This window comes from Amblyomma americanum, chromosome 4, assembly GCF_052857255.1.
Source record: "Amblyomma americanum isolate KBUSLIRL-KWMA chromosome 4, ASM5285725v1, whole genome shotgun sequence".
Taxonomy (NCBI): domain Eukaryota; kingdom Metazoa; phylum Arthropoda; class Arachnida; order Ixodida; family Ixodidae; genus Amblyomma; species Amblyomma americanum.
The window spans coordinates 45,952,486-46,185,356 of NC_135500.1; the positions used below are offsets into that span (position 1 = coordinate 45,952,486).

At 46.4% G+C, this 232,871-nt stretch overlaps 2 protein-coding genes and 2 pseudogenes across 6 annotated transcripts; 2 read left to right on the forward strand and 2 right to left on the reverse strand.

Moving 5' to 3' along the window:
• The first annotated feature begins 52,600 nt into the window (after positions 1–52,600).
• ric8a (ric8 guanine nucleotide exchange factor A) lies at positions 52,601–120,298 on the forward strand. 5 transcript variants are annotated; one of them, XM_077660909.1, is made up of 15 exons: positions 52,601–52,958; positions 58,852–58,899; positions 62,148–62,364; positions 69,581–69,650; positions 71,251–71,326; positions 75,650–75,702; positions 77,904–78,010; positions 80,237–80,433; positions 91,001–91,095; positions 101,863–102,013; positions 102,253–102,303; positions 110,113–110,223; positions 112,353–112,414; positions 116,117–116,479; positions 117,362–120,298. In XM_077660909.1, the coding sequence occupies exons 1-15, from the start codon at positions 52,878–52,880 to the stop codon at positions 117,471–117,473; spliced, it is 1,794 nt and encodes a 597-aa protein (XP_077517035.1). In that variant the 5' UTR covers positions 52,601–52,877; the 3' UTR covers positions 117,474–120,298. The 5 variants fall into 5 exon arrangements, with proteins under 5 accessions (XP_077517035.1, XP_077517037.1, XP_077517034.1 ...); XM_077660908.1 differs by having other exon boundaries at positions 52,730–52,958; positions 69,560–69,650; XM_077660911.1 differs by lacking the exon at positions 102,253–102,303.
• Positions 120,299–128,842: 8,544 nt separating this feature from the next.
• LOC144127920 (spliceosome-associated protein CWC27 homolog) lies at positions 128,843–215,886 on the forward strand. Its single transcript, XM_077660913.1, has 11 exons — positions 128,843–129,020; positions 140,104–140,313; positions 155,380–155,523; positions 158,220–158,318; positions 183,803–183,903; positions 188,537–188,609; positions 191,709–191,959; positions 194,293–194,381; positions 196,638–196,768; positions 200,085–200,200; positions 215,424–215,886. Exons 1-11 carry the CDS (start codon positions 128,979–128,981, stop codon positions 215,590–215,592), a joined length of 1,425 nt encoding a protein of 474 aa, XP_077517039.1. The 5' UTR covers positions 128,843–128,978; the 3' UTR covers positions 215,593–215,886.
• LOC144127645 (uncharacterized) lies at positions 133,698–134,303 on the reverse strand (annotated as a pseudogene).
• On the reverse strand, positions 134,658–136,568 carry LOC144127646 (uncharacterized; annotated as a pseudogene).
• Positions 215,887–232,871: the final 16,985 nt, after the last annotated feature.

The window sequence follows — 232,871 nt, forward strand, 5'->3', positions numbered from 1 at the left end:
GTGCTGGGTCGCACTTGGGTCTGGCGGTTTGATTCCGCCTGTGTCTGTTTTCTGCTTTTTAGAAGGTACTTCAGTCTATTCAATATATTTCTTTTATAAGCAACGAAATATGCTTCTTACGGTCTGTGCGTGCAGATTTCCCTTCAAGGTAGGCATTTTTTACCTGATAAAGTTCAACTAAGAGTCGAATAAACTAGAATTAACCAGCCAAATTTTAATATTTTGTTTTCAAGGCGCAAGGGCAAATCTCGAAACTGAAGCCCAGCAGCATCAGAGGCGAGCTCGGCTTTTGTTGAGATAGCTACACTGGGCTACCAGTCGCGCATTTCGCGGTGCATGGGAGAGGCCAGTTGTGCGCATGCGCCGTTACCATGGTGACCAGAGATGAGCAAGGTACGGCGTGCACTTCGCCGTCGCCGCGGCCGCGCGCGCCAGCTCCACCGTCGGATCCGAGCGTGACGTCTCGCGGATGAGCAGTTGTGCGCATGCGCCGATACCATGGTAAACAGAGAGACCCCACAGCTGCGCCGCGTTCTTCGTCGCCGCCTCGCAGCACGCCGCTCTATCAACCGAACTGCGCGTCGCATGCGCTGCATTGCGTATAAAAGGCGGGGATGTAATTGGCGGCTGTATCACAACGTTTGACACGGATGCAACGAATGAGAGTGGAGCCACTGCCAAACGGCGGTATACACAAGAGATGATTAACTCTTCCGATACTGAGGTTTTCGCCTGGCACTTGGCTGCTCAAAGAAAAGAGAATGTAATTAAGAAGGCAAATAGAGCAGCGGAGACGCTCGATCAGAGAAAGAAGAACGGCTTGCCAAACGGAGATGCCAGACTGCTGAGTGTAATAGGCGGCATATAGCCGCCGAGATGGAGCCTATGGAAGACGTCAGGAACCAACAGAAGAGGATGTGAAGGTCCGTCGTGTGACTTATCACATCATTCGAGCTTGCAAAAAATAAGCTCAGCCAGGGAAACGTACCTCTCGCTACGTATATCCTGGCATAGCCGAGCTAAGCCACTGCCAATATTTTTAAAGTGTCAGAATATCTGAAATGCCAAACGTGAAAAAAGCGCTTATGAAAACTCGCTATTCTGGCTTTCCCGCGTTGCAGATTGATCAAATGGGGCTACTGGAGTATTTATGCGAAAAATACCTATGTACTTAATATATCTTTAGGACTCGGAAGGTGCTAGCATTGTTCCCATGTCGACACCACGAGTAGCGACAAAATTTACTGAACGTGCAGCGTAGGAAAGAAAAACTACACTTCGCTCAGACACATATGTTTCAAGGCCGATATTGAAAAATCATGTGGCCAATTTAGAAGTTTAAAAAATGGGCCCAATTTCAGTGTTCAAGGCTTTCAGCTTGTCGATATCGTCTTGTGCCCTGAAGCAAATATCTTATCGGCTGATTTGGTAATTTCTGTGAATTATTAGACTCTTAACTGCGCTGTGTCACATTATTAACATGCGCCGTTCTGGGCAATCAGCCGGCACGGCCCGCACTGGCGTATCATTGATTGTTTTGAATGAAAAGTCTTTACTGAATAATTCCAAACATCTTGTATAGTACTGCTGCATTAATGCGCCATTACATGCCATTATTTTCGTCAAGTGCGCTTTAACTGGAATATTTCTCGTTTGGAGCAGAGCGAGCTCCCCAGTGAATCAGGAAATCATGGTAAAGTATAAAGGTTGGGGGGGGGGGGGGGGGGGGGGCGACTCGGGGCCACCGTACCGGGTGCCGTTCACCCTAGGGACGCCATTTCTTGGTGGCGCTGTTTATCCGCCGGAATAAATTCCTCCTATGACATGTAGAGTGAACTTCCCGGTAACAAAAGTTCCCCTCAAGCGCATTGCTTTGCGAGCTCATTGAAAGGTGGAGACGTCTAATGCTAAGTGAACTGAATTGAATGATTTTTTTATTTATTCTTGACAGATTTTTTTTCTCAACTTGACACACTGCAGTGCCCAGACTGGAGGTCGACACCAGAACATAAATGCCGACACTGTGGCTAAGTACTTATCTGGCAAGTCCTTTATAGGTTACGTATGTTCAATAGAAGCCCTCATGTCTAAGAAAAAGTGTCTGCGTAGTCAGTGGCTTTTTTTCAGTCCGTTCTGCTTCTATTATACGGCCGGCATTTCGACACGCTTCTTGAAAACGCCGCATAAAAGGGCGTTCGTATTAAACTTTTTGGGGACAGGGCAGTATAGTTGTTTGCTCCCAGAATATTGTGAAAACAATATCTGGTCGATCATTTTGCATAAATGACTCTGTGGGAGCAGCGTGTCTGCTGTACTGTTGTTTTAGCCTGCAGGTTCCTGGAAGTTGTATTTGTTCATGTGGTTTTGCTTTCAGTATTCATTAATTATTCAATCGTATCTATACCTAAATTTACTATGTTTTGGTGTAAATTTTTCAAACCAAAAATTACTTTGTTATTATTGGTAAGAGGGCTTCATCGAAGTTATGAAGGTGCGTTTTGAATATTTTTTTTCTGCCGTGCTCTGCCAGGGACAGTTTTCGATAATACGTGATCGAAATAACTTTAAGCTCTTTACTTACTGTTTGTGATGAATTTTCCTTCTTGAAATACTTATTTATCATCTGAACATTATTTATATTGTAAACAAAAGGTTGTGTGTCCAACTCGGAATAATTTCTTTAAGCATCTTTTAATAGAACTGTGTATGCATTGTGTATTTCCTTTTGTATCTCTGGCACTGTGCTCAATGACTGGAGTCAAAATTTTTGTCGTGCATTTTTGTTATCGAATGACGCGTCAGACGTTAGTAAATGAAAATAACGCCAAAGAATTATTAGTAATATATAAACGTAATCCCTGTGTAATTTCAGAATGGGCTTCTGGAGCACAGTGGTGGTTACAGTCACAAGTAGGTACGAGATCATGTGAGGCCTAGAAACGCTGCAGTACATTCTCTGCTTTGTGATTTCAATTCGCTGTCAATCGTATGCTCGCCTCCCCTAGTAGGCGGAATTGCAGTGAACAAATTCCTTTTTTATTGCAATTTTGCTATGTCCCACATGATATCATGCTCCTTTGTGACGTCACAACCACCGTTCGGCTGCTAAAACCAAAAAGCTATACGGAACGAGAATTCAATATAAATTACTTACTGAGCGAAGGCAAATTGCGTGCGGTGATCTATGCTGCCTTAGGCATCATCCCAAAGCAAAAAAATTGTAGCGTTTCAACGCAGTTAAAACAAGTAGGAAATGTCAAAGCTTTCGCGCACGGATGAAGGTTTATAGACATGACGATGTGCAATGCACAGCGCGAGAGTGCGTTGCAGTTAAACACGAGGCGTGATCGCCGACATCGACAGCTAAGTGCTGTCGTGCAGTGGCCAGCGAAGGTGATCTGTTCGCGCCGCTGGTGGTCAGAAACCCAGTGGCGGCAATATTTACTATATTTCTGCAGGTTGGCCAAAGCCAACCTCAAGGCCATGCAAGCCACAGCAATATTGTTTGGGTTAGACTGTGTAAAGTAGTGCTTTCGCTCTGAAACCCGCTAGGAAAAGAGTGGCCCTCTCTACATCTTGCATACAACAAAGTGCTAGTTATTAAGCAAGGGCTTAATACGTCATTGTTGCTGGCCTCCTCGATGGGAAGTACAAAATTTCACTCGTAGTTTACGCTTTCCAGAGTATAACTTCATTCTGCTTTCTTGTCTTTCTTTTCTAAATACAGCCCTTTTTCTGCAGGCCCTCAGTCGTCCAGCAGGCCCTTCAACCAGGCCACGTTTCCGGGATGCTTCCCCTCTGCTAGCAGAGCCTAGTAAGGGGTGCACCACAGCGATGCCCACCGGTCGCCGCGGTGACACAAGCTCGGCGCTGTCGAAAGGTAAGGGTTCAGTGGCAACTCTCGTTGACTACTCTTTCTCACAATCTGTGTGCACTGGAGTGGAAGCTGCACCTGGCGGAGGCGAATCGGGAGCCGAACTGTTGGCGTTTCACAACGATGCGTTGTTGGCCGACAATGTTTTGAATGTTCTCGATATAAGTGACCCCTTCCTGGTAAAGAATTCAATTGACATTGTCCGTTTCTTTCAAGATCACAGTGATGTAGTTCTAAAAGGCCTTCGAGTGTAATTAGGCACGTCACTATAAATAAATGAACAAACAAATGCTCTACCTCGCGCGACTTGTGTAAGCATGGCAAAATAGGGGGGGGGGGGGGGGGTGCAGCGCTCTACATCCTAAAGACAGCCAAATTACCGCCGAAGGAAAAACAATTGCAGCACATAATAATGTGGGTACCGGGACACACAGGCATCGCGGGGAATGCCGAGGCGGATAGGAGAGCTCGAGAGCTTACAAACCGAGCCTTCAACCAAACCAGCCTCGAGCAGCCTCACGCGGAACCAGTGCCCTTAGGATACTCAGAAATTCTTCATTACTATAAGGGGGTCAGGATAAGATATCCCCCCGCTCACAAAAATCTCCACCAGCAGGAAGCACTTTATTGGAGAAGGCTACAAACGGGAACTTTCCCGAATTCAAACATGCTAAGTTAGATCCACCCAGGGCTATATAGCAGCAAATGCCTGTGGTGCGAGGACAAAGCGACGTTGATTCATACAACGTGGTGTTAAAAGAGAACAAATGCGGCTGCAGTAAACAAAATCCCGAGTGCGGAGCAGTGGGAGACAATGCTTTCCAGCGAGGATCCGGCGGTCCAGGCAGGACTCGTCCGGAAAGCTTACCTGGGGGCAAGACTAAGTCCAGGGGCTCCAACCCTGCCACAAAAGCGACAGACCACATCAAAAGATGTGAACTGTGGCTCGACACCGAGACCCACTCATATGTTTCTATGAATAAAGTTACTACTACTACTACTACTACATGCCGGCGATTTGAATTGGATCACGTTTACATGTGTTACAAAAATTGATGGTCCGACTTTTATTCAGCAGCGAGCACACAACAACTTTTCGACGCGATTTTGTTTTTTTTTATTGCCTCTTGTGCATGCACCTACGCAAAACATACGTATCAGTGGAGATTTCCAGGAAGTAAAAATGTCACAACTTGACTTTCGTTGCCGGCGCACTTTATGATTAAGGTGGCCATGATGGACGTCGTAAATTTCGTGCTGCTAAGCGTCTGTGTGCAGATGAATAGCAAAAAGCGTTTTCGCAATCCTACGTTCATTTTTGTAGCATTCTGTGTTTTCCTACTTTTGTTTTCAAGAACTTGACGTTTTCTAGTGCGTTCTCGTTAAAAGGGATATTTTTTAATCCTTAATGTAACACTCAATATCCCGCTTGCAGTTTTTAAAAATAAATATGCAATGCATGGCTTTCAGAGCTCACAGTGAAAAAAACTCGTTTCCTCCGTGGTGTTTTCTTTTCCATGGGGCGACCTCAAAAACTGCAGAAAAGCTCAAGGTCCTTGAGCAGATGTTGGCACTGCGGTCCGCAGTCAAGTGAGTGGTATTTTCCGCGGCTTGACCAACTCATGCCCAGCGGTCACTGCTGGAATTTGCTTCCGGAAGGCATGTGCCCGGTGTTTCAAGGAAGATTTTGTGCAAGATGTCTAGCAAGCTGTTAACTAGGAATCGAGACGAACGGTTCATCTGAAATAAATATGGGAGGAAAAAGTATCACAAAGTATCTGAGGCTTTCGCTCCTCGCATGTACCCTTCGGTGCGGATGTCGTTTCCCGGGAAAACGCTTTGGGTCAGTTCATGCCGAACGAATCCTTGCATCAAATCTCTTCCATAAATTCTGCAGGCTTTGCAAGTTGCAGTTCAGGTGGTGCACTGGCGCCGGGATCGCGTGGTGCACAGTGGCAGCGAATAAGACAACCTGCAGCAAAGAGACACCTTTTTATTTCGCTTTCATATGAAATAAATTCTGGATGAAATTAGTGCTGAAAATGTTTCGAAATAAGCGGTAACAAACAACCAGCACTTGAACTTTACTGCGCAATTTTTGGACTTCACCGATATTTTCAGACATCGAAGCTCGAGGTAGAGAGGAAATAATAGAGCGGAAGCATCAAGGTGCGAATTTGAAACATGGACCAACATGGATTGAATTTGAAACATGGCCTGTCCTAAGGACGCGTACTACTTAGTTGACTGTGCACTTTGGCCCAAGTGGTTCTCAATACTACAACATGTGAAGACCAGCAGCGACGGGCCTTCCGTAGAACAGAACGCATCGAATGGCGGTGGTCTTCCTGCGGTAGTGCGGCAACACTCTGAGACCGCCAGCAAGAAACACTCATGTTGCCTACCTCAACGAGGACGGCCTTTTGCGCAAAAGCACTCATATGGGTTTCCATATTATGTTGGGCTCTTCCCGGTTTCCTGTCCGTCAAATACACCAGCGTTGAGGCAATTGATCCGCACTTACGATAATTTCGTAATTCCATCGCTGTTTTATACGAGAGCGTTGTGCCAATATGAAAGCCTTGTCATTAATTTAAAATCACGATATTTACAGGTGATGTTTATGAGGGCGACGATTGGCTTTTAGGTATGCCAAGAAAACCCCGTATGCGGTGCGATAAAAATTCCAACGCATTTTTTCTCTTCAAGAGCAGGAACATTAAAAATGGTTCTCTACTTGCTTACCTATGTACTAGTAAAGGAGACGTCAAAACTGCGTCGTTTAATGCTGGTGCAGTTTAGTGTGTAGGCTTCATCAAATCAAAATTTCTCACGTTTAAATTATAAGGACAAGTAAATACCCAGAGCACAGACGAGGAGCGCGTGAATGCCGGCTTCGGTAAAACTGGCGTGCGCCGTCGCCAGTCGCGCAAGGCGGAGGTGTAAGCAATGGCTCTGAGGTGGATTCACACGACGGACCATTCGCCACGTTCCACTTCAGAGCTTCCAAACTTAAACCCTCCCGGAGCTGAAGTGGACGTCACATTCATCCGAATCACATACGCAGTGTGATTAATGAAAGCAGTCGCTACCAGCCAAGAGATGCGTAGACTCAACAGAGAAAACACGCCAATTGGACTGAACTAATAATTGGCATTTTTATTGAAAAGAGACTGCCGACCGATTGCCACGCGTGCACCAAGCCTGGATAGATTATTTACGTATGATACTTCAAAAAATAATTTCCTTTACAATAAGCGCAGATGGTGAGCTTATGCACAAGATTCCCCATCTTTACCCACTGTCCAACATTCTTGGACCAATGTTTTGAAAGTTGAGAAAATATAAGATATTTTTATGGAAATATTGAATGTAATGGTTCATTATTCTGATATGTAGCAAACTCTTTCTTTTACTGTGTTTGCATCAATCGCATCGAAAACTTAACACTGTCGTAGAAAACCAACGGGGAACGCTTTTTACGATAGCAAATACATTCACAGAAGAAAAAATGCAAGACTGCAGTCGGGTGATTTGTGGATATATTGACTGTTCTAGCGAAATCTTACATTATATAAAAAATTGCGTTCGTAAACGGTTTCTCGCTCAAAAATGACTTTGTCCAGAATTGCTGGGTATGTATAGGGAATGGCTGAGAGATTTCGCGTGCATTGCGTGTTCTTTAAGGTGGCTGAGAATGGAGTCCTTCCCGAAACGTGGGTCAGTGCAGACGAAGATCACCGTCATCTCCAGCACCAACTTTCGTTCGCTGCTTATGCATTCTTTCTTGCACATATTCTCCAGTTTCATCTAGGTAAAATTTTCCACGGGCCACCAGTGTCTTATATATAACTTCAGTCTCGCATTTTTCATACATGTTTTTATGTTTGGTGCTGCAGCGTTTCATTTTGCCGCAAGGCGTAGGCCGTGTGCAAAAACTTTAAAGCTTTGCTGGAGGTGAAAGCTTTGCTAAATCCTTTGCCAATCCTCGCCCATTAACAGAGCAAAAGATCATCGGTCCGTGGCCACAGCAATCGACTGCCCTCAAGGCATACAAGGCACTCTTTGCCTACTTGACAGCGATTGGATTGAGTGACAAATTGTGACAGTGTTGTATGTGTGTGTGTGTGTGTGTTATGCCTTTTTTTCCTTCTCTCTTCCTCCTTTTAGTCCCCTAATCCCTCTTTTCCAGTGCAGGGTAGCCAACTGGAACCCCTTTCTGGTTAACATCCCTGCCTTTCCCTCCTCCTCTTTACCTATCTTGCTGGAGGTGTAAAAACCACCTTACTTCCTTGACGTTTGATCGCTGTTTTGACAACGTGATTCACTTTGTACAAATATGAAGCTACTTGAATTTTCTTCCTTTCGTCACATGCGTCGTTCTTATCTCATTTCTGCGCACCGCTGTTCAGCTCCTTTAACTCCGATTAAGCTACCGCAGCCATCATTGTTTATGGGAATCCCGCATCAGAAAAGCGTTTGGCCTAAGTAGTGACGCTCGTTGGCACACTATGGCTGCAACTCTTTTTGGCGGCGTTTTTGAAGCGAGTCTTAGCATTATCTCTCATAACTAGTTTTGAATTATCTAGTATTTGAATTAGATCAAGCGGGTAAGATTCCTTTCTGGGTTCTTGGTGAGAAATTCCAGCACACACGGCGTTCTCCAGAAACATTTTCTGTCAAGTGAGGCAACCGAATTAGGAAGAAAGCCATGTACCCACCGAGAAGTCGAAAAGGACTCCCACCTTATGATTCTGATGATTAAAAACCAGTCAAGAGAGGAGAACGGGAGAAGATAAAATGCGACCATTAAATGCAAGGTGAAATCAGAGCTTGTCAAGATGTGCAATGTCATATAAATATGCAAACAAAAATGTTCATTGCTTTTTTGTGTTGCCTCAGGCGGTCTAAGTAACCTAAAACACAGCCCATTATTACAGGCACTGGGCATTCAAGTCTAGAGTCTCACGGAAACCCGTCTGGTCGGGATGGTACATGACGAAAGAAGAAGGCGCCGATCAAAAGAAAAGATGGGATGACGTTTCGGCTCCCCCACGGGAGCCTTGGTCACAATGAGGCATAACGTAGCTTCCTACGTTACGCCTCATTAAGCTACGTTATGCCTCATTGTGAACAAGGCTCCCGTGGGGGAGCCGAAACGTCATCCCATCTTTTCTTTTGGTCGGCGCCTTCTTCTTTCGTCACTGGGCATTCAATGTTCATCCTTCATTCAATGTTCATAGTACGCATGGTCTTCAGCATACGCAGGGCCCTCAAGCAGGATATGTCCCAGAGTTTAACTCGAGCCACAGTAGTCACAAAGTGGACTGTTCATTTGACCGAAACGGTATCGTAAGTCGTTTCTAAATGCAGCGTTAAGGTGAAGTCGTGAAATAGTGTCTGAGATGACTGAGTAAAAAAATCGGTAGTGATGTGTCGGCAAGTTTCAGAGCCGATACGTTTCTTCGGAAGCAAATCTTACAGCCATTTGGGACACATCATATTTCGTGAAGAAAGTTCGAATATATATCCGACGCCGTTGGCCTTTACGGGCCCTTTAATATGCTTTTTCATTGGCCAGAATGCCTCGGTGTGCTGGTATCCGCTCAAATATTATGCAGTGGCCCGCTACAATGGCCAAATGATGTAGGCACCCAGTGTAAGAAAAAATAGGCTGATGACTGGTATTCTTCAGCAGGTTGGACAGGATCTGCAGATATGCTTTGGAGTCGGTAAAGATAACCCATTGGTCGGGGTTCGGCAGGATATAGGAAACCCCTTCTTTAATTCCGTGAAGCTCAGCTGTCGTAGAGGATATCTTTCTCTGCAACCGGTAAGAAAGGACATGGTTTGATGGGGGCCATAAAGGGCACAGGAAGAAGTTTCTGAAGTCGTTAAACTGTCGGTGAAAATGTGGGTATGCTGCGTATATTCCTCCGTAAAGTAGGCTAGATTAGTTTGCAGAAGCGCTGCCTGTGGCATGCGGCTCGTTGCATTCACAGCTCGAACTTCTTCACCTTTAGAGGCGAGAGTGTCCAGGGTGAAAGGTTATATGTAGTAGTTTCTATGGCTGGTTGATAGTAGGGAAGGACAGGAACTGTACTCCTTGGCCTAAGTCAGAGTTGCAGTGGGTTAACTGTACACGGTGTAGGAAGTGCTTCTTTTCTTGGGTGACATGCTGGAGATGGGTACACATAGATTCTCGGGTGGCAATCACACCTCAGTGGGAGGCTCAGTGGGAGGCTAAGGCATGTCCGCAAGCAGTTGTTCCGCGCGACCTCGATGATCTTCTTGCTTGTTGGAGACAATCTTTGAAGCACCGGTAGGCAATAGCGCAAGGTTTCTTCAACGTAGGCTTTTTCAAGCAGAACCACTGAACGGCAGTTGCTACCCTATTGTGTTCCAGCCATGAGCATGAAAACTTGCGATGCTGCAGTGATCCTCTCACGAAGTTTTTTTATCTGAAGTGACCACGAGAGATTGCTGTCAATCATAACACCTAGGAGTCGCTGAGATTGTACACAAGGTAGCGACCATCCACCCAGGAGGAGCGGATATCGAGTCATTTTTTTCTTGAAAAAGCGATGGCAACACTCTTATGGCGAGAGACAAAGAACTCGGGGGGCCTGGTATATCGAGATGTGCAGTAACGCTTCGTGATCACGTTGCTGGGTAATATAGTGAGACCGTGCCGTGTTCTAGATGCAGATATCATCTGCATAAATCGTTAAGCATACTCCTCGGAGGTGGTTTCTTGTTATGTCTATAAGAGTAATATAGAACAGGAGAGGGCTGCGCACCTCTTGTAGACGCCTCTCTACACCGTGTGAGAGAGTGTTAGACCGTTTGTGTTCATAAATATTTGTCGTTCTTTTAAATAGTGTCCAAGACATTTATACAGCTTTCCTCCGAGGTCAAGACAAGCCAAGTCTGCGTGAATTGAATGGTAGAAAACACAGTCAAAAACGGCCTTGATGTTAAGGAAAATGGCTGTCGGGATGCACCCAGCATGAAGGTAGTCTTCAGTGATGAGACGCAGGCGATGACAGTATAAGTTGCTGACCTACTCTGACGGAACCCGTTCATTTCTTGGCGATACTAATTTCGGCTTTCGAGGAGCCAAATGATGAGTTTGCAGATCATCCACTCCATACGCTTACCTACGCAGCTAAGTAGGGCGATAGGCCTTATGGATGCGTCACTTGTTGGCTGCTTACAAGGTTTCAAAACAGGCCCAATTTTTGCCAGCTTCCATTCCCTGAGGGCGTCACCAGTCATCCAGGAAGAATTGTAATATGCCAGGAGTCGAAGACGGGAGTTGTGGGGTAGCGTTGCGATGGCGTCATAGGCCCACGGAACGCCAGGAGTCCACGGAACGCCATCGCGTGTTTAGTGCGACGCCTTGCGCGTTGGACAGTTTAAGGACAGGAAATGACGTCTATCTCACATATCTCGGTGGACACCCAAACCGCGTTTGATTTACAGATTTCACGGACGGACGGACGAACAACGATGAGCTATTAAAGGTTTTCGCCTTAAAACTAACATTATTGGCATGAAAGAACCTGCCATACGCGTCCACTCCACTCTGATTCTTCTATAGTTGCTACCCTCTCATGATCCCGATCAGCGGTCCCTACCTGACCGAAGCAGATGTATTCCCATTCCACTTCCAGCACCTTGCTACCAATTGTGAACAGCTGCTTCCTTGCTGTACTGTTGAACGTTACTTTGGTTTTCCTTATGTTAATTTATAAACCCACCGTTCTGCTCTGCCTGTTTGCTCATGCTTTGCAGTATCTTCTGTGTGACTTAGCATGGCAATGCCATCAGCGAATTGCAGATTAATTAGGTATTCTCCATTAACTCTTATCCCCAAATGTTACCAATCCAGGGCTCGGAACACCTCCTGTGAACAGGCGGTGAATAGCATTGGCGAGATCGTGCCTTCCTCCCTGACACCCTTTCTTACTGGAATTTTATGGTTCACTTTATCGAGGATTATCGTTCCTGTGCAGTCGTTTTAGATATGTTCTAGTATTTTCGAATAAGACTCTTCTACACCCTGATTCCGCAGTGCCTGCATGACTGCTGAGGTTTCGACTGAGTCAAATGCTTTCTTATCAACTGATTGACAGTGTGAATATAGTGTATTATCGAGTATGCTTTAAGAAAGCCTGCCAGATCATTTGGTCGATTGAAGTCTGAGGTTGTCCTGATTCTATTTGCGATTGCCTTAGTAAATATCGTGTATGCAACGGCCAGTAAGCTGACCGGTCTGAAATTTTTCTAGTCCTTGACGTCTCGTTTCATATGAATTAAGATAATTTTAGCGTTCTTCCAAGTTTCTGGCGCGCTCCAGGTCATAAGGCATTGCATATGCCAGGTGGCTAGTTTACCTAGCACAATCTCCCCTCTGTCCGTACCATGTTGTTAAGCGCTTTATTCTTAAATTTATCTGTGTCCGCTTCGTGTGCATTTCATGTAGCTGCACACATGGCAAAAAAAATGAAATAGGAACATTCTTCGATCTAAGCTCACCGGCTTAGGACATTGAACAGGGAAATCTGATTGGCAATAGCGGCCAAGAGGCCTGGAGTAGCATCTGCATTGAGACGTTTCTTAGGGGCCGGCCGGTTGGGCGTCTCAGATTCCGGTTTTGGCGTCTATAACCTCGCTTGCATATTCGGCCTTATTCTCTTGTGGTCTTCAGTTCGATCGCATTAACCTGTCGCGGTGGCTCAGTGATTAGAGCGTTCGGCTACTTAGCCAGGCCACCTGGGTTCGAACCCGACCGCGGTGGCCGCCTTTCAATGGATTCAAAGCGCGAAAGGCGCCCCGTGCTGTGAGATGTCAGTGCACGTTAAAGATCCCCCGGTGGTCGAATTTATTACGCAGCCCTCTACTACGGCACCTCTTTCTGTCTTTCTTCTTTGACTCGCACCTTCCTCTCTGCCCTCACGTCCCACTTACACGAAGCAAATAGTATAGTTTCCAGTGTGGTCTAAATGCCTCATTGGGTTTGAGGAAAACAAAAGGGAACAACTGGCTCACTGGGTCAGTGGGCGCATCAGTCAGCGGTGAGGTGGCGATGCCATCCACCTGCAAACTGAGGCAGTTATGCGCCTTTTCTTTTCTCATATCTAACTGAGGGTTTAAACTCCGTTGGTTTTGAGGAAAGAAAAACCACATAACTGTCTCCGTGGGTTCCTGAACGTCTCAATCGCGTTTTGCGGTACTTGGGGGTGGGGGGTGGGGGGGGGGGGGGTCTATTTAACGTGTTACACGGCGGCCTTTGTACCCTCTAAATGGCTTGTACGCGTACAAATTTATTACAGCTTTCGCTGTAAAAATTTGCTAAGCGTTTGTTCTCTGCTGCGCAACGTGCTAAGCACAGTAGAAACTGCCGCCGTGCCCCTGCCCGTCCTTTGCTTATGCCTTAGACGTGCAGGCAAACTCGGCTAATATAACGATTGCAACGGGAGCAGAGCTACATATTTGGCACTGGTCATGTGGACGACGGTGGCCGCTTGTTGAAACGTGACCGTGAATCCATGACCGTCACTTTAGCGTCAATCCCGCTCACACGACAGGGTGTTGAGAGCCCACGCTGTGAACCCCGAACCCACCGGGAAGGAATCTGGGAAACAGCCCTTGGTGTGAAAAAAAAAAAGGTTCTTAACTGTTCTTCTTAGTTGGAGATGGGATGACAAAATAGCTACGGCAGCTGATATAGCATGATTTCTTAGGAATTTCGGAAACTCACCCAAGAGTCAGTGCGCAGTGATGGGAGTCCGTAGCGGCGGTAGAGCGATAACTGCTGTAGCAAGGACCTATGCAAATATGCATGTAATACAAGTGTTATTAAAAAGATAATTTTACTTACTGATGCACGTATAAATGTGCACACGCGAGATTTATATATACGTAAATTACTTGAACAAACGCATTTTCGTTGTCGTCTTGGCCTGCAGATTGCAGGCGAAGACTCTGGCCGCGAAGAGGGAAGTCGACCAGCTACAAGCACGCATCGAGAGCGAGTGCACCAAGTCCGGCGCGCTGGAGCAAGCTGTCGCTGAGGCAGCATCAGAAGCCTGCAGCCTGACGGCTGAAATCGCCTCCGCCGAGGTACGCATTCTGTCTCTTTCAATATTTTGTGTGTCATATGCAGTCGATGCCACTCGGGACCACAGCGGAAAATGCCTCTGCAATAATCTCCTTAAACCTAGTAATTGCAGGTGTTTGGCAGGACCAAGTTTATCAACCGCAACATCATGAGAATCGATCGGCACCATTGGCCGGAGGGCCTCCTTCGAAGGCATTTGTTGCAAGTTATTGAGTTCTAACCGACTGTAGGTGCCTGTTGCGTATGGCGTCGACGGGTTGGAGCTCGGTGGCGAGAAAACGTGCCATCAGCGTCAACTGAAAAGCAGACCTGACAGCTGAAATGTGAACACAAAACTACAAAAATAATAGCTGCTGGGTTCATTAAAATTTGCACGCAGAGAGAGGCCTTCGTTGCTTCCAACTGAGAGTCAACTGCACTCGTAGTCAGTATACGTGGAATGCAGTGATTTTATTTCGCGGCTTGCTGTCCAATTGTACAGTTTGCGTTTCATCTGTCGCCGATGGTACAATGCTTTTTCACATCTAAATTCTGCAGGATTAAACATGATAGTGCGCACGCTTGGGTGTACATAAACCCCAACAGCTACAGATTAAAAAAGGACAAGCAACAGAGCAGGCTAGCTGTGAACGATGAAGAATAACGAGAAAAGCACGAAAAGCAGGCGTGCTCTACTCCTATAAAACGGAATAGAGAAAAGATTAATTACAGCGCCGTCATAGCACTCATGACAGCAACATCTGAAGATTTTTTTAAAATGCACGTATATATAGTTCACCCCATCTGCTCCAATCACGACTCATGTCTTGATGGGTGACGGGGCGCCGTAAAGAGGACTGTTGTGTCGGAGCTTTTTAGGCTCAAGTTTGTTCCACTGGCGTCGTGTTGAAGCCAGGCGCCGAGCTGATCGGCCTAGCGCAAGCTTGGCGCGCTGCCCAGCGCCCGGTGGCGGCTTTTCCAAACTAGTCCAAACGTGCTCACCCTTCCCTTGCCCGGGCCAGTGCTGACCGCCGCCGATGGGCCACACTCCTGGCGGCGCGGGCGATGGAGCCGTCGTCATCCGCCGAGGGTGTATAAAAGGCGAACGCGGATATCGGAGAGAGACGCAGCCAACGCAGCGTTCGGTTCTCTGTCGTTCGAGCAAGCCCAAATAGAGAAGCAGTTATGCTGCCACCGCACCTTTGTACTGCCATGTATATAGAGCACATAAATTCCTGTTCCACTGCTCCGACGTCGTTTCTTCGGCTGGTCCTACCTTGCGTGGACACTGCGGTGAATGCCAGTGAACTCGGCCGCTCTGCCTTGGCAACCACCAACGTCACAACAGGACGAACGCACCTATGCGTTCCTGCGCTTTCAGCCGCGCGCGCTGCAATGCGATGGACGCAAACAATCGCAAAAGCAGGATGAGCCGCACATCGATGCGATTCGGTGAAAAGCTCTGCAGGGCGAACAGGAATTGTGCTCTGGGGCCAGTGTGGCAGGAAGGGGCGGCCCGCCGGCGGCCACGAAAGGCAGCGTTCGACGTCCGTGCTTTCATCCGGAACGATTCCGGCTCGCAGGTGTCACTCAGAGCCGTCCGGACAACATCGCCGGCCGGCTGTTTGCGACAGACTGAAAGCTCTCTTTACTGTTTTCACTTATATTGCAAATTTGCGCCGGAGAGGCTTGCCGCTGTGCGCGCAATTGGTTATGCAACCAGAGCAGCCGTATGGGCGCGGCTTTGTGTAGCGGCAGTTGCTGGAGCATTATGGGAGAAGCGGGGGGGGGGGGGGGGTGCATTTGAGCAGAGAGGAAATTAAGCCGGCACTGGTGAAACGAGTTCGCATCCAGGGCAAGGTGGATGCCATTGACCGTTGGTCGCTCAAGTCGTGGCATTCAATGTCTTGCAATGTATTGGCACTGCATGCAGCGGCGTCTGCAGTGCGAGCCAGTTAGGAAACGCCGAAATCTCCAGTAATCTCCTCTGCAGGAACGGCTCGACGCAGTCTCGCACAAGTGATGTCGAGTGTGTGTTGCACTGGCTACCCAATGTGCCACCCATTTATGGGCAAGTGTAACCCGTGCACAGCGTTGAAAATCAAAATGATAAGGAGTATAAAATGGATTCCATAGCACAGCTGAAATGCTGCATGGTGCCATCATTACCGGACACCAGATTTGGCGAAAACCGCTAATACCGCCGGTTGGTGCCGCGCGCTCAGCAGCTCTCCGTCAACAAAGGTCACTGGGCGGCGCTGGTGTCACGTGCCATTAAAAAAACTGGTTTTGTTATGTAATATAAAACACAAAAACTTGAAAAAGCGTTTCCCTAGATAAGTCAAGTCAAGGTTATTTCAGCTTTTGTCTTACAAAAACTGTGGGGGACGAAAAAAAAGTGGTTTGCAATGACCGCTTAATGCAATTAATGCAATTTGCAGTACATTTAGTTTTTGTCCAATCATAAACCTTGCACTAAGTGATGTCATATCCGCTGCTAAAAACCGCCACTGTATGGTGACACCGTCAGCGCCACGAATTTGTTTTTGCGAGCTAATTAAAATATTAAAAACCGCAAGTCATCGTCATCTTAACATCAGTATACATCCCCCACACACTTCACCGTCATATACACCACAACGCGTTCACTACGTGCCCCTCTAACACGCTGGAACCAATGCAGAGCGTCTGGGCTCGAACCTCAATGCAGGCGAATTTTTTTTTTTCAAGTAAACTTTTGTGTTGGATTCGTCTTTTGAATCAATGAGGCGTGACAGCCTTCTCCTGCCTGTAAGCACTGGCGGCCTCGGTTTAGTCCACCTGTATGTCTGACATAGTTTCGCGTTTCATGTTTTTTGCGGGACCCACACACCAAACAGTGCGTGCATTCTTGCAAGTAAATTTAGTTCATGCTTTACCGAGCCTCGTTGTGTCTTCTTATGTTTCTGGCCTCTGTGTTTGTGGGAATTCATGCGTGCTGAGACTGGGGAGCGCTACAATCAAGACAAGGGGACACCACCACATAAGAACACCATGAGACAACCAACTAGCCCCCTACAAAGCTTTACTGACGTTCATGCATGAGTTGTATTTGTCTACTCATTTCCTACTTGCTTTTCCCCTCAGTTCCATTCTTCGGTGTCGAGGAAACGGTTGTACAAAGACTATTTTGTGTGCTCTTTCCTCAGCTAATGCATCGCTCTGTGTATTTCGGTTTACCGGGACATGACGTACTCAAGAGAGTATGTAAAATTCCCCTCTCGCCATGTACACAAATATATTCCTTTAAGCTACACGCTGAAGCATTACCAGTTAAAACACGGCTAGAGAAAAAGGATATTTTCATGCCTACGGTTAACAGTCGCCTTTGTGATGCTCCTGAAACGATTGAGCATTGTGTCATCAATTGTAAAGGTGCAATACTCTTCTGGGACATCATTTTTAATTCACTTTTTGTAGTGCCCTTCTTTTCGTTCTGTTCTGTGTCACCAGTGTTCTTTTCTAACGGCCACTTTCCCCCCTTCGCGCGCCATCGCTATAGATGCCCCCCACGGCGGGCCTTCGTGCCACCTTGTTCTGGGAAGCCACTCCCTCCTGTGGACGCCCGACCGTCCCCTGTGTCCTTCGGGCGGCCAGTTCGGCTTCCGCCTCGGTCGACGCTCGTCGCACCCTCTTTAGTAGTAAATAAACTTTGTAAAAATACCGTGTGTCTTTTGCTGCATTAACAACAACTACCGGTCGCAACAATTTTTAATTCAATTTATTTCCATGTACACATTGTGAGGGTCGAGGGAAAAAAGGCAGAAATTCCGGCTTGACATGCCCCTCGACCCCTACATTGCAGGGCAGCAAACATGCAAATTACGTACACAAGTAACGTCGAAAAATGCAAACAATGGTTGTCAGGAACGTTTGGAGCACTATTAGAAAAACAATAAGGAATGAAGCGCACACAAAAAATGGTAACAAAAAAGCAACGTAAAAGTATTTCGGCGCAGTCCGTCCTTCCTTCAGACACGTAATACGTCTGTGCAGAATCCTCAGGTCCGAGCTGTGGAAACAAGTACGGTTCTTTCATGAATGGCTTCGTGTCGTCTGACATAGACAAGACCCTGAATGGATAGCTTAAAGAAAATTCCAGGCACATAAGAAGCTCGCGGCACAGACCACAGAATTCCTGTGGCGTCATTTCTTGATCAACTCATCGAGAGCTCCGGGAAGGAAGAAGGCAAGTGGCGGTTCTCTGAAGGTGCTGGGTGATGTTAAACTCCCGGAGGAAGTCTTCAAGGTCTTGGAAAAAGGACCGAAGTTCAGCCATGAGCCAACTAGAGTGGCTCATGAGCTCCTGTCTCTGAATAAGCGAGTGGCGGGAAGGCACCGCCGGAAGATCGTGAGCGATGCCTGCTGGAAGGAGTGGACGCGCTATCCAGAACGGCTTCCAAGAGAGCCAGTGGATATGGGTCTACGGTCAACAAAGTGGTGAAATACTTCAAAGAGAACGACATTCGTTTGCTGCAAGCCGACAAGGAAGGTGTTTTTGTGGTGGTGCCAAAGGGAGTGTATAATGAAAAAGCGTGCCGTGCAGTTGAGAAAAAAATTAAATGGGCTGAACTCAAGCCCGTGAAGGCTAAGTCAAGAGCCATCGCCCTCTGCAACGAATTGGAGATGCAAATGTTAGCAAAGTCTATAAGTGAATGTAAGGGCAAAACTCTTAGCATGTTTTTACAGCCAAGACCCACAAAGAAGGTGTACCATTCCGTTGTATTGTAAGCGAAAGGGGATCTTGGCAACGCCTTGTTAGTCAGTTCCTGCTGAAGCATCTTAACCAGCTTGGGGTCACTGATCCTTTCGCAACAAAGAACTCTTTGGATATAATTGAATTTCTTGACGATAATCGGCAAATTGGGTATTTCTTTTCTGTTCATGCTAAAGATCTTTTCTGTTCCATTCCCCATAAGGAACTGTTCACAACCGTTCAAGCATGCATTGAGGAAAGGGGGGGGGGGGGGGGGTACATCTTTTCAAAACGCAGCTGGTCTGTCAGCAGGGAATTTCATGACTTAGTTCGAATTTTATCTTATTGCCACAGTTTTACAGTTCGAAAGTGGATCGCTTATACAGAAGAAAGGGATTTGTATTGGCTCGTGTGTGGCCCCGGTTCTGAGCAATATTTTCCTTTCAATGATTGATCGAAGTGTGAATGAGCAGTTGGACAAGGATATAGTAATGAGAGTTTTCAGATACGTCGACGAGTTTTTAATCCTGCTAAAAAAAACAGGACACACAGTCCTACTTAGGCACAGTTAACGAGGTTCTAGGAATTTTTAGTGAGAACGGAGAAGGCTTAGAATTTACGCAGGAGCTACCTGAAAGTGATAAACTGCAATTTTTAGACCTGGAGCTTTCCATAACCAAAGAGAAATTATGCTAGATGTACCACCCTCGTGGCCAGAAAGTTTTTTTTTTTTGTCATATGAATCGGCACACTCCTAAGACAGTGAAGCGAGCCATTGCTACGTCTGGTTTAAATGCCGCCATTGCGAAATCCTGTTGTCATACCATGGAAAGGGGCTTCCAGTTGCAGCTGGTAAGGCTTCAGGACGCAGGCTTCCCTCAGTCTGTCCTGAGTAGTGTGGTGGAGATCCTTCTTCACAGCATAAAAGGCGTGGAACGTAAGCAGCCTATGCCCGTTGAGGATAGAATTAGGCCAGAAGTGGTGCCCTACTCCCACCGCGTTGCCCATAACCTGAAAAAAGTTGCATCTAAATTCAAAGTTCCAGTTGTATTCTCTGCTCCCTGTAAGCTGGCCTCATTATGCCCTCGTGTAAACTCAGTAAAAAAGAGAAAACCTGCGGAACCAGGCATGCCCGTAGGTACGTAGAATGCAATGAAGGAGTTGTTTATCAAATCCCGCTCACCTGTGGAAAAGTGTATATTGGACAAACGGGGCGTTGCCTAAATGAAAGGTTGAGGGAGCATGAGCGCTCGATGGGGACAGGAACAGGTTCTAATCTGCATTTTCTCTGTAAGGACTGTGAACAAAGCACCTGCGGGCCCATTCTTGAAAGAACTGTAGTTTTAGGTAGAGGCTTTGATCGAGTGTCCCACGAATTTAAAGAAGCCTTTTTAATTAGGAAAACGGGCCTGAGTGCCGTTAGCGATGCTTCTATCTTCTTGTACAAAACCGAAGAAGCCATTTTAGAAAAGTTTTCCTGATACGAACACGTGTACAGGTGCTGTGGTTTTTTTTCCAGTGTAATCTGAATGCTTCAGTACACTAAGCCTTTTAGGTGGTTTTCTTGTCTCGCGTGCTTTTTCTGTTTTTTTTTACGGTTTTAATGCATATTGGTTTTGTCTTCATCCTTTCGGATCCCATTCAGTCATGTTTCTTTCGCCCTTTACACGACGTGTCATGCCTTTTAATGTTCTTTCTCCGATCTTGTCGTTTTTAACTATAAGTCATGTTTTTAGTGTTTGTCTGTTATCGCTTTTATGAACCTATTCATCTTTCTGATGTTTGCTGCAGCTGATAGGTGGTGTGACGGTGAGCCTCTATATTATGTGTTTCATGGAAAGTGAGAGTAGCGCAAAACGGGACAAAGGGACAGAGAAAGACAGACACAACACAGGCGCTGTGTTGTGTCTGTCTTTCTCTGTCCCTTTGTCCCGTTTTGCGCTACTCTCACTTTCCATGGATCACCGTTACCGACTCGCCCAAGTTTCTACCCTTGTGAATTATGTGTTTCTTTCAATAAAAATCAGTTGTCAGTAGCGCGTTGCGTTGTCCACCTTTCTTGTGAATGTGTCTTATTTTGCGCTAACGTTTGTACATAGAACTATGCACCAACTAGCCCAGCAACAAGTGTTACTTGAGAAAAAATATGCTTCATAGAAAACCAGGTCCTTGGTAATTCAAATCAGGTCAACGCTTATTGGAACGAAAGAAATAAAGAAGCAGTGAAAGCATGGTGAAATCTAAAAATCTAAAAAGTAGCACATACACTCTGTATATCTTTGTGGCATGCTTGTGATACATCAACTTTTGCCGCATGAAACTTAATTAAAAGACAGGACAACGTGTTAGATAGGCTATATGTACCATATATGGTGCGCCATGTTGGAATATGCCACAGTTCGCTGTGCCTGCTAGGGTAAACTTGTACATTTAGCGAAAGGTGTGCCGTGTCACGCAAATAATTCACATCTTGTTTTATGTCCTTCTTATATCTTTCAGCCAGCCTAACATTATACATTTCAGATACTTTTACGGCCTTGAACTGGCGGATGAGTCACATGTGTTTATATCAGAACCGACGTTTAGTATTGCACGTAGAGCCTTCTTCTGTAAAACGTAAATCTTATTTTTATTGGTACCTGCAGTTGCTCCGCAAACTAAGTGCGCATAGTTCACTTGGGACTTAAATAGCGAATTATACAGGAGAAGTTTAACTTTGCATGGAAGTAAGTTACGATGCCGGTTAATGATACCTGTGACACGAGAAAGTTTACTGATGACAGCGTTAACATGATTGTCCCAGCTTAGCTGTCTGTTGAAACGTACCCCTAATATATTAATATTGTCTACAACCTTTATCGTTCCCAAACCTAGCTTAAGATCGCATGGTAGAATAATGTGTTTATTTTTTGCTTTGAATATAATAGCCTTAGTTTTAGTTACATTAATTTTCAACTGGTTATTAAGGGACCGTGAATGGAGTTTATTTAGTATCCTATACGCCTCGTTTATCACATCTTCGCATACGCTTGATGAGAAGAACAGTGAGACGTCATCTGCATACATAACACACTTCGCATGCAGACATTGATTAGCGATATCATTTATATAGAGGTTGAAAAGAAGCGGTCCAAGGATACTTCCCTGAGGTACGCCAGCAGTTACTTTTTTTACTGAGGATCAACAGCTATTAATACTTACAAACTGAAAGCGGTGTGCAAGGTATGACGAAAGAAGCACATGAACACGACCCCTGAAGCCGTAGTCGAACACTTTTGCCAAAAGTATAATAACTGATGTAGTCGAAAGCCTCCGAAAAATCTATAAAAACTCCAAGGGCAAGTTTCCTTTCCTGGAAACACTGTAAGATATACTCTTTTTTGACTTAGTAATGCTGTCTTGGTAGATTTATGCTTGCTAAAAGCAAACTGCGAATCAGGTATTATTTGGTGTTTTTCACAAAAGCATAATATTCGCGTGTGGATAATTTTTTCCAGTCCTTTAGAAATGATTCGCAGCACGGAAACTGGCCTGCAATTTGAAACACAAAGCTTATCACCTTTCTTATGCAAAGCTGTCACTGTAGCAATTTGGATGCGCCGTGGCAACACTCCGCATTCAAAACTTAAATATATGTGCTAAATGTTGGGGCTAGAATATTTAATACATGCATCACAGGCCGCATCTGCAAATCATCTATCCGCGTCGTGGCATCTGGTGTTCTTCATGTTAAAAAATGCAGTGAATACTTCAGAACATGTAGTTGGAATTAGATACATAGAATTGCTTTACTTTGCCGGATGCGAGCATCATATGTTCGACGAACTATAATATTATCGGGTAACGAAATATTGATTAAACGCCTCTGCTAGTTCCTGCCCATTTACACTTCGTCCTTGAATAAGTATTTCTTGAGGAGAGCTAGTCTGCGGTGTGCGTAAAACAACGTTGTTAATCTGGTTCCATAACTTTCGGGAATCACCATGGCACGAATCGAATTTGCCGTAGTAATACGAATCCCTGGCACACCTTAACTTTTTGTTTAGCTTATTTCTGAGGACTCTGTATCTTGCTAATAGTTCGGAATCGCGTGTATTGATGAGTCTTCGTACATTTTTTTTCTTTAGATTGCATCTACTTGAGCAATTGTGACATCATCCACTCCTTGTGCCCTTTCCGAGGTGCTACGTGCGCCTTTTACGGAAAATGTTGGGTGTAAAGCGCTTTAAATTTATCAAGAAAGCTATCATAAGCGGCTTCCACGTCTGTCATGGAGAGCACGTCAGACCAGGCTATATCTGAAACAGCCTGTCCGAAAGGAGCAAGGTTTTTCTCAGTCATCACTTGATGGAAGCAAGCGCGTGCTGGTTTTTTCTTCATACCTGATTTCACCCCTAGCATTATTGGGAAATGGTCACTAAGGTCGTAATAAAAAACAGTGGACACAATGTTCTTTTCATCAAAATTAGTAATAAAAACGTCAATGAGCGATTCTGTATTCATAGTAACTCTTGTAGGCGTGCCAATTGTGTTAATGCAGCCATTTGCGGAGAGCAGTAAAATAAAATATTTTGCTGCGCTGCTATCGGGAAGCAGATTTACATTCAAATCGCCGCCTAGATTGACACTGAAGTTGTTCACAAAATTCAAAAATATATCAGCGAAAGAAAAGAATTCTGCAGCGCGGCCATCAGGACAGCGGTAACAAACTGCAATAATAGTACGGTCAAAAATTTAAGCAAACCATTTCGTAGTCAGAAGTGGCACAACAAAATCTTGGTACTAGGTCACAAATTATTTACTTTTTTACAAAAGCACAAACACCGCCACCACAATTTAAGGATCTGTTCATGAACAACGAGTTTTACCCGGGCATATTAATTACTTCTTCATCACAGGAGTACCAGGTTTCTGTAATGATAAACACTTCGAACTTATCTAGTTTATTAAACGGGTACTCAAGATCAGCAGTTTTATTCACGGCAGACCGCGCATTCACATGGAGATAACGAGAAGACGTTTTTGTTGATATTTCGTTATATCTTACTTCATCGAGCCGCCGCGGTGGCCTAGTGGTTATGGCGCTCGGCTGCTGGCCCGAAAGACACGGGTTTGATCCCGGCCACGGCGGTCGAATTTCGATGAAAGCGAAATTCTAGAGGCCCGTGTGCTGTGCGATATCAGTGCACGTTAAAGAACCCCAGGTGGTCGAAATTTCCGGAGCCCTTCACTACAGCGTCTCTCATAGCCTGAGTCGCTTTGGGACTTTAAACCCCCATAAACCAAACCATAAACCAAACCATTTTACTTCATTCATGGTGACTTGATTGCAGGCTTCTAGACCGTCATATTCGTCGATAAAGCTGCGCACGTCTAGCTTGATCAATGTTTCCGGTGCCTTGACCGGGTGGCCCGTGGTTCCATATGGTAATTACAGATTTTTATGGCGCAAGGGCATCTGCGACCAATGAGCGCCATGGCATAAGGTATTTTTCGATTACTCAAGGTGGGGTCAAAGACCCATTTCCCAAGCCTTTCACAGCTCGTAAGCCGAGCACCACGCCAGGCGAAAGCTTGTACCCATTTTATCACCAGTGGGTAGCCGGCGGCACTGGGGATCGAACCCCGCACCTCCCGCATGCGAGGCGGATGCTCAACCATTTGGCCGCCGCTGCGGTCACATGGTTCCATACTGTCATCTACTTCGCTTTCTTCGTTTTTTGGCTCTAGTTCAACGATGTCGTTGCTATCATTGTCCCAGGCGGAAATACAACCATTAATCAGGACTTTATAATAAGTCAACCTCACTTTTTATTTCCTGTCACGATTTTCTTTTGTTCGATTCCACAGCTTTTTCGTTACCGCTCGGACACTTTGTGAAAAATCTTCGCTGATTGAATCGGTAGACCTTTTAAGTTTAGAAACTGCTTTAAAATTTTCTTTTTTTTTTACGGTAGTCTAGTAACCTAAAGATCACAGGTCTATCTTTGCCTCCATTGTCTGCCTTTCGTCTACCGAGCCGATGTATTCTTTCAATACGTGATACCGTCACGTTTAGCATATCTTCAAGAATATCTTTTGTTACTATTGTCTGAAGTTGTTCATCAGACTCTTTTTCTTGCTCCTTTATGCCAAAAACAATCAGGTTTGATCGTCGGCTTCTACTTTCTAAATCATAAATTTTTATTGTCATTAATGACAGCTGTTGCTCCAATCCAGCTACTTTTTTCACATTCCATGACTTTTTCCAGAAGCCTTTCTATCTCTTCCAGCTTCTTTTCATTAACATTGAGCTTCTGGTTCGTTACATTTCCCTTTTCTTTATTTCCTGTATGTCCACCGCAATCAACTTCTATTGCTCCGAAATCGAATTATCTGATCTGAGGTTCGCCTCGATGCAACGGACATTGAAAAAAAGACTCAATTTGACGCCGAATACTGTACGATATCTGACTGCACTGACATTTGTTGATGAACCCTTAGATATGTTATTTTAATTGGATCACACAGCCTCTGGCAAAAATGCATGACGGACCGACATTGCGAATCTGTTGTTTCTGCTAAAGACCATTTCTGCGGAATAATTGTACACCTAAAAGAATTGTATGCCCAGACCAAGTTTGAACCGGAGCGGCACACACTCCAAGTGCTGTGCTGTTCACTACCTTTTTTCTAGTTGTTTGCTCCTTAGATGTTGAGTATTATGATGTATAAGCTATACGTGCTCTGCATTGACTCATGTCTCGTGCTTCATTGTGTCATTTGTCACTGTTTTCTTAATATTTGTAGGTAGCTCATGCACATAAAACGTCGCATCATTGTAGTAAATACCCTGTTGAAAAGAACAACCCTTGAAGCCTCTCAGGGTGGGTGTACTTGCATGCAATAAAGAAGAAAAAAAAGCCCCTCGAGGCATATGCGTTGCGTGCAAACCTGGAACGCAGAGGGCCTGCGTTCGAACCTCAGTGCAGGCAATTTTTTTTTCGAATGAGGCCACGTGAGAGATACCACTTCCTGTGGGTACATTTTGCGGACACATTCTGAGGATAACATCCGGTGACAAATTTCCTTCGCATGAGGCATATGCATATAATGTTTTCGCATTAATAACCCCAAGCGGTTGAATTATCCAGAGCCCCCGCCCCCTATATACAGAACAGGACAATAAAACTGTTGGGAGTTAGCGCACGGTGTGTCCGAACGTCTCTTGTGTTTTGATGTGCCACAGTTTCGTGAAAATGTGCCAGCTACGTTCTAGACGCCGCTTTAGGCGTTTCGTGTCGAAAGTGTCCGGAGTTCGCGGTTACCTTTCAGTTTGGTGCGGCCCATAGCAACGAGCATTTCGATCGCGACGAAAGTGGACTGCGCGCGTAGGCATCGCCACTGACGAGCTCGATTTCTTCGGAGGGCGCAAGTTCACCCAATAGACGGTTTGTGTTTCAGTGTGCAAATGTTCCTCTCTGCCTGAGTGGCGCCACCGCTGCGTTATACACGGTCCGCTTATTTGTGGAAACTGATAAGGAAACAATGAAAATTGTGATGTCACTGAACAGAAACGTGTACGCGTCATTAAAAATAGCAGGTAACGATGTGATTCCCTGCTAGAGGGGTCGAATGTGCAGATGCGCAAAGCGAAGCACCGGGGAGTGAAACGGCGCCCCAAAAGAAGGTTAACGCCGAGTCTCTTTCAACCCGAACAGGAGCACTGAGGGGTAGCCCGATAACACAAGGCAGCGGAAATTGCCTTCATGCGCGGTTATTTTCTAGCGCATTCGATGTGGATAAATTCCCGTGTGCAAACTTTTTTTTTCGCATATATAGCACATCATACCTACTATCGGCAGCAAAAATGAACGGGGTGCGTGTTCTCGGAAACGAAAAATCGCACTGCCTTGCGACCAAGTCGCCATGTACAATTACACAACGATAGAGGATGCATTTTCTCTGATACGTTTGTAAACGTATCCAGGCGATAGGCTTCCGTGCTTTTTCAGCTCACACGCATACCGTAAATTTCGTCTGTCAGCATTACCTTCCGCACAATTAGGTTTTTGACAATCCGTTCTCAAGCAATAAATGAATCAGAGCACACATGAGACGCGGCCGATATTATGAAACCCTTTTTGTGGATGCTTGCAATCTGCGTCTGTGAAGCGGTGAAACTGATATAACCTGTGCCCACACACATGCCGCGTCTGTCGATGCACTTCACACGTTTATAGAGCCCTTTTTTCCCCTTCCGATAGATGCTACTACAGCGGACAACAACTCAGTGGCAGCCGGACGACGTTGAGTCTCGATTCATGGCGATAACTATAGACTCAAAGCGCTTGCTCCTACTGTGGCGCGCAAAAGACTGCGTAGCACACACTCTGATCAATTGCAGGACGTGCGCTGCTACCAAATGTTTTGTCACCTCGACGAATGCTAGGAACCCCTCGCCATCCTTACCGACCAGCCTCTGACTGAAAATAAGGTGAGCTGGGGCCCACGATCTCTCTCCTTAGTCCGTGAAAACACACAACTTAAAGAAAGACTAGAAAGACAAGGGAAACAAATCCAACAACAAAACGACCAACTTAAGCAACAGCATGATCAGTCTAAGCAACAGAACGATCAACTCAAGGAACAACCAACGAAGTGTACACATCGCCACCTTAACCCAGCAAATGCAGACGCTCGTACACAAGCTCTCGTCCGCAGAGGGAATGCAAAAAACCCACTCAACCTCCCAACTCTCAACACCCCCCTCCCTCCTGCATCGACACACCCCACCTCACCAAACACACCGGCCAAGCGCAAAGCTACCGAACAAGACGTCCCCTCCAAAAACAACTCCAAGCAGCCTAATTTTAGCGCCTCCCTCGCTCTACTGGAGCAAAAGCTCGCCGAAAATTTTGAGGCCATAGCGCAGAGCCCGAATCGATGGGCTAACAGCATTAACGCCCGCGGATCACGACGCTCGAGCAGAAGATGGAGCAGCACCAGGAGATCTAAATTAAGCTCGACAAATTAATCTCTATTACAGCACCCTAACACGCCTAACCCGCTCCCCAAAGTGAAGCTGGCTGGACATCGTAAAGACATTAAGGTGTGACAGTGGAACGGCTGAGGCTTTCGCTCTGAGCGTAGTAGTTTGCAGCTCTATATTCAGTCCCTTCAGGACGCAGAAACGCCCACAGTCATCGCACTTCAAGAAACGAATAGCCCAGTGAAACTCCTTAACTATACAACCTAAGTACCCGCGAGCTCATCCACACACAGAGTGGCCACACTAGTCCACCACAACTAAACGGCCGTCGACCACCTGATGGACATAGTAGATGTAGATTGTCACTTGGTAGAACTGCTTTCCAAACAAAAAGTCCTTGTCTCTACATATTAAACGTTTACAGCCCCCTAAAGGCAAAGTAGCCCCTCTCATAGAGGCCGTGAAAAAAAAGCACTTCAAATCAGTGCCAAACACCCACTCATAGTGCTGAGCGACTTTAACGCCAGACATGTTTGTTGGGGATATGCATCCAACTACAGCAAATGCACGAAACTCTGGATACTTTTCCTGAACGAGCGACTCACCCTCGTAAACGATCCGCAACAATACACACGCATTGGAAACCGTGTACAAAACAACACCACTCCCGGTCTCACCTTCACAAAGAACATCACGCACTGTCACTGGTCTAACACGCACACCTCTCTAGTTATAGCGATCACTACATCGTTCAGAATTCCCTCACACTAACTTTCGTTGTCTGCCGCGCCAGAAAACAACTCAAGATCACAAACTGGGATCGGTTCCGCAACCTCCGTACCAATACCCACACCAACATCGAACATCTAGCACACTGGATGGGAGATCTCACAAAGAAAGTGAACACGGCCACGTCTGATATACCGAGCACTCGGGAGTCGGAGGTGGTCGATAGCAGACTAGTGCACATGTAGGAGGCCCACTCGAGCCTGCAAAAATGCTGGCTTAAAAACAAACACAACCACTCCCTGCAGCTAACAATCTCGGCCCTGATAAAAGGCATGGAACCACACTCAGATCAATTAAGCCACCATCAGTGGGGACAGGTGTGCGACCGCCTAGCCGGAAACCTTGGGTTAAAGGACACGTGGAAATTCCTACGCTGCCTACTAGAAGCTGATCACACCAAGAACACCCAACATATTAGAGTAACCCGTATCATCCATAGCCTAGACATGGACGACGACACTGTGATCCAGAACCTAAAATCCACATATCTCACAACACCCGAGACTTCTCTTCTACTCTACTTGGGAGCAGAAAACCCCGAACATATAGACAAGGACATAACTAAGTGGGAAGTCCGAGTAGCCATGCTTCAACTTCGCACCACGTCTCACCCAGAGCCAATCAAACTACAAAGATCTAAGGAACTTAGATGAGAACTCTATCCAAGCTATAACAAACTTCTTCAACAAGCACTGGAATAAAGGCATTCTCCCTGAAGAGAGGACCCACACTCAAGATACATTCATCCCTAAACCCGGAAAACCGCTAAACCTATCAAATCTGCGTCCAATCTCGCTCACATCTTGTCTCGGCAAGCTTTTAGAACACGTATCCTCAACAGGCCATCCGAAACTAAAGATTTTCCTCAGTTATGTCGACGACTGCTTTGCCGTCATCAAAAGATCTAAGATTCAAAATTTCTTTTTTCATTTAAACTCCGTAGAACCTGATATTCAGTTCGCGCTAGAGGTGGAACAAAAAACACTCACATGCAAACCAACAACCTATTCCCTACACGATGCTGTGTTTTTGAATGCACCCGCTTTTCGGGCACAGCAGTGGCAGTGGACGGCTCGCAGCATCGCTTCTCACGCACCTGTTTTGCCACTGTTGCAGAAATACAACGTGCGGCCGTCAATCCAGCTATTACGTCATCGTGGCGATAATCTTGACCACCGCCCCGATTTCAGCTACTACCACGTGACGGACCTGAGGACGACGACGTAAAAAGGACCGGCTGATCCTGGATTATCCGCTTTTCAGGCACAGCAGTGGCAGTGGACGGCTCGCAGCATCGCTTTTCACGCACCTGTTTTTCCACTGTTGCAGAAATACAACGTGCGGCCGTCAATCCAGCTATTACGTCATCGTGGCGATAATCTGGACCACCGCCCCGATTTCAGCTACTACCACGTGACGGACCTGAGGACGACGACGTAAAAAGGACAGGCTGATCCTGGATTCTCCGCTTTTCGGGCACAGCAGTGGCAGTGGACGGCTCGCAGCATCGCTTTTCACGCACCTGTTTTTCCACTGTTGCAGAAATACAACGTGCGGCAGTCAATCCAGCTATTACGTCATCGTGGCGATAATCTGGACCACCGCCCCGATTTCAGCTACTACCACGTGACGGACCTGAGGACGACGACGTAAAAAGGACAGGCTGATCCTGGATTCTCCGCTTTTCGGGCACAGCAGTGGCAGTGGACGGCTCGCAGCATCGCTTTTCACGCACCTGTTTTTCCACTGTTGCAGAAATACAACGTGCGGCCGTCAATCCAGCTATTACGTCATCGTGGCGATAATCTGGACCACCGCCCCGATTTCAGCTACTACCACGTGACGGACCTGAGGACGACAACGTAAAAAGGACAGGATGATCCTGGATTCTCCGCTTTTCGGGCACAGCAGTGGCAGTGGACGGCTCGCAGCATCGCTTCTCACGCACCTGTTTTGCCACTGTTGCAGGTTGGTGTTATTTTGCCTCGAACTCGCTCTTAACCCCTTGGCGTCCCCTGCTGCTGATGTGCCTATAGTTAATCACTGTCCACTGTTATTATGACTGAATGTTTGGCGTGCAATGGAGACATTCGGCCCGAAGATATACCCCCTGTGTGTAAAGGTTGTAAATATTCATACCATGTTGGTAAATGTTCTGGAGTTACTGGGTCTGCTTTTCGCAGTAAAGGCGATTCCTTGAAAAATTCTTGGAAGTGTGCAACATGTCAAACAAATGAAAAAAGGGGCGGTGCCTCATCCAATGTGTCTGAAAGCCAAAGACTTGAATGTAAGCTGAACCAACTCAAAGCCAATGTATTATCACTTCTACCACTTGTGGCCAAAGTGGACGCCTTGTCCGAAGCTGTCAAAGGCATCAGTGGCATTGAGGCATCTATCCAAATGCTTTCTGACAAGTACGACGAAATACTTAAGAAGACTGACAGTCAAGGTACTGAAATTGTGGCCTTGAGGAAGCGTGTTGAGCATTTGGAGTCCGAAACTTCTGAAACTTCTCCAAATGCCCTAGAAGTGAAAGCTCAGTTAAATGAATTGGAGCAGTACAGCCGCCGACAAAACATTGAGATTCACGGTATGCAAAAAGAAGAGAATGAAAACCTTCTTGATAAGATGAACTGCCTGGCACGTACGCTTGAGCTTCCCGAGCTATCAAACTCTGACCTTGATTCCCTTCATCGGCTGCATCCACGTGCTGGTAAAAAACCTGTGGTGATAGCTCGCTTCCGATCTGTCATGTTGAAGGAACGCTGGATGCAATGTCGCTCACGTCTTCGGGAGAAAGCAGCAGACTTGCGAATCTTCGATAATCTAACTGCGATGAACAAAAGGCTTTTATGGCTAGCGCAAACGAAGGGAAAGGAAATGAAGTACTGCTTCATGTGGCAAAAGAATGGCCATGTTTTTGCACGAAAGAATAACGGCGACAGTGTCATTCGAATCCGCCAAGAAAGTGACCTCGCGAACATGGTTTAATGTTAGCGCTTCAGGCATTGTTTGATAAATTTTTTTTTCTTCCGCATGGCGGTTTCATGTTCGAAGTCTTATCTCGATTTCGTTTCTTTTCGTGATTTTGCTTCTGAGAAGAGTAAGCACTCGAAGTTCTTTTCCTTTTATCACTTAAACGCGCAGAGTTTACGGAACAGAGAGGGCCAATTAAACACATTCTTCATGTCCTTAGGCTTTGAGTTTGATATTTTGGCCTTTACGGAAACTTGGTACAATACCACTGAAGATGTAATCCACATCAATGGTTACAAATCTGAATGCCTGAGCAGGTGTAGTAAAAAAGGAGGTGGGGTTGCTTTAGACATAAAAAGCGCTGTTCATTATGAAGTAATGGCTGAACACTGTGCTATGTTGCCCGACTACGAAATTCTTTTTGTCAGATGCAGAACTTTCGTAATTGGCGTTGTTTATAGGCCTCCCGGTGGGTCTCTGGTTGAATTTTTCCGTCGATTTGAAACATTGCTTGATTCTCTGTCGTCACTGAAAATGCCTGTGGTAATTTTGGGTGACTTTAACATTGATTTGTTGCAACCTGCTAACACATCAGTTAATGAATTTGTCGACCTGGTATCAATGTATGGCTTTTCAAACAATATTGCTCTGCCTACTCGCGTCTCTGCATCCAGTGAAACCTTGATTGATTTGTGTCTGACTAAGCATGATGAAAGTGACGTGAAAGCGGGAGTGCTTGTAAGTGCGATCAGTGATCATTTACCTTTGTTCTGCTTCATTCCTAAGCGCACCTTTCAACAGGTTACCATAGAACACTCGACAAAAACTACGCGGGTGATAACTAATCGCGCGATAGATAATTTTCGTCAAAATATTGCATCTGTTCACTGGAATGAAATTTTAGATAAAAATAAATCTGATTCAAACCTTTTATACAACAGTTTTCTCGAGAAAATTATTGAAATTTACGTACGTTCTTTTCCTTTGGTAACTGTTAGAAAGTTTAAGAAAGCGAGGAAACCCTGCGTTACCTACGACTTAGTCAAGAGAATGAAAGCACGAGATAACCTCTTCAGCAAGTTCCTGAAATATAAGGACGTAGAAATTCTTAAGCAATATAAAAAGGTCAGGAACAGGCTAAATGCCGACATAAAAAAGTCACGTGTTGACTACTAAGCTAACAAATTTACGGACATTCTTTATGATCCTAAAAAAACTTGGCGCACCCTGAAGGACCTATTGCGGCACACAAAAAATAGCATTCCCCAGGAATTTGCGTACGGCGATAAAGTGCTAAGCGGTAAATCCCTCGCTGAAGTATTCAATCAGCAGTTCTTGTGCTTCGGCTCCTTTGACTTGGAAGTTAGCAACAATTTTACGGACTATATTAACACCAGTTTGCAAAATACTATGTATTTTCGTCCTGTTACACATACAGAAATAGCACCCATTATTAGCAATTTAAAGAACAGCTCTTCTTGTGGTTATGACGGTATTAAAGTAGCACCGATTAAAGCAGTCGCGGATTATTATGCAATGTTCTTTGAGACATAACAAATATTGTTTTCTACAGGCACATTTCCGGATAACATGAAAATTGCTAGGATCGTCGTCTTGCATAAAGGGGGCGCAACTGATTGCATTACTAATTACCGGCCGATATCCATACTTCCAGTTTTTTTCTAAAATTATTGAAAAAGCCTTAAATTCCAGAATAACTGGACACATGCAAAAACATAACCTTATATCCCCGAATCAGTATGGTTTTCAAAGGGGTAAATCCACTGAATCTGCGTTACTTGAAATACGTGATAAAATTGTTGCCAATATAGAAAACCAACAATACACAATAGGTTTATTTTTAGACTTTAATAAAGCATTTGATTCAATTAAACATGACATACTTTTTTTCCAAATTACCCTTTTATGGAATTAGAGGCATTTCTTTAGACTTATTGCGTAGCTATCTATCACACCGCTCCCAATTTGTGGAAATCAAAGCATAAAATCAGATTTAGCAGACATTAGGTACGGCGTTCCGCAGGGTTCTATTATAGGTCCTACGATTTTCCTGCTTTATATCAATGATATCGTGGCAATACCAGAAACACCCGATATTGTGTTATATGCCGATGATACAAATGTTTTTTTCTCCTCTGATAACATCTCTACTCTAATTCCTCTTATTAACAACTGGTTAGATTCCCTTTCAGCATAGTTATCGGCTAATCAGTTGAGCCTAAATGTTAAAAAAACAAAGTATATTGTTTTTACTCCTATTAATAAGCCAGTTAATTTCGAATCTTCTTTAATATTTCAATCTCAACCACTTGAAAGGGTTTCGCAGTATAAGTTCTTGGGTGTATTCTTCCATGAAAATCTACGGTGGACGCATCACGTAAGTCACATTAAACGTAGCATAGCACAATTAATTGGTATGCTCAATAAGCATCGCACGCTGTTACCTTTAAAACTTAAACGTCAGTTATACTTTTCTACTATTCATTCTAGATTACACTATTGTCTACTTATCTGGGGCGTCACTTCTAGGGCTAACTTGGAAACTCTATTCCGAATGCAGAAAAAGTGTCTTCGTATTATTCATAACCTCTCGATGTACGAACATACCTCTGAGTACTTTCACCAGGACAATATTTTGAGTGTCACTAATCTATATAAACAAAAGTTATCCGAAAAAGCATTTTTAGAATTCATAAGTAATCGTGATAACTTTTTTCTATATATACTAATACCACAACTAACTACACCTTAAGAGCTAGAAACTTTATTAAGGTTAAAACTAGAACAAACTACGGCAATCAGCTTTTACAGTGGCAGATTCCTAATTTACTTAATAGTGAGCATGCTTTATTTGATATCATGCAAGATTCCTCAACCATTTCAATATTCAAAAAGAAATCAAAACTATATTTTTCCAACAATTGACTTCTGGCCTTTCTGTATCTTTATTTCTTCATTTGCATTATTTATACCTATTAAGTTGCATTGACTTAATGTATGTATAATTGTGTCTATTGTATATATAAGTATGTATATGTGTGTATTATGTGTATATATGTATACATTTTTTGTGCACTGTTGTCTGCTGTGCTCGTGGCGCCAGGGGCCTAGTCAGGCGGGTATAGTCTCGCCTTTTGCTCCGGCGCCATGACAATCTTGTATTGTCAGAATTATAATAAACTTCAAACTTCAAACCTCTCCACACAGAACATAATGCTTCAGATATCGGAAGACGTCCTCCACCCCCCGGCATTGTAAACGAACGCGAGTGCTGCTGGCCTTTGACCTTCAAAAGACCTTTGCGTATACCACACTGCCATATTAGACGCTCTGTCTAACCTGGATGTTGGAAGTCGAACGCACTCCTATACCGCCGCTTTGTTCCGGGATCGCACAGCAGCAATCCGGGTCAGCCCCCTGAAATCATCCGCCTCCCCTCCGGGTAATCAAGGAAAGCCTCAAGGGTCTGTACTATCTCCCTTTCTTTTTAACATCACACTCATTCCGATGGCCCACAAAATTTCACAGATTCCGAGTCTCTTCCATTCTTTCTACGCAGATGACCTGTTAGCTACCACAGGCAGTGTCGGAAGCATGGAAGAAACTCTTCAGGCAGGAGCGAACATGGCGGCGGAGTGTGCGGCCTCCATATAGGCATCCCCTGCTCCCCAGCCAAGTCCGAACTCCTGTTACTCCACCCAACTTCACGTAAAAAGGGTAACCCCTCCATGCTCCTCACTATTTATAGGCAGCCGGTGCCAGAAGTGCACAAGCTTCGCGTACTAGGCATGTTTCTGCAAGACAACGGGCTTAATACGGAGACTATCTCCAAACTCACTGCCACCACGCACCAGATCATTCGATTGAACAAACGCATAGCCAAAGAACAAAGCGGCATGCGCGAACACGACCTCTGAAGACTGGTACAGGCATTCGTGATAAGCCGGATGCTATGCTCCCTGCCTTACCTCTGCCTCACCAAAACGGGGACAGAAAAGGCAAATGTACTAATCAGACAAGCCTACAAGGTGTTTTACCAGCGCAAGAAGACGCGGACGAAGGAACACATAACAAAGAAAAACGAGCGCTGACTGCAACTTTATTTTGGAAAAACGCGAAGCCCTTCCATATATACCCTCAGAGCCACCGCCCACCAGGAAAAAACCCGGGAAAATTAAAGCGCGTGTCAATCAGCAGGATCAAACGGCACGAACAAGGAGCCCAACTATACATACGGTAGATAACAAGCCAACTCCAGATAGGTGAAAAAACAAGCCGAGCGAAAAGTTGCGCAACGGAAGTTTGCCCTCCTCTCTTTCTTCACGTAAAAAACGAAAAGGTACTAACAAAAACAAAAATCAGCGCTAGTTTGTCTTTGTTCTGTGTTCCTTCGTCCGCGTCTTCTTGCGCTGGTAAAACACCGTGGAAAACCAACTAGGCCGTCAGTTGACGCTGTTCAAGACTACAAGGCGGCCTTAAGTCTGCCCAAACACACCCCAACCTTTCGTCTCTTACGCATGGGAGTCCACAACACGCTCAGTGAGCTGACAGAGGCACACCGCATTGCCCGGATAGACAGCCTTCCACTACTATACTGGAGGCCACATTCTACCTCACTCCAGCTCCGACCGATCGGTCCACCTCCCATTAATTCCCACAAGGTTCCGCAATACTTCAGGGACCATCTCACTATTCACCCCCTACCTAAAAACGTGCATCCAGTCTACCATCAGGCTCGACGGGCAGCCCGCGCCCACGCCTTGCATCAAGCACATGAAAGTGAACCGTACAGTCCACGTAGACGCCGCAGAATACCCCCAACACTCAGCTTACGCCCTCTGCGTACTCTTCAACAACCTACAACACAAGACATCAGGCTCGCTCAGGGCAAACATCTCAGTAGGAGCCGAAGAAGCAGCCAGCCATCGCGCTAGCGATATCGTCTTCCACTGCCACTCTTATACTGGGCGATTCCAAAACCGCCATTCAAAGTTTTGCCTGCTGGCAGACACATGCTGCCGCCCATAAAATTCTCACCTCCAACCCCCGACCACCTCGCCTCATCCAAATAGCGACACCGGCCCATTCGGGCAATTGCGGTAACGAAGCCGCCCATTCCGCTGCTCGAGCATACGTCAACCGAGCGGCGCGAACCGAAGACCCAAACAGCGCGAGAGACCGGCTGATCACATATATTACGACATCGAGCTACACTACCGCGAATAACGGGATTCGAACGCCAGGCAGCCGGAGCGAGCGGACGCATGTTCGATGAGCTCCGTCGAACACGGCCGCTCTAGCCCAAGTTTGGACCGTCAGTGCACAAATCATCGTTGGAATCAACTATCAGCGTGACAAGGAGTCTAGGGGGACCGCAACTCTCGAAGGTAGGCACGCGATCTGCCTATTTCTCGGCGGCCACGCGGGATTGTTAGGCCTAATCGCTAGGCCTACTCGTAGGCTCAGCAGAGTAGAGACATTCTCGGCGGTGTTTGCCGCAAAGGAACATGAATAGTTCGATGGAATGTGTGGAGGGGGAAACCATCGACCCTGTAGAACTGAAGACAGGGACGTGGTTCACCAAGAAAAAGGGCCGCGTGGTGCCCCTCGGAGATGAAACCCGGGCCGCTACCAGGGATGGGGAGGAGCGGCAGACTACAGGACATAAGGCCGCCATCGGAAGGAGACTGGCGGAAAAGTCAGTGGAAAGACAAGCAGTGCGGATGCCCAAGGACGCCGAGAGAATAATAATACGCCCCCGAGGCGGAGTCAACCGCCTTATAAAAGGAGGAATGATCGAGCTCGCAGAATCAATTGCCCGCGCCGCCGGCATCGAGCCTAAGGACGCTGAGGACGACATCTTCTCGGCAAACGTAAAACAACAATCCATACTAATCGCCACAACCAGCGAAGAGCGTGGAAGAAGATACTCGATTTTACGCACCGTCCTTTACGACAACGAAAACATCGAGGTAACGGCGTACCCCACCATGCCTGAAGACTGTGGCAAGGGAGTTGTGCACGACGTCCCACTGCACTACTCCAATGAAGAGCTCCTGGAGCGTATACGCAGGAGAAAGGAAAACCCTACAGTACTTGGCGTTCGAAGACTGGGAGCGGCCTCTAAGTCAATACTGATCCTATTCGAGGACCAGAAGGTGCCGCGCTGGGTATATCTATCTCCCTTCGCACAAAGATGCGTCTTATACAAGAAGAAGTATGAGGTCTGCCTCGCGTGCGGCCGCATGGGACACCGAGAAGACGTCTGCCCGGACCCGACGAATAGGAAGTGCCGGGGGTGCGGCATAGAAAACCCTAAAGATGACCACCAATGCGAGCCGAAATGTCAGCTCTGCGGAAAAGGACACCTTCTCGGCGACAAACGCTGCCGGGAAATATATAAGGCCCCATATATCTCCAAAAAGAGACAATGGGAGAGGAAGCTGGACCAGTAGGACCAACAAAAAATGACCGATACACCACGGGCCGGCGAACGCGAGGGCCGCTCGAGAGCCAAGAAGGGTGACGAAGAATCCCGAACACCGGGAAGAAGATCCAGATACAATAGCAAGGACTACAACCATTTCACAGCCAAGGAGGGAGACTTCCCAAGGCTGGAGGAAAGAGCAACCGCCAACTCCATGCGCCGCCGCTCGAGCTCCGGTACCAGGAGCCGATCCAGCTCAGGGCGAAAACGCTCTAGCTCGAGAACCTCGGCGGACTCCTCCTTCACGGCCAGCAGTCCCGGGCGCTTCACACGGGACCCCAAGGTGCCATGGGGGCCACCTGCAAGCAGACGCGGTTCGAGTGGAGATCGAAAATCGGTAAGCTTCACAGCCAGCAGTCCCCAGGCAAATAGAGAGGCAGATGAGAGAATCGAAAAGCTAGAAAAAGAGAATCAAGAACTCAAGAGCATGCTCCGCACGCTCACTGCAGAGATCCAAAATCTAAAAATGGGAAAGAGTACCCCTCCTTCTCCACCAAGGAACCAATCGGTACCCCAAAAACAGGCACAGAAACAGACGCCCTCTCTCCCGCCTGCATGCGAAGGCAGTAATCGCGCGCCCCGAGCCGAGGGACAACGAAGGGGAGAAAATGACTACTGAAACAATCAGGCCACCCCCGCAAAAACGCAAAGGGGATGAGACGGACCCGCAGGTGGCACTCGAAAGTAGAGTAGAAAAGAAACTCGAGGCTAGAGATGCTAAGTACGAAGCAAGATTCGAAAGAATCGAGACCCTCCTCACCCAACTAATGGGTGCAATGAATCAAATACAGACGCAACTCGCGCAATTCACTGCCGTGCAGAACGCCTTCAACGAGAGGATAACTACATTAGGAAAGACGGTTACTCAAATACAGCAAAATGGACAGGCGCAGCAAAAATGAAAACACTCTGGTGTGGCAGTGGAACTGCCGCGGTTTCCAACGAAAGCGAGCGCTCTTGCAGCAGCACTTAGAGCAGATTGAAGAAAAACCTTTAGCTATAGCCCTTCAGGAAACGGGAAAGGGACCACCAAAATTATCGGGATATCAAGCGTTCCACAGTGACCGAGGAGAAAAATCTCGCGTCTCCACGCTAGTTAAAAGACATATAGCGGTAGTCGAGCATGAGGTCAACTCACGGGATACCGAAGCCGTATTAGTAGAAATTATCACCGGTCGCAAAGACAAGGCTAGTCTCTTCATCTTAAACGTGTACAGTACCCCCCAGCAAAGAAAGGCACGTTTCCGCGCCCTCTTCCGCAAGGCGATTAGAGCAGCTGGAAACAACACACTCATAATCTTAGGGGACTTCAATGCCGCCCACCAAGAATGGGGCTACAATAGACACGATCCCAAGGGCAGACAACTATGGAAGGACATACACGAACTTGGCCTCACCCTCCTGACGGACCCTAACTGCCCGTCCAGAGTGGGAAACAGCGTCTGTGCAGACACCACCCCGGATCTCACCCTTGGGAAAAACACGAGAGACGCGGCCTGGAAAAACACGGCTCAAAATTTAGGCAGCTACCACTTTATTCTGGCTCTCACCCTCAGCAAGGGCGTCAAAACACGTCGCCTCAAAAAACCCAAGATCACTGATTGGGACATGTTCAGGCAAATTAGAGAAAATGGTGAATCGGCAGGCGATATCCAAAACATAGAGCAATGGGCGCAGGAACTTAAGCAACAAGTCGAGAGGGCAACCACAACCCTGCGAGAAGACGATGCGCCAGCGACGGTTGATAGCAAACTCCTTCACATGTGGGAAGCGAAATGCGGCGTGGAGAAACGCCTCCGGTCACAAAGATGGAGCAGGAACCTTAGAAGGATAGCAAGGCACAACAAAGAGATTGAGGATTACGCAGCAAAACTCTGCGAACAAAAGTGGTGCAATAGATGTGACGAGATGGAAGGGAACATGAGTCTAGCTAATACGTGGAGTCTACTCAGACACCTGCTTGACCCTGATAATTCGAAAACCCAATCGGGCATAAGACTTACGAAAGCCAGGCACACGTTTGAGGGCTCGGACAGAGAACTCATGGCAAAATTAATTAATATGTACATAGGAGATACAAAAACCTCACTCCTGCCGGAGTACGAAGGACCCCCAAACGAGGCCCTAGACGCGCCGATCACGGAAGCGGAGGTTCGCGCCGAAATATTAGGCCTAAAAACAAAGTCGGCCCCTGGTCCAGATGGCATTACAAACAAGATCCTCCGAAACTTGGACGATAATTCCATCCGCATGCTCACCAAATACATGAACATCGTATGGGACAGAGGCCGCCTCCCACAACAGTGGAAGACGGCAAACGTGATTTTAATACCGAAGCCGGGCAAACCCCCTAAGCTAGAAAACTTACGGCCAATCTCTCTAACATCATGTATTGGGAAATTGATGGAACGGGTAGTCCAAACGCGCCTAACGCGTTTCATGGAGCTCAACGATCTGTGGCCGCACGAAATGGTAGAGTTCCGACCCGGCCTGTGCACACAAGATGTAATGCTCCGCTTGAGACACGACATCATAGAAAATAGCACCAAGGACGCGAGGGTAATATTAGGTCTCGACCTGACGAAGGCCTTCGATAACGTAAAACACGCGGCAATCCTCTCTGGCCTCCGAGAGCTAGGGGTCGGAAACAAAACGTACGGCTACATAAAGGACTTCCTGTAGGGTAGAACGATAAAAATAAGGTTTCAGGACATTGAATCCCCCACCGTCAAACTAGGTAGTAGGGGTACGCCGCAGGGTTCAGTTCTGTCCCCATTCCTCTTTAATGTAGCCACGCGAAATCTCCCGGCAGAATTGAGAAAAGTGGAAAACTTGAAATTCAGCATGTACGCGGACGACGTCAACCTATGGGTCACCCAGGGCAGCGACGCGAACATCGAGGAGCGCTTACAAACGGCAGCCGACACCGTAGTGTCCTATGCGGCTGAAAGGGGCCTCTCGTGCGCTCCCCAAAAATCGGAGCTCTTTATCTACAATCCGAAGGCGCTCAGGCACAAACGCCAGATAAACATCAACATAACAGTAGAGGGCCAAACAGTGCCAAAAGTCGAGCAGATTAGGATCCTGGGGCTATTTCTACAAGCGGACGGGTACAATGATACAACGATAAAGAAATTGTGTGCGTACGCCACGCAAGTCATGGGTCTGTTCAGTAGAATCGCACTCAAGGGTCGAGGCCTTAAAGAACGAAGCCTCCTGAAACTAATGCAGGCTTACATCACTAGCCGCATATGCTACGCCACACCATTCCTAAACATCAGATCGGACGAAAAGCAGAAAATAGACGCACTCATCAGACGATGCGTGAAGAGGGCTCTGGGACTCCCCATCTCGACCTGTACTGAACGCCTCCTCGAAATGGGTGTGCACAATAATTGGACGGAGCTAGCGGAGGCTGTGCGCATGGCACAACTGGAAAGATTAAGCAAATCTACCACGGGCAGAACCATCCTTGGCTGGGTGGGGCTGCAGTCAGACAGGGGGAAATGCCAACACGCGGACATTCCACGAGGATGCCACGAACACATAACAGTGCCCCCGCTACCTAAAAACATGCACCCCACATACAACGGGGAGAGGAGATGGAAGAGGGCCGAGACTCTCGCAAAAAACGCGGACAAAATAGGGCCGAAAGGAGTCGCCTATACGTGGACGCGGCTAGCGGAAAGTTGGGGGCGGCGGTGGCTGCGGTCGTTGACGGCCGCGGCGTACCCGTCGCCGCCGCTTCCGTTAGAAGTCGAAACATAGACACGGCCGAAGAAGTTGCAATAGCGCTCGGTTGCGTTGGCACGGAAGCCAGTACGATCATTAGCGACAGCAAAACAGCTGTCTGGAACTTTGGAAAAGGGAGGGTCTCGAAGGAGGCAGTCAAAATCTTGGAAAAGGGAAAACTCGATAGACGAGTTCGAATAATTTGGACCCCCGCGCACGAATCCGTCCCCGGCAACGAGGCGGCGCACGAGCTAGCCCGAGCACTCTACTTCTGGGCAGCCGCAGAGCCGCCTGGTTGCGAAGGGATGGACGAGAGGGTGCAGACATACAAAGAGATCATAGAGCACAATAGACTTGGTAGACGGTCCCTGCCACCACCGGACCGAGCGCTAACAAACAGGGAGGCAGTCGCATGGCGGCGCCTGCAAGCTGGGAACTTCCCGAACCCCGTCTGGCTCTACCACACGCAAGTGGAGGAAAGAGCCGACGATAAATGCGCGACATGTGGAGAGAGGGGTACTTTAGACCACACAATCTGGCAATGCCCTGGTTCTCCGGGCGCCAAGGAGAACATAAGAAGTAGAGAAGCCTGGGAACTGATGCTGCAAAGCGAGTCCCTCGCCCACCAGCCGCAGGCCATCCGCCTGGCGGCTAAAGCCGCGAAGAAACACTGTCGCTTCGCCTGTCTTTAGTCGCGGAGACCCCGGCCCCCGTTCTCCAGGCCTGCGTGCCGGGGATGGGGAGTAGGGGGTCTCCTACATCGGTGGAAAATAAAGTTCTTACTTACTCACTCACCGCGAATAACGTCTACTTTACTCCCCGCCACGCACATCGCTGACAAAACAACAGATGATCTGGCGACCACTCCAGGCTCGCACCTTTCCCTCCACAGCGCCTACTTGCAATCTTCTTCCCTTCTACTCGTACCCCCGAATGCTCCCTCCGTGGGGTCCCGAGAGCCACATTCGACCGCATTGTGTTCATCTGCCGACAACTGCAACCACCGGCTCAATGGGCCCTCGCGGACTCGGAGGGGTGGAGGTTGTGGTCTCTAGCTCCGACCCGGCATCGCAGCTGAGGCTGGTGCAGTGGGCGGAGAAGGTCGCCGTCAGACACGGGCTGCCGGCCACCACCCGCGACCGGGAGGCAGCCCATCTCGGAAATCGCGAACTGTAAGGGCTCCACCAATAATAAAGTTTTTCACCACATTTCTCTCTTTCTTCTTTCAATCCCACCTTCCTCTCCTCCGTTATGGCGCGGTTCGGGTGCCCACCGAGATATGTGAGACAATATCTGCACCATTTCCTCTCCTCAAAAATCAATTTTTAATTTTCAGCTATGCAAATCAACCGTCATTTTATTTCTCCGTGCTTTGAGGTGGTGGGGGTGAAAAGCATTTATTTAGATATGTATACAGAGAGGTGCTCGGGGAGAGGCCCCAAGTGGGTCTCGCCCCTCACAATACAAGGCGGAGTCCCTCACTCCTGGAACCCGTTGGTCCTGACTGCTGCGCATGTCCACCGAACCAGCAGTGTTGGCGGTAACGCGTTACTTTTTTCGGTAACTTAGTAACGTACTCGTTACCATTTGGGACCTGTAACGGGTAACGTACTTACGTTAACATTTTTGGTAACATGAGGTGTTACGTTACTAGTTACTTTTTGTTCCAGTTGTCACCCACTCCATTCCCTTTTTCTAAAAAAAAGCGCAGAACACCTAAAGTAATGTTGCAAATACACAAACAGGTGCTGTCGACGACCTTTGTTGCGGCTTCGCATGCATGCCAGAAAACACCTGCCCTTCACGACGCACCCAACTAAAAAAAACACAATAGCCATAAAGCACGAAACACGTGCACGAACACGCATTCACACATTCGCCTTCGCCCAACTCCCCTTCCCAAAAACTCACACACACAATTCTCTAAAGAGTGGAAGCATGCCGAGCATTTTGGAACATCACATTTTTCAGAATTAGTTCAGCGATGTTTTCTTTGTGAAGTTAGAATTGATGATGAAGTGCCATTTTGTGTTTGTCACATTCAGAAGATGGCTTCACCATGTGCCACAGAGTTAGAATCTAACACATGTAACTCTACAGGTAATTTTAGGCCACTATAACATTGCTAAGCTCCTGCACATTTGTGCAAAATATCGCGTAAAATGGTTGTTTGGGCTGGAAGTTTTATGAAATATGGGCTTTATAAAATTATCTTGAGTTCTAGCAGCGAAGACGCACTAATTAAAATTTATAGCCATGAAATAACGGCAAAGTAACGTGCGGTACTTTTTTTCGGTAACGGTAACGAGTTACTTTTCTTTATTGGTAACTTAGGGCGGTAACGCGTTCCTTTTTTCTTAGCTTATTGAGTAACGTATTTAGTTACTTTTTTTTCGGTAACGCCTGCAACACTGCGAACAAGGGCCTGTTCGGCCGATAGTTCCTGGCAGCCGAGTAGAGCCACCTCCCAGTCCTTTCTGGTAGGGGAAGGGGTGATGGGGGGGAGAAGGATTTGGACTGCATGCCCAAACCATGTGAAAGGTGTCGGCCACCTCCCAACAGAATGAGCAGCGGCCGTCAAAAGAATAATCAAAGTGCATGCTTAAAAACCGCCGGGCACAGCAGGGTGTTTGTAAAGAGCCTAAAGAGAGTTCGTTCGCCAGCTTTGCGCAGTCCCTTCATAGGAACCGGGTAGCGCCGAGAGTGCTCAGTAATATTTTTAAAAGAAAGAAGAGGGCTGTGATCTTGGTTAAGGTCCTCCCAAGTAACGCCTGGTGCCCAGTAAGCGAGTGCGCGGGCTGCCTCATGGGCGGCTTCGTTACCTGGCATGCCTTGGTGGCCAGGGACCCATATGATTGAGCGATGAGTTGGATCGCAGTCACGAGTACTGTGGCGAAGAATTTGGTGAGCAAGTGAAGTGATCCAACCTAACTCTAAGTTATGACAGGCTCCGCGAGAGTCTGTGAGGATGAATTTAGAGTCGAGATGGGAGGCTGCGAGGGCGATCGCTACCTCCTCCGCATGAGTTGAGCTGAGCGCTCTGAACGAAACGCCGTCCACCTGGTTTCCCTCGTGTATGACTGCAGCCGCGTACCATCCCCCCCCCCCCTCTGGAGTGGTAGGGGGCCTACAATGTCGACGTAGAAGACGTGTTTCTTTGAGCCATAGTAGCGGTGCAGGACATAGTGCAGGGCATCCGCCCGCGCCTGACGCCGGCCATTATGGTCCTCCTGGTTCATCTTAGTCGGAAGGAATCTAACGTAGAGGGCGCGTCTCCACAGTTCGGACACTCGAACCCGTTCCATCGTATGGTGGTCACGTTTGATATGTGACTGGTTCAAGAGGCGGCGACCGGACACGGTCTGGGCGAGACGCGTGCATTGCGCCTCGCGAAGTTCCCGATAGGTGTTCACCACCCCCAACGCAAGTAGTCGCGCGTTGGAAGTGGAGATCGGGAGGTTGAGGGCACTCTTGAAAATTTTACGGAGTACAACTTCCAAGCAATTTTCGTCATGTTTCCGTAAGCGGAGGTGGGGAGTCGAGTACAGTACTCGACTAGTTACGAAGGCATGGGCGAGCCGCACCGCATCCTTACTTCGCAACCCTCCTCGCTTGTTGGAAACGCGGCGAACCATTCGGCCCACCTGGTTGCCGACTTTGAGGAGTTCATGGGTTGCGTCTGCCTTGCGATGCTGATTAATGAAGAGAGTGAGTATTCGGAGCTCCTGCGCTTCACGGATGGGGCCGCTGGCGAGAGAAAGCTGACCGGAGATTTCGCATTTCGGAGTATGTCGAATATGCACAAATTCAGACTTGGACGGGGAGCACTGGAGCCCGCAGTACGTAGCATACTGGTCTACTATGCTCGCCACTGCTTGCTGGCATTCCTCCATCTCTCCTATGTTTCCCGTAGTAGCCCAGATGATGATGTCATTGGCGTACAGTGCATGCTGAACACCGCCAACACCCGCCAGCTGTGCGGGAGGTGCATCATGGCAATATTAAAGAGAAGCGGGGACAACACAGCGCCTTGTGGTGTGCCCCACGTTCCCATCTTAAACGGGCCATACTCGGTCTCTTGTATGCGTATATAGGCCAAGCGGTCAGTTGAGAAATGTTTGATGTAGTTGAATGTACGACGACCGCAGTTCGTCTCGCTAAGATGTTTTAATATGACGCCGTGTTTAACATTGTCAAACGCACCCTTCATATCAAGTGCTTGGACTATCTTGTCTTTGTATGGGTGTTCTATGGGTTCGAGAACCTCGCGATGAAGCTGTAAAATGAAGTATTGTGCGGACTCATGAGGTCGAAAGCTGAACATGGTGTCGGCGAAGGTGTTCTTGCTCTCGAGATATTCCGAGAGGCGGTCACGGACCATCGTTTCGATCAGTTTCCCTACGCATGAAGTGAGGGAGACCAAGCGGGTGGTGGTGGTGGTGAAAACTTCTATTTGGTAGAATAGAGTTTGGGAGCCACAGAGTAGCCCCGCCACATGGTCGGCGTCCCTAGTCCGGGGCACCGCATGACGAGGCCCCGTCTCGCGCTCGTTTCACCAGAGCCCTTTGGGACTCAAGCGAGGGGCAGTTGAGGAGGGCAGTCTCCATGCCTCTCGGGAAGGAGTAGGGGAAGTGGGGAGGTGGGCATTTTGAGTACATGCAGTTTAACTTCTCTGCCCTCCTACGGATGGGAACGGCGGTTAGTAGTACGAAGAGCACTTCAGGTCTTCTTCCGGGGACACGTTGCCGGTTGGGGCAGCAATTCCAACTTCTCAAAGCAAAACTTATTTATTAAAGACGGGACCGAAATACAAGGCAGTGATGACAAGGCGGTTTAAAGAAAAGGCAGTTTAAAGAAAGGCTGTTTAAAAAAGGCCGAGATTGAGACTCGGCGCACTCGTCCTAAGTCATTCCTTAATTGCAGCGGGTTTTAACCCCTTCGATAATTGGGCGGAGCTTTAGTAATCCAGCTCTCGCCCAATTTGAACCAATAGCAAGGCAATTGCATCGTATGTACTAGTGGGCGGAGCCCAGGGCTCGCCGGTCCGAGCCCAGTGGACCCCGCTCCTCCTGGAACGTGCAGGGCGCGTGACTCCGCGTACGCAGCTCGCTGCATGCGCATTCGATCCAGCGATTGCCACGCGTCGAAACAGAAAGGATTAGTGCCGCAGCTCACACTAAGCGCGGGCGTCACGCCTCGACGTACATTCCTCGATTCCCCCCCCTCCCCCGGGCATGACCGCTCCTGGTAACAGGTGCGGGGGGGGGGGGGTTGTCCCATCGGCCCTGTGGGCTTCCACTTAACACATGCCCACACCATGTGGAAGATATCACAGGTCTCCCCATAGTGCGGGTGTCGCCCATCCGTGCTAGGATCTTAATGTTGGATGATTGCAGGACAGAGTAGAGTACCTGTCTGCAGGCGCCTTAAAGTTCGCTCCTCCGTCTTAGCCCGTTTGCAGAGGCCGGAAAGAGGCGGTGGCTGTCGTTATGATATGTTATTTCCCTGAACAGCAGCAGCGGCTGGTCTGTCTACGAGCCAGAAGAGCTGGGATGAGGAGCCCGGTGAGTAAGCGCTCGGGCAGCTGCGTCAGCGGCCTCATTACCTCGTAAACCCTGGTGGCCAGGAGCCCAAATGATTCTTTTCGGTGTTGGATCAGTGGCAGACCGTCATAGAATACAAGCGGCTATAGGGGGGAGATCTCCCTTGCCAAGTAATGATCACATGCTTTTCGGGAGTCCGTGATGAAAAAGGGCTCCTGTCTTCTTGAAGGAAGTGAACATCACATGCCTTTCCGCGTTGTACTCTGGGCAGTATATAATATAATTTTCTACATCCCCGCACACACCACATAAAGAACCTAGTGGAGACGATGCCAGGCAGGAGTACGAGCAGAGCCCGTGCGAATTCGATGCATTAGAGTGGTCTGCATCGCTGTATAGTTCAGGACATTGTCTACCCGAGTGGATACCATACATGCAGAAGGGAGGCTGCACGCCTTCTTTTAATATTTCTGCAGGATACTGATCTTGCCTCTCAATGGTGACAGCAAGAACTATGGTCTACTGTGATTGAATGTGTGCGTAGATAGTGTGTTCTGGAGTGAACCATGTTATACTGTGAGTGAATGTGTGCATGGATGGTGGCACTGCAATGGACTATGTTCTACTGTGACTGAATATGTGCATAGATGGTGACTTCTGGAGTGAACTTTGTTCTGATGCGAGTGAATGTGTGCATAGATGGTGACTGGGAGAGTGGAATATGTACTATTATAAGTGACTGCGCATAGCGGGGCAGATCCGACAGGTTTTAGGTCGTTATTAACATATAAGTGACGCTACGGTGGAGCTATTGCCGGCAGTCTAAGCAAGGCTAATCCCACCTGTAGCATACAACAATCCAACAAAACTCAACTCCATGATGACGATTCTCGAATTGGCGTGGGCGGCAGCAAGCGCTATCGCTACTTCCTCGGCTCGCATTGAATCCTGGGCTCGGAAGGAGAGACCGTCAACGTGCATTTCCTGGCGAACGACAGCGGCCGTGCAAAATCCCGTGGGCGATGGCCCCGCTCCGTCTACATAGTATACACCGGGCCGTGTTGTCTCTCAAGAGCCCGCGCTTGTCTGTTTTCGTGAATTTCGGTGTCCATGTAACGAGGGAGCGGGGAGACCCAGAGCTCTGGGTCTAGCAAAGTTCTGGGATACGCTCCGCCTCCTCTGGAGTGCAGTCGTGTTGGATGTGCAAGCGCTTAGCAGGCGGCGCCCGGGGGCCTTCTGCATGAGCCGCATGTATTTGTTCACGCGGTGGGCCTCCCGCAGTTCCTGGTAGTTTAGCACCCCCAATGCCTTTTGTTTGGCATTAGAGGTAGTTACCGGGAGATCCAGGGCTCGTTTAGTTGCGTCGCGGATGATGGCGTCTATTCGCGCATCGTCTTGCTTAGTAGTGCGAAGATATGGCACGGCGTAGAGGATCCGGCTGGTCACGAAGGCATAGGAGAGTCGAAGCGCGTCCCTGCCCCGCAGGCCGCCTCGCTTGTTGGAAACGCGGTGGATCATGCACCCTACCTGTTCGCCTACTCTCTTGAGTTTCGCAACAGTGGAGTCCGGTCTGAGTCTGTGTTGAATGAACAGGCCCAGAATCCGGAGCTCCTCCACCACTCTAATAGGACCTCCTGTCAGAGAGATGTGTATTGCTGTCCTATTCTTTGGGTTAGCTCTGACATGTAGAAGCTCTGATTTTGCTGGAGCACATTGGAGCCCACAGTCAATAGCATACGCATCGATTATGGAAGCGGCCTGCTGAGGCCGGTCCGACTCCTCCATGTCCCCAAGGCTCCCCTCGGTGGTCCAGATTGTAATGTCATCTGCATATAACGTGTGTTGAATGCCTTCCACCGGGGCCGGTTGGCTTGGGAGGCGCATCATAGCTATGTTGAACAGGAGCGGTGATAACACCGCTCCTTGGGGACGGGTACCCCAGAGCCTCCTGGGATTCTGGGGGAGCTTAATTAATTCAGGCGTGCTTTATAATCGCACATTTTTTCTGCTGCGATGCGCCGCTTATAACTGCCGGCGGCAGCCAAGTTCTGGCGCTTCTAACAGGGTCAGCCGGCCACTGCATGCAATCGAAGTTGCGGCAGAGTTTCATCGCTGGTAACTGTTTACATGACTGATACGGGCACGAGCTGAGCGGCGCGCCCACGTGCCCCGACTCAAAATACGCGCGCGTGTGGCCCAAACGCGGCAAGCGCCGCGAGCGGCTCACTGCCGCGCAGTGCTGCCAACCCTAGGGATTTTCCCCTAGATCTAGGGAATTTGAACTTTGTTTAGGGGAAAAGGGATTATTGTTGTAATCTAGGGACATTTTACCTTCCGCATGGGTCTTTTTTATTTTTCGATGTGAATCGGTGTTTATTCACTGTTTCTTCACCACCTTGATTTTGAGAATCTGGCTATGCGCCATGTGCACGAGGGGAAAGCGTTGTTGGGATCGAGATGGCGTGGTCGGGCCGGGAGGAGGTACGAGGATGACGGGACTCAGGGAGACTTTGGGGGGACAAGACATTCTATTTACATGGTGAAGGAAATGCACGGACTGTACAGAGATGATGAGGGAAGCGCTGGTAGAGACTCGATGGGCAAGGCGGAGGGGCGCCCTGAAATAGGGTTTGCCTCCGGTTCCCGCCTTCTTTACCCGTTAATAAACAAGTCTAACCACCGCCCTTGAACAGAGTCGATGGCGCATCTGCCCAGGCAAAAGTTGGGACGCTTCCTTTGCTTCGAATTTCCTGGTCGGTTCCTGGAACAGTCTAGCTTTAGCAGTACCAGAAGCACGCTGTCCAAGAAGCACGATTCCTCGAAATCACGGCTGAAGGTAGTTGGGTGTGTTTAGAGGAAACTGACGCCAACCAATATTTTTAACTTTAGCCAAGGTTTCTGGACCAACGCGGTCTCTTCTTCAGGGGTGACTAAAGTGTGCCAGAAGCAGCGGGTTGCTGCCTTCGTTCTCCGTTTGTTAGCGCGTGGCGCAGTCCATGCACTAACGTACGCGGAGGAGAGTGTTGCTGGAGTGCTATTCATCGACACCTTTGTGAGCCGGATGTGCCATGACTCCGCAGTCGCCTCTTGAACCGGTTTGGCTCCACGGCCAAGACGCTCACCTCCTCGAAGGCTATCCTGTGGTCGGCGCGCTCGCAGTGTTCGGCGAGGGAGTTAGATTCTGAATTCAATTGCCGGATGTCATTTTTGTGTTGCCTTATTCTTTGGTGGAGGTTTTTTGTTTCGCCAATATATGATGCCGGGCACTTTGAGCATAAGATTTTGTAAACGACACCTGGTTGTTTTTCTCTGGGACGCGGTTTTTCGGTCGTGGCAAGAAGCGGCTTGTTGTCGAAACAGGTTCGTGAGCCTATGTAGATTCCATGTTTTCTCGGAATGCGTGCGAGTGCCTCGCTGGTTCCCCTCACATACAGAAGCACAACGCGCGCGTTTCGTTGTCTCATTGTTAGCTGGTCCCCCTGTCCTCTGAGCTTGACTGGCGACCAACGCGCTGAATAAAGCCACGTGTGTAGCCATTCTTCTGTAGGCCGGCGAGAACGGTGGATTCTGCTTTTTTCTCCGCTTCAGAGGAGCAGATTGACTTTGCTACTCCAGTCATTCTGCACCGCACATTCTTTGTCACCACGTCATCATCATCATCATCATTTATTTTTTCCCTTAAGGCCCCGCCCCTTCTCAGGGTATTACGTAAGGAGGGGAGGGCTTCGTACATAGGAAAATACAAGAACAAAGCCATGGAAAGAGGTTCAAAAGAACAGATCTAGTAAAACATATTTAAACATACAAAGAGGGCAATTAGGACAACGATACAGGCAGTAACATCAAATGAGAACACAATTAGAACAGTTAAAAAATTCAATCGAGCAGAGAGAGGAAATTACAAACGAATTGTTTCAGCACTTCAAACTAAGGGTGAGCTGCTTGTTGGAAGGGCTGGTCTAGGTTGGACTCTCTTGGCTGGGTTCCGGTGAAATTCCGTAGAAAAATTCGTGACGAGTCTCCTTAGAACCAGACCCCGTGACTCGCCAGTTGAAGGTGAAGTGGTTAGTCTTTTTGAGGACCAACTCGACCCGGATGCAAGCAGAAAGAGTCGTTGCTCTTTCACAACAGCTTAGGCGACTTCATATGAAGTCTCGCAGGCGTGTGTCACCACTTCGCGCACTTTTGCGTGCACTCCCAGACACCCTTAGAGCGTGTGGGGGTAGCGGTCTCGGTCACAAAGGAGATGCCCTCGACTCAGCGTGACATAAAGCCGATCTGTTTGCGGGATGTGCCGTTGGAGCGTGTACCGTACAGAGACCCAAAGAACTTCATACCTCTTGAGGAGATATACCTCGGCGGAAAAGTGATGTCGGCACTGTCGGAACCTCACGGCATAGACCGAACCATTACTCATAACTTCCGCCTCAGATGTTTGGAATTTTATATTGAAGCGGCAAGCCAGATATTAACCAGAATCCCATTGGACAACGTCCAGATGAACATACTGGAGGCAATCGACCCGCAAGTTGTCATCGAAAAGCGGATTTCTTCAATAGCCCCACTTGCCACATCATTCCCTTCTCTGGTGCCAGAAAGAGAAATGAACAAAATTGACGCAGAATGGAGACTGCTCCGCAATAGAGAAATAGACCTGCCTGCAGATGCGAGCGTTCAACGCTTTTGGAAACGAGTGAGAGACGCCAGGCAAGGAGACGGGAGCCCAATGTTCCCTCTCTTGTTGCACTCCAGTGCAACAGTGGAGAGAGTTTTCTCTCAGATCAACCTGATGAAAACAAAGACCAGAAACAGCTTGGTGACGCAAACCCTGGCAGCTACGCTTCACGCCAAGCGGGTTCTAGGAGGGGCCAACTGTTATGACTTTGCAGTGAAAGAACGCTTAATTGACCTCATGAAAAAAGAAATGTATATGCAGGAGTGAAACTCAGTCGGGATGCCACCCGAATGACGTGTCCTATGTTTTAGCGTTTGTTTGTTCACACCAACATTTGGGCACAAACTGGATTTTCCCTCGCTCTTTGACTGCAGCCGGTGAGCGTAAGTGTTCACTGCGAGATTTTCGTTCATTTCAGGGCTTAGGCCAGGATTTATTAGGCTGTGATATTAACATGTTTTCTTTACCCGTGATCACGTGGTACGCGAGTTTGCATGGGAAATCAATGTGTTATTGTATTCAAATTTGCTACCAAAGTGTGGTAAGAGGGTCTCTGCGAAATAAAGGAGTTCACAATTCAACTACGCACCTTTTTTCCATGCCTGAATATTTTTTTTCGGATCTAAGGAAATCTAGGGAAGTTTGAGTGAAAATTTGGGGGTGAAGTGGCTTTCGAGGTTGGCAGCACTGCTGCCGCGTCACATCGTCCCCGCAGCGGCGGTGTGGTCCCCGCTGCCCCGCTGCACCCCCAAATGTTTTGTTTGTGTTGCGAAGGGTCGTAACACATCGGCGCTTTCCACCTTTGCAGGCGCAGGCTGCCTACAGCGAACTCAGAGCTGCTTAGCGATTCCTGCTGTCAAGCTCAGACAAGATCACGATCGCCTTCAGCGCGCTCTGAAGTCGCAAGCTCCGGCCGTTCAGCGCTCCTCGTAGGCGGTCCATGTCGCCGGCGCGCTAGCACAACTCGCGATGGGACCGCCGATCGTGGACCAGCTGCTGGGCGCGTCACCCGACCAAGCTGAGCGCTTACTCGAAGAATTTAATGCGAAGGTGAGCGGAGGGCTTTTGATTTAGTCGCGGCGGCAGGGTCGGAAATGCTGCTTTGCACGCTAGGGTGAAAGTGTCGACTGCTGTCGGAACTCCTGAGTCTGCGTTGGCAGAGGGCTGAAGCAGACTTGATCGGTCGCTTTTTTATAGTCAGTTAGGTGGGCAACTTCAGAGACGCGCATCGAGAAACGCAAAAAAAGAAGTCTTTATGCGTTAGGTAATCGTAGAGCGGAATAGGACGCGAATAAATGGGAACGTCGAACTTGCAATTCCTCCAGACTGGTTACTCAATTTGAACCGTAAATACAAGCCTACAGCGCCGAGCGGGACACAAAACAAGCAAGGGCATAGCGTTGTTTAATTACCATCGTAACGAAGGCTGCAAGTGCGAGACGGCTGCTCCAACAAGTGGGATGTTCTCACGCGCTAGTGATCCGCCTGGAAACCGTCGCGTCTCTTTCCGCGCACCTGACTTCCTCTCCACCGAAAGGGTTGTGAGATGGAGAATGCCGTTCATTTTGATGGCAATGATGTGGAGCGCAGAGAAGGAACGACCGAACAACCTCAGTGACACAAATAAGTATGTTGCGTGTTGAAGTGAAGCAGAATATGAACTGGAAAGGAGTTTGGTGCCAATGCGTCAGGTGGCTCGCTCCAAGCGTCCGCTCTCTCACTGTCTCAAAAGCTGATAATTTCGCGTCTCAAAACCTTGGAATGAGCGGTCAGGCGACCGCTTCTTAACCCGAATATCGCTAAAATTCCGTGCATGTAGAATTCCCACCCAGTGCTTGACCTGCCACATATTTTCAGTTGCAGGCCTTGGATGGTCTCATCAGCATGAGTATTGTGGTGTGCTGTCGTATCAACCTGGGTATAATTTACTCATTAAGCTACAGTTTTCAGCCTGAGTGAGACAGCAGGCATGTGATGTGACGATGACTGACGGATTGCTTGTTGGCTTTCTTTCTTTGCGCCTTGGCGACCTCTCGATCTATATGCTTCTACTTAAAACGAATTATCAGCTAGTTCGAAAGAGCATTTTCTGTTCACATATTTGGCATATGTAGGTCTGACATACACACTGGTTGCACCATATAAAGCATCAGTTGTGCATGAAAACATTGATTCCCTTTGTGTGCCAAACTGCAAGAAGTACAGTACAGGTTATTCAGCCCTTAAGGGCTGAATAACCTGTGCTGTACTTCTTGCAGTTTACTTGGAGCCTTATGGCATGCTTAGTTAGATTGGTTCTGGTGTTTTTCAGTTTGTGCACCATGCCTGTTACTGGTGTCTTGTATAAAATAATGGTGGCATTAAATGCAAAAAAGTGCTATGTGAGACAGGCCTTCTCATTTTCTTCATATCAGCTTGTTTACTTATCAGAATGTGATGTACCCTTACCAAGAGTTATGCCAGAATAAATGTATATGAGCTTCAGTTCTTTATTTTTTGTTCCGACATCACCACCTTCCCTGCAGGTTGCTTCTTCGATTTTCTATTCACATTTACTATTTGCTATGCCACAGTTTTGATTGAAGAAGGAACGAATGCGCTACCGACAAAAATAAATTATGTTGTAGGTCAGGGTGGCAAAAGTATACAGTTCTTCCTCTCGATTTCAGTGTTACATTTGCCCTTTTTTCACAGCTTAAAACAGTGTGAAGGCACTTTTTCTGTACTGTAGGCCTTAAACAGGTGCGTTGTTCTCTGGACCTGTTTACGGAGCTTCAACATGGCTCAGGAAACAGCTCACCTTTGCTTATATTTCTTTCCGAAGTAAGTTGACTGCAATTGAGGAATTTCACCTGCAGTTAACTGCTTGTCTTTTCTACTTGTGCACATGTCAAATTCATTATAAGCAGTTTTACTCTGTATTGGCACAGCTTCACAGCAAAAATATACAGCAACTTTTCATCACAGCATTCCTTAAAAGGACTGTAGACATCAAATTTTTGCTTTTGTGTTTCCTTCTTTCAAATGATGCTTCAGACATTGGTGTACATAGAGCACACTGTCGTATTCGCCTACGACTGCTAAATAATTTACAACTGAGTTTTTTCTTGATGCTGCTTCGGTTTCATCAACTGAAAGATAGCTGTGATGTGTAGTTGAACTTTAGGTCACATGAGGCACTAAAAAACTGCAATATAACTGCTGGTACGTGGTTTGTTGTAATTCTAGCTTTTGAAGTAAGCTGTTTTAAGTCATGCAGTGAGTTATAACTATGTACCAGAATTTATATAGCAGTTTTTCCATGCCTCATGTGAACTAAAGTTCGCCTGCACGTCACAGCCATCGTTCGGTTGGTTGGTGAAACTGAAACCGAAAACCATGAGAGAAGAAATTCAGTTGTAATTTATTTAGAAGTCGTAGGCGAATACCATGTGGTGATTCATTTATTGTAATGTCTAGCACATAATTTAATGAAGAAAACATGCAATGCTACATTCCTTTAACTCTTTCATTACTGTGGGAAAAATGACTTTTTGATAGGTCTCAGACATAATTTTTGCGTACAAAATATGTTGGGTGTAAAAATAACGCAATAGGCGTAAAAATGCATGCGCTTTCTGAAGGCATTTATTTAAACACAAACACTTGATGTGAATCGGCAAATGCACAAAAAGTTGAAAATTAAGAAATATGTCATAGTGGCAAGATAATATTTCTTAGAGAAAAAATGGTAAGAACATTCTGGAATGTATAAAATGTTTAAAATTTGTTTTAGACTAGCCATTGAAAGGTTGAAATTATACTCAAAAACTTTTTCTGATTTCTTATACTGCATGTTTGAGAGTGTTCTTGAAATAAGTCTGAAGTCGATTCTTTTTTAGGCAATTGGAAGCAAATCTTGTCCACATGATGTCGAGACAGTACAGAAGCCAGAAATATCATTCATAACATCAGTGCAGTGCTTAAACCGGCTCTGCAAAAGAATAAAGAGACAATAAGTGGAAAATAAAACCTATGGGCGGACGGGTCCCCAAATTTGTGCGGAGGTTGTGCAGTTTCTTAGTCGGAATCAAAATCCGATGGTACAATGTCATCGTCAGAGTCACCGCTGTTTCATGCATTGAATGCTGCAGATGCAGCAGAATCTCACAAAGCTGGATTTTTCCAAACGCACTGCACTGGACTGTATTGCAAAACATTTATTTCGTCAGAAAAGGCAAAATGCAGATGATCTGTGCTAGGTGGCTATCAGTCCACGGCTGACAGTGACCCGAGTAGCTCACTCAATGGCTCGGGTTTGAACGCCCATGTCTGAGCTGATCAACACGATCTCCCATTGCTCGAGAGTAAAAATTGTATTAGAGATTCCGATGGTGGCTCCTCTTTACAGTTCCACAATATGGGATCGTAAGTAGCTATTTCGCCACAAAATGTATTCCAGGTTGTAATAACTGGGATAGAATTTTGATAGTAAGTCAGGAGTCATGAAGGATCGTGTCTGGAGTCGTCTCCAGTTGGTCTCCTGCTCCTTATCTAAGGTTTCATCTGGAGGGGGGAAGAAAGATTCTCCCTTCTAGTTTAAAATGATTAGTAATGTTGTGATATGATGCTAGTCCATCCTTGAAGAAACTCTCAGTAACTACCACGTCCCCTGCTCGGCTGACGAATAATCGACCTTTGATGTGTGCCACTTCGTTACCAGGGTTCCCCGAGTGCGCCAGGACCCATATCAACTCTATAGTTCTGTCTAAGTTTTTTGTTTGACCCAGTATGTTCATTGTTGCCTGAGAAATTCTGCCCCGTGCATAATTACATATGGCGAATTTAGAGTCGCTTAGTATAGTATCAGCATTGGTGTTAATGATGGCAAGGACGATAGCCGCTGCTTCTGCCGTTTCTGAGAATTGCGTTTTAATAGAGCTGCGCACTGCACTAGAACCTCAGCTTCAAGGGTGTTTCGAAAATTGCCGCCTTGAGGGAAAAATACGAACTACACAAGAACTGAAAATTTAGTGTCTAAACTACCTGCTAGATGACACAATACCTCCCCAGCAGCGTTTACTCACAATGGCGGAAAAGAACTAGGAAGCTAACCAGTAAGTATGCCAGGCACGAGGCCGGACAAAAAAAAAAGCATTAAACGACAGGTTAAAAACGCAGAAGGGAAAAATTGGATAGATTCAGTGGAAAAGAAGCATAGTGTAGAACTATATCAATACTGGAAAAGCCAGGTCAGGAAAGAAGCGTTTTATGATAACTCAAGAGGCAGAATGCATCTCGAAACCGTGCAAAAAAGACAAGGGACGAGGAAGAAACCAACAGGACAGAGCGCACTTGTCTGCGCTCTGTCCTGTTGGTTTCTTCCTCGTCCCTTGTTTTTTTAGCACGGTTTCGAGATGCATTCTACTACTAGTCACCAACTAGCCCGCCTCTCTCTATTTAAAATAAAGAGGTAGTGCCTTACTCTTTGAACCTAGGCCAGGATGTCTTGAACGCGCAGCAATAAAAAGAAATTTAACGAAGAAGATGGCACATGTGCTTTGTGTGGTAAATCTGCAGAAACAATAGAACACCTTATACTAAAATGTGATGGTATCCATGTCGATGCAGGCACAGTCACTTTTCCTGAGGCCCTGGGGTTTAGAGATAACAATAGTAATGTAAATAAATCTGTGGTGGAAATTAGCAAAAAGCGATTGGAAGATTGGTGGCTCAAAAGCAAAGAGGTGACATAAGATTAAAAGTGTAGTAAGACGTATTTAAAGAAAATGGCGAATTTGAATAACTTACAACACAGTTAAACAAAAATAAAGGAAAAAAAAGCTGAGCATGGTGGCAACTGCCATCAGCCCGTTTCAAAGGGGACGCTCCTACCTTCCATCCAGCCCCGGCAGCATTGAAATCACCCCTGGAATCCGTCGGCCACAGGTGACCGATGCATAGTGGTGTGGTAATGAAAGAGTTATGAAGCACTTTTTGATCCCATCTCGTGTCACCAACGTAAGTGGCATCACAATTTAAATGTGGCACTATACACGCAGTGCCATTTTTAAAATGCAGTGTTACTTGCATCAACAAAACAGGGCAGTGCCAAAAGGCACTTGGAAAGAGGCACAAAAAATGAGACAGTTTAGCGTGCTTAGGCCAAATGTGAACTAGGTGCGCTAGCAGTTCGGTTCTCACTCCGGTTTTGGTGTTAGATCTATTGCGCATGGATGGATGTTGATGAACATGACGACATCTAAAGCACATTTCGAGACACTCGCAGTTAATCACGCGGGATGTTCGGCAGCATTGACGGCGTAGTGGTCTAACGCCAGCAAAACTGATTGGTCTAACGCCAGCAAAACCCACTTGGGGCCATAAGGTGCTTTATTTCAGTTTATTTTATTTCAGGTTAAGCTTAGCTGTGATGAAATCGGTGAATGGGGGTTTTAATGCTACTGCACTACAAGGGCTTCGCCAAGGCCATGCAGGTGATATCGAAAGAGGCGGAGGTTGTCAACTATTGGTGGGACTGAGGGGAATTTCTTCATGAATTTGATGGTGTTCTAACCCTAGTTAGAGGACGGCAGTGGGGTCTGGAGAAACTGCTGCAATTCTTGTTTATCCAGAGCAAAGCTAATCGAGACTTCTTGCCTGACACGTACAACTTCATGAAATACGCTGGCCCTGTCTCTCACGGCCACTCAATATACACTGAAGGTTGCCGTCCGCATGGTTGGCAGTGTCTCCGTATGTTCTTCTTTTAAAAGTGCATTATGCCAGGTTAAAGATTTGCTCATAATGTCTTCACTTAATACCTAGCGACTGGCTTGTTGATTCATCATAATGTATTCGCCTGGACTTTGAAACATTTTTTACAGGCAATAGTTAACGGTTTATAGTCTTCACTGAGGTATATCTCAACAGCTATGTGTCTCTTCTTTGCTTTCTGTATCAGCATGCCCAAGTGTTCACCTTTCCTGACCTGAGCCTGGATGACCGGCAGGTGAGTTTAGGCAAATTGTTCTCTCCACCTTTTCGTATCATTCTTCTCATTTGCCTTGTACAAGAAAATCATTGTTAGGACTAAAGAACTTCGAATGCTCTGACTTCTCCATGATTTGAAAATAAGTGCACCAAGTCGTGGAAAAGAACAAGCATTCAGCCACTAGCACGTGCTGATGGAGATTAAGGTGGCAAACTGGGCGCGTTGGTACATGATTAAAAAAGGCCCTGACTTAGGAACATTCGTGTCAGTTAGGGACATGTACCTAAAAAAGGAGCAGCGCCAAAGCATGCAACCACAAACGAATAACGGAGAAGACACATCTGTGGTTGCAAAAGATCGTCTGTAGTTGCATGCTGTGGTGCTGCTCCTTTTCTTGTGTTCAAGATGCACCAACTAGCCCAGAAAGAAGCTTTATTGAAGTGTTTTAGGGACATGTACAGGAGGCGATCGAAATGAACGAGGACATGTCACGAAGAGCTGGGGCAATGCAGGAGCCTATACAAACACCCTGTTTTTGCAGGTAAGGGGTCCCTTCAAACTGGATCTACATTGACTGTAGGTAGATGGATAAAAGCTCTAGGAAACCACTAACAGAAATGCCAGCTGTGTTTTGAAAGGCAATGGGATCATATTTGTCAATGGAATGCTAGTCATGGGGTAAAGAGTAAAAGAGATCTTTAATGTCAATTGAAAAGGCTTGCAAGCACTTGTCACTGCTATTTTTGAAGTATTCTAGAGCCTCGTTAGAGTTGTTAACAAGAAAAGGATCGTCCACGGGTAAAAGTTTGAGCTAACATTGCTCGTGAAAAAAGGTCCAGGTATGAAAAAAGTTTTGTGCTGCCATTGCAAAAATTTTATCGGTTGTGGTTGCTGTTGGCATTCTACGACTTTCTGATTGAGTGCCTGTGCGTGCGTCCAGCAATTCAAAAAGTGAATAACTTCTATAATTAATGAATTATAATCAGATTATAGATAATCAGAAACAATACTTTACATTCATTCCAGCTATGTATACGAGCATTTATTCAATGCTTAGTTCTTATTAGGGTACACAACCTGTATATTTTTCTGTACTGGTGACTTTCACAACCTATAGGAGGCACCTCAACTTGATCCATTTTGGAAGCATGGAGGTGGATTGCTTCTGTTGTCAAGCTAATTTTAATCATCCGTCTTTTAGTTTACCCTGTGCTTCTTTGCCATGGCAACCTGCTGTTAGCCAAGCAGTCTTTCGCTGCTTAGTGATGTAAAGTAATAAACAAGGGACAACAAAGAAATTGCTGAGGGGTGTTTGAAAACGTCCAGCATGGGAGTGGAGTCGTAGACAGTGGACTTATGTTTTTTGAGAGAATTCAATCTCGCTGACGTCAACGATGAAGACTTCGGGTGGATGACAAAACAAAAAGGTTTTCGTCTATTCGTGCGTTTCACTAGGCAGCAAACAGCAGTTGTCATGTTGCTTGGACAGAAAGCAAGCTAAGAACTTTGCCAATCGATGAAGCTGTTTATTCAGAGCCAAGAATATTATTAACTGTGTGAGTCTATGACTATCAGTATAGATGTCTAATTGTACTTGCCACAGGAAAGCGAGAAGAATGAGCCCGGCTTCTTCCGCTCAGTTTTCTCAGAACAGCTGTTCCTTACAGGCTCAGTTCGTTTGTAAGCTATGTAAAGAAGGCATGAAATGAATGGGACACCACTATGATTCAATTCTATCTGTGCGGTGCTTACCATCTGCCTGTCTGGGTCAGTGACAGCAAGAATGTGGGACAGTGCCGAATTCAGGTGAAATCATTATATCGCCACCCTGATAACAAAGCATCACTATTTATGTATGCTCTTATTAGGGCTGGCTCTACTGAGACAGTCATGCACGAAACTTTTCACGCTTGAATGTGCCCGTTGGTCGTCTGTTCACAGTGATATTTGTTTTCAAATAGCTGGGCAAGCAGTCGTGTTTACACAGGCCCTTCTAGTGTGGTCAAATACTCATCATCATTATCATCTTAACAAAGACCTCTCCCATATCTTTCCAGTCTCTTGTGCCAGCTGCGGCTGGCACAAGATCTTCACAAATTTCTGATCCCCACAAACCTGATCCCCGTAAACTTTATCTGCCCACCCAAGTTTCTGCTGTCCCCTGCTATGCTTCTCTTCCCTTGGAATCTACTCTGTTATCCTTAAGGACCAGCAGTTATCTTGCCTTCACACTACATGCCCTGCCCATGCCCATTTCTTCTTCTTGACTGAACCTAGGATATCATTAAATTCTGTTTGTTCCCAGACCCATTCTGCTCTCTTCCTATCTCTTAATGTGACACCTAACAAGGTGTATTCATACAGTAGGCTCCTGGAAGTAGCATAGCACATTCGCGAGACAAACACAAAAAAGAAGGGCACAGGGCAAGCGCCAACTTTCATCGGACTTTATTTCCTGTACAGGGCAGCGAAATATAAGGAAGAAAGAAGAGGTGCACAGTATGAATCCCTGCAAATGGCACCCATTCACACAAATTGCTCCAGGTACATTAATTCCATCGTAAAGAGGACCACAAACGCCACAAAGGCCACGTGACCCTGTTGTGTCATTACAACCTGCCCACCGTATTGTAAGCAAACTGTCCACCGTGTCAGGTGGCAGTTAAGTTAATGATTGGTCGTTCGGGAAGAGCAACCTGGGTCGCACGAGACCCACTAGTGGCAGCAGCCTCCCATCGCAGGGCAATGGAGCATTGCTTAACCGCTGCACCACTGCACCAGGAGTGGTATGGGGACTGCCAGGGATATATGAATGTAGAGTCAAGAATGACCAGCTCTGCATATATGGGCATTAACCCATTAATACTCTTGTGTCATACCCATAAGGCAGACCTTAAGTTTGGAGCTCGAAATTTTTGAGCTCCAAATTGGAGAATGCAGGCCTAGCGCAAGAAACGATCTCACCTGAGCAAACATGGTACATTCCGCATTTCAGCTAACCCTTAATTTTCAATTATACGGACATCCACAGGCTTGAAGTCCTTCTATGTGAAATTCACACAGTGCACTGACTGGGCTGCATTCAAGTACTTCAGTTCTTAAGCGGCTCTGAATGTAGGGGCTAATATCTGCATGAATAAAATGCCAACAACACAACACTTAGATCACATAAAGGTGCAATCTGCTGACTGTACCTGTACATAGTGCGTCATTTGTGTGAGACTTGTCGTCACACATGGTGGCTTTTCTGCTCCTTTGGCTTCCAGCGGCTGGTGTCGCGCCTGCTCGAGGTGGTGTCATCAGAGGGTGCCAAGGAGTCATGTCGTGTACGGTGCCTTGAGACTCTGCGGCTGCTGAGCCGGGACCGGTGCCACCTGGACGAGGTCTTTTCACCCGACGTGCTTGCCGACTTGGCACGCGTCGCCCAGCTCACGGGGAGGCCCAGCGAGGAGCTGGGACGGGTGGAACACTTGCCCGCACCAGGTGACTTGCCTGGACAGGGCTTGGTTTTGCCACATGCCCTTCTTAAACCCTTAAAAGACTTATCATCATCATAATCGTCAACCTGACTACATCCACTGCAGGGCAAAGGGCTCTCCCATGTCTTTCCAGTTAACCCTGTCCTTTGCCAGCTGCAGCTGCCGTATCCCCGCTAACTTCCTAATCTTAAAGCACTATAGACACCTAATTTTATTAGCATGTTTTCTTGATTGAAACGACGCATTATAATATGTGAATCACCGCATAGTATTCGCCTATGACTGCTAAATAATTTATAATTGAATTTCTTCTTTCATGGTGTTTCGTTTTCATCAATCGATTGATGGCTGTGACGTGTAGTAGACTTTCAGGCCATGTAAGGGACGAAAAAAAAACCTGAAATATGAACACTGCTGCGTAGTTTAAATTCACTACAGAACTAAACCAGCCTGCTTCAAGAGCTGGAATGAAAACAAACGATGTATCAACAGTTGTTTTGTCCCTTTTTTCGTGCCTCACGTTACCTAAAGGTCAACTGTACATCAAAGTCATTGTTCGGTTGATGGTACCGTAACTGAAACGGTGTCAAGAAGAAAATTAATTATAAATTATTGAGTGGTCATAGGTAAATACCAGGCTGTTATCCATGTATATTAATGTCTAACACATCATTTGAGAGAATTAAACACGCAAGCAAAAATTTGGTGTCTGTAGTCCTTTAACTGCTTCTGGCACATTTACCCTGGGGAGCTTGTCTAAAGACGTGGGTTGCTTTTTTTATCTTTTTTTTTTCAAATTTGCAAACCGGAACGTGTAGTCAAACTGCTTCCATCTATCAGATCTAATATTAACTACTCCTGGATACATCTAGTTTTCATTATTTGCGGTAGGTGGTGGAAAAGTCTACTGTTTTTGGCCATAATCGCAAACTGTTGGCCAGTTCATGTAAGTTGCATACTGAGAGGCCAAAGGGAGAGGGCAGTGGAGGGAGGTCAATGCTTGAAATAATCGGAGGACGCACAAACTGCTAAAAGTGTCGTGCCAAGAGTGATTTATATCACAGGCTTTCCTAAGGGGTGAACAGGTGCAATTGCAAGGTTATAAAAACAGTGTTGGGTTGCTGTCAGTGTTTAAATTTTCAAGTAGTTTGCAAATACCATACATACTGATGTAAGGGCCACACCCAACTTGGCAGGCAGTAATTCGAAAAGAAAAAAAAAGAACCTAGAAAATGGCAGCCAAAAGAATTATTTGGTGTATGCATAATTTTACCCGCATGGTGCATTCCACTTGGAGCCAATAAGTGATGAGAACTGCCTGCAGCACTCAACACAACCACGGACACATTGTCCTGCGTGCTGGATTCTGCCTGGAACCGCGAACACATGATGCTTCACTGCTGCTAACTTGTCTTGTGCACTTGGCATTCGCACAAAAAAGGACAAAATGTTATCCTGCACAAAAACCAGAATGGAAGGCTCCCAAGCTAGCTGCGCATTTCTGTGGTGAGACGCTTTGCCTGCCGGGCTCATGTGCCGGCAGATTATGTGCCACTTTAATGCGCTGTTCATGCGGTGCCGCTAGCCCTAGCATGGTTCGTATTGTAGAGCGCCGTCGGGAGGAGGGACTGAATCAGTTGGGAGCAGACTCAAGAACAGGTTTTCTTTTTTTCAATTCCTCGTCATCGTCCGAGTGCCATTTCGGAGCTCGAGCGTTCCAGCAGACGACTCATGTCACTTCGTCTCTTTCGGCCGCTCTAATCTTCCAGAGAGGGCGCTGCTACAGGGCTACACCCTAAGCAAGGAGCAGAGCGAGGAGTGAGAGGTATACCGTGGTGCCAGCGAACGCTGCGCGGTGCCGAGATAGTGGCTGAGAAAAGTGGTGGTGGTAGGAGAGGCATTGTCATTGAGGAGGTAGGCAGGCTTCAGCCATTCCAAGGCTATGGTATCGGGCGAACCATCCATGTCTACGATATATGAGTTGGAACGGCGATCCAGAATACAGAACGGCCCGCGGTATTGCAGCTGAAGAGGGCGACAGTGGGAGTCGGGCCACACAAAAACATGGGTAGCCATCCTGAGGTCAGAGGAGACGTAAGTTTGACAAGTGGGCCCAGGGCACAGTTGTTGAGGTCGATAGTTGCGGAATAATTCACGAAGAAGCTGTATGTAGTCAGTAGGGTGGGGAGGGGAGGGTGAAGGGTCGAAGAAGTCAGTCGGGAGGCGTAAGGAAGTGCCATAAACAAGCTCAACCGTGGAACAGCAGAGGTCTTGTTTTAAGGCACAGCGTATGTCCAATAAGGTGGTAGGCAAGCACTGAACTCACTTCGTTGGCGATGCATGGGCGGTGAGGGCCTCCTTGAGGTAGTGGCAAAATGGTTCGACCAGGCCGTTGGTCTGGGGGTGGCTGCTGTGAAGGTGCTTGGAATCTAGTCCCAGTTTATCATCAAAGGCCTAACTTGTTGCCCATTTACCATCACACAATGAATTCACATTAAAATGAACATATAATTGATTTCCGCAGGGTCTTCGACAACGAAGCACACGGAAAAGCAGGCCTGGCGAAGGCTGCCATGGGTTGCACGCGTAGAACGTCGTTTCAAACCGTTAGCCAAGACTACTCATTACTGACAGCGAAGCGCCAGTAAAGGGATCTGACAACCTGTTTTACTCCGGGCGGTTAGTTCGCGCTGGTCGTTGGGCGCGTGTCATATCCATACTTTCAGCACATTATGTATTTGAAGGATTTGCCAGGGCAGTGCTAATTCGTCATAAAAATGTGTATCGCCACATAAAATGGGGACGCGTAATCGGGGCTCCACTACCGCAGCAGCGGCCTAGTGGTCTGAGCGTCCGCCTCGCATGAGGGAGGTACAGGGTTCGATCCCCAGTGCCGCCGGGTACCCACCGGTGATACAATGGGAACAAGCTTCCCCTGGCTCGGTGCTTGGCTTAATCAAGGTGAAATGCTTGGGAAATGGGTCTTTGACTTCACCTTGAGTAGAAGAAAAATACCTTGTGCCATGGTGCTCTTTGGCCACAGATGCCCTTGCACCATAAAAATCCACCATCACCATCATCGGGGCTCCACTGTAGCCTGAAAACATGTACGAGAAATTACCGGTCCTTTCTAAGAGCTGCATCCCAACAAAACTGCTGGAAAATAAGCACAGCCTTCGCACGAGTATCTGTGGTAGTTCTTGATATTTAATTTCATCTGCAGCACACTTTTACTATTCGCAGTATTGAAATCTTAGTGTTTGGCAATTTAAAATTTTTCTACTCATCTGTAATTTTAGCCAAACATTGCAACACTTCCGAGTGGCGTCATGCTAGTTGAGCATCTTGCACTAGTCACATCAGTTAAGCCACTCAAACTACCCGGGTGCAGGTGATGGCTGGATATGTGAATACACTGGCGAAAAAAAAAAATGAACGAACACTAGTACCCCATTGTTTTTGATCACTGTGATAAGAAACGCAGTGCGTGTGGAAATAAGGCTTGCAGAGGATAGCTGAGCAAGTAAAGCTGGAGCATGTATGCACTAATGCGTTAGTTTCGTGGTGACCACTTTTATTCTACACAATTTTCACCTGTCAGTTTCTAGAAACTTTGTGCTTTGAATTGAAGGGGAATAGGAAAATGCGGATCACAAAAGCTAAAGTCTTGGAGCCAGCTCGCACAACTGCAGCTGGAACAGCATAGGCCTCGTGCTGTATCTTGCACCATGACCTCATTCGTGCATCTTCACTTTGGGAAGCCATTTACGGGTTCATTGCAGGGTTTTCAGTGTGGCCATACTTCATCTCGCAAGTTGTTTGTGGTGCTGTGAAGGCTGCAGTGATCTGAGACAATCAGAACTGCGTGCCGTGTAAAGCATATTCCTCCATGTCCCTGACCCGGCAACTGGTGGCTCCATCCCTGAGAAGGAAAGAACACCAGTGTCCAGCTGCTGCAGGCAGGAGACTCGGCCAGCTCGGCGCACCGCTTTTACGAAAGGCGGCGCACCACTTCACAGGAAGCCTCCGCAGTGCTGTGTTTGTGCGGACTTTCTCTGCTAATCTAGCCAGTGCATGGAACGCTTGTTGTAGTTTCAAAACATCATCCAGAACTACCTTTTCAATTCCTGCAATAATAGTTTGCAAAATAGTTGCAACACTGCTAAAATATTTGAAGGACTGCTTGTTGTCTTCCTTGGCTTGATTGGATGAGACAGCTGTACCTTTCAGAGAGCTGAAAAGTTGGGAGATGAAGTATAAGTGCGCTATGTCCCGTAGATAATAGCGTGTTTTGGTGGCATTCCACACCTAGCATTCTGCCTTTTGGGCTTTGCAAGGTAGTGTGAAAGAGTTGGTTCAGTTCATGTTGCAGCACGAACTGCCATCTTGTGTGTATTTTATGCGCCATCTTGTTGCATCTTGCCAGCATTGCGGCTGTGCTTGGCGCCTGTGATAGCAACCTCTGCCGTCAATCCGTCAGTGAGGAGATATGTAGCCATCTTACAGTGCTTCTAGACAACATCGAGTACATCATGCCAACAGCAGCTCAGAATGCTTCATGGCAACTTTCAGTGAGCACCTTAGTCTTGTAGGCATTAACGGGGCTCTGAATACGTTCCGAGTAGGCATGTACAGATAGTGGTTTTTTGCTGCGAAGCGAATTCAGAACGAACAGCAATTTTCTTTAAATAATTTCTAAACGAATATTTCGAACACTTATGGCACAGAAAATGTTAAAAAGCACAGTAGGCATTTTTGAAATCATATATTTTTCGAACAAACAAGGTCATTACATAAAAAAAAGAGAGAATGCATTGAAGCTTTGTCAGACTCATTGAAGCTGGTCGACTTTTTGCAAAAATGACCATCCGAAATTCGGGAGCCGACCTACATGTGGTGAGAAAGTATCTATCGAGTGTGAGGCCTGTATGTGGGGCCTCCAACTGCTGCTCTTATTTGCGATTGCATCACTGTGCAACTGTTGCTTTTAAGCAGCGGCTCCATGGCACTTTCCAGGTATATATGCAACATGCGCCCAGTACCACCCCACATCAGGCATCGGAAATGGGCACCCATCTCCATGTGTCTTGTGTTAGCTCCTTTTTTCTGCTCGTTCTGTGACACTTGTTCAGCGAATTTCAGGCGGCAGCTGCAGTCAGCTCAGACTTGTTCTGCGGAAATCAAGGGAGCCGCACTTGTGCCGATTAGAGATTTAGCATAGCTCTATCCGCTGCCGCAAGCAGCCACTGTGAATGCACAGATTGCCTTGTGGACAGCACAAGGTGCCAGGCGTAAGCTAGCTGTTTGCACTCCTGCCCCATCGGAACCATTCAGCGCGGGCACACTGGCGGCATGCAGAAGTGAATCACGCTATACAAAATCTCTGTTGATGCATGCCGCCGTACTGGCTGCGGCACGAGTGCATAGCGGGTAGCACGGCCGCAGACACCTGGCAGGTACAGATCTGGGTACCACACTTCTGCCTGCTCATGTCTGTTGCCACGAGCATGCGCAGACCAGCTCCGGCATTCGCATAGGAGTGCAGGCATGCGGTGCGAAATCAAGGCTTTGGTTGCGTGTGCTCCGTGGTGCCATCCTGGAGGAAGTACTCTGAATCGAAACCATATGCAGCAAGAGTTCAAGAAATGTTAGTTGTTCAAGGCGAATACTTAGAAATTTCGAATACCAAACATTCTGATTGAATCGAATAACGAATACTTTACCTTTCAGCCGAATATTCGATATTATCAAATATTCACACTTGCCTACTTCTGAAGAGAGTACATAAACTCGCTCAATCACTGCGTTCTGTTGTCATGGACACCTGAGCCAAATAATACACTTCTGCACGCAGCAGAGAACCCATAGTAATGCATGAAAGTTGGCGAGCCTTTTCCTGCGACTTTTGCAAGCTCGCTGCCTCCTCCATTTCATGCTCCTGTGTAACCCGGTTAAGAGATGGCAATTAGTCAGATACTTTCAGATGTCACGCTGCTGCCGTGGCCAGTCAGCCGTGACACTACTGCGGATCAGGAAGCCCTGGCCCCCTGGGGAACTCCCATGCTCATCAGTGGAGCACTGGAGCCACTGGAGGAGTGCCAACTTTCAATGTGCAAAAAAGTGACGAGAAGAGGGGGAAAGGCGTGAAGATATTGAAATTCAAATCTTGACTATAAATTACTCGTCTTCAACAAAAGACGTTTAAAAAAATTCTTTCTGGAGGTTATTCATGGAGTGACATCCTTTAACATCCCAGGCATACCGTAGTTTTATTGAGAGCATCTTTCATAGCCTCTTTAAGTCAAACTCTCACATCAGACCTCTTTTACCTAGTATGGATATGTTATTGCAAAAGCATTAGATGGGTATGTCCTGAGTTTTGTGTCAGCAAAACTTTCTCCGCACGATTGCGTCGTTCAGTGAAGATAAATGTACAAAAGTTTGGTTATGTTAGATAGTGTGTGATGATATCTCGCTATGTGAAAAGTTTGGTCAATATGGTGTTATTAGTTAATTAAATGCGATGAAAATAAGGGTTTGGTTGTGTTAGGTAGTGTGGGATGGGATCTCACTGTGGCAAAAATTAGGTCGATGTGGTTTAAATAGGTAATTAATTAAATACAAAAATTCACTTGGACGTCAAAATAGCCATGGGTGTCTATATATAGTGTATGGATGTAAAACAGCCGCAGACGTCGAAATAGTGCAAAAAACGAAATCTAGACAGCTAAAAGAATGAGAAAGTATTAAAAAGTTTTCAGTTAACATGAAAAAAATGAGATGAAGTAAAAAAAAAAAGTGGCCAAAAATACCACGAAATGCCACAATGGAAGCACCGCTGCTCCGTGACATCATGACAGTCTGGTTGCCGTGGTTACCGAGCGCTGACGTCATGGAAACATGTTATGGCGGGATGCAACACGCTATGGCAGCGATGGAAAAAAAACCCATGTTCTAGATGACGTCACTGATTTGAGGAGTTGTGAGTGCTGCGGAGCTTCGTTGTAGGCACCATGGTACAGAAAAATGCTAGGGGGCCACGTAAAGGTTTCCTTCCCTCAAAACACATGCTTTCGCATTGCTCCACATAAGCAGACTTAAGTGGCCTCAGAATGTTTGTTTTATTCTTTAATCATAAGTACCTCTATTCATATTCAAACTATTCAGTTTGCCTCACCAAAAATTTTCAATTTTCTCAGCTCTGGTAACTGTTTCCACAGTGGTGGTGGAGGCCCTGAAAACCCTGTGCAACCTGATCTACAACAGCCCCATCGTGCAGCAGACTTGCAGGTAAGCATTCCGTCCTCTGACTGACCATTGGCACTGGTTTCCTGCAGACCATCCACACTACTCATCCATTTTATACATCTCACAGCAAAGAAAAACTATTGCTTACAGCATCATGCCAAGGGTTTCTGAAAAATGATAGTAGGCAACACAGGGCATAAGGTTAAAGTAGAATGATAAATTAAGCAAAGGGAAAGAAAAGGGAAAGGAGGTGTGAAAAAGAAAACTGAGGGGGAAAGGAGGGGTTGGGGCAAAGGAGTAGGGTGAAAGAGAAAAATGAAAGGGTGATAAGAAACACTGGGAAAATCTAATTCAGGCTTCAAATCTACAAGGGATAGAAAATACAGAGAGGCATTCGTAGCCCACAAATTCAAAGCCTTACAACCAGCAGGAATAAGCATATCCAAAGGAAACTTAGAATCTCTCAGGTGCATCCCGGCACTGGTGTATATCTTTAAAAAGGTTTTTGCACATGGTCAGAGGCTTTCTCTACTTCATATACCCTATTTTATCATTTTATTTCACCCTGCCCCTCTGCCCTGACTTGTCCTTTCCCCCTCCTTTCCTTTTTTTTTCTCTTTGTTAAATTAATCATTCTACATTTACTTTATGCCCTGCACCTCCTGCTATCATTTCTCAGAAACCCTTGGCTTCCACACTCCCTCTCCCACACCTTTCCTTTCACACTTTCTCCCAACCAGTCCCCATTTTCTCTTTCTTCTCCTGCTGTCCTTTATTTCCGCTGCCCCAGCTCAGGTGCTTCAGTATCGATGGCTGGGGCTAGCAAAAATCTTTTCCTTCCTTTTTACTATTATTTTTAATAAAACCACTACCACCACCACCTTCAGATTCCTTGCTTTTTTTTTTTTTTTTGTCTCCTGGTATTTCGCTCTGCCAGGCTGCTTAACTCCTTTGTGGAGTGTTTCAGGTCAACCCAGCCAGTCATACCAAGCCATCTGTCCCAAGTGGACAAACAGCCTTTCAAGCCTATGTTCCCTACCTCTCCACACTTCACACCCTCGGAGTCTCTGCTGCTAAGCTGGCCTTTTTCTTTTCAGTCTTGTAGGTCAAGTGGTTAATGCTCTTTAGCAGCTGCCACACCTGGACAAGATTCACCATCCCTATCCTAACACCATTCCCATTTCACGCCCTCCTCTCCCTCTACGGGAGGGATGACCCTATTTAAACCCTGCCAATGATGAGTGCTTTGCCCAGATAAAGACAAGTCCTCTTGTTCAAAAGGTTGGCAAGCACCGTGAGGCCTTCCTCTCCATTGTTCACTTTGTGAGGGTCAAGAAACCATCTACCTATCCTCCCTCTGCCAAGGATTCGCACTTGTAATACATTTCCTCTCTGCATGCTTGGAGTACGCTGTTAACATCATGGTTTAATTTATGAGGTAGGCTTTGGTATTTAAATCGTTTGGGAAACTCTCTGTCATCAGTGCCTGTGTTGTGTCTTCAACTGTCAGTGCACGAAAGAAACCGACAGTCTTTAAATCAGCTTTGTGCTTCGTGCACCTTTGAGCTGTTCTCGGCATGAGCAGTTTTGGCAGGCGAGTGCATTTATCGTGTGGCACATGTGTGTGTATGTGTCTGTGCAGTCACAACGGCTGCGTGGAAGGGGTCATGCTGAGACTTAAGCTGTATGTGCACCCAGAGTTGCCACACGATGTGAAGGTGAGTGCTCTGTTTGTCGTCCTGGCTGACGAAAACATCCTCCTGATTATGGTACAGGCTGGACTGGCACAGTCCTGCTTACATAAAAGCAATACTGGCCTTGTGGCCTTTACTTTGTTTTATGGTAAATGTTCATCCACTATCACCACTCGCACTGAAGGTTGACCTAGCAGTGCATCCATCATCGCCAGTTGATGTACATCAATGATATTGCTGAGGCTGTCTCATGCAAAATACGTGTATATGCAAGTGATCGCATCATTTATCACTTCGTTAAGTGTTTCTCTCACCTTGGTCACCTGCAACACAATTTGGACTGTTGGTAGTACTGGTATCTCTGAACCCATCGAAGTGTCAATTTGTCTCCTTCACACATAAATGCAATCCTGTTTCTATACATTAGATACTGTAGAGCTTTCGCAAGTGTATGAGTAGAAATACCTTGGGGTTTATTTTTCATCTTAACTAACTTGGACTAAGCATGTTGAATGTATATCAGGAAGAGCTTGCAAAATGTTAAATTTTATCAAACGTAATTTCAGGTTAGCACCCCCCAAAATTGGAGAACTGCTTTACTATACTAACATGTAATCTATATTGGAGTACGCCTGTGTGGTTTGGGACCTGCAAACTAAAATTCCTTCTGATATGCTGAAACGGGTACGAAATCATGCTGCTTGATTTGTCTTTAATAATTATAACTTCAACTCCAGTGTTACTTTGCTTAAAGATGGGTTGAGATGGGAACTGTTAAGCAGGCACAAAAAGAACACGCGGTTAGAGGTGCTCTTCAGAATTTATTTCGGCATAGTTAAAGTAGACAGGGAGACTTACTTCTTACCACCTCATCTTGCATCTGAGAAGCGTGATCATTAATGGAAGCATGATCATCATTGGAAAATACGAGAAATTTCAAATTAATTTTCTTTCATGCCTCATTTTTTTCTGCATACCATCAATCAGTAGGACCAACTGCCACAAAAAATTATTGAATTCCATATTAATTATCATTTTGGGCTCTGTTGTTGTATGTACAGCCTTTGTCCGTAAAGTTTCGAGACTGATTTATTTTCTTCTCTAGAAATTATTCCCCAAAAGAAATGTTGGTGTGTATGTGTAATGCAAACTTTTTGGGCTAACCTGAGCTATTTATGTTATTTGCTGTGGCAGCCGCTAGATGGCACTACATGTAGAAAAATGCGTTGTCACTAGTCATCTGCGCATTCTACTGTGAATGAATGTGGAATGGATGACCACCTCGAACAGCGTGTAAACATAAAATTCTTTGTGAAGCTTGGCAAGACAGCCACAAAGACATATGAGCTCCTTCGAGATGCTTACGGCAATGAAACATTATCGCGGGCACAAGTTTGCGAGTGGCACAAGAGGCTCGTTTCGGGGAGAACGTCGGTGGAAGACGACACAAAGCAGGGGCGCCCTTCAACCTCACGGAATGAAAACATCGTGGCTCGGATAAGGGAAATCGTACTGCAAAACCGCACCATTACAGTCTGCATGCTATCAGATGCTCTCGACATTATTAAGACAACATGCCACCAAATTTTGCGTGAGAACTTGGTGAAATGAAAGCTGAATGCCAGACTTGAACCCCACTCCCTGACACAGGACCAGAAGAACACGCGGGCATCATTGAGCGCTAATTTGCTCTCCGAGGCAGAGAAGGGTGGTGCATTCGTCGACAGCATCATTGCTGAAGACGAACATGGTGTTTTCAATATGATCCTCAAACAAAGAGGCAGAGCGCCGAATGGCGGTCCACAAGCTCTCCAGCGTCGAGAAAGGTGCAGCGACAGAAGACCAAAACAAGGATGATGCTGATAGTTTTTTTCGATGCCAGAGGTGTCATACACCACGAGTTCCTCCCACAAGGGCAGACGGTGAATCAGGAGTTTTATATCCACGTGCTCCAACACATGCGTGATGCAATGCGACGCCGTCGCCCTGACTTGTGGGCATCTCGACAATGGAGCCTTCTCCACAATAATGCTAGGCCGCACACTGCTCTCAGCGTGACAAAATTTCTCGCCAAGCACAGCATTACTGTACTTCCCCATCCGCTATACTCGCCTGACCTCTCCCCATGTGATTTTTTCCTGTTTCGTCACGTGAAGAGAGCCCAAAAAGGTCGCTGGATGGGAAGCGTGGAGGCCATTCAAGACGCCACGACAAAGGAGCTGAGAGCCCTGCCAAAAGAAGTGTTTTCCAACTGTTTCCAAGACTTCAAGAAGCGTTGGAAGCTGTGTATAGACTGCGAGAGAGAGGCATATTTCGAAGGGGTGCTGCATGAATGATTTCAATGTTAAACGCATTTTTTTTAATGGACTCAGTCTCAGAACTTAACGGACAAAGGTTGTATAATGGCTTGCGTGGCTGCCATTTTTATTGCTATTCATTAGTTTGCTTATATTTTTTTTACCGTTGTATATTTTTTCTTTTCTTATATTGTCCTCATGCAAACATTATTTATTCTCTGCCCCCCAATAATGTGTTTGGGCGCTGCAGGTATTTGAAATAAATAAATAAATAAAAGTACATACACATATACATACATGGGTGACAAAACTTGCATATAAATGCTTTTCGAAAAATAACGCTTTTTGAAATTATAGCTCTTGTCCCTTTCTTCACTTCGTCCATGTTCGCACTTTGTGCTCCTCTGTCTTTTTTGGGTATGCACCAGCAAGCCCAGCTGCAACTACTGCTCTACATGTGCAAAGTTTACTCGTAAAACTAGTACACAGTTGTGCCCTCTAGAGTAGCGTGGTGACGGCATCATTGTGGAGTTAGGCAATATCAATTATAAAATTCTTTTGCTAGCATCAGATTTAGTTGTTTATGCAGTGGTACGCTGCAGTGCTGTTACAGTGCAAACTTGACAATGCTCCTTAAAAGATGGCAGAAGCAAGGGAACTAAAAATTCAGCAGACACACTGAAGACTGCTTACATGTGGGAATATGAAAGCATATCGTGGACACAAGACATAGATGTCTGTTTGTCGTTTTAAGTACGACACCGCCCACACACATATGCGTGAATGTACGACACCACCTAGAACGTTGTACGGCTAACGGTTGTGTCACAATTTTGTTACAAATGTCAAGAAAACTGGTGCCACATGGAGGTGAGCCAGTGGCAAGTATATATATAGACGAATGACATGTATAGAATTGTCTGAAGTGGCAGTGCTCGGCTTGCCGTGTGCATCTTACGGCTGCTTGATGGCGCACCCTATTTTTCTTCTATTTTTCTTGCGATCGCTGGGATTTTCTGTACTATCTGCAAGTACACACACACACGCACACATTCCTCCGGCTTTTCTCGTAATGGGACTGGTAATGCTGTTACATTAATACTGCTTGTGAAATAAATGCGCCTATGCTTGTATTCGAGAAGAGCATGCGAACTGCAGTTATAAAATTCAGCTGGTTATGTAGCTGTTCTTGCTGGTACTCCCAGCGAAAGCCAGGGGAGCAACGCAGGTCGTGTATTTTGTCAAGGGCCTTCCAAGATCCCTCTGGAACTATTTTGCCAAATACCGAGAGGCTGCCAGTGTCTCTAGATTAATGGCTCACAAAGGGGTGAATTTTATTTTCCATGTTTAGTCTTTTTTTTATGTTTAGTCTTCAATTTTTGTGCTTGTGTCGCCGTGGAAAACTGGCATTGAAATCATAAAGGCACTCTTGAGTGAATACCAGTTATGTAGTTTGGATGAGCTGTATAGGTTGAACCAACACTAACAGTGTCTAAACACATGGCTTCCGCCATTGTGAGCACTGCCTGAAGTGATGTTTCTTTCAAACACTGGGACAAAGGAATGCAAACAGCCTTGTTAAGGTTGCTTTTTTCACTAAAATATCATTAATAAACACATGTAAGGAGCATTGCCTGTAGAACCCAACTTCGATCTCTAAATGCTAGTGAGCAATTTGTTCTCTGTTCAAAGTACTTCTAGTTCCAAGATGGTTTCTAAAAAATGAACAGCATCACTGTAAAAGTTTCAGAGTGGTCATTTTATATAAAAGGCCTGTTTTTCTAAATGAGCTACTTTCACCTACATGGATACAGTAATCTTGTAGTCCTTGTGTATTGTTACATGTTAGCAGCCAGGGCCAGGTGCATGAGTTATGCCTTGTTTCTATGTGACACATGTCTGCACTGGTGTACATGTCTGCTGCATTTCATGGAAATAGGCTGAATCTACCAGTGGTCACAAAAACTGCACTGAATTCAAGTGTTGCCGTGATTGTTTGGTGTGAGTGTTTTCTCACGGGCTTCTTCATTCTTTACCCTGTACGTTTCAGTTCTTCGACATGCGGATGCTGTTCTTGCTTACGGCCCTGTGTGCTGACACCAGGTAAGGATGGTAGCAAGCTCAGCATTGGGATTTTCCTTGCTGGGGCTTTTACAGTAGAATCTCGATGATACGATTACGGTTGACCCGAATTTCGGGATGATACGAATTTTGAAAGTGCCCCGGACAGTCTACATTGTACAGAATATGTTACAATTAGGGATTATACGAACAGATTTTCAAGCCTGCGCGGATGATACGAGCGCGCGACCACCCACTTAAGCAAGCGAGCACGCACGGCTCGTCTCGGAGAGGAGCGCAACACCCCCCCTCCGCGCGAATGTCCCGCGGCAGATTTTCAAGCCCGCGCCACCCACTCAGGTGGAGCCAGCATATTATAATTCAGTAGAAGGTAGTGGAACATTCTAGAAGGTGGTGACTCATACATACCTTATGAGGGCAATGGAACCAGTTCCAACCACAGTTTTGGTGGGAAAATTGCAAGAACAACGTTAAACACTCTTTTTGGACACCATACCAGGCAACCTAAAGGCCGTCACATTTTCCTCTTAAGAATGTGGTTAAGAAGGCCCTCAAGTTTTTCTTAGGCTGGTCCGCTGACCTTTCAGGTTGCGTGTTGAAATGTTTAAGTCATATTATTTGTCATATGTCCTATATGTTATATGTCACTATCCCAACTTAACGTGTTAACTAGTGCGGGCTCGTAATAGGGGAATTATACATTCTTCCCGTTTAACCGCGTCTGACACCATTCAAAATACCCCGCACCCTACCCCGTGACCGCGAGGCGCTGCCGAATGCACGTCGACCACGAGTGGCCTTGCTCTGAGGGGGAACAAAGGAACAATTCTCTGGCTGACACAGACAAGGCATTTATTACTACAACAACAATGCTTGCGAGCAACAAAGTACGCTAAAGAACTGAGGTCGTCCGACTAACCAGCAAGATTGAGCGGTGTTAAGGTTTGGGCAAGTGGTTTTCACAGGTGACTCCGAATGTCTAAGGGTTTTAGCACTTTCATTTTATATTTTCTCGGCAACACAGTCACCTTTCCATGCAGAAAAAACACGGTAGTTTTATGAATAATCTTTCTGTCTTGCTTAGCTTGTTATTTCTTTTTAGTGTCCCTTTATCTGCAACCCAAGGTATTTCGAGGTTGATAAGTTTTGCTAAAGCTTCTTGTGGTCTTTTGTGCCAAATCCTGCAGCCTTACGGTGGTTTGTTTCAGTGCAAATAGGCCTTAAAGTTTCACATTTTGTTATCTCACTCGGGTTGATTTCTATGGGCAGCCCTGCGTTAGTGACCTCATGACCTACTCGCCCGTTGAGGTATGCTTTGAGTTAACTAAATGAGCAAATGTTGCCCTCTTTTCGATTATTTAATTTATTTTAGATATGTCTCTCAAATGGGGTTGTCATTTGCAGTCACTAGTTTAGCCTTTCAACCTGTACTCAAGAGTTTTGTCGATACTGTTCTTAGATGTCGTTTGTTGGCTGGGAAGCTTTGGTTGAAACCCAGTGTCAGCTTTGGTTGTCTATCTTGCTGTTTTAAAATTTTTTTGCCGTTTATTTATAAAAACAACTCGTTGGAACTAAGTGAAGGGTGTTTAAGAAATTTAAGGCAACTCTAGAGTGAAAACATTTGAAATTTTTTTGGAGTTTTTTTTTTCCCAAAAACTTGTAAAAGACAGGAGCACCACTTTGCATTCTTGTGTCACACGTCACTGGTGCCCTGCTACCACAACCCTTGAGCAGTCCTGAGCAGTTCGTTTTATCACCACAAGGTGACGCGGCAGTTTGTGAGCCTCTTAATTTTGGCAACTAAGAGTGATGGATGGATAATGCATGCATGCATGCTGCTTTCCACTGTAGGGTGAAGCCCTTTACAGAAAATTATCAATTGTTCAGCCGTTTCCTCTTCCTCTCTGCATGCAACGCACAACGTGTCTATCTCATGGTACCTGACTCGATATGTCTTAGTCCACAAAACTCCCGTGCTGGCCTCAAACAACAAAGAGCTTCCCCTAAATTTGTCATAGATATTTTCTTTGGCAATTTCCTGTTTAAAGATCCGGTACGTTCCCAGTGCCGATTTCGTCATCCCTGTTTTCCACAGAGCTCTCTTTGTTTCTTTAACCTTTTTCTTAACCGGTGCCGGACTTCACAGTGTGGTATGTTTGAAGAGCCATGGTGCACCCTGCCACACATCTTTGTACATATGGTTGGGTTGTGTGTGCTTGCAGGCCTCGGCTGAGGACTGAGCTGCATGGACTGATCTACCTGCGGGAGACACTCGACCTCGTTCTTAAGCTGAGTGAGGAGCGCACTGCCGCTGCACAGACTTCGCCAGGTAAGACAACCAAGGCTGGAGATGTAACGACCTGATAGCACACCTCATGTATTTATGGATTCGGTGTGTGCAGGAAGCACCAACAAAGTGTGACAAAAATCTTGTCTCAAGAACATGGTATGTTCACACAGGATGTTCATGCTGTCTTAACAGGTTGAGAGAGCATTTATGGTAATGTTATCTTTCCAAAAAATATCATCCTGATTCATTTAAAGTTCACCTTGGCATATCTTATGCTCTCAGGTCAGTGTTGCTATATAGGCACCCAGCAGCTGAGAGCTGTGCCAGTGAAATTGAAAGCATTGTTTGTCAAAGTCGTACGTTTCAAATCCTTCATCTTGCCTGTTTGATGCATTTGTTTCAATGATCTGGTATGTTGTACACCTGGCCGTGAAGTCACTAGAAAGCACCATGGACCGCTCACAGCTTTGACCCCATGACAGTGAACGGCTTGACGGTGAGCTCAAGCCAGCTACCAGTATTGTTTTTGGTGAGGCGCCTTTGCAATCCAGAGAATCATAGTTTTAAGTCTAAACAGCTGTGTGCTGGTTTGAATCACGAGACCCAATGGCAACTTCTGTGATTGTTTCAACCACAAAAAGTTCAAGCTCCTGGTCAGACGTGTTTGTGCCCATTAGGTGGATGCTGGGTTCCCACTGGGAACACCGGGATTTAAACCCATTACATGTTGCATGTGAGGTAAATCGTGTCCAAAGAGGCCATTGCTGTGGCTATATCATCATGGAACCAGTGCCAGCGTAGCTGTCAGGTGGTTCTCAGCAGTTGCGGTGCTATGCAGTTTGGTTCATGTTGGTGGACATGAGCCGTATATGTCTTCCTAGGCACTTACCAATGGGTAAAACTAAGCAGAAAATGCAGATGAAAAAAGAAGGGGCAATAAACAGGATAGTAGGGTGCGAGAAAGAAGACAAAATTTGGAAGTGCTTGTACTGTTCTAACATCACTTGGAACAATGCTTGCTCATAGTCATGCTTTTAAAAAAATGAGTGCCTCGAGTGAATATTGTTCCTTGTACTGCGTCACACCTCATTTCATTCTGCATGCTGAAGCAGACAGCACTGAGAGTAAACAGGCATTAAAGGGACGCTGAAATAATTTTTATGGTCATTCTAATTCAACAAATCTCTTCAGGTGACCTTTGTGAGTACTCGAGTCAAATTTAAGAGCTTTGCTTGGACTACATTATTTACAAACAATTTTAAAACATTTCTGTTCGTAACCAATTAGGGTGACACCTCACCGTGTGTTCTTTGCCACTCCTAACTCGCTGACATGAATGGGCAATCTCAGCGAGTCTTCTCATTTGGCTGCCCGATTGACATGGATGGGATGGGGTGAGGCAGGCTACAGTCTAGAGTCACTGGAAAGATTTTCATAATACTGCATTCTTTTTCCCCGTACCGTCGGGCTTGGAAGGTATATGGCTACCACGGCACAGTGTTGCCAGAAGAGGTGGAACGAGCCATAACAGATAAATCACACAGAACAGTGCCCTTCCAAAATCACATGGAACAGTGCTCTTCCAATGGTTCTGGGCTGCCCTCTAGAGCCTGCATAAGTGCACAAGTTGCTGCTGTAATAATTCTCGTTTCCTGCTTCTTGTAAGGGTTAGTTCACGGTATTTTTCGTTTGAACTGTGCCAACTGTGCAGGGTTTTAAATTATTTTTTAAAATAATTACGTTGTGAGTGCATATGAACTTGGCATCACAAATGTGATTGTTGTACTGGATATATTAGGCAGCAGCGGCCAAATACCTTCCAAATCTCGAGGCGTGCAGAGGACGAATGAGGTACTCTGGCTAAGATTCCAGTGACTAGTGCAGTCCCAAACTGTTTTCTTTACTATTATTTTTTTCTGGCAGATCAGCGTGTATGAGTTGAGGGGCGAGAAGAGCAAGATCCTTATTCACCGATATTATAGCTGTTAATGAAACGAGCTTAAAAATTTTTGTGGTGCGGTCACCAGTGGTGGAATGCCAATCGCTCGCATACTTTTCTTAACCTCGGTAAATACCATTTCATGGTCCCTTTAACTTCTACCTGTCTATGCATATGTGCATTTCTTCAAACTCTTCCTTCCTGCACTAAGTTGCCACAGTGCAAGAATTTTGTTATGATGTCAAACTGACTGGGCTCCATCCACGCCCTACAGACTGTCTTCAGTGCTTTTCCCCTCCCCATTAGTACCACCATGACCTGTGCAGGAGGCCCTAAGCGGTGCATGCGCCTGAGTCGTCGGGGACGCCACGGTGCCGTGGGTGGCAGCAGCGAGCCAGAAGGGTGTGGCGGCCAGACGGTGGTTGCCCCCGTGCTGAGCAGTGAGGATGCTGCCCTGGCAGCTGAGGTGCTAAAGGTGCTCTACAACCTCACCTGCAGCCTTGACAAGTTCCACATTGAAGAGGTACTTGAGAAGAGGATCCTTGGGCACTCAGCATGGGATTAGAATGACTGACATCAATGGTTGGCGAATGGCACACTCCAGAGACTGAGACCCAGCAATCTCGAAATTTGTCCAACATATTGGAAGTAGCTAATTTAGTGCTGTAAAAAGGTCTTTCTCATCTCCGTTAGGAACCGGTGCTGCTGCTGTCAGTCCTGCATATATCGAACCTGGATGTTTGAAATTATTGTTTATATCGAACTGTCAGAACATCTTGGAAATCCCATACGAAAAGTTTAGCATTATTATTCGTGTTCATTGAACTTCTGCAGTGACAGGTGTGCACTCCTCACGGCCATTTGTGCATGTACAAATTAGCTCCCTGCTGAAGCAGATCACACTACCTGAACACGGATCGCGCAATGCTACAAAAGTTTTTTTTTTTAAATATTTTCCTGTGGGTGCAATTCTATCATCAAGCCACAACCAAACTGGATGCAGTGGTGGCAAGAAACGCTCTCCGCTGCCACACTCAGTCCAGCCGGTACAGCAGTATTCTGAAAAGTTTCGATTTCGGTGTCGCATCCATATGGTTTTGCCCACATCTTGCATTCTTCCTCAACATGACCGCTCCTGTCAGGCGATGCAAAATTCAAGTTGCTTACCGTTGAATGCTATATATGCTCGTCTAAGGACCACACTTTTTTTCCGTGGTTTTGACAGGGTGCAGCCCTTAAACGGGACCGGCATTTTTCCACAAAATTTTTCTAACTCCCTTTTTTTATGCTGTGATGCCGCTGTGGCTTAGTGGTTATGGTGCTTGGCTGCTGACCCGAAAAACACGAGTTCGATCCCGGCCGCGGCAGTGGCATTTCGCCTCCATCGAAATGCTTGAAGCCTGTGTGCTATGCGATGTCACTGCACATTAAAGAACCGTAGGTGGTCGAAATTATCCGGAGTCCTCTACTATGGCATCCCTCGTAGCCTCAGTTGCTTTGGGATGTTAAACTCCTGCAAATCACATCAAAGTATTTCTTTGATGAATTAGCGCAGTCCCAGCGAATCCTTCAAATACATGATGCATACAAAGTATGGATGCACGCGTGATGATTGACCAGCACGGATTAACCACATAAAGTAAAACAGGTTGCTGTATCAGTTCGATGGCAAATTTCATGTGATTCTAAGTTAAGATCAAGATCCTGCGAAGATCTGAGGCTCGACTGACCGACAGTTCGGAGCGGCACACCATGCATTCAGCCTGTGGCCGTCAGTGTGATGTGGTGCTCACCTGGCCCACTTGTCCGCGCGGTTCATCGTCAAAGGCCTTGCGGAAATCAATTGCACCTTCGTTTTATTGCGAGGTTATTGTGTGATAGTAAACTGTCTACAAAATTATACCTTTTATAGTAGATGATGACTAGAATCAAAGCCCAAGCCTGGCGGACAGCGCATTGCCACAGAGAAACACGCCGCTAGCATGGGTGCACCCCATTCTAGTTTTTTTGCTTAGCATAATGTCTTTTCTGGTGTGAATAGCAAGTCCGGCGCACAGGCCAACTCGTGCTTGGTCATGCCGAGTGTCAGAGGCAGTTATCGTTTGTCTATCAACACCCTCCCCCCCAGTGTAACGTACCACACGGCAAAATTATGCAGGCATGAAACAGTTCTTTTGGCTCACTTTTTTTTTCAACACTTCTACATGAACAAATAAAGTTATTGGGGCCTCACGCAAACCCACAAAAGCGTTCCGGTCGATGAATCCAACAAAAAAGGCAGGTCACAGGAAGAAGGCATGCTTGTCAGATCTTTAGAGTCTTAGGTATGTGCACAGCAGCTGCTGCAGGCATGTATTTTCGTCGTGCTGTCTTACAAAGGGATCCTTAGCACATTTTTATCGCACTTTCTAAATGAACAGGTGCGTCTTATCGCCATTGTGGCTTTTGCGCAATTTTTTTGTGGGAAGACTGCTGTTTACAGGAAGATGCGACGTATAAACCGGAAAATGCGGCATCTAGTAAGTGTGGTCAAAGTTTTTGTATATACCTGCTCTTCCATAAAAGAAGGTGGGAGTTAGTGCAAGCCAGTTTTATGCCTTGGGTCAAAAATCCATGGCGATGATGGCCGATCCAACAGAAATGCGAGGACATAGTCATTTCTATGATCGCTGACACTTAGCTGCTTAGGTTACGCTTTTTCGAATTCGCTTTGCAATTCACACACAGACTTTTCTTTCACTTTCTCACATTTTATACTTCGAATTGGGCTGTTGCTGCTTGCTTCTTCTGCTTCCTTTCATTTGTGAATGTAGCTATTCATTTTCTCTGATGTCGTTTCTTCAGTGAGTCGTGCTCTGCTCTTTGAAAGAGCAGCAGCCATCACGTTGGTGGCACCACGCGTCCGTCTACCCCTCACCCCAGTCCGCAATGACATCACTTCTATCGCACTGCCGAAGATCTCACAGGCCAGTTCACAACTGTACAAAACTTCACACCTCGTGTTTAGGGCGCGACACAAGTTCAGGCTGCGTGCTCGCTGCTCTCATTTCCCCGTCAGCCTCTGTGCATTGTTTCTGTCTTACACAAGATTACATCACAGCTATGCTTCTCTCCATTTCCCTCCCTGCCCAACACACACTCCAAGCCCGATGGGTGCATCCCCCTTCTATTTTCCTCCTCCCTCTTGTATCTCCTCTCTCTCCACTCTGCTTCTACGGCTTGCACCTTCGCATCGGCTTTTTCTGGAGAGCGCAAGCCCTTGTTCTCGCTACCCCTTTAAGGTTTTTATCATGGCTTCTGCTGTCATTCTTGCACTTTCAATCTTCCATTCATCACGCCTTCACCACGTTTTCATGCCGTGGCCTTTCAAATGCTCTTCGCATTAAAAAAGCAAGTACTAGATTCATATTCACCCTAAAAATACCTGTGAGCGCTCAAGTGACTGTCCATCCATCACGTTTGAACACATACTGAAATGCAGAGGGGACCCGAAGTTTCATCTGTGTACATAGCAAAAGAAACTGTATTTACTCACGTTATTTGCACACTTATTTTTCTTTAAATTAGGGCTTCAGAAAGGGGGTGCGCAAATTACGCGAAAATTTTCTAAACGCGTCTTAAAAAACACTGCAAAAGTCATAACACGCAATATATACTGTATATTACTGCCTATACGTAGACCGAGCACCCATCTCGCATTCCTCGCCGGCCACAAAAAGAGTTAACTCTAAGTGTAAGATGCATACCTCCTCTCGCCCCTCGTTATATAGCCTCCCGTAGGATGGCATGACGCCACGACAGCATGTGCGCAGCTCAATGCAATAAACGTCTAATGATACAATCTCGAAGCTAGCAGTGGGAGACAAAAAAGATAATGAATGATAAAACAGCGCCGTCGCATGCAGCCTTTCTGACTAGCAGCGCCGAACAGCAAGTAGTTCAATAGCTTTGGATTCGGGTGTGCGCGCAACTGTTCATCCAGGAAACCGACCGCCATCACGGTAAAATGCGTTAAACTTTCGCAATCACACTTGGCAACGCAGCCTCACTCATCTTCCCATACCTGCCTTGCATGTACCTGCGTACAAGCTGGTGGTCTGGCACAGCAGACAATGCAAAATATGTGAGTAGAAGTTGTTTTTTTTTTCTAAACTTCGGGTAAAAAGTTGAGGGTTCACAAATCATGCAAGTAAATACTGTGACGAAGTGGTGACTGCAATCCGAGGAGCAGAACGACAGCGAAGATGGCGTCTAAACAGAACTTTATTTGAGGCTGACTTGCACCCACAATGGACTGAATCACTCGGCAGAGACGAAGCAACAAACGTGCTCGGGCGCTCGGTCAGTCCGTGGTATGCAGTTCTCCGGTGGCGGGTTTGGCTGTAACGCAGGATGGATTGCGTTAGTTCCGCCGTGAATACTGTCCCTCTGTCCGTGATGAGCACATCGGGGCGCCATGTCGCAGAAGAATGCACTCCACGAAAAATTTGGCAACTTCTGCTGCTGTTTCGTTCGGTAGGGCTTTTGCCTCGACCTAGCGGGTCAGGTATTCCAGACGTTGACTTCCAGACGTTGACTTTGGAAACGGCCAAGCAAGTCCATGCCGATCTGCTGAAAGGGCCTTGAGGGAGGTTCAGTGGGGCTCAGAAATCCTGCTGGTCGTGTGGGAGGGGTCTTTCGTCGCTGACAATCTCGACAAGTTTTCACATAATGTGCGACATCGGCAGACAGTCGGGGCCAGTAATACTTGTCTTGAATGCGGCGGACGGTGCGAGTAAGCCCGAGATGTCCAGCTGTCGGCTCATCGTGTGAAGCCTGTAGAACTTCGCTTAGACAAGCAGGTACAACAAGGCGGTAAGCTATTGTGTTCGCTGCGAAGTTCTTCTTCACAAGGGCATCTTTCTGTACACAGAAGGAAGACAGTCCTCGCTTGAATGAAGCGTGAAGAAACCTTGCCTTCCAGGTACTTGATGAGGCGTTTTAGGTGAGAGTCCGAGCGTTGCTGCTGAGCAAAAGAGCTGGGGCTGATAGGTCCCAGGAAGGCGTCCTCATCGCCGTCCGGCGGCAGTGTATCTACAGAGGCTTGTGAGAGGCAATCGGCGTCAGAGTGTTTGCGTCCGGACTTGTAAACGACGGTGACGTCAAACTCCTGGAGACGCAGACTCCATCGAGCGAGTCGGCCAGAGGGGTCCTTCAAATTGGCGAGCCAGCACAGCGCGTGGTGATCGCTGACCACCTTGAACGGTCTTCTGTACAGGTAGGGACGGAATTTCGGTGTAGCCCAGATAATGGCAAGGCACTCCTTCTCAGCTGTCGAATAGTTAGCCTCGGCCTTGAAAGGGAATGGCTAGCGTATGCGATGACTTTCTCCAGCCCGTCGCTTTTTTGAATGAGGACGGCGCCTAGTCCCACGCTGCTTGCGTCGGTATGAACTTCAGTATCGGCGTTTTCATCAAAATGCGCAAGGATCGGTGGGGGCTGCAAACGACGCTGAAGTTCTTTGAAGGCTTCTGCTTGCGGGGCTTCGCATTCAAATGGCACGTCTGCCTTCGTCGGTTTTGTCAGGGACTTTGTGATGCGCGAAAAGTTGTTCACAAATCGTCAGTAATATGCACACAGTCCAAGGAATCTGCGCACTGCTTTCTTATCGGCCGGCGGTGGAAACTGTTCAATAGCAGCTGTTTTCTGCGGGTCTGGGCGTATTCCCTCCTTGCTAACGATGTGGCCTAGAAACAGCAGCTCTTCATAAGCAAAGTGGCACTTCTCTGCTCTCAAGGTTAGGCCAAACGACTTGATGGTGTCTAGTACTGTTCGAAGTCTTTTGAGGTGCTCTTCATAGATCGAGGCGAAGACAACGACGTTATCTAAATATACCAGACAAATTTGCCACTTCAGGCCTGCCAGCACTGTATCGACGTTTCAACATCGCTGGTGCGGAACAGAGAGCAAATGGCATCACCTTGAACTCAAAGAGCCCATCCGGAGTGATGAATGCTGTCTTCTCGCGATCTCTTTCGTCGACCTCAATTTTCCAGTAGCCGCTCTTGAGGTCCATCGGTAAAAAATACTTGGCGTTGCAGAGGCGGTCCAGTGTGTCGTCGATGCGGGGGAGGGGGTAGACGTCTTTCTTTGTTGGGTTGTTCAAGCGGCGGTAATCAATGCAGAATTGAAGTGCACCGTCTTTCTTTCTCACTAGAACAACCGGTGCCACCCATGGGCTGTTATAAGGCTGGATGACGTCGTCGCGAAGCATTTCTTCAACTTGGTCCCGGATGGCTTGTCGTTCTCGTGGTGACACACGGTAGGGGCTTTCACAGAGAGGTCGGGCGTGTTGGTCGGTTATAGTGCGATGCTTGGCAATTGGCGTTTGTCGTACCTTCGGTGATGACGAAAAACACTTGCTCTAGCTTCGAAGCAGATTGCGAATCTGGTCTTGTCTGTTCCGGGGCAGGGCTGGGCTGATGCCGAAAGTGGGCGAGTTCTTTTGTCCAGGCGAATCTTCTGCGGATGGGTCCGAGAGGGCGAAGGAGTCTCGTGCATCGGATATTTCGTCAAAGAAAGCAATCGTTGTTCCACTGTTAATGTGCCGGTATTCTTCGCTGAAGTTAGTGAGCAGTACTTCGGCCTGGCCATTGTGGAAATGTGCGATGCTGATTCCTCGGTCTAGAAGCAACTGCATGCTCCCCTCGATGATGCCTTCAGTGTTAATGGCTTTCGTGGCGCCTATGGTCACGATAACGCTTGAATGGGGTGGGACGCTCACTTCTTCCTCCAGGACACTCAGAGAACCATGATTTTCCAGAATTTTCATCGAAGGGATCGCCTCGTCCATCGAAAGTGTGATCAGCTTTGATTGCAGGTCGATGATCGCGTGATGCTCATTAAGGAAATTCATGCCCAAGATCACTTCGTGGGAGCATTGCGGTAGCACAGCAAAGGTCGCAGGATAGGTATGTCCTTTGACAGTCACTCGCGCTCTGCATCGTCCTGATGGCGTAATGAGGTGGGCCCCTGCGGCGCAAATTTGTGGGCCGTCCCAAGCCGTTGTGACTTTTCTCAGTTGTGCAGCGAATGTTCTATTCATCACCGAGTCATCGGCTCCCCCTGTCGACTAGAGCGCTAACTTTCCGCCCGTGGATAGTCATTTATAAGTCGGATGTCCTGGCTCTTGCATTGCATGTCGCCCTCGGCAGTGGGTCGCGGCATCGTCGCGTATGCGAGTCGCAGGTGGGGCGTGTGGTCGAAGCTTTTCTGGGTGGTGCCGTCGTTTTGAAGGCAGTTTGCGTCGTGGTCGGGGTTGTCATTTAGTGTGGTGTAGCGGGTGCAGCGCCTTCATGTGGCGTGGTCGGTGGAGGATCTTCGGCGTTTCGTTCGTGAGCAACCTCACCTCCAGAGGTTGCTGTCTTTAGTTCCCCCTACGGGGGCTGGGATACCTTCCTCGTACCGGGGCCTGCGTAGCTGCGGCGTGGCGACGCAAAGTGTGAGGTTGTCGGTGATGGTGAGCGCGAAAGCGGGTTCGGCGTGTACTCCTCTCGACGCAGGTACTCGTCGATTTCCTGTGGACGTTGGCTGAAGTGTGGTCATGGGTCATCAACGGCAAATCCTCGAAGACCGATACGTCCGTACGGGCAGTGACGAAGAATATGGCCGGCCTCACCGCAATGGAAGCACAACGGCCGGTTGTCGGAAGTCCTCCAGGCGTCGCATTTCCTGGGGCTTGAGCGTCGGTCATAGGCTGGGCGGGCGGGGGCTGGGAGGCGGCATTGTGGAACAAGTGGCTCATCTCGGGGAGCACGTAGGGGTTGTCGTTGGGGCTGAGGAGTCCTTACTTCAGCGGCGTAGGTCATGGCCTAAGGTTCTGTGGCCGTTGGGTTGCCAGGTGCCTGTTGCACTTCTTCCCGTACCACATCCATCAAAGTCGCTGCTTGCGGCTGTGGGGAGGATGGCAGTAATCGGCGTAGCTCCTCTCAGACGATTTCGCGGATAACTTCCCGCAAGTTGTCGCTGGTGGTGGCCGTCGTGTCCGAACGAATTGCACAGGCAGAGGAAGGGCGATTGTACTGCCGAGGTCGGACGTCAAGGGTCTTCTCAATCGTGCAGGCTCCTTGCATGAATTGCTCGACTGTTTTTGGCGGCTGGCAGACGAGGCTGCCAAAGAGTTGTTCTTTTATGCCGCGCATTAGAAACTGAACTTTCTCTTCCTCGGTCATCTCTTCGATGTAACCATGGACGGGCTCATTTGGAAGCTGGATCCTGTACTCGAGGGGTCGCTCGGCTCTTTCTTTCCTCACGAAAATGGTGAATACCTTCAATAGTTCCGTCTTGAATAGCTCCCATGTCGTTAGGGATGACTCGTGGTTTTCGTACCACGTGCATGCGGAGCCATCCAATAAGAAAAATATGTCCAATTTTTGCCGCATCATCCCACTTGCTGAATGATGCCACGCGCTCAAATTGGTCCAACCATTCTTCAGGGTCTTCGCCTAGGGATCCATTGAAAGTTGGCGGCACCCGCGGCTGCTGCAGTATGATCGGTGTCGACATCTTCGGCGAGGTTGCGGTGCTCGTAGCAGCGTCTTTTCTCTGTCTGGTGTCGTCCGGCAGGGTCCCAAACTCAGGCTCCTCTCCCTGGAGACGTCGTCTGGCTCGCTGAGCTGCTGGCTCGTCCTCGGGTGCGAAGCGCTGAGGGCTGTCGTCACGACTTGAAGGGGGCATCCGGAACATGGAAGGCTACCCAGCACCTCCACCAGATGTCACAAAGTGGTGACTGCAATCCGAGGAGCAGAACGACAGCGAAGATGGCATCTAAACAGAACTTTATTTGGAGCTGACTTGCACCCACAATGAACTGAATCACTCGGCGGTGGCGTAGCAACAAACGTGCTCGGCGGTCGTCGAACAGGATGCCCACCGCTGTCGGCCGTGCTCAATTTAAAGCTGATAGCGAACTTTCTAGATAAAGCGTGCAAATTTACTAGAACATTCTGGAACAACGTAGAATCGGCTCTGCCTGGCTGCAATCAAGCGAGATAAAGCTGGTCGGGTCTTGCGTCGCAAACAAAGCGATAAAGCGGCGTGGCGGCAGATTTGAAGAATGAACAAACACTGCAGAGATTTGCAGCAATACGATATCTTAGTCCTGTGACACACCCTTCTGGAGGCAAAGAGATGTGTGCTGTTGCCTAACATGGTCTGTCGTGGGTGGGGAGTGATGTTCAGAAAATGTGTTCTTTCTAAATCACAGGTGCCATCTTTAACACTACAGAGAATCCACATTCATTGTGAGGAGTGCCTAGTCCTTGCGCATTTTCAGGCAGCCAATACCACTCTGTTTGCTGCAGACATTTTTTCGGACACAATGTTGGTTTTGTGAGTGCTGCCTTGAAAGTGCTTGAAGGAAAATCAGGCAGGGCTTGGCATGCTTGTATGGCCAGGAGCCCCATGGATTAGGCAAACACCGGCTGATATGGTTGAACATGGACGTCTCAAGGAAACAGACAGTCAGTTGTGTGCATGATAGATGTTGTGACGGCTGTTTTTCTCACAACCACAAGCTGTTTTCAGAACTTTCGTGCCATGGAAAACTTAGCGTGGAAGTACAATCAGTAAAGTGCTAGTTCCCACCCGGTTTGTAGTGCTATGCGGCTCTACTTCTGCGCAAAGGTTGCTTCAAGAACCTAGTAGCTGCAGAGAGGTGTCACTTTATGCCTCTTGTGCAGTGTACATCTATGAATAAATAAAAAATAAAAATAAATTCAAGTGATAAGTGGCAGCAGAATAAATGGAAAGTACACATGGGAAATAGGTCAAGTGAGTAATGTTGAAGGTATTCATCTTGTGGCAATCACACTCCTAAACGTATCTGTGCTTCATTGCTTGCATCGCTCACAGCCACTTTCTTTCTTCCTCTGATGGCACTTATCGATAGGATGCTGCCACAACCATTCTGCCGCCCGGCTGTCTGAGTCATCTTTGCAGTCTGCATGCGTCTTGTACAGAACAGGTTGGCATGCTACTGAGCTTGTATAGGATTAACCAAGGCAGAATTTCAAAATTTGTTTCCACCTTTGCTTTTTGTTTAGTGTGCAGTTTGTATTACAGTTGAGCCCAGATATATTGAATTATGGTTTATATCAAACATTCATCCCCTTGAAAAACCCATGCAAAAGTATAGCACTATTGTTCGCGTATATCAGACTCTTGTTCTGTGCAGCATTCAATATATTGAACTGCGCACCTTACCTCTTAAGGGCCACTTCTTCTAACTGCACTCCTCGAACCCTTTTCACATGTGGAGACATATCAACTACATAGCGTTGGGCAGGTGCTGGCAGTACATGCGCTGTGAAACTGTGTGATGAGATGAGTGCGATGAGTATTTGAGGGTGACCTCCAGTTTCTTGCACTCATTTTCCAAACCACAACTGAGGTGGCCCTCACCTGTCATGCTTTGCTGCTGAACTCATTGCTGAAACCAGTCGTACCCTAACTTTAATTAAATTATTGTATTTATAGGTTAGCAGTAACAGGATCAAACATCTTATAATAGGCATCGGCTAGTTCCAAACTGTCTCCCACTGCAGATTCGCTGCGTAGAAACTCCTTGTGAGCAGCGCACTGCCAGCACAGTGATGGCCAGCACATCGCTGCAAGAATGCATCAAGTGTGGGCGCAAAAAGTTCTTGCTTCTGGGTTATTGTTATTTTTATATATTGATTTATCAATATATCGAACCATTTCACGATCCCTTTTCAATTCGATATGTCCGTGTTTGACTGCATTCTGCAATGCATTTGTGGCTAAGCGTAACAAATAAGGTCAGCAAACAGTTGAAGCATAGAAGAACGGCAGATTGGGCGAGTTGGAAATGCTCTATAATATTAAAACAGCGCTAAGCAATAAGGACCAAGAACAAAGAGAACACACACAACGGCGCTGAGTATGTGTTTCCTTTGTTCTTGTTTCAGCGTCGTTGTGTGTGTTTCCTTTGTTCTTGGTCCTTGTTGCTTAGCGCTGTTTTAATATTATAGGGTTGAAGCATGGCAGCGGCAGCTGGAAGTGACCATTGATGGCGCGTTACCAATCTGCAGGAGGACGAGGTCCACTTTGAGCGGTTGGTGGGCCTCCTGCATGACCTGCTTCTCTGCGAGGTTGCTGATGCCGACGCCAAGGACCAACTGCATGGGTGAGCGCATAAAGCCGTGTGGGCAGGGTTAGCTGTGTGATTTTGGCAAAACTTTTCTGCCATTGTGTTGCCGTTCTCATTGGATCTCACAAATTTTGCACTGTCAGCAGAAATGGTTCACTACCAGTAAAGTGTGCACCAATTATCAGTTCGATAACTGCCAATGTCTTGAGGATTTCATGGCCTGGCCTCCTTGAGGAAGGCAGTCAAAGGTGATGTTACACGTCACTCCGGTATGTGGGGAAATCCTCTAGAAACGTGCACAAAATCCTGCAGGCTGAAGTCATTTGTGCCAGGTGGGATTGGCAATTCATGAGCTGACGCTTGCCAGCATGGGTTCAGGAGACACTATTGTGCTTGGTGTGTGCAGTGATAGTAATGATTGGGAGTTAAGGATAACGCTGCTTGGAACCACTTCATGTTTGGCTTTGGTTGTGGCCATGGAGCAGGCTGAATTTTTTTAACTACTGTACTGTCGAGCCCACATATAATGGCCCCACTTCAGACGAACTTCCGCTTATAACGAACGAGACCTGCGTGACCGTAAAAATATACATTGTTTCAATGGCACAAAATCACACGTATAACGAACGTCATTAAGCCCTGCTGATCGGTTACAGCGAACGGACGGCGTAAACCCAGTGCCGCGATGTGAGATAACCTGCCTCCGAACCCTTTGTGCGCCCAACGCGCGGCGTGTTTTCCCGAGATTTATCCTGCCCGCCCCTTTTCGCGCTGCTCTCGAGCAAGCTACCCTTCCCCGCCGATGCGTCTTCCAACATCGCCCTCTTGCCCCTCCTCGCAACTCCGCTCCCCTCTCCTCACTCTCTTGCAAATCCGCGCGTGGCCTCTGCGATCAACCGCGCCGCCGCCTGTGCCGATCGCAGATGCCACACTCCGTGAAGCAGGCCTTCCGTGGGAGCCAGGAGTTGGCTGCACTGACGCTCACGGACACCCCTCATTGATATCTCCGCTGGCGCTGTGCGTCTGTATCTTTAGCTTGATTGGCTTGATTGCTGCCTCTGCACGTTGCACATCCACCTCATCGCGCATCACGCTGGTCCATTGCAGCATCACACTAACATCCTAAGCACACGCAGTAAAGACACATGGCTCGTACCCTTTTCTCGCACCGATTACAAGCTCCAGTCTTTGCATCACAATCTTCCGTCCATACTAAACAAATGTCAACACATGAAATGTTTAACACCTGTTCGACGGCTACAGCTTTTTTCCAATTTGTAATGCAGTTTTTCGCTACAGTGTTTTCTAGTTATTCTTTCACAGTTTCCTTCCAATTGCTCACGAAGATGCCTTCTTATTATTCATGCAATTTGTGTCAAGCTGTAACAAAAAAAAAATGCATTGTTTATGTACACATTTGCTACTGACTTACTTGTAAGAGTTTCTTATTTTTTGTAAAGCCGAATATTTCATGCTAACCTTTTTTTTTGTCTTTGGTATTGTTATTATTTAGTGGTCTCGTCTATGCTACCTTGTAAGGGTTGCCTGGGCCTCGTCAAGCTGTTTGATTACAGCTTTTAGCCCAGGTGACCTACCAGCCTTTCTGGTAAATAAAGATCAAGTTCAGCAAGGCGGAAATTTGGGCGAGTTGGTAAGTTTTCATTTTCGCTCTCGGCGCAACACGAACAGAATACAAGACGAAGGACTAGCACAAACAAGCCCTGACTATCAACTGGTTTTTTATTGAAGAACGAAAAGCGTGTGATTACAAACAGTGAACTACTTATCAATCAACAAAAGTTATCTGGAAGGCACGTGGGAGGTCAGATAGCTAAATTCCCTCTCGGATAACGTTATGGAAGGGCTGCTGATACATTTTGTGCCGTTGTGGTGGATATAAAAAGCCTCCATTACCTCGCGTGTTAATTTATTGTTATGTCGGAACAGGATGCACGTGTTCTTGTAATCGGGAAAACATTGGCACTTTTTGCTCTGGAAAGACACCTGGGCAAGGGGGTCCCCTTTAGTTCTCCTTTCTGCATGATCCTTTTCATGCCTGCATTGGCATTGCCTGCTGTGGGAGCCTGTGTGAGACAGGGGGTCTTTTTTCCTGGTGTTTTCATGCTCCATCAAGCGTTTGTTAACGCACCTGCCAGTCTTCCTAATGTACATGGCACCGCAGGAGAAGGGGACCTGGTATACCACCCCTACTTCGCAAGGTATAGATGGCGACACATGACGCACCTGACAAGCATCACTCTTGCTCTTGCCGTAGTGCCTCTGACTGACCTGTTTGCACATTGCGCTAAGTTTTTTAGGTGCAGAAAAGAAATTTCCAGGGCAGCGGAGAAACTTCTTAGGCAGTTCAAGAATGGGGCTCAGCTGAAAGAAGCCAAAAAGAAGAAAAAGCCGGCTGTGGTCCCGTATGCACACTGCTTTTCACATGGGCTGAAAAAAGTTGCGGGCAGATACGACGTTGATGTCGTCTTTTCTGGGATGACGGGATGAATCCGAGCTTCCTTCGTGAACTCATCCGTTCCATGGTCCGCGAGGAGCTGCAGCACCTTCAAGGAACATTTGCCCCTCGCATCGATTCCGTTACCAGCATCATCCGCGAAGAAGTTCAGCAGGCGCTCAGGGCACTAGCCGCTGCAGTCATGCCGGTGCCGCAACCAGCCCCATCCGTTCCCGCGCTGTACCCAGCCCCTGTTCAGCCAGTCACGTACCCGGACGTCGTGCGCCACCCAGCCTAATTTCCTGGGCCTTCGCTCTACACCCCTCCAGAGGTCTCGGTGCACGCTGCTCAGCCGCTTTCTTACTGAGCTGATCGGCACCAGGCACCGCGGAAGACTGATCTCTGGCGCACTCCGGATCAACGCCCGCTCTGCTACCACTGTGGTGAAGGCGGCCATCCCTACCGGCGGGGCCCATATCGCGAAATGGGTTTGCGCGGATTTTCTCTAGACAGTCCCCGTCCACGACCTGGAGAGCACCCTCAGGACATCGCCGACATACCGTAGTTCCCTGCCTCCTCCCCAGCGCGAGTCGCACTTGCCTTCTCCACGCCGGTCTTTGCCTTCTGGGTCCCATTATGCCTCAGCACAACGTGGTTCCTCGAGCCCTCATCGGGGAAACTAGCTCCGGCAACCTTTGGAGGCGAGGCCTCCGAACGCCAATCCGCCGCAAAGCTTCCACCACCGTGGCGACCAACTCGCCCCGACGTCGAGCGCCGCATCGCCGCACAGTTATCCCGGACACGCCACCCGAATCGCCCCGATGCCGCAACCCCAGTCGCCGACCAGCTTCCGCTGCCGCACCGATTGACTCACTCCCAACAGCCATCGACAGGCTGCGCTGAAGGCAGGATCTCCTTGGACATCCCTGTTCTCGTCGACACTAAGGAGGTCAGCGCGTTGGTCGATACGGGCCCAGATTACTCCATTCTTAGCGGACGGCTTGCGACTGCCCTGAAAAAAGTGACGACACCATGGGAAGGCCCCGACATACGTACGGCCGGCAGTCATGTTGTCGCATCGCTCGGTATGTGTGCGGCCTGGGTTACGGTTCGAGGCTGCACCTTCGTCGCCATTTTTCTTGTTCTATGCGAATGTTCGCGCGATGTCATCCTTGGCATCGAGTTTCTTCGCGAGCACAGTGCTATAATAGACCTTCCAAATCGCTTGGTGACGTTTTCTACCAAAATGGCCACAGCAAAGCCGGCACACCAGGGTTCTCAGTCCGCCCTGCGAGCCATCGATGATAACGTCACGGTGCCCCAACGTGCCAGCATTTTCGCTAGAGTTACCTGTGACGAGCCTCATCGGGAACTCCGGGTTGTCGAGCCTAATGTCTCTCTCGTACCCACTAAGGGGATTGTGGTGGCACGAGGCCTTGGCTGCCTTCATGACGGTTGGACAGAGGTCCTTGTTACCAACTTTTGCAATGAGCATCGACATCTATTCCATGGCACAGCCATCGCTTATGTCGACCATGTTCAGGAAGTGGCCGAATGCTTTGCTTGCGAGGAGGGCACACCTGAAGGTGACGCAGAAGCGCTCAGTGACGTCAACATAAATCCGAGCCTTTCATCCGCTGAAAAGGGGCAACTCCAAGACCTCTTGTGGGAGTTTCGTGTGTGCTTCACGTCGTCGTCTAAGGTGCAACAAATGTCGATAGTCAAACACCGCATCATCACGCATGAAAGAGCTCATCCCATTCATCAGCAGCCCTATCGTGCGTCCCCTTGGGAGTGAGATGCTATACAAACACAGGTCAAAGAGATGCTCACGGACGGCGTCATCCAACCGTCAAGCAGCCCGTGGTCGTCTCCTGTCGTCCTCGTGAAGAAGAAAAACGGAACACTGCGATTCTGCGTCGACTATAGGAAACTTAACAGTGCGACAAAGAAAGACGTGTATCCACTGCCACGTATCGATGACTCCCTCGACCGTCTTCGCCAAGCCAAGTGCTTCTCTTCGGTAGACCTCAGGAGCGGTTATTGGCAGATCGAAGTCGATGAGACGGACCGTGAGAAAACCACCTTCATCATACCGGACGGGCTCTACGAATTTCGCGTCCTCCCATTTGGGCTCTGCTGCGCTCCGGCCACTTTCCAAAGAATGATGGACACCGTCCTCACAGGTCTGAAGTGGCAGACATGTCTTGTATATCTTGACGATGTCATTATTTTTTCTGCAACGTTCACGGAACATCTGCACCGCCTCAGAACTGTCCTCGAAGCCGTTCGTTCCGCCAACCTCTCCCTCAAACCACAAAAATATCACTTTGGGTTCACCGAATTGAAGTTTCTCGGGCACGTCATTAGGGCTGATGAAATCCGAGCTGACCCAGGGAACCCTGCTGCCGTTGCTGCCTTTCCGGTCCCCGTTCACAAAAAAGCGGTCCGACATTTCCTGGGCCTGTGCTCCTACTATCGTCGCTTCATTAGAAACTTTGCCCAGCTTGCCAGCCCTCTGACGCTACTAACCCGGGATGACGCATCATTTTCTGGGGCAACCAACAGCAAACTGCCTTCAACGAATCACGACGCCGACTCTAATCGCCGCCAATCATAGCACATTCCGACGAAAATGCCGACACGGAGGCACATACGGATGCGAGCAACGTCGGTCTTAGCGCCGTTCTCGTCCAGCAGCAAGATGGTGTCGACAGAGTAATTGCCTACGCCAGCCGCGCACTGTCGCGTGCTGGGTTGAACTACTCTATCACCGAAAAAGAATGTTTAGCGGTAGTCTGGGCAGCAGCTAAGTTCCACCCATGCCTGTATGGCAGACCGTTTTGCGTCGTCACCAACCACCACTCGCTGTGCTGGCTGAAAAACTTAAAGGACCTTTGTGGCCGCCTCGTACGTCGGGCATTACACCTGCAGGAATTCGATTTCACCGTCACCTATAAGTCCGGCCGGAAACACACCAACGCTGATAGCCTGTCACACGCTCCCGTCGAACCTTCTCCACAAGACACCATCGACGACAATAGCTGCCTTGGGGCGGTCAGCACGTCTGAGCTCGTTTCCAGACAGCGTGCCGATGCCGAGCTGTGTCTGCTCATAGAACATCTCGAAGGTGGGCACCCTGAGCTACCACGGTACCTGGCTCGTGGGCTATCATCGTTCTGCCTCCGGAGCGGGGTGCTTTATAAAAAGAACTCTACTTCCAGTCCGACAACTTACCTACTCGTCATACCGTCTGACTTACGGGATGAAGTGCTCCTTGCCTACCATGAGGAACCGACTTCTGGCCACCTTGGTGTTACACGCACCTTGTCCCGAATCCGGCAGAACTACTACTGGCCCCAGCTCACTTCTAGCGTCAAGCGTTATGTCCGGACATGCCGGCAATGCCAGCGGTAGAAAAAACCGGCGCTCTAGCCTCCCGAACTGCTTCAGTGCATCGAGCTGCCACAAATACCATTTGACAAAATCGGCATGGACCTTCTGGGGCCATTCCCTTTCTCGTCGACCGGCCACAAATGGATCGTAGTCGCCACAGACTACTTGACCCGTTACGCTGAAATGAAGGTCCTTGCGTGAGATACTGCCGTCGAAGTTGCCCACTTTTTTATGCACGACATTGTGCTTAGGCACGGCGCCCCGTCGACCATCATTACTGACCGAGGCAAGGCATTTACAGCCCGGCTTTTACGTGACGTCGTAACGCTTAACCATACAGCTTATCGACCAACAACAGCGTATCATCCCCAAACCAATGGTCTAACGGAATGGCTCAACAAAACATTAGCGGACATGATCTCGATATACGTTGACGTTGAACATTAAACGTGGGATAAGATCTTGCTGTACGTCAGCTTCGCATATAATACAGCGACGCAGGAAACCACCCAGTTTACCCCGTTCCGTCTTGTCTATGGCTGAGAGGTCCGCATGATGTTGGACGCGATGCTCCCGTACGGCGATGCAGAGGTACCCCCTGAAGCAGGCCGCTTCGTGGAACAAGCAGAGCGAGCCCGTCAGCTTGCCCGCTTGCACATTAAGGACCAGCAATCCGTCGATGCTCGACACTATAACCTTCGGCACAGGGACGTGCACTACGAGCCGGGTGACCAGTTATGGGTGTGGACACCCGTGCGCTGCAAGGGTTTGTGCGAAAAGCTTATCAATAGGTATTTCGGCCTGCACCTCCTGAACAGCGTCAACTATGGAGTTGTTCCCTATGGAACTGTGGTCGCCGGCTGTCAGCGTCAACGGCCTGAATTCGTCCATGTAGTGCGCCTAAAACCGTACTTTTCGCGTGACTGAGCGCTGTGTGCACGCTGCGTTTCGTACCTTTATCTCCTTACCCGACGTGCGAACTTGACTCTCCTCAGCTCTCAACTAGGGCCAGATGTATTGTTCACCTCACCCCTATTTTTCTTTTTTTTTCCTTCTTCTCTCCCTGTACATAACCCACTCCACATCGAGACGATGTTTGCTTTCGCAGGGGGGAATAATGCCACATGCCTAACGCGCCGCGCTGCCTCCACGCTTAGTCGAAACGATGACGAAGCGGTGGTTGGCTCTCGAAACGCTCTGGCTCTCTAATTAAAATCTCTTGGTCTTGGGTTCTTCCCGGCGCCGACCTGCACGGCTCCTCAGGTCATGACAATATCATTTATGTATGCATTAAACAAAAGGGGTCCCAGTATGCTCCCTTGTGGGACACCATAACTGATAGGCAAAAGGGAAGAAAGTTCATTATCTACAGACACCGACTGACTTCTGTTCTGGAGGTAGCTTTTGAACAAACTGAGTGGTTTATCACGGATATCATACATTTGAAGTTTGTTAGCAAGAATCGTATGGTTTAAGGAATCAAACGCCTTACTGAAATCAAGAAAAAGGCACATCGTATACAAGTTCTCATTAATATTGTTCAAAATAATTTCTTTCATTGTTAGTAAGGCTGTTTCTGTGGATTTACCAGTTCTGAAACCAATTTGTGATTCAGTTATTACCCTATGTTTGTCAAAAAACTGTTATTCTTGACGAAATAACCTTTTCCAGTCCCTTCGAAAACAACGGGAGTACTGAAATGGGCCTGTAATTTGCTGGTACATTTCGGTCACCCCCTTTATAAATTACAGACACTTTTGCCGTTTTCATTCCATTGGGGAAAACCCCGCATTCCAGTGCAACATTATAGATGTGAGAGAGCAAGGGACAAATTGTGGGTAAGACATATTTCAGTGGTTTCATCTGCATGGTATTGATATCTAGGGCTTTGCTGTTACTCATTCCCATGTACACATTATAAACCTCAGTTTCATCAGTAGGCTCGAAAAATATAGTCTCGCTAACCTGACTAGGGTAACCGGCGATATTAGTGTCCGTAGGATCTTGAGATGAAGAAATGTTATTGAGAAAATATTTGTTAAAATATTCTGCGAGCGCTCTTCCTTTTATTTCCTTGCCACTTAATGGCATAGTTTTTGCAACACAGTTATTCGCACGGCGACCTAGGACATCGTTTAAAGCTTTCCAAGCAATATCAGGTCTTTTTGAACTGATGGTAGAAAAGACCTGCTGATAATATGAATTTTTTGCTTTCTGTAGCTCCGAGTTTAATCGGTTTCATAACTTTTTAAAGGAAAGAAGTGCATCTTCTACACGTGTTCGAAGGAACATTTGATACAAACGATCTTTGTCCTTACCATCTGGAAACAGTTCTCGTGTAATCCATGGTTTCCTTATCTTTTTGGAAGGGGTGTACTTCGAGCGGAAAGCACTTCAAATAAAGATGTAGGAAATGGTAAAAAATAATTCGTACGTCTCATTGACGTCCGTTTTTTGCAGCACAGAAGACCAGTCAAAGTTCGTAATATCGTGCTTAAATGTTTCCAACGAGGCATCTGTGATGCGCTGTACACGAATGGTCTCGTTCACATTGTTTAGCTTAGCATGCTAAACAATGTGAACACCGGACAGTGATCAGTCACATCAGAAGCAATTGTACCGCAAGAAAGTACATTGGTTTCAATATTCGCAACTATTAACTAAAGTGCCGACACAGTCGTGCATGTGACACGTGCTGCTGTTTCCAATAAGTTGACAAACCCACAGGAAAGAAGTTTCATTTTGAAATCACGTGGAGTAGCGTTGTGGTCAAGAATACTAATATTCAAATCACCACTGCACAAAAGCGAACATTTATTCAATGATGCATATTCCAGAATCTGGTCAAAATATTCTGTAAATTTAGTTTTTCATGTTGCCATTTGGGGGGCGGTATACTACAGAAATCAGCTGGTTTCGATTTTCCAATGTTAACACTTCATAATCTTCTGTAACTTCACTAAGATTAGGCAGGATATGGCACCTTTTGCACGCGTTTGTTAGCTCTGTTAAGGAAAAAGACTTCGTAACCGGGCAGCTCTAGCATCCTGCAGCCAGATTGATACCATGTATCAGTGAGCATCAAAACCGTAAATTCGAAAGAGACTGTTTTAATAACAGAACGATTTCATCTTGTTTGTTGCCCATTCAGCGCGCATTGAGGTGCAAAGCAGTTTCACAGTTACGGTGCCCTAGCTTCACCTGTTGTGGTAGGACAAGTTTGTGATAGGTCATTTTTGCTTAGTTCTTTTTGATTACAGAGCAGAAAGACTACAGATTTTAGTTGCCAGGTGAGCTATGATTATTGCCTGCTGCTGACTCAGCACAACTGTTTTCCTGCGAGAAGAGCTTGATGAGGTCCTTCTCGCTGGTTATCAGTACAACAGCCGAGCCATCACTTTGCTTCATGAATATCTTTCCATACTGTGACCAAACAGACTTCCACTCATGCTCATACTTTTTTTTTACAGCAAACGCAAGCAGTTTCTTTTGTGCTGAGCAAAGGTGCTCACTGACGTACACAGGATCAGAATTTTCCAGCCCAGCGTCAGTGTTTGTCAGCCTCATTTTTTTGGCTTTCTGGAGGACTGTATCACGTTTGGCTCGAGACATATTTGACATATCTGCCTTTCGTGTCGGTGCTCATAACTGGCTTCAGTGTCGCTTTCTTGAATTGGCTCTTTTATTGCATTTCCTATCCTTGAAATTATGTCAATCACCGACTCGCTGTCATTTTTGATGACACCTTCAATTTCTAAATTAGCCCTTCTTGAGCATTGCTCAGACAGAGTGAGTCGTTTGTCCAAATCAAGCACTTTACTTTCCAGATTTCTGTGCATGGTTCGAAGCGCATAATTTTCTTCAGCAAGGTTCTTGTTTTTAGCGATTTCGGCATTTAGCTTTTCCTCAAGCTCTTTGATAGAGTCATGTGCAAACTCGATGCTTTTAACTAAGCCTTGCTTTTCGCTCTTCAGTTCTCGAATTTTGTTGCGCACTTCCCGCTCCAACGACTCACGAAGTAGCTTCATTTCAGCTTTAGTTTCATCCCGCAACTTTGCTATATCAGGTTTAAAGTCCTCTTTCATTTTCGCCCCCTCCTTTCCAGTCATTCCTTAACAAGTGTCCCCCTACAGTCAAACAGCACACTCTATAAGGTTCAGCAAACAGAAACAAGAACAGCAGAACTTCACAAGACACTTGGCAGCAGTGACGAGGGACTAATGATAATGCGTATAGTCAACGTGCTCTTCTCACTAACCTGCAATGAAGGCCGAAGTAGATTAGACTTGCGACTCGCTCGACGCTACTGCCAAATGCTGCGAGTGTCTATGAAGGTGCCTTTTGTAGTGGATGGGGTCACGTGAGAGCCAACGTAGCAGGTCACGGCGTAGCCGACGATGACGCCCTGTTGAACCAGGCGGTATAGAGCGTAATCCGTGTTTTCACAGCGGCAGGCTACGGCATGAATCGGTGCTGGCGCCTAGTGCGGCTGCGTGGGTGTGCCCTGCAATGAAGGCCGAAGTAGATTAGGAGGCTTGCGACTCGCTCGACGCTACTGCCAAATGCTACTGCCAAGTGCCTTGATAAGTCACTCAGGAGGTGAACTGCAAAACGTGATCAATGAGAGACAGGTAGAGCAGAACGGCTGTTCTCAAAATGACAGTTTACCTATGTTCCTCAAGAGAAAACGGTACAACAGCTGTACCTTATGAGTACTCACCTATGGTTCAGAAACGTGGAGGCTAACGAAAAGTGTCCAGCTTAAGTTAAGGACAACGCAGCAAGCCATGGAAAGAAAAAAATGATAGGTGTATCATTAAGAGACAGGAAGTGGGCACAGTGGGTGAGGGAACAAACACGGGTTAATGACATACTAGTCGAAATCAAGAAGAAGAAATGGGCTTGGGCTTGGGCGTAGCAGCGGCACTGTGCTCTGCTCTGTGTGCATACAGGCAAGTGGTGCACCTTCTATCAAGTGTTCCACGCTCAAGCTATGGTGAGCTGCTGACCGAGGCCAGCAGTGGAGAAGAGGGCAGCTTTGAGGGCTACAACATTGATGCTGTGGCCACGCTGGTCGCCTACCTCGAGCGTCGACTTGATGAGGTGAGACAGCCAGTGGGGTGGAATACTTTCACAAGAATGCCTTGTTACTTAATGGCTACTCGATTCCCCTACGCACATGGCTCCCACGTCAACAACTTTTATTCCATAGCCATCCCTTCCTGCCTTTCTTTTCCTACGCCATCTTGCACCAAGCGGCCTCCTGTGTTTACTCTCGCAACTGCAATGTATACACTAGCATCCCCCCATAACGCTACCTGCAACTAGGTCTGTTTTTGCAGGTGCCTTCATCGTCACACACTCCTGACATTCCTGTGCAAAGAAGTTTGAGTGTAAGTCACCACTACTCCTGAGCTGGATCACTTGGTGTCATCGGTTTGAGCTTTGAAGTGTGCCCAACCACCTGTGATATTCATTAACGGTGTGCAAATAATGAGAGTTCTGCTTCAGTGGAATTTCTCTCGGATAGGGTTGAGTAGGGGTGAAAATTGTAAATGATGAACCAGATTTTAATGTCTAATACTAGCTTTTGCAGGCCATTTGCTGTTGCGGTCACAGAAAAAAAAAAAACGATGGTCAGTTTGCTTACTTAGGCCAAATGCAAATTAATTACATGAGCTAGCAGTTTGGTTTTCACTTCGGTTGTAGTGTTCACGGATGGCAGTTGTTCAGATAGCATTAATGGGCCAGTGTCCGTATATGCGGAATTGGTCATTTTTGCATTCATAGATCCCTGGGAGTCTTCGTGCCACTGCTGGTTCAGTGGTACAGCCGTCAAGCAATGCACCACTGCCCTTCTATGGCAGGTGCTGCCATCGGGGGGGCTTGGGTTGAGTTGCAACCCAGGCTGCTCTTCACGAGCAGCCGCTCACGATTAATTGAGCTGCCGCCTGACACAGCGGGCAGGCTGCTGACCTGCCACAAAACTCATTTCAGGCAAACAGACAAACACAATGGCTAATGTTGGGAATGGCCACTATAAGGGCTAGCACACTAAAACAAACGGAAAATAATGAAACTCATGTGCATACTAGAATTTTAAATTCTGATCAATTCGTTTTCCAGCAGAAAACCTGAGTTAGATCATCACTGCAATCAAAGATCCGTCTAATGCCAAGTTCCACAGGACCACTTAGCCAGTCGTATGCCAATCACCATGTGCATAAGCCAGTCACTGTGGGTACTGCTTGTGAAGTGGGGCAGCACGTGCTGAGAAAGATAAAATCCATTACTCTTACATGCAGTGTGCCACCTCCCAAATGACAGGAATTTCCATGCGGAGACTATGGAAACAAATTGTCACACATTTGACACACCAGCCAGGGCTTCATTCTGGGACTCGGGATGGTGTCATGTGAAACTGAATTGAGCATGCACCCTTGACTTCAGTCCTACAAAATAAAGTGCCTGTTCCAGTGAGCACAGCACCATCCTTGGCCACAAGGTAGTGGCAGGCTGAGCATCGGGAAAAAAATTTAAGGGCGATCAGTTGGATTGATGCAGAGGAAATGCATTCTTTCACTCGCCAATCTATTCCAATTCTGAGCCAGTTTTCTTTCACTCCGCAGTCTATTCCAATTCTGATTGTATTTCATTTTTGACTTGTCAAATACCACTACCGGTAGAGCGGCGAAGTTGTTAAGCGATGCACTACTGCACCAGCAGGTGGCTGTTTCAATCACACTCACCGATGGGGCTTGTGAGACCCAGACTTGGCTTTTCTCGAGCAATGTGAAAAGGAATACCGGATTTACACGATTGTAAGTCGACCATTTTTTTTGAAATTTAAAATTCCGAAGCGGGGGGGGGGGGGGGGCAACTTACAATCGAAACGAAACCTTGAACTGCCAATAAAAGCAAGAAAAACAATCTATCAGGGACGCTACTGCGTTGTTAGAAGTTTTTGATTGCTCCAAGCGTAGCATTCAGGTATTCCGCGGGCTTTTTAGCAAGGATTTTTCATTTTTTATTTTTACTGCGCACACCGTTACCCACCGCGATGGATCAGTGCTACTGAACAGGATACCCGGGTTAGAACCCGACCGCAGCGGCAGCGTTTCGATGGAAGCGAAATGCAAAGGCGCCCGTGTGCTGTGCGATGTCAGTACAGCAGGCTAAAGATCCCCAGGTGGTCGAAATTATTCGAGAGCCCTTCACTACGACACCTCGTTCTTCCTTTCTTCTTTCACTCCCTCCTTTATCTCTTCCCTTACAACTGAGTTTCCGCCGATATTTGAGACAAATACTGCACCACTTCCTTTCCCCCAAAACCAATTTCATTTCATTTCACTCGCGGGAAGGGCCGCTGTCCCGCTGTTCCAATCGCGGAGTCTGCGCCAGCGCCCGGGTGTGTCGCTAGCTGATGGAAGAGCCGCTATTTCAGTTGGTTGCGCAATACGTAACAGCGGCGCTTCTGGGGAATGCCGATGTTTGCTGGAAGAGCCGACGCCCCGACAGCCGACACCGATGACTGTTTGGTGGTGCTGGTGGTGCTTGGAGTTGGTGCTTTTGACTCGACTGCCGGCCGCGTGCTTCGCCATGAGCTCTCCAGGTTCGAAAAGCATTCGGCGCTCATTCACTGCAACGTTCAAGTGGGAGGCCATCATTTACGCCGAAGAAACCAACAACTGCGCGGCGGTTCGACGTTTCTGAACGGTTGGTGCGGGAGTGGCGGAAGCAGCGAGACAAAATTTTCGATTGCGACTCCAAGCGAAGAGGTTTCCGCGGGCCGAAGTCGGGACGCTTTCTAGAGCTGGAGGTCAAGCTTGCAGCGTATGTCACCGAAATACGAGATCGGTCCCTTCCAGTGACATGCGAAATGATCACGCAACAAGCGCGTGTCTTTGCTGCGGAAGCTGGAATACACCGAACAGACTTCAAAGCCAGCAGGGCTTGGGCTTCGAAATTTGTGAAGAGGGCTGGCTTCTCTCTTCGTCGGCGTACTAGTGTATGCCGGAAGCTGCCTGCTGCTTACGAAGAGAAAGTTCTCGCCTTCCATAGGCGCTACTTCAAGCTCCGCTACTCGCGGCGATACCTGCTCGGCCAAATCGGCAATGCGGACCAGACTTCCGTCTACTTCGACATGACGAGCAACACAACAGTGAGCGTGAGGGGAGCTCGCGAGGTTAAGCTTCTCACGACAGAAAACGAGAAACTTCGGTCCATTGTTATGCTATCATGCTTGGCAGATGGCACAAAGCTCCGACCGTACATCGTCTTCAAAAGAAAAACTATGCCAAAGGAAATGTTCCCGAAAGGTGTGATTGTGCGAGTGAACGAAAAAGGCTTTATGACGGACGACTTAGTTATTGATTGGTACCGTTGGGTGTGGCTTTTGAGGCCAGGGGCATCCCTCAAAAATCGCAATGCGAACCTCCTCGTGCTCATTTCGCGGCCACCTTACCGCGAAAGTGAAGGCAGAGCTCCGAAAAGAAGATACCGGTACAGATATGCTGGTGATTCCCGGCGGTCTGTCGGGGCAGCTGCAGCCGCTAGACGTTGGCATTAACAAGCCATTCAAGGACTTGCTCTGGCGTGAGTACAACGAGTGGCTGGCGGCAGAAGAGTGGGAACTTACACCCACTGGGCGCGTGAAGAGAGCCTCCCTGGCGGCTGTGTGCGGGTGGGTGATTTCCGCTTGGCGGCCGTTCCACGCGATGTCGTGGTGCGGTCATTTAGGAAATGCGGGCTTTCCTTAGAGGACGATGTGCTGTGGGATCGCAGCGGCGACGACAGCAGTACCACTGAAGATGACTCAAGTGAGGATGAATAGCCCATCTATGCAATAAATTTTCGTTTTTGAAGCGCTCCACCGGTGTGTTTTTTTTTTTTCGTACATGCGGTTGGGGGGGTCGACTTACATTCGCGTCAACTTTTTTTTTCGGACATGCGATTTGGGGGGGTCGACTTACAATCGTGTAAATACGGTAGCTCCCGCAAGCCTCACCTTTGCACACACGGCTTTTCAGGAGGCTGTATATTTTGCATGTGGGCCTGCTGTTTAGGAGTTATTTTCTTCCTAGTCATTTTCATTTTTGCTCAGTCATTCTTCTTCTGCCATCTTCCTCTTCACCTCTAAAAGGGGAGATGAGGAGAGGGATACGGCTGGAAGGCGACAGGTGGAGAGAGAAATCACCTTAAACACCACCTGACAAAAATTGGCAGGTGGAGGCTTCACACGCCGCAGGCAGTTTTAATCTTCATGGCCCTCCTAGGGCAGTTGCACTAAAAGAGTAGAATGGTTGTCTGGCCTAGTTGGTATGGATCCATTTCAAACAAGTGCTGACTCAGTACCGTTTTGTACGTCTTGCCTTTCTGTGCAAACAGTGCATAGTGGTTTCCTTTCAAGTGAATTGTGAAAAAGGCCATCTTCCAGGGGCTCCCAAATCTTTTGAAGATCACATGAGGAGTGTTCAGAGGTGTCATGGTGTTTTAACTGGCTAGAGGACACATACTAACAAGTTGTGCAACATTTGGCTTAGAGAGCACACCACCTTTCATGGGCTTATCAAAAGTACTGTAGTGCCACTGCACGTGCCAGGTTTTCGAATACGAAGAAGTGGTGTTCACAAGACAGAACAACCATGGCTGCCTTGCAGAGCTGACGCATCCTTCAGCTGGCCGTCACGTTCTTCACCAGGCAACCTGGGGCTCCTTCAGTGAATGTGGACCACTCTCCGCAATACTTTTTCTGTTTCATGCTTGTTTGGTGGAGCAGCAGTTGTACAACGGTGTCCGCTGAGACAGTATCTGGAAATTACCGTCTCGGTGGGCACAGGAGGACAACGGTTGCTCCACCAGGAAAACACAGGCTGCATGCTTGTTCGATACACCCGACTTAACACGCATGGAGTGTTATGTTGGGCAGGAGCCAGGGAAAACAGTTTGTTCTTAATATGAAATTTCTCAAAAGCCAACACCTCTCTGCAACGTGATTGTAGTAAACGCCAGCCTAATGTACAATAGGGGCCACTAATTATTCTGTGGGCACACGACCTTCAGCAGTTACTTTTAAAACTTTTTATGGATTTTTATGAAAATTCGTTTGCATGTTATGGATAATTTCAAAGCTATCTGCACAATTTCAGCTTTTTACCTGAACAGCTTGCCTTTGTACAAATTTTTTATCTTCTACACCTTGCGGAAAGCCTGCACACGAACAAATTGTGGTAGAAGACTGCTTCAACCTTCACTGAAATTCTGAATGTATGTTACATATTATGACAATAATTTTATAGTTTGTAGAACGTTAGCGCTTATTTGCTTGTTCCTCAGTTTCACTCTGGCGGCGACGGCATGAGAGAGGGAAGTGGAGGGAGTGGACTTATGCGCCCTGGCACACTTTTCGAAAAAAAAAAATTATTCCTCTCCACATTTAGGGATGTGAGAGAGAGGGGATAGGAGGTGACGGGTGGCCTAGTGGCTTGGGCATCCACCTTGTCTGCTGGAGGTGGTTGGTTCGGAACGCACCAAAACCCACTGCAGAGCATTGGAGCAGTCCTGTGCAAGTCTGGATTCGCCTCTGGCTGTCTGACTTTGCGATAAAAAAGACGGAACATGTACGTACGTTCGTGTTGCACATTCATAATAACTGTTCTGTGATTTTTCTCCCCACAACCACAAATATTTTTTGTTACAACTTTTTGCAGTGTAGTTGCCATGGGCATGTGTAAAGCGTAAACACATTATCATACCAAGAATTCACTATTAATTAACCTCACAAAATAAGATTGTCATTGTACTTGATGTGGTTCACCTAGCACAACAAAATAAATAGCGTCAAAAGAGACCAGACAGCCATGAAGGAATCGGCGTCATGAGATGAGCAACAGCCCAGAAAAGCATTTTTGAGAAAAAGGCATTCAGAGTTTAGCACTATGTTTATTTCTCCACAGGTGTAGCTCTTGGTGCTGTTTTTAATTCAGCATTGCTTGGCGATCTGGCCTTTTGCCTGTTGTACTTTTGGTTACTCCTTTCTCAACGTGACGTAGTTTTCAGCTCCTTTTAGTAGATTGTTGCGCGGTAGCAATGACACCTAAGAGCTCGGCTGCACTTCCTGATGTCTGCCGCATGGTTTCCATCGCTGATCAAGCCAAGTTTCGTAGACAGACTGCTAACAGAGCCTGAAGTGCTCAGACACATGTTTGGGATGCCCACCGCAATAAATTTGTTTCACAGCAGCCCGCAGAGATGTCTTCTTACCATTCTTAGTCATTGGCATCTTTCGCTTGCGACTGCACAATATTCCCTTCTGTACTTCTTTTTGAAGGGGTGTCAGTCACCGAAGCTCTTAGTCACTGAAGTCCAATCCCAAGACAGTAAAACATGGGATGCGCAAGCATAGCTTGCCGAATGCTAGAACAGACACTGCACCATTGGCTCCCGTGCAAACTCTGCCGGTTGCTAAGGGCAACCACTGCGGAGACCAATGCCGACACGAGCAGTTACGTGGTGAGACCTTGAAACTTTTTTTTTTTTTGCATGCATGCATGCATGTTTGCTTCTGTACGTAGAACAAAGCTGAGACACCAGTTTTGAAGATGGAAATGGAAGCCTTCCGCCGAGCGAAAGATAGCGTCACTCATTCGCAGCTGTGCAAAGATATCTGCATTCAAAAAATTATTTTTCCACCATTTCAAGTACCACCAAAGTTGGTGAAACAATTTTTTTGGAGTACTTCTCTGTAGATGTCACCAACAAAATTTCGAGAAAGCATAGAAGATGAGTCATATAAGCAAAGTCCTTGATTTTTAGAAAACGCAATTTTTCGCAATTTGAAAGTCACATCCCCTCTTTAATCATGACGGAGCTTCTATATTGGTTATAAATAGCACAAACAACACACAGCAGCACAGCACATATTGCCTAACCTGCTGGCAACATAGTCCAGCGCTGCATTCAAGAAATAAATTCTTTCTGTGCAAAGTGTTTTTAGTTTATTGTTCTTCTCGTATCTTTATGCAGCATCTTCCTGAAGGCACTTAAAAGGAGATGGCTTCCTTCTTTTATTTTTCTTCTGTGAACTGTGCCTATTCAAATTGATCAGTTTCATTGGTGCCATGAAATGGCCCATAGTACATAATCATGGCCGTTCCTGGACATGCAACACCATCCAATTAGTTGTTAAGGAAGTGCAGTTCAGTTTTTGGTTTAGTCTTTGCTTCTGCAGCACGCACACATAATTTTGAACTTCTTGTGAAATCTCTCACGTGGAGCAATCACTGCGAGGATGGTGCCCTAGTCTAGCACCAACCCAGCTCAGAAACAGCGGTTATCTCGCTATTCTTGGTGCATCAAAAAACGATACCCATTTGTCTGGTTTTAGTTCAGACAGTGTTGATAGTTTCGCCCTACCTGAGCTGTCAATAACTGAAGAGCCTTACTGAATGTACTGGGCATGCTCTGAATGAATCCTTATCATCAGCAGCAAAGCGGATTGAGTTTTCTCCAAGAAGGCACACTGGGATCGACCTTGGCATTGTACTGTGGACTGATCATGAAGTTTAGCATGAAAAAAGCGGGAACTTTGAATTCTTGTTTTTAACTTGGTACATAATGCATAAAACATGCATTCTAGAATTTCTAGTTTCCCGACTTCTGACAATGTATTAACTCTTTCTTTTTTTTTAAATTTTTGTCTGTCACTCGAGTTCTGCAATCAAAAATTCTTTCTTCGTATACAGTCTTGTGTATCCTCTTTTTTTTGTTTCGTGTCATTAAGAAGAGGGCTCCATTAGCTGCACTCTGGTGTGCCCAGTACACTACAATGCTTAAATTTGTGGCTGAATAATTCTGTATGCACACCACCCAGAAATTGGCTGTTTTCCTACTGCAAGGAAAGCGCTAAAGTGGCTGCTCGTTTGCTACACCTTTACTGTCATTGCACTAATCCTTGTATTTAGTGCCTGTAATACGTATGGTGAAGGCATCCGGTGGTCACTAATAACTTCGACTACCGTAAATAGCCACCACTTCCTAGGGCCACTTGCAACACCTCCATAACCGACAGACGGCACCGCAAATGAGCAGAGCTAAATCGTAAGGGTGCCAGTGCGTTGGCTCAGAAGCTTGCTGCACCCATCTGTTCTGCTGCCGTGCTTCCAGCAGCAAACAGCGGTATGGATGTCTAATCCCCTGTGCAGGAGGAGGCCAGCCCCAAGCCCAGCCTGCAGCGGCAACTCACCCCCGTGCTGCTGTGCTTGGCTGAATGTGGGCGCGGGCACCGGATACTCCGCCGATACCTGCGCTCCAGGGTAATAACTGACTGTAGGCTTTCTCGTTGGCTTACTAATTAAGCCTGTTATGCATAGCGCTGCAGGTAGGGTCACCATGGAAGGAGGAGGGTGTGGTGAGGGCAGAGGAATTCCCAACCAAACAATTTTTGCCATGGAAGAGGGAGGATATGGCGAGAGCATAAGAAGGCGCCACTGGTGGGTGGTTACGCTGGAAGTAAAGGAGAGACCATGGCAAGAGCGGAGAGCACAGTCTATCTGCTGCAGCTGGTGCAAAAGGTGCCAGCCGGGAAGGGAGTCATTGGTGACGCCACGTGCCTTGAGCGGCGGACTGGAGCACAGAGTTAGTCGAAAAGTGGGTAGGGGAGAACTAAAAAGGGCACTCCAGAACTGTACAGATATGAAACTTCTCTTATATCTCTACCTTAGCGCATCATAAAATATAAATACAACAGCTGTCGCTGAATCTCAGGTTACACAGTGGTAACTGTCCTGCCAATTTTTTTTTCTTTCCCTTTTCTTACAGTCTTTACAAGTACTATATTGGCATGCTCTGTTTTGCAGCTTTTGTTCTGCAGTTGAGTAATAAAGCAGCGATGTTGCAGTACCAGGCGCTTCACCTTTTTACAAGAATATTGCTAGTGTGTTCTTTGCTTTCATTGTTTGCAATTCTTCTAACCTTCCATACCTTGGATTTAGAGAACAGCCATCGTTAGTAGTGCAGGAATGCGTTCAGCTAATGTCTAAATTTGTTGTTTACAGTGGCTGCTGCAACCGCAGCTTTCTGTGCAGCCATGACAATCTTAGACCTAGATTAGCATAAAACAGACGGCAGCCATGTCTTCGTGAGCGTATTGCCGCAAATCTTTGCAGTGTTTGCTTGTTCATTCTTCAAAGCTGCCGTCACGTCGTTTTATCGCTTTGTTTGCGATGCAAGACGCGACCATATTTATCTCAACTAATCACATCCAGGTAGAGCTCATTCTACATCGTTCCAGAATGTTCTAGTAACTTTTAACGCTTTATCTCGAAAGTTCGCTATCAGCTTTAAATTGAGCACGGGCGACAGTGGCGTGCATTCTGTTCGACGACTGCCGAGCACGCTTGTTGCTAAGTCACCGCCAAGTGATTCAGTCCATTGTGGGCGCAAGTCAGCCCAAGTAAAGTTTTGTTTAGACACCATTTTCGCAGCCTTTCTGCTCTCCAGACTGCAGTCACCACTTCGTGACAATATGCTATTTGCATGGTCGTTAAGAAGACTGCAAACAAATGGGAAAAAAGTTGCTGAAGACCTATAGTTAATTTTGTTCAGTGTGCCTTTATGAGCGCACACTGCAGCATGGGTACATGTCCATATAGGTAGAAAGATGGGCACAGACACTGCTGCCAGCTGTGATTGCCAATGCAATGATGATGAGGACGGTGATGCAGTAGCAAATGTCATCCCTGGAGTGGCCAGTTCCTGCCAGTTCTTTGGATGCAACTTGTCACCATTTGTCAAGCCAGATCCTTTACTTTGGCCTGTCACTTCTGCTAGACTTGCACTGTGCCTTACCAGAGAGCACTGCCATTCTATACTTCATCTGACAGGTTGTTTACAACACTGTGAAGTGTAGGCTCTCTCATCCAGTCAAGGCCAAGGAATACAACGAACAGTCCCTCAAATATTTGAGCAGTATTTTGACTATTTTTCAAACACTTGCAGTAATATAAAAGGTAGTTCAGGATAATTGTTCTGAAAGTACAGGAAGCATTTCAATCACTGATTAAATTAGCAGAGAAGGTCCGCACAAACACAGCACTACGAAGGCCTAAGTGGTGCGTCACCGTCGTAAAAATGGCATCCACCGAGTCAGCCAAGTGTTCTGTGCACAGCAGCTGGACATTGGTGCTCCTTTCTTCCCAGGGATGGAGCCATCAGTCGCAGGACGAGGGGCACGGAGAAACACATTTTGCAGTACTTGCCATTCTGATTGTCTCTGATCGCCACAGCCCTCACAGTGTTGCAAACAACTTGTGAGATGAACTATAGGAACCAAGTTCGGAGCAGTGTGTCATTAAAAAAAAGAAGCAAAGGAAGTGGTGAGCGGAAAGGGCACCCAGTTTCCCATCTTTAGCCTTGCCATCACGTTTATGTGTCTTTGTTGCAGGTGCTGCCTCCGCTGAGTGACGTGATGAACCGGCCTGAAGAAGGCAACACCCTCCGCAACAGGTGAGAATTGGCCGTTGGGCTGTGAAAAGTGTTTGTTTTGTTTTCCTCATTTCAAAGAGAGCATTTTGCCTATTAGTAGACAGAACTGGTTTGTCTGGACAAATGTGCAAATATTGTTTGTTAGGCCCCCTTCTGAATGCAGTCCATTTCGTCGCTGAATGCTCAAAGTTATTGCCACATGTGTTGCCAGGTGGCGCCAAAAATTGCATCTGAGATATGCAGAGTGCACGTTGTATGCTTGGGTGAGCTGTCCTGGTTAAGAAACTGACAGGTAACCAGTAGCATTAGCAAGTGAAAGGCCCCTCTGCAGTCTTTGACCTCTGCCTTTTAGGTTGGAGCTTGTGTGACAGCTCGATATGCAATGTGTCATAGCTCTGTATCTGTTTTGTTTTAGAATTCAGCTCTTAAGCACCCACTCCTTCATTCTACGTCGCAGTCGTTGGCATCGGCATTGTCAGCCTAGTCGGCATAACCTGCCGCCTGACAACCATGGCAGATAGTAGCAGAGCGAAATGCCACCTGCCACATTGAGGGCAGAGGAAGGGACAACCGGAAGGTGGCTGCCACGGGAAGACACCAGAGGGTGGCTAGCAGTGTAACATGCCACCTACCAGCAGTGGCAGGTGACGTGAGAAGAGCTACACTCAAATTTCGTTTCAGCGACCATCACAATTGTCTTTCAGCTTTTTTGAACTGCTGTGGTCAGCATTACTCATGTTGCACTAGCTTGACATGCCTGATTGAAGAGCCAGGTTGCATAATTGTTATCATTGCCATTCTGTTTCTGCAAGCAAGTAGGTTCCACCTGTATGCAATGAAGCCAGAAGTTCAGTTTAGCCCAACTAGTACCGCAAGATGCTTAGCACATACCGTATTTACACGATTATAAGTGGACTTGAATGTAAGGCAACCCCCCTGTATCGTCAGGAAAAAGGGGGGGCATGCCCGTAGCCACATTCCACAATGAAAATGTCTTAGTCATGCGACTACTCAACCACACTTGTGCCAGTGTCCTCACTAGTGCTGCCGTCATCGCTGCTGCGGTCCCACCGCACGTCATCCAGCGAAATCGAGAACTTCGCAAACAGCCGCACCATGACATCACATGGAACAGCCGGAAATTTTGCCTAGCTGCAGCCACCATACTTGCACCACCCATTCCGAAACGTCGAACTGTACAGGGTGGCTGTATGCCCTGTGATATTCAGGGCTAGTTTTTCTAGCACAATTTCCCCTCCGTCCTTTAACAGATCTGCTGTTACCTGAACTTCACCAGCTGCTTTCCCAGCGTCGCTCTTAAGGCTTTCTTTATTTCCTCTTTCACTATTTGTGGAATGTCCCATTGCTATGTGTTACTGCCTCTCTCATTAACATCCGGATTACATTGGCTACTGCATAAATTTGCGTAGAACCCTTCGGCTACTTTAACTATCTTAGCCATATTGCTAATGACAGTGCTTTCTTTGTCTCTTAACGCATACATCTGGGTTTTACGTATGCCTAACCTAGCTTCCTCTTCACCGGTTTTAGGCTACCTCCGATCTTTATAGCGTGCTCAATTCTCTCAGTATTAAACTTGCTTATGCTGGCTGTCTTGCTCTTATTTATTAACTTCGATAGCTCTGTCGGTTCTATTCTGTGTACATATAGGGTTAGACTGTTAGACACTTTCATGCCTTGGCGTCTCTAAATTAGATCTTTCGTCTCCTGAGATAGCTTGCCAGTATCCTTTCGAACCATCCTACCGCCTACTTTTATGGCGCACTCTGTAATGATAGCTAGGAGTGCATTATTAATGTGATAGCATTTAGGTTGTAGTCTCAGAAAAAATTGCCGGCTTCTCCCTTATGAAGTTCCCTGATTGGTTGAGAGGCCCACGACTTCATCAGCCCTGCCAAATTTGAAAATCTGCGGACTATAATGCTTCAGTACCTTACATTAAATTATCATATGGGGTTGTAGAAAACATGGAGAAAACCAAATTAATAATGTTCAACAATCTCGCAAGGGAACAGCAGTTCACAATTGGTAGTGAGGTGCTGGAAAAGGTAAGGGAATACGTCTACTTAGGGCAGGTAGCAGCCGCTGCTCCGGATCATGAGAGGGAAATAACTAGAAAAATAAGAATGGCTTGGAGCCATATGGCAGGTTCTTTCAGATCATGAACGGCTGTTTACCAATATCCCTCAAGAGAAAATTATATACAACAGCTGTATCTCGCTGGTACTCACCTATGGGGCAGAAACATGGCGGCTAACAAAAAGGGTTCAGCTTAAGGCAAGGACAACACAGGGAGCTGTGGAAAGAAACATGATAGATGTAACGTTAAGAGACCGGAAGCAGGCAGAGTGGGTGAGAGAACAACCGCAGGCTAATGACATCCCAGTCAAAATCAAGGGGAAGAAATATGCTTAGGAAGGGCATGTAATTCAAAGGCGAGATACCCGCTGGTCCTTAAGGGTGACGGAGTGGATTTCTAGAGAAGGCAAGCGTAGCAGTGGGCGTCAGAAAGATAGGTGGACAAATGACATTAAGAAGTTTGCGGGCATGCGGTGGCTACAGCTGGCAAAGAACAGGGTTAATTGGATAGACATGGGAGAGGCTTTTGCCTTCCAGTAGGCATAGTGAGGCTGATGATGGTAATTAGATTATAGTAATCTGGCCCACTAATCCTTCGTAATCCACATGAACAATCTGCTAACCCACCTTGGTCCACACGATAAGCCCTGATTATCCACCTTAATCCATTTTCTGGGGGAGCGGGGGGGGGGGGGGCCAAGTTCCAAATGCTATCCCATTTTCTTAATAATGTGGTCAAGAAGGCCGCAAGTTTTTTTTTTGGAAGGGGCCCTTTTTTACTCCCCACCTCCACTCCTGGGTCTGAGCGAGTTGTCACATGCAATGGGTGAACGACTTTGCCACTATGAATATCTTGGCCATGTTGCATTGTAGTACATAATGCCTTGTACTCACTGATGAGAGCAAGAGTAAGGGTTCCTTCCTTTCTTGCAGCTCTGTTTCACATCATCGTGACAGCGGCTAGCATTAGGGTGCGTCGTACACGCTACACTAACCGGTTTACGGTAGTGGTGAGAGCTTGGTCGCCACAGCTGGCAGTGCTGGTTATGGCTTTGGTATTATGCAGATCAGTGCTCCTGGAGACACCAGGCGAAAAGGAGTTCAGGGAAAGGAGGCACCCTTTTGGGATCACGGTTTTTCCAGAGCACCCTGTAGTGGCATCTTGCATACCAAGTGGTAAGGCCGTGTGACAGCAGCACTAAAGAAAGAGCGTGAGAAAAAATTGACTGGACATTTACCATTGTGGTAATGTGAATTTCAGAGACAGTAGGAGTGCCACAATATGCCGACGCCAGTTGGAGTGCATAGTAACTCTGGGTGCTGGCATCCCCTTGGATGAGGATGACATTGCACCTGTGGACGCACAATGGTAGCATGAGTGATGCCATTCAGTACAGCACATTGTCATGATGTCATACATGACATCACTCCATTCTGACCAATCAACATGACACAGTGCACCTGGCTTGTTACTTCAACAACGCCAATGCCTCATACATGAAGTGGAAGCGCTCCCTAAACAGCTGCTGCTGTGAAAACAAACAGTGTTTTGTGGCATTGTCATTTTTGTGTTGTTGTGGAGATGGACCAAGGACACCACATGTGCCGTCGTGGGCGGTGCAGGCTGGTGCGGCTGATGACGTCACCGTGCACGGACACCAAACAGCTGGCAGCTGAGCTGCTGTTCGTGTTGTGCAAGGAGAAGGTGGGCCGGCTGATCAAGTACACGGGCTACGGCAACGCGGCTGGGCTGCTGGCCCGCAGGGGCCTGCTGCTCGGGGGCAGCGGCAATGCAGGGGGCCCCACGCTGTACTCGAGTGACTCAGAGGACAGTGACACAGAGGAGTACAGCCTCCACCGGGAGAACATCAACCCCGTGCTGGGCTGCTACCAGGAGCGCAAGGAGCGACCCACTGAGGGACTCAGCCAGGAGCAGAAGGAGCACGAGGCCATGCAGCTGGTCAGCCTCATGGACCGCCTCGCCAGGTGAGTGCAGTTGGAAAACTCCCTGCATTCGCCCAAGAGAGTTCTAGCACATTGCGTGGTTGAAAGAACCGAACAATAAGAACCGATTAATACATCGCAATGTTCTGGGTGAAACATTCTCTTTTGGCAGCCTTAATACTGGGAATAACACAAGGCTTTCTGAGCGCTATAATTTTCTTCCTTAGGTTGGAACTAAAACTTAGTACTAAATTTGCTGGCATACATATCACTCTGGAACACCTTGTCCTTTGAAAATTACATCACTGCGTATGGGCCGCCGCGGTGGCGAAGTGGTTATAGTGCTCGGCTGCTGACCCGAAAGACGCAGGTTTGATCCTGGCCACAGCGGTCGAATTTCGATGGAGGTGAAATTCTGGAGGCCAATGTACTGTGCCATGTCAGTGCATGTTAAAGAACCCCGGGTGGTCGAAATTTCCGGAGCCCTTCACTGCGACGTCCCTCATAACCTGAGTTGCTTTGGGACGTTAAACAACCATAAACCATTGTGTGCTTTACATTCATTTCAGACTCTCATTAAACAGCGTTTCACGAGGATATTTACTGATGCCTAATGAACTAATTACAGAGCTTTTTCTTCGCTGATGCTATCACTGTTTGCTGCATTTTGTATCACCTTGTAATGTGCTTATTGTTAGAAGGCCCGCCTCCCTGTGGCAGTTTCCACTTTGGGGCCTTGTAGTGTAATACGTTTTGTGTCACCAACATTATTGTATGTTTTATGCTGGATGGACTTGAAACTTGAATGGGCCAGCACCATGCATTACAAAGTCCCTTCACATCTTTCGTTCACTTTACTGGGTTTCCAGCAACACCCTTGTGAACTGCAGTGAGCTTTTCAAATCCTGGGGTTCTGCCTTCCAGAGGTGGCGTGGTGCAACCAGCGCGCGTGGGCGCTGACGGTCGTCCGCACCCAATCGAGCATGTGCTCGAGCTCCAGGAGGACCGGGACCTGACCGAATCCGAGTCTGACTGAGCAGCTGCCTGTTCTGCCTCCCCGACACTTTGGTGGCCAGGCGTCACGCCAAAAGCAAGGAGCAGTTGTGAGGCTGTGCCAAATATTTGATGCGCAGCACTATTTGAATCTGTGTTTCGACGGCCGTTTGATTTGTTCTTGCCACAGGATGAAAAGTCGACTGCTGGGAGACGTGTATTGTGTCCCATTTGCCCCAATTTTTCTTCATTGGTGGCTTGTAGCAAATAGGATTGTTCATTGATGCGTAATAAAGGTAGGGTCGAGTGAATTTTTACGACTGCAGTTTCATTGATGTCATATTCACATGGTCACAAAGGCAGTGGGAAAATAGTGTCATAACGGATTGACAAGAGCAACATTCTAGTCATTTGAGCATGGCATTAATGAGCTGATGTGTCTGCTTGAGTGCCGCCTCATTCAATTAACAGCTGAGGCTGGCCAGGACTGATGGAGTTTGATGCTAAAGGTTGCCGCCATCTTTTTCTGTATGACTTTTACTTTGCTTGTCTTTATTGTGCACGAGTAGCATTGGTTAATGGGGGACGCGGCTTTATTTAGGTGAAATTTTTTGACCATATTAGAAATAATTTTATGACTACTCTCAAAATTTCACTGTTATCTCTTCAGGACATTGTTTGCTGATATATGTTTTTTCCTCTGAATCTTCTGCAAAGGTGTAGAGTTAAGAGAAAGTGGGAGAAAGCAGGTTCAGGTTCTCGAAAAAATTTTTTATAGCACTTCCCAGTCAATTTCAGCCGTGAAACCTTGGGGTAGCATGGAAAATGAGGCATATAAGAGGGCGCAACAATTATTGAAAAATCAGTGTATTGGCCATTTTCTTTTATTTGAAAGCTGCGTCCCCCCTTAAATTAATGGTGTGCTACCGTTTGTGCATCCAATAGAGGTGCAGCCGACAATTTTTACAATGCGATGGACTGTCCACTTTGTGACAGAAATGTCACTAGAGGGACAGTACTGCACATCCACACAACACTTTTAACTACATAAAATGTGCACGGTCATGAGATTCTGATGAGAGGGAGCTTGCACGTGGGAAATATTAAAACAGCAGGCCCAATGAATTGGAATTCAAGGACGACTTGTTGGTGGCTCGTGCCAATGAAGGATTGCGCTTGAAGACAGACTTGCACCAGATGAGAAGGATGAAGCGCACATGATGTGCACAAACTGCCAACAGTGCTTTATTTTGCAAATATTGTTTACATGAGCTGTGTGTTTATCCCGATTTAAAGGCGAACAAAATTTGTGTCAGGCAATAAAATCTCATTACAAGCCCAGATAGGCATGCTTGAATCTTTCGAAACAGGGTTGCGACGAGCGGTTTTGCTTGTTTTTAACTTACGGTACACATTTGTAAGCAAGAATTTGTGGAGTAAGCCACACGTGTTAGTTTTCTATTATGAGTGTGCGTTTCGTTTCATCATCCTGTTCTTGTTCCACCAAAGTGTGCTTTCACATGCAATCCAGCATCATTGTGAGCCTAGTGAATGTTTTGACGGAGACTGTGATTACAAGAAACGCGAACAATTCGCAGCTGTGCAGAGTGCAGGTGTTGTAATTGCGTTGTTGGCACAGCACTCCTTTTGTTACTAGGCTGCCAGGCAATAATAAGAAGCAAGTCGCATTGAATGACCCTTTCTTTTTTCACTCGCACACTTTTGGGGGCTGGAAGTCTCAGCTGTCGAGAGAGTGGTGAGATGACACGGAGCATATGCCAAGCTGTGCAGAAGCGACAACCCAAGTTCAAGGTGGGGCAGCTTTGGTCATATAAAATGAACCCTCGTCAACTCGAACTCAGATAAGTTAAAATATCATTTAGGTAAAAAATGTTTCATGTTAAATAGGGCACTTCAATATGTTATCATCATCATCAGCCTGACAGAGCTCACTGCAGGGCAAGGGCCTCTTCCATGTCTCTCCAGTTATTAACCCTGTCCTTTACCAGCTGTGGCCATTGTATCCCTGCAAACTTCTTAATCTGTTCCTGTGTCTTCGTCTTTTGCGCTGGTTTCCTTCTTCATTCTTAATCTCATCCGCCCACCTAACTTTTCGCCATCCACTTCTACGCCTGCCTTCTCTTGGAATCCACTCCATTACCCTTAAGGACCAGTGGTTATCTTGCATTCGCATTACATTCCCTGCCCAAGCCCATTTCATTCTCTTGATTTCGACTAGGATGTCATTAACCCGTGTTTGTTCCCTCACCCACTCTGCCCGCTTCCATTCTCTTTAAGTTACACCTATCATTTTTCTTTCCACAGTGTTTATGACCACTTATCTAAAAAGGTGTTCATGATAGAATTAAGGTACAGAAAATCTGACTTGTGGAAACTCGTGAGAAGGGCATGAGTGAGCAGTTAGCGCAGCCCACTGCAAACCAGCGAGCAAGTCCATGCTAGTATAGTGTACGACTGAAAATTTGGTCATCTGACTGAACTCGAAGCTTCAGTTACCTCCTTTTTTTCCCCATTTTTACAGCTTCGAGTTAACGAGGGTTTATTATAGGTATTTCGAGGAGTCATTTCGATCCTCTAGCCTTGGCGAACTGCACCCAGTCATTGGCAACTAGAGAACATGCAGTGGCTGATGATGGCATTCGAATAAAAGTTGTAACATGGCAGTCTTGCGGACTGTGTTCAATGCCATGTGGGAGGAGAGGGCAGACAAATCATTGATGCATCACTGTGACGTGTATTTATATGTGCTGGTTGGGGAAAAGGCACCTTTTTGCCATTGTGGTGTCCCGTCGTTGCCTGTTTGTATATCTTGGAGTGTCTGGATGTGGAATAAAGGTGCCTTCTCTATTGGTGCATCCAGTGTTATTTACAGCCCAAAGAGGCACTGAGGACATCTTCAGCCAAGCTTTGTTCTGTGAAGACAACTTCAGCCAAGCTTTGTTTTCAGAAGACGACTTCAGGAGAGCTTTGTTCTGGGAACACAGCTTCACCCAAGCTTCGTTCTCGGTAGACAATTTCATCTATGCTTTGTTCTTGGTAATAATCCATTCAACGGCTCTTTCTGGCTATGCTGACAATTATGCAGACAATTTTGTTCTCAGCAGGCAACCTCAGCCAAGCTTTTTCTCAGCATACTTCAGCCAAGCTTTGTAGACAACTTCATCCAAGCCTTGTTCTCAGTTCAATTTCATGCAGCTCAATTTTATTTACTTTGGAACATATATATAGTATACAAAAGTGGGTAACAAAAGCATCTGGGCCCTTAGCAAGTTGCTAGTTGGGCCCATGAAATAAGTGCACAAAATAGCATTCCCGGGAGCTAGTAACAAATAATTGTAAAGCGTGTACAATTTTACAAGTATAAATATAGGTTTCAAAAAAGTTGAAAATAATTGAAGTATGCATCACATGATATGTGACCAATGAAATGAAACAAAATAGCAAACTGAGACATTGTTTACAAACATTCACATAATGCATAAAATCCGTGCCAAGAGGAAGAGAGGTTTTAACAAGATTATGTAACAGAAAAGTACATAGTGGTTTTAACAAAATTATTTAACAGAAACACACAGATGCAACTTAGTACTACTCCTTCTATCCTCTCTTCATGTCCCCTCACCTCTTTCGTTTCATTTCTCCATTCTGCCTGCTATCCTTTATTTCCGCTGCCCCAGCTCAGGTGCTTCAGTATCGATGGCAGATGCTGGGGCTAGCAAAAACCTTTTCCTTCCTTTTTTATTATTAGTTTAATAAAACTACTTAGTACTACATTCCGGCAGCAAAAAGGGAGTTTTGTTAATGGCGTCCTTGAGAGAGCGAGAAAAGTCACTTCTTTTTACTACTCTTGGAAGAGTGTTTCATATTTTTGTGCAAGTATACGCTGTCAATCGCCTGTGGTATCAGTTGTGTATGGCCAGAATGTTAACATTTTATTTATCTTCGCTTCGTGTGTACCTTTTGGGGGGGGGGGTAAAGATGGTGGAAGGAAGAGGGTTGTTATACGACAAAATTGTATGCATAGCACATGCTGTTTTGTAATCGTGTACCACTGTAAATGACATAATCTGAAGTTATGAAAAAGTGGTGCTATATACTTTCTATAGTTCGAAAGAGTTTAAATGCGCAGAGCACGTTTCCGCAAAATGATGAATGGTTCTGGATAGGAAGAATAAGTATAGCCCCATGATTCAACACAGTATGTAAGATGGAAGTGAAAAACTGCAAAGTATATCATTCTAAACGTTGTTATAGGAAAGTGCTGACGTGCCTAATAAAGTACAAAACATGCATGACTTAGTTTCTTGCAATATTTCTGCATTACCGATTCTTAAAGTTATAGAATCTATTTTTGCTGCCTTGATGTAAAAAAATTACGTAATTTTTTTCGTGCAGTTTAACGTCAATTTATTGGTGTTAAGCTATTCAGCTTTATTACTTAGTTCTTTATTAGTGCTTTCTTCTATTTGCTCACTATTTTTACTGGAAATGAGTACAGCTATGTTATCAGCATATATAATGGCATCGCCATAGTCTATGAATTTCGGGAAATCATTTATGTACCAGGAAAACAAAATTGGTCCTAACACCGATCCCTGTGGTTGCCCATGTGAGACTGGTGAAAAGTCAAAAGTGCTTGTTTCTATATGTCCTTTTTGCTGTTGGTTTGAAAGATAGCTTCGGAAAAATTTTAATGATACGTCTCGAAATCTATAGGAAGCCAGCTTTCCTAGCAATAATTGATGGTCAACCGTATCAAATGCTTTCTTTAGGTCTAAAACTATGCCAATAACTGTTTCTCTGTTGTGTTAGGAATTATAAATCATATTTACAATAGATGTAACGGCTGTGCTTGTTGATTTGTTCGGCCGGAATCCGTGCTGGTTAGGAACTATATCGTATTTTAATAAAAAGCTTAACACTCGTTTTGCTACAAGTTTCTCAAATAGTGCAATAATTGTGGATAGAACCGATATAGGCAGGTAATTTTCGATGAGATTCGGAATCCCTCCCTTAAACACAGGAGACACCCTTGCCATTTTGAAAAGGTCGGGGTATGTGCCGGAGAGACAGGCAGTGTTAAATATCTTTTCTAGAAGTGGACAGAGCATGTCTATATTCGATTTCAAACATTGTAATTTTAGGGCGTCACAGCCAGCTGCTTTACCAGTCGGTAATGAGACCACTAAAGATGTAATCTCAGCGGCTCTTATATCGAAAAATACAAATGGTTGCACGGTACTAACAGGTAATGGAAAATGACATGACTAACTTGAGGTATTTGTAGTGCAAGATTCCGGCCAAAACGAATAAAATATTAATTAAATTCATTCGCGAGCTTCAGTTTAGAATATTGATACAGAGAACATTCAGGGAACTTTGGCAAGTGCATATTGCCCTTGATGACCACGTTAATTATCTGCCATAGCTTTCTTGAGTTTTGTTGGTTATTGAAAATAGCTTGGTTGTAGTATTCTTTCCGGCTGCTGCGTAATACTTCAGCTACCTTTTTTCTGAAAAATATGTATTGGTTTCTGTAAAAGCTGTTTTCTTTGTTTTGTTTTTTTGTACCAGTAATCTTTTCTACTATAAGATTCCAAAGTATTGTGTGTTACCTATGGCTGAATCGGATGCTCATAACATTTGTATCGGAGAGGAGCGGTTGCTATATAGATCTGAAAGTGTATTATCGAAGGAATCGTATATATTATTAACGTCACTGACAAGTAGAATCTTATCTACAACTGCAGTGAGGTTTTTGGACAGAAGATTGCTGTCAAAACAGCTGACCGAGCTGTACGCTTGTTTCGGTACATTAGTTGAAAAAGAGGCAAGCAGAAACATAGGAAAATGGTCACTTACATCTGTGTTGTGCGTTTGGCAACCTTTTCGTTTCCGAGTTGAAATTGTATAAAATGTGGTCAATAAGCATTGTAAGAAGTGTCACTAATGCTTGTTGGGTGCAATATCACGTTAGTAAAACTGTAAGACTCAAACTAAGATTTGTAGGCATCTTTAGAGCTTCCAAGCAAATCTATGATAATATCACCATGCACAGTACATTTCTTATTCTTTAGCAGTAGCTGTTCAAAAACAGCCTCAAGGCAATCAAAAAAAGTACTTACGCTTGAGCTAGGTGGTTGATATATTACTCCGATATTTATTTCACTTGCTAGTTCAATGAATAGCATGTTGTGTTCCTGCCGTGTCTGATCAGCTGAAAATGAAATAATTTTATATGCATTTTCTGCTTTTATATGTAGCAATACACCCCATCTTCTAGATTTACCAGGACGAGGAGCAGAAACCATGTTGTATCCAGTTATGTTTATGTGTTCATCTGGCTTTAGCTTCGTTTCTTTCAAAGCGATCACGTCGTATTGAAATTAATGTTCAGCCAATAATAAAGACAGACTATTTGCATTCTTCATAATGCTATGGATATTGCAATGCAGAAGGTTGGAGTTATTGCTCTGTGTATGGGAGTCATTTAGTTCCTTGACTGAGAACATTTGAGGGTTCATTCATAGATTTAAAATTTATGCAATTTTCACGAGATCAGTTTCTCGTGAAATGTGAATGACAGAAGACAAGAACCTTGCCGTGCGAGACCCATGAGAATTTCCACTGTTTTTCTTTGCGCAGTTGAGTGCTCTTTCCAAGCAGTATTTTGGTTTCCGGGCAAAAGTGTTCATTCACGTGCACTGCGCTTGCGTCTTCGAAGCCAAAATCTGCTGCTGTTAGCCTTTTTGTTTTTGCTGCCTGGAAAACCCTGTTTCACGGAGAGTGATGAACCTGACGATAACATTTCACAGGTTTCAATCTTCGTTCCTATTTTCTCGCCAAGAAGTTTCACAGTGGTCTCAAAGCTTTCTGAAGGATCGTGTGGCAATCCTTTAATTTCAATGTTGTGTCTGCTGTTCTGTTTCAGCTCTATAAGATCTGCTCTAGTATCCGCCAGTTCCTTCTTTAGTTGTTCATTTTCTTTTTGGGGGGCCATATGATCTTTCAGTAGACTTTTTGGATCTGCACAGACCTCAGTAAGACTAGGTCCAATTGTATCAGATTTGTCACACAAACTGAATCGATGTTTTGACTCCTTTAACGTCATTGCTGAGCTTTCAACCATTATCCATGAATTCATTTTGGACCTCACCAGGCTGTGATTGTGGTAGGCTGTTTTTCACCCATATTCAATCTTCAGTAGAGAGCAGCGAGCGACCCAACGTAACAACAGAAGGGAAGTGGAAATTACACACCTGTAATACAGACATTGCAGTCAGGTACGCGTTTGCTGCTGACACTCTTGAGTCGCTCGCAGCTATGCTGGAGACCGTGGTACTGTTGCTTCTTATATACTCCGTGCCATCAGGTTCTTTTGTCGCATCGGTCTGATGCAGGCGTGTTGTGCCTGTGGCTGTCAGATGTCGTACGATGGTCCAGTCAGTGTGGCACGCTGGTTCGGCTGATGGCGGTCAATCTGTAACACAGGCGTTGTGGTCACGTACACGTTTGCTGCTGACACGCCTGACTCTCTCCCTGCTATGCTCTCCGAAGACTCACCCAAGCTTTGTTTTCAGAAGACAACTTCCCCCAAGCTTTGTTCTCAGTAGACTTCACCCAAGCTTTGTTCTCAGCAGACAACTTCACCAAGGCTTTGTTCTCAGTAAACAACTTAATAATAATAATAATTGGTTTTTGGGGAAAGGAAATGGCGCAGTATTTGTCTCATATATCGTTGGACACCTGAACTGTGCGCCGTAAGGGAAGGGATAAGGAAGGGAGTGAAAGAAGAGAGGAAGAAGGAGGTGCCGTAGTGGAGGGCTCCGGAATAATTTCGACCACCTGGGGATCTTTAACGTGTACTGACATCGCACAGCACACGGGCGCCTTAGCGTTTTTCCTCCATAAAAACGCAGCCGCCGCGGTCGGGTTCGAACCCGGGAACTCCGGATGAGTAGTCGAGCGCCCTAACAACTGAGCCACCGCGGCGGGGATACAACTTCAGTCAAGCTTTGTTCTCAGTAGACAACTTCAGTCAAGCTTCGTTCTGAGTAGACTTCACCCAAGCTTTGTTCTCAGATGACAACTTCAGACAAGCTTCGTTCTCAGTAGACAACTTACGCCAAGCTTCATTGAAAATGAAAATTGGTTTTTGGGGAAAGGAAATGGTGCAATATCTGTCTCACATATCACATCTGAACCATGGGGTAAGGGAAGGGATAAAGGAGGGAGTGAAAGAGGAAAGGAAGAAAGAGGTGCCATAGTGGAGGTCTCCGTCTTTAACGTGCACCGACATCACACAGCACACGGGCGCTTTGCGTTTCGCCTCCATGGAAACGCGGCCGCCGCGGTCGGGTTCGAACCCGAGAACTCCGTGTCAGTAGCCGAGCGCCCTAACCACTGAGCCACCACAGCGGGTCCAAACTTCAATCTCAGTAGACAACTTCACCCAGGCTTTGTTCTCAGATGACAACTTCAGCCAAGCTTTGTCCTCAGTAGACAACTTTCGCCAAGCTTTGTTCTCAATAGACTACTACAGTCAAGCTTCGTTCTCAGTAGACAACTTCCCAAGCTTTGTTCTCAGAAGACAACTTCACCCAAGCTTTGTTCTCAGATGACAACTTCAGCCAACCTTTGTTCTCAGAAGGCAACTTCACCCAAGTTTTGTTTTCAGTAGACTTCAGCCAAGCGTTGTTCTCAGTATACAACTTCACCCAAGCTTTGTTCAATGTAATAAAGAAGCAGTTGGCGGCCAGTTGAAGAACCTTCAAATTTGCTACGAGTTTCTTGTTCGCAACAAGTGCGCAAGACTGCGTATTTATATGCAAACAGACATAAAATTGGGCATAGATGCTCAGCAAGCTTGAGCTTGTGTCTTCATTCCTGTTCAGATTCTTGCTTGGTTTATTGGGTAAGTAGCGATTTTCATCTTTTTACACCAGCACTACCTACATACCTCCTGACCTCCGCATATCACACCTCTTTATTTTGTATTTCTGCTCAAAGAAGTTACTATGCCTTGTTGGGGGCTTGCAGATGGACGCTGGATGAGATGCCTCAAGACACAACTTTTTGACATTCATTTTGATCTGCTTTGCCTTGCATATAGAATGGTATATCTTTCTGTTTAACAAAGCAGTGAGGTGGCGATCGGGACTTATTCCTTAGGGGGGTTAATAACTTTATTTGTACTGATGTCCTCTGTCCAAGATTCCACTGGAGGCTACATCTGCCTGTGCCCTGCTGACCATGTTCTTCTGGTCTTCGAGGTCCAAGCTGGACAGCACCTTCTCCCTCTGTTCGTCTATCGTGTTTGGTATTTTTGGTATTGCTTGGTTTTTTCGATGTGCCCAAACTATATGATATAAGCTGTCTATTCTCCATAGAATATGCATGTTTGTCTGCATTCGCCTGATGGCAAATTCTTCTTTTTTCATCAAGGACTTATCTTGTTGTGGGTTCTCGCTAATTTGTAATGCTGTAATACATCACGGTATGCACCCTGTGTACAGGAAGTATTCAGAGACATGGATTGGGAGCACTTTGGGATAAGTTTTAAAGGAGAATACCTATAGGCCTAGATAATCTGCGATTCTGATCTAATCTGATGATATTGGCTTGCTAAGTCACTCAGGAGAGGAACTGCAAACTATGCTGAATGAGTTAGACTGGCAGAGCAGAACAGTGGGTCTAAAAATTAACATGCAGAAAACAAAAGTAATGTTCAACAGTGTAGCAAGGGAACAGCAGTTTACAACTGGCAGCGAGGTGCGGGAAGTTGTATGTTTACTTAGGGCAGGTAGTGACAGCTGATCTGGATCATGACAGGGAAATAACCGGAAGGATAAGAATTGGGTGGAGCACATTTGACAGGTTCTCCCGGATCGTGAATGGCAGTTTACCAATATCCCTCAAGAGAAAAGTATAATACAACAGCTGACGTATCTTACCAGTACTCACCTATGGGGCAGAAACGTGGAGGGTAACGAAAAGGATTCAAGTTAAGTTGAGGACAACGCAACGAGCTACAGAAAGAAAAATGATAGGTGTAACGTTAATTAGAGACTGGAGGCGGGCAGAGCTGGTGAAAGAACAAACGCGGGTTATTGACATCCTATAGTTACCCGCCGCGGTGGCTCAGTGGTTATAGGGCGCTCGACTACTGATCCGGAGTTCCCGGGTTCGAACCCGACCGCGGCGGCTGCGTTTTTATGGAGGAAAAACGCTAAAGCGCCCGTGTGCTGTGCGATGTCAGTGCACGTTAAAGATCCCCAGGTGGTCGAAATTATTCCGGAGCCCTCCACTACGGCACCTCTTCTTCCTTTCTTATTTCACTCCCTCCTTTATTCCTTCCCTTACGGCGTTCAGGTGTCCAATGATATATGAGACAGATACTGGGCCAAAATTTCCTTTCCCCAAAAACCAATTAACAAAAAATCAAGAGGAAGAATTAGTGGGCTTGGGTAGGGCATGTAGTGCGAAGGCAAGATAACTGACAGTCTGTAAGAGTATCGGAATTGATTCCAAGAGAAGTTGTTAAGTGTAGGCGGAGAGAGAGGACTGCCTAAATTTGCCCTGCAGTGGGTGCATTCAGCCTGATGATGATCATGAACATGCATGTATGTAATCTGCCCCTGGCTTTCATTAGAGTGCCGCTGTCGCAATGCCCGGTCTGCCAATCCTCAGGCGGCAGAGTGTGTGCCATTGTTTCCCGGATATATTGTGTTCAGGGGCCCAGATTGTTAATTGTTTCTGTCATTTTGTGTGTTCCTTTCAGCAGTGGGTGCTCTGCAGTGGGTGTAGTCAGGCTGATGATGCTCTGCTTGACATTCTTCCTTTCATGCTATAATTCCTAAGTGCCGGTTGTGAACCTGTTATGATTATTAGGTTCTGGTTGGTAGTCTGCTTGCCTTCGTGGCTATATAGATGCATATATGCTCGCCTGCATCTTTTTATTATTTATATTATTGTTTTTCTATTCGTTTTCTGAACTGAGGAGCGCAGTCCATGAACGCTCGCTGGTGGAAGGTTGCCGCTCGAACAGTTTACATTGCCTGATGCGTTCCGAATGTGTACTGCGGCTCATGCTTTCAGTCGTGACAGAATCTGAAAGCAACCACCGAAAGAGGTCTTCCTGAAACCGAAAATCCCTACCGTCGAATCCGCGTACGTCCCCCATTTCTCCCCTTACTTTAGTTCCCCCCACACCGTCATCCCTGAAGGGATAACCGAGATGGTTCCGAAACGTCGGTTTTGGCTGTAGACGGCAGACACGGCAGACGTATGTACGTGTCCCCTTAAGAACGAAACCGAAACGCGCGTGCCGAAGCCGAAGGTCTAAAGAGCGGGCATGAATCCACTGCTAGCATAATCCCATCTTTTGTTTCTGTTTGGAGAACTACGATTTGGAGCGCGTGCTGACGTGCGGCGCGGAGACCTCTTCACACATTTATTGCCAGTTTAACTTCATGTGATGTACTACATTTAGCCCCTTTTGCGATCTTTCCCGTTACGTGGCCTGACAATGAGCAACATATACATACAAGAACCGCCAACTAGCGGAAAGGTAAGCGTCGTAAACGGTAAACGAACTGCCGCTGGACTGTCAGCAATGTTTGGTTTCGAGCGCTATCGAAGAACCAATTTCACGTGACGTTCAGTGAACTAGTTGCTTATGAAAGAAGCAGTATATTCGAAAGCTCCGATCGCAGTGTGTATTGCTTGTCCGCTCGGTTTTCGCTCTCTCATTGCATCTTGATGGAAAACCCAACCTCTCAATCGTTTGTGTACACCAGAACGTACATAATAAAAAAAAAAGCTAGCACATAACCTGAAACACCATAGCCAACACACGCGACAAATGATTTGTGAGGAGTGGATTGCATGCTACAGCTTGGAATTTTTGCTCTTTTTCGCGCGCTGTCTCTCGAGATCTTTCGTGATTAAGCAGCAGGGAATATGGAACTCTTGAGTGCACTAACTTAAGAAGGGGCGAGAGGAAAGTCCCAGTCCGGGGATCAGCGTGAATTCGAAGAGAGATCTGTCTTCGCCTGTGTCGAGACGAAGACAGCTCTATCTCTTTACGTCATCCTGCTCGTGTTCATCTTGTTGAGATGCCCTTGGGCGCTCAGTACAGACGGGCGTGATCAACGACTGCATCGAGGAATGTCGAAACTAGCCATCACCGCGCATCCCCCGCAAAGGGCGGGCCTCCTAAGACGCCGCGCGCTTGAACTGCGAGCCCCGTGCCCTCGGCTTGCTTCCGACCACCCATGGACGCCTGCTCAAGAGCCATCCCCACCGTGGTCACCGACCCGAATATCACGTCAACGAATCGCCAGGATAGCGGGGGGACCAGTCAGAAAGTATGCCAAAGCTAGAACTAATGTTTCTTGACTCGGCATGAATCGCAACAGCGGAGGCTTTCTACACGAGGGCTGCCACATTGTCCGCCGCCTTCCGGATTACCCCCAGGGAAAGCAAAGGTGTCTAGATGTACATCGGATACTCTCCTGGTAATCGGGGTCTGGCATAAACCTGCCCTTTTGAAGTTTATCCTCATCATCAGCCTGACTACACCCACTGCAAGGCAAAGGCCTCTCCCATGTCTGTCCAGTTTACCCTATCCTTCATCTGCCCACCTAACCTTCTGCCGCCCCTGCTACGCTTGCCTTCTCTTGGAATCCATTCCGTTACTCTTACAGACTGGCAGTTATCTTGCCTTCGCACTACATATGCCCTGCCCAAGCCCACTTCTTCCTCTTGATTTCGACTAGGATGTCAATAACCCGCGTTTTTTACCTCACCGGCTCTGCCCGCCTCTGGTCTTTTAACGTTACACCTATCATTTCTTTCTGTAGCTCGCTGCGCTGTCCTTTACTTAAGCTGAACTCTTTTTCGTTAGCCTCCAAGTTTCTGCCCCATAGGTGAGTACCAGTAAGATATAGCTGTTGCATATACTTTTTTCTTGAGAGATATTGGTATACTGCCATTCATGATCTGAGACAACCTACCAAATGCACTCCACTCCATTCTTATCCTTCTGGTTATTTCCCTCTCATGATCCAGATCAACTGTCACTACTTGCCCTAAGTAGACCACTTCCCGCACCTCGCTGCCAATTGTGAACTGCTGCTCCCTTGCTAGACTGTTGAACATTACTTTGGTTTTCTGCATGTTAATTTTTAGACCCACCATTCCACTCTGCCTGTCAAACTCATTCAGCATTTCTTGCGGTTCCCCTCCTGAGTGACTCAGCAAGGCAATGTCATCAGCAAATCGCAACTTATTTAGGTATTCTCCATTTACTCATATCCCGAGCTGTTCCCAATTCAGGCCTCGGAATACCTCCTGTAAACAGGCAGTGAATAGCATTGGCGAGATTGTGTCTCTTTGCCTGACGTCCTTCTTTACTGGAATTTTATTGCTGACTTTATGGAGGACTATGGTAGCTGTGCAGTTGCTACATGTCTTCCAGTATTTTCGCATAAGGCTCTTCTACACCCTGATTCCGCAATGCCTGTATGACTGCCGAGATTTCCACTGAGTCGAATGCTTTCTCGTAATCAATGAAGACTATATATAGGGTTTGGTTACATTCTGTGCATTTCTCTATCACCTGATTGATAATGTGAATATGATCTATTGTGGAATATCCTTTACGAAAGCCTGCCTGATTATTTGGTCGGTTGAAGTCTGAGGTTGCCCTGACTCTATTATCGATTACCTTAGTAAATACCTTGTAGGCAACGGACAGTAAGCTGAATGGTCTGTTATTTTTCAAGTCCTTGGCGTCTCCTTTCTTTTGAATTAAGATAACATTTGCGTATTTCCGAGCTTCTGGTATGGTCAAGGTCATAAGGCATCGCGTATACACGGTGGCTAGTTTTTCTAGCACAATCTCCCCTCTGCCCTTCAGCAGATCTGCTGTTTCCTGATCCTCACCAGCTGCTTTTCCCCTTTGCATTGCTCCTATGCCTTTCTTTGCTTCCTCTTTCGTTACTGGCGGGATGACGCATTGCTGTGCACTACTGTCTCTCTCATGAACGTTGGCATTACATTGGCTACCGTATAGATTTGTGTAGAACTCTTCGGCCAGTCTAACTATTTATCCATAAATGACATTGCCCTCCTTGTCTCTTAACGCATACATCTGGTTCTTACCTATGCCTAGTTTCCTCTTCACTGCTTTTAGGCTACCTCTGTTCTTTAGAGCATGCTCGATTCTCTCCATATTAAACGTCCTTATGTCGGCTACCTTATGCTTATTTATTAACTTCGATAGCTCCGCTAGTTTTATTCTGTCTGTAGGGTTAGACACGCTCATGCTTTGGCGTTTCTTAATCAGATCTTTCGTCTTCTGAGATAGCTTGCCGTTATCCTGTGTCAGCTTCCTACCACCTACTTCTACTGCGCACTCCGTAATCATAGCTGTTAGATTGCGTTCATTGTATGAACATTAAGATTGTCTTCGTCAGTTAAGTTGAATATCTGCTCTGGAGCGATATCCTGAATTCCTCTATTTTGGTTTATGGTTTATGGTTTATAGGGGTTTAACGTCCCGAAGCAACTCAGGCTATGAGGGATGCCGTAGTGAAGGGCCCCGGGAATTTCGACCACCTGGGGTTCTTTAACATGCACTGACATCGCACAGTACACAGGCCTCTAGAATTTTGCCTCCTCCTCTATTTTCCCTCTTACCGTTAGCTGATTAATTGACTTCCTCTTCACTAGCTTCTTCCGTTCTCTCTTCAAGTCTAAGCTAATTTGAGACCTTAAGCATAAAGAAAGAATGAATAAGAAAGGACACTCCGATAGACCCCAGCAGCCCAATCTATTGTAGTGCACCTAGCGGTTGGTGAGAGCAAATGACCCACACTTCTTGGCTTCCTGTTTCGGTTTCACTGGCGCGAATTTCGAATTGCTTGCGTGCCGCTTAAAATGATTTCAAGGCACCTAGCGACTGGTGAAGCTAAAGCTGCTAGATGAAGCTGCTGGCCCATTTTTCTGGTTTCGGTTTTGCTGCATCAAATTTCAAATTGCTTATGCGCCACCCAATCGATTCTAGTGCACCAAACAGTTGGTGAAAGGAACTGGCGCACACTTTTTGTTTCGGTTTCACTGGCCCAAATTTCGAATTGCTTGCACGTTGCCCACGTTTGGCTGTGGCTGGAGGTGGACAGAATGGCTCGCTTAATCCCTTGCGTGAACTTCGTTGGTCTGGCGTGCTTGTCTCCTGTTCAAAGCAAGGGGTCATTCAGCATGCGGTGTTTAATAAACAGACGGAGTGTCGAGGAAACTGTTTATTCCAGGGCAATATAAAGGATAAGCACATAAAGGCTGGACAGAAACCGAGGCCAGCATGGCACAGAAAGGCTAGATAGAAATATAGCCCCGTTCTTTAATGTAGGCAAATCTGAAAGTGTTAGCAGAGGAGACAAAAGGCAGGTAGTCAACACAACGAGAGAAAAAAAAGATACGTAGTCAACACATCGCTAGTGCTTGCAGAAAAAACAAAAAAAAGCTGGATGTCTTCAAATGGTAGTGCTTTGCAACTGGTTCACAAAGTGAAAAATAAACAGTGCTACAACGTCGGCAGGGCATTTGTCTCTTTTATGTACCACCTTATCACAAGTTTAGTGTGTTGTGTGGCTTGACAGTCATTGTCAGCGATGTAAATATCATGAAGGTGAAAGGAACTGTAGTTCCTACACCTCCGGAAAGTTACGACCTTAATTAATGCTGCAAGAAGGGTATTTCATGGTTGGGAAGCCAATTCTTTGGGCTTTTTACTTCTGATAAAGGCTGTGCATACTGTGTTCTCTTTCATAAGCAATGAGTAATAACAGGGGACAGCCTCCAGTGCACCACCATAGGCTGCAAGTTTGAGGATTATTACAAAAAATTTGACGACGAGTTACAAGGTCGATGCAAAGCTCTACCATGAGAAGAGTAACAAGATGAAACGGACCCACATTAGAGTACGATGCTTACAACGGTCCATCTGAAAACATTCCAACATCCGAAGCGATCTTGCTATCAATGTGTGACTTGAGCTGAAGAGCACATAGCGATCAACCTTCCTGCACCAAATACCCACAGTTCACCCGTAAATGCTTCAGATTAAAGAAATGCACACAAGATGTGCACTGTAATGTTTTAAAGGTAATGGAAATCACTTCAAGAAACTGCACTGCAGTGTTCTGGCTCTTCGGAAAAGGTACACGTTTGTGCAAAGCACTTTCTAACCTTTAAACTTGACAAGTTACACACCAGATACCGAAGATTGAAACCAAACCTTACTGTTTCGGTTAATAAAATGCACATGCTAGCACGAACGAACTCTGCAAAACATTTTCACAAGCCTCTTGTGACACTCAGCAGAACAGAAATGAAAATCGCCAACTCGCGACAAATGGCGATATAAAACATTACAGACTTTTGGGAGATGTGCAGTGGCCTCAAATAATACAAGAAAGTGCGATTCAAGCAGCTGGACATAAGCAAAAGCTTCTTTCGACGACAAAATTAGATTGCCAAACTGTTTGCTGGGCACGTGTTACGCTTTCAGAATAGTGAAATACTGGTGGGGACTGTTCCGAGTCTCACTGTCGTCTTTCAGTAACCACAGACAACTGCAAGCGTTACTCGAATTCCCAACAAACAGTTTGATCAGAAAGCCAGCCACATACTAAGCTGTAGAGTCATAAATGATGTGAGAGTGAACATCACTTGCAAGTTCAGAAAGGTCGTCCAACGAGGGAAAGTCATCAGGCTGCGCACACTCCTTTTTGCCAACAAGAGATTCACTACTGAGGGAGAATGGCGAGAGCTCATGAAGAAGGTCACATCCAAGGGAGAATAGAACGAATTAAATTAAAGCATCCTTCAGAGCCCACACTGACCTTGCGTTCTTGAATATGCAGAGTCCTTTTAAAGATAGACTAATTTACATGTTGTGAATAGAAAATACTGCGTAAGAAACAGCTATATTAAAGCCATATGCAGTAGGACATTCTCTCAGGGAGCTTCTGCTGAACTGGTCCTCAATGGTGTCCTCTGTAGTCTGTTCAGTCATTTGAATACTGCTACCAGAAGAATCTTGCACACCACCTGAAGAAGTTACTACAGCAGTAAAATCTGTGAACTAAAAGTAAACACCACGAACTCGCCTATCAAAGAAGCCTCTTCTGTCACAAGTGAACTAACTGCTGGCCAAAGATTTCTCGAGCAAGTCCGCAGAAGGCCCCTCACCAGTCACGGAGGAGCTGCCACCTGCAGAGGTTTGCTCATCTGTGAGTTTGTTACGAAAAAAAATAAAAATCTGAGTGCTGCATGCACTGCGGACATTGGGGCATTCCAGTACGGAGGAGCTGCTGCTTGAAAACTTCCGAGAATCCTGCAGAAAGTAATCATCAACAGTTAGTCAGTGCCAGTCGTAAAACAAAAAACTGTAGCTTATTTTGACCTCTAGATGCAGGTTCGCAGTCACGCAGCAGTCACGGGTAGAAGTCATGCCAGAGAGACCTGGAAGTATTTTTTGTTTGTGCAAATTGCACAGCACATAGTATAAAAAAAAATAAACCAATTTCACATGGACTTCTTGGTAGCTGGAATAAAATAATAAGAAAACGATCAGTTCAAAAACAATCAATATGCGGACTTTTGAATAACTGATAGTGCAATATTAGATTGGTGTGAGGTACAGGCAGATTTCAGGTGAAGGCAAGATAGCCCTGCAGAGTGTTTCACAAGTTCTTTTTTTCATCCCTTAATCAAGCACCATACATCACAGCAGCAGCACACATATCTTATCGAACCAGTCATCCACTTCAAGTTGTGCATCCACGCGCCTGGACCACCGCCTTCACTGCCTCATTTTTCTTCCGAAACACCACCAACTGGAACGGCCTTTCCCACGAAATCGCTACTACTACACTACTACCTGCCCATCTTCCTTTTTGCAACTTCTATATGACCATTTTTGCAATAATTATTTACCATGATCCTTACTGTATGTATAAGAACCCACCCCTTATGTAATGCCCTCCGGGGGACTTTTAAGATCATAAACTGAACTGAACTGAAAGGTGCCTAAGTCCATTGCTTAAGTAATGAAGGAAATGCCTTGCTGCAAAGAAAAGTAACAACCCCCACAGAATAAAATTTAGGATTTTTTAAGAGCTGGTGTCGTTAGTCACTGGGCTCAACACCTTTAGAGCAAACTGTCGAAACTTATTTTAAACAGGCTGCAGCCATTGCAGGGAACTGATTTCCTGTGAAACACTGACACTGTACAATCGGGAGAACACTAGACACGGCCAGCTTTGTGAGCGTTGTGTGGCCAGGATCCATGAAATCTTTTGTAGTGAAATGGTCACTGCAAACCCTGTTTGTAGCATGCAGTAGGCTGGCCGGCTTTCTCAGAAGGTCATCTCTTCCAGTGTACTGCACCCATGCTGTCATCCTGCAATGGCGATGATGTCCCTAGCGTGAGCGTAATTGCTTGAGTAATATTCTTACACTTGGTACCATGAGATGTTTGTACCAGAGGCAGTTAATATAGCCACACTTTAAGGAATAAAAAATTGCAGGGACCGCAGCAAGCTTATGATAGGCACTGACCAAAAAGCATAACTTTGCTTTCTTGAGGGGGTCTTGAATTAGCACCTACACCGATTGAAATAATACGTATCAGACAAAGCCAATATTGAGAGCCCTGCTTAGTTATCCTTTTTTGCCACTTCTGTTACGTCTTATCTAAAATAAAAAATTGTCTAGTCGCTTCGCCATCGCAAGCATTCCGAAATAATCGTTACAATATTTAGTAACACGTAATGGTAATAATTTACAATAGTTTAAAGAAATGAAGCCATTTTGCCCAAGCCTTCCTATTGTGAAGCTAGCACTATAAGTGTGAATAAACGATTTTTGTTTTTATTCTTACTGCGCAAATAGTAAGCGTAAACAAATCCAAAACATTAGAAAACTCAACACGCCTGCTGTCCCATGGTATATGGAAGAAACTAGTTCCTGGCTTCTTGTGCGTTCTGCCGTTGTTCTGGCACCACAACACAGAGCAGTAGCTGTCCTAAGAAGGGCCGCCGGACGGCATGGCAGCATGTTCTGAAGGATGGTAATACATGCACGTGTTATTCTGAATAACGAAAACAATATAGCAAGTTTTAGCAATATAGCTAAAAATTGTTTTCAATGTAACAGCAAATCGCGCCACAATACAGAATCGCTGCCACACAAATACACGCAGTACATTTTGAGTCTAAATTGGAGTTGAACGTAGGCGCAGTTAACATATATCTGAAATGTACAAATATGAGCCCCTTCAGGATTTGAAATGAGCTCCAAGGCGCCTGCGCAACAATATGGGACACAGTGTGCAATGTGCAATGCGCTTCACCACGAGCAAAACATTATATCTGCATTTGTCAGTAATAAACAGGCCCAAGGTTTCATGACCGCGCAGTAATTTGGCCTAAAACTGCACCGCGCAATGAGTCCATGCTGTATTCATTCGTGCTCTGGGCCCCCATACCACTCATACCACTCCCTTACTTTTGTAAACAAACCACCCAGACGGCCACCGTGCGTCTTACGCCGTATGTTAACAGCTCACTGCGATGTAAAAACGAAACAGTTGCTTGTGCTGACTCTTTATGTGAGCGGTTTTGAAGCATCATTCTGTAAGAAATGTGTCTCACCTGCTGTCCAACACGAGAAAAGTCGTTAATGCAACACAGCAACACTGACGCAGCTGACGCCCGCAAACAAGTGCAGATGATAGTGCAGACAACGGGCGAAAAAAAAAACAAACTCCGGAACGTTTTTCAATAAATTGCATCTACATATATATGTTAAAACAGTGACGTTGAAGCACAACGTAATTATTTAGCAACAAGAAGTTTGTGTGCTGCTAATATAAGAGCATTTATTTTCCCGTTTGCATCCTCTGTCATTCGGTGAGAATACTAGATGCTTGCATAGTCATGACATACTTCCTGGGGCCAGTTTCTCTTGAGTGTGCACTCTTTATTTTTCTTTCTCTATGTCTTAGCATTATGTGGTTGCTACAATGCACCTTTCTGAGGACGTCCACTTCCTGAACGACGCCAGGTTGAGCGCATAGTATGAAGTCGATTGCATTTTTAGTCTGACCATTGGGGCTCTTCCAGGTCCACTACCTGTTCGCTCATTTGCAGAAGAAGGTATTCATTATCCATGAATTATTTCTATCTCTACTAGTGACTCTCCCCTGCTATTCCTAGAACCTATCCCATAGCTGCTTGCCACCTGGTCACCAGCCTGCTTCTTGCCCACCTTCGCATTGAAGCCACCCATTAGTACAGTGTACTGTGATTTTACTTTGTTCATTGCCAATTCCACGTCTCCATAGAAGCTTTCAACGGTCTGGTCATAGGCGCATAGGCCTGCATTACCTTCAGCTTGTACCGTCTATTGAGCCTAATTACAACAGCTGCCACCCTCTCGTTAATACTATAGAACTCCTGTATGTTGCCAGCTATATCCTGATAGATGAGGAATCCCACACCTAGTTCTCGTATACGCCTCACCTGTCCTCCTAACTTCACTAAGCCCTATGACATCCCATTTAATGCCCGTTAGTTCCTCTAAGAGCATTGGTAGGTTAGCCTCACTTGATAAGGTTCTAACATTTGTTGCCAGGTTCAGATTCCAATGGCGCCAGAGATTCTTATCACCCTCCGCTGCGTCGCAGGTCTGTTGCCGCCTTGGTCAGTTGCTCCGCAGCCGCTGGGGACTGAGGTCCAAGGGTTAATTGGTTTGTTCATGGAAGGTTGTGGCCAAGTACTACACCAGTACTTGGCACAGTACACGGGCCTCTAGAATTTCGTTTTCATCGAAATTCGATCGCCGTGCCTGGGATCGAACCCGCGTCTTTCGGGTCAGCAGCCGAGCTCCATAACCACTGAGCCACCGTGGCAGCGCAAGAAATGTTTAATGTTCCAGTGATAGAGCTTCATGTCTTAGCAAAGTTTTAGATGCTGTTGAGCTACAAAAAAAAAAAGACTTCATTATCGTCTAGCGTGCCAGTGGGCTAAACAGTTCTTTATTGTTTAGGATATTGTTGAGGACAATCTCTTTTGGATGGTGTCTAGATGGGCAGAAAAATGTCTTGTTATGTAAACAGAAAGCAAGCGAGCTAAGCTGTAGCAGAAACCAGTTGTACGAGCTCAGCAATGGCCATGTCAACGAGCACGGCAAAGAGTGATGCATCTCTGCGTGCGTAACTTTTTTTAACGTGACAGTCTTAGAGTGGACGTTCGGAGGGAAAACCGTGCATGTTGTCACACTAATTCAGTATTGGTTAAGAGGGATGTATGAAAATGAGCTGTTGAGCTCATGAATGAAAATGATTAAAATGATTAAAACTCATGTTAAATTGTGACTGTTAGGTCGTAACATGTCTGAAATGTCATTATGACATATAAGGATGTAAAGTAAATTAATTACGCTTAAAAAGAGTAATTCGTTTGAAATCGAACCCATGACCCTTGAGTTATGAGTCAGACACGTTGCCCTTAGGCCATTGAAGCACGTTCTTTCAACTTGGTTAAAGGTAGACCTCGTGTGTCTTGTGGTGTATCACATTGTGGTGTAATTAGAAAGAGGTACTAATTAATAAACAGAGTAGCAAACGACCAGTAACGCTGTCACATCATACCTTTAAGGCGGTGCTTGAGCGTCCCCCTAATTTTTAACGCTTTATCAGTCTACCATAAGGTTGCTTGTTTGGAATGTGCACCCAGGCATGCTTATTGGTGTTGACTCAGATCCTATTGCCTCTTTTGTGAAAAACAAGGCTGAAAGTGTTTAGCTGCTCTTGCGAGCCATTTTGCTTCATATCCATACTACTGGCTTCACTGCACTGCGCCATCCTGCTTTGCAGGATATCTTCTAGGGAAAAACAGCACTCTTTGCTGAGCTTGTTGAAGCAAATCTCAGCCGCATTATATAGGTGCACTCTTAAGTGAGGGCCAGGATATTGCCAACATCTCCACAATATTCTAATAGGGACAAAAAGATCAGCGAACCAGCTCCAGGCAGAACATGGAAGGTTCATGGTGAACAGCAGACGATGATCTAGGCTGAGCTTCGAGCTCTATGTCATTTGAACTGAAGTCCAATTATCCAATGTCATCCTCAGACTCACAGTTACTGTTTTACATTGCTTTACATTGTACGTAACACATTCTGTCCAGGGAATTTCACAAATTCGTATCACCCTGAAATTCATATCAACCATGGCCATATCATCTACATTCTACCACACTATGCTAAACTTTTGATAAGCTGAACAGTTATGAGGACCCATCATGTTCATATTGTCACGCGTGAATGAGGGAGATCACAGATCATAAGAAACAGCGGCAGGCTTCGACGAACGTCTTGACCACAGCTCCAGATCACTGTCACTTCCACTTCCTCTTTTTGAGGCGGCGTGTGCTTCATGTCAACGCTAAGCGAACATGCTGAATGCATTGTGTCAATATCAAACTAAGCCTACTGGTTTTGAAGTTGTTGAATGGACCTGTTTATTTCAAAGCATGGATCAAGTGCCATATCATCAACTAACTAATGTACAATGACTGCAGGTGCTGCTGGTGACGTCAGTGGGAGACATTGAGGTGGAACTGTGGTCCAAGGAGGCACCACGTGCCAGCCGCAACTTCGTGCAGCTCTGCATGGAGGGCTACTATGATGGCACTATCTTCCACCGCGTGGTCAAGGGCTTCATTGCCCAGGGAGGGGACCCTACAGGCACGGGCAGCGGTGGGGAGTCCATCTATGGAGCACCATTCAAGGTGAGAGCGCATTCCTTTGTGATCGATCAGTGTGTAGACAGCAGTTGTTTGCCGGTTCAGTTTTGGATGTGTGTGTGGTTTAACAGTGTTACTTGACGGGAGGCATACAACATTACCGTCAAGTGAAATGACTTGCCCAGAATTAGAAAGCACTCGTGTTTACTATATATTGTCACGGAGTTCTCACGGAGAGACGCTTCAACAGCTGGAGTCGGCAAGAGGAGACGGTAATGGCGGCCGATCCGCGAAAGCACGATCGCAACCTCATCGTCTTCGCGGACAGCCTGCGCCACCTGGCAACACTAGGTGGCAATATATTATACAACAGGAGATCGGAGTGCTTGAGGCAATCAGTCACAACAGTGCATAGTTCCTCAACCCAGACTACTTCGGATGACTGTATCTCTCAGTGCTGTACAGTTGCTTACTGGTCTTTTGGTTTGTGGTTGGGCATGTGAGCCGCAGATATTCATACATGAAAACCAACAGAAAAGGCAGTACATACAAAATTGTGCCGAACTTGCAACAAATTTAATCCAAGAAATGCAAACTCCTTGGCACGCATTCTCAGCTTCCAAGGGGTTTGCATATCTTTGAATAAATCAATTGCACGTCCAGCACCATCCGATCTTTGTTAGTTCTTTGCATACCATCTACACTGTTTTTTTTTTTATAATGCGAGAGTATTAGAGTTCATTTCAGAAGCGAAATCCGCCCTCCGATTTCACGAAATTCACTGCTTGGTCAAGAGAGGCCACATGACCATGTGACATCATCACAACCTGTTCACTGGATCGTGAGCAACCTGCTGACGTTGGCAGGTGACAGTTAAATTATTGATTGGTTGAGAGAGGTCACGTGACCTTGTGATATCGTCACAACCTGCCCATCGGGTTGTGAGCAACCTAGTAGCAACCTAGATAGCATTAGAGTCCACGTCAGGAGCGACAGGGGTCCATATTCCGAGTTTGTGTAATATTAAAAAGCGTCATAACCTGCTGTAGTGGCCACACCTGATTGGTTAAAATGTTGGAAGTGGATGGGGTGGTTCAGATGCATGAAAAGGGTCAAAGAAACTGGACGGTGACGTCAAACACATAGCTTGCGCTCCTCTAGCAGCAGATGGTCAAGAACAGCCAACATGGTGGCGCGCTCTAAAGCGGAGCCTCTCGCCTCGAAGTGAACTCGTCGGTGTTACGGCGTTTTTCGGCACGTGAATTGGCTATAAACTTGGTACGGGGCTTTCGCTTCACCTATAATAAATTGGATGGACGATATGGCCTGTTTTTTATTTCTGCGGTAGGAGCGTACATTGTGCAGCGAGTGAGTGCATGCCACAAATTTTTCTCTCCGTTCTCTTTTACCTTCAAGATAAATGTAAAACGTCGTGTTGTGCGAACAAGCTAGCTGCCTTTTATTTACCATCGGTGATCGACGGTTGTAGCAGCCGCCTTCTGTCATTTGCGTTCAATATTTTCTTCTTTAAATACACCTCCGGCCTTTATGGTGCAGGAAAAAGTGTTTCAACTATTGTTTCTATTTATTAAACTCCACTGTGTAAACAAGACAGCTTTTCATTACCCTTTTAAGTAGATCCGGTGCGCAGCTAAACTTGTGGCTGAATTTTTATTCTCTTCCGTTGGTCGCGTTTCATTTCTCGTCAAAGAGCAATAGTACCGCTGGACATTTCGCTGCAGCAACCGCCACGTAGTGACATCCTGCCACCGCTCACAGTTGCAAGCGAACCGACATCCATTTCTGGCGTTTCAACCAATCAGGTGTGGCCGCTGCAGCAGATTATGACGCTTTTTATTATGACACAAACTCGTAATATGGACTCTGGTCTTTGGAAGTGGTCTTTGATTTCTCCTCTTTGGAAGTGGAGCCTCTGATTGGTCAGAGAGCTCCACTACAAAGAAGTGTCATAGAAATGAGGTCCCTGCAGTTCATTTTTTGCAGGCATTTTGAATCTGGAAGGGTTTCTGGACTTTCATTTGTGGTTTTCTCAGCAACGCGGCCAGCTTTCCACATATAAAAAATGATGCTAGGGTTCCGGAGGAATAATCTATCCTTGCTTATTTTTGATATTTCCCCTTAGTGTCCTTAGGAGTGGTGGCACCAAATTTCCAGATGCATGGTTTTTGTTTGGAATGACGCGCAAGACAATAGTGCACATCAGTAATGATGTGGAATTCACCTATGCCAGCTAATTTATAGTTGAATTTTTTTTCTCATGCAGTTTCGGTTTTGGTTTTGATGTGCATTGAGGTACGGTTGGGTCGGTGCCCAAGCTCCGACAAGGAAGGGGCGTTCCAAGTCCTTCTTGACAGATGAAGAAAGAAATCTTTATTATGTACAAGAGAACGCAGAGACGCATCTTAACGTGAACAGAAACTCTCTACAATGCGAAATCACATGGGTGATTTCGCAAGTCCATGGCAAGTTCACCATGAATCCACCCTTCCGTCTCGCTCAGGCCTTGCAAAGCGATGGTACTCCCGAATGAACTTGGGAGTCCCTAGGATGAGGCTGGCTCGTGCATGTGCTCGTGGACATGTAGAAAGGGGGCGATCTTGTGGGTGAGGAGGGTGGCATCTTCTCCTTGCACCCATTTGCCGCCATGCCGTTGCCACATGCTCCGTACACCAGCAGTTCCTGCCGTGTTCCATATCCTGCTGTTGTTCCCTAAGCAATGCGATGCCACCATGCGTTCAGTGGTTGGCTGTGACGTCATATACAAATTGAAAATTACGTGAGTCATGCAAAACTGAATATAATCGCTGCTTGTTCATTTTTTTGTGATTCCATCTCTTGTGCAGGCTTGTTTGAGAGTTGTTGAAAATCAAAATGGACAAAGCAGTGACTATACTGTGGTTTTTCATGTGCCTCACATGACCTCAGATCATCTGTGACATCACGGTTGTCGTTTGGCCATTGTAACCGAAACTGAAATAGCATGGGAGAAAAATCTGAATTATAAATTATTTACTGCTTGTTTGTGCAATCCATGTGGCTGTTCATGTTTTTCTAATGAGCTGCGCATCGTTCCAAAGATAGAACACAGATCTAAAATTTGGTGTCTCCACTGCTTTAATAGTGTTTACTAGATGAATTAAGACTAATTATAATTAGTACATGGATTAAAAGCTAGTAAAAGGTAGATGGATTAGAAGTTACAACAAAAGCTGCGACAAATGTGAAATCTAATGCTATCGCATTCTGTTCTTAAGGTAATCTAAGCATACCCATAGTTTTTTTTTTCTGTATGAACAGGAGCAGAGAGGGCTGACATCAGAAAAATTATACATATTGAAAAAAAAAAAATATGAACTCAGCTGGAATAAAAGACCACTTTATTCTATGGTTACCTGCCTTACAGCTGAGGGAAAGGGTGGGAACTTTTGGCATCTTTTGACACTGGGCACGATCTCATCCCTCTGTGTCTTGGTGAATGTTTTCTGGTAACTTTGTCATATCATCACTGTGTCAAGAACTCAACTTTTAGTTTTCTCAATGCGCTGTCCATGCACGCATGACAAAGCCCTGATCTGAAAGAGAATGCGCCAATGTCACTGTACACCCAAAGACATCCATGGTTTTTTGCATCAGGGACCCATGCACTTTGGTAGTTGATACATATTGCTTGGATGTTATGTATCATGCATCCACTAGGCAGCTTCACAAAAGCAACCTAGAACTACAGCATACCTTGCTTGCAATTGAAATTACTTAAGAAAAACAGCTGCTAGGATGAGTATTGGGGCTATCAGCACAAGTACACAGGAGACCATGTCCTAACTCTAGAGCAGTGTAGTAAATGAAGAGGCAGTGTCAGCAGTATGTGACACTACTCCCCCATTCTTGTGCATGTGGCAGGATATGCAGTTCTACGCAGCTTTAAAGAAGCTGAACTGCATCAGGTGCTGGCCAGGCCTCATTGACGGTTTTGGCTATGCAACAAGTTTTATTGCAATCTTATGGAGGCTTTAGACCAATACGGTTCGTGATGTACAAAGCAGTGTGAAATTAGACTGCGGACATGAAAGCATGCAGACGAGCACTGTCTGCCCATCATCAAGTATTATTGCAATCTTATGGAGGCTTTAGACCAATACGGTTCATGATGTACAAAGCAGTGTGAAATTAGACTGCGGACATGAAAGCATGCAGACGAGCACTGTCTGTCCATCATCAAGTATTATTGCAATCTTATGGAGGCTTTAGACCACTACGGATCATGATGTACAAAGCAGTGTGAAATTATACTGCGGACATGAAAGCATGCAGACGAGCACTGTCTGCCCATCATCAAGTATTATTGCAATCTTATGGAGGCTTTAGACCAATACGGTTCATGATGTACAAAGCAGTGTGAAATTAGACTGCGGACATGAAAGCATGCAGACGAGCACTGTCTGCCCATCATCAAGTATTATTGCAATCTTATGGAGGCTTCAGACCAATACGGTTCGTGATGTACAAAGCAGTGTGAAATTAGACTGCGGACATGAAAGCATGCAGACGAGCACTGTCTGTCCATCATCAAGTATTATTGCAATCTTATGGAGGCTTTAGACCAATACGGTTCATGATGTACAAAGCAGTGTGAAATTAGACTGCGGACATAAAAGCATGCAGACGAGCACTGTCCGCCCATCATCAAGTATTATTGCAATCTTATGGAGGCTTTAGACCAATAAGGTTCATGATGTACAAAGCAGTGTGAAATTAGACTGCGGACATAAAAGCATGCAGACGAGCACTGTCTGCCCATCATCAAGTATTATTGCAATCTTATGGAGGCTTTAGACCAATACGGTTCATGATGTACAAAGCAGTGTGAAATTAGACTGCGGACATGAAAGCATGCAGACGAGCAGTCTGCCAATCATCAAGTATTATTGCAATCTTATGGAGGCTTTAGACCAATACGGTTCATGATGTACAAAGCAGTGTGAAATTAGACTGCGGACATAAAAGCATGCAGACGAGCACTGTCCGCCCATCATCAAGTATTATTGCAATCTTATGGAGGCTTTAGACCAATAAGGTTCATGATGTACAAAGCAGTGTGAAATTAGACTGCGGACATAAAAGCATGCAGACGAGCACTGTCCGCCCATCATCAAGTATTATTGCAATCTTATGGAGGCTTTAGACCAATAAGGTTCATGATGTACAAAGCAGTGTGAAATTAGACTGCGGACATGAAAGCATGCAGACGAGTACTGTCTGCCCATCATCAAGTATTATTGCAATCTTATGGAGGCTTTAGACCAATACGGTTCATGATGTACAAAGCTGTGTGAAATTAGACTGCGGACATGAAAGCATGCAGACGAGCACTGTCTGCCCATCATCTTGTTTCGCACCATTTTGTACTGACTTCCTAATAAAAACATAGGGTCACTGACCAAGTCAACCAAGCTGACTTCCCAGTCTTCCATCTCACTTCATTTAGGGGGGATGCAACTTCGAAGTCCCAAAAAATGGCCAAAAATTTGATTTTATGATAACTCTTGTATCCGCTTGTATGTGTCATTTTTTTATGCTGTCCTGATGTCTCATTGCTGAAATCGACCGGGAAGTACTCTAAAAAAAATTGCTTGTGAACCGCGGCAGCTGTGCATTGCAGGGGAACACTCATATGGTTTCCGTTTTTCATTGTTTCAGTTTTCTGACTAGATGCTGACCTTGTGAAGCAGATTTCTTCACGGTTACTTTATCTATTTTGACCCCATTTGTTTTGTTACATTCTTAAAGCCATACTGCATGTCAAGACAATCTTTGTTTTTCAAATTTATCAATTTTATACTTCTATGAAATTTTCTTCATGCTCTAGATATGTCAATGAACACTGCATCACAAAAATTTGTGCTTTAAAGAAAATTCTAAGAATGTGTTGACTTGTAATAGCTCAGTAGGAACGCAATGAATGTTCAGCCAGCCTTCTGCCGCAATTTGTTAACTCTGAAGCTATTTCACAAAATTGAGAGAAAAGTTATATACTATTAGAAAAGAATTTTCTGGAGATGTAACAGTGAAATTTAGTGAAAGCAGTCATAAAATTATTTCTAAAATGCTAAAAAAATGTCCTGTAAATTCATCAAGAAATAAAAAAAAATTCTGAACGCTACGTTCCCCCTTAAAGAATTTTCAATTTCAATTTATTTCCCATGTATACATGGTGAGGGTCGAGGGAAAAAAGCCAGAATTTGTGGCTTGACATGCCCCTCGGCCCCTACATTGCAGGGCAGCAGGCAACATACATACACAAAAATCATCAGAAAAGACAATGAGGAAATGAAGCGTACACAAAAAAATGATAAAATAAAGCAACAGAAAAATTTACTGCACAGAAAAATATGTCATTTATTATTCAAATCAGGTCAACACATTATGCAACGAAAGAGATAAGGAAGTAGTGAAAGCATGATGAAATCTAAAAAGTAGCACATACATCCTGTATATTTTTGTGGCATGCTCGTGATACATCAACTTTTGCGGCATGAAACTTATTTAAAAGACGGGGCAGCGTGTTTGCTAGGCTATATGTACCATATATTGTGCGGCATGTTGGAATATGCCATAGTTCGCTGTGTCTGCTAGGGTAAACTTGTACATTTAGCGAAAGGTGTGCCGTGTCACGCAAGTAATTCACATTTTGTCTTAGGTCCTTATATCTTTCAGCCAGCCTAACATTATACATTTCAGATACTTTTACGGCCTTGAACTGGCGGAAAAGTCGCATGTGTTTATATCTGAACCGACGTTGAGTATTGCACGTAGAGCCTTTTTCTGTAAAACGTAAATCTTATTTTTATTGGTAACTGTAGTTGTTCCCCAAACTAAGTGCACATAGTTTACTTGGGACATAAAAAGCGAATTATACAGGAGAAGTTTAAGTTTGCATGGAAGTAAGTAACGATGCCGGTTAATGATACCTCTGACACGAGAAAGCTTACTGATGACGGCGTTAACGTGATTATCCCAGCTTAACTGGCTGTTGAAATATACCCCTAATAATTTAATATTGTCTACAATTTCTATTGTTTCCAGACCTAGCTTAAGATCGCATGGTAGAATAATGTTTTTATTTTTTGGTTTGAATATAATAGCCTTAGTTTTAGTTACATTAATTTTCAACTGGTTATTAAGGAACCATTGATAGAGTGCACTTAGTGTCCTATTTGCCTCGTTTATCATATCTCCACATACGCTTGATGAGAAGAACAGTCAGACGTCTTCATACATAACACACTTCGCATGCAGGCATTGATTAACGATATCATTTATATATAGGTTAAAAAGAAGCGGTCCAAGGATACATCCCGGAGGTATGCCAGCAGTTACTTTTTTTACTGAGGATCGACAGCTATTAATACTTACAAACTGAAAGCGGTGTGCAAGATATGACTAAAGAAATGCATGAACACGACCCCTAAAGCCGTAGTCGAAAAGTTTTGCCAAAAGTATATTATAACTGATGTAGTCAAAAGCCCGCGAAAAATCTATGAAAACACTAAGGGCAAGTTTTCTTTCCTCGAAACACCGTAAGATATACTCTTTTTGGCTTAGTAATGCTGTCTCAGTAGATTTGTGTTTGATAAAACCAAACTGCAAATCTGTTATTATTTGGTGTTTGTCACACAGACATGATATTCACATGTGGATAATTTTTTCCAGTCCTTTAGAAAAGATTGGCAGCACGGAAACTGGCCTGTAATTTGAAACACAAAGCTTATCTCTTTTCTTATACAAAGCAGTCACTTTAGCAATTTGCATGCGCCGTGGAAACACTCCGCATTCAATACTTAAATTAAATATATGTATGTGCTAAAATTGGAGCTAGAATATCAAACACATGCTTCACAGGCCGTATCTGTTGATCATCCGCATCATGGTATCTGCTGTTCTTCATGTTAAAAAATGCAGTGAATACTTCAGAACATGTAGTTGGACTTAAATACATAGAATCGTTGCTTTGCCTGATGAGATCATCGTATGACATGTTTGACGAACTTTGGTATTCTCGGGTAACGAAATATTGATTGAACGCCTCTGCTAGTGCCTGTCCATTTACACTTCGTCCTTGAATAAGTACTTCTTGAGAAGAGCTAGGCTGCGGTGTACGTAAAACAAGGTTGTTAATCTGGTTCCATAACTTTCGGGAATCACCGTCGCATGATTCGAATTTTCCGTAGTAATACGAAGCCCTAGTACGCCTTAACTTTTTGTTTAGCTTATTTCTGAGGACTTTGTATCTTGCTAATAGTTCGGGATCACGTGTTTTAATGAAGTCTTGGTACATTTTTTCTTTAGATTGTACCTCTTTGAGCAATTGTGACGTCATCCACTCCTTGCACCCTTTTCGAGGTGCTACGTGCGCCTTGTATGGAAAATGTTCGGTGTAAAGCACTTTAAATTTATCAAGAAAGCTATCCTAAGCGGCGTCGACGTCTGCTATAGAGAGCACGTCAGACCAGGTTATATCTGAAGCAGCCTGTCTGAAAGAAGCAAGGTTTTTCTCAGTTATCACTTGATGAAAGCAAGCACGTGCTGGTTTTTTCTTCGTGCCTGATTTCACCCCTAGCAGTATTGGGAAATGGTCACTAATGCCATGATGAAAGACAGCGGACACGATGCTCTTTTCATCAAAATTAGTAATAAAAAGGTCAATAAGTGATTTTGTATGCATAGTAACTCTAGTAGGTGTATAAATTGTGTTAATGCAGCCATTTGCGGAAAGCAGCAGAATCAAATCTTTTGATGTGCTGCTATCGGAAAGCAGATTTACATTAAAATCGCCGCCTTGAATGACACTGAAGTTGCTAGAGTTCACAAAATTAAAAAATATGTCAACGAAAGAAAAGAATTCTGCAATTCGGCCATCAGGAGGGCGGTAACAAACTGCAATAATAGTGCGGTCAAAATTTAAGCAAACCATTTCGTAATCACAAGTGACACAACAAAATCTTGATACTAGGTCACATTTTATACACTTTTTTACTAAAGCACAAACACCGCCACCACGATTTAAGGATCTGTTCATGAAGAGCGAGTTGTACCCGGGCATATAAACCACTTCTTCATCACAGGAGTACCAGGTTTCCGTAATCATAAACACTTCAAATGTATCTAGTTTATTAAACAAGTACTCAAGATCAGCAGTTTTATTTACAGCAGACCGCGCATTCACATGGACACAACGAAAAAAAGTGTTTATTAATATTTCATTACATTTTACTTCATTCATGGTGATTTCATAAAACTGGTTGATAAGGCTGCGCACTTCTACCTTGATCAATGTTTGCGGCGCCCTGACCGAGTGGTCTGTGGTCCCACACTGTGCTCTACTTCGCTTTCTTCGCTTTTTTATCCTAGTTCAACGATGTCGTTGCTATCATTGTCCCAGGTGAAAAGACAACCATTTATTAGGACTTTATCATACGTCAGCCTCACTTTTTCTTTCCTGTCACGATTTTCTTTGGTTCGATTCCACAGTTTTTACCTTACCTCTCGGACACTGTGAAAAATCTTTGCTGATTGAATCGGTAGACCCTTTAAGTTTAGAACACTGCTTTAAAATTTCACTTTATCACGGTAGTCTAGTAACCTAAAGATCACAGGTCTATCTTTGCCTCCATTGTCTGCCTTTTGTCTACCGAGCCGATGTATTCTTTCAATACCTGAAATTGTCACGTTCAGCTTATCTTCAAGAATATCTTTTGTTACGATAGTCTGAAGTTGTTCGTCAGACTCTTCTTCTTGTTCCACTATGCCAAAAACAATCAGGTTTGATCGTCGGCTTCTATTTTCTAAATCATCAATTTCTTTTGTCTTTAAGGACAGCTGTTGCTCCAATTCAGTTAATTTTTTTTTTTCACATTCCATGACTTGTTTCTTAAGGCTTCCTATCTCTTCCAGTTTCTTTTCAATAACGATGAGCTTCTGGTTCGTTACATTTTTTCCTTTCTTTATTTCCTCTATGTCTGCTGCAATCAATTTCAATTGCTCCGGAATCAAATTGTCTGGTCCGGGGTTTGCCTCGATATCGCCCCCCAGGAGCAACAAGAATCGCAGTGAAACACTTAAACTACACATCTAGTCAAGCACGGGCCGTGGGCACGGCAGCAAAAGAAGGCAAACATTGTTGCTATGAAAGCATTTTTCATAGTGTTCGCTCACCTGAGTAAAGAAGACAAAGGGTTTGAAGCCCTCATCCTGGTATTGCCGCCGCACCCACTGCCGCATGCTTCGTGGCACCCCTCTTTTATACAGTCCGGTAATGCTGCTGCCGATGCTTCTGCTGCTTCCGTCGACGAAGCAGTGGTGCCGCTGGGAAGGCTGTGGTAGAAATCTTGGAATATTCCTCTTCTTGGAATCTTGAAATACTTGAAGTGATGACGGGATCGATGCAAGCAGCCGTACTGCCCGTTAACGATGCGCAGTATAACGTTGGTGGCTGCCCCTTCAGTAGAGAAAGCAATCCGAGAAAAACCTGGGTAAAGAAGACAAAAGGGTTTGAAGCCCTCATCCTGGTATTGCCGCCGCGCCGACTGCCGCGTGCTTCGTGGCACCCCTCTTTTATACAGTCCGGTGATGCTGCTGCCGATGCTTCTGCCGCTTCCGTCGACGAAGCAATGGCGCCGCTGGGAAGGCTGTGGTGGAAATCTTGGAATACAGCCTCTTCTTGGAATCTTGAAATACTTGAAGTGATGACGGGATCGATGCAAGCAGCCGTACTGCCAGATAACGATGTGCAGTGTAATGTCAGTGGCTGCCCCACCAGTAGAGGAAGCAATCCGAGAAAAACCTTGGTAACGAAGACAAAAGGGTTTGAAGCCCTCATCCTGATATTGCCGCCGTGCCCACTGCCGCGTGTTTCGTGGCACCCCTCTTTTATACAGTCCGAACTGAATCAGATGCGCGCCAGGCCGCATTGACAGCAGACAAAACAGGCATGGTTTTGAGCCATGCACAAGCATTGAGATCTTATGAGACATCAGACCTAGGCAGCTCTGTTTTTCTAGTGGTGCTTGCATGCAGTAAACACATTTACTCTCCAGTGCACTATCATTGAACATTTGTTGGAGCTGGTAGATGTCCTGACTTCTTGCTTACATCCTTACAGTCGGCCTTTGTTGCGAGCGCCATGAGTGCAATCTACTGCTCATGAATGGCTGATTCATAGTGTACAGAACTTTGGGGGGTGCTTAAGGGGGGAGACTGCTCTTAAAGCAAAACTTTTTGTTTCTGCACCAAATTAATCAAATTACACACCCTCGACTAGTTTTTCATGCTGATTCCAAACATGTCATTGGTTTCATGACAGGCTAATCTGATTAGTTCCTGAGATACACCTAGTTAACACCCTCTCATTAATACGAATAATTAAGAGAAAAAGCACATTATAAAAGTTCATAAATTGCACTTGGTTAGGTTCTAGAAACAGAAAGAGATGCAGTGCTCGAAACAGTTTTTAAATTTTACCATCATAAGTAGTTTTTAAATAGATTAAAACTCAAGGTACAAATAGTGCCTAACTTGCAATCAAAAACTAGAGCAAATTAAAAAATTTCTTAACTTTAATTACAAACTCTGCTCCAAACATTGCCTAGTCTACACATATGGCTAGTGCTAAAAAAAGAATTATGGTTCTGCCATAGACGCCGAGATATGCTAGTTTGGGATTTGCTATCAGTCCAGAATTTCCATTTTGACGAAAACAGCAAAAACAAACGAAGTGTTGTTTATGGCAAAGTACTTCAAATTTATTCACATACTGGTATTAGCAGACACCTAATAGCCTCCTGGGGTGTAGTCTGTCTGACCAGAGTGATTCAGAAGGCGCTTTTTCAGTGTGCGCTGCAGATTTTCTGCAGATTTGCACTTCTCCACCGATGCTGTTTTCCTTTGGAGATCTTTTTCCCACATGTGCTTGGTTGTCCGAGGGCTAGCTGTTAGGCTGAGCTCTTGCAGCATACATGCAGCAGTTCTTTTGCTCCCTGCATTGAACTTCATCACTGCTTCAGCCACAGCAGCCTGCACTGTGAAGAGAGGCATGTCTTTCCTTTCGAGCAAGGGACCATATCATTGAATGCAAGCTTCATTGTTGTTTTGGGTCTTGCCTCGTTGGCAGTGTTCTAGCAGTCTCCTGTCTGACAGCCTTTCATATATAGGCAGTATGGCATTGCAGACATGAAGAGGTAGATTGTACCGATGAGGTGGCATTGCCTCGCCTCTGGTCTGTGCCGCATTCTGCCGGCACTAAGAATCAGGACCTGTTGGACAGAGGCTGTGGTTTGAAGTGGAGTCGTTGCATGTCACATGATCGTAGGTGGCCATCACTGCTTTGTGCGTGGCCTCCATATCACCTGTGTGGGATTTGAGCGCCCACTAATAATAAGAGCTCAATTAAGTGATTAAATCTTGTGTGAGCTTGCCTCTCCCACCAAGCGATTCTCCACTAGCACCTTTCTGTTTGGTGACCATGTTGCGCAAAGCAGTGACCATGCGTTTGCATATGGTTCACACAATCCTCTTTCTGGATTTCAATGTATCCATACAGTTCAGCTTTTTTTTCCTTTTTATTTCCGTATCTGTGAGTCGTGCGGAACTTCGGTGCCGGCATTGACATCATCGCGAGACGCACCAGCGAACACACCTTGACAAGATGGCTACCGCTTGCGCTCAACGGACGCTTCCAGCACACGACACGAGGCCCACGAATAATAAGAGCTCAATTTAGTGATTAAATCTTGTGTGAGCTTGCCAATTGCCAAAATTGCCAATTAGATAGCAGCCTTCAGTCACGTGCACCGACTAGCGAATAGCATCGCGCATTGTGACTGCTTTTTGGCGGCATTTTCTCCCTCATCCAATAAGCATAAAAGAGCAGCAACTGCGCGAAATTCAAAACGAAAAGCAACTCTTCCAAATGAGACCAAGATGGCAGCGATCGCTGCAGTGAAACGATAATAGCATGTCACGGTAAAAGCCCTGTTATTGCGCGAAAATCTGCCGAGAGAGAGCTCAGATCCAAGTTTTCTACTCATTTTACAGCTCAAATATTGGCTCTGGAGATTAGAAAAAATTCACAGGCTGGTAGTGAAACAGCTGCAAATTTCGAAAATTTCATTTTTGAAAAATCGATCTTTTCGCGATATTTTCGCCTCCAAGAGCCGTCTCCCCTCTTAAAGGGGCTGCGAAACACCGCTTGAACGGATGCCAGTTACGCTTCAGATGGATTCTTTATGTCACACAGATGCTGACAAAAAGAATTACGAGAATTGATGCATAGGAACGGGAGTTATTTAATGAAGAAATTTCAGAATACAAGCAAACAAAATGCTGCCCTCAACTCGATTTTCGCGCTACTTCCCATTCCCATTTCACTCTCCCAATGACGACACTCAGGGCGACCAATCAAAACAGTCTATCTTAGCACGTGGCGGAAGTTTGCACTCCATGGTTGCCTGTTCTCTGTAACTCGTTCATGCCAAGGCTGGCAGCGCAGTTTGCATGGTTACAACACCCATGTGAACGCCCAGCTGACCCAGCGATGCTTCACCGTCACGTCGACGGCGCAGAAGGGAACACTGATCAGTGACGTTCCCTTACTTATGGATCCGAACTCGAGCGCGAGATACTGCGACGGTGTGACAGACTGCGCAAGATATCAGACACATTTAGTGTAGCGCGTACGGCTACTGCTTACCGCCAACCATCGTCCGTCGCTTCTAGTGCGCTGGTTGGCCACGGCGAGCAAGGAGCGCGCGCTGTTGACGGGAAAGTGGAGCCATTTGGCGCCACCGCTCGGTGATTCTCCACAAGCTGACGATGCGCACTGCCTGCTAAATGTGAAATGAACGCATCCTTCCTTGGGACCGAAACAAACGCTTATAGAGTGCAATGGCTCGATTGGATCGATTTTGCAAAGCCGCTCTCAGATACATAGAGAGTAGCCATAAGTGTTTAGTGCTAGGTCGTAGGATGTTTACAGAGGGGCGCAAAGTCCTTCGATGCACAAAAAATAGCTAGTGCCTCTGGTGGCGTGTTTTTGTTTTACTTGATTTACAGGGCTTTTATCTATGGCAAACAAGTTGGTTTTGGTAATGGAATATAAAACACAAAAACTTGACAAAACGTATCTCTAGTTATTAACCCAATTTGCAGTATATTTACTCTTTGTCCTATCATCAAGCTCGCACTAAGTGATGTCATATCCGCTGCTAAAAACCGCTACTGTATGGTGACACCGTCAGCGCCACAAATTTGTTTTTACGAGCTAATTAAAATATTAAAAACCACAGTATACGTGGTACGACCGATGCTAATAGCATCACTATAACTCATTCTATGCAACCAACAGGCAAAACAATGCACTGAAAATGTGTTTCGGGGCTCCTTTAAGCTTTGCCTTTAAGAGTAGAATGCGGTAGCATTATTGGTTCCCTTTCATATTGCCTACTCACCACTCGCACAGTGACTTAATTTCTGTTTAGCTTTGTCATAATTGCTCAAGTATGCAGTAGTACATGTCTCTAAGACACTTCACTAAGTCAAAGACCATAATGTATTCACTAGGTCCACCTTTATCCAGCTTGAACCAACGTGTTTTCGTGGGCTATGGGTAGCGTGCCTGTCTTGCAATCCGAAGTTTTTGCTTCGGTTCGTACCCAAACCCAAATTAACCTAATTTTCTTTTCAGCCCAGTTACTTTGGTTACAGGAACTTCACTGAGAAATTTAGCGTCAATCCGAACATTTTTTACCTGTTCTTGATTTTTATTAATTCTTTGCCTCTAATTGGGATTTTTTGCTCACAGCCAATGATGATGATTCCACCGGCTCTTTTGTGACACGGGGACCCTGAACGCTATCACGTTGAAACAGTTCGAAACAAGACAATGGACAAAGAAGCACACGGATGAGCGCTGTCTGTCCATCGGCTTGTTTCGCACCATTTTGTACTGACTTGCCCACTTTTCTGTCTCAATTCATTGAGCGGGCTGTGGCCAGCCAAGTGATGCAATATGCAAGGGAGCTGTGTTTGTATGTGCAGGACGAGTTCCATTCACGCCTGCGCTTTGTGCGGCGTGGCCTGGTGGCGATGGCCTCGGGTGGTGCTGACGACAACGCCAGCCAGTTCTTCTTCACCCTTGGCTCATGCCCCGACCTGCAGAACAAGCACACCATCTTTGGAAAGGTGCCCCACAACTTTCACCTCTTGTCCCACCTGTGTTTATAACAGCTTCTGTGTTTGTTTGGATGACGTACCTCAAGTGCTCATACAGTGAAGCCTCGTTAATTAACTTCAAGGAACTGGCTAAAAATTCCAATTATCTGAAGGTCCAAATTAACAAATACCCACCCCAAAATTGCCAGAAATTGTTTGCAAAATAGTAAATTTGTTTGGTGAAAAACCAGGGTAGTGGTAGTCTGCTTTTAAGATGTGCAGCAACGACGATTTTTCTGGAGAGCGTCAGATGCACACTGTGTGCATACTCTCGAGATTGTTAAAGCAGGACTGCTGCAGAATGGTAAAGACCTCTGTGGCCTCCTAGATGGTGCGTCACAGTTGCAGGGGAGCCTCCGTAAAAGCGGCGTCGTAGAAGAGGCACCACTGCACAAACTGCGAACAGCACGTCACCCGCACTAACAGAATGGAAGACTCACTAGGACAGAACCGAGGGAAGTGTGTTGGCACCAGAACGCCAAGATGCCTTCTGGTGAGGAAATGAAAACACCAGTGATGCACCAATGAGTGCCTGAAAATGTGCAAAACTGTACCCAGCTGGCTGGTCAGTGCGCAGTTGGGGTGCCATCACCGTGGTCTGGAGCGAAACTCGGAAAAGGGCAACCAAAACTATGCAGCCGCACAATTTTTCAGTGCCAGGGCTCTCCGAACGTCGTCACACCTGCTGTTGCATGACATGAATGGGCTGAGTGTTGCCGCTGCTTGGCATGAATTGGCGGGCACATCACCGACGTGACATTTAAAATGTCGCGGGATATTAGCATGAGGGAGCACGTCTGAATTAGCGAGCATCCGACACCATAGACTCACATGGGCATCGGTTGTGACCATGTCGGTAGTCCGAACTTTCTGGGTTTCTAAATTAACGGGTTTGGAATTAATGAGGCTTCACTATATTATGCACTGTGCCAGGCAAAGACAAGGCATGGGTGAGATGCTTGCCCGCAATCAAAGAATTCATTGTGGGAAGAGCAGTTGGTATAAAGAACCCACCTGTGTGCACATGAAAGCAGAATAAAGGTAAATGTAAGAAATTGTGCCATCAGTGTTTTTTTAACAAAGTAGTTGTTCTGCAGGTGTAGAAACATGCCGGAGGAGCAGGAGTGTGTATGAAAAGTTGCAGTGATCTCTCACACACCTTGACCACTGCGGCTGAAGATAACTTAGGTTTGTCTTCTGTTAGTGCATATCCTGTGTCCCTCTTTGTGTGGGACTTCTCATGCACTGTGGTCAATATGAATGCAACCCCCCCCCCCCCTAAAACCAGTTACCCAGCTCTCAACATTGTTACCACCAGTGCCAAGTGCAGCACACTAGTGACGTCATCACCCATCCTGGATGGGTGGAGTATCACCGCCACCGCCCAGGCAAGAGAGGGCAACGCTCCTCCTCGCACTGCGGAATGCGACTCTCTCCCTCCAAGAACAGCAAGTCAACTTCCGCGATGAATGGAAACAAGTTTGGTGGCGCCCCTCTTCCTCCCTGGGATGGCTATACAATACCCCCTCAGTCAGATAACAAAGCAGATCACGCTCAAGATTGGAGCCTCCGCCGCATGCAGTGGGCAAGAGGCCACCAACTGATCTGACTTGATGTGGTACATGTAAACAGCGGCATGTCGCCTTTGCGACATACGCTAGGAAATGCGATGGAGCACTGTCGCATTCATATAAATGCAGCTAGAGCATGCAGTGGGCAAGAGGCCACCAACTGATCTGACTTGATGTGGTACATGTAAACAGCGGCATGTCGCCTTTGCGACATACGCTAGGAAATGCGATGGAGCACTGTCGCATTCATATAAATGCAGCTAGAGAATACACAAGAAAGAAAGTGCCCGCCACCGCCATCAGTTGGCCTTCAGCTTTCGTAAAGTGAGATTGCATTGCTATGGGGTTTTCATTGTCCGAAGTTTTATTGCTTGTGTCTGCATCATCAGGCAATGCAGCAAAGCATGGCTGGAGGTGGCAATTCACTGCTGATGAGGTACGAGACCATCGCAATGCAGCAGGATGTGCTAAGCCATCTGCTGCAGCAGCGACAGCGTGCTCCCCTTAAGCCCCTGAAAACAACTCAGCGACACACTCAGCAACACACTCAGCGACAAGTTAAAAGGTGGCTGTGTTGCTGTGAAAATTGCGAATTGAGCCCCCAATTTCCTCTGTCATTCACATCTGCATGCAACATGCACAATAATGCATCGTTTTTATTACATGCATTCTCCCCAGCTCTCAGTGAAGCAGAAAAAAAAATGGAAATGAAACCACGTGACCTGCTGATCAGACAGGCTGTTCGTTACAGTATGTATGTATAGATGGTGCCCTCATACTGTTTACCACCTATTGCAGCCTTCTTTCAAGACACTGTCGCCGCAGCATCTAGGAAGGGTTCAAAGAAAGCTGTGCTTCGCTTGTGCTTACGGTGTTGCTGCACATGACATGTTCACACTAGGCAGCATGCGAAGAGACTGACAGTTTACGTTCTTATTACTCGGTGGCACTCTCCGCGTTGCTTTTCTTTTATCAAAATAACGTTGTTTGTGTGAAAGTGACAAACGAGTCATGGCTGGCAAAAAATTAACTTGGCAATGTGTAGTCACCAGAATCTGTCAGGAGCATCACTCGCTGCCTTCGGTCCCCTCGCAGGTGGTTGGGGAGACACTGTACAACATGCTGCGCCTGGAAGAAGGTCTGGTGGATACAGAAGACCGGCCACTCCACCCGCATCGCATCATCTCCACCCAGGTGGGCCACCCCCACCCCTCCACACACTGGCGCGGTGAAGGAAAACTGTGGCAGTAACATCTCGTGCACATGCATCATTGGTTGTGGGTACTGTCATATCACTGCAGAACATGGGTATAGAACAGCAGGATGAAATAGGAGGACGTTCTTATCTGTAGACAAGGCTTTAAAGGGACACTGAGAAGAAATTGAAGTTGGCTTGTATCAATAGAATACCAGCTCCTGATCACAAAAACGCCACTCTTACCGAAAACAAAGCTCTTGTAAGGTAGAAAATAGCAAGAACCAAAATACAGGTGTCGCTGCCACAGGCCAATCTCGCAAGTACAAGTGTGGTGACGTCATAGGACAAGAGACGCCACCTTGGAGGAATTTTCCTTCCTACATCGATTCTACGAATCTCTGTGACTGACAAAGGAAGGTTGCGCGGTTCATTATTGAAGTAAGTTTTGTTTTGAAACCGATAGTGCATTTTTGTCACACAAGCAAGACAGACAAAAGACAACCTGAATGTTGGAAGCAACGAAAACCGATGCTTGGCGGTGCTTCAAGTGCTAGTTACCCTTTGAAGGAGCCTGTTAAGGCTGGTCAGATGATCGCCATGGTCGATGAAGAACTATGATGGCACGATGGCCGGTGATCGTACAAGGCAGTTAGCAGTATAAAGAGCACTTGTGTCTTCGTACGCTCGCCTGGCGAAACGTTCCCGGCTGTGCCAGTCAACTTCAAACTACGTAACGGAAATCGTTTATTAGGGACGGGAGACAAGATACAAGGCAGTTAAGAAAAAGAGATTTGGAACCTGCAGTGACCGTGACTCCACTCTCCTCCAACTCGTTTGTATGCGGCTCCATTCAATAGCTTCGGCAGTTGGGCGGAGCTGTTCTATTCTAGCTCTCGGCTAATTTAATCCATTCACAGTACACATCTGAAGGTACATGCAAGTGGGCGAGAGAGCACGATCCAGTGGACCCCGTACCTCCGGAGACGCGCGGAACCCGTCGAAGCGTCGTGCGTCGGTTTTACTTTCAAGCAACCAACTTAAAGCGCGAGCGCCCTTGAGCACCCATCCGTTTTTCGTGGCAAAAAAAAATGAAATAACCTGGCCCTTCCAAATCGTGAGAAACGTCCTAGACGCCGCCTGCTGCACCATGCAGCAGCGCCGTTCAAGGAATCACAATCCATTGGCCCCAAAGCCCCAGCCAGCCTCCGATGGGCACGATGCACCGACCTTGTCCTCGCCCCTCGCGACTCCCCGCACTGGGTTTACGATATTTATTTATCAATGGCTGATCACGGCGGAAGAGTGCCTAACCTAGCCATGCTCCCTGAAAAGCATCGCATGCTCTGTGGGGCTGAGGTCGCTGAAATGCAGGCCGGAGTTTTTGCGAGAACTTCGTTGTCGGGTTCGGGAACGGGATCCATCGTAATGCGGGCAAGACGCCAGTGCAAACATAAATGAAGTGACAGTAGCGACCCCCGATAGATGCCTTCAATGTGCGGCGGCGGTGGCTTTCATTTCGTCTGCTGCTAGGCCGCACTGCTAGCTGCCAGAAATCACGGAGTCTGCGTTTACGTCACGCTTCACGTCACTCTGTTCTATGACATCATTAAAGGGCGCCGTGACGTCATAAGAATGCCAGAGTTTGAATCAGAGTGGCAGGAAAAACTTTTTGAACTTCAAATTCAAATTTCTTTGAAATAAATGCATCTTTCGCTCCAGGACAAGCGGCAACAAAGCCATGAAATGCTTAACTCTCAGATTTTGCTAACAAAAAAAATTTGATAGAGTTCTCCTCACTGTCCCTTTAAAGGGAGAATGTGGGGCTGAAGGGTCAGGTCTTGAACTGCTTCACCAATTTTGGTGAACTTTTCGGGGATGATGTATTGTTTTGCTTTTAGAACATAATCAAAGTTTCAATATTGTATATTGTATCTTAAGTATGGACAAGGTTGTCTACATCGCAATAAGTTTGCGAGTGTGTCAGTTTAGGGCAGGGGTTCTCAAACATTTTTGCCCCAAGGAACCCAACAGCCTTCAGCATGTGCCAAGGAACCCCCCCCACCGTCCCCAATGATCGGTTGTCAGAAGCATCACAATTGGTCAACGTTGCTTATGAATCGACCATATGTGCTTTTTTCTTGCTGTTTCATTCACTTTTGTGAGTACCGTGTTCACACCCATAATTCGTACTTTTTTCCTTTAAATTAGGGCTTCCAAAAAGAGAGGCATGCAAATTATGCGAAAATTTTCTCAGCACGTCCTAAAAAACTCTGCAGAGGTCATAACGTGCATTATATACTGTATACTGCCGCCTATACGTAAACCTTCCATCTCGCACCACTTGCTGGCCAACAAAAAAGTTGACTCAAATATAAAAGGCATACACCCTCCTGCCCCGCCCCATGTTTTGTAGTTCCCCGCGGGATGGCATGATGGTGCATACGCAGCTCAGAGCAATAAACACGCAACGATACAATCGCAGAGACAGCAGTCAGAGGCAAATGGAGATAACAGGCGATAAAACGGCACCCTCGCTTGCAGCCCGGCTGACTAGTGGCAAACCGAGCAGCAAACGGTTCGGTAGTTTCGGACTCTAGCACGTGCGCAACTGTTCTTCCGGGAAAGCGACCGCCAGCGCTAGCGGGCCGGGTAAACGGCGCACAATTCATCGCCTAGACACTCAAACCTTTCGCAGCTGCACACGCTGTGACTGCACCCCCCCCCCCCCCCATTTCGACAGATAGTGCTTTTGCAGCCTGGAAAAAACGCTCGATGAAACGCTCACGCTTTATTTTTTGTCTTGGCTGGGCATGGCTAACTGGGCAGTGTGGCCCACACTTCCAGTTGACATGCGCATAAATGCACATAATACTCACTGCCTTGTGTGCCATACCACTCCACGCCACCTTGCTGGCATTCTAAACGTACCGTCTTTGCCAAAAGTAACTGAGAAGCTGTGACAGCAGCGGGAGCGGGCTTTCAGCCGAGCGGCGGCACTGTGGTCCCCGGCGCTGACTGCTCCAGCCACCGGTGCAGCTGCTCGGTTACTTTTGGCAAAGATGGCATGTGCACTGGCGCAGCTTGGCAAAGCAGTGTCTTGGCATGTTGCCAGTTTCACCGGATGAGCCACCGATGCCGCCTCTCACAACAAAACAAACATGCAGCGCCGTTACTGGTGCTCAGCGTCTTGCCGTGCTGCCAAGGTCTGTGCTGCGGATGGCACATACGCTGATGGCGCAAATCTGAGGAAGAGCTTACGCTCAGAAATTAGTTTTAACAAACCAGGTACTGTGTGTGCTTTGCGCACGCCCACCAGAAGTGTACTGGAAAAAGGGGACAGGCCAGTTTGGGTGCTCGCAGAACCCGTAAAAACAGCCCGCGGAGCCCAGCTTGAGAACCCCTGGTTTAAGGTGTTTAGAGTCTAATTTAAAAATACTTCTAATGTGCTCACTTTTTTTGGCATAGGTGACCCCAGAAAAGCCCCAGGAACAGGAGAAGGGAAGCAATTGTTGTTTTACAGAAATAGCTGTTAAGCGCCCGTTCGTGGGTTTCACGTAGTAGCAGTAGTAGTAGTAGTAGTAGTAGTAGTAGTAGCAGTAGTAGTAGTAGTAGCAGCAGTAGTAGTAGTAGTAGTAGTAGTAGTAGTACTGGTAGTAGTGGTGGTAGTAGTAGCAGCAGCAGCAGCAGCAGCAGCAGCAGCAGCAGCAGCAGTAGTAGTAGTAGTAGTAGTAGTAGTAGTAGTAGTATGTCGTAGTCATTGGTATAACGGGTGAGCGCGTTGCCATGGTATCCACTCAGATGGCAGTTACGTGCAAGGAGGAAGGTATGACGTGACATGGTTACCCTGGAAGGAGGAGGGTATGGTGAAAGTGTAAGAAGGCTGTACTGGTCGATGGTTGCCATGGAAACTATCTGGAGGGTAGTTACCCTGGAAGGACTAGAAACATTACCATGGAGGGAGGCTTCATGGTGAGATCTTAGGAACGCGTGAAAAGAGGATGGTTACAAAGGTAATCATCTGGAAGGTGGATGGTGAGAATGTGAGAAGGTGCAACCGGTACATGGTTTCCATGAAAAAAAACTGGAGGGTAGTTACCCTAGAAGGAGGATGGTACGGTGTGAGTGTAGGAAGACGTGTCACGGTAATCATCCGGAATATGGTTGCCGTGGAAGGAGGAGGGAGGGTATGGCGAGAGTGAGGGAATGTACCACGGTCCATCTGTAGCAACTGCTGCAAAACGTGCGATCTGAGGAGAAGATGATCAGCAGCACTGCACTACTAGAGCGGCGAACTGGAGAGGAGACGTAGATGAAAATTGACTATGTGTGGAAAACTAAAAAGAGCGCCCTAGAACTATACAGATGCAAGGAAGCTGTGATATTTTCTACCACAACACATCATAAAGTGTAACTACCTTAACAGCTATCACTGAATCTTGCATTAACCGGTGGTAACTGTCTTGTCAGTATTTATTACTACTTTGTCTGAAAAATCACACAACTTAAAAAGTAACATTGGTGTTTTTTTGCTGTCATTGCTGTTTTGAAATTTGACCCTTTATTTTTTTGCAATAAGAACCTTACAATTGAGTATGATAAGTACCTTACCTTGTCCCTCGAAAGAATCGTGGTTCAGAAAGCACCTTCAATATGAATTGTGGCTCTGCAGTGCAAAAAGATTCCATAATTACTTGCGTAATGAACCTAGCCCCCTACTTTTGTTGTTGAGAATTTCCATTTTTTTTAAGAACGTCTTAGTGCGTTACACTAATTTTGCTCCGTCCGCAGTGCAGACCTCACATCAGAGCATGCAGATGAACATCAAGGCATGTTCATCTTTTGACAAGAGCTCCAGCGGGGGCTGTGTTGGGATTCAGGTAGCGTGACTGGGCTGGAGAAGAGACGAGGACGATTGAAAGAAGAAAACTTGGAAAACTTTATACAAGGACTATTTACATTATGTACAAGTACGGGCAACTGAGAGTGCTTCTCAGTAAAGAGAGCTTCTTAGGAGTCGGGAGTCTCTGATACCTCTCAAGAAGGGGGCAATCTCTAGGCATCAAACCAGCAGCTCCTTAAATACTCTTCGTATTCCCCAGATCCCAGCTGGGGAATACAGTTCGAAGAATGATGTCCAATCACACGATGGCACTGATGGTACCACCCACGGCAGGGCGGTCCTGATGTTCTCTCGCAGCTCGGTCGAGGAAAAGGGAACAGGACCCGGTCACGTTGTCGTCCCCGCGGCTTCCAGGTGGCCGCGCACGTGCGTCCGGAGGGCACCTGCATGACACAGGAATGCAGGCTGTCTCCCCGCAGGTGTCGAAAGAGCTTGTACTGGTGACCGGAACGCGGAAGCTCTGTCGAAGGTGCGGCACTCGGGCAATTGTTCAAATCCAGTGTGACTGAAGGGGACCACACTGATACCGCACTTCGTCGTGGCGAGGACCGGAACGAATACGCTTATGGTCGTCGCTGGCATTCCTGTTGAACACCTGGGGACGCTATTGTCGTCGCTGCTTCCAGCATTCCTGTTCGAACACGTGGGGATGCTATTGTCATCGTTCCCTCTGGCAGTCCTGCAGTCACGTCTCCCCCAGAGGGCTCAGCCACCCTCGCGGTGGTCTTCAGGGAATCCTCCCCATGCCCAACTTCGCCGAATTCCACAGCAGGAAGGAAGCACGGGCACAACAGCACCCCCGCCGCCAGATATTGCGCCCGGAAGAGGAACTGCTCGCACGTAGCTCGTCTGACTGGGCGTGCCAGGAACCAGATGCTCTTTGGGAGTCTTCTGATGACCTTCAGTGCCGAAGCTCGGCATCGCTTCCCCTCGTCAGATGGCCGTTTTGGGAAATTCTCTGCAATGCTAGCCAAAAAGGATCACAGACGCCAAACCGCACCTGACAAAAGCACGTGCCCTCAGAACCCACTCATCCCGCCAGACCAAAACTCAGTGCTAAAACTGCACTTAGCAAAAAAAAACTTCAACTAAAACTTGAAGAGATCAAATGTTTTGCCTGAATGAACACATGGTGTCTCCCGGCGAGTAGTATTGACAGGGCACCTGTCCAAGGCGTGTGCTCCCGCTCGAGGCGCATTTGGATAGGAAAAAAAATTCGCTAAATGAAATCAGGTTGGTGCTTAGAGGGCACGCGGTACGGGAATAGGTGACTTGATTTGGCCGACGTGGCGTTCCATTTTGCCCACCCCAATACCAAGAGTCAAGGAACGATACACCACTCGCTCTTACTTATCCTGGCCGAAATAGGAAAACGTACTCCTAGGTATGTTACCTGATTGGCTGCTCGCTGGACCGCTGAATATCGTGTTCGATGAGGGTTGTTTTTCCTGGCTTGTTTGAAAACGCCGCCTCAAAGTTGCGGACGACGTTTTTCATGTCTCCTCGTTGACTTTCCGTCAAATGTTTCTTTCTGTCGATTGAATTTAGCAGCTCATTCGCTGCTTGCTCGTCCTCATCTATGACATAAGGTATGTCTGAGATCTCTTCCTCTGGCATGTTCAGCGCCATGTTATCCATTGCCTGACGCTGTACATAAGGCTTCATCAAATTACTGTGGATTATCCGATTGTGTTTGTTCTTAATTTTGACCTTATAGTTGGTGTCTGAAAGCTTGGACACCACCTTAGCTGGCCCTTCCCATTGCACCTCAAGCTTGTTCCTTTTTGACGGACGCAGCAACATCACCTGGTCACCAGGTTGAAAGGTGCACTTGCGTGCCGATTTCACGTAGTACACTTTAGACAGTGACTGCGCTGCTCTGACATTTGCTTCCACGAGGTCTCTGGTTTTCGCAAGTCTTTCCAGTAGTTTCAGGACGTATTCCACTACACAGGGATCCTCTCCGCAACCCTCCCATGACTCCCTTAGCATGCGCAATGGGGTCCTCAAGTCACGTCCGTAGACTAGTTCAGCGGGGCTAAATCCTGTGCTTTCGTGGGGGATGGATCTCATTGCAAAGAGTGCTGTTGGAATGCAGCCTTCCCAATCTCCCTCATGCTCAAAACACAGAGACCTAAGTATCCGCTTTAGCACTGAGTGCATACGCTCAACTGGATTTGACTGAGGGTGGTGAATGGAACTGCGGATTATTTTAATCCCACACCGTTCAAAGAACGTAGTTGTCAAGCAGCTTGTGAACACGCTCCCGTTATTGCTTTGTATCTCTCCAGGGAACCCCACGCGAGAGAAGATTGACAAAAGGGCGTCTACAACACATGCGGAACTTAGCTCCTTCAAGGGAATGGCCTCGGAAAATTTGGTTGCCACGCACAGTGAGGTCAGAATGTAGCGACAGCCAGAGTTGGACACTGGCAGTGGGCCGACAGTATCTATTACAAGATGCCGAAAGGGCTCAGTAATAATGAGAACTAGTGTCATGGGTGCGTTCCATTTATCCGTCGACTTGCCGACCCGCTGGCAGGTGTCGCAAGATCTATCAAGCTGTTCCACATCTTTCCAGCAGCGAGGCCAGTAATATTCGAGGGCTAATCTAGCTTTTGTTTTCTTTATGCCCAGGTGGCCTGCCCATGCATTTTCGTGTGCGAGCTCTAGAAGCTGCCGCCGGTACTTCTCAGGCGCCAGGAGTTGCTCATATGCACGTCCCTTTGAGTCGCAGTATTTCCGGTACTGAAGGCCTGATTTCTCTTGAAAGCTGATGTTCTTTCTGGTGACTCCCTCGCTCACCTTATTGCTTAGAGCTCTTAACGATGGGTCGTTTTTCTGCTCTGCAATAAGTGCTTTCCTATCAACCTTAGTCAACTCCTCCCAACAAGTCGAAGCAGGTGTTCATGTCGAACCCTTCGCGTTGGTTCCTGTTGCCCCATTCTGTACGGAATCGGTAGTTCCTTGGATTTCATGAGCAACCGCTTGTTCGGGAACACCTTCATGGTCATGCTCATGCAGTTTAGACGGAACAGTTTTTCTGCAAGGATCCCCCGGCTGGTCGGGAGAGTGGTTCGGTGCCTGCTCATTTATCGGAGCGCAGTCGAGTTTCTTTGCGAGCTTTCGCACTCAAGAACGTGTTAGCGCCATGCAAGCCAAGCTCCAGGTGAAAGAGAGACCTTTCTCTTTCAGCAGCTGCTCGGATTTGTTCGAAAACAGGTAGGGCAAGTGGGTCGGCAAGTTTGCGCTAACTGCCACTTCTGTGTCTAACCAGCCAAAAGTCCCCTCTAGGGTCACCTTCACTATAGGCAAGCATGCACTCTGTTCTTTGGCGACCTGCTTAATCCAGGCGCATTCGCCGGTGTAGTCCGTGGAGGAAACACAGGACGGGTGAGCAACATCCATGGTAGCCGCTGAATCCCGCAGTGCCCTGAATTTCTTGCCATTTATAACCACGTCTCGCATGTATAGCTCCAGCAATTTAAGGTTTTCCTCCGACTCTCGCATGCACGCGAACGCCATCTTTTGCTGTTTGCAGTTCACTGAGATGTGACCCTCTTTGTTGCAATTATAGCAGACAATGGGCTTTCGTGCTTCAAACGCGTGAGCTCCAGGTGCCTGCTGTTTCGGCGAATCGGCAGATTTGGGTGACTCCATCTTGTTTTCGCTACCTCCTCCTTTTGATCCCGCTTCCTCTGTTCGGCGATCTCGGCGTGTTGGTGGCACCCTTCGGTCGGGGATTCTCTTTAAATAGATTTCTCCCTTTCCTAACCTGTTATCGTACCCTGCCTTGCTTTGGAGGTTTCAGCGAACGTAATACTCGTCTGCGAGCTATGCTGCTTTGTCTAGGTCTATATCTGTTAGCCTATCTTGCAGCCATATCCTCAGATCTTCTGGAATCGTGTTATAGTACTGCTCTAGTGCGATGCACTCCAGTACCTTGTCATGACTTCCGTGAGCACCTCAGCGGTCTTAAGCCACTCGTTTAAATTGACTTTAAGCCGGTACGCGAAGTCAGTATGCGACTCTCCGCCTTTCCTTGCCTGCTTGAATCGCTGCCTAAAGGCTTCAGCAGAAAGCCGGTACTTTCTAAGCAGTGCGCTCTTTACCTTCTTGTAGTCATCACACTCTTCCCATGAGAGGCGAGCCACCACTTCGGCCGCCTCGCACGGAAGGAGAGGAAGTAACTTCTTAGACCAAGCGCTCTTGTCGATGGGCACCTTCCCGCATGCGCGTTCGAAATTTACCAAAAAGAGTGCAATATCGCCTCCCACGCGGTTTGGTGAGATGAGACCCTGCAATCTCTGCCTCCCTTGCTCCTCTACCAAAGCTACAGGGCTAAGACGCGCCATGTTCCCTCCGTTCGACGCGATTTCGAGCTCCTTCATTTTTCGAGCATGTTCTCTCGCTTCTTCCTCTGCCTCGCGGACCTCCCGTCTTTCTTGAGCCAGCCGAAGCTCTTCTTTTTCTTTCTGCTCGCACAATTCCTGTCTTTCTTGAGCCAACCGAATCTCTTCTTTTTCTTTCTTGCGTCCAACAATCGTTTCCAAAACCTCGTCGACCTCCTCAGTAGTCACCTGCTCCTGCCGCATAACCTCGAGAATTTCTTTTTTTCTTTTCGCAGAACGTTGCGAAATCCCCAGCTCCTGGCAAATTTCGAGCAGGTCCTGCACTTTTAACTTCTCCATCGTGAGTTCCACCATGCGTTAGCAAGCCCACTAAAACAAAAGCCCTAGCTTGATGTGGACAAAGCAGTTTCCCTAAATCAATTTCCCAGACAACAGGAATCCGCACCTAGCATCTGCCTGTGCTAGTACGGTCTGGCGAAATGAACGGAAAACATTGGGCACTCACCCTGCCGAGGTATAGCTGACGCCCGTCAGTCCCGTAGCTGCCGAGATCCGTTAGAGCCGGTAACTTCACGTGGACGTCCCACAGCTGCCATCCGGTTGTTGCGATTCAGGTAGCGTGACTGGGCCGGAGAATAGACGAGGACGATAGGAGGAAGAAAACTTGGAAAACTTTATACAAGGGCTATTTACATTATGTACAAGTACGGGCAACTGAGAGTGCTTCTCACTAAAGAGAGCTCCTTAGGAGTCAAGAGTCTCTGATACCTCTCAAGAAGGGGGCTCTCTCTAGGCATCAAACCAGCAGCTCCTTAAATACTCTTCGTATTCCCCAGATCCCTAGCTGGGGAATACAGTTCGAAGAATGATGTCCAATCACACGATGGCACTGATGGTACCACCCACTGCAGGGTGGTCCTGATGTTTCTTCGCAGCTCAGTCGAGGGAAAGGGAACAGGACCCGGTCACGTTGTCGTCCCCGCGGCTTCCAGGTGGCCGCGCACGTGCGTCCGGAGGGCACCTGCATGACACAGGAATGCAGGCTGTCTCCCCGCAGGTGTCGAAAGAGCTTGTACTGGTGACCGGAACGCTTTAAGCTCTGTCGAAGGTGCGGCACTCGGGCAATTGTTCAAATCCAGTGTGACTGAAGGGGACCACACTGATACCGCACTTCGTCGTGGCGAGGACCAGAACGAATACGCTTATGGTTGTCGCTGGAATTCCTGTTGAACACCTCGGGACGCTATTGTCGTCGCTGCTTCCAGCATTCCTGTTCGAACACGTGGGGATGCTATTGTCATCGTTCCCTCTGGCAGTCCTACAGTCACGTCTCCCCCAGAGGGCTCAGCCACCCTCGCGGTGGTCTTCAGGGAATCCTCCCCATGCCCAACTTCGCCGAATTCCACAGCAGGAAGGAAGCGCGGGCACAACAGCGGCATGCTCAAAGAACTCGGCAAATAGCCAGGATGCTGTGTGCCCTTGACAGAAGCGCTGGCGACGGTGGCTTGCTCGTTGCGCTGCTGCGTGCCTGGATGTGCCAGTGCATGCTTAGAAATCCGACGAGCACTCGAGCATCGGAGAGGAGTTCAGCATTTTAAACCAGAAGACTGTAAAACGTCCTCTGCACTGGAATGCTATGGAGGAAGCAGGAACGTCAGACCCTCAAGCAATTTGGCGAGCTCTAGATTGGGAGTGAAAATGCCTAATCCCTCTCACATTGCAGCTAATGCTTAAACATTTGCTTGTAACTTTCCTACGATTTTTTTTACCTCACTTAAAAAATGCGCACCTGACCTTGAGGGCCAGTGTTGAGCATGTTCACTTTATCTCACTGTGATCTCGCTATCACAAAATTGATCACGCTGTTATATAGCAAGCGGTTTTCAAAGCGAATGATGATAAATACTGGGGACATAAACATGGCTGACTCTGTGCTTTTGTGGATGGATGGATGGGCGGACGGATGAACAAATGGGTGGGTGCGTGGGCGGACCTGTACCTAATATGAAATTTCGGCTCTTGCAAAAAAGTTTGTCAAACTTTTTTTCCCCACGTAGTGAACCCTTCTGCCATATTGGTATAAAGGTTTCTGGTGAAAAAGTACGTTTATTACACGAGTAAATATGGTAGTTCTCCTTAATGCGTAGTCTCGCCCAAAAATGCGAACTGAGAAAGAGAGGTTCAGATTTGGAGCGAGTTGAGTTTCCTGTGTCGACTGCGCCAGTTGCGATCCTGTCTCGACTGCGCCAGTTGAATTTCCGCCTTCAGGTGGCGATGAGAGGAAACTACTTGATGAAATCGGGGTTTCTTGATTACCCGGTGGTTCTACTCGCAAACATTCACATTACTCAAGGAAAGGAGAAGGTTAACTATTTATTTACAACATAGGTAAAAAAAACAAGAAGAAACAAAGCAAGGAGAAAACTATTTACATGACTAAATCGTGGATCAGACGAATTCAGCCCCCGCTCAACCCAGAGCGCTTGGTTTTAAACCCTCTGTCTCCGCCCTTAGCGGGGACAGCAACCAATAAGATAACAAACGACCCATCTCTCCAATCAGTGGTTAGGGAAAGGAAAACAAGGTCCGCCCACTGATCAGAGATTGGGGAAAAAGTACTGATTAAACATTTGGGAAAGGAGAGGTTGCAATCAAATCGACAAACAACACAAATGCGACTTCCGTTCCCCACGCCACCCACGGCACCACAGACGCTAGAAACATGTGCCGACGAGGCGATGACTCAGGTTGTTGACAGCAACAAAGAGAACACAGTCGTTAAGGGAAGTAGCCAGTCGTTACAGGAATAGTGGGTTTCCGGTCACTCGGCTAATACTCAGCCGTATCTCGTGCGCCCCCGAAACCTCGTCAGCCCCTTAACAACCACATGTCGACAGCTGTACATCGTTAGCGTTTTTCCCGGCGGGTCATCCCCGTGACGGCGCGGCGTAAACGAGGACGTCCGCTGCACAAAGGGGAGGCAGGGACGGGACGGGCCCCTTTGTTGGGGATTTCCGACCTCGCTGGAGCGGCCTTCCTTGCGAACACAAGATCAACGAGTTCGCGGAAAGGTCAGCGAACTCCACACCTCCCAACCAAGAATGTCACGCGGACACTTGCTGTCAGTGTGACATAAAAGTTCAGTCACAATTTGCCGGAACACAAAATTACACACACGCACGCACATGTATGCTCAGCTGTTCAATCAGACCACAAACACGCACACACGCACGCACATTGCGGTTAATTCAATCCGCACACACAAGGTTAGGACACCAATCTGCACATTCCAGAATCCACCATGTCAGATCGGTGCACCAAATTGGCAGAAATTATTTCTAGCCACCTACATCTCGAAAAAGAAGATGTTTCCTTTTAGTTTTGTCCACAAGATTGGACCAAAATTCCGATTTATCCGGAACGGCGCCGGTTGTAAAGGCTGCCGCCGCTATCGGCTCTCCCTTGTCGCTTTTCTCAAAATTAATAGAGCTTACAGACTCCCCATGGGCCACGAAGGCTGCTGTTGGTATTGCGTCTGCATTCGCCCTTACTTTGAGTTTTACCGTCGGGTTAGGCCTGTCATCGGCAACTTGGCCTGCAGTTTGACATCGTGTTTCAGACAGTGTTAGCTGTTTACAGCATTGGCGGCCGGTATTCGCCTCAGAGAAGAGCCTGCCCTCACACATTATCGTTTTACGATCACCTTCGCCGCCGAGCTTGCACACTTCTGCTAATGGGGCAGGTTGCTCCATGTGGAAACCTACAGAAATGGAGGCATTGCCTACATCCACCAGTGTCCTATCCGCTGCGAAATTCTTTGCAGCTGTCCCTGTTAGCTCCCAATCTGATGCAGAAACATTTGCAGCTTCGGGACCTGCCTGACGCTCCACTGAAGCCTCGAGTCTGTCTCGAACAGATTCGTGCGAGATTCTGAAATGCTCATCGAAATCTGAGCTCTGATGTTCTTCATCTGACTGGTTCCTTTCTGGCTGCTCTAGTACCGAGTGTGTTTCCGATGTTACTAGCTGCCCTACACCTTCAGCTAGATCTGTCAGCGCGCACAGTGTCAGCACCGACTGGCAAGACAACTCATCTTTGGCAGCTGGATTACTATCTACAGCGAAGAGCGTTCTCACTATCAGATCCGCCTTCTCCCCGTCCTCGACCCTTGATGCTGCGTCACAGTTAACGCACACTGGCTGGGGCGCGATGCTGAACTCTTGTTCGCGAGCAATACACTGAAGTGTCTCCTGGGTCTGGTCTATATTGGGTTGATCTGACAGCATGTTCGTCACAGGTGGGACTAACGCCCCTATGCCTGCAGTACACTCTTTTGGCTTAGCACACAACGTTATATCACCTTCCTGTTTTGTTATTTCGGCCCCTGAATCCACACAGGCTTCAGAACTCTTATCCTCGGTGTGCAAGTCGCCGCATGCCGGCGCCAGTATATCTACCTGAGCTACTAGCTCGCACACATCTCCCCTCACCGCGGGAACATCTTGTTCTTGCTCTTTTGGACACTCAATCATCGAATGCCCAAATTTTATACAGACAAAACATTGAACTGATGCGAATAAGACCTCGCTATCAACTTTCGTCCCTTGCCTTAATTTCAACTGCATCTGTGCAAGTTTTCTCTTTTCTAGCTCAATTTGGAGTTTCAAATTTTCAATTTCACTCAGCTGTTCAGCCTCCTGCTGCTCAACATGTCGCATCCTGCCCTCCTGATCATACCGTACGGCAGCCATCTCCGTTTTCCGTGCTATCGTTTCTAGCACTAAACACTACACCGACATGGTGAATTCGGAGAAAGCAGAAAGGTCTCCTACCTTACTGGTTGCTCTCTGCCCCGGTGATCTCGTCGTCCTCAATGATGACGACAGGCTCCTCGATGCTGACGACTTGAGCTCTGAATCTCTCAGCAGCTCGCTGACTTCTGCCTCGTTTGACTGGCTTGACTTGGTCGCCTGGTTACTTTTCAGCAGCTCGCTGACTCGAACCCGTTCGATGTGGACGCCTGGTTCTTTTCAGCAGCTCGCTGACTCGAACCCTCGATGGCTTGTTGTTGCCCGGCTCCTTCAGCTCCTAGCTGACTTGAGCCTCCGACGTCCTCTCGAACTTGACCCGTGATCCCGAAGCTTTCGACGTCAGTGTTGCGACGCAGCTTCACGTTTTCTCCTTTAGGACAAACAGCTTGTCCACCGACTTGTTCTTCTCACCTTCCGTCCAATGCCTTGAGTAGAAAGAATTTGCGATCCTGTGTCGACTGCGCCAGTTGAGATCCTGTGTCGACTGCGCCAGTTGAGTTTCCCCTTCCAGGTGGCGATGAGAGGAAACTACTTGATGATGAAATCGGGGTTTCTTGATGACCCGGTGGTTCTACTCGCAAACATTCACATTACTCAAGGAAAGGAGAAGGTTAACTATTTATTTACAACATAGGTAAAAAAACGAGAAGAAACAAAGCAAGGAGAAAACTATTTACATGACTAAATCGTGGATCAGACGAATTCAGCCCCCGCTCAACCCAGAGCGCTTGGTTTTAAACCCTCTGTCTCCGCCCTTAGCGGGGACAGCAACCAATAAGATAACAAACGACCCATCTCTCCAATCAGTGGTTAGGGAAAGGAAAACAAGGTCCACCCACTGATCAGAGATTGGGGAAAAAGTACTGATTAAACATTTGGGAAAGGAGAGGTTGCAATCAAATAGACAAACAACACAAATGCGACTTCCGTTCCCCACGCCACCCACGGCACCACAGACGCTAGAAACATGTGCCGACGAGGCGATGACTCAGGTTGTTGACAGCAACAAAGAGAACACAGTCGTTAAGGGAAGTAGCCAGTCGTTACAGGAATAGTGGGTTTCCGGTCACTCGGCTAATACTCAGCCGTATCTCGTGCGCCCCCGAAACCTCGTCAGCCCCTTAACAACCACATGTCGACAGCTGTACATCGTTAGCGTTTTTCCCGGCGGGTCATCCCCGTGACGGCGCGGCGTAAACGAGGACGTCCGCTGCACAAAGGGGAGGCAGGGACGGGACGGGCCCCTTTGTTGGGGATTTCCGACCTCGCTGGAGCGGCCTTCCTTGCGAACACAAGATCAACGAGTTCGCGGAAAGGTCAGCGAACTCCACAGAGCGTGTCTGATTTTATATCATGGGTTTTATACCCTTGATTGAACGCTTTTGCTGCATAGGTAGGAACTTCTTCAGTGCGATGCTACTGAGTGGCAATTACTTGCAGTTTTTGTTACTTATTTTCCTGCTTTTCAACTGCAGAGCGACTTTACACATGCTCGAGAACTTGAGGTAATAATATAAACAGTAAAGATAAGCAGCGGAGGCAGCGATTAACCGGAAGTCCAGTGGCAAATAAAGGCTGGAAATTTCTCCTCAAAAATTTGCATGGTACATTTCTGTAAATCACGGCCGTAGTTCTGTTTTGAGAGCCAATTACAACTCATAAGGCCAGAATCACATTGTTTTTCTTTGTGTTTGTAATGCATTTCTGATGCAAGTCTTGACGTAATGTCTGAGCAGGTGAGAATGGGCGCTTTGGAAACCGCCGGTGACACCTCACATGCCACCTTCACGAGAAAAGACTTGATTCTCTACATTTCTGCTGCAAATATTGTCACGAAGTGGTGACTGCAGTCCGGAGAGCAGAAAGGCTGTGAAAATGGAGTCTAAATAAAACTCTTTATTTGGGCTGACTTGCGCCCAGAATGGACTAAATCAAACGGCGCGGCATAGCAACAAGCGTGCTCGGCGGTCGTCGATCAGAATGCCTGCTGCTGTCGGCACTGCTCAATTTAAAGCTGATAGCGAACTCTCGAGATAAAGCATGCAAAGTTACTAGAACATTCTGGAACAACATAGAATCAGCTCTGCCTGGCTGCAATCAATCGAGATAAATCTAGTCGCATCTTGCGTCACAAACAAAGCGATAAAGCGGCATGGCGGCAGATTTGAAGAATGAACGAACACTGCAAAGATTCGCAGCATTACACCCTCTCAAAGAAGCATCGACCCGATGCATTAAAACAAATAAGGCGGCTAGCAACAAATAAAACAAATCGTGCTAAAATAAACGGAGTGTGGAAACACATTGTCCTTTAGCGCTCATAATAGGGCTTTAGATGGATGACATGGACAACTTCTGGTTGTATGCGGCGTCGCTGGGATGCAGTCATTGCGTCAGGGGTGATTTCATAATCCAGTTCACCTAGCCGACGAAGAACCTTGCCCGGGCCGAAATAGCGACACAAAAGCTTTTCACTCAATCTACAGCGGCGAATAGGCGTCCAAACCCATACTTGGTCTCCTGGCTTGTACATATTCCGCGTTGCGTCTTCGTAGGTTGTAGCGTCAGGCGTGCGAGAAAACCCAAGTTGTCCAGCTGTCAGCTCGTCGTGTGAAGCCTGTAGAACTTCTTCGTGGAGACAAGCAGTTACAACAAGAAGGTAGGCTGTTTTGTTCGCTGCGAAGTTCTTCACGAGCACATCATTCAGAAGGAAGACAGTTCTCACTTGAATGAGGGGTGGGGGTGAAGAAACCTTGCCTTCCAAGTACTCAGTGAGGTGTTTTAGGTCAGAGTCCGAGCGTTGCTGCTGAGCAAAAGAGTTGGGGCTGATAGGTCCCAGGAAGGTGTCCTCATCGTCATCCGGCGGTGGTGCATCTACAGGGGTTTGTGAGAGGCAATCGGCGTCAGAGTGTTTGCGTCCGGACTTGTAAACGACGGTGACGTCAAACTCCTGGAGGCGCAGGCTCCATCGCACGGGGCGGCCAGAGGGGTCCTTCAAATTGGCGAGCCAGCACAGCGCGTGGTGATCGCTGACCACCTTGAACGGTCGTCAGTAGAGGTAGGGGCGGAATTTCGATGTAGCCCATATGATGGCCAGGCACTCCTTCTCAGTTGTCGAATAGTTAGTCTCGGCCTTGGAAAGAGAACGGCTAGCGTATAAGATGACCTTCTCCAGTCCGTCCCTTTTTTGAACAAGGACGGCGCCTAGGCCTGCGCTGCTTGCGTCGGTATGAACTTCAGTATCGATGTTTTTGCCGAAATGCATGAGGATCGGTGGGGACTGTAAATGACGCTGAAGTTCTTTGAAGGCTTCTGCTTGCGGCGCTTCCCATTTAAATGGGACGTCTGCCTTCATCAGTTGGGTCAGGGGCTCGGCGATGCGCGAAAAGTTGCTCGCAAATCGTCGGTCATATGCGCACTGTCCAAGGAATCTGTGCACTGCTTTCTTATCGGCCAGCAGTGGAAACTGTTCAATAGCAGATGTTTTCTGCAGGTCTGGGGGTATTCCCTGCTTCCTAATGATGTGGCCTAAAAACAGCAGGTCTTTAAAGACAAAGTGGCACTTCTCTGCTTTCAAGGTTAGGCCAGACGACTTGATGGCGTCTAGTACTGTTCGAAGTCTTTTGAGGTGCTCTTCAAAGTTCCAGACGAAGACAACGACGTCGTCTAAATATACCAGACAAATTTGCCACTTCAGGCCTGCCAGCACTGTATCCATTACTCGCTGAAACGTCTCATTGGTGCGGAACTTGAACACAGACCAAATGGCATCACCTTGAACTCAAACAGCCCATCCGGAGTGATGAATGCTGTCTTCTCGCGATCTCTTTCATCGACCTCAATTTGCCAGTAGCCGCTCTTGAGGTCCATCGATGAGAAATATTTGGCGTTGCAGAGGCGGTCCAGTGTGTTGTCGATGCGGGGGAGGGGATAGACGTCCTTCTTTGTTATGTTGTTCAAGCAGCGGTAATCAACGCAGAATCTAAGTGTGCCATCTTTCTTTCTCACTAGAACAACCGGTGCCACCCATGGGCTGTTTGAAGGCTGGATGACATCTTCGCGAAGCATTTCTTCCACTTGGTTCCGGATGGCTTGTTGTTCTCGTGGTGACGCACGGTAGGGGCTTTGATGGAGAGCTCGGGCATGCTGGTCGGTTATAATGCGATGCTTGGCAATTGGCATTTGTTGGACCTTCGGCGATGACGAAAAACACTGTCTGTAGCTTCGAAGCAGATTGCGGTTCTGGTCTTATCTATTCTGTGGCAGGGCTGGGTTGATGTCGAAAGCGGGCGAGTTCTTTCGGTCAGGCGAATCTTCTGCAGATGGGTGGGAGAGGGTGAAGGAGTCTCGTACGTTGGATATTTTGCCGTAGAAAACAATCGTTGTTCCTCTGTTAATGTGCCGGTATTCTTCACTGAAGTTAGTCAGCAGTACTTCGGCCTGGCCATTGCGGAAATGTGCGATGCCTTTGTCTAGAAGAAACTGTATGTTCCCCTCGATGATGTCTTCAGCGTTAATGGCTTTTGTGGTGCCTACGGTCAGGATAACGCTTGATCGGGGTGGGACGCTCGCTTCTTCCTCCAGGACACTCAGGGCAACATGATTTTCCCGAGTTTTCATCGAAGCGATGGCTTTGTCCGTCGAAAGCGTGATCTGCTTGGAGCGGAGGTCGATGATCGCCTGATGCTCGTGAAGGAAATTCATGCCCATGATCACTTCTCGGGAACATTACCGTGGCACAACGAAGGTTGCAAGATATGTGTGCCCTTTAACTGTCACTCGTGCTATGCATCGTCCTGATGGCGTAATGAGGTGGCTCCCTGCAGTGCGAATTTGTGGGCTGCCCCTAGCGGTCATGACTTTCCTCAGCAGCGCAGCTTATGTTCCATTCATAACTGAACAATCAGCTCCTGTGTCGACTGGAGCATTAATTTTCTGGCCGTCGATAACTACTTCCAAGTCGGATGTCCTGGCTCTTTCGTTGCTCGTTGTCCTGGGCGTCGAGTCTCGGCTTCGTCGGGTATGGGAATCGTGGGTAGAACTTGTCGTCGAAGCTTTTCTCTGTAGCGGCATCATTTTGAAGGTGGTTCGCGTCGTGGTCGTGGTTGTCATTGTACGCGGCGTTGGCGTGTCGGGGGTAGCGTCTTCGTACGGTATGGTCGTTGGAGGATCTTCAATGTTTCGTTCGGGAGCAACCTCACCTCCAGAGGTTGCTGTCTTTAGTTTCCCCGACGGGGGCTGAGAGACCTTCCTCGTACCACCGCTGCGTAGCTGCGGCATGGCGACACAAATTGCGAGGTTGACGGCGATGGTGAGCGTGAAAGGCAGTTCGGCGTGTACTCCTCTCGACGCAGGTACTCGTCGATTTCCTGCGGATGTTGGCCGAAGCATGGTCGTGGTGCGTCAACGGCAAATCCTCGAAGACTGATACGAAGAATATGGCCGGCCTCACTGCAATGGAAGCACAACAGCTGGTTGTCGGAAGTCCTCCAGGCATCGCATTTCCTGGGGCTTGAGCGTCGCTCATAGGCTGGGCGGGCAGGGGCAGGGAGGCAGCGTTTGGGAACAAGTTTCTCATGTCAGAGAGGACATAGGGGTTGTCGTTGGGGCTAAGGAGTACGTACTGCAGTGGCGTAGGTCATGGCCTGGAGTTCGGTGGCCGATGGGGTGCCAAGTGCCTGTTGCACTTCTTCCTGTACCACATCCATTAGAGTCGCTGCTTGGGGCTGTGGGGAGGATGGCAGTAATCGGCGTAGTTCCTCGCGGACGATTTTGTGGATAACTTCCCGCAAGTTGTCGCTGGTGGTGTTCGTCGTGTCTGGACGGATTGCATAGACAGAAGCAGGATGGTTATACTGCCGAGCCCGGACGTCGAGGGTCTTCTCGATCATGCAGGCTTCTTGCATGAATTCATCGACTGTTTTTGGCGGCTGGCGGACGAGGCTGGCAAAGAGTTGTTCTTTTACGCCGCACATTAAAACTGAACTTTCTTTTTCTCGGTCATCTCTGGATTGGCACGGCGAAAGAGGTGCTTCATCTCTTCAATGTAACCGCTGACGACCTCGTTTGGAAGCTGGATTCCTGACTCGAGGAGTCGTTCAGCTCCTTCTTTCCTCATGACACTGGTGAATACTTTCAAAAGTTCCCTCTTGAATAGCTCCCATGTCGTTAGGGACGACTCGTGGTTTTCGTACCACGCACGTGCTGAGCTCTCCAGTGAGAAAAAGACTTGTCCAATTTTTGCCGTCTCATTCCACTTGTTTAACAATGCCACGTGCTCAGATTGGTCCAGCCATTCTTCGGGGTCTTCGCCTAGGGATCCACTGAAAGTTTACGGCACCCGCGGCTTCTGCAGTATGATCGAGGTCGACATCTTTGACGATATTGTGGCGCTCGTAGCAGCATCTTTTCATTGTCGGGTGCAGTCTGGCAGGGTCCTGAACTCGGGCTTCTCTCCCTGAAGACGTCTGCTGGCTCGGTTAACTGCTGGCTCGTCCTCCGATGCGATGCGCAGAGGGCTGGAATTGAGTTCCCCCTTCAGGTGGCGATGAGAGGAAACGCCTTGTTGATGATGAAATTGGGGTTTCTTGATGACCCGGTGGTTCTAACTCACAAACATCCTCGTTACTCGAGGAAAGGAGAAGGTTAACTATTTATTTACAACATAAATTAAACAAGAAGAAACAAAGCAAGGAGAAAACTATTTACATGACTAAATCGTTGATCAGACGAATTCAGCCCTCGTTCAACCCAGCGCGCTTGTTTTTAAACCCTCTGTCTCCGCCCTGAGCGGGGGAGCCACCAATAAGATTACAAGCGACACACCTCACCAATCAGTGGTCAGGGAAAGGAAAATAAGGTTTCTGCCAACTAATCACAGATTGGGGAAAGGACAGGTTGAAATCAAATACACAAACGGGACAAACGTGACCACCCTCTCCCACGGCACCCACGGCTCAGCCGTTACCACTTTCCTATCTCTTTCGCACACGCGACAAACATATGCCAACGAGACTATCCCTAAAGTTGTTTACAGAACACACCGCAAGAGAAGACAGTCGTTATGGGAATAGTTGGTTTCCGGTCACTCGGCTAATACTCAATCGTATCTCGTGCGTTCGCGAAACCTCGTCAACCCCTTGACAACGAACACATGTCAACAGATGTACATGGTTAGGCTTCTTAAAACGGGCTATGACAGCGTGGAGTAAACAAGGACGTCCGCCGCACGAAGGGGAGGCAGGGACGGGACAGGCCCCTTTGTTGGCGGATTCCGACCCCACTGCTGCGGCCTTCTTTGCGAACACGAGACCGACCAGTTCGCGGAAAGGTCAGTGAACTCCACAGCTGGTGTTACGACTTGAAGGGGGTGTCCGGTACATGGAAGGCTACCCCGCACCCCCACCAGATGTCACAAAGTGGTGACTGCAATCCGGAGAGCAGAAAGGCTATGAAAATGGTGTCCAAACAAAACTCTTTATTTGGGCTGACTTGCGCCCACAATGGACTGAATCACACGGCGGCGACGTAGCAACAAGCGTGCTCGGCGGTCATTGAACAGAATGCCCGCTGCTGTCAGCCGTGCTCAATCCGCCTTTTTCACGACGCGACTGCGCATGCGCCCATCCCCTGGCGGCGGTGTCGCGAAACACATTGGAAGGGTCGCTCGCTCCACTCGAGACCGGTCGTGGAAGTGTAAACAAACCGGCTTCCTACACGGGGTGCGTTGCTGCAGCCGTCGGGCGTTCAGCGCGACGCAATTGGCGATACCTACGAAATGTGTTGCATACGGCAGCAATGCCCAATATGTAAAGGGAAGTAAACACGGATTTTTTTCGCTTTCCGAGCGCTTCCCTGGACAGCCTTCGACGCGAAGCGTGGATAAAAGCAGTTCGCCGGCTCGACGATCGGGCCGCCCTTGGGCACCGTCAAGCGCGTCAAGACTGTGCGGGAATTATTTTGTGACAGGTACGGATGAGGCACTGCGTTTAAATGCGTGTGCAGTCTATCGCGAAGTGTTATATTCATGGGCAGGAAGGCCTCGAATGTCACCGCGGCGCCCAGACTTCGTTCCGACGCTTTTTGCTTTCTCAAGCAAGAAGGCCCAATGGGCAAGTGCTGTGAGCCGCTTTCAACGCGCGATGGAGCGGGCAAGGAAAAAGAAGCTACGAGAGCATTCACGCATGGTGCTAAAATTTTGTCATAATCTCCTATGGAAATTTCCTTGTTTATGCCACTACACCGTGGCCAATCCCCCCGTGTGGGCATGTGCCATGTATTAAGAGGCAGAAGAAGAAGAAGGTGCGTTATGCGTGTGTTTGAATCATATCCATGATGAAGTGCTCTGCGTGATATCGCCGGAATGGATTAATGTGCGCCTCTCGCGTTCGTCTTTATGGACGCGCATGCTTGTTTAACCTATGCAGCGGTGTGTTGTGGGAAAACACAGTGAAATGCTAGCAGAGCTGCTTTGTTGCGAGTACGCTTGTGCTTTTATAGCTCGTGTAGCTATTCTGCAGCGCTTGAGCACAACGATTGCTTGTGAAAACTGTTGTCCCCAGTCGTTTTCTGTACTACGGCGTGCACGATGTAGTATCCACCTTTCATGAATGGCAGGCATATACAGTGGAAAATGCCAACCTCACTGATCGGGGATATTTCATTGAACATTATGTTCCGAATGTAGCCTTCATCTCTGAAGCGGCGGCCCTTGCTCAGCTGGTGTTCGCATCGCATGCCGGATGATCGGAGATACTGAAGAATTTGCTTTTCAGTGGGCACTACAGCCTGCCTCGGACTTCGCACCAAGCCATCAGTCAACCCTAGAAATCCTCCAGGTACCAGGTGCTGCCCAGGACATGCCATCGTTGATAGATTCCAACAAAACGTGCTCCGCAGCGGCACTCATTCCGGCCGGGTTGGGCGAGCAGTACCCTACCAGTGAGCTTCCAGCGTTGTACGCGAGGTGGCAGCACAGGAAAATGAAAAAGGCGGATTTAAAGCTGATAGCGAAGTTTCGAGGGAAAGCGTGCAAAGTTAATACAACGTTCTGGAACAATGTAGAATCAGCTCTGCCTGGATGTGATCAATCGAAATAAATCTGGTCGCGTCTTGCATCGCAAACAAAGCAATAAAGCGGCGCGCCGGCAGCTTTGAAGAATGAACAAACTAACACTGCAAAGATTTGCGGCAATATCATGACCAAACTTGGAAGGTATTTTTATGCATGAAGGCCTTTTTTTTTATGGACAGGGGTGAGTTAGGCGTGTGATGTCAACTGTGGGTCGGTAGAGAGCCCAGAGGGAGAGAGACCTGCTGTCGTCCTTCTCTTCAACATGCGAATCCTACTTAAAGAGGCTCTGAGACACCTTCTGAAGAGAGTATGAAAACTAGCTCACTCAATGCACTGTGTTGTCATGAACACCTGAGCCAAATAATACACTTCTGCATGCAGCAGAGAACCCACAATCACACACGAAAGTTGGCGATCCCTTTCCGGCAACTTTTTCTTGCTCGTGCCCTCCTCCGTTTCATGCTTCTGCATATGTTGGTTAAGAGATGGGTATCAGTGGTGTTTTTTTATTGTGCAAATGTGGCCTTCGGCATGAGATATAGTTGTATGAACATATGCAGATTCGTGTTGGCTATTATAAATGCCAACAAGGCATGTTGTTGGGCACCTGGCAGTGGGGCCGGCGGAAGAGCGCTGATCTTTCACCGTGCAAAAAGTGACTAGAGGGGAGGGAAAAACACAAAGACACTGAAATTCAAATTTCGTCTATAGATAAATTCTAACAAATGCATTAATAAAAATTCACGCTGGAGGATATTTGTGAAGTGGTGTCCTTTAACAGACTGCATACTGCAACTTTATACTGCAACTGTACTGCAACTTTATTGAGAGGTCCTTTCAGAGCCCCTTTAAACTGTCATAACCTGGAAATGGTGATGCATTCTTTAAAAAAATGTTACGACCAGGGTATGGCAGAGGCAGCCTTGTGTCATGTCTCTAATAAATTCTATAACTGTTCATTTTGTGTGCAGTTTGGTTGACAACAGTTTTCCTGAGAATGGAGTGACATTACTTACGAGGAAGTTCGTGCAGGCTAGTTGGTGCATTACTGGAATTGGTTTTAAGCGAAGAAAGACAGCGTAGGGAAGAGCAAAGTTCACAGTCGTTCAAAGCGGCACCAACAGCATTTTATGGGATGTTTAAAGAGTGTCATATTGTCACGCACCACGCAGCAACCGCGGCAGAAGAGGATGAGGCTGAAGATGCGTGAAGAACGCTGGCTTGGCTGCCTGCTCCGTTTCCCCTAGTCTCCCCAGCATTTATCTGTAAATAAAGCCATTCCATTTGTAACAATATATTCCATTCTGCTGGCCTGTGGTAAGCAGCATATTGGCCAGACTGGGAGGTGTCTTAGTGAGAGGCTAAGGAAGCATGCAAAAGGCATTGAGAACAAATCAGGCAGCAAAATGATTGCGCTTATTCTGAAATGCTAATTGCACTCCCTCGCTTGGAAACAGTGCAGTGTTGCACAGGTGCAAGATGCAACCAGGAAGGAAAAAAATAATTGAAGTTGATGAGATGGAAAAAGTCTGGTATCTCAGGTGTCAGCAGTCCCCCAATTTTGCTCTCAAGAAAAGAAATCAAATACCTTACTCTGCAATAGAACGGGAATTATGCAGTTCACCTCATGGGATGATGGGAACTCAGTTGATTAGATATGTCCATGTGTGACTTTTCTTTCATTTTGTTGATAACAGTTGCTGTAAAAAAAACAGTGGTCTGTCATTAAAAATCTGAGTTAGTGCTCTCTCCTGTGAGCTTTGTTCATTCTTGTGCTGTCTTTCTGCGCTTAAAACCAGTTATAGGAATGACATTGCTTGCTTTCTTCTGCAGTATTCCTGCTGGAAGAAAGCAGCCTGCAGGGACATTCACAGTGAACGGAGGGTGCCAATGCAGCATCACCAGGAGCGGATTTGGTGCTTCAACTTGAACATGCCACAAATACAACTTTCTGGGACCTCGTTCTCAGACATGCTATCTTGGTTAATTATATTCGAGACTAACACATGAAAATTCGTTATATTTGAAGATAACACAGGAAAGTTCATAACATCCAAGGTGGCACACTAGGGTTCGTTACATCAAATGTAGTACACCAAGTTCGTCTAGGTGGTGCAATAAGTTCGTTCGTAGCCCTGTGAGCCGGTTTCCCCACTGGCTACTGATAGACAGTGGTCGCCATTTCCGTTTGCAAAGACCTTTGTAATGCTAATGCATTAATGAATTTACAAGTTCAGTTTCATTTGGTTCATCAAAGGTCGTGTCTTCCACTATTGCTGCTCAGGATGTTTGCATTTATTAGGTTGGCAGGCAGACATTCATGAGGCCCATTTGGACAGTGCAGGTCTTGGTCAACCCATTCGATGACGTCACACCCCGAAAGAGGGCCAAGGAAGCAGCTGAAGAGAAGCCAACTCGTGCCCCCTCTACAGCAGCTGCAACCAGGTAAGTGGTCAGACTCATGATTCAGTTGGTCACTTTAAGACAGCGTTGGATTTATTCAGAAAATGCACAAGAGAAAGAATGCTGAATGCACCCTGGCCAATGGCTTTCCTTTATTTTTTTTTTATTTTTATTTTAATGCCCAAGGTGCCACCAAACGGCATTACAGTGGGGAGCAATCATACGTCACCCAAATGAAAACAGGCGGCAAACTTTTATAGAGACAATGCAGCCATGACACTTCATGCGTTCAGCCCAAGAACAAAAGATTTGCAGAGATGAAGCAAATGAATCATTGGACGTAATCAACACTACCTCTTCAGTTAGCCTACTCCAATCTCTTATAGGCCTTGGGAAAAAAAGCATACTTAATATGTCAGATCTACAGCTAATTTTCTTTACATTTAATGGATGGTTAAGCCATAGCAAAATATAGTTAGGAGCATGAATATGCAAGTCACGGTCTATGACATCATGCCCCGAAAGATGCCCAAGGAAGCAGCTGAAGAGAAGCCAGTATGTGCCCCCTCCACAGCAGCAGTCGCAAGGAATATATACATTTTTCCAGCGTTTGCCATCCCAAAAAGCATATGCACATGAAACATGAAGTTCTGGCTATAATTATTAAAGGCATATTGCACACCCATACTTTGCACCCTCTCCAATTTATCTATATCTGTTTTATACCAAGGATGGCATGCTAAGCGAGCATATTCTATAACTGAGTGACCGTTAGTCTTGAAAAGCAGCTCTTTAGCCTCTGAAGGATACTGTTTACTGTTATACCTTGAAAAACCAGAACGTGTCAAGCTTTTCCACTTGCATAATCGACATGACGTCGCCAACTTAGATTAGAGGTCTTTATATATGCCGAGGTATTTGTTATTCTGATACTGGAGGAAGCTGCATTCTATAAATTTCATAAACATATTTATGAAGTTTTCTGTTTTTCGTGACATGTAGTAGTAATAAGTTGTTTATTGAAATAATAATAAAAAGGAAGGAAAAAGATTTTTGCTAGCCGGCATCTTCCATCGATGCTGAAGCACCTGAGCTGGGGCAACGGAAGTAAAGGATAGCAGGCAGAATGGAGAAATGAAATGAAAGAGGTGAGGGGACAGGAAGAGAGGATAGGGGGGAGAGGTAATATACACAAAAGCTGTTTCCACAACAATAAATATGATCATGCATATATACAGATTTTGCTGCAGACATTGCCCCAGCTGCTCCTTCGGCACCTATTTACTGTTTGTAGGATGGACAGTTGGTAATAGTTGGTAATAGTAATGAAATATTACCAACTAGCCCAGTTGTCCATCGTGCTACAGTATTTCAAGTGCACAGGGCTCATTTGTGTTTTTAACAGCAGCGCTCGTCTGTGTGTTTGTTCCTTTTTGTCTCTTCTGTTTGTGCTCTTCCACCCAGAATGAATTATTTGTGTTTGTTTTGTCATATTTGTAATTTTATAATTCACTTCTTTTTGTGCTCACTGTCGTTTGGCACACTTTATCTACCTTTGTATATTTTGAAGTGCTAGGATAGAGCAATCAGTAGTAAGTTGGTGCATTTCTCTGCCATTCTTCTTTGCCAACCACGGTTTCTTTTAGGCAGAAGGGGGAGGGGGGCCATTGTGTATTCCATTGCCATCAAAGGCCGCCTGTGTGTGAAAGCTGAGCCTAAATCAGATGAGTGTGTCACTGGAAGAGGTATTTATATTGCATCCTTGAGCGGCACAACATTCAGTGTGACACCCTTGCAGGCAAGCACATACGGATGCGTGAAGTTCAGCTAACTTTGTAATGCAGCTAGAACTTGCAGCTGCAATGCAACGCTAGCTTCAACAGCAATCTTGTAATGTGGCGTGAGTTGAGTTGTGTACAACTGCCTTGGTCTTAAGCAAAGGGTCTGGGTTGGGGGAGGTGGTCGGCTTCTAAGCTATGCAGTGCTCTCTAAACCTGAATGTGCCTGTAAAGGGAGTGCGCTAGGGTACAGCTTATTCCCTTTTATACTCCTTTCTGTTTACAGTTTGGGGCTCTTATGCATTCATGGAGGTCCCAAGTTTCTTAGGGGCAAGGATGGCAATTGCTATCAGTGTCGGGAGATTGAGAACAATGGCGGTATTGTCAGGTGGCGGCCTGCCGAAGAATGAGGTGCGGAACAATGGTAGAAATATGATTTTAATGGTCACAGACCTAGCGCGAGCGCTCTGTACCGCGCCACTGTCATCTTCGTAACACTACCCGGTGCCATGAGCGATCGTCTCGATCATTGATGAAGAGACGCACGAAATGGTGATGAGCTTCAGGGGATGGTTCAACAGTAAGGAGAAAGTGATGAGGTGCTGGCCACCACGATGAAGGAAATGGGTAAATGATTCCCGGTCCATGGAGCATCCGGGCCACGGGTTGCCAGGAGCGGACGGCCGAGGCCCTTGAAGGCACCAAACGGCATGGGCAGGGGCCAGTGTCCTCACGTGTGGGCAGCATCTTGGGTCGGTCGGGTCATAGGTTCGGGTCGCAGGAACGTCTTCATGTCGCCATGTCTTGTGGTCGGGGCGGGGGACAGGGCTGGAGTAAGTGGCGAGGTCGGTTCAGGTTCAGCGGGCTGTGGCACAGCCAGGTGGGGCAGGCCAGGTGCACATGGCCGATGGCAATGGCAGGCGGAGGATACCAAAGCTCTGGGACCAGGATGGCAATGATGACCCAGCACCTCGCACCAAATGTTACGTGGCAGCTAGCTGAAAAATGAGGGGTGATGAGCGATGGTAGAGATATGATCTTAATATCCGGCGGCCTAGCACGAGCGCTCTGTACCATGCCACTGCCAACTTTGCCGTCTTCATAACAATATACACTAGAATCTCGGCAATGCGAATCTCACGGGGTCGCGAAAAAATTCGTATCATCCAAAATTTCGTATCATCCAAGCGAACAAAATTAATTTGCAGAAGCATAGAAAATGCAAGCACGTAGATCTGTTTACGGCTGACGGGATTTATTCACAGCCGTGCGGCCACACTATTCGCGGTGCGTACCGCACAATTAGCGATCGCGATTTTGCCGATGTGAGGGCTGTGCACCGCCGTTCACTAGCGATGCGATAGCGACATCAGCAATGTACGGGCAAAGCTTAGTGCTGGAGGGTGCAATCGCGGCTCACACATTCGTATCGTCCGATGTGGCGCGGGAGAGAGTTAGGAACATCCAGAATTTCTCATGTTGCGCACAATCCACTCCGGGCGAGGAATTTTACGAATTCGTATCATCGCGAAATTCGTATCATTCGTGTTCATATCACCGATTCTACTGTATGTGCAGTTGAGCCGCATTACACGGCCCAGAAACAAACCCCCTTGGGCTCTTCACTCTTGGCAAGGGCTGTACATGTGACATGCATGCAGTTTAACAAGATTCTCAGAAGTTGCCACATAACATGACACTTACCAAGTTGTGACAAGTGGGACGAACCTTCATGTAGCGAATTCCTCAATATTACGAAGTTTCTCAATTCCCCAATGTCACCCTCATTGAACGCCTGCATTTTAGAACTTCGTGTAACGAAGGTGTTGCGGCAGTCAACCTTGACATAGCGAACTCACTGTGCTGACTGTCCGTTAAATTTGGCATAATTGTGCAAAACTTTCATGAAGATAAAAGATGTTGACACAACAGCAATGTCTACGATCGTAACGTGTGACTGCAGTTGAAACTATGAGCTGTGCTCCAGCGTCGTTGGGGCATTTACATGATAAGCGCAGCCGTCTCCACTGCTTTCGATCTTGGAATGTCGCACCACGTGGCACTACAACAGTTCATGCTCAAAAGCAGCAAAAAAATCATAGGACATAGCAGAAAAGACATAGGACGAGCAGAATGTGCCCATTGCTGCTGCGTGGTGGCTCACATGATTTAGGTGCTGATAGCTCTCACGCGTCGGGAGTGGGGATGGTGAGAGCACCGGTGATGTAATATGAAGAGTCCGTTTCCTGTGGCAAGAGTGGCGGGCAGACCGCGAGCGGAAACAAGCGCGAAGAAGCAGGTGCCGCCTCAACCAGTCTAGCGGCCGCGGCACGACCACATGCACTCTCCTCTAGCCCGTTTCCCCCACCTTCCCACTCCTAGGAGCGTTGTCCGAGCCATGGCGGAGGTGATGGCAGCTGCTATCGCATTCGCGCAATTGCGAAACGTTTCTCTGTGGTTATAACTTGGAATACTGGGGCTCTACTTACTGTAAATATTTTCTGGGAAACTTTATTTTTAGTTTTTTTCTGCCCATTCTACTCTTTTAAACATTTTCAAGGGTAATTAACTTCATTTATTCTTTATTTTGGTTTCCATTCTGCATTGTCCTTTTGTGTCTTGTCACTCAAGAAACCTGCATGTAAGAAAATCTAGATGTAACGAAAAATCATAGACTTTTTTCAATTACGTTATGTCCAGGTTTAACTGTAACCCCTTTTAGCCTGCCAATACATATGCGTCTTAGCATGTGGAAGGTGACGATGTCCGCATTCAGCACACATGAATGCGTACATATGTGGTATGCGTTTCTGTGGCCTTACCGACAAATCTCGAGGCTGTTTCTGTGGCCTTCCATGTCTAGAACAGAAAACGAAAATTGCAATCGCTGCATGCAGGAACTACAAGCTGCTCTCATTCGGGGAGGAGGCTGAGGAGGAGGAAGAAGAGCTCATGGCCGTTGTCTCCAAGGTGAGGCTGCGCAATGTATTTGCAGAACATTCTGTGGTTGCTGGGCAGCGTTATTGTTACGTGTCTTTGATGCAACTCGGGCCGCCAAACATATACTAGCCACAAAGAGCGACATGTCTTAGTTGTTTTGCAATGCCTCATGCTGTCGCAGAAGTACACATGAAGATTGACGTGTTCTCATGGCTCTCGTACTCCTGAAAGATCAGAAAATTGGACAATTAAGCTTTAACAGAATTTTTCATCAAGAGAGGTCAGTGTCGCAGTCTGGCACTTCTTTACGGCTCGTGTTGCCTCTCCTGGCTACTTAATTAGCCGCACATTATAGCTAATCAGCATTGTAGTGTTTGTTAAAGTAAACCATTTTACAGTAAAACCTCGATAATTCAAACTCAGATAATTCGAAATCCCAGATATTTTGAAGAATTTCTGCAGTCCCATAATTTTTAATGTAAATTTGACTGGATAATTTGAAGCGGCGGCATGCACCAGTCCATTTAATTTGAAGATTTGAGGTGCTGTGCGAGGACGTCCAATCCTGATTTTGCTGCAGACTAATGAAGCAAAGGTCCTCAGAGCCACGGAGCCACAAAGCAACGTGCAGAGCAATGCCAATTAGTAATGCCGATGCTCGATATGCAAAGCATCCCAGACCTGCTACTCTAAGTACAAAAAGCAATCTGATACGGCTTACGGACCACTGAGGTACGCGACTGGCGCAGGAGACGACATGCTTCACTGCTATGCAGGTTTGATACTAGTTTCAAAATAATGTGCACCTGCCGTCAAAAGTAAATGGAAGGCGACTATGCTGACAAAAATTAATTTCTTTAAATTGAAAGCTTAATGGTTGCTCTGTGTAATTTGCAAAATTACAGTTAGGCTGCATTAATCAATTTAAGGACATGCAAAATAAGGTCAGTGAAATTAAGTTTTTTGCTAATATTGCCTTAGTTTACTTTTGACGGCGCCTGCACTCTCAGCACTTGACTGTCAAGGTACGTCTGGAGTGGAGGCTATGGTGCGTGCGCTCGTCGTCGCTCCTCTCCAGCCTGGCCGTGGTCAAGGCAGCGTGTAGCAGAGCCGCTGGCACCAAAGCACCTCCCATTCCTAACAGCGTCAGTGCATGTCCTGCGATCTGACCATTCTTGCTGCATGCCCGCTACGAGTTGACTGTGCTCGGTGCCGGCCTATGTAGTTTCTTTGAGTAGTGCGCCGTTGTTAGAGAGCTGGGTTGACCTTTCTTCAAAAAGCGACCATCCTAAACTTTGGGGTCGGCCTATATGTGGAGCCAACCTTATTTGCGAGGTCTAAGGCAGTTTTGGATGAGCACCAGGCAGTACGTGCCCCATGCCGGTGCTCATTCCCGGCAGGACGCATGGGGCTTCTTGAGTTAAAAACAGGCATTAATTTGTATACAAATTGGCTCCGCTGAAGAACATTCGCATTGCACGCCGTTTATCCGGCTCATTCACGCTGGCAGTTGCTTCCTCGGACGAGCCATAGATAGTGTGAGAGCAAACTTAAGATTACCTTCAGGGCTTGCATCATGCCAGAATCTGAAACTGCAGGACTGTTTGCAGTTCAGTTTGCCACTAGTCAGTCGGGCCGCATGCAAGTGTGAAGGCAAGATGGAACGCTGCATTTTCACTTTTCATTTCCATTGGCTTCAGACTGCTGTCCTCATGATTGCATCATTACGCATTTGCTGTTTTGAGTTCACGTGCCGCGATGCCATCCAAAAAGAAACTACAAAACAAACTGCGGCGGCGGGACGAAACACAGAGGGCGGGGGTATGTGTAAACTTAGGTATATTTGGAGTTAACATTCTCTTTGGTCAGCAAGGGCTAAGACTTGGACATCGACTTCTACGCTGCAATATACGGTAATAGCAAAGTTCGTCCACTAAAGGTAGTGTGTTCTCAGAACGAAATTTTTTCCCAGCGTCTATTTTTTTTACTGGGGTCGGTTAATTAAAAAAATCTGGTTAATTCGAATATTTTTTGCAGTCCTAGTGACTGAATTAACGAGGCTTTACTGTATATTATATTACATGCCGCTTTCCTCACTGCTTGTTCAGCAGTACGTTTTAGTTATTATGCACACTTGCGCTAGTAGAACTGCACAGTTTTTTTGTGTTACGTCTCGCTTATTCTTGCTGCTTGTTGAGAAGTGCACTGTTGTTGCCCAAAATGCAAATGGGTGTTTGTAAAATGAATAAATGTGTACCCCTGAGTGTGTAATGTACTTCATTGCCTCTTTATCGTCATGCTTGCCTAGCCATTGCAAGATCTGCAAGCATGACGATAAAGACTGCACTCCACTTTTCGGCAGCACTAAGATTAACGGACGCGCGAGGGATAAGAAAGAACGTGAAGTTATCGAAGCCTTGGAAATCGAGAGATTAGGGCCTGTCAAATGTGTTAGCGAGGCTTCCATACACCTGTACCGCAAGGAGTTGGAGTTTCTTGGTTTGGCGTGATGATTATGGCTTTTGTCTTTGCTGTTGGTGCGCTTTGTTGTCGAAGGAAGGAGGCGTTGGTGCAATAAACCAGTTGTTAGTCTGCGCTTGTCTCGTGTGTTTCTGTGTTTCTTCTCTCTTGTCCCGTCCTTTTTGCGTAGTTATTCATTGTTTCGATAATGTCGCACCAACTAGCCCCTTACCGCACTCTTCTAGATTTCTGTCCGTAGTAATGGGATTTGTGTGTGAAGTATGTATAGTGCACCATTCTATGGTGCCATACATCTCCACTGGGGCAAAGATTAGAGATCAGGAGATAGGGCCAGACTAACAGCTCAGACTCGGGTACCATGAGTGGCATGCTGCCAGCTTTGCTTGCACACAGCCATCTAAATACACAATGCTAACTTTGCACATTGTTTACTGCAGTATGTGAGCATGTGAACGATAAGAACATATGTTTGTAGTGGAGTGTGTTATCACCTGTCAAAATGAAAAAAAATGTAGCAATGAAGGCATGATGAATGCCTGTCATTGCGCAGATTGGTTGGTGTGAGACCATCTTTGCTTTGACAGGCCTGAAAAAGCAACTTTGGTCGGTATTGTGGTGAATAGAGATAGGATATCATGACTTTCCCAGGGCCCCAAAGGGCGCAGCAAGAGCAGCCACGACCTGACGGACGACGCCAGCCTGAGCTCTGTGCCAGCGGTGGTGACGGATAAGGAGAAGGAAGAAGAGGAAGGAGGGTTCAGGCGACCCACAGAGCCAGGGGCAGCCGAGCGTGTTCGGCAGCGGATGCGCGAGGCAGTCACTGCCCCACCTGCCTCAGCAGCCCCCCAGGAGCGCAACTACTTTGAGCAAGAGCGCCAGAAGGCCTCGGCACAGCGCATGTAAGCAGCTGGCCTCAGTGTTGCCTGTTTTAATGCCCCGTGCTTGGCTCCTTAGGCACGGGGCAAAAGCAGGTGTATTTTAAATAAGACTTAACAGGTGGAAAACTTCATGTTACCTGTTCTGTGTGAAACACACTGTTTCTGTTGCTCCATGCACACAGTTTCATCGCGAGTAACATTTGGATTGCCAGTTTGAACGTGCATACATTGGACATTTGGCCATTGGTCACCGCACACAGTAGCCGCACATCACTACACCATAAACAACGCCTCTCACGAGTGTCAGTTGCACTATTTATCGGTGCTTGAGCCGATCGAGAAACAGGCGCAAAGACTAAAATTATCCACCAGTTTAGGTTCCTCTCGATTTCAGAACTGAAGCTTGGAGAGTGGTCGGTGACAGCGATTTTTCCGTCAAATTGGGGGCTGCATGGTTGCAGCGCATTGACAGAGGATAGATTGGTGACTCGGCCTCCCGATACGATGTCTGTGGTGCCCACTGCCTAACTGGGCTGCATGTCTGTGCAGAACCCTTAATCTCTTCTCAACTGCATGTAGTATCGTACACATAGTTGCTTCAGAATCTAAATTTAGAGCGACCTGCTTTTTGAAGGACACAGCGATGGCGTAGAGGTAGAGCATCTGCCCCACGTGCGAATCTCGGGACCGCGCAATTCTCCACCGGGCTTGAAAAAAAAAAAAAAAACTCCGCATGTCGATGGAATTGCATATCCAGTTCTGGGGTGCGGCCTGATCTCGGTGACCAGAATTGACAACGCACTTCCTCACCAGAGCAGGATTTGGTCACTCTGGTGTAGTACTTGGCCACAACCTTCTATGAACAAACCAATTAACCTTCGGCCCTCAGTCCCCAGCGGCTGCGGAGCAACTGACCAAGGCTGTGGTCAGACCTGTGACACAGCGGAGGGTGCTAAGAATCACTGGCCCCGAACAGACCGTCATTGAAATCTGGACCTGACAACATTTAAGGCTAGACCCTTACCCAGTGAGGCTAGCCTAGCAGTGCTTGTTCGAGGAATAAGCAGGCATTAAATAGGATGACATAGGGCTTAGTGAAGTTAGGAGTACAGGTGAGGCGTAGTCAGGCTGATGATGATGATGATGTATTACTGCGAACATCCAGACATAACGAACAAACAGCGCATATTGGTCATGTTTATTGCATGTAGACTTGACTAAGTGTGTGTATATATCCCAAAATCTGTACTCACTCGCCTGACAGCTCCTGATTGTGGGTATTAACAGCACACAGAAAATTTTTTTTCACAGATGTTCATGCAATGCAGCAAATGGCAAAGTGCGTCAGCCAGCACCTTGCCACTGTAAAGCATGAAACCACACACACACAAAAAAAGAGGCCATTATCGCGGCGTTTGCACTTTTACACTGCCTTTCACTGGTGTTGTGTGCTCCAAATACGAGGGGCGGAACAACTGGCAGAGGCACTCGGGATTTTCTCCTCATGGCTGTCCATATTAATGGGACAAAAATGCATGAGTTTCAATGGGCTTCGCCTCTGTACATTTGCACCCTGTCCATTGTCCAGCCGCGAGTTTTCATATTAATGCGGCGTAAATACATTGAAAAAGTTTGGTTTCCAGAAAACTGATGATTGTTCTAGTCATCCATATTAACAGGGGTTGTATTAACGGGGTACGACTGTAGTCATAAGATTGTCTCTAGTATGCTCAAAAAATTTCATTCAAACACACCAAAAGAAAATAAAATTTTTGTTGAAAGCCAAGTGCCCCCTTAAGGCTGGCTCACCCAGCATGGTATTTTAGCAACATACTCCTCTCGTCTGCTATCAAGCTTATGATGTGTGCTTCGTGGACAAGTCCACTGTAAATACTAGTATGTCCTCACCCGACAGTGTTTTTGTTGCTGTTGTTGTCAACATTCGTCGAGATAAGCTTGAAAAGTGGGCTGTCCCCATGGAATGCACAATAGATTTGACAGACTGGGGTTGCAGTTACACTGGAGCCTAGTGAGTGAAAATGGTAGGGGTGGGGGCAAAGGTTAATCTGGTGAGGTAATGTATTTGTAAAGAATGAAGGCTACTGTCCAAGGCCAGAGGTGACTGCTGTTCAGCATGGACAACAATCAGTCAGATGATGCCCAAAGTGCAATTCATTTGGTGCAAGTTTTTGTCAGTGCTGTTGATAGGATGAGGCTTTGCTTGTGTTGGGAAAAGTCTGTGTATTATGAAATGGCGCTCACTTACTGCCCCCTGTTGATGATTGGTTGCAGTACAGGTTTTTGTCAGAAATGATCTGCATTGTGAATAATCATTCTTTTGGTGTTGCTCCTAGTGGGGAGATACGCAAGGAGTTCCGAGAGCTGAAGCGCCAGATGCGAGCTGAAGACCAGGCCAAGTCAAAGGCAGACAAGCAGCCAGCAGGTCAGGTGTCATTGCCTGCTGTTTTGATCACTTTGCTTTAATGCGGTAGCTTGAGGAGGGCCATGAAGGCAAAAACTGTCCGTCAGCCCTCTCTCCACCTTCCATCTGTCCCATCTTCACTTGTAGGGGAAAGGAGGGAGACAAAGAATGACTCGGACAACAGCAGGCTTACGTGCACAGTAGACAGCCTCCCAAAGAACTATCTGTGCAAAAATCAGGCTTGCGTAAGCTATTCTTTCTTGCACTGTTCGGGAAGAGCAACTTCGGTCTCACAAGCCCTACCAGTGGCTGTGCTTGAAACAGCCTCCTGCCAATGCAGTGCCACATTGCTTAACCGCAGCCCCACTGCACCGGTAGTGATATGTGGACTCACCACAATCTAACAATTTGACACATTTTGTGTAGTTGCGGAGTCGGAATTGGAATAGAATCATATTTGAAATAGATTGACATGGGAAAGAAGAAGGCTGTCGCATTTCGTTCCCTTTAATCCAATTGATTGCCCTTAATTTTTTTGGCACAAGCTTCAATTCACAAGCCATTGCTGTTGTTGGAAAAAGCTCTGTGGTGGTAAACAAAACAGAAGAGGGCACCTGCACTGTGCACACAGACCATAGGTGAACAGAGGCTGTTTTACGGTTTGAACCGTTATATCATCAGCCACCTCATGCAAGCTGAAAAAAAAAAAAAGACTTCAACCTGTTGCATGCAGCAGAAACAGGAATAAGATTTGTCCGTTCCGTGCAGATGAAATTCAGCTTTCTATTCTCCCCAGTGTGCAGTGCTGCTCCTTCTGCTGAGTGAAATTGTGTTCAGTTGTACTTGAGACGTGAATAGCTGCTCTCAATACACACAGAGGAATGAGGTAGTGTGCAGTGCTCGAGCATAAGGTAAACTGCAGGTAAGGCCAACAAAAAAAGTGTCGCAGGTGCATGCCGAGGCATGAACTTCGTCCGAGGAGCACTTGGATTTGCTCTGTTGCTTCGCACTTATAAATCCAAGTGCATCAAATATGAAACCACGCAAGCACACATAGTTGGCATAGTTGCCAAGAGCTGAACCATTCCGAAACAAAACTGGCCGGCTGTGGAGCATCTAAGCCTAGGTTTTCTTTAGCTTCTAACATTTAGGTTCCTTTTTCAGTCTGTCTTGTGTGATAAAAATGCACTAGTAGCAGTTTTGAAACAAAACCTAATTCAGTATTCCGATGCTTTAACCTTCATGCACATTTGTCAGCCTCAGAAATTCGTGGTTTTTTGGTATCTTCATCATCACGCTTGTACTTGTGAGACCTTCCTGTGGCGGTGATACCTGTATTTTAGTTCTTGCTCTTTTCTACGTTACAAGAGCTTTGTTTTCAGTAACAGTGGTCATTTTATGACCAGGAGCTGGCATTCTATCGATACAAGCCAACTTTAGTTTCTCCTCGGTGTCCCTTTAATTATTTGCTCTTTTGTATACATATTTGTTACCACTGAGCACCCCTGCCTGCCTCTTCCACCCTGTCATGTGATGTCTATAATGGTATATTTAAAGGAACTATGTGGACAAATCAGAGTTGGCCTGCGTCAATAGATTACTGCCTTCTTATTGCAAAGGCACCACTCTCACTGAGAATGGACCTTGGCGAGCATACTTTGAGCAAATGATATCTGTGCTAGTAGTTGCCTTGCAGTTGAAAGTTAGTGTAGCTGTATGTGACGAATAAACGAAGTTACAGTGCGCGCTGTGGTTGAGGGCTTTAATGCCAGTGTATGGTAATCTTTTAAGCGCACTAGATATTGGTGCACAAGTGTTCTTGCATTTACCTCTGCTGACATGCAAGACCACACTTGAAGCAATGAATTTCACAACCAGAAATTTAACTCGCGAGCTGAGCAGCATAGCATTATTGCCACTGAGCCACTGGAGTGGATGTTGCGATGTGATAGACTGGAACCCACACGATACCTGTTTATTTGTGTATTTGCTTCTTTTTATTTATTTAAGCACACTGCAAGTCTTTTACTGCATGCAAATAATAGCAGGACACAAGTGAAGTTCAGTGGGTCAGATAATATCCCCTTGTTTCATTCACATAACGACTTCCTTTTTTTCACACCTTGAGGCAACAAAGAGTGCTAAAAAAAATAGCACAAGTCAACAACAAGCGAATGGGGTGCCAACTACAAACTCAGAAATTGCAGCACAAGCTGTAGTCCTGGTGCTTTGATGTTTTACCCCTGGTGTGCTTACCTTCTCTGGATTGCTGCGCAGAGGGTGAGGAGGAGGAGGAGGAGGAGGACTACGGGGGCAACCAGCTGATGCGTGCCTATCGTCAGGAGCAGCGTGCATACTCTGAGAAGCAGCAGCAGCTGCTACCCAAGGGGGCCTCCCGGGAACAGAAGGTGCGCTGTTCACTTTCTCGGGCTGCAAAGGAAACAGTGACCAAGTGTTGCGCACTGGAATCGCGAGTTTGACTAGCTGATCAACATACTACTCTTGAACAGCAAAACATGTATAAAGATCGACAAAGGTTACAGGACACGTGTTTATTATTAATGCATTAGCATTACAACACTTATGCAAATGAAAACCCGATGGTGGCCAGTGACCAGCCTCTGAGAAGGCAGAAAAAGAGTGCGCCATACTTTGAGTGGGATTCGAACTCGCGGCAGCATGAACAGGTCAGCTCGCTGGCAACTGCTTTCAACCACTTGGCCATCAGTGCAGCCTTGTGTGCAGTGTGTTTGTTCTCTTCAAGTTTCATCTGTGCCTCTCACTGCTTACTCTGGATGCTGTCGTCTTCATCAACATTCACCTGCTTCTAAGTAAAACCAAGGCAACATGGATCAAGTTATACAGAGCAGTGGGAGATTTGAGCCACCGGCACCATCCAACAAGTTTGGAGCAATGTCATTGAATGGCATAAGATTTGAACCACTGCAACAGGGCAACGAAGAACATAAGATTTCATTGGTGAGAATGAATTCAGTTCATCAACATAAAGCGCTCGCGAAATTTGAGCCAACATACTAGCACATTCCGTATGCATCAATCACATTGGTCACCCATGAATTTTTGTTAGAACAAATACCAGGCCCTGTAATCTAGAAGTTGGCGTAGTACACTCTCAGCTTGGGCTAGTTGATCAGGGTTCATGTAATGATAGTTTTTTTGTGTGACTGGTCAAGAACACAGGGCTCTTGCTAGTAGTGGAGGACATTTTTTCCAATTAAATATGAGCCTTCAGGTGTGCACAGGAAGCCTGTTGGTTGACTCTTTATGGCGTAAAAGTGCTAGTACCAGCATCGCTGTTTTCAACAGCTTAGACTCTATGTGCATTTTTTACCAGCTGCAAAAGGAACTAAATGCAGCCGAAGTTTGCTGCTGTTGTGTGTTGTCTTCTGAGCCCTCTAAATTTTGAATCCAAGCACGTCCGAAAAATGACGGGAGGAAGACGAAAGACCATGCACACGTCTTGTTGCCTTTCAGGGTTTTCCTTTGTCTTTGGTACTTTCAGATTGTGACTCTAGAAGACAAGAATTGAGTATCTTGGCGTGGTACACTCCAGGAAAGCACAGCCAAATGTTTGTACACACACTCACCCAAGCAGGCAGGAAAGAAACTGGAACAGGCAAACACCTGGAGCTGGTTTTGTTAATCTAAAAACATTCCTGTTCATGTCCCCAGCAGAACGCATACAGAGTGGTATGAGAACAGCATGCAGTCAGCTCTCTTCAATTCAAACTTGAAGGGGACCAATATACAGGGTGTTTTGCCCAAGATTTTACACGGTTATTAAAAATAGGCTTTTTGGTTTTTTGAGTTACAAGAGCGGTTTTTTTGGCGTAGCATTGTCGGGGCTTTATACATCAGAATACAGCTAAGATGTGCTAACACTAGCAAGCTGGTTAACTAATATTGAATAGTTATTTTTTTAACTAGTACTGTTAGGCTCCTTAATTACTCAGAGGCATGTAGCCCACTGTAAGTGATATCCATAACAGTTTCTGGAATTTCGAAAACACGGTTACCCTCGGCGCTGTGGCCCAACAAATTCTGGCTACATTGTGCCAAAATAAATGTGCTTTCGTGAAGCTTGCCGACAAAGCATTCTCTCCAGTGCACGTAACCTGTCAAAATAGCCAAAGTTTGTTGGACCGCAGTGCCAAGGGTAATCATGTTTTTGAAATTCTAAAATCAGATATTGGTGTTACTTACGGTGGGCTATGTGCCTCTCAGTAATTAAGGAGCCTGACAGTAATAGTTAAAAAGTAACTATTTAATATTAGTTAATCAGCCTGCTAGTTAGCATATCTTAGCTGTATTTCTAGGCACTACATTGCTGACAATGCTATGCCGAAAAAAGCGCTCTTCCAACTCAAAGAACCTATTTTCAAAAATTGTGTAAAGTCTTAGATGAAACATCCTGTACTGCTGGATTGAAAAGGCTCTCCTCAATTCGAGCTCCGTTTATACGGAGCTCGGATTGAGGAGAGCCTTTTCAATGCACTTGATGTTGAAAGGACCAAACCATTGGTTCATATAAACCGAGAAATCGAATTGACTGAGTTCGAAATAACGAAATTATATTTTAGTTTTCTTATTCTCTTCCTTGTGAAGAAAAATTCACATGAGGCAAAGTTTGTTAACTAGAAATTGAATGTGTGGGCAGACAAGACAGAGACGTTGTTTCTGTGTGATCCCGTTTGCTGCAGTGCAGCTGGTGTTTTGAGTGTTAGTGTTTCTGGTCTCTCTTGTTTGATCTCTGCAATGGAAGAAAAATTCACTGAACGGTTACGATACTCAGTAATGTGAAATTCAAGTGCATCTGTTGAAGTATTTGGAACACAGGTGGAACACAGGTAGCCGCCACGATGACGACATTGTGGCAGCGGTGCGCAGTCGCGATGAGCCTCTATCCGAGGATGAGCCCGACGATGTGAGTGAAAGTGCAGCAGAAATTTCATGCAAAGACGCGCTCGACTGTTGCAACAAACTGTGCCTCTACTGCGCTCAGCGAAACCTCAGCGAGCAAGTACTCAGGTGCCTCATTGTTTTTAAAGCTGAAGTCTTTAGCAATGCAGTTCAGTAGCAGCGCCAGGCTGAAACTACGACGCTTCGACAAAAAAGACAAATAAACTTCTTTGTTGCCTGTGATTGGAGTGTTGTGCGTCTGATGCATTGTCAAGTGCACTTTGAAAGGTAGGGTGGCCATTCTGAAAACGTGATCGCATGGAAAAACGACATTTTGGTTACTGTGCAGTACCGCTTATAATGCGGATTTTCTTGACTCCCGCGGTATGCGTTATAAGCGGTCTATTTCAAATATATTTGCACACCTCTGATACTTTTGCTACATTGAAATAAAAGATGGCGTGTGCCACACAAGTGGCAAAAGTGTTCTTGTCTATTCCTTTCAACATTCGTCCACTTGGTGGAGGCATTGTCTTTCACTTGGTCTCGCCTCAAAGCATTAATTTAGTTTAGTTTATGAGCTTTAATGTCCCAAAGCAACTCAGGCTATGAGGGATACCAAAGCATTAGCTACCTGTGCGCTAAGGATACGTTGGTAAAGACTCGTCATTTCAATAGCATTTGTTTTTAAAGTCCTTTTTTCTCTCTCTTTTTTACTTCGTGGATCGGTGGCCACACGTGAGCTGTGTGGGTGCTCCTCCCCGCAGAGGCAATGAAATGCACCCCTCTGCCATGTATACGCAGACGCTGGAGGCCCTGGCTCGATTCCAGGCCAAGATGGCCACGCTGGTGGATGACGATGCCAAGGACGATGCTCATGGCAGTAATGAAGACGATGAAGATGACAACTCAGACCGCTGGTAAGTGCTCGAACCCTTGTGCACTGGGTGACACTGCATGTAGGTGCACTAAGAAGAACGTGTACTGCAGGTCTGTGGTACTAATTGCATTTGACTGCGGTGTACAAGTGGGGTTTGGACTTCTTGGTTTTAACCAAAAGAAAACTATTAAAGTACACTGAATTCAGTTTTAAAAATTCGGATTGAGAAAGCTCAGAATTTATTTCATACAGAGCATAGCTAGCTGTTTGCTGAGTACGAGTTACACATAGCCAGAGTTGAAAATAACGAAATAGCAAGGCCAGGGGGGCATGATTTGACTAATAAGCAGCGTAATGCAGACCGGGGAGCACAACCTCCTCGCGGCCTGCTAGCTATAAGCACCGTTAGTTCACTATCATCACCTGCTTAGAGCAGTCAGTTGTATAGGTTTATCAACTGCGTGCAGGACACTTGACACCAAATCGTGCATGCGCATCATGAAAAAGTTTGATGTTCTGTCTACCATGAAGATTGAGCGGCAGTTTTTTGTCGCTGCCTTCAACATGCAGAACACGTTATGCCTTGCCCTCTTTCTCAACCCAGCGTGAGAACCCAGTGATAATAAGTGTACCCAGTTCTAAGACGTAAACTTCCACATTCTTTTTTTCTGCCGGTTGCCTCATTTTAACCTGCATTACTCTGCGTTGTGAGACAGACTCTAAGTGACTTTGAGCACAGAGGAATTGGCACATTAAATCACCGAAAAGTGTCAGTTATTCATCATCAGCCTGACTATGCCACTGCAGGGCAAAGGCCTTTCCCATATCTCTCCAATTAGCCCTGTCCTGAGCCAGCTGTGGCCACTCTATCCCAGCAAGCTTCTTAATCTCATCCGACCAACCAACTTTGTGCTGCCCCCTGCTACACTTGCCTTCTCTTGGAATCCAGTCCATTACACCCTCAGGACTTTATTGTTGAAATTACAGCTGAGCCCAGATATATGGAACCCAGATATTTCAAATTACTGGCTATATTGAACACATGACTGAATAAACCGTTACTGTGCACAACCAACACAGGGACGATACACGTAAGGAACAGAACAAACGCGGACCCATGCCAGTACCACCTATCTATCTGCTCTTTTTCTATATTGAACACACTTAATATCCCCTTCTAAATACCATGTAAAAGTATAGGATAGTTGCTCTGTATATCGAATAAAGATTCTCCGGTTGTTGAATGCATTGAACTGCTAGCCGTGGCCCTGCAAATGACGCTGCTCCTAACGGCGCTATTTGATCACTTTCCAGGCACAGAGAACGGTCATCTGCGCAATCTTTTGCACCGGGTGGCAGCGCTAGCACTTTGAAACACCATGACGACCTGAACGGTGGCTATGCTTGAGGATGGCCTTAGGTTTCTTGTGCTCAGCTTCCTACGCCACATCGCTGTTATGCATCGAAGCCAGCTAACTGAAGCCTAGTGGCGGCCCTCGCATGGCATGGTTCATTGCTGAAGGCGCTGCGGAGCCCAACTACCCTAATTTCGCTGTGCGATTATCTTATCTGTAGTGAAGTGGTAACAGTATTAGATATCTTATGACAGGCAGTGGCTAGTTCCAAAGCACTGTCCGCAGCAGCTTTGATGCGAAGCAGGTCAGACCTAGCAGCACCTTGCGAGCGGTGCTTTACCAGCACGCCAGCAGGCGGTACGTCGCTATAAGAAGTGCGTCACTAACGTGGGCGCATTGTATTCTTAGTTCTAGATTACGCGTAAGTTTATCTGCTGATATTTTTATTTATCGAACTATCGAGATAGTATCAAACTATTTCGCGATCTTCTTTGAGTTTGATGTATCTGGTTTCAGCTGTAATGTGTGCTGAAAAAACTAAATCTTTCATTCTGAAATAAACACCGAAAAAAGTCAGCTGAATTTTCAGAAAACAAAAACCGAAAAGTCCAACCCCGATGTATAAGTAGTAGTAAGTGGTTTTATTAGAATAATAATAAAAGTAAGGAAAAGATTTTTGCTAGCCCCGGCATATGCCATCGATACTGAAGCACCTGAGCTCGGGCAGAGGAAGTAAAGAATAGCAGGCAGAATGAAGAAATGAAATAAAAGAGGTAAGGGGACAGGAGAAGAGGATAGGGGGAGAGGTAATATACACGAGCTATTTATACAATAACAAATGTGTACAGGTAGTGCGCGTGATTAGTTCATGAAATCCTTGAATTTGCAGCCCTCCCTGCATCTCTACCTTGCCTCTGCAGAATGATGCATGCCTACAACATACTCATTGGTTTCTTTCTCTTCATAGCGTCATGCTTGCTCACCTTCCCTTTATCACCTCCTGCAAAGTCACATAGTGCGTTTTTTTTTGTGTGCTTTGGCAATGCCGTCATGACACCACGCTCACAGGCAGTGATATCTTTCAAAGCAACAGTAGTATAACAGCAAAATTACAGGGTCAACAGTCGCAGGCAGATGGAGATGAAAGGCAGTAGTACACAGCAGTTCCCACACTTGCATGTATCTCCTTTGGCTGCCCTCATGAACAACAAACTGAACTGCCAGTGGTCAGGTGGTTTCGGTTTCTGGCGTGACTAGCTCACGGTAAGACAAAATTGACTGCTTCCGCCACTTTAGACGAAAATGACTTTGGGGAACACTCTCGAGATTTGGTTGCACACAACCCCTTAAAGCAGAAGATTGGACAGCCACCGTTGCAGCTGAGTTGGTAGAGCACCTGACACAACATAGGGAGGTGGTGGGTTTGGATCACACCAATGGCGTGTACAGCAGCTGACTGATTTTTCGGGCTCCAATAATTCGGACTTGAAGGATATTTCGGACTTCGCTGAGGAACCATCGCGCACCTCATAGGAACGTGTCTCTCTATCGTCTTAAGCCATTCTTGGTAACATTGAAAAGAACCCTCATCCGCATGAAGCCATCAGAAAACTGCACAGCAGCATGAGAGTTCAGTGTGACTGAAGTGCGGTCTAACAGTGCGACAGGTTTTGCATAGTTGCATTGTTGAAATTGGAATAGAAACAGAATTGGAGTAGATTGTCGAGTGTAAGACAGTGTACTCAAAATCGGAATTGAATCATAATTGGAATATAATCAGAATTGAAATAGTTTGGTGAGTAAGATACGAATGCTGTCACATTTCCTCCATATCCATCCAATTGATCACACCTACATTTTCTCTTTTTTTTTTCTGTTTCTCGAGGTTGGTGGGCCGTTCTGCACAACACATCAATCGACACGATAAATAGCATTATGTGCTTTTGTCTCTGCATAACATTCGGTCATCTGGTCGGTCATTAGTTGAAGTAAATGTGTAGCTGTCACTAACCAAGTCATAGTAAAAAATGACGTTTCAGAGCCCGTATGGGTTCTTTTGTCACACTGAGGTTAAAAGGGCAAGCTGTTGAGACATAAATGTGCAGAATATGACGTAATGATTGATTGCATTTAGATACCGTATAAACGCGTGTAAGGGCCGCACCCGTGTAAGGGCCACACCCCGTATTCCCAAAGGAAATATTTGAAAAAAAAAAAAATCCGTGTAAGGGCCGCACCCAAACTTTCCAGGAAACACGCAAGAATAGCCTTCGAAATACATGTGCACAGGAGCTTCGAGGTGCCGCCCATGGATGGCGCCCGAGGCCGCGGGTCATCATCATCATCTTTTCTTCTGCCGCGAGCTTCTGCTACTGTACTTCCGCTATCCATATCGGCACCGTTATCGCCAGGTCTAACTTTGTTCTGTTCTGGCTGTCAAAGCATGCGTTTTTTGGTGGTTGTGTTAGCGTGGTCGCTTGGCATAGTTGTTGCTCTCGTGCGCTGTCGTTCTTCACTTTTTCATGAACTGCCTCCGAGCATTGTCACTGTTGCACGATGGGCAAGCACCTCAACAGCTACACGGCGGGCTTTAAACTGAAAGTAGTGGAGTTCGCTCTCGAACACGGCAAGCGTGCTGCGGGCAGAAAATTTGACGTGGACGAGAAGTGTGTCCGACGGTGGTGCGGACAAAGGGACGCGTTGAAGAATACCAGCTCCAAAAAGCGCGCTTTCCGAGGCAAGCCATGCAAATTTCCTGAGCTAGAAAAAGAGCTGCTATGCTATTCAATGGAAGTGCGGAACAACGGCTACGCGTTGACAACGGACATGCTGCATGTGAGGGCACAAGCCTTGGTGCGTGCTTAAAGCATACCGCACGAGGACTTCAAGGCTAGTGCCGGCTGGGTACAAAGATTTCTGAAGAGGAAGGGCCTATCATTTCAGCGAAGAACCACGCTGTGCCAGCGGCTGCCCCCCGACTACACCAACAAGGTGCTCAGCTTTCAGAAGTATGTCATCGGTCTGCGTCGTGAGCACAACTATATATTTTCGCAGATAGCGAACGCCGACCAGACCCCCGTGTGGTTCGACTGTCCCGAGAGCTGCACAGTTGAACTGAAAGGAAAGAAGAGTGTTTTCGTGCGGACAACCGGCGCGGAGCGCCAACGGTGTACCGTTATGCCGTGCATCACCGCAGACGGGCGGAAGCTGCCCCCCTATGTCATCCTGAAAAGAAAAACGATTCCTAAAGGCGTTTTCCCCAAGGGAATTGTAGTTAGCACCCAAGAAAAGGGCTGGATGGACGATGAGCTTGTGCTCGACTGGGTAAAAAGCGTTTGGGAGAAGCGCCCAGGCGCCATGCTAGCCCGACGATCGCTCCTCGTCTTGGACAGCTTCCGCAGTCGTTTGACGGGTAAAGTTAAGGAACGCCTGCGCGGTATCCGCACAGACATGGCCGTGATACCGGGCGGCCTCACCGGCATGCTGCAACCCCTGGAGGTAAGCGTCAATCGGCCTTTTAAGGTTGAATTTCGAAGGCAGTATTCGGAATAGATGGCCAATGGCAATCACGACGAGACGCCGACAGGGCAGCTTAAGAGGGCACCGCTCGCGACTGTGCTTGGATGGATTTTGTTCGCGTGGAATTCCGTGTCGACCGAAATTGTAACCCGGAGTTTCAAAGTGACCGGAATTTCAAACAGTTTAGACGGGACCGAAGACGACTGTGGGCTGAACGTTTACCTGAACACAGCACCAGCTCGGAGTCTGAAGACTCCGTGAGTGATGCCTGAACGGTAAATAAATGCCGCGCATTCCAGATTGGTTTGCTTTCACTTGAAAAAAAAAACATTTTTTTTCGAAAATCGCGTGTATGGGCCGCACCCCGAAATTTGCCCCCCGAATCTGGGAAAAAAAGTGCGGCCCTTACACGCGTTTATACGGTAGGTGGTATTGTATTTTTCGTACATTTTATGGTATCGGGAGTCATTTGGATGAATGGTGACTCAAGCAAAAAGTCTGTTGTCAAGTTCCGCTCTGGATAAAATTGTAGTGTTGTCCTAGTTGATATCATGTGCGTCCTCGTTCACTTGCTCGGCAATTGCATTTGAAGCCACTTTGTGGTTTTGGACATGCCCTTTGCTCTTTGATGCTCTGCCGTCGTGTGGCAGGCTGTGCACTTTTGAGCGCGAACAAGAACCGATGGGCAAGCGCAGATGGTCCTACACTGAAGGCTTCAAACTTCAAGTGGAAAATTGTGCTGTGGAACACTGTAAACGGGAGGCCAGTGCAAGTTTGACGTCGTCGAAAAGTGTGTTTGCTGCTGGTGTATGCAAATAGAAGACCTTGCCGAGACTGCCCGAACCCGGAAGGCTTTCCGTGGTTAACAGTGCAAGTTCCCAAAACTTGAAGAGGACTTTGTCGAGTACGTTAGCACTACTAGGAGCAGCGGCTTCGCAGTGTCTACAGAAATGGTCCACATGAAAGCAATCACTATCACTTAGCACATGAACATTCGACCTGCGGACTTCAAAGCCAGTTGAGGGTGGCTTCAATGTTTTATGAAACGGCACCAACTCTCCATCCGCTGTAGAACGACGTTGTGCCAGAAGCTGCCAGCTGAATACGAGGCCAAAATAATGAAGTATCACTTTATCAACTCACTTTGGAGGGAGCATGAGTATGACCTCTCACATATAGGCAATGCTGATCAGACCCCTGTCTGTTTCGATGCTCCTGAAAATTGCACGGTGGAAGCCAAAGGGGCAAAAAGTGTTTCTTTGCGCACTACGGGCAACGAACGGCAAAGGTGCTTCAATGATGTTTTGCATCACTGCTGATGGAAGGAAGCCTCCACTCTACGTTGGTTGTAGACTCTCGGCTGCAGCAAAGTTAGGAACATGAGAGGCAAAGCTGCCGCTGTTTGTCGTGAAAGGGCTGTGACTGACGCTGCTGGGAACAGACTGGATGAAGACATTGAAAATTACTACATTGAAACCAAACGAGCTGATCACAGTAAGCTTCATTGCAAGCCTTGTCGATGAATTCGCAGGCGGTTTCTCGGAAACACTTCGTACTGTGAAAGGTGTTCAGGCTAAGATTTCACTGAAGGAAGGGACAAAACCAGTTTTTTAGGCAAGACGGCTGCCATTTGCACAATGAAACAGAATAATGGAAGAACCACAATAGTACATGCGGTGGGAGCGAATCATGTACCTAATGCAAACATCGAAGTGCGCCGCACCTGTGGTACCTGTAGCTGAGCTGGGTGGCAGTGAATGGCTTGACAGGTTTAAATGGGGACGCGGCTGTAGTGAGGACTTCGTTCTCACTGCAGGATAAACAGAGACGTGCTGACAGCGTGGAGATTCTGAGCAGACTGATTTTATCCTTCACAAAACAGAAACAAATTCGAAAGCAGAGTGCGGAGGCAATGAGAGAGGGAGCAGAGCAACTAGACGGTTTGATGATGCCACGCCGCGCAGGTTTGAAGCATTTCAAGTTATTGACGAGCGGCGTAGGTGCGCAAGGCATCTCGTGTGTCCGGCCCACAGCGGCGCTGGCGCATTCTGTCGCCTTTTCTTCTCGTCCTCTACACGGCTTTGAAATCTAATAACAACTGCCAAAAAATGCTTTTTTGACAATTGTTCGCTTCTATGCCTAATTTTTATTTATGTTGTCCCTAAGTTTTATTGCTCAGATCGACTGGGAAGTAATAAAAAAAATTGTTTGGTGAACTATGGTGGCTGTACACTGTGAGGAAATGCTCGAACATTGGGCATTTTTCTTTGGTATGGATTTTTGCCTAAACAGTCACCTTGTGGAGCAGATTTCTTGATGGCTGTTTTATCTATTTTGATCCCATTTGTTTTGTTGCTCTGCTAGGGCCATAGTGCAAGTCAGGACATCCTTTGTTTTTCAAATTTTCGTGGGTGTATGAAATTTTCTTCTCAGTCCAGATATGTGCATGGACACTGCATCGCAAAAATTCAAAGCCATAATTTGTGCTTTCCTAAATAGAAATAGTTCTAAGAACGTCTTGACCTGTAGCACGCCAGTAGGAAGTGAATGTTAAAGCATTGTGTCACATTTTCTTAACTCTGCAGCCTTTTCACAAGATTCAAAATATATATGTAATTAAACAACAATTATTGTGAGAGATACGAGGGGTGTTCATTAAAAATTTTTCCTGACACACTTCTATTTATTGCAGGATGCTGAAATATGGTTTATTGGTTGGTTTATTGGGTTTAACTTCCCAAAGCGACTCAGGCTATGAGGGATGCCGTACTGAAGGGCTCTGGAAATTTCGACCACCTGGGGTTCTTTAACGTGCACGGTCCTCTAGAATTTCGCCTTCATTGAAATTCGACCACCGCGGCCGGGATCGAACCGACGTCTTTCGTGTCAGTAGCCGAGTGCCATGACCGCTGAGCCACCACGGCGGCTAGGATGCTGAAATAGTGGAGGTGTGGTGAAATACATCTGTATAGGTAACACTTCAATTTTCAGGTATTAAATAATAACTGTCTTTCCTTTAGAGGTGTTGAAGGGGAGCGAGGTGGAATAATGGACCGAGTGGAGTACAGAGAGCAGTGGTCAGGTTCTTTTACTTGAAAGGCTGCATTCCAAAGCAGGCATTCGACGATATGAGAGGTTTATGGGGAGGATTCCTTATCGTGTGATGTAGTCAAGAACTGGCATCCAGCTCAAATGTGGTCTGACTTCCATGGAAATTGTTCCAATGGCAGAGCGACCCCTCCCACTCCGCTATCAATGAACGCACCATCCAGCAAGTGGAGGCCGCTATTTTAGAAAATCGCCACAGAGCCATTCGAGACCTAGCCCAATGTGTCAAGATCAATGTGATCGCTGCGTGAAAAATCATTCAAGACCATATTCCTGTTTGTAAGGTATCAGCTTACTTGGTTCCTCGGCTGTGCACAGTAACGGACCGAATGTTCCAATCCAAGCCTCTTTTGACCATATGCCAATGAAAATAGGAGGATTTTTTGAGCAGACTGGTCACACAGGATAAAAGCGAGGTTCGTCACTATGATCTGGACACGAAAGCACAGTTGATGCAATGGATGCACCCAGACTTGCCACCTCCACAGAAGGGATGCTCAGAATCATCTGCTGCCAAGGTCATGCTCACAGTTTTTTGAGACCGGCACAGAGTAGTCTTGATGGATTTCTTAGCAAATGGTACCATGATTACCGGGGCATACCATGCTTCACTGCTGCAGAAATTGCAAGCGGCCATCAAAACTAAGAGACATTGCCCCAGTTCACAACTCACATGTTGCCTAAGTGGAAGCACCCTGCCCCCATCCGATCTTGCACCTTCGGACTTCCACCTTTCCAACGATGAGGTCTTTTTTGAACACCAGTAATTTTTCAGATTATGAGGCTGTAATTTCCGAAGCCACAACATGGCTTTTGGAGCAACCCGTCAACTTCTACAAGCGAGGTGTTTACTGTGGCATATATGGGAGAAGTGTGTGTCTATGGGTGGAACCTTTGTAATAAATATGCCAAGTTTCGTTGCTCTCCGTCCAAGCGAAGTAGGTCAGGGAAAATCTTTACTGAACACCCCTCACATAACAGTGAAATTTTATTAGAGAAGTCATAAAATTATTTCTAGTATGTTCGAAAAATTTCTTATGAATACATGAAGAAATAAAAATTATATTGAAAGCTGCGTCCTCCCTTAAGATCACAATCAACCCAACAATGGTCAGCGAAAGCTACCTGATTCCCAAAATTGAACAGCAGTTGGCGAAGCTGAGCAGCGAGCTGAGCTTGGCGTATTGTCAGCACCTGTGTTCTTTCAGTGTTAAATAGACAACTTGCTGGGTTACCCACCACGTTTCCATTCACTTCGATGAATTTTGGTACAGGTGCTAACAAGATAACAAAAATGATCACAGTATTCTTGGGCACCTGCAGGAGGCAGGACTCCACATGAAACTGATGAACTGTGAGTTCGTGAAGAAAAAAGATGAGTACTTGGGCCACATCATTACAAGAAGGGCCTGCAGCCGAGCCCTAAGAAAAATGAGGCAGTCCTTTGTGCTCCAAAGCTGTAGGGCATCAAAATGCTCTAAAGCTACCGTATTTACATGATTGTAAGTCGACTGGAAAGTAAGTCGACGCCCCAAATCACATTTCCGAGAAATAAAAAAAAACTTCCGAGATTGTTTAAGCTTAGCCTTGAATAGTTGAACGCAATAGCATTATCCAGCGGCCGCTGTTTATCGCCAGCCGCTATCGGCTGCCGTGTGTGGGAGTGCCCGTGGGCATTCCAAAACGAAAATGTATTAATCACTGGACTACTCATCCACACTTGCGCCATCATCCTCACTAGCGCTGCCGTCATGATTGCTGCTCAATCCCACAGCACGTCGTTCTAACGTCGTCATCCAGCAAAATCCCGCACTTCGCAAACAGCCACATCACGACATCGCATGGAACAGCTGAAAATTGTCCCGGCTGCAGCTGCCACACGTGTATTACCCGTTGCGGATGTCGAACTTGCGGCCTGGCGCGCGGCTGTTTGTTTCTTCGGTGTAAAAAATGGCAGCCATCTTGAATGTAGCTGTGAACGAGCGCCGGTGGCTTGCCAGACCTGGAGCACAAATGATGACTGACGAAGCACTACATTAAAAACTTGTGAAACGCGGCCGGTAGTAGTCAAATGCGTCAGAGCCAAAGAGAAACTACGTGTGAATGGCATCGGCTCTTCCATCGGCTACATACACTCCCCGGAACCGCTGCCGTTCCAAGTGGGGGTGCTGTTTCGACTGGAACAGCAGCCCTTCCATCAACTATCAACGGCCCCTTGAGTGCCAAGTGTGCATTAGAAAGTAAAAAAAATACTCGTTGGACACTTGAGCTTCCCGTAGAACGCGATTGCGTTATCGGGCCGCCGCCGCTTATCAGCAACCGCAGTCAGCAGCCACGTGTGGGGCGCCAGTTTGCTGCTTATCGATAGCCGCCATTGGCCGCCGCTCGCGCGCGTGGGGAGGGGATGCCAGTTTTGCGCGTTGACATAGCAGCTGCTCAAGGCCAGCACCAAGAGCGATGCGATGGAGCCACGCAGCAAAAATGCAACCACGCTGTAGCATGCCTGATATCTCGTTTGTCTCGCCTTTACTTATAGTGCGATGTTTTTGTTTCGATTGTAAATTGACCCCCCCACTTCAGATTTTCAAATTTTAAAAAGATAGGTCTTCTTACAATCGTGTAAATACGGTACATTCGGCCTCAGTAACTTCTGCAGGAAATTCCACGACTTTCAGTGGTGGTTCACCTGCTCCATCTTCTGAATCTAGGTGCACTATGGTCCAGCTCAAGAAGAAGCATTCTGCCGAAGTAAGGCATTGCTGGTGTTGGCAGTGACTTTAGCTCATTTCAGTCCGAGGAAAGGTACGATGTTGGTTAGGATAGGGCGCCATATGGCCTTAGGGCTGTTCCTGTCCAGCGGAAAGCTTTGGAGAAAAGGAGCCATAGCCTTTGTGTCACTGAGCCTGGTCACTGCTGAAAGGAACTACAATTATCTTGACAAAAAGGCACTGGCTGCTGTTTTCGGAGTAACATGCTTCAAGCGGTACCTCTGGGGTCACCAGTTCGAAGTTGTGACTGATCATAAGTCACTGTTGGATCTCTTGGCAGGAAACTAGCTCATACACGAGGCATGTTGAGATACAACTATGTCTTGGGGTGCAGGCCTGGAGAACAGTCTTTTCACGGATGGTCTCAGTCATTTACCCCTGCTAGCAAGCGAAACTAACACTGAGTGCCCTCGACAAGTTTTTATGCTCCGTGGTTATTTACCCAAGGGTGCTATCAGCATCACTTGTAGCAGCAGCTGCTAATAGAGATCTATATTTTTCACACTGTGAGAAGCTGTGTGGACGGGGAGAGGTCCCTTTTCGGGAGAGCCTTGGAAAGTGTTCGAAGCTTGATTCGCGGAGTTCAGCATCCAGAGCAACGGAATCTTATTAGGAAACAGAGTTGTGATCTCTACATCGTTACGAGCTGAAGTACTGCAACTTCTTCATGAAAGTCACCCTGGAGTCTCAAACGAGAAAATGGTTGCCCATGCAACGTTGCCCAGCACTAGATGAAAACCTTACAGCAGCAGTCAGGCACACTTGCATGGTTAACCAGGGAGTTCCAAGGCCAGTGCCCATTAAGCAGTCACCTTTCCTCGAGAGGCCGTTGCCTCGTTTGCATATAATATATTTTACAGGGCCGATGAAGTGTACCTCATTGTTCATGATGGATGCACTTTCTAAATGGCTAGAGGTCTATTCTGTGATGACCCCATCTGCAGCAATTACTATCCGCTGCCTGAGAAAGATCTTTGCAGGTCAAGGGTTGCCGGATGTTGTCATGTCGAACAGGCTGGCATTTATAGCAAAAAGTTCTAGGCCTTCTTGTGGAAGAATACCATTAAGCAGATACTGGTGCCACCATACCACCCAGCACCCACTGACACAGTGGAGTGGGCGGTGCAGACCATAAAACAGAAGCTGAAGAAGGCCAGATTAGGAGAATTCATGTGCAGCTTGCTAGAATCCTTCTGTTATACAGGTTAGTGCCGCATGAGGTAACTGGCTGCAGTCCTGTTGAGCTTCTGCAGGGTCGGAACTTGAAGACAGCCCTCGACTTACCTGGCCCAGACCTTAGAATGGTAGTCATGGCAAGTCAGCTTCAAGAAAATATTTGGAGGAACCAGATGTCAGTAAAAATGGCTAACCTGGATCCATGCAAACTGGTCTTCGCTCGAAATTTTCAACTTTGGCCAAGTTGGGTGCCAGCAACGGTGGAGTCGGACTGAGAGTTTGCAGCAGTGCTGCGACTTTTGTATGGCCATGTGTGGACGAGACATGCGGCTCTGGCTGGCAAACCTATGGCTGTGGAGGCGGGTCAATCGGCACTTGACACTATGGCTGCAGCTCTGCTGGAGACAGCGCTCTAGGTGTAACACTGAGGATAACAGAAACACACCTTCTGAGTCCTCTTGTGTCGCCGCTTACGCCTCTGTTCATATGGGAGCAATTCAACAGCAACAAACTCTTGTTCATCACAGCGGTCGAAACCGGTGGACGGGAGTGCGATATTACAATAGCAATGTAATTTTTTTGTTTTAGTTGCCGTATTCACAATTTTTATGTGCGCATCTCTTTCTTTATAAAGAGGGCAGGGATGTTATATTCATGAAAACCTGCCGACCCAGCAGAATTCAGCACCTGCATTTAACCTGGTGTATGCCGTTTCTGGTTGTGACACTTTCTCTAGCAAGCACACTGTGTGCCAACTTGGAAGATGCTGGGTTCTCTGTGGCCTAACCTAAAATACGTAAACTTGGCACGAATGGTTGCAGAATCAACATGGTGAAGTGGTGGTCTCGGGTTCGAATCCCGGACCAAAGCGAATTTTTTAACTATTCAGTTTCTGAGAAAGATCTATAGCTTCCCTTAGTAGCCGCATGGTCGCGCATGGGTGGCTACCAATGAGTAATTACTTCTTTATTACAAACCTACTCCACCTTGGGGGATTCCCCTAAACATTTGACCAACACTGTTCGCGCTTGGCGTTATTGATCAATTCGCTCTTGCCCTACCATAAGCTTGCCGTCCCGGTTAGCTCAGTTGGTAGAGCAACTGCTCCGGTGAAGCGGCAGTCCCAGGTTTCAACCTCAGACCAGGACAAATTTTTCTTTAACTACGAAGTTTCTAAGAGAGCTGTATAGCTTTTGTTTGTAGCCATATGGTTGCACTTGGATGGAAACTGCAGCCCACGGCGAAAAAAGCGCCACTAGGCCAGTAAAGTTTGAAAGGGGCTCTGAAACGCCTTCCGAGGAGTGCACGTTAACTCACTTAATCACTGCACTGTGTTGCCATGAAAACCAGAGCCAAATAATACTCTTTACACGCAGCAGACGACCCACAATCACGCGTCAAAGTTGGCGAGCCCTTCCTGGCGACTTTTTCATACTCGCACCCTCCTCCGTCCCCCGCATCTGCGTAGACAAGGTGAGAGGTGGCCATTGGTTAGATTCTTTCGGACGTCAGGCAGCTACCGTGGCCGCGGCGGGTCGGGAAGCTCCGCTCCCAGAGGGGGGTCGACGAAGGAGCGCCTACCTTCCAGCGTGCAAAAAGCAACGAGAGGAGAGGGAAAGGCGCGAAGACGCTGAAATTCAAATTTTAACTACAGATAACTCAGCTTCTACAAACCGCATTTAAAAAATCCTTGCTGGACACTATTTGTGAAGCGGTGTGCTTCAATATCCCATCCATGCCGCAACTTTACTAGAGCCCCCTTCACAGCCCTTTTAGTTTAAAAAAAGCAGGAAAAGGAGTTCAGAGGCTCAACAAGGGGGAAGTGCTTGGTGAGTGCTGCCCTTCATATGATCCAGAACAACCATTTTCTGATCTCATTTGGAACTGAGGTAATGACGGCGGAGTTAGGTTAATGAGCCATTAAACAGTTTTTCACATTTCTTTGGGCTATGCTTGTGCAGATAGTTGTTTCTTGGTTTGAAGTGAATTTGAAGCGATAGTATTTTTCAATAATTTCAAAGCGAATACCATATTTACTCGATTCTGATGCGCGCCTTTTTTCTGGAAAAATTTAAAAATGACATAAGCGTTAGAATAGCGTACCAAAATGAAACTGTGCCCGCCACACCTTGTTGTCATCGGTATCACAAAATGGCAGCTTGGTATTTCTTGTGCTTTGATATTATCGGCAGAGTCCTTCAAGGGACTCTGTTATTGGTATCGCCAGAGTCCTTCAATGGACAATGGTATCGCCTACCTACTTAACGCATTCGCTTATGTCAATAGGCTTTACAAGCGTCTGAAGTGTCCCGTCAGTAAGGTGTCGTAAATTATCAAAATCAGTGAATATTACCACAAACCTACTTTTGCCACCTTGTAAGTGTGTCATAACCGTTATCATAATCTTTGACACTTTTCTCGATCTGCCTGCCTTGAACGTTTTCATCAATGTGCATCTCTTCATGTCTACATTCTTTGCTCTGCAGCTTTTTACTGGTACCTGCTTGATTTGCACTCTTTCCTGCTTCATGTCTGTTCTATGCATGGAGGAAGGAAACCTCAGGAGAGGCCCTTGCTATCCAAGCTGCATGGAAAAAAGTGTGCTGGAAGTCGCGCGCTTTCGCAAGGACTACTGGGAGTGTTTGGCCAATGGCACAGCCAATAGTAATGTTGGGCACAGCGGCATCTGCTACATTGTCTGCTCCGCGTGCGCAAGGGCGGTGCGACGGTGGCCAAATGGGGGGAGGGAGCCTTCATGCCCAGGTTCAGAAAATGAGACACATAGCGGCCTATCCCCTTTTCCTTCTCTCCTCCATGGTTCTGTGCAATAGGAGACCTGCCTCTTGCTTAACTTAATTGACTTGACTAGTGTGCTCTCCTCTGCTTCAGTTTGATCTCCAATGAAAGGGGTGCTCTAAAAATGTGCAAATCATTGTACACCAAGTTATGAATTGAAGGAGTTATGGCTTGATCAACATGTGTTCCCAAACCTTTCAGGCTTGGCAAAGCTGCGTACAGCAAAGTCTCGATAATTCCAGCTTGAAGGGGCCAAAAATGTGTTGTAATTTTGGAGAGATTGAGTCGAGGGGAGCCTTTAAAACTACATTTCATGCTGATGGAATCAGAGTGAGCGTTCAAATAATGATAAGTTTAGATGAAGCATGTTCAAATCACTGGGTGTTCACCATATAGTAACTAGTCTGCAAACGTGCTATTCTATTATCCACCTTGTAAGCAGCTCACGGAAGTAGGTCACTAAATATGTCTGTGCAAGAATGCACTTGCATTTCTTGCATTTGGGCACTTGTGAGTAACTGAATCCTGCGTCTGATTGCAGGCTGGCTCATCGGCTCCGATTCAGTGAGCAAGGCCCTGTGCTGGCACGAGACGCGAATGTGGTGAATGCCGAGGAGGCCTACAGCATCGACGACCCGCGCAACGCCATGAACGAGAGGCGCCGCAAGCGACCTCACCACGGCCATGGTGATCGAAAGCACCATAAATAGTAGCTGGCGAGTGTGTGCTGTGAACCGGAGTGTTGTTCTGTGCCATGGACAGTGCCACCATGGACTCTGGCTACGGATGTGTGTCGTTGGGAGGAGCCTGCGCTACTGTGAAGCTGCACAGAATATGGCGACTAGGATGTTAAGAGTTGACTGTGACACATACGAGACGTTAATTACTATGCACGATTGTAAGTTGACCTATTTTTCAAAATTCGAAAATCCGAAGTTGGGGGGGGGGAACGATTTAAAAGCGAAACCGAAGCATTGCACCATAAATAAAGGCGAGACAAACGAGATATCAGGCATGCTACAGCGTGGTTGCATTTTTGCTGCGCGGCTCCGTTGCATCGCTCTTGGTGCTGGCCTTGAACAGCTGCTGTGTGACGCGCAGAACTAGCATCCACGTGTACCCTGCGCAAAGCGGCCAATGGTGGCTGTCGATAAGCAGCAAACCAGCACCAGCCCACTCCCCACACGTGGAAGCAGATTGCGTCTGCTGGTAAGCGGCAGCGGCCCGATAACGCATTCGCATTCTACTGTTAATAAGCGTCGTCCATGTTTTTTACAGCGAAGCTGTATACCTCTACCAACCAAGGAAAATTTCATGTCGTCGACGTCGTCGGCAAAAAACGACAGGCTAAAAATAGAATGCTACTCCGAGTGGAAAAGTGCCCAACAGCATAGAAATCGTGTATCATACTGATCATAAAGCAGTCGTAATGTAGAACAATTTTTTAAATATATATATATATATATATATATATATAAAGGAATAAAATTTAAAAATAATATCTACTGAAAAAAATAAGATTTAAAAAAATGGAGGACGCTTAAGCTTCGTCTTTAAGAGCGCGACGCGATAGCGTATTGTAGCGTTGCCAAGGGGCCCACGGAATGGAACGCCATCGTCCGTTTGGCAGGATGTCTTGCACGTTAGGCAATTTAAAGAAAGGACCCCACCCCCCCAATCTGAACGGCGCCGTAAGGCAAGGAAAATTAAATGAAAATTGGTCTTAAAGGAGCATAGACACCTAATTTTGGTGGCATGTTTTCCTCTTCACAATGATGCAGAAAACTCTACTATGCATGAATCACCATGTGATATTCACCTAAGATCGCTAAATAATTTATAATCTAATTTTTTTCTGTCATGCTGTTTCGGTTTCAACAGCCGAACGATAGCTTTGACGTCAAAGAGTACTTTTGTGTCACGTGAGGCATGAAAAAACGTTCATATAATCACCGCTTCTTCGTTATAATTTACTGCAGAGCTGAAGCCAGCCTTCCTCAAGAGCTGGAATGACAACAAATGTGGAAGCAGTGATTATATTGCAGTTTTTCATGCCTCACGTGACTTGTTAGTACACATTGACGTCACAGTCCTCATTCGGCTGTTTAAACCGAAACAGCACGAGAAAGAAATGGGATTATAAATTATTTAGTGGTCGTAGGGGAATACCAGGTGGTAATCCATGTATAATAATGCCTTAAGCATCTGAAAAAAAAAATGCGCACCCAAAAGTTAGGTGTCTGTACTCCTTTAAGGAAAGGAAATGATGCCTGTCTCACATATCTCGGTGGACACCCAAACTGCGCGTAAGGAAAGGAATATTTTAGGAATATTTCGGAAAGTTAACAACTCTAGGACTCAACTTATATGCTTTCACAGCCCAATGAAGAAGGTAGATTAAACCACCAGCTGTTCTTGCACGGATCTGATTGTTCCTAATGTCAGTGTGTACCCCTGAGTTATAAAACTACAGTGAAGTACCTAGGAGTATACTTCGACAGTGCTCTTTCATGGTATGATCACTTATCCCACGTCTGTAGAAAGCTCAGAACCGTCTCCTGTGTGCTTTACAACATTAGGTACTACATGCCGCTTTCAATACGCAAAGTTATTGTAAACGCTCTTGGTTATAGCGTACTGCGGTATGGCATAACGGTTTATGGTCACTGCGCGGTTCGCTGGAAGTGTAGGATCAATTCTCACCTACGATCTTTGTTAAAAAATATTGGCTATGACCTAGGCCTTCACTCTAATTTTGATGTCTTTAAGGTATTTTCGCTACCAGATTTCGATCGCCTTTGGATGGAAACGATTGTCCTGAAACATTTTTGGTGTAGTGACTATATGATTCCATAAGTTCCCACACGGTCTCTTCGACCGAAGGAACCTTTTTGTATTCCCCGACGGTCCACAAGATACGGAAAGCGAGTAAGAGATTATTACGTTCCCTTTTACTTTAACAGGTTACCTCTAAGCGTTCGCCGGGCAAAAACTAAATATAAACTAAAAAGGATGCTGCGATACACTAATTACATAGTGGTTTTCGACGTTGTACATATGCTTTACCACCTGTCAAGTAAATCATGATTTCACTTGTAACTGCTGTATTTTTTGCACGGATTTCAGGTATTTTTATGCCGCTTAGGTTTCCTGTCTATTTTACCTCTGTACTAATTTGATATTCTGTAATTTTTGAATGTGCGTTTATGCCTGTGGGTATGCTTGCGTGGTTCCGCTGCCTGTCGGGTTCTGCCACGCAAGCCCTATCAGGCTTTGGCAGGCCGGATTTTCTGTACTTTTTTTTTAAACATTTGGCGCAATAAAGTATTATTATTATTATTATGCCAGGTGCAGACAATTGCAAATATGTGTTCCTGTAAACATTAGGTTTGCAGCTGCCTTGAAAGGGGTTGACCTCATTCGAAGCCCTGGTGTGAAGTGCAAAACCGCGTAATGTATGCAACAGCGCCTGCAAACAATGCGAAGCACATGCCTTCTTCCTGCAGATGTTTGAAATGAAATGAAAATTGGTTTTTGGGGAAAGGAAATGGCACAGTATCTGTCTCACATCTCGGCAGACACCTGAAGGGCACTGTAAGGGGAGGGATAGGGTGTGAAAGAAGAACGGAAGAAAGAGGTGCTAGAGGGCTCCGGAATAATTTCGGCCATCTGGGGATCTTTAACATGCACTGACATTACATAGCACAGGGGCGCCTTTGCGTTTCGCCTCCACCGAAACGCTGTCGCCGCGGTCGGGTTCCCCGGTAAAGGTTATGGTTGCGTTTATGTGTCGTTGTCGTAAGCAAAAAAACGCCGGGCTAAAAACTGAGTGCAAGCAGCATATCTCCTTTGAAATCGGGAATAGAACATACAGCTCAAGTACATTTCACTTGTCTGTGGTTTCTTTGTTAATAAGCCACGTGTGTGAATTTTCAAGTGACGTCTCAATGGGTAATCGGGTGTCATTTTACAGCTTCGCTCTCCAACCACCTTCACAGCGTGGATTGGAGCCACAATTTTTTTGTTTACTTTCAACAGCGCGCTCGGCACTGAAGGGAGTGTCGATAGTTGATGGAAGGGCCGCTGTTCCAATTGCGGCGGCACCATTACTCGGAACGGTAGTGGCGCCGGGAAGTGTCGTTGCCGATAGAATAGCCGACGCCGCTCACGCATAGTTTCTCTTTGGCTCTGACGCATTTGACTACTGCCGGCCGCGTTTCACAAGTTTTTAATGTAGTGCTTCATCATTCGTCATTTGCGCTTCGGGTCCGGTAAGTGACCGGCGCTCATTCATGGTTATATTCAAGATGACTATCATTCTTTACGCCGAACAAACGAACTGCATACTGGGCAAAATTTCCAGCTGTTTAACGCGATGTTGTGATGTGGCTGTTAATGAAGTGCGGGACTTCGCTGTACGACGATGTTAGAACGACTAGCTGTGGGACCGCAGCAGCGATCACGACAGCAGTGCTAGTGAGGACGATGGCACAAGTGTGGGCGAGATACATTTTCGTTTTGGAATGTGCCCACGGATGCGCCCGCACGCGGCACCCGATACCGGCTGGTGATAAGCGGAGGCCACAGGAGAGTGTTATTGTGTTCTATTATTAAAGGCTAAGCGTAAACGACCTCCAAGTTTTCTTTTTTCAGAAATGTGATATGGGGGGTCGACTTACAATCGTGTAAATATGGTATGTTTAAGGTATTCAAAGCTTTATGGTGTACAGCAGAGGCCTCAAACATGGGGCTCATGGACTACGTGCAGGCTACAAAAAATTTGGCATCCCACTGGACACATTTATTTCAGCCTCTGACCTAAAAAAATGTGTACTTTCTGCTTTTTCACTCTCTCAAATGGCTTGATAGTAGGGAAATGACAATTCTTTGACACCTGGTCATGCCTGCGTTTATCAATAGTTATCTTTTCATGGAAGAGGACTAGAAATTTTGAATACGGCAGTAATATAGAAGTTTTTAGGAGTTATATTAAGTACTGGCCGGTATTCTTTTTCTTACACGTGTCTAATTAATTAACTATATTGCAATACGGCTTTCATCACTTAGATGTGACTTGGACAGTTGTTTGGTGGCATGACAACAGTCCAGCTTCGATGTTTACAATGGGGCAGCCTTAGCATAGCTTTTCTTTTTGAGCAAGAATGAAAACGCGTGCAGTTAAAAAATAATACCACGTGACCATGTGCCCTTTGCGCCCAAATGTGCTGCAATTACAGTGCTCTCATCCACAACCTGATAATGCCTTGTGCCTTCTGCGCTGCCCACAACAAGGTTTCACGTTGATGTTGGTTCCGAGGTAAGTACCAGTGGTTGCTGTACACAACTACACAATGCTACTGACGATACAAGAGACAGACATGTAGTCTCGTAGATTTGTCTGCACAAGAGCTGCACTTTCTGCACTAGTTAACAAAAGTGCTGTGCCCGTGCAGCACCAGTTCTTGCAGCACGAATGTAGCCTGGCACTAGTGTGCAGTGCAGCAGCCAGTTCGGGCACAGAAGTGCACAAACGTTCGTCTGCTGCGACCGTGTGTTGGCATTTGTAGCGTGGTTTGACATGTGCAAGTGATTGTGCTAGTTGTATTGAACGCTGTGCTTTTGTTCTGAGTGGTGTATCTCTTGACAGTGGCCGTGAAAATTCTGGCATTGATGCCTCTGCCCTTTTTTGTGCGTAGTGCAAAGTGGTGTGGGCTGAACATCACCTAATCAGTGGGTACTTTTGGAGAGGTAACAACGAAATACTTTGACTTTGAATAGCCTAGCTTTGAAATTTGACTGTTTGTGAGTGCGGTTCAGGCTGTCCCCGTTCTACGAAAATGTGTCTCCGGTTGTCGGCCAATTACAGGAGGACAGTTGCCAGATAACTTTAAACTTAGATTTATTTGAACAAGTCACGTTCACTGTCAGCATACGATGATGAGGGCGGAGTAACTCTCGGAGGCTAATTGGCAGGCAAAGATGTGGGCTGAGTAACAGGCAAAGGTGCAGACTGCCTTTCGACAAAACTTGTCACTAATGTAAGTGGAGGTGCGGCTGATGCTGCTGCATGCTGAATGCTTATGCACAGGCCTCCTATGCAAAAAGAAACAAGTCATAGTGAGTCATCACAAATGTTGCAGTCACCCACGTATTAAAAAAAAGCACCGTATCCTTCACAGATGTTCTGTCGTGCTGCATATGGCCACCATAGTGCTCTAGCACGTGAAATGTGGCCATTTCAATGCTGCTTACTTAAACAAGCATGTCTGCAGAGCCGTCTGCTACTGAGCATGCCAAGCACCTTGCACTACCTGCATAGAAAGAGAACTTGAGGGAAGGCTAGTGCAGAAGAACCCGTGCAGCACTCTGTCAAACCGAGTGCCAAAGTGCCGGTGACATTAGCTGCACTGACAAATCAAGTGTGAGAGTGCCGCACTGCCTGTACTGGTGCAGAAGGTGCAGCCAAATTGAGGAAACATATGCATAAATTCACAACTGTACAGTCAGTTAGTCAGGACTGTCTGTCTGCCAGCCAGCCAAGCCCACAGCCCAGCCCAGCCAAAACAGCTACCAGGCAGCAAAAAAGGTGGCCGGAGAAAACGTTGCTACACTACACTGCAGTGTGACTAGTCTCTAGTCACCCGGTCAGCAATGGAAACGAAAATACATTTAACAGTTATATAGCATTATGCCAAGCACACACAGCACGAGCATTGCACAGCTACTATAGTCCTCCATAAAGTCTGCAATAAAATTCCAACAAAGAAGGGTGTCAAGCAGGGAGGCACAATTTCGCCAATGCTATCCACGACCAGTTTACAGGAGGTTTTCCGAGGCCTGGATTGCCACCATTTGGGCATAAGAGTTAAATTCGCTGAGGACAGTGCCTTGCTAAGTCACTCAGGAGATAGCTGCAAAGCATGATCAATGGGTTAGACAGGCAGAGGAGAACGGTAAGTCTAGAAATTAACATGCAGAAAACCAAAGTAATGTTCAACAGTTTAGCAAGGGAACAGGAGTTCCCAATTGGCAGCGAGGTGCTGGAAGTGGTAAGGGAATACGTCTACTTAGGGCAGGTAGTGACCACTTATCCGGATCATGAGAGGGAAATAACTACAACAGTATGAATGAGGTGGAGCGCATATGGCAGGTTCTCTCATCACGTGGAGGCTTACGAAAAGGGTTCATCTTAAGTTGCGGACAACGCACCGAGTTATGAAAAGAAAAATGATAGGTGTAACGTTAAAAACTGGAAGCGGGCAGAGTGTGTGAGGGAACAAATGCGGGTTAAAGACAGCCTAGTCGAAATCAAGAGGAAGAAATGGGCTTGGGCAGGGCGTGTAATGCGAAGGAAAGATAACCGCTGGTCCTTAAGGGTAACGAAGTGGATTCCAAGAGAAAGTAAGCGTAGCAGGGGGCGGCAGAAAGGTGGGCAGATGAGGTTAAGAAGTTTGCAGGCGTACAGTAGCCGCAGCTCGCAAAAAACAGGGTTAATTAAAGAGACATGGGAGACACCTTTGCCCTGCAGTGGGCGTAGTCAGGATAATGATGATGCCAAGCATAATAGAACAGGAATATATTGGAAATAATAGGCATGCAAATTCTTGCGTTTTATTAGGGGTGTGTGAATATTGGAAATTTCGAACACGAATTGAATATGTTGGATATTCAGTTCACATTCTTATTCTAATAATAATTGGTTTTTGGGGAACTGAAATCGCGCAGTATCTGTCTCATATATCCTTGGACACCTGAACTGCGCCGTAAGGGAAGGATAAAGGAGGGAGTGGAAGAAGAAAGGAAGAAAGAAATGTCGTAGTGGAGGGCTCCGGAATAATTTCGACCACCTGGGGATCTTTAAGGTGCACTCACATTGCACAGCACACGAGCGCCTTAGCATTTCGCCTCCATAAAAACGCAGCCGTCGTGGTCGGGTTCGAACCCGGGAACTCCGGATCAGTAGCCGAGCGCTCTAACCACTGAGCCACCGTGGCGGGTACATTCTTATTCTAGAAATTGATATTCGAGACTTTTCGATACCGTGCCAAAACTGCAATATCTGTGCAAATTATCTTAAGATCGAGTTTAAAGTGCCAGGAAAACAATACGAGTACAACAAGAAAGCACGCTGGTTTTTCTTTGATCCCTCCATAATGTGTTCTATACTTAACGTCCATAACCATGGCATTCGTCCTGTCGCCTTCATAACACTCCTAGCATGAGCTCCGCCATCTCATTTCGGTCAGCTATATGTGGCCCACTTGCGGAGCTATCGTGTAAAAATTCAGCCTATTGCATGCTGCGTTGTAACCCGCGCACCTCTTGTATGCGCTTAACAGCAGGCGTAACGATGACAGGAAGGTCCCTGTCGCCAGGGCAAAAATAGCATGGCCACGTAGTTTCGGTTTCTGAGCTTCGCCACTAGCCCGCGGGGACGACAGCTGTCGGCCCACGCATTCGTCGGTCGTCCGAACCCAGTTCAGCGTTGCTTTCGGACGCCGACTGACGAGTAGCAGATCATTTCATTTTCTTTTTTTAAAGAAACCTTGCCATTATGACGCCAATGTGCATTTCTCTCGCCTACGTGTCTGCGTTGTTCTTCCAGCATGCTGAAACTGTGCGCGCTTGTCACGGGCTTTTAGAGCGCAGCTCTTATGCGCCTATTCGTAGGTAGAGCTGCGTCGCCGTCGGTGTAACCGAACGCGAGGGGAGCGCGAGTGAGAGATCGCGGTTGTGCCGAGCGAACAAAACTAGCGCTCTAGATGGCACTAGAGTGGCACGCGCCGTGCGCACCGTCGTCCATCACCACTGCATGTGCGGAGGTAGATGGCTAGGGGAAGAGAGGTTTGTCTGCAGCGGCACGCGCACCCACGGGCTGCCTCTGCTGCCTCCTCGCAGTTGCGCCACGCTCCGCTCCATTGGCGGGCAGTACTGTGAAATGTGCTGCATGCGATAGATCGTCCGTGTCGGCCACGCCACTCACAACGTTGTCTTCCTAGTATAAACCATCTGCTTATGAGCCATGCATTGGTGCAGGAGACTGTACATATCTCCAGCCACTTCGAGATTTCCGACCACAAAGCCACCTTCATGACAATCAAAGACTGGGAGGGGAGTGTTACTTGAAGAAAGAGTGGCCATGAAAAGTAAAGAGCGCTTTGTACGTACATACACATATCTCTCAAATTCTTTACCTCATTATATCGCAAAACCAAGACAACTACAGAGCTGCGCTCAAAATTCGCATTAGTGAGTGTTCTAATCGTCCTTAGAATTTGTTTGTGCACTAGGGCCTCCCCAGTTTCACCACATTTTTGGCATATATTTTTTTTCTGTCACACCGGCCATTTTATAAACCGACCATCAGATAGCCCGGGCATTTTTTCTGGTTTCTTGAAATCCAAATCTATAAGGTTTTACTATCCATCATGTTATTTTTATTTGCCATTCATGGGTCATTTCACGGATTTCATATTTCATGACCACAGTACAGGTTGCATATTGTTATGCTGTCTAATCAAGTAGTATATACATTTCTGTGCACGTCATTTTTTTTTTTTTTGTGCGGTGCCAAATTAGCCTTGTTTTTATTTCACTTGCAAAAACCAAAAGTTATTTAGAAAAAAAAAATAAATGCAACAGCATTTGCCTGTTTATCTTTTTCGGAAATGTATGTTTTTTTTAATTGAACAAATATTCGATATTCGAAGCCATTTCTTTGTATTAATTTGCATTTGAAAATTTCAATATTTGCACACTCCTATTTTTTATATTTTTTAAGTACAAAAATTTGTAAAAAGCAAAGATTGCATGTCTTGACCCATATGTGCCAAAACTTCAGAAATTTGAAAATTTCAAATATTTTTCTCTGTAAAATGTTTATTTCACCTCATAATTCAGAATCGTCGTTTTATTGCTGGAAATATTGTGCCTAACATCGACTTTTGAGCCATCCTACAATGTAGGATACTACGCAAATTCGCTACCTGTTACATGTGGTAAACCTTCAAACTTTTACATAGACTTTAAAATCACATTTCTCATCACGCACAGTGGTTTGCTTAAAACAGTGCACAAAAATTATTTTTTTTGCAGAATTGCAAAGTAGTTGATGGGATGGAATTTAAAAAATGGCATCCAGAGATGAATGGCGGATCTTTCTGAAAGCACAAAATGCACAAAACTGAATGCATACAGCACAAGCCTTGCACAGGGAAAGTTTAGACCCTGTTGAACCTATGCTAGCAGACGCAAACTTTTACACAATAAACTTTTAGAGTTATTGTGCAAAAAAGCGGTGTCCTACTTGTAGGACGCTTGGCATATATGGGTTAAACAGTTGCGAGTTTACATTTTGTTTGTACATCTCTTTCTTGCACCATCAGTAGTGGTGTGTAGTAGCATGCAGTAACCAAGGTGCAGAATCAACTGACCTCTGTTTTAGCAGGGCTCACTAGTGGCTTCTGACAGTGTGTCAGCAAGTCAGGTGTGAAGATTGTGCAAAGGTGCAACTCAGCCATGAAATATTGATGGCATGACTTGTGAGCTGGAGAACGCAGTGCTTCATGACAATTTATGCTGGGGTAGGAAAAGAAAACTAGAAGGACTTTCGGCTTGGCTTTAAAGCATTGTAGGAGGGTCTCTGTGTAGCTCACATGCAGTTTTATTTCTTTATTTTTGGTTTTATGGGGTTTAACGTCCCAAAGCGACTCGGGCTATGAGGGATGCCGTAGTGAAGGGCCCCGGGAATTTTCGACCACCTGGGGTTCTTTAACGTGCACTGACATTACACAGTACACGGGCCTCTGGACTTTCAGCTTCATTGAGATTCGGTCGCCGAGGCTGGGATCAAACCCACGTCTTTTGGGTCGGCAGCCGAGCGCCATAACGACTGAGCCACCTTGGTGGCGCTTAGTTATTTATTTTAAAGATACTGCCTGCTTTGGTTTAAGGCTGCAGGCAGGAATGGGCGATACAGAAAATTGACAGACGATTACGGTAGTCGATAGTGAGAAGTGTGAATGCAGCTCTTCACATGCCACCTTCCGGGATGTTCCCATGGCAGTCATGTTCTGGTTGTCCGTTCCTCTGCTGTCGCTATGGCAGGTGGCGATTCACTCTGCTACCACCTGCCACAGCGAGAGCGTAGAAGTGGACAGCCGGTTACACTGGCTACGCCGGCACCTACGACGTGAATCCAGGAACGAGCACTTAAAAGCTTTGCTCTAAATGATTCAAACAAAACTGATTTTTAACTAAAAAGAATATTCAAGATGCGCACATAATCCCCTGCATTCTATCGAGGCTGTCTTTTTCATCTGCAACTCCTTCATCTTCCTGTCCATCCAAGCTCATCAGGAGAACGTGGACTACCAACCATCCCATCTACGCAGCTACACATACAGTGCGCAGTTTCAGAGACAAGGGTGGACGTCAATGTTGTCTAGGCTAGTTCTGCAGTACAAGCATATAAGTATTGACATGACGGGCACGCACAAAAGTGGGTGAGAATTTGTCCCGCAAGTCTCAGGTACATACCTGCATTGAAAGCCAGAGAACAGTGTGCACTAGACTGCGCAAACGTCCCTTTTTAATTGGCCCTGCTGAAATTTCCATGGGTACAGAATGGCAGCTTGGCAAGCAGTGCAGTTGTGTAATAACTGGAGCATGTTTCATTTTGTTCATGGTTCAGAGAGCGGCCAAAGATCTTATATATATATTGGAGAATTCTCCAGAGTGCAGTACACTTTGGGAGAGGGAAAAATTTATATCTGACATCCACAAGGGAACCCCTTATGGCTTCCTCTGGATTTTTTGACTGAAGGAAAACCAGCCTTGGCTGTGCAGTCCACCTAGAGCCACCACCAGCTATTGTTGTTTCTTTGTAGCTACAGGCCCATGCTAAGGCAGGTGCTAAGGCAGTGACAAAAGGCTTGTGCACCGCTTGGAACAGCAGGGTAACAATTGTTGTTGCCCGCTTTTGCTGGTCTGGCAGTGTGTTTCTCATTTATTAGCCACATTGTGGAGTTCACTGTATGTAGTGTCTGTGAACTGGACGCAACATGGTGTTGCTTTCTTGTAAACACGGGAAAAAAATGCACGCAAAGTGAGTGCCTGGCATAATTCAGACCTCAATTTTTTGTAGCAATTTATTCAGTGTTGCGAGCTTTTTCGTGTGCTATGTTTAGAACAGCACTAGAGAGCACACAGCCCCACGAGTGCCGACCTGCAACTGTCCATTTCTTACCGATGCGTGACCAGTACATGTACACGAGCAAAATTTGTGGCGTTGATCAATTGGCAATTCATCATTGCCATCAGCCTGACTGTGCCCACTGTGAGGCAAAGGCCTATCCCATGTCTCTCCAATGAGCCCTGTCCTGTAATTAGAAATTTCTCAATGATCAACACTACAAATTAGAAAAAATCCTCTGTGCTTTTGTCAGTTTTAGTGAATGCAGTGACATGAAATTTCAGCCCTACATGGCATGCCCCTGCCCATCTTTGAAACGCAAATAGTATGGCCTCAGTTATGAAAGTGGCAGACTGCATCCAAGTTAGCCCTGCTCCGCATGGCATTTGAATTTGGAGCATTCATGCCCCAGTACACTTTGCCAGTAAAACCAAATAAAATGCTGCTGCACTTCTCTCAACTGCCATCTGCAGAATGTACGACAGCATCACTTGTGTGTGAAACCAGAATGGCTATATTCAAGCACTGTGTACTCCAAATGCATACTTATCACTTCTGTCATCTATCTCCAAGACAATACTGCTCGCAGTCAACTTGTATACAATTCTGTAATCAGTCTACATGTAAGCCCAGAGTACCTGCAAGTCGATGGAGACACACGAAGCATTTGAAGTTAGGGTGAGGAGATGGAGCCGCTGTGCAAGTTGGTACTTGTTCATCTTGTGTGTGTTGCAATACGCCGTAGGATAAGGAGAAAGCATGCACACACAGGCACTGAGCATTTAGAACCCTGTGTGTGCTTCCCTGCTTCCGACATATTCTGCTGTGTCACAACTTCGACATACTAAAATTTTATGCTAATGCACATATCCCTGCAGCAAAGCTTGGTCTTTCCTATTCTTAGGTGTTTATAGTCAGGCCAAAACAAAATGCGAACAGCGCCTGTGAAGATGACATAACTGGCTGTATTCAACTAGCCTGATTCATGTTTCAGGGTAAAGGATCTACCGAAGTAAACATTCATCAACCCTTCCTAAAGGAATATCTCGCCATAAAAGAGAAGAGTATGCCACATGCATTCGTGTTTCATTCACACGAGTTGTGCTTTAAGTACAAACATCTCATGCAGGAATAAGTAGTGAAAATGTGCTGCTGGAGCGCCAGGCAATGGATGATGCTGATTCATCATAGAAACAACTTACACGCAGAAGGAAGAAATAAAGAAAGAGCAAGTCTGTGTCCAGTCAACTCATACAATTCTGGAGAAGTGATCTTTATTACAGCATTAAGACTTGTGACGAAGTATAAACAGAGCTTTTGCCAAGCGCCAATCTCTCGCTTCCATGGGCACACAGAGGGTCCGTGGCAAATAGACCCGTTATGGACAAAATATAAGAATGAAGACTGACGAATACCACACCAATCAATTAAGGACACTTCTCTTCATGCCAGCCACCTCATGTTCTTGCATGACCCACCGATAAGACAGTTTCAAGGCTCCTTTACAAAAGCATAAAACCAAAATCTTCGTACAGAAGCAGAACATACCACAACCTGAAGTGTGAAAGGTAGCCAGTGCTTTTCTGAAGGCTGACAATGGAAAGTAATGACCCACTGGTCACAAGGAAAGGTTTCAAGGCAATACCAGCGAGAGAAACAATCTTGCAACTCTATTAGTAACTCAAAGACGTCTCTCACATATTTTCTGGTGCTCATGGTATCCAAAAAGAAAATGCTGATGCGAAAACGACACTAACAGTACATGTAGCTTGTATTCTTGGACTTTACTTTATCGAGATCATAGTGCAGTATCTTAGACAGAGCCAGGAGTGAAACACAACGCCTTCTTGGCTTAAGTACATTGAGCCAGGTTAATTCTGTGGCAAATTGTTCACAACGTGGCAATCCCATGTGCTGCAGCACACCGGCATTGGTGTAAGCACACAAGGATGGTGCCTCACAAGCACAGTTAACACTTATACATCCTCTCCTCCGATCTGTAATTTCGTCCTTGCTTCTTAAACTGCTAAAATATGCAACAGCACACCAACAGGCTCCTTATGTTTTATTTTAAGTAGAGCTGACACTTTAAGCATGTTCTTCAGGATCTATCTGCAAGAGTCACTGCGTGTGCGACTCTTCTTACCCTAAACTTTGTCCTTGTGAAAGATTTGCAGTCTCGCCAGCAGACCCAAGTTGCACCATACTGTGCCTGATTGCACTCACAACCATAGAGATCATCTGACATGCACTCAAATTTCATTTGCTCACAAATGTGTGGTACTAAGCCGATTATGGCATGGCTTGTAATACATACTGATGCTCTCAGCCTTCAAATCCAACCTCACCATAAATGAATTATTATGAGCAGGCATAGTATAAAACTGGGCGCTTTTTTTTTGTACTCCTGTGTGTACTTTTGTGATGCTGCTCACCAAAGGAATTTCTAATGAATTTTTATGCTTACTAATGCGAAGCTGTTCTTCAGGTCACATATGACAATTTAACAAAAGGGCAAAAGTACTCCTCTGAGTCTGCTTCTTTTGTATTTAGCTTCTAAATGCCTCTGAGGCATGTGTAGTCAATATTTATGTCATCAGCACACAGGTGGCACAACAAAAGCTGCTAAGCCCACATGAGCACCAGCTGCACCATTGGTGTTGTGGTGCTTACAGTGCTTTCTGCAGTTGACATCAAAATGAATCATGATGAATGGTGATAGAGTTGGCTCTTCATCATGCATCAAAGCAAATGAAGTCCCACCCCCTGACTAAAGGCACAAATATGTTCAGCAAATAAAGCACAAAAAGATGTGCACCAGCACTTCTTGAACTGGTTCTTGCGCACTGTGTTTGAAAGGTAAAGTAACAATCATATTTCAAGTGGGTGGTATGTCTGAGCCTGCCATCATGTTGCTATGTGTTCAGCCTCTGCAGACCCTCTTTTTATTCTTTTGGTAAGCAGCGAGTCACTGTTCCGGCTTGAGCAATTTTGTGCCACCCTGCAAGGAGTTTTTTTCAACTGTGAAGATTTGAGACAGCTGAGCGATACCACTTCTTCAAGGCTGCAATCGGGCAGATGTTAAAGGTAATTCTTCCTTCACTTGAACCCCTAGGCTATGCCATGGGCTAAGAGTTTTCCACACTCTCTTGCGGTGCAAGTGGTGACAACTTCTCGCAGCTATTTGAAATTGGTTAACTGCAGTTCCTGGATGATGCCATGGCATCCGACAGAGCATGGCAGGCGTTACATATCATGTGACAAAGTGACTCAGAAGGGTTGGATAACGACGCAGAGTAGAAGGCATTCACAAAACAGCAATTTTTGCGTTGTGAGAACATCTTGAACTCTGTGTGCCATTCCCGCACTCAGTAGTTCTGTCCAACGCGTTGAACAAGGTACTAAAAGCATGTATCCTTTTGTGACCTAGAAGATAGTCGTGAACAGCACAGTTATTTTTTTTCCAGTCTGGGAATTACACATTACGTTTAAAGCAGTGATATTTCGTCCCAAATGATCACGACCATGTTCTCTGCATGTTGCATTTGTTTGTGTGAAGTACAAGAGGCCTTACTTTTTTACACCTAGCTACCACTCAGGTTTAAGTGCAACTGTTAAATACCAGTCGCATTCAAAACAGAAAGCCGCGGTAACCATCCCTTTCGAGCGATGAATTTAGAATATTTTACAAAGCAAATAAAAAGCATGCCACAAAAAAGAAAACCGCTCTCTCAAAAGTGTGCTTTTGATGGCAAAGAGTACATGAAAGAATTTCACTGCATCACTTACTACAAGTGAAGCAAGAGAAAGCAATGTGCAAATGAAGTGAATTTCAAAGTGAGGCTGCATCTGGCACAACAGCCTTCTGTTTTATCAGCAGCAACTATGGTGCACAGAAAGAGGGATTCCACTCCATAACAAAGTGCCTGTGTTCACAACAAGAAGGATATCAAACCATAAGCTTTGATCACCTGCTCTCAGTAGTGTTCTGGATTATGCTTACATTCCTTTGTTTTATTAAATTGTCCTCACATTTATCGGGAGAATGCGCAAAAGCAGCCAAAGGTAAACTGTTGGCTGTTGTCGTCGTTTCACTTGAGAGATCTTCAAAATGCTACACTTTTTTTGTCTGAAGTTATGTGGCATGCCTGCCTATTCGAGTCAACAGCCTGAGTTGTGTCCTGTGTTACTCCACTGACCAGTCACAACAGTGAACAAAACCAACTTTTAATGTCTGACTGTATTAAAAAAGCCAGAGGCATCTAAATTCTCGAGTTTATAATTTTTCTTGCGATAGTTGATTGTTTAGGTAACTTCAGCTTTCAGGCTGTTGTGGCTGCAAGTACTTTTTGAAGAATCTGCATTAATCACCCTAAAATTGCCTCAACCAAGTCACAGCATTTGGTTTAGCTTTTGTGCGGTGAACATACATTAGTAGCATGTTCGTCTTGAGCAGGAATGATACTTTTATGGCCTGTAATTTTTCTTTTTGAGATATACTGCAAGGTTCTGGTGAGAGTTTAGAGGAAAAGTCAGGAAGGAGACCTTACAAACCTTCTTAATGGATGCTTTCATGTTGCATTGCAACCAAATAGAATTTTCTTGGTATAAGGTAAGCTACAGTACGCTACAACTTGAAAAAAGTAGCAGTTGGTAACAATGGGCCATAGTCCGAGTCATGTGTTACTCCGCTGACCAATCACATCATCATCATTATCATCACTGACTACGCCCACTGCAGGGCAAAGGCATCCCCCACGTTTCTCCAATTCACCCTGTCATTTGCCAGCTGCACCTACCGCATGCCCGCAAACTTCTTAATCTCATCCACCCACCTAACTTTCTGCCGCCCCCTGCTACGCTTGCCTTCTCTTGGAATCCACTCCGTTACCCTTAAGGACCGGCGGTTATCTTGCTTTGCATTACATGCCCTGCCCAAGCCCATTTCTTCCTCTTGATTTCGACTAGGATGTCATTAACCCGCGTTTGCTCCCTCACCCACTCTGCCCGCTTCTGGTACGCCTTTCATTTTTCGTTCCATAGCTGTCCTTAAGCTGAAACCTTTTCGTTAGCCTCCACATTTCTGCCCCATAGCTGAGTACCGGTAAGATACAGCTATTGACTTTTCTCTTGAGGGATATTGGTAAACTGCCATTCATGATCACAACAGTGAACAAAGTCAGGTTTTAATGTTTGAGTGCATTAAGAAAGCCACAGGCATCGAAATTCTTGAGCTTATAATTTCATCTTATGGCTAGTTTCTTGTTTAGGTAACAAGAAAAACATTAGCAAAGGTCTACTTCTGTCACAGAGGAATTCAGTTCGGGGGTCTTGAGTGTGGGTGGAGCTTCATTGCAGACTCAAGTTGTATCCGACCAGAGTTATATGGTGACTACGCATTTAAATAAGCGTTTAAATGAGGAGGAGGGACTTTAATAGAACAGGAGAGGTCTGCCTGCTTGCCGACCTGGCATGCTACTCCAGGTGAGGGTGAAAGAAAATAAGAGGCTGGTGAAAAAAAGAGGAAATAGTCGCCATGTTACTATAGCAGAAACAACTGTTCCTTTCAGTTAATACTGAAGAAATTTCCCAGCTCAGTTCAGTACTTCTGTGTAAGCTGTGAACTGACACAGCTGACATTTATACTTTTGCAGACTGCAAATGTATTTGGCGGAGCATTTCTTCTGTAGCGTATCTACCAATAACAAGTTACACCTGATCATAAATTACGTCCATTTAGAAGGAACACAACGATGACTCATCATAAAAGGCATAAGCTCTTCACTGGCTATTTTT

Excerpts from the sequence above, each read along its gene's own strand:
- ric8a (XM_077660908.1), top strand. The coding sequence starts at position 52,878 with ATGGGACCGCCGATCGTGGACCAGCTGCTGGGCGCGTCACCCGACCAA. Across the intron at positions 80,434-91,000 it reads ACAAGTTCCACATTGAAGAG|GAGGACGAGGTCCACTTTGA; the intron begins GTACTTGAGAAG and ends ACCAATCTGCAG. Across the intron at positions 116,480-117,361 it reads CTCATGGACCGCCTCGCCAG|AGGTGGCGTGGTGCAACCAG; the intron begins GTGAGTGCAGTT and ends TCTGCCTTCCAG.
- LOC144127920 (XM_077660913.1), top strand. The coding sequence starts at position 128,979 with ATGAGCAACATATACATACAAGAACCGCCAACTAGCGGAAAG. Across the intron at positions 140,314-155,379 it reads TCTATGGAGCACCATTCAAG|GACGAGTTCCATTCACGCCT; the intron begins GTGAGAGCGCAT and ends TTGTATGTGCAG. Across the intron at positions 196,769-200,084 it reads GGGCCTCCCGGGAACAGAAG|ACGCTGGAGGCCCTGGCTCG; the intron begins GTGCGCTGTTCA and ends ATGTATACGCAG.